This window comes from Pan paniscus, chromosome 6 (assembly GCF_029289425.2).
Source record: "Pan paniscus chromosome 6, NHGRI_mPanPan1-v2.0_pri, whole genome shotgun sequence".
NCBI lineage: Eukaryota > Metazoa > Chordata > Mammalia > Primates > Hominidae > Pan > Pan paniscus.
In genome coordinates, this window is record NC_073255.2 from 35,109,677 (window position 1) to 35,398,034 (window position 288,358).

Consider the following 288,358-nt stretch of genomic DNA (forward strand, 5'->3'; position numbering starts at 1 on the left):
CACAAAACATTTATTGTACCATCGCAAGACCAGACACTGTGTTAAACACTGGAGGTACAGACATGAAGTTTATCATGGAGCCAATTGTGTAGTGACAAGCAAGATATCTAATAATAATAATAACATGATCAGAGCTATGAAGGAGGTATTGTACAGCACTGAGTGGGAACACTGAAGTCAGTCTGTGATGCTGGGATGGGGGAGGAGGTGGCAGGAAACATCTATAAGGAGAGGGCACTTAACCAAAATGATGACCATATCTTAACATGATACTGCATATAAAGCACTGAGTACCTTTGTTTTTCCATGTATATATGTGTGTTTGTGTACATAGATACACAATACATGTCTTTATATGTATACATATATTCTCCATTTGTTTAAAAACTTGATTCCCATACCCTAAGAGTGATGAAAATCATTATATAAATGACTTACTGCAAATAGTGAAAAGATGACAAAGTATTTCTGCAGTTTTATAAAACACCACTTGCTATTATTTTCAAGTAGAGACTAGACATTTTCATAATGGGAGTCTCAGAGCAGGCTGTTCCCTGGGTATCCAGACCCTGCTCTGCCGTGAAGAGACCACACCAACACTGAGGAAGGCACTGAGGAGAATTTTATTACATTTTAGAGAAGTTATAGGATTTTAAAGAGGCAGGTGCCCTAGGATTTAACACAAACAGTTCAGGTAAGAAACCTAAAGTCGGCCTGGTGCGGTAGCTCACGCCTGTAATCCCAGCACTTTGGAAGGCCGAGGCAGGTGGATCACTTGAGGACAGGAGTTCAAGACTAGCCTGGCCAACATGGTGAAAGACCGTCTCTACTAAAAATACAAAAATTAGCCAGGCGTGGTGGCACGTGCCTGTAATCCCAGCTACTCTGGAGGATGAGGCAGGAGAATCGCTCGAACTCGGGAGGCGGAGGTTGCAGTGAGCCGAGATCACACCATTGCACTCCAGCCTGGGTGACTGAGCGAGACTCCGTCTCAAAAACAAAAACAAAAATAAACCTAAAGTCCAAAAAAGTAAAATAATTTGCTCACTACAGATAATTTAGTTTGGTGTTGGGCCTAGATTCTAGTTTTTGTGAGTCAGGTGCAGCGTTCCTGGCACCACAGTATTTGCCCTACCACAGAGGGTCAACCTGGATTATCCCGAGTTCTTCCAACTCTGCGCTTCCTCCCAGGTTGGTGTTTCATGAGTAAGTCTGAGATCAAGCTGGCTTTTGAGCTTCTGTTTTTTTTAAATCAGTGTGTAACACCAACACCCACCGAAACCAAACGGCTCTGGGCAGAGGACACAGCCATTCACGCCCCCTGCCAGGAAAAGCTGCAGCTGACACAGGCTCCTACAGCGTCGGCGGGCCACGTGCGGGAGGAGGGGCCGCCTTCTGGTTGGCGCCCGGTGTCCGTTCCTCCTATCGGCGTAGGCCCCGCGAGGAAGACAAGGGCGCGCCCTGGATGGGAGGGCGTGGCCAGAGACCTGTCCATCACCGAGTCCACGAGTGGCAGCACCTACCACACCGCAGTACCTTGGCGAGGCGGAGCAGGGGCGGGCAGGTCGCGGAAGGGGGAGGCGGAGCAAGGCCGGCGGGAGCCAATCGGCCTGGCGGCACGAGGGGGCGGGGGCGGGGTCAACGCGCGCGACCCAAACACACGGGCCGGGCGCACCCTGCAGCCGCGCCGCTCCGCGGCCTTCCGGCGCGAGGGCCGGGGAACCTCCTCCCCTCCTGGGCACCCCCCGCCTTCGCGGCCCAGATCCTCCCGCCAGCCCGGCCCCTCCTTCGCAGGGGGAGCGAGGCGACGGTTGCGGGGAAGCGCGCGCCACCTCTCCCTCCCATTCTTCGTCCTCCCCTCGCGCGCCACCCGTTTTTCCTCTTTCTCCGTTAATAACAGCTGGGTGGCTGGGGGAGGAGGGAAGGTGGCCCCGGCGGAGTCTGGGCGGGCGCCTCCCACTCAGCCGCCAGCCGCCGTGGGAGCCGGAGGATGGCGGCGGTAGCAGCGGCCGCCCGAGAGGAGGCGGTGCCGAGATCGGGGGCGCCGAGCGCGGCAGCAGAGAGCGGTAGCGGCCCGTCGTGGCGCACCAGAACCGAAACCAGCGGCAGCCGCACGGCCACTTGAGCCGCCCCTTCCTGCTGGAGCCAGCGAGGGGTGCCTGCAGCCGGGACCCCTTCCTCTCCGCGTCTCCTCGTCTCCCGCGCCCGCGTCAGGCCGTCGGCCTCGCCCGCCGCCCCAAGAAGAGCGCGCCGGGCGCCGACTGCCCCTCTGGACGCCGGGCGGCGGCCCTGGACGTGCGGGGGCCTCTCTGGGCCGGCCGCGGCGCCTGGGCCCTGCCCTCTAGCTCCCGCGCTTGCTCCCGCCCTCCCGGCTCTCGGGGCGCAGCGCGCGGGCCCGGCCCGGGGCAGGGCGGACATGGGCGCCAAGCAGAGCGGCCCGGCCGCCGCTAACGGCCGCACGCGCGCGTACTCGGGCTCGGATCTACCTTCCAGTAGCAGCGGAGGCGCCAATGGGACCGCGGGCGGCGGCGGGGGCGCTCGGGCCGCCGCCGCGGGGAGGTTCCCGGCTCAGGTGCCCAGCGCGCACCAGCCCAGCGCCTCCGGCGGCGCCGCGGCGGCCGCGGCGGCCCCGGCAGCCCCGGAGGCCCCGCGCAGCCGCTCCCTCGGCGGGGCCGTGGGGAGCGTGGCGTCGGGGGCCCGCGCGGCACAGTCCCCCTTCAGCATCCCGAACAGCAGCAGCGGCCCGTACGGCTCGCAGGACTCGGTGCACAGCAGCCCTGAGGACGGCGGCGGCGGCCGGGACCGGCCGGTGGGCGGGAGCCCCGGCGGGCCGCGCCTGGTGATCGGCTCCTTACCAGCTCACCTCTCGCCGCACATGTTTGGAGGTACGGACCCCTCTCGCGCACCCGCGCTCGGTCCTCCCGCGGCTGCACGTGGGCCGTGGCCGCCGGCTATTTTTACCCTTCTCCTTTTCTCCTTCTGCCGGGGCGCCGGGGGCTGCCTCCCGGACCATCCCGCGTCGGTCTCCATCCTGGGAAGAAACCCGGCGCTTAACACCGTCGGTGCCGCTACCGCATAGACGCGTGGTTTTGTTTTTAAACGTCCTGAGCACCCTCACCTCAGCGGCTGCCCAGTAGAGAAAGTCTATTTTCCAGTGAGATGACTGGAGCAAATGTTGTTTTACAACAAACCGACGAAACAGCCCTTGTGGTTGTGGTTTTTAGTACCAGGAAGTCAGGAGGAGACCCGTTGCTAAATGTAGTTCTATCTGGGGACTCGAGTGGGGAACAGTTTTTAAAGGCCAAAAGTCAAAGCGTCTCAAATGAACTCTGAGTTACCATCTTTGGACCGACTTTTAGTATAAAGCTGTAATCCTGAAATCTGTGTCAGTAGTCCCAGTTACTATGTCATTTTAATTGGATGAATGCGTTAATGAAAAGTTTGTTTTTAAACCTCACTAAACTGCTACTTAAGATCACAGTTAATGTGAGTCCTGCTTAATTTGGAAAGCATTTAAAAAATGGAAAAGTTTCCTAAGGAAGTAAAAATTTTGCACATCTGTCTTCAAGGTACAATAATTGGCTAGGTTCTTTTGAAGAGCAGTGTTGACTAGAGTTAAGGAAAAGTCAGTTGTGAAAAATGGACATTTTTAATAGCAAAGTGATGTGCTTTACTACAGAAACAGGAGGAAGTGTGCGTTGTCCTGGGGAAAATGAATCCTACTTCTTCAGTTATGTTTTATGCTGATCTACTTTATTGCAAAACGCTAATAGTAAATGAATCAAGACCACCTCCCCTCTCCCCTTTATGAAAATAAATAGAAGTATAGAAGATAATGCATTCCCATTTCATCGCATTATGTATCTGGTATTAGAAAAATTAGCAACTGAGCACAGATGAGCAGCGAAAACACCATCCCCTACATTTTTGTGCCGCTTTTACTTATATATTTGTAAACGTAGGAACTTTGGAGACTTAGTAAAGTGGAATACGTAGTAATGTATCTGTTCTGATGTTCTGTACTATCAGCACACACGCCAGCATAAATTAAAAACAGGAATGTCGTTTCATTTTTCCCATTTTTTAGTAACGCTTTGCAAATTCAATATGGAACGACGCTTGACTTTTAATTAGCTACCTTGTTTTAAAGTAATTTTTGCTTCTTAAAAATATTCATCCCTCTTAAAATTGGGCTATTTTTTAAAGTCATTTGCTTTTGAGTAAAAGAACTCTACTGGTGTCCTTAAAGTGATTTGATCACAACTAACCTAACAGTTGAAGTTGCTGTAGTCCGCACTGAAGAATATAAAAGGCGGTTTCTGAGAATTGGTGATTAGTGCGAGAATGAAGGGCAAACTGGTTTTTAATGTTTATCGTTATCTTTTTAAAGTGAAAATTTGCATTTAGCAATTATTAGAAGATGAATATTTAAGTTTGCTAAAGAAGGGTGAATAGGAAAAGCCTTGTCAAGTTAATAGTTAATATTTATTTAATATGCTGATTTCTAAAAATTCATTTTCTAAGAGCTGATAATTCCCTTTGAGAAACATTGAATTTCTATGGGTTTGTTTTGTTAAGTAAATGCATTCCATTCAGAGCAAGGGACAGTTGAGCCCCATGCTATTCCCTAGTAAGTAAAAATACCTAGTTGCTTAAAGTTGGAGATAAAGCATTTATCTTTTTTCTTATCTAAGTTCTAGATTTGTGCACTCACTATAGTTCTTTTAGTGCTGTTGGGGTTGGGTGACTGGGGCCTAGTAGTACAGTGACACTTTCTGAGGAACTTATAGCAGCCTTACTCAACCGACTTTCTGGAGAGAATTGTGCCATAGTGTGCAATGAATTTTAACTTTTAGCTCCAGTGCATTTAGAACGGTTTTAGTTATGTATCATTCTTGGAACAATTGAGAAAAGTCACTGAAATAATTTCCTGTGTTTGGTGATTCAGATGAGGAACCTCAGTTGAGAATTGCTGGAAAGGGATCAGAGAAATTACCTGTTCTTATTATATGACAGGATCAGATGAAAGTGCCACATCCTGAAATCTCTGTTGAGGCAGGGAGATGGAATACATTTACGTAAAAACCCATCTTAGTGGCATTGCCTTACTGAGATTTTTACCTATATTTTAGTGGACGGGTTATTAGGAAAACAATAGAAGCATGTTTCTCATCATCTTGAGATTTAGGGAGCTAAATGAAGAATCTTATAATTAAAAAAGACTTGACTAGTTCACATTTACTTAACTTTTTAGTATCTATTATAACATTGTGTTTATTCAGTTACAAATTGTATAAATGGTTATATACAAATAACTGCATCTGAAAATTGATAAAAGGATTATTTCAGAATTAGTGGAAAGTTCGTATTGTTTTTTGTAAAACTGTTGTTTTAATTGTTGTTTATATTATTAACGTCTCCTAATAAGAAAATGTGGTACTAATAAGATTCAAAATTATTCTCTTGTGAGCTCTCATGTAATTTATAGAAAATGAAAAACAGTCCCCCCCTTTTATTTTTAACACTTAAGAGTCTAGCAAGTGGAATTGTTAGTAGTTCCCTCATAATGAATTGCCACATTGAACGAGGAAGTTTTCTGTGTTGGTTTTATGTTTTGCTGTCATTTGGACATCTGTTTTGGCTATATACACTCTTATTCTCTCTAGAGAACTGGAAGAAAAATGCCTAATCCAGATATTTCAGTGTGTAGAAATTTCCTAGAATTGAGTTGCCAGACATCAGAATGTGATTATATTTATATAGGAGTTTTTAGGTGAAGTAAATCTTGTCCTTATTATTCTTTTCAGACTGAGGAGTGTTAAAGTGAACAGACTTCTTGACTACTGCTAGTGTTGTCCATCACCTTTGTTTTAAAAAAGGTCTTAAGGGTATTTCCTAATATTTAAAAATGTTGATGGTATTTTAGGGTTTGTTTGGCTTTAATTTACGTCTACGTTTTTTTTTCCACTGTCAAGTAGCTGTTGTTCATAAGAGCATAATATGAGTGGTCAAATAGCCTTTAATGATGCAGCAAGGATGGGGTAGATGAATTGGGCTATAGAAATATACCAATACATGGAGATTATTTCCAGAGAAATCGTGTGGACTTGTATAATGTATCCTTGAGTCCAGAAGTGAAAATGTAAAATGACTTAATCTAAGACAACCAGTGGTGCTGGGTTGCTTTTGGCCTCCTGATTTTCTTGAGCTTTTTTGGGTGTGGCTTGCTCATGAGTATTTCAGTAGTCTGATTGTAACTCAGGTGCCTTGCTACTTGTGAAACATGTTTTCTTATGTTGAAGGAGTGTGGGTTATCTCTTAAAACTGAATATGTTGAATAAGACCTGTATTTCTAGGAAGATTTCTCTTAATTTTTAAGGCAGATGTGAAGTTTTATGGTGTTAGGTTATCTTCATCAATTAACCATTATGGAATCGGTCTCAGTTATCACTTCTTACCAATATCAAGTGCCAAAATGTTTGAATTTGGGATATTGGAATTAATCTATTTCCTATTCTCGAATGTTATTTTGTGCCATTGAAGGCTTTTATGGGGAGTGGCCGAAGAGGAATGTTTGCCTCTTTCTAAGAAAAATGAGCCTTCTAACCACAACCCCTGCCACTCCTGAAGTAATAAGAATTCTGGTGGTTATTGTTCCTCACTTGTAATTTCATACCTTCGTGTTACATGTTTTGCTGTGTGTAAGTGTGGCCTGTGTCATGGAAGTTTCTGCTTTGGGAATTTTTTGGAATTATTCTTGACTGCAAGGTGGGGAGGATTGGTGAGTTGCACAGGGCATCACCTGATCTGAGGGCAGCGTGACCTAAGAACCTGGTATTTTGATGCTTTGCTGGCTGGTGCAGTGCCTGAGGGAGTAAGAGCCCTGTTGTTGTAAGATAGTGTCTTACTCCCTCAGGCACATCTCCAACAAGTCTCTTGCTCTCCTCCAATTTGATCGCTTTGCCTGGTGACCATTAAGTAAGTTCTTCTGATTATCAAATATCATTAATGAGATATCAACTTTTAAACTATTTATTATTATTTGGGTTTTAAGGAGAATTGCCCTAATATTAAACTTATTACATGTAGTATTATGTATAATTGGGTATATTGGCAAATGTGTTAAAAGAGAGTGTAGGAACTGCTTTATGTAGCAAATTACTTCCTAAGTTTTACCTTATGTGAATATTCTTAAGAACTGTTATTTGAAATGTTAGTCTGTGTTTTAATTTTGCATGTACGTGACATTTATTTGTTAAGAAATTGGACAAAACATAGGCCTTTTTGTGAACAAAGGGTTCAGAAATACCTTAGGTTCTGATTTTATTCGTTTTCTAAGCTGCTTATTCACAAATGACTGCAAATTTAGTGGTTCTAAGCAACACGTTTATTGCCTTGCAATTTCTGTGGGTCAAGAGGCTGGGCACAACTTAGCTGTGTCCTCTTTAAGACTGCAGTCAAAGTGTAGGTCAGGGTGGGGTTGTTATCTAGAGACTCAACTGGGGAAAGGTCTGCCCACAGACTTCCTTGGGTTATTGGCTGAATTTATTTCCTTGTGTCTGTTTGGTTCAGAGCAGCTTGCTTCTTCAAAGTAAGCAAAGGAAAGGTGAACTGGTGCTATGTTCTTACATAATCGTGTACATGTAATCACATACAACCCATTGCCTTTGCTGTATTTCATTGATTAGAAGCAAGTCATAGGTCCAGTTCACGTGCAAGGGGAGGGAATTATACAAAGGTTTAAACACCAGGAAGTGTAGGAATCAAGAATAGTCACATCAGTTCTTTCCGCCACATGGATTATAGATAGATTGATAGCTGAACATGTAACTTTTTTTTAAAACTCATTTTAATTTACTTTTAAAAAGTTGTACTAATGCATATGGTTAAGTATAGCATTAATAAACATGAACTTAACCCCTTTTAGGGGCTGGACATTGTAGATACTGAGGGTACAAATATGGAGCTTCTTTATGCACTGCTCAACTCTCCATTGAATTTGAGAGATGGATATATGTGATCATTATACAGTGCAACAAATTCTGTAATAGAACTGTTAACAAAACACTTAGTGAAGTATCTTTGTCTAGGCTGGTCAAAAAATGCTTCACAGAGGAGGGTACGTTTGAACTGTAGTTTGAAGGATTTAGAAGTTTTACGGAGAGAGGGCAGTACAGACTAAAGAAAAATCCACAAAAGTGTGGGTTTTGATAGGGCATACTGAAAAGTTAAATATGTCTGGATTGTAGGGTGCATAGAGGAATGATGAGAACCTGAAGCTAGAAAGATAGAAAGTGGAGCCAGTTGAAGGATTTTATAGTGCTGTAGGTTTGTTTTATCTAATGAAGTTTGAAAGCAGGGGGAGTATCATGATTAGGCCATTGGGCACAATTAACACTCATAGTTTGCATGGATGGCAACCTTCTCTAGTGGTGCAGACTTCAGGCTGTATGCAGCAACCCTGATCAGGATTCAGTTCTTAAGGAGGAGAGTGTGATAGCAGGAGAATCAGTTAGGATTCTTTTAAAATATAACTGATAGAAGATGCCTATGTTGAAAACATGGCATTGGTGAGGGAGAAGAAAAGTTAGATTTGATTGAGATTTCTAAGGTAGAACTGATAGAATTGAGAACCTGGGTACATAGTGATGTCTTTAACCAGTATTAAAGATGAAAAGAACAAGTTTTAGGAGATGATAATGAGTTCCTTTCAGACCTGTTAAATTTGAGTGGCTACAGGATTTTCATCTGGATAGAAGTATACTTTAAGTGGTTGGAAACATGAGTCTCTAATTCAGGATATTACAAAAAACTGAGGAATCAATTTGCAAGTTATAAATGATTCCAGAAAGTGGATAAGATTACTAAGGGATGAATATAGATTGACGAAGGACAAGGATGGAATCCAGAGGAGCAAGTATTTTAAGAGACAGGCAGAGGAAGAGGCCAGCAGTTAGAATTCAACCAGAGGGAAAGGAAGTTTTTTAAAAACCTGGTTTTTTTTTAATTATAAAAATAATACCTGTTCACTAGAGAAAAACTAACATACGGAAAAGCAGGTATAAAAATCGCAAATTGCTTGTAATATTACCACCAGAAATAACTGTTAATGTCTTTTATATATGTATTTGTTTTAGACACAAAATTTGAAACATTCATTTTTATATTGTTTTGATTTTAACCTTTCTGATGTTCTAATACGAAGTTTTAAAGCTACACATTTTCCTCCAAGAATTGCTTTACCTGAATCCCACTGATTTTGAGGTGTTCTTGTTAACATTCAGTGAAAAATGTATTTTAATTTCCCATATGATTTCTTCTTGATCCATGGGTTACACATTCTTTGATAACATGCTGTTTCCATTTCCACCAGTTTCTAACATCACATTAAAATTTTTTATAACATGATTTTTAATTATTACCCAGTATTCCAAAAATCACTCAAATATTTAATGAGGACCCGCTCTTCCGAACACTATTCTGGGGATACAGCAGTGAAGAAATAAGATAAAAATCCCTGCTTTTAGGGGCCTTATTATTCTATTTGGGAGAGATAGTAAACAAACAAGTAAAATACATAGTGTGTTAGGGCATTGAGTGTAATGGAAAAAAATGGAGTGCAAAGGCTGATAGAGATTATGGGGTGGAGGCCTATCTATAGTTGCTATTTTAAATCGGGTTTTAAGGATGACCTCACTGACAAGGTGACAATTCAAGCAGAAAGTGAAGGAGCAAGTCATGAGGATCTCTGGGGGAAAAACATTCAGGCACAGGGAGCAGTAACTATAAAGGCCCTGAGGCATGAGTGTACCTGATATGTAGGTTTACTACAGCTGGAGTGCAGAGGGCTGTAGAAGATGAGAGCATAGTGGGGTGGCATGAGGTTGGGACAGAATCATAAACTGCCTCATAACCACTGACCTGTGGTTTGCGGCTTTTGTTTTAAAGAGGGATGGGGAGACACTGGAGTATTTTTGTGCAGAGGATAGACATAATCTGACTTGGGTTTTAAAGGATTACTCTGGCTATTGTGTGAGGTGGTAAGAGTCAGCAAGGAGGCAAAAATCCAGATGAAAGATAACAGTGGCTTGGACTAGGGTGGCAGTGCTGGAGGTGCTAAGCAGTGGCCAGATTCTGGATATCCCGTGTTTTGAAGATAGAGCCACCTGGATTAGATGTGGAGGTATGAGAGAAAATGAAGAGTCAAGGATTTATTTCGTTGTTCCTTATGGTTGAGCATTTAGTTTGTTTGGTACAGATGTAATAAAATACTGTTGCCATGAACACCCTGGTAAGCACATTTTTACAGTTTTTTTTTTTTTTTGGGGGATGGAGTCTTGCTCTGTCACCCAGGCTAGAGTGCAGTAGTGCGATCTTGGCTCACTGCAACCTCTGCCTCCCAGGTTCAAGTGATTCTTGTGCCCCAGCCTCCCAAGTAGCTGTGATTACAGGTGTGCACCACCATGCCTCACTAATTTTTGTATTTTTAGTAGAGACTGGGTTTTGCCATGTTGGCCAGGCTAGTCCTGAGCTCTTGGCCTCAAGTGATTCGCCCACCTCAGCCTCCCAAAGTGCTGGGATTATAGGCGTGAGCGCCCGGCCAGTTCTTAGAAATTTATCAACGACATGGGATTGCCAGAAACAAAGATACACTTTTGTTCAAGGCATTGGATCTTTATTGCCAAATTGCTCATTAGAGATGGAAACAGCTTCTAGCAAGGTATAATCTTTGGGACTATGTAAAATTTTTTAACCCATAAAAACTTGTGAGGTTTTTGATATTTATAAGTGCAGATTGGTAGATATATTTCGAGTAATGTCACCTATCAGAGTCATTATTTCATTCAGGGCTCTTTTTTTTAGTGACGAAAATATTAGTGTGTCAGAAAATTATAGATGTATTCAGTCATTTGAATTTCATAAGTTCCGACCATGTGGAATATCCTAATTTTTGCTTGAATTGTGATTAGTCTGTAATAGTTCTTTAATTTACCTATTTATATGTGGGCTGAGGAAAAAAAAGAAGAATGAAGCCATGTATACATAATGGGTTATTTATTTTTATTTTTATTGTCTTTTTTTTCTTTCCTTTTTGTGGAGAACAGGGTCTCGCTATATTGCCCAGGCAGGATTATGTGTAATATGTTTCAGAGAGCCAGTGCTCAGTTTGAACAACACATTTTGCTATTTTTGTTGGTTTTTAATTTTTTCTACTGTTACCTCTATTCTGTTCGTTCTCATTTTGTAAAGTTAATTTTATTCTTTCTCTTAGCTTCTTTTATTTTTTATTTATTATTTTTTAATGATAAAAGCGTTTAAGGCTGTGTTTACTTCTTGTTACATATAGTCACTTCCCAAAGCTTTGGATACTTACCATTTTCTTTATCATTGAGTACACATTTTTGTTTCTTTTAAAATCAGTTCTATCGGGGAATAATCATGTTAACTGCATTTCGATATTTTCTTTTACTTGGAAGTTATTTTAAAGTGTGGCTTTATTGTGGTGGTCCTTACTAGTACCCTTTCGTTACTTCTAGTGTTAATTTAGAAATATTGCACCGTGGCTGGGCACTGTGGCTCATGCCTGTAATCCTAGCACTTTGGGAGGCCCAGGTGGGTGGATCATCTGAGGTCAGGAGTTCGAGACCAGCCTGGACAACATGATGAAACCCCATCTCTACTAAAAATACAAAAATCAGCCGGGCATGGTGGCAGGTGCCCGTAATCCCAGCTTACTAGGGGGTACTGAGACGGGAGAATTGCTTGAACCTGGGAGGTGAAGGTTGCAGTGAGCCGAGATCACACCACTGTACTCCAGCCTGGGTGACAGAGCAAGACTCCATCTCAAAAAAAAAAAAAATATTGCACCATGGTCAGAGAATCTTAAGTCTTTCAGTTGTAAAGGATAGAAGCATAACTCAAAATAGCATTAAGTGGAAAAACTGTATATTGTTTCAAATTATTGAAAAGGATCCTAGGGTAACTTAGAGAATTGAAGGAACAAAGGCAGGACCCAATGCCCCTGGAGCTGAAATTTAGAGAGAGAGGGAGGGGGAGAGAGAGAGAGAGGGGGAGGGAAGGAGAGAGAGAGAGAAAGAGAGAGAGAGAGAGAGAGTGTGTGTGTGTGTGTGTGTGTGTGATTGCAGGTGTCAGCCACTGCCCCCAGGCAGTATGGGCCTTCTTTAAGCTGGGGCCTTGAGACTCTCTGTACTTCCAACTACATGCGATCTTTCAGGCCTGAAGGGAGTACCTTTCTCTACCTCCAGCAGAAAGGACTCAGATTAGCTCAGTTTGAGTTCCGCATCTGTCCATAAATTACAAAAGCAGAGATGGGATGCACTTTATGTCCAGGCTGTATTCTGTTATTATGGGGAAGAGTTTAAGTCTTCAAGTCATGTTTCTTGGGCTGACCTTAAGCAAGTTGCTTAGTTCCTCTGTACCTCCGTTTTCTCATCTCTAGAATCAGGCCAGGTACAGTGGCTTGCACCTGTAACCCCCAGAACTCTGGGAGACGGACGGGGGCGATCGCTTGAGCTCAGGAGTTCGAGGCCAGCCTGGGCAACATGGTGAAACCCAGGTTCTACCAAAAATACAAAAATTAGCCAGTCCCAGCTACTCCAGAGGCTGAAGCAGGAGGATCGCTTGAACCCAGGAGGCTGAAGTTGCAGTGAGCCAGGATTGCATCACTGCACTCCAGCCTGGGTGATGGAATGAGACTCTGTCTCAAAACAAAACAAAAACCTGCTTTTGTAGCATTGTGAGGGTTAAAGTAGTCCAAATACTTCATACCTCTGTACTTTTAACTATTGAACGAACCTCTTCAATGAATGAAAAAATTAAAACATCCAAGATTTATGCCCCACTTCCAGTCTCACCCTCCTCAGAAAGACCATGTGCTTTACTCTGATACCGTATTCCTTTCTCTTCCCAACTGCTCAGATTTTGCAAAAACAATCCAGTTTTCGTTATTTTTATAATATGTCTTCCTTATATTTACAAAATTCTCCCCTGAACATTTGAATTGAGTTTTTCAGCACATTTACTATGCCAAACACATGGTAAAAACTTTGTAAATATTGAATGTTTCCCAAAATGTATTTGATAACTACATTATTATGTTTTAAGGTAAGATTATTATCAAAATTATTGTCATGTTTAAATTATATATAGAAATGTATTGCTCTAGAAAGAAGTGGTAGGTTATGTTTTTATTTGTATAATGTAAATATAGGTAAATTAATTTTTGAACCAAATAGGTATAATATAGATTGTACAAATGGAGGCAGTTATAAAATTGCCTTAGAAGTAAAATTATACTGTGCTTATAGCTCTTTTATAATCATTTGAATGTGTTACAAAGTGTTATCAATGTGAGCGTGTTTTGTGGGCGGTTGGAGATGGTTGGAAGGATGGTTGATAAGGTAGGTCAGTGTTTTCATTAAGTGTGTGCTGCTGCTTCAGGGCAGAGGCTGAAAAACTTAGATTATTTTAGTTACATGATTTACTACATCTCAGGCAACCTGGATGACTTGGCATTTACTAAAGCAATTCACTGCTTTGCTGGTGCTTCAACACCCTTCAGTCTGAGAGCCCTGAAGTCTTGATTGGTAATTCTCCAGATTTCCTGTCTATCATAGCACTTCTTCAAAAACAGCATATCTGGTCACCTTGAAATCTCAGTTCCTTAATAACTCCTTTTGTCCACTCTTCCTACCACGTTACCGTACGCAGAGTTCTTTGGAGGATTGCCATTAGTTTCTTTAAAACAAAATAACTAAAATTAAGAATATTTAATATTATTGGCCACTTTAAGTGTCTTTATAAATGTTGAACTAATACAGTTACTTTCATATAGTAATGTATGTGTTAGGAAAGTTACTTCATAAGCACTGTCTCTTTTGAGCCTATGTCATAAGAAGTCGGTGGTAGAGTAGATAATTTCTTTAACTGTTATCTGGAGATGAGACTTAGAAGTTAGATCAACCACTTGTAGTATTTTAAGTGTGAGTTATTCTGTATTTTAGTTGTAAAGTGTACAGAATCTAATTAGCTTTTAATAATTCAGAGTCCTTTTCACACTTGGCTGCTTTTCTTTTCCTGTACAATTTTGTGTTTTCTCTTTTGTCTTTTAAAAATTTGTTAGTTTAAAAATTGTTTAGTTTTACAACCCTCCCTCATTTGTATAAATCTCCTCTCAGATTATTCATATGATGAGTATTGCCTGAATTTCATTTTCTTGTTAAAGTCTCTTTTGAGACCCTCTGACCTACCCTGTTCCGAATTGATTATCCTATGAGATCCGTCTTTTTTCATCATCATCTTGGAAATTGTATTTGCCTGCCTCTCTCTTATGTTCAGTTTCCTGGTTCCTTGAATTTATGTGTCTTCTTTCTTGATGTTCTCCATTGTTTTTAGCTGATACAATTTCATAGTTCCTACTGAGAAAGAATATGTATAAGGTAAAATTTTTTTGAGGCTTCCATTCCTGAAAATATTTTATTTCTGCCCTCATTTTTGATTAGTACTTTGACTTGATATAGAATTCTAGGTTGAAGTTATTTTCCCTGAGAATTTAAAATGTGTTGCCTTGTTGCCTTCTGGCTTCTAGTGTTGCTGTTGAGCGCATAGATGTCATTATGGTTTTTGATCCTTTGTATGAAAATTTCATTATTACATGTCTTGGGAGGGAACTGTTTTCATTCATTGTGCAGCATATTTGGTAGGCTCTTTGAGTCAGCTGCTTTCTGTGATTTTTTTTTGCCATTTTTTTCTTTGATGATTTAGATGTTTTACACCTAGAGTAATCCTTTGCTTTTTCTTTTTTCTCTTCAATTTTTTTATGTCTTTGGTTTTTGTTCTTTTTTTCTTTTGAGAGATTTATTTATTTATTTAAAGACAAGGTCTCGAGGCTCTCACCTAGGTTGGAGTGTAGTCGTGTGATCCTAGCTTACTGCAGCCTTGAACTCCTGGGCTCAAGTGATCCTCCTGCCTCAGCCTCTTGAGTAGTTGGGACCACAGGTGCATGCCACCATGCCCAGATAGGGACTTTTATTTTATTTTATTTTATTTTATTTTTTATTGATCATTCTTGGGTGTTTCTCGCAGAGGGGGATTTGGCAGGGTCACAGGACAATAGTGGAGGGAAGGTCAGCAGATAAACAAGTGAACAAAGTTCTCTGGTTTTCCTAGGCAGAGGACCCTGCGGCCTTCCGCAGTGTTTGTGTCCCTGGGTACTTGAGATTAAGGAGTGGTGATGACTCTTAACGAACATGCTGCCTTCAAGCATCTGTTTAACAAAGCACATCTTGCACTGCCCTTAATCCATTCAACCCTGAGTGGATACAGCACATGTTTCAGAGAGCACAGGGTTGGGGGTAAGGTCACAGATCAACAGGATCCCAAGGCAGAAGAATTTTTCTTAGTACAGAACAAAATGAAAAGTCTCCCATGTCTACCTCTTTCTACACAGACACAGCAACCATCCGATTTCTCAATCTTTTCCCCACCTTTCCCCCCTTTCTATTCCACAAAACCGCCATTGTCTTCATGGCCCGTTCTCAATGAGCTGTTGAGTACACCTCCCAGATGGGGCGGTGGCCGGGCAGAGGAGCTCCTCACTTCCCAGTAGGGGCGGCCGGGCAGAAGCGCCCCTCACCTCCCAGACGGGGCGGCTGGCCGGGCGGGGGGCTGACCCCCCCCACCTCCCTCCCGGACGGGGCGGCTGGCCGGGCGGGGGGCTGACCCCCCACCTCCCTCCCGGACAGGGCGGCTGGCCGGGCAGAGGGGCTCCTCACTTCCCAGTAGGGGCGGCCGGGCAGAGGCGCCCCTCACCTCCCGGACAGGGCGGCTGGCCGGGCGGGGGGCTGATCCCCCCACCTCCCTCCCGGACGGGGCGGCTGGCCGGGCGGGGGGCTGACCCCCCCACCTCCCTCCCGGACGGGGCGGCTGGCCGGGCGGGGGGCTGACCCCCCCACCTCCCTCCCGGATGGGGCGGCTGGCCGGGCGGGGGGCTGACCCCCCACCTCCCTCCCGGACGGGGCGGCTGGCCGGGCGGGGGGCTGACCCCCCCACCTCCCTCCCGGACGGGGCGGCTGGCCGGGCAGAGGGGCTCCTCACTTCCCAGAAGGGGGGACTTTTAAAAACGTGATCTTATAACTCTTTTTTCAATTTTTATTTGTTTCTGTAATTTTAATTTTTAACTTAATTTTTAATGTTTTTAAAATTTCTGAGGTCTTTAAAAATAGTTTTTTTTCATATATTCCATTTTTGTTTTGTGGGTACAATACCTTTTTCTAAGAATATTACTGATACGAATTTACATGTGCATCTGTTTGTGTATATATGTATGTGTATGTATATATATGTATGTGTACGCTTTGTTCCCTTTCCTGATGACTCGGTTTCTTCCCACTTGCTTTTTCTGTTTGTTTGGCTTCATTCTTTTGTTAGATATTTTCTTTAAATGTTTGGTGATCTTTGGCTAACTCCTGATACTTTTAAAGTGGGGGGAACTAAAAAGCAAATTGGAAGCTCTCTGTGCATGTAGTGTCCTCTGTCTGGGCCATTTTCTTAGGAATATTACTGTCTTTTCTCTTGGGCTGGTCATATTTTCCAGAAATGGCTTTTCTTGCCTGGAAGACACAATCGTTTATGCTAGTGATCTAGGAGCAGAGTGAGAAGAAGATTGAGAGTCTTAATACTCAAAATGATACTTTCATTTAATCTCAATATTTAGTATCAATACAGGACCTCTGCCTTCAGCTATTCCTGTTGTCTGCAAGTCTAGAAACTTTTCCCTTTCCTAATAACAAGCTTGTAGTAGAGTGCCAGGGTTGGGGTTGCTTAGCTGCTGCAAGTCAGGGAGGACAACTAGGAGATCTCACAGCTCCTTACACAGACTGGTGATGAATCTTTCTCTTTTAGGCCTGCCTTCACCCCTGCTTCCAGGGATATCTTGTGCTTGCCAGTTCTTGTGCCTGCTGTAAATCAGTTTGCTTCTCTGCTTTCCTAGTTCTGCAGTGAAAATTATTATTCTTTAATTTTCTTTCCAGAGTCTAAAGGTACTGCTTTTTATTTCATCTTCTTGATTTTTTATAGGTGTATTCCCTTTAAAAATTACATTTTTATCATTTTAGTAGGATGTTTGGACTGAGCAGAAACTAATGAATGTGTACAACTAGTTATCTTTACTTAGTTTTTTTTTTAATTGCAGAAGAAATAATAATTCACTCCTATAAAAATTTGGATGATGCCCCTGGGCGTGGTGGCTCACGCCTGTAATCCCAGCACTTTGGGAGTCTGAGGCGGGTGGATCACCTGAGGTCAGGAGTTCGAGACCAGCCGGACTAACATGGTAAAACCCTGTCTCTACAAAAATTAGCCGAGCGTAGTGACGCATGCCTGTAATCCCAGCGACTCGGGAGGCTGAGGCAGGAGAATTGCTTGAACCCGGGAGGCGGAGGTTGCAGTGAGTTGAAATCGCGCCATGGCACTCCAGCCTGGGCAACAAGAGCGAAACTATGTCTCAAAAAAAAAAAAAAAAAAAAATCAGATGATGCAAAAAAAGTGAAAGTCACTTTCAGTCCTCTGGTATGAACATGTTCAATTAGTCCTCTTTAACTGGAAGTTCTCTTTTTTTAATTGCAAAAGAAATAGGAATCAACCCCAAAAAATCAGGTTAGATAAAATGACAGTCACTTCCAGTCTTCCTTTGCTGATCCCATTGTCTTCCCAGATGTAACTGTTATTTTTTTATACATATACTTCTGTTTTAATTCATTTACATACTTTTAAGTACATAGAAAAAAGTAGTTTCATTTTGTATGTAATTTTGTGATGGAGGCTGTTATTGGCAAGAATGTGGTCATACTGTGTTCTTCTAAAACCTGCTTTTTTTTTTTTTTTTTGGGAGACAGAGTCTCGCCTTGTTGCCCAGGCTGGAGTGCAGTGGCATGGTCTCGGCTCACTGCGAGCTCTGCCTCCCAAGTTCATGCCATTCTCCTGCCTCAGCCTCCCAAGTAGCTGGGACTACAGGCGCCCGCCACCACACCCGGCTAATTTTTTGTGTGTATTTTTAATAGAGACGGGGTTTTCACTGTGTTAGCCAGGATGGTCTTGATCTCCTGACCTCGTGATGTGCCCGCCTTGGCCTCCCAAAGTGCAGGGATTACAGGCGTGAGCCATCCCGGCCGTAAAACCTGCTTTTTCTCCATAACATATATTTAGAGGATTTTTTCATGGGAAAACATGAATACAAGTCTTTTTTTTTTTTTTTTTTTTGAGACGGAGTCTTACTCTCTTGTCAGGCTGTAGTGCAGTGGCACAATCTTGGCTCACTGCAACCTCTGTCTTGTGGGTTCAAGCAATTCTTTTGCCTCAGCCTCCCAAGTAGCTGGGATAACAGGTGCACGCCACCACGCCTGGCTAATTTCTGTATTTTTAGTAGAGGCAGGGTTTCACCATGTTGGCCAGGATGGTCTTGGTCTCTTGACCTCGTGATCCACCCGCCTTGGCCTCCCAAAGTGCTGGGATTGCAGGCAATGAGCCACCACACCCAGCCAGAATACCCCAAATGTTTAATTAATGATAGATAAGTGAAGCCTGAGTGTGTGGTTATCTCTAATAAAAGATAGACTTAATTAGAATCTAACACTTCCTGTTTTATCTATTCTTTAATTTTACATTATCTGATTAGCAGTTTTTGGATGATATTAAGTGTTTTAAATAGGATTCACTACAGCAAAGTGGGATATAGTGGTTGATTCATTTGCAAATTCCAAATCCCCAGGAAAAGGAGAACGTTCAGAGAGCTTTATTTTTAGGATCATTGTTTCCAAATTTGGGAGAAATTTCACTGTCCAAGGAATACAGAGAAATGGTTGATTGAAGATTGTGAGTTGGGAATTTATTATGTTTTGTTATAGTCTGAATCTTTAAATATTAGGTAGACAATGGCTAGATATATGTAGTTTTCTTTCTGCTTATATGTTTCTTTTTTGTTTTCATATTTAAGCCCAGGATGTATAAATGAATCAAACAATTTAACTGTAATCCACAATTACAGCTGGGGCTAAAAAAATTTCAGCCTTGTGCAAGAGGAGCCTGGGGAGTTCTTATAGTTGTTACAACAATCAGACTGTACTGTCTTAAATAAGGACTCTGCATTTATCAAAGATGAGAGCAGAGTCTGCTGCTCTGCTCTTACAGCCTTTCTTATCAAGTGGCCTGGATTGAGAAAAACAACTGGAATGACAGAACCTCATCCTGGATTCCTTTAGTATCCATGGGAAGAGAGTGTTTTTAAAGCTAGGAAAGGGGCCAGGTGCCGTGGCTCAAGCCTGTAATCCTACCACTTTGGGAGGCAGAGGTGGGCGGATCACTTGAGGTCAGGAGCTCAGGACCAGCCTGGCCAACATGGTGAAACCCCTTCTCTACTAAAATTATAAAAATCAGCTGGGTGTGGTGGCACACACCTGTAATCCCAGCTACTTGGGAGGCTGAGGCAGGAGAATCGCTTAAACCCGGGTGGTGGAGGTTGCAGCGAGCCAAGATCATGCCACTGCACTCCATCCTGAGCAACAGAGTGAGACTGGGTCTCAAAATAAATAAATAAATAAAAGCTAGAAAAGGGACTTAAATTACTAAAAGCAATCTGGGGCATGGTTCGCTGCATTCACTTTTGATATATTAAATATTTTTGGAAGAGGCACTGGGCATGGTACTCTGAGGTCAATCAAACTAGCTTTAGAACCTTCATCTTTTGCTTTCTTGGGCTTTACTTTCCAAAATGGACTACAGGATAATGAGGCTTTTTTTAAAAAAAAAAAAAAACAAAAAACTTATCTTTGTCTTAGATTTGAATATACTAGAGCGGGCAAAAATCCCATTATAACAATCTCCGAAAAGGTAATTAAATGTATAATATAAGAACAGACAATTAGGTCAGTAGCCTGGAGCAGGGTCCTCTTGTAGGCTAGTGCACTGAAAAGAGCTGTGATGAGACGTGGACAGGAGCATGCTGCTGCTTGTTCAGGGAAGGAGGCTGCTTCACTGTTGCCACAGGGGTGGTGAACCAGTTCTGTCGGCTTCACTCCCTGGTGTTCGCAAGGCAGTTTTTGGAATCAGAAACTCTAGAGGAATTTGAGAACACTGATACGCTTACTTCACAGAAAACTGAAGTCTGTTGAGGACCGAATTGTCTGGCATGCCTTTGACATTCCTGCATTTGCTCTGTGTCCATGTACTTAATATTTTAAAGAGCTCTTACTTTTTAAAAATTACTGTATGTAGCAAGGACTAGAGAAAAGTGCTCCTCATTCTATATGTGAATATATGATAGTGGTCTGTAAACCCAAGCTGCACATGGCTTAAATGTTCTTTTGTATTTTCGCTGGCTTAAAATTGAGCATAGAGGAAACTGGAAATGTTCTCTAATATCATGCATAGTCTCTGTATCTTATTTTTCTTTGTTTACTTATTCATTTAGTCAAAAAATAATTCAGTGCATGTTGCAATAGGTTAGGGAGGCTTTCTGGTCATAGGAAGATGACCAGAAGGATGAAGAAAAACCTCCATCTTAAAAAATGTATAGTCTCTAGTGTCCATCCATCAGGGCCTTGGAAACAAATGATTATGATATAAATTAAAGTACGTTTTTTTTTTTGGTAATTTTGTTACCAAATTAGTGTATATATGTACATAAAAAAGACAAGGTAATATCCATACACTAAAAATTGGTTATCTCGGACTAGTAGAAATATTGCTGTTGTTTTATTCTTGTGTATTGCCATTTATTTTCTATGGTAACACATGTATTTTTTAAACAGAAAAGAACTGGTGGCGGTATCATCATCACTGCTACTCTTTAATTGCTCCTTCTCCCATGCTACCACTACTAATGCTTTCAGAGCTCAAATTCATACTCCACTCTATCTGACTGCAGGTGTGTGCCATTAACTGTCAGGGCCCACAGAGCAAAATGCACTCTGGACAGCATCAATGAAAGTTTATCCTGTAGAATACTGGTCTCATAAGATTCTCCTGGAAGGAAGACTTCAGTAACGGAGCAAGTTTGTAACCTATTAAAGTTCTGTAATAAAGAAGTCTAAGGCTGGGCGTGGTGGCTCATGCCTGTAATCCTAACACTTTGGGAAGCTGAGGCGAGTGGATGGCTTGACCCCAGGAGTTCGAAACCAGCCTGGGCAACATGGAAAAACCCCGTCTCTACCAAAAATAGAAAACAATTATCCAGGCGTGGTAGTGCGCACCTGTAGTCCCAGCTAATCAGGAGGCTGAGGTGGGAGGATCACTCAACTTGGCTTCAGCTCACACCACTGCACTCCAGCTTGGGCGATGGAAATGAGATCCTGTCTCAAAAAAAAAAAAAAAAAAAAGAAAGAAAGAAAAAGAAAACTAGTTAACTCATTTTAATTCAGTATCTCCCGAATTAATTTTATAGTAATTTGACCCCTTTTTAAAATCATTAATCTTTTAGATGTTTTATGGCTCAAACAAACTTTTGGTGGGCCTGAGAATCACCCAGAGGGCTGGGCTCCACTCCAAGTTTCTGATTGAGTAGTTTTGGGGTGAAGAATGAGAACTTGCATTTCTAACAAGTTTCCAGGTGTTGCTGATGTCTACTCACCCTTTGTTTTGTGTCTTCCAAGTCCCATTTTGCCTTGAGGTATAAGCTCATAGACTATGATAAACTGTGATGTTAGTGTTTTCCTACTGGAAAAAGGTATCTTTAAGAGTAGGATATGATTGTGTTGATCACAGAGTATGGGCTGGGTGCTTTATTAACTGAATTACCCACTGTAGCATTATAGTTGGTCCCAGACCAGCAGCATCAGCATCTCTTGGGAACTTGTTACACACATTTTTGGGCCTCCCCCAGACCTACTTAAAACTTGGAGGCAGAAAGGGTACCAGCAATCTGTGTTCTAATAAACCTTCCAGGTGATTCTGATGCCTGCCAAAGTGTGGGAATACAGCTTAGTGGTTTTAAACCACTTAGGAATTATAAATTCAGACTGTAAAAGCAGCAGGAACTCTATTTGTGGTTCCAGATTCTCATTGGTGATTTTTCTGTCCCTTCCCCACCCAGTGTCATTGTTGAATAGATTTTCCTTAAAGTTGCCTAGGTAGTGGTGGTAAGGAGAGTAATATTTACTCTCCTTACTAATAATATTAGTTTACCTTCGCAGTGAAGTCATAACCCTTTGAGGGTATCCTAGCTGAAGGCAAAAGCCAACTGCTGCTGTTCACTTTATCTCTCTGGGTTTCCAGTCTCCTCTCCTTTTCTGGCCTAAGCAGCTATAGCTTCTTGCCAGCTCATTCATGTTTTTTAAGATTAAAAAAAATGCTGGATTTTGAGTTGTTTTAATTAGGATGGCAGGTCCAAGTACTTATTCCACTATATTCCAGGACTAGCATTCCCTATTATTACATTTAATAGATTTTGCCAGATTGCTTTCTAGGGAAATGCAAACTGAAGTAGTAATGTGATAGCACTTTATGCCTGTCAGACTGGCAGAAAATAAAGTAGTAACATACTGTTGCAAGTGATATGGCTTGTAAATGATATTAGTGTAAATGCAAATTATTTTGGTCTTTTAGGAAACTTAAAAATGCTTGTGAGGCAAAAACCGTTGTGATGTTGAGGGAATAGGTGGAGGAAAGTATATTTGCAGCAGGTGCAACTAGCCATTGCTTCATTTTTCTGTGATAAAACTACTGAAAAGTATGAATGGGTGTTACCAGTCTATTATGTTTAGGGCCATGGGTTGGGTCTTGTTTGAACAGCAAGGATAGGTGGACTTAAGGGATATTCGTCATATAGACTTAGGGTAAATCATTGAGAGAGCTGATTGATGAAAATAGCATGACTTGCTTCCTCATTAACCCACCAAAAAGTTATAGGAAAATGAGGGAAATAAAGGACTAGGGTGAGTTAAAAAGGGAGCTCTGTGCCCCTGGTGTGCTGGAACTAGCTCTTCCTGGAGTTGATAAATTATTAGGACTTCGGCAAGCCAGATGTTAAATATAACCATCATTAAAATTAAATTATATAAATTGCATTTAAATTATATTTAAAACAAAGGAAATACTCAAAACTTATGTCCTAGTTTTATTATATTTTACTGTTATCTGTGTTCTTGAGGTTATTGACACCTGTTGTATCTGTGTGGTGGAAATTCTGTCAGTGTGCAGTTGCACATCTCTTTCCTATTCTGTGTTCAATGATACCACTTTGGTGACTTGAAATAGGACAGACTATTTATACCATGGAAATCAGCAACTAGTACAAATCAGGATTTTTTTCCCCTGGAGAACAGTTGTTAAATATCTACCCGAATACCACTGGGTATAAAGTTTTGCTGTTTGAGATACTGATTGTCTTCCATCATTGTAAATGTACTTATTTTCTGAAGCTTCGAGCATTCTAATCTTATGTAAAGTTTTATTGTTCTTAGGAAAATAGGTAACTATACTAGTTTTACTCATGTTTTAAAAGATATCTTAAGCTTCAAGGGAGATATGGCTTATTTTATTTAGCTTTTATTTTCATGTAGATAGTATTTTTGTAAGTTTGTTCTCCTTGTTTTTTAAAACATTGTCATTTAAAAAGTATACTTAAAAAACCTTTATAACAAATAACCACCCAGAATTTATCTTTCTTGTAAGCCATTAGTTTCATTTCTTGAACTCATTTTAGCAAGGAGTACACTTTTTCAATTTTTAATGTGGACATGTTTTTGTGTGTATGATTTAATTCTTATAGCAGTGTTGTAGATGAGGTTGACCAGTTACCAGCAATAAATATTGTTTCTCTAGTATTTTTAGTTAGGGCTAACATTTGATTTCTTGTAAGATTAAAGTGTCATATTTCCTACTTGTTTATTTAGTTTATGCTCTGGTACTTCAGTAAATCAGTGAATTGGGAAATTTTTCATAAGACTTGTGATTCTTGTTACATTCATCTGTCATACATGTTTCTAGCACTTATGACAATGAAATTAAGATTGAAACATTGAAAACATTATTCTGGGTATCTTATTTATTACTGTTTGTATAGTGTAGTGGTTTTGATTTTTGGATCTGTAGCTGGGCCTTTGGGGCTTTGGCCCAGTCATCTAAACTCTCTAAGCCGCTCTTTCCTCAATATTAAAGTAATAATAATAATAGTAGCTACTTCATATAGTGGTTTTAAAGATTAGATGAGATAATGTAGCATTTAGCAAAGTGTTTGGCTTAAAGTGCTCTGCAAATGTGAGCTAACACTCTTACTATCAAAATAATAAATTCTCCTATCTGCAAGTTGCCTTAAATGGCGGGTATAAAGCTAGTAGTAAGTAAAGCATTACATAAAATACTTAAAATAATGAAAGCTATTGAAACAAAGTCAGGAAGAATAAAATTCAGTCTTTTATGGCTTATTATCAAAATAATAAATTCTCCTATCTGCAAGTTGCCTTAAATGGTGGGTATGAAAGCTAGTAGTAAGTAAAGCATTACATAAAATACTTAAAATAATAAAAGCTGTTGAAACAAAGTCAGGAAGAATAAAATTCAATCTTTTATGGCATATGAGCAAGCTACAATAAGCAGTGTCACTGTTCATTTGTTTAGGATAATGGTTAGGTATCAACCATACCAGCAAATGATAAAACCACCTATTCTAGTCACTGAAATACTAAACCGCTGCTTTAGTTGTGTACATACATTATGGATAAACATAGATAATTTTCCTAAAACACTGGATAATCCAATTGCTGTGAAATAGAATTTAGGTAATAAAGGGATTCTTGATTCCTTTAGTAGTTTAAGTTGCACATTGACTTGCCTGTCGACCGTACTTAAAATTACAGACTTTCTTTGCCTTCCCAAGTCCACTTTTTGAAATAGCTGTTAAGTAGCTCAGTGTCCAAATAATAAGTAAAACAGGAATACGAGGCAGAAGGGAGCATTGATCACCCACCTCTCAATACTACTAGAAAATTGGCTGCCTAATCTCTCATTATTTTGTATTTATTTGCTATTTTATTCTGGGTGCATAGATTTAATATTATGTTGACCCTTTTTATCCTTAGTATTGATTGGGTTTTCCCTCTTTTTTCTACTCTGCTACCTCTATCCCTTCTGGAACCAGTAGTTTAATGGTAAGTATTTAAATAAGATTTACAAAGTTTTTGACCTAGTGAGGATTTTTTTACCCTCACCTATCTTGGTGAAAACTTTGTAGACTCCGGACGGTCTCTGTGGTTTCCCAGGTTTTCATTGTTGCCTTGTTTGTGTGTAGACTGATAAAACTTTAGTTCTGAGGTTCTCCTGTCCTTGCATGCTGTGTCAAATGGCATCCATTGTTTGTGTGTTTCATAGTGATGTTTTTCTTGGAGCTTGCATTCTCTTTTTTCTCTTCTTTCTGCTGTTTTTTTTTTTTTTTTTTTTTTTTGGCTGGGGGTGGAGGGGTATTGGAGTGGGAAGGAGAAAAGTCTTTCTCACATCTGTACTACTTTTATTTTCCATATGGCATTTGGAATCTTCCCAAATTTTGCCAGGTAGATCTCTGTAAGATGTTTGTTCTGTGTACATTAAAAGCATAATAACTAGTATCTTTGGGAAGAATTGTAGACTGAGTCCAAGTCCATTGAATGATACTGTTTTTATTGACCCTTAATTCTGCTAAATTTGCTATCAAATTCTGTGTTGTTATTTCTTGTTTCACATTTCAAGATATTTGAGCCTTTCAAGTGTTTTTTAAAGGTATAAATATATTAGGATTTTTCATAGCAATAACCGTTAACCTGTTGCCTCAAGACTTTGTATTTTGATTTAATGACATTTTTATTTACCACTGAGCATAATGTTTCACTCTTAAACTTAGATTGTGAAATATAATTTAACTGATTAAAAGAATGAGGCCATATTTAGTGTGTTAAAACTTATAGTAGACTTTGGAAAGCCACTTTCATAAAATTTTACCATCAAAGAAAATGTCTTTAAAATTTTTGTGTGTGAAATATAAATAAGAAAAATGCAGAAAATGGAAGAGTAGAGTTAGAAAATGAATACCAATGCACCTGTCATCCATGTGCAGTAGAAGAGTGCCAACACTCCAGAAATCCTCCCCTTTGTTTTCCTGATTATGAAGCCCTTTTTTCCTCTTAGAATAATCATAATCCGTACATTTGTAATCATTTCTTTGCCATTCTTTGTTTTATAATTTATATATACATTTGTAAAGAATATGTTTAATTTTGCCAGCTTGATATAAATGGAATCATACTCTTTTTTGGGTCTTGCTGCTTTTATGTTTGTAAGATTCATTTATACTGTGTGTAGTTCATCATTCTGTAGTTTAAAGTTTATCATTTTTCATTCTGTAAATACACCAGAATTTTTTCAACCATTCCATTGTTGGGTGTTTGTTTCCATTTTGCCATTATGAACATTGCTACTGTGAATTTTTTGTTAATATGTATTCTGGTGCATATGTGCACAGATTTCTTTAGGACAGTATTACTTAAAATATGGTCCTTGAACCAGCACCATTGGTGGTGTCATCTGTGTGAGCTTGGGAGAAATGCAAATCTGTGGGCTCCACCCTCAATCAGAATCTCTGGGGATGGGGTCTAGGAAACCGAAACAAGCTCTCCACATGAATGACTCTTAAGCACATTAAAATTTGAGACCCACTGCTCTGGGATATATACCTAGAAGTGGAATTGCTGAGTCATAGGTTATGTATACCTTCAGCTTAATAGTGTTTTCCACTGTGGTTATGTTGCTTTTTAGTTACGCTGTTGTTTGAGAGTTTGTATTTCTTTACATCCTCTGTAACAATTAGTATTGTCAATATTTTATTTTTTTAAATTAGAATTTGAGTATTTTCTGAGTTACTTTTAACTAGAATTGAATTTTGGCTTTTCAGATTTACTGAAAAAATTGACTTAGATTTACTACAGACTTTCTAAAAATATTATTAGAAATCATAGAAGTAGAGGCAAACAGTACAATGAACTAAAAACTTCATATCTTCAGCATCCACATTCAGTGTTCATTATATTTTGCAGTATTGGCTTCATTTATCTCTTTTCTCTGAATTATTTTAAAGACAGGTCCTAAATATGATGTCTTCACTCCTGTATAAATAAATGCATATATAGAATATGTACCATTTTCTTTACATGATGACATTGTCTTTATTACCGAGGGCCTTTTTACTTTAAAAAGTTAGAATAGGCTTCGTATTAAAACATGTAAAAATTCTAAAATAATGGCAAAGCAGAGTATATAAGCTTTTATTTGGATATCATGAGTGGGACTTTGAACATTCTCTGAACTCTTCTAATGTATTTAGTCAAATAGTTATACTGAATATTTTCTGTTTCAACAATCAGAGTCAAATTTAGATTTCTTAAAGGGATTATTTAACCATTATTTAGGATAAGAATGTGTTTAGAGTGCTCAGAAATTTATCACTTCTCTGATAAAACTCAGCATGTATAATGATGATGTCCTAGTTAAAGACTGGAGTAGACAGCTAAAAGACACCCTGACTCTTTACTCTTAGAAGCAACTCTTTGAAAACCCAGACATACAAACTTTCACATCTGTCAACCTTTTGCTGTGGTATTGTGCAGAGTTCACTATCCTGAATCAGCACATGTCTGTCTAAACTTCCAATAGAATTAAGAGCATTGGAAGTCAGTGTTTATAGTGAATTAAGCAGTGAGTATTTTTTGAATGTGTGTACTATGTTTGGTAATTGTTGGATAAGAAGGAAAGTACAGGAAACTAACCTGTTATTAAGCAGTACAGAAAGGTACCCGGTAATTTTTGTTTTGCATTGTTGTGATTCAGTTAAATGCTAAATTTTGCTGATCAGGAAAGTATAGATATGTAGCATGTAATATATTTTAAAATGTTATGTAATTTATTAAAAATTTGTAAAAAGTTCTAGGGTATGGAAGATAAATGAGGCTGGAGTTGGAAGGAAACAAGATACATGGCTTTGTATATGAATAAAAAGTTGGTATTTGTTTATGTGTATTTTAAACCAGGGAGTGATCAGGTCTGGTTGGTGTTTTGAAGATAGCCTGTGACAACAGTTTGGGGAAGGGCGAGGTCAAGAACAGATGCATAGAGAGGTTACTGCCATAGTCCAGGAAAAAATAACAGTAGCTACGTTGTGAGGGTGGTGTAGATGTCTAAAGAATTGGTTGAATCTGACAGATACTCAGGAGGTAAAATCTACCAGGTGGGTGATGGCTTGAGAATAAACAGGTGTGGCAGCAGGGAAACAGTGGTAACACTGGCCTGACTGGAACATCTTCATTATTCCTTAGCTCTTTGGTTAGACTAAACTTTTTAATCCAACTTACTGGCAGCTTACAGATGAGTTTTTGTCATAACCAAACTTTTTCAAAATGGTTTTCTTTCCTCTTTTGAAACAAATATTTGTATATTTTGAACAGTTCTTAAAGACTTAATCCAGGAGTTGGCAAATGTCTAGTAAAGGGCCAGATAGTAAATATTTCAGGCTTTGCAGATCTTTTGGTCTCTGTTCCCTCTTTTTGTAGTTTGGGTAAGCCATAGAGACAATACATAAATGAATGTGTATGGCCACGTTCAATAAAAATTGGTTAGTGGGCACTGAAATTTGAATTTCCTATAATTTTCACATGCCATAGCATTTTCTTCTTTAAAAAATTTTAATTCAGCCATTAAAAAATGTAAAAAGTTCTTGACTCAAGGGCTGTACAAAAATTGGCAGTAGGCCACAGTTGGCCTGCAGACCTATGTGGGGTAAACGCACCTGATAGCCATTTTCTTAAGCATACCTTGAGGATGACCCTGTGTGGCATACAGGACTGAATGTGAGTTCCAAGCTAGGGAATCTGAGAGTGGCTAATTAGGAGATTCGTTCCTTGTCTAAGGAGAAACATCTGAGCCCCTGTCCTGTCCTGTCCTGTCTTGTCCTGTCCTGTGGAACATGAGCTGTACAGGGGATCGAGGTCCCAAGTTTGGGGTTGAAAGAAGGTTGACAGGTGGAGGTTGTTAGTGGGAGGATGCTAACTGAAAATGCTTTATAAACTACATGCCTTTTCCAAGCTGTTGTGGTTCTTCTGTCCAGCCTGCCTCCCCTTGACTGTATGTAAGGTGATTCTTCTGTCCAGTCTACTGCTGCGGTACTCTCTGCGCTGTATGTAAGCCTCCAGTAAAACCCCATGTTTTGTTTGCTGGCTCTGGGTCTTGTCTTTGGCCTCTTGAACTTGGTGCCATTCCCCTTGGAGTCAATAGGGGTCCGGCACAAGAACCTGCACTTTACCAACCCCAGAATTTTACCCCGAGTGTAATTTCTTTACGAGTAACTTTTAAGATAGATAGTAAATAGGCTGTAGGATGTTAATTCCTTTCATTCCTAAAGAGTCATAAATGCTTAAGTCTGTAATGCTATATTTGATTCTTCCATATGTGAATTTGGGGGATGTAGAAATGAACTACCAGCAAACCCAATATAGCTAAGGAAGTATATAATGCAGAGTGAATTTCATGAAGAGCAGTATCTTTAAGAAGGTAACTAACACATACCAATGAAAAGTGGTTTCCATAGGTGAGCCCCAATGGGAAAGAAAGTTAATGACTTTTGTCAGACTAACTACAGATGTGTTAAGAAAGTTGCGCTGGGTTCTAGGGTAGTTGTAGGAAACTTGGCTTAAATACTTAGGAGTTGGCATGCTACCTGCTAAGCTTGAAAATCCTTGTAGAACCAGCCCTTCAGTTCTGAATTAATTTTTGACATAACTCTTAAGGATTATATTATGTATGCGTTGTTTTAGAAAATACTGGTAGCACTGAGTCCAATTATTTGAGTGCAAACAGTAGTCGGCAAAATTTTATCTACGTAAACGATACTGATTACAGTCAGGTGCCCAACTGCTATACTTTAAATTAGATTTTAGTTGTGATAGTAATCTGTTAATGTATATTTAGCCTTCCTTGTTACCTGTTGATTCGCCATGGTGGCTGTAAAAAAAATTAGATTATTGACAATAACAAAAAATACTTTTAGCCAAGTATATTTAAGATTTTAAGGCCCCAGTTGCTAAAAGGTCATTTAAAATAATTCTATCAAATTTTGTTAGGTACATTTTATATTTGCTCAAGCGATCCTCCCACCTTAGCCTCTCGAGTAGCTGGGACTACAGGCACACACCACCATGCCTGGCTAATTTAAAAACTTTTTTTCCGTAGAGACAGGGTCTCATTACATTGCTCAGGGTGGTCTGGAATTCCTGTACTCAAGCAGTCCTCCCTCCTTGGCCTCTCAGAGTGTTGGGATTACAGACGCGAGCTACTATGCCAGGCCTCTGAGGATTTTTAAATAGGTATTTTGTTGCATTTGATACTGGTTACATCCTGATAGTTGACAGCATAGTAAAGTGCTCCTGTTGTGTTTGTGCGTTCATGTGCATGTGTATGTGTGTGTGGAAAGTGAGACATAAATGTAGTGAACCATGCTTTAAAAATGTCTTTTAGCTGTCCAGAGCTGTCTTTGTTCAATTGAGTACTAAGGAGAAAATTGTGAAGACAAAAAAAAACCACTTCATCTTCAAATCTGGGCAAGAAGCAGCATATATTGGAGGGAGGATATATTTGTTCATTCACCCAATAAATATATATATCACTCTGCGTTGACATAGTTCTATGAAGTAAACAGATATTGTGATGTGAAACATGAGGAAGGTATGTTTTAAAATTATTCCTTATGTTTTTTAGTTCAGTATAATTATTTAAAACATTTTATATTTTTATTTGAAAGTCCTAAAGACATTTAAGTGATAGTTTCATTAAGACTGTAACTACACCTGTGGCTCTTGGATTAATTTTAAGTCTAATGAATTTGTTATCTGGTTGCTATACATTAAAAGCAGTAATTTCTCTTTTGTTTATATTTTAAAGAGGTAAGAGTTTTAGTAAAACTCAACTGAAATTTAGTAAATAGCTTTGGGAATAGCTAAAACATGGTAAGACAACAAATGTAGGAGAGGAATAATTTGTATATCTTATAATATTTTAGGGATTATATGTATACCTTACAGACAGAACCTAAAACGAAACAGTTGATAAGTATAAGCCATGTGAGCTGTACCCAAGTGGCTACTTTGGTTCTGGAGCTTACTATCATTCTTTGGTCTTAAGTTTTCTGCAACTGAAGGGAATTGGAAATGTGTTTGTTTAGAAACATTATTCTGGGACATTGAGCTTAATTGAGAATTTTAGCTGTGGCTGGTACAGGTTTTTCCTAGTGTTTTGCTTTAAGCCAATGCGTATAAACAGTAGCCATAGAGGTTAGAGTTCATTGTTGTAATTATTCTGAAACCCATAGTTGTTTAAACCTTTTTTCTCTTCATTTGACTTCTACAATATAATCTAAGACCCAGGTAAAACTAACGTATTGCTCATGTTACATGTGGCCTTATAGGCTAGTGGGCATTATACATGTGAGAAGTTAGTGTCGGGTGAGAAGCTGTGGCTCAGACATGCATTTCTCCCTCTAGTTTGTGAATTCCCAGAGCAAATGCCATTACTCCATCCTTCTTCCCTCCCTGCCTTTCTACTGAGAGAAAATTCCCAGAGCAGAGGCTGTTGTCATATTTATGAAAACAAACAAATAGACTGTAACTACTGTTAAAGCTCATGCTCAGTTCCAAAAGTGCCTTGCATACTTAGTCAGATTTCTAAAATTGCCCCCGAGAATATGGACTAAGTTACCGTTGGCACCGAGGCATCCTCCTATTCTGTAGTGAGCTTGTTTCACATCAGTGAAGAATAAAAAACTACTTAACCTCCCTGTGTCTGTCTTGTGATCATTCTGTACCCTCATTCACTACCTTCCTCCCCCAGTGGTGATGTGTGGCCATTTCGAGGTTCCCTGGTGGCAGAATATGTTCGGTATGTTCGATTTTACAAGGTCCATTTGTATTAGGTAAACCACTGATCCCTAGGTCCTTGTTGTGTTACTGGCATACTCTCTCATGTTATAAATTAAGGATGCCTTGTTTGTATTGCCACATGGATTTTATTTAGTTTTCCATGAGAGCTGACCTGTCCTGTGCTACCATAGTTTAAGTTGACTTTTCTACCGTTGTGAATAGTGGTTTAGTTCTTTCCCTTCATCAGCTGTTTGATAAGAGCAATCACGTTGTACTCTGTTTGACATTATTCTGTAAAATGGATTAATTTATTAATTCAAACAAATTTAAAAGAGAAATTTTTATTATATTATTTGGTTGTTTTCCCAGGGAAATACCCATGTTGCTCAAGATGACCTTTATTTTCTAATAAAGTTGTAATTTTCTGTGTCAGAATTATTTTCTATACATTTTATGGGGCACACGTAACATTACATTACATAACATAACATTGTACAGCATAGCATCACAGTGACAGGAAAATACCCTCTGTCAGTGGTGGCCCACTGTTAAGATATTTATAGTTATTTTAATCTGTCAGATTTGTAGGTTATATATATTTAAAATGATCTAGACAGTAAAGCATGAAGAATAAAGCTAATGGGATATTTTTGGGAGTGAGATGGAGGAGACAAGATGGACAGAAAGTTGATTGATAGGCTAGAAGGTAATAAAAGGGTATCAGTAATAAAAGCAAGAAAGGGAAAAAAGGGGGCATCTCTGCAGTGTTATTTTTAAGAGTGTGAATATGCCAAAGACATAAAAATGTGTGCCTGCTTTTCTTGCATTTTATGACTTCAACAATAGCTGTCCAATTTTTTCACTTGTTGTTGGGGAATTATTAAATCTCAAATACTTTATCGCTCTGGGTTTCTGCATAGTTTTCCAAATATGGGAAATATATATATATATATGTATGTATGTATGTATTTTTTTTTTTTGGAGACAGTCTCATTCTGTCACCCAGGCTGGAGTGCAATGACACAAACTTGGCTCACTGCAAGCTCTGCCTCCTGGGTTCACACCATTCTCCTGCCTCAGCCTCCTGAGTAGCTGGGACTACAGTCGCCTGCCACCATGTCTGGCTAATTTTTTGTATTTTTAGTAGAGATGGGGTTTCACCATGTTAGCCAGGATGGTCTCGATCTCCTGACATTGTGATCTGCCCACCTCAGCCTCCCAAAGTGCTGGGATTACAGGTGTGAGCCACCGCGCCTGGCCTATGGGAAGTGTATTTGTTAAGATATCCAAGACTTGGTCCCAGTATGGATTTTGATTTGCTCATGGTACCTAAGTGTCTGTTCTTATCTTAGCCATTCATTCCGTTGGTGTTTTGTTTTGGTATTTTGGTATCTGTTTGTTCTTTTGCTACTATTCACACGAAATAATCCCTTGGAAATCTCAAAATAGACCCCCTATGATTGTTGCATGGTTGTAACATTTTTATGTACAAGATATTGTAAATCGTTTAATTGGTTATAAATGCTGTGAGAGAGATCTGGTAGAGAGATGAGTGGACTGCAGAGTGTAGTGAAAAAGAGTCCTAGTTCTGGCCCTAGTCCTGACTAGTTTTATGAGTTTTGGCAAGAATTTTTACCTCACTGAGTTTTCTTATCTGTAAAAGGAGATTAGAGTGGATGTTCCCTTAGAGTGCATTTGCATTCTCACAAAGTTGAGTCTACCTGGTGTGGGTAGTAATTACAGTGAACATGGAGAAGTGTAACTCTTTTTGGACAACACGGAGGGCATTTGTTAGGTACACAGTGTAAAACTTAAAAATGTCTGATCCCATAATTAAGTTTGTTTTTTGTCCCTAACTAAAGAAAAAGGTGGGGCGGGGGGGTGGTGGGTAAAAAGACGCCTACAGGGCATACTTAAAGAATCTTTGTAAGACATTTAATGAGTCATTACAGCATACTGATACCTAACATAAAAAACTGCTTTGGATAGCTTTTCATTCATTCAAATATTTGAGTGATAGTGTGTGTCATGAGAGGCACACTAATGACTTTGGGGCTACAAAAAATAGATCATAATTTTCACTTAAAATTGCTTCATTCATGTTCTTTCCAAAGAGAATATATGAAAAAAATAAAGTAAAAGAATTGTCAGACTAGGCGCTGTGGCTCACACCTGTAATCCCAGCACTTTGGGAGGCCGAGGCGGGCAGATCACCTGAGGTTGGGAGTTGGAGACCAGCCTGACCAACATGGAGAAACTCCATCTCTACTAAAAATACAAAATTAGCTGGGCTTGGTGGCACATCCCTGTAACCCCAGCTACTTGGGATGCTGAGGCAGGAGAACTGCTTGAACCTGGGAAGCGGAGGTTGCGGTGAGTCAAGATCGCACCACTGTACTCCAGCCTGGGCAACAAGAGCGAAACTCCATCTCAAAAAAAAAAAAAAAAAAAGAATTGCATAAACTGGTAGATAGTAGGAAGTAATGATTTTCCCTAGTGGACTGAATATATGGTCCTGATGTGAACTAAGCTATTCAAGAATGTCTGTTATACAAATTGTTGTATACTGATGTTTTATAGGTTCATCAAGGATTGCTTTGGAGGATTTATCAGAGGATTAATTAGACATTTAGCTATTTAGCCTGGTAAAACGCTTGTTGAACAAGGTTAAAACGTTTCCTGCTACCTTGTTTCAGAATGTATTCTGCTATATTGTGTTATGGGAACATTTGCTGTCCTGCTATTTTAATTTTATTTCAGATATTTTTGTCCTTTATTAAGTTGCTGTCATTTTTAAGTGTATAGATTTTACTTAGGTGTTTCCTCTTTGGCCTCTTGAGCAACTTTTCCTTTATAGCAGAAAGTATACCTATTAGAAAACCGTGATAATTTAGAGAGAAGTTAGGTCATCTGCAACTGATCCTGCCTGTGGTTATAGAAGTTAGTTAGCTTGCATTTTCTGGGAAATTTTTCATAACAGATAATTCTGTATTTGCCAGACTCAGAACAGATCCTACCAGTAAATGAGATAAGTTCATCTTTTCAGTTTAGACTCCAGGCCTTTTCCTGCGCTTATGTTTTATGTACTCTAAAGTTCTTTGCTTATAGAAGTGGATTTATTTGCCCCCCCTTTTTTTTTTACTGGCATGTTTAAAACAATTTTACCTTTGAACGGAATTTGAAAAAAAATGCAGTGCATTCCTGCAAGCAGTGCTTATAATTGTGGTTATAATCACCAGTAATTAGAATTTCCTAATCTGCCTTTAATTGTGCCATTCTTGCCTCTAGAACTGAGGCCAACTGTATAGTTCATTTCTGTATTTATTTGGATATTTATTAAGTGTTGACTGTAGGTCTAGCTGGGTGCTTGGACAGAGTGATCAGATGTAATACGCAGAATAATATGCAATTTCTGCCCCACAGGTATCAAATTTGGGAGATAAGATCTACACAGAAGTAGTATTATACATGATATGTCAAATGAGTGTTATCAGTAAAAGGAATTCAGTAGGACAGAGAAGGACATTTTGCTTTTGAGTTCTCTAAAAGATTTCATTGAGATGGTGAGACTTGATCTGGGCTTGAAGGGATGGGAGTAAATTTTTAGTAAAGTAGGATGAAAATATTGACTTAATCAAGAGCAAAGGCATGGAGATGTAATGGGTATGTTCTATTGGAGGAAAATAATTAAATGGCAACACCAAATTTGTATTAGGCTCATAGTGGGAAATAGTGGGAAAGCCTTGTACAGGGAATGGTGGCATGGGGTTGCTTGCATGCATTCAGTAATGCAAAAGAGGGCCAACAGCCAGGATGCTGTGACAGAAAGCTCAAAGCTTAGGAATCAGAAGAGCTCAGTTCTGGCACTTTTGATGTCTTTCCACTTAGACCTATATTCTCTTTAAGTGAGCAGTTTAAACAGAGAGAGTGTAGGTTCCTTATGCTTAATATTCTTTAGTTCCATTATCAGAGATGGAATGACAGCTTCTGTTTTGTATTACCTGAAGAGCTTTGTATGGCCTGGTGTAGCGGATGGAGGTTGCTTGCTGTAAAAATCTCCTGAACCCATTCCTCTGTCACTGATTCATTCCATTGTTTGTCATATTCATTGCATTTCTATGTAGGGGAGTGTTAAGCCTATTGATTATTGCCTTCTGGAAATAACTTTAATTAGTCAAATTACCTAATTGAGATCAGATGGAGTGGAGCTTTGTTTTAGGGACAGTATAAAGGAATGGTTTTGATTTTGGGGAAACTTGGAGTGCCGGCTTTGGTTAGAGAACATTTATCGCCAGTGAGGTCGATGACATAGGAGGGAGGTTCATGACATCTGGGGGAGGGGCAGAATATTTGGATTATTATAAAGGTTAAAATAGAAGAGTCCAAACATCTGGCATCTCATCTGTCTCTAATGTAGTCCCTGGTTACCCTTATTTCTCTTTGGATATAGTGATTGAGAGGATCAGTTCTTCTGGGTGATTTTTGCTGGTGTCTTTATTTTGTTTGTGGTTATTGGGAACTCTCATAACTAAGAAAGTTGCATTTAGATGACTTGTTTGCAGTTGTAGAATAATGATTTGGTATGTAAATCTCATAATAGGACCTTCATCTTCTGTCATGCCTAACAGATCTGACTTGATGGTTGGAGTAATTTTTCTACCACCAAAAAACCCAAAAATCTCACCTGTATTTTTCCTGCCAATTGGTATATTCACCAGTCTCAGGTTTAGGATCAGTCCCTTTTTGTTTGTGGTTGGTTTCTAGGAGGAAACAATGTACAAATACTGAGTTAAAAGTAGGGTTGGGCCACTGGAGATACAACGAAAAATCTTTTTGCCTTAGTCATCAACAATGGAAAAGCATTTGGTAAAGTAACTTTGATGCAGCAGTATGTGTCATTGAGTAGTTACAGAAAGTTTTTCTTAATAGGAATCTGGATTTTATTATTAAAGAATGTCATTATAGAGGCTGGGTGTGTTGGCTCACGCCTGTAATCCCAGCACTTTGGGAGGCTGAGGCGGACGGATCACCTGAGGTCAGGAGTTCAAGACAAACCTGGCCAACATGGCAAAACCCCATCTCAAGTAAAAATACAAAAATTAGCTGGGTGTGGTGGTGCGTGCCTGTAATCCCAGCTACTCGGGAGGCTGAGGCAAGAGAATCACTTGAACCCAGGGGGTGGAGGTTGCAGTGAGCCAAGATTGTGCCACTTCACTCCAGCCTGGGTGAAAGAGCGAAACTCCGTCTCAAAAAAAAAAAAAAAAAAAAAAAAATGTCGTTTTAGAACTGTACTCTTTATTTTTAGAGACAGAGTCTTACCCTGTTGCCCGGGCTGTAGTGCAGTGGTAGGATCATAGTTCACTGCAGCCTCAAACTCCTGGGCAAGAACTGTACTGTTTTAAGAATTTACAAAGAATAAGAGTTGTCTGAAAAGTGTAGAGGGGAAAATTTCAATAAATGATAGCCACTGTTTACTGAATACTTACTATGTTGCAGGCATTATATATACATTATAATCTTTAATTCTCACCAAATTTCTAATGTGTAAGTAGTAGTATCAGTGTTTACAGGGAAGAAGTCAGGCCTGGAGGGCTGAAGTGCCTTCCCTGGGTCACCTAGTCTGTATGTAATAGAAACAGGATTTTACCAGGTCTATTGGGCCTCACATTTCTGTATTTTCACCTGACTATTAAGCATAATAAGGAGATTGACATGTAAATAAACACAGGGCCATGTGCTGCATTGAAGTATTGTCCAGGTATGGAAGAAATACAAAGGGAGGGAATGATCGAGTTGACCTTGGGGTAGAGCACTTAGAGAAAGATTCCTGGAGAAAGATGACACCTTAGTAGGATACTGGTGACCATCTAAAAGTTCTTTGGGTAGAAGAGAAGGATTAATGACACTAGTGATTCATTGTCTATATGTTTTCTTCTCTGTTTAACAAGAGCAGAATGATCTGGTTCATCTCTACTGTTGACTCTCTTCATCACAGTCTCTCTTGGCCTTTTATACACCAAGATGATCCTGCTGTTCCCATCCCAGTTTTTGTTAGTTTGATCATTTTCACACTGTTTACATTTGTAATATTTAGTACTGTTTTGTAGAGATAATTCCCATAGTTGTTTACACATATTTTTATTTTTAAATAGAATCGTGCATGTGTGTACTACCTGTGTGTCCGTGAGTTTATATATTTATTTAACCACGAATTCTTTGTTTTGATTCATCTGTTGGTTGAGTCCTGAGTCTGAGTATTTAAAGATAATACACTTCTTGAGTCCCATTTTTTTCCAAGAGCTCTGAAGACCCCTCTGCCATGTGTCCCAAATAATTATCTATATATGTTATATATGTAGATCTCTATACAGATCTTTCTATATATACATAGAGAAATTTCTCTATATAAATAATTTATCTATCGATACATACATTTATAAATAAATCTACTCAGGTATATAGAAAGATAACTATACAGAGAGAGATGAATCAAGGATGAATCAAAACAAAGAATTTAGAAATGGACAGGCTGTGGTTAAGTAAATATGTAAATACATACTAGTAGTACCCACATGCATATCATGTATATGTATACAGTTTTAAGAGTGCTTTACATAGATGTTTAACTTAGGATTTTTGACTTTATAATGGTGTGGAGGTGATGCATTCTGTAGAAATTATACTTTGAATTTCAATATTTTTCAGGGCTAGCAATATACATAATGAAACTCGGTGGTGCTGAGCCAAATATCTCATGTAATTTATTGAATACGGTATTGAAAGGGTTCTGAGCACATTTAAGGTAGGCTAGCCTAAGCTACGATGTTTGGTAGTTTAGGTGTATGCATTTTCAACTGAAGATATTTTCAGTTTACCATCCTAAGTCAAGGAGCATTTGTATATTAAGGATATTGTCCTTTTGTTTTTGATATACATTGCAAATATTTTAAATTCATTATTTGTCTTTGGTATTTGCTTCTGATGTGTTTAACCATGATACATTTTTTTTCTTTTGTTGCATAATGCCTTAGAGCTGCCTTAAAAAACTGATTGGAAGCTTTATGTGTAAAGATAAGGCTTATTAATAGGCAAGGATTTTGATGTATCATTCTGTGAGACGTTTTGATTTAAGAGAAGAATCTACCAATTTCTTAGTAGAGATGGAGGCTATGGAGTGGGACCTTTTTCAGTTCGGAGATCTTTATTCTTCTGTTTTCTTCCCTGCCCGTTGCCGTGCCTGGTATTCTCAATTCCGAATATTCTTTGTTGTTGTTGTTGTTGTTTTCCCCGCAGTAAATCTCCATTCTCATGCTCTAGTGGGGGTATGGTATTTGCTTGGCTGTATGTAATGGATTGGGGACCTCAGGATCTGTTTTTTATTCAGTCTTTCAGTCAGTCTAGATTTTAGCCTCATGTATCACCACTGTGTTGGGAAGTCATGGAGCTCCAGATGCCTGAGTCCTTTGGGAATTATTTAGTGAGAATTGGCTTACTTGTGCAGACACTCAGGATCTGTGTTTGCTCCGTGCTATTGATGCTTTCATCTATTTTTTTTTTCTCATTTGCTGCCGACTTCTCTCAAGTTCTTTAACTCATTTTTATTAAATATTATTTATTTTCATTTTAGTAGGTTTTGGAGGGGAGGAGAGAGAAACATGTGTTTAATTCACTGTATTTAACTAGAAATCCAGGTGGTTCTTTGTACGTACTGTTTTTCCCCTTAGGCTCTACTTTGTAGGCAGTTGGATGGCTCTCAAGTGAGGCTTTTTAGGTTCACAATATTGCACTTTTGTTTAAGTTTGTTTGCCAGTACCCAGATGATTCTGATGTTTCAAATCAGTTGCCTCTTGCCCTCGTTTATGCTAAGTTTAACTTCAGGGAAGCAAATTTTTTAAGTTTCAAGGCAAGAATTCTTTAGTTGATGCTTAAAATCTGGTTGCAGTTTTAGGATCTCTGCTTTCTCCCCATGGTTGATCAGTTTCACTGTATTCGATGTAGCCTGTGTTTGGCCATTATAGTTTTTTTGTAGTTTCATTTTTAGGGGTGTCTAATCTTTTGGCTTCCTTGGGCCACATTTTTTATAGTTTCATTTTTAGGGATGTCTAATCTTTTGGCTTCTGTGGGCCACACATAAAATACACTAACAATAGCTGATCAGCTAAAAAAAAAAAACTGCAAAAAATCTCATAATGTTTTAAGGAAGTTTATGAATTTGTGTTGGGCCACATTAGGCCATGCGTTGGACAAACTTGTTTTAATTGAATCCTCCTTCCTGTTTTTTTTCTTTCTCTTTTTGGTGGTTTTCAAGAAGTTGAAGTAAACATACCTTTATTCCTTTCTTTTAAAATGCATGTACTACAGTTTGAAAAACATTGTACAAAATCATATATTTCATTTAGGAAATTGAATACCTGGAGGATTAGCTGTGCCAAAATCTTTTTCCCAATCCTTATAAAGTTCGGGATGAGGTATAATTCTAGCCTCACTCATTTGGTTGCAGTGAGTTTCACGTCACAGTGAAGGGAGGACAGTTCCTGTGAGAACACATGTGTTGGAACTAGAGAGCTGCCAAAACGTCTCTTTCACCACCCATCTTATTAGTTGTCTCTCGCAGTGCTTCTGTTCCTGTCTACACTCTAGCTCCATGTGGCCTTCTTTCTTGTGCTTGCCTATAGTTTCTGTTCTCTCGTAAGTTCAGCTTACACCTGAGCCGTCATGGACACCACTGTCTCTCTTTTACTTACTTTTGACCTTTCTGCTTAAGCTCTTTACTGCTGGCCAATATAGTCTTGCACTGTTTCTTAATCATATTTCCAAAAAAAAAAAAATTGATTGGCCTATGCCATCTTTTTGTTCCACTTCTGATTTGTGCCTAGCCAAACTATAAGTTGGCTATCTGGGTTCAGGTTTCCAAACAGCTTAGTGGTGTCAGGGGAGGGAGCAGTAGGACAGCAGGGGAACATGGTATATCTGAGGACTGTCTTAGCAGCAAGAAGGCAGGGATGGGACACTTCACCTTGGTAAGTGAGGGGGCAGAACAGAGCTGAATACATCAAATAGTCCCTATTTTATTTTGCTAGTTTATTTTTAATGGAGTACTTCAGGCAAATACTTAGTAGTGCAGATTGAATAATGTAGGAAACTAGCTAATTTTTAAGTGTCAAAAATTGACTGCAAAAACCTGTACCCCGATCTGATGCTAGTTTCTGTTTTCATTATGACTTCAGTGCCATGGTGTGGCAGAAAGACCATTAAAGTAGAAGTCAGGAGTCTTAGATTCTAGACCTGTTTTTGCTGTTCTGAAAGGCTTCACATTCTGCATCAGATAAAATTTTAAGGTTATTGAGGTAGAATAGTGTCTAAGGTACTGTTTAGCTATAAAACTTGTGACTCACAGTGTACTATACCAAGTTGGTAAAGGTAATTTCCACAAGAGTAGTCAGATTACAAAGCTTGTAATAACATGAAATCATGAGTACAGGCTAATGTAAAAAATTAAAAACGAGAATACCTGGACCAGTACATCAGAGAGAGATACAGGAGTTTGTAGTGGACTGCATCCCTCTCATTTGAACTTGTTTTGTTTGATGAGGAGATCATCTTCATAAACTGATACAAAAGTCAGATATTATAATCACAAAATTTTCCTGACTTGAGTTGCACATAAACAGTGTAATGCAGTAAGTGTAATATTGAAGTTTCAAACGCTTTTTGATTTTCCATGCTTTTTAAAAGCCATAGCTGGATATTCAGAATAGTTAAGTAACTTGAGTTTCTTTTGTTTTTTAGGATTTAAGTGCCCTGTATGCTCAAAATTTATACCCTCAGATGAAATGGATTTGCATCTTGTAATGTGTTTAACAAAGCCACGAATAACCTATAATGGTAAGTCCAATGCTTTAAAATAATATTTTAAGTTAGAATTAACTTACATTTTATGAATTTCATGTTTCAAGTTTAATTTAAAAGGAGGGAAGGACATTGTTTTCTCTCTATTTTTACTAGTGCATTAATGCAGTGGTTCTCAAATTCTGTGATCTCAAGACTTCTTTACACTTCAAAAAATTACTGAGGACTTCAAAGAGTTTTTCTTGGGTTATATCTATCCATATTTGTCATATAAATTAAAACAATTTATAATTTTTAATTTATTTTGTTAAACATAAATATAATTATGTTGACAACTTTTAAATGAAAAGTAAATTTTCTAAGACAAAATATTTAGTGACAAGAGTGGCATTTTCAGGATTTTTACAAACTCTTTAATATCAGGCTTCATGACAAGGAATTCTCACATCTGCTTCTTCATTCAGTTTATTGTGATATGGCACGTCTTGTGTCCTCTGGAAAACTCTGCTGCTATACTGGAGAGAATGGGAATGAAAAAGGCAGATATGGCCAGGCACAGTGGCTCACACCTGTAATCCCAGCACTTTGGGAGGCCGAGGTAGGCAGATCACCTGAGATCCCGAGTTTGAGACCAGCCTGGCCAACATGGTGAAACCCCATCTCTACTAAAAAAAAAAAAAAAAATTAGCTGGGTGTGGTGGTGCACACCTGAAATCCTAGCTACTCGGGAGGCTGAGGTAGGAGAATCGCTTGAACCCAGGAAGCGAAAGTTGTAGTGAGCCGAGATTGTGCTACTGCACTCCAGCCTTGGAGACAGAGTGAGACTCTGTCTCAAAAACAAACAAACAAAACAAAACAAAACAAAACAAAACAAAAACAGATACTGTCTTAGTGTTACCATGAAAATAGTTTTTACTTTGTTAATCTAAAAGGATTTCAAAGGCTCTTCCACTTCTCCTACTGTACAAGATTCTTTGGACCACAGCTTGAGAACTGCTGCATTGAAATAAAATCTTTTGGGTTAAGCCTAAGTAAAATGTAATGTTCATAATGGCCATTTTCAAAAGTAAGTAAGCATGGTTGAAATTGCAACTTTTTTCTTTTTGTTTAAGAGTATAGAGTAAATGAAGGGAACATATATGAGGAGTAGGGAGAATAAAAGTTTATTCAATAGTAAATAGATGCCTAATGGGAGAAAAAGTCATTAAGAGAAACCCAAAACTCTACCTATGCAGTGCATATGTGTCTCTGTCTTTCCTCCCATACACAAATTTAGTCTGTGAGCTCTGGAGCGAACTGGTATTTTTGTTAGGTCTGGTGTTTTAGACTGTACCATTCTTTCCTGACCAAAATCTCTAGATATTCCAAAACCTAGGAAAGATTTTAAATGTAGCCTTGGCATACTTTGGAATAGACTTGGGGGGGGGAAATCAAGTAGTTCTGTCCTAACCAATGAATAGAATAAAATGAAGGAAAAATGAAAGTTGTTTTCAAAATTTTATAAAGAAACAGACTTCAAAAGCTTAAGAGAAATTTCATTTTTTTAAAATATGAATTTTGGCCTGAAATAAAATGTGTAGAAAGGGTACCAGTAAACACTATAGCCAATTGAAAGATTGGCTAAATTCAACATATATTTTGAGCATCAATTATGTGCAAGGTACTGTGTTAGGAATTAGAGATATAGCAGTGAATGAACAGAAATGGAGTTTACAGCCTACTAATAGTAATAGTCACTGATTTCTTTTTTTTTTTTTTTTTTTGAGACCGAGTCTCGCTCTGTCGCCCAGGCTGGAGTGCAGTGGCGCGATCTCCGCTCACTGCAGGCTCCGCCCCCCGGGGTTTTACGCCATTCTCCTGCCTCAGCCTCCCGAGTAGCTGGGACTACAGGCGCCCGCCACCTCGCCCGGCTAATTTTTTGTATTTTTTTTAGTAGAGACGGGGTTTCACCGTGTTAGCCAAGTTGGTCTCGATCTCCTGACCTCGTGATCCGCCCGCCTCGGCCTCCCAAAGTGCTGGGATTACAGGCGTGAGCCACCGCGCCCGGCCGTCACTGATGTCTTTGAGCTAAGAATTATTGGTTAAATAAAAAGTTTCTATGAGAAACTTAGTAGATATAGCAGCACTTATCTGAGCTTTCTCCTCAGGTAACAAAAATGTTGGGAGGGATAGAATTTAACATTGAAATGAGCATATTACTTTTGGTAGTGTTTTGCAAGTTGATCTAAGAATCAGTGTCTCAATTCTTCCCTTTCCTTCACTTTTTCTAGTATGGTGGTGCTTCAGCCACCCTATTACAGGGTTGACAATAGAGCACTTTTTGCCATTCATTTGCTGATGAAATGTGAAAGTGGTTTTAAGCAGTTACTTGGCATAATAAATGTATTTGTTGATTATATCCTAACCTTTTTGCATTATGAAATTGAATTGGCTACTTTGCATTATCTACTTCAAGTTTAGTTATTTAAGAAATAGAAAGTGTTCTCATTCAAAATTTGAGACTAAAGGTATATGGGTTTGTTTTTCATACCTGCTCCACTATCTTATATTCTGTAATTGTTTATGTTTAATATGAGTGCCTTTAAATATCCATAAATCTTAAAGCTTCTGGCTTTCAATTTGAAAATCACAAATATATTTGACCATATAATAATATATTTACACACAGTCTTAGTATTCTGTATGTTTACTTTTTGTGTAATATATCTATAATACAGTCTTCTTGTGTATTGTGATATTTAACAATTTTTTTAACTTTTAAGTTGAGGGGTACATGTGCAGGTTTGTTATATAGGTAAACTTGTGTCATGGGGGTTTGTTCTACAGATATTTTGTCACTCAGGTATTAAGCCTAGTACTCATTAGTTATTTTTTCTGATCCTCTCCTTCCTCCTACTCTCCACCCTCTGGTAGGCTCCAATGTGTATTGTTCCCCTCTTTGTGTCCATGTGCTCTCATCATTTAGCTCCCACTTACAAGTGAGAACATGCGGAATTTGCTTTTCTGTTCCTGTGTGAATTTGCTGAGGATAATGGCCTCCAGCTCCATCCATGTTTCCACAGAGGACATGATCTTCTTCTTTTTTATGGCTGTGTAGTATTCACACGGTATATATGGACCCACATTTTCTTTATCCAGTCTATCATTTGATGGGCATTTAGGTTGATTCCATGTCTTTGCTCTTGTGAACAGTGCTGCAGTGAACATATACATGCATGTGTCTTATAACACAAGGATTTATATTCCTTTGGGTGTATACCCAGTAGTGGGATTGATGGGTCAAATGGTATTTCTGTTTTAGGTCTTTGAGGAATTGCCATACTGTCTTCCACAATGGTTGAACTAATTTACACTCCCACCAACAGTGTGCTAAGTGTTCCTTTTTCTCTGCAGCCTCTCCAACATGTATTTTTTTTTTTGACTTTTTAATAATACGCATTCTGACGCTTGAAATGGTATCTCCTTGTGGTTTTGATTTGCATTTCTCTAATGATCAGTGATGTTGAGCTTTTTTTCATATGATTCTTGGCCACATTTATGTCTTCTTTTGAAAAGTGTTCATCTCCTTTGCACATTTTTTCATGGGGTTGTTTGCTTTTTTCTTGTAAATTTGTTTAAGTTCCTTATATATGCTGGATATTAAACCTTTGTCAGATGCTTCGTTTACAAAAATTTTCTCCCATTCTGTAGGTTGTCTGTTCACTTTGTTGATAGTTTCCTTTGCTGTGCAGAAGCTCTTTAGTTTAATTAGATCCCATTTGTCAATTTTTGGTTTTTTTGCAATTGCTTTTGGTGCCTTTGTCATGAAATCTTTGCCTGTTCTTATGTCTATAATGGTATTGCATAAGTTGTCTTCCAGGGTTTTTATAGTTTTGGATTTTACATTTAAGTCTTTAATTCATCTGGACTTAATTTTTGTATATGGTTTAAGGAAGTTGGCGCGGGGTGGGGGTCCAGTTTCAATCTTCTGCATATGGCTAGCTAGTTATCCCAGCACCATTTATTGAATAGGGAATCCTTTCCCCATTGCTTGTTTTTGGTCAGGTTTGGATATTTGACAGTTCTTAATTTCCTGATTTAACTATGCCTAAGTCATTAAACTTTTCTGCTAGATCACTTGTTTGGTGTCTTAAGAACTAATATATAACCTTCTGCTTGGGGATACTATAACAACCAAATATTTCGAATTTTAAATATTTAACAGTATTTCAATCTAGAAATTAATAAATTTCATGCAAGAAGTAAATAAACTTGTAGGCATTCTTAAAGTTGCTGACTGAAAGCTTTAAAAAATAAAAATATATATATTTTTGTTTTTAGAGTCAGGATCTTGCTGTGTTGCCCGGGCTGGAGCTCAGTGGCTATCTATAGGCACAGTCATGGCACACGACAGCCTCAAACTCCTGGGCACAAGTGATCCTCCTAAGTAGCTAGGACTACAGGTGCATGCCACCATGCCTGGCTTCTTTTATTTTTTATTTTGTAGAGATAAAAAATTCAAAGTATGTATTAATTGTATAAACATTCACAGCAAGAAGCAAATACAGCTTCTTAATAAAAACCGTGTATAGTTTTTGAGGTTTTAAAACTAGCTCTTGGACAGTGGCCAGTTATGAGTAAGTGAAGGAGAAAGGAGCTTTGCCTGGACTGATTTGGAGGGTTACAGAGAGGTGGCAGATTAATAATGTACTTTCCTATCATAGGCAAGGGGAATTCTAATGCCACCTTGTTTTAAAGTCACACCCCCCCCCAAAATGTCTGTCACAGGTGATGAGTCCAAATGGAAATTGGCTCCTTTAATACCTAATAAGCAAACCATCTAGGATTATTATAAAGTAGAACAAGGTAAAGCCAGAGAATCTCTAAAACTGAATCTTTTTAGTCAACTGGATTCCTCACAATTTTATATTTGAATTCCTACATGTTGATTCCATAGAGAGATAGATCAGATACATTGGGCCTCTAAATTGTGTTAGTGCTCAAACAAGAACATTTTTTTCAGCATACTGTTCATTTAACTTACACTTTTGCAGCCTTTTCCAAAGTAGCTAGATCTGAAATTTTGAAATTTATTTGTTAAGTGAATGTTAACTGTCTATAAACATTCATAGTTATAACACAAGAATAGTGGGGCTTGTTTTCTTCAGACTGGATATATTTATATAGATAAGCTCCTGAATTGGATGAGTTCCAGAAATTCAAATACAAGTTGATGATTTAGAGTTTCAGACTCTTTGTCACAGAGATGATATTTGAAATATTGGTTTTTCAGACTAGCTCACCAAAACCTTCTTATTTTTTTAAATGCACAATATATCTGAACACCCATGTCCTGGTACCTGAAGAAGAAATTGGCTGACTAGGTAGAAGCTCTCAGGGATTGGGCAGCTGGCTGGGCAGAGATCCCAATGGGATGCCCAAGGCTGTCAGGGCAGGGAAGGATTTTGAATGATGTGGGTGGTATTATCTATTGCAGATGGTATTTTGGCAGCTTGAAAAAATTAAGAATGCCACAGTGAGTATTCAACAACATAGATTACCTTCATGTGAAGGACTGCCTGTTTCATATACTTTTCCCTCTTTCATGTGCTTCATTGTTGAGTTTATGGACCTAATAATTCCTTGTATAGTCTATGAATCTAATACAAATTTTATGAGTATAGAGGCTCTCTTCATTTCCTTGCTCCTTATCTTCTAGGATATTTCAGACAAGCCAACAAATTAAATATTATTAGCAAATTCTTAGTTTTTTAAAAAAATTTTATTATGTGTACATAATACTACATTTATAGGGGTCCATGTGATATTCAGATACAAATGTACAATGTGTAATGATCAAATCAGGATAATTGGGACATCCATCACTTCAAGCATTTATAATTTCTTTGTATTAGGTACATACCAGTTCTGCTTTTCTAGTTATTTTGAAATACACAATAAATTATTGTTAACTATAGTTGTCCTGTTGTGCTTCCAAACACTAGGTCTTATTCCTTTTATCCGAAGGTATTTTTGTACCCATTAATCAAACCCTCTTTATATCCCCCTTCCCCAGTACCCTTCCCAGCCTCTGGTAACCATCATTCTTCTCTCTGTCTCCATGAGATCAGTTTTGTTTTGTTTTGTTTTTTAAGCTCCCACATAATGAGTGAAAATATGCTATAGTTGTCTTTCTGTGCCTGGCTTATTTCACTTAACATAATGTCCTCCAGTTCCATCCATGTTGTTGAAAATGACAGATTTCATTCATTTGCATGGCTGAATAATATTCCATTGTTTATAGATACCACGTTTTCTGTATCCATTCATCTGTTGATGGATACTTAGGTTGAATCCATATCTTGGTTATCGTGAATAGTGCTGCAGTAAACATGGGAGTGCAGATATTTCTTCGATATACTGATTTCATTTCTTTTGGATATATATCCAGTAACAGGATTGCTGGATCATATGGTAGTTCTCTTTTTCGTTTTTTGAGGAACCTCTGTACTGTTCTCCATAATGGCTGTACTAATTTACATTCCCACCAACAGTGTACAAGGGTTCCCCTTTCTCCACAGCCTTGCCAGCATCTGTTATTGCCTGTCTTTTTGATAAAAGCTGTTTTAACAATAAGATCATATCTTATTGTAGCTTTGATGTAGCAAATTCTTAGTCTTGATTGTATTGGTCTTTAAACTATACCTGATTATGGTATACTTTATATCATATAAAGTTCAGTTTTTACTTTAGACTTCTGTGATTCAAGGCAGTAAGATTTATTTATATTTAAGGAATCTTTGTTTTACTTGTGGTTGGTACTATGTTTGTGCATGTGTACTTAGAAGAGGTACAACTTGAAATAAAGTTGTCTTCTGGGAGTTAAATTATAAACTTGTGAATCAAAACAGAGCTATTCAGAATCATCAGAAAGAAGAACAACTCTATGGACAGAGCAAGATGTGACTATTACCCTGTTAAAGTAAACATGTTTGAAGAAAGATTGAGCCAGTTGGAAGGCAATTTGTTCTGTAATAAAAATGATGAAAAAAGCTGCCAATTTCTACACTGTCTGTGGGAGAATCTATTTTGTCAGGCTCACACAAATATTGCAGGTGATTGTATCAGGCTGTCAGCACCTTGATTCCAGTTTGCATATACAGCCTGCTAATCATCTGGGTTCCTGTCTAACATGTTTGCAGGAAAGAGCATATTTTTTCCCACTGTAGATATAATCTGGTCTTCCAGGGAGTTGAGGTACTATTATAAGTTATAAGCCTATCTTCTGCCTTATATACTACATTTTCTTGGTTTTGAGATTCTCCCCTCAAAACACATTTTAATCTTTCTGAATTCAGGATGCTTTCTGAAATTGGCATTTTTTTTTTAACTGAAGTTAAAAAAAAAAAAAAAGAAAACTTGCCAGCTACTAAGCAGAATTTTAAATAAGAAAGTCTAAGTTATCGCTGCTTGAGCATGTGTGAACTTTACCTTCTGTGGCAGGTTTCTGTTCTCTGATTTGACGTCTCTGTTCATTTATGTACATTGGTGGTTTCTGTGGTTGAGTTTTAACTTAAATGTGGATCCCTAATTGTAGTCTTAAGTAACTTGATACAGCTTACATTGTAAGGCAGAATTGAAGAGCTATTTTTTATGCTGCAAACTGACTGTTCTCCATGGATTGATGTTAAAGGCAATGGGAAATGTCAAATCTCTTTTACTGCCTTACAAAAATCTCAAAGTTGGTGATATCCCAGAAGAGCCTGGCAGAAACAAATCCAAAACTGTTCGTAAACCCATACGGGATTCCTGTACTAACATACAGTCTCTATTAACGGTGAACTTGTGATGAAAAATGACAAATAAGGAGTGAGAGTAAGCAGATATGAGAATTATTACCCCTAAGAACTTTTAAAATTAACAGCTTTATTTTCAAATAGTTAAAATTATAAACAGATGAATAGGAAATATGGGACAAAATAAGACACTGTAAATAAAGAACAGAAAGTTTTGAAAAATATTCAGATTTAACTAGACATTAATCACTGAAATTAGAGTCTGACTGAATAGATAGGTTAAGTGGCAGATTAGATAGAGCTGCAAGGAGAATTAGTCAAGTATAAGGTAGTTCTGAGGAAATTACACAGAGTGTAACAGAGAGAGAAGCATGGAAAATATGAGAGAGTACCTGGCATGGAGCCTGGAATGAGAGCATACACCATACGTATAAAAATCGCAGAAAAAGAGATGGAATTGTGGAGAGGCAGTATTTGAAGGGAAATGCTGGAGAACCTTATAGAATTGCTGAAAGCTAGAAATTCTCAGATTGAAAGAGCGCAGTGATCTTAACTGCCATAAATAAAAATAAATCCATATCTAGAGACACTATAAACCACAAATACCAAACAAAAAGAGAAAAATGTTATTGTAACCCAAAAAATAATATTTTACCGTGTTCCATTTGTGTTAACATTTCTAAAATGCTTCTTGTTTTATGGAGTAATTTGAAATTTAGCAGATGTTTACTTTATAAAGATAATGGATCAGAAATGGTCATATAAGAAATTTGACAGTAGTTAGTCTCATCCAGTTACCAAAATTGTAAGCCCATTTTATAAGGCACTAAATTCAGTTTTACTTCCCTTCTGTAAATACACATAGCTGCCCAAAAGTAGCACCAATTTGTGTTTAAATTGTTACAAAGTATAGCAGTACTTTGTACAAACTTTAAATTCAGCTTGTTGAGTCCAGATTCTAATTCTGTCACTTAATAGGAGTGTAATCTTAGTCTTGGTTTTCTCTCTTGTAAAAAAATGAGACTAGAAATAGTACCTGTCCTCACAGAGTTACTGTGAAAATCAAATGAGAAATCACGCATAGTTCTTCACAGAAGAACTTCACAGGTAATGAGTGCTGAAGTTAACAAGACCTGTTGCTATTACTAAGAAATATTACTCTTGACTTTGAGAGGTAAACATGCTGTAGATGCCCTGTTACCTTTTAAAAATAAATTTCGGGTGAGGAGGTGGGGTACATGTGCAGGTTTATTACATTGATCTATTGTGTAATGCTGGGATTTGGGCTTCTAGTAAACCCATTCTCCAAGTAGCAAACATAGTACCTAATAGGTAGTTTTTCAACCCTTGTCCCCCTCCCTCTCTTCCCAGTTTTGGAGTTCCCTGTGTCTGTTGTTTCTATCTTTATGTCTGTGTGTACCCATTGTTTAGCTCACATTTATAAGTGAGAACATGGCTGTATTTGATTTTCTGTTTCTGCGTTAATTTACTTAGTATAATGGCCTCTAGCTGCATCCATATTGCTGCAAATGATATTGTTTCATTCTTTTTTTATGGCTGTGTAGTATTCCATGGTGTATATGTACCACTTTTTCTTTATCCAGTCCACCATTGATGGGCACCTAGGTTGATTCCATGACTTTGCTGTTGTGAATAGTGCTGCAGTAAACATACAAGTGCAAGTGTCTTTTTGGTTGAATGATTTCTTTTCCTTTGGGTAGATACCCAATAGTAGGATTGATTGCTGGGTTGAATGGTAGTACTGGTTTTAGTTTTTTGAGAGATCTTCATACTGCTTTCCACAGGGGCTGAACTAATTTACATTCCCACCAACAGTGTGTAAGTGTTGGCTTTGCTCCATATCCTCACCAACCTCTGTTATATTTTGACTTTTTTTTTTTTTGAGATGGAGTCTCACTCTGTTGCCCAGGCTGGAGTGCAGTGGCTTGATCTTGGCTCATTGCAACCTCTGCCTCCCAGGTTCAAGCAATTCTCCTGCCTCAGCCTCCTGAGTAGATGGGATTACAGGCGCCTGCCACCACACTCGGCTAATTTTTGTAGTTTTAGTAGAGATGGAGTTTTGCCATGTTGGCCAGGCTGGTCTTGAACTCCTGACCTCAGGTGATCCGCCCACCATGGCCTCCCAAAAGGCTGGGATTACAGGCATGAGCCACTGCGCCTGGCCATATTTTGACTTTTTTTTTTTTTTTTTTTTCTCCCTGAGACAGAGTTTCATTCTTGTTGCCCAGGCTGGAGTGCAGTGGCGCCATCTCACTTCACTGCAACCTCCGCATCCCAGGTTCAAGCAATTATCCTGCCCCAGCCTTCCAAGTAGCTGGGATTACAGGTGCCCACCACTACGCCTGGCTAATTTTTGTATTTTTAGTAGAGGCAGGGTTTCACCGTGTTGGCCAGGCTGGTCTTGAACTCCTGACCTTGTGATCCTTCCGCCTCAGGCTCCCAAAGTGTTGGGATTACAGGCATTAGCCATCGCACCCAGCCCATATTTTGACTTTTTAATAGTAGTCATTCTGACTTGCGTGAGGTGGTATCTCATTGTGGTTTTGATTTGGATTTATCTGATGATTAGTGGTGATAAACATTTTTTCATATGTTTGTTGGCTGCTTGTATGTCATCTTTTGAGAAGTATCTGTTCATGCCTTTGCCCACTTCTTAAGGGGGTTTTGCTTGTTGATTCAAGTTCCTTATAGATTCAGGATATTAGTCCTTTGTCGATGCACAGCTTGCAAATATTTTCTCCCATTCTGTAGGTGGTCTTTTTACTCTGTTGGAATTCCTTTTGCTGTGAAGAAGCTCTTCAGTTTAATTAAGTCCCAAATGTCAATTTTATTTTTGTTGCGTTTGCCTTTGACGTCTTACTATAAGTTTTTTTTGTCTAGGCCAGTGTCCAGAAGAGTTTTTCCTAGTTTTTTTCCTAGGATTTTTATACTTTGAAGTCTGACATTGAAGTCTTTAGTTCATCTTGCATGAATTTTGATATATAATAAAAGGTAGGGGTTCAGTTTCATTCTTCTGCATATGGCTAGGCAGTTTTTCCAGCACCCTTTATTGAACAGGGTGTCCTTTCCCTGTTGTTTATTTTTGTTGACTTTGTGGAAGATCAGTTGGTTATAGGTATGTGGCTTTATTTCAGAGGTCTCTATTCTTTTCCATTGGTCTTTGTGTCTATTTTTGTACCAGCACCATGATGTTTTGGTTACTATAGCCTTGTAGTATAGTTTGAAGTCAGGTAATGTGATGCCTCTGGCATTGTTCTCTTTGCTTAGGTTTGCTTTGGCTATTTCTTTTGGTTCCATATGAATTTGAGAATGGATTTTTTGGATTCTGTGAAAAATGACATTAGTACTTTGATAGAATTGCATTGAATGTATAGATTGCTTTGGGAGAGGACTCTATTATCTAACATGCTAACAAATCTAAAATTTTTCTTTCGATATTTTATTTAAAAATCTGATAGTTATTTAATTCCAAGTTAAAAGTCTATAAGTCTTGCATGACAGTATGAATCCTATAATATGTAAGGGTGTAGGGAGTGGGAGGTTAATTAGAAAACTACTGCTATCATATGTGACAACTTAAAGCTACAGTTTAATGGAAAGATATATAATATTTCTACTTTTTATAAGCAATGTGGTGGCCTACACAGCTGACATATAAAGTTTAGATTTGATGACAGACAGATTGCTTACTAGGATTGTAGCAGAAATTAATCTTTGTAGAAGCATAGAACCTTTTATAGTCTGTATAGAAATAGAAATGCTATAAAAGTACATGGATAAATGTATTTATGTTGAGGTACTTTTTTTTTCTTTATGGGTTATTTTAAAAGAAATGCATAGAAGATAAATTAAAATAAAAATAATTAGTTTGATGAGAAGGAAGGAAGTCCTGATGAATCTAGAAAGCCTGAAGTAGGATTGAGGTTCTATTTCTGATTTCATTAATAACGTTTGAGGACTATGACATCTGTTTTCTTTGTTTACTGATTCTTAATTTACCTCATCATTTCATAAATCTTTATATTAGCCCTGCCTTTTGGGAGGGTTCTCGTTTTCCTTCTGTCACTTTCATAAGGTTGACTTTTGTATCATTCTAACATTCCAAGAACGCTTTCTTGAGTTTAAAAGGAAAGAAGAGAGAAAACAGTACAAGAGACCAAGTGAAACAGCATAGCTGTCCTCAAACTTTAAAAGCTTTTATTCTCCTGGTCATAGTTTTTATTTTCGTTAAGATGTGGTATTGGTGAAATCTGAGTTTAAAGGAATAAAATACTTTCTCAAATTTATCTCATTTTTGTGTTTCCTTTATTAAGGAGCATAGCTATGACTCAGCCCACATCTGTCCGCAGTTTTACCCTTTTACAAAATTATTATATACATATATATATACGTATTTATATGTATACATACAGTAAAAATAAATTAGTTCTTCATTCTTGAAAGGATGAAGAAGATTTGAGAGAAAGGGAGGCCACGTTTAGAGATAACTAGGCAGGGTGTGGTTGGGGGCAAGAGAGAATGAATGCTAAAGGAAAATTGAAGGCAGAAAGATAAATTATAGCTGTGTGATGAAATTCTTTTATAAACTATTTGGAACTTGGAATATTTATCTTATATTAGTATGCAAAAGTATTTGTAAGGAAAAGAATTTGTTTAAAGACTAGTTCAGAGATTGGTTCATTACTTTCCATGTTCAGGGTGTAGGTGATGTGTTGGAAGGGGGGAAAGAGGCAAATGTCAGAGGCATCATAAAGAGTGAGCTGTGTTTAGTGAGTGCTGGAAACGACTTGAAGGTTAGCAGTGGAGTGACTCAATTCAGGGGTAAAGAGATTTTGAGAGTACCTAGCTGCTGTAAACCATATGCCAGAGGTGTTGATCTTGGCAAATGTGAAAATTATAAAATATGATTATGATTTTTCTAAAGAAAGGAGTAAAGATATTACAAAGGATGCTTGAATATTTTGTTGAGTTCAGGAAACATTTTAGAGAAGATTGGTAAAGAAATGGCTTGTGAATATTTTTCCAATGACTACATATTACTTGTATAAAACTTTTAAAAGTGCTCCCCCTCCCACCTTAAGTAAACATTGCCCTGATTATCCATAGCACTGCCTTGGATTTGCCTCAGAAGTGGCCATAAGTATCTTCTCAGCCACTGAGTAGTTTGGTATCTTCTCAGCCACTGAGTAGTTTGGTTTCAGGGAGGGCAATATTAACACAGTGGCTCTGTCTTGGGGGGAACTATATTTAATTCTTAATATTTTAAGTGTTTTAAGGTAACATGAAAATAATAAAGGAAAATAATGAAAGTATTAATAATGAAAGTATTTTAGGCATAGAGATGTTTTTCTTATAGCTTTAGTTATCTGAGATTTTAATTTTTTTGTTAATTTCTAGGTAGTTTCTCATTTAATTTTTAACTTTTTCTTTGATTCAGAGATTATGTAGAAAAGATACATTATAATTGCAGAGAAAATTTAGGGGAGCAGGAAAATGTGTAGTGGGAAGTCATTTTGATCTCGATATTAGAGAAAGCTGTCCATACTTCTCTATATTTTTAAAATGTTTTGATGTTTTCTATGTGGCCAAGTACATCATTGAGTTCTGGAAATTGTGAATATAAGAGAAGCATATATATTTTCTTCTGTAGAGTGTAAAATCTGCATTTTTCTGACACATGCATGGACATGTATGTGTGTATATATATATGTATTAGAAAACATGCGTGTATGTGGGTGTAATTCCCATAAATTGAATTTGGTTGTATTATTGAAATATTTTGTATCCTTTATTCTGTTTGATCTACATAGTCTGACAAATTTAAAAAGTTTATTAAAGCATCCCTACTGTGGCTGTGGTTTTATCAATTTTTTCTCATTTTTAAAGTCTCTTACTTGTTGTGGTAATATTTGCCTTGCAGCAATGTTTTCTGGTTTTATGTATTTCATAACTATGTTGTTTGCACAGATATTTATGACTTATGTTCTTTTCGGATTGAATCTTTTTATGTTATAAAGTATTCATCTCTATCCCATGTAAGGCTTTTAGCCTTATATTCACTTTATCTAATTTTTTTTTCTTATGCTTGTTAGTAACTGTGAAGGGTCTGAGATTATAGCCTACTTGCCAGCCAGCAAGTTAGCCTGGCTACATTTTTTTGGATTCCTACAGAATATATGAGACTCCTTAATCAAAATCACGGAACTTTATTACTCATAGCAATAGCCAGAATATTAGCGTTTTTTTGTATCAGTTCCTTAAGCCCCAAGAGGGCCAGGTGACATCTCCATACTCAGTGAGTTGCATTGTGGAAGAGGGAACCCCTGAGATTTGGGAAGCTAGATCTTTTATCTTGGGAAGTAGGCATGTCTGTTCTTTTCTCTGGAGTTGACATTGTCTCTATTTTCCAGGGCTATTCGCTCGTACAAACATGTTTGAAAATATAGTCTAAAACCTGCAGAAACATGAGACACCCATGGAGAATTGTCTTCCCCAATTTTTTTATTTGCATTTGCTTACTATCTTTGCTTCTTTATTATAAATAAATTAATAAAATAATTAATTTTCTCTATTTTAAATTAATTTAAATTTTATTTTTGAACAGGTAATATGTTTGCCTGGTTCCTATGCAAAGAGATACAAAGTATGCCCAGTGAAAACTCTCCCTCTCACCTGAATCACCTTAACAGAGAGGTAGCCAGTACTACCAGTTTCTTGTGATCTTCCAGAGATATTTAATGTATATGCAAAGATACATATATTCTTCCCACAGTACACTTTACACTGTGATACCCTGCTGTACACAATTCTGAACATTTGTAATATGTGCTAGCGGTTATTGCAGACGACCTTCATCATTGTTTACAATTGCCTTATATTTCATAGGTGGATAAACTGCAATATATTAACCAGTCTTGTGTCCATAGATGGATATTTAAACTGTTCCTGGTATTTTGTGTGTGTATGAGTATGTCTGTGGGTTGTAATCCTTGAAGCCTTCCTTATTAATCAGGGATTATGTACATTTCTATTTTTGGTAATTATTTGCCAGATTCCTGTCCAAAGATGCTGTGCCCATTTTTTTTTTTAATTTACTTTAAGTTCTGGGATACATGTGCAGAACACACAGGTTTGTTACATAGGTATACATGTGCCATGATGGTTTGCTGCACCCATCAACCCTTCATCTATAGTAGGTGTATCTCCTAATGCTGTCCCTCCCCTAGCCCCCCCACCCCCCGACAGGCCCCGGTGTGTGATATTCCCCTCCCTGTGTCCATGTGTTCTCATTGTTCAGCTCCCACTTATGAGTGAGAACATGTGGTGTTTGGTTTTCTGTTCCTGTGTTAGTTTGCTGAGAATGATGGTTTCCAGCTTCATCCATGTCCCTGCAAAGGACATGAAGTCATCCTTTTTTATGGCTCCATAGTATTCCATGGGTGTATATGTGCCACATTTTCTTTATCCAGTCTTTCATTGATGGCATTTGGGTTGGTTCCAAGTCTTTGCTATTGTGAACAGTGCTGCAATAAACATACCTGTGAATGTGTCTTTATAGTAGAATGATTTATACTTCTTTGGGTATATACCAAGTAATGGGATTGCTGTGTCAAATGGTATTTCTGGTTCTAGATCCTTGAGGAATCGCCACACTGTCTTCCACAGTGGTTGAACTAATTTACACTCCCACCAACAGTGTAAAAGTGTTCCCGTTTCTCCACATCCTCTCCAGTATTGTTTCTTGACATTTTAATGATCGCCATTCTAACTGACGTGAGATGGTATTTCACTGTGGTTTTGATTTGCATTTCTCTTATGACCAGTGATGATGAGCTTTCTTTCATATGTTTCTTGGCCACATAAATGTCTTTTTTTGAGAAGTGTCTGTTCATATCCTTTGCCCTCTTTTTGATGGGGTTGCTTGTTTTTTTCTTGTAAATTTAAGTTGTTTATAGATCTGGATATTGGCCCTTTGTCAGATGGATAGACTGCAAAAATTTTCTCCCATTCTGTAGGTTGCCTGTTCACTCTGATGATAGTTTCTTTTGCTGTGCAGAAGCTCTTTAGTTTAATTAGGTCCCATTTGTCAATTTTGGCTTTTGTTGCCATTGCTTTTGGTGTTTTAGTCATGAAGTCTTTGCCCATGCCGATGTTCTGAATGGTATTGCCTAGATTTTCTTCTAGGGTTTTTATGGTTTTAGGTCTTACGTTTAAGTCTTTAATTCATCTTGAGTTAATTTTTATATAAGGTGTAAGGAAGGGGTCCAGTTTCACTTTTCTGCATGTGGCTAGCCAGTTTTCCCAGCATCATTAAATGGGGAATCCTTTCCCCATTTCTTGTTTTTGTCAGGTTTGTCAAAGATCAGATGGTTGTAGATGTGTGGTGTTATTTCTGAGGCCTTTGTTCTGTTCCATTGCTCTATATATCTGTTTTGGTACCAGTACTATGCTGCTTTGGTTACTGTAGCCTCATAGTACAGTTTGAAGTCAGGTAGTGTGATGCCTCCAGCTTTGTTGTTTTTGCTTACGATTGTCTTGGCTCTATGGGTTCTTTTTTGGTTCCCTGTGAAATTTAAAATAGTTTTGTCTAATTCTGTGAAGAAAGTCATTGGTAGCTTAATGGGGATAGCATTGACTCTATAAATTACTTTGGGTAGTATGACCATTTTCACAATATTGATTCTTCCTACCATTGAGCATGGAATGTTTTTCCATTTGTTTGTGTCCTCTCTTATGTCCTTGAGCAGTGTTTGTAGTTCTTGAAGAGGTCCTTCACATCTCTTGTAAGTTGTATTCCTAGGTATTTTATTCTCTTTGTAGCAATTCTGAATGGGAGTTAACTCATGATTTGGCTGTTATTGGTGTATAGGAAAGCTTGTGATTTTTGCACATTGATTTTGTATCCTGAGACTTTGCTGAAGTTGCTTATCAGCTTAAGGAGATTTTGGGCTGAGACGATGGGGTTTCTAAATATACAATCATGTCATCTGCAAGCAGAGACAATTTGACTTCCTCTCTCCCTGTTTGAATACCCTTTATTTCTTTCTCTTGCCTGATTGCCTTGGCCAGAACTTCCAATACTATGTTGAATAGGAGTGGTGAGAGAGAGCATCCTTGTCTTGTGCCGGTTTTCAAAGGGAATGCTTCCAGCTTTTGCCAATTCATTATGATATTGGCTGTGGGTTTGTCATAAATAGTTATTATTTTGAGATACATTTCATCAATACCTAGTTTATTGAGAGTTTTTAGCATGAAGGGGTGTTGAATTTTATCAAAGGCCTTTCTGCATCTGTTGAGATAATCATGTGGTTTTTGTCATTGGTTCTGTTGATGTGTACATTTATTGATTTGTGTATGTTGAACCAGCCTTGCATCCCAGGGATGAAGCCAACTTGATGGTAGTGGATAAGCTTTTTGATGTGCTGCTGGATTCAGTTTTCCAGTATTTTATTGAGGATTTTCGCATCGATGTTCATCAGGGATATTGGCCTGAAATTTTCTTTTTTTTGTTGTGTCTCTGCCAGATTTTGGTATCAGGATGATGCTGGCCTCATAAATTGAGTTAGGGAGGAGTCTCTCTTTTTCTATTGTTTGGAATAGTTTCAGAAGGAATGGTACCGGCTCCTCTTTGTACCTCTGGTAGAGTTTGGCTGTAAATCCGTCTGGTCCTGGGCTTTTTTTGGTTGATAGGCTATTAATTACTGCCTCAATTTCAGAACTTATTATGGTCTATTCAGGGATTCTGCTTCTTCCTGGTTTAGTTTTGGGAAGGTATCTGTGTCCAGGAATTTATCCATTTCTTCTAGATTTTCTAGTTTATTTGCATAGAAGTTTTTATAGTATTCTCTGATGGTAGTCTGTATTTCTGCAGGATCAGTGGTGATATCCTCTTTGTCATTTTTTATTGTGTCAATTTGATTATTCTCTCTTTTCTTCTTTGTCTGGCTAGGGGTCTACCTATTTTGTTAATCTTTTCAAAATAACAGCTCTTGGATTCATTGATTTTTTTTGGAAGCGTTTTTTGTGTCTCTTATCTCCTTCAGTTCTGCTCTGAGTTTATTTATTGTCTTCTGCTAGCTTTTGAATTTGTTTGCTCTTGTTTCTCTAGTTCTTTTAATTTTGATGTTAGGGTGTCGATTTTAGATCTTTCCCGCTTTCTCCTGTGGGCATTTTAGTGCTATAAATTTCCCTCTAAACACTGCTTTGGCTGGGTCCCAGAGATTCCGGTACGTTGTGTCTTTGTTCTCATTTGTTTCAAAGAACTTATTTATTTCTGCCTTAATTTTGTTATTTACCCAGTAGTCATTGAGGAGCAGGTTGTTCAGTTTCCATGTAGTTGTGCTTAATCCTGAGTTCTAATTTGATTGCACTGTGGTCTGAGAAACTGTTTGTTATGATTTCCATTCTTTTGCATTTGCTGAGGAGTGTTTTACTTCCAATTACGTGGTCAATTTTAGAATAGATGCGATGTGGTGCTAAGAAGAATGTATATTCTGTTGATTTGGGGTGGAGAATTCTGTGGATGTCTCTTACGTCAGCTTGGTCCAGAGCTGAGTTCAAGTCCTGAATATCCTTGTTAATTTTCTGTCTCGTTGATCTGTGTAATACTGACAGTGGGGTGTTAAAATCTCCCACTATTATTGTGTGGGAGTCTAAGTCTCTGTAGGTCTCTAAGAACTTACTTTATGAATCTGGGTGCTCCTGTATTGGGTGCATATATATTTAGGATAGTTAGCTCTTCTTGTTGCATCGATCCGCTTACCATTATGTAATGCGCTTCTTTGTCTTTTTTGATCTTTGTTGGTTTAAAGTCTGTTTTATCAGAGACAAGGATTTCAACCCCTGCTTTTTTTTTTTGCTTTCCATTTGCTTGGTAAATATTCCTCCATTTCTTTATTTTGAGCCTATATGTGTCTTTGCATGTGAGATAGATCTCCTGAATACAGTACACTGATGGGTCTTGACTCTTTATCCAATTTGCCAGTCTGTGTCTTTTAATTGGGGCATTTAGCCCATTTACATTTAAAATTAATATTGTTATGCGTGAGTTTGATCCTATCATTATGATGCTAGCTGGTTATTTTCCTTGTTAGTTGATGCAATTTCTTCATAGTGTTGATGGTGATTACAGTTTGTTATGTTTTTGTAGTGGCTGGTACTGGTTTTTCCTTTCCATATTTAGTGCTTCCTTCAGGAGCTCTTGTAAGACAGGCGTGGTGATGACAGAATCTCTCAGCATTTGCTTGTCTGTAAAGGATATTATTTCTCCTTCATTTGTGAAGCGTAGCTTGACTGGATATGAAATTCTGGGTTGAAATTCTTTAAGAATGTTGAATATTGGCCCCCACTGTCTTCTGGCTTGTAGGGTTTCTGCAGAGAGATCCATTGTTAGTCTATAATTTTTCTGTTTTCTAATTCATTAATTTAGACTTTTGTTTATATTATTTATTGTGCTTTCCTTAGGTATGCGTTTTCTGAGTTTATTGTGTTGGGGGTATTAATTTTTCTTTCTTGTTTTTCAGCGTAAGTATACAAGCCTATGAATTTTTCTCTGAAGATGTTTTAGCTCTGTTTCAAAGGTTCCGATAAGTAGTGTTTTTTTTTAGATGAGGTACTTTGTATTTTGGGGGTGTCTTTTTTAACTCAAAAGTTATTTGAGAGTATCTTTAAATATCCAAGTGTAGAGGACTTTTTTCCCCCTGGTTTTGCTATTTGTTTCCTAGTTTTGCTGCATTGTGATCAGAGGATGTTGTCTGTACTAGTTTTATATTTTCAAAATTTATTACTGTTTTCTTTGTGGTTTAATGTAAGGTCACTTGGCGAATGTTTCCTATTCATGTGTAATTTAAAAGCTCCTTTGGGAGGACAAAGCAGGAGGATCACTTGAGACCAGGAGTTCAAGACCCGACCAGCCTGGGCAACATAGTGAGACCGTATCTCTATTTAAAAAATAGGAAAGTCAACCAAGCGTGGTGGTGCATGCCAATAGTCCCAGCTACTGGGGAGGCTGAGGTGGGAGGATCACTTGAGCCCAGGAATTGGAGGCTGCAGTGAGCTATAATCGCACCACTACACCTCAGCCTGGATGACAGAGCAAGACTCTGTCTCTGAAAAAACAAAAAGACATAGATAAAATTTAATGCTACTGCACTTCATCCTAGATGACAGAGACCCTGTTTCAAAAAAAGGTCTTTAATATTCATCTTTTTTTAAATTCACTTGATCGTCGTGGACTAAGGTGAATTAAGGTGTGCTACTACTCATGTTTCTGTTTTTCTCTATATTGCATATTTTTTTTCCTTTACAAATGTTGCTGCTGTTATATGGGTATAAACATAACTATTATAACTTGGGTGCATTTTTTAATATTATAAAAGCTCCTCTGTCTCCTTTAATGTTTATGCCTTATGTTCAACCTTGTCAACAGTAAGATTGTAATTCATTCTTTCTTTTAGTTTGTATTTGCCTGATAAGTTTTTTTTTTCATTTTCATTTCCTGAATATTTTTTGTTTCTTATATGCTTTTTGTATACACAGTACAGGGTTAGATTTTATTTGCAATCCAATCTAATCTTTGTTTTTTGTTTGTTTGTTTTTGTTGGTTTAGCCCATTTATATTTCTTAATATGGTCAGTGCTAATTCTGTCATTATACTTTCTGGTTTCATGACTTTTTAAAAATGTTTCACTGGGTGGCCAGCTTTTTTTTTTTTTTTTTTTTTTTTTTTTTAATAGACCGAGTCTTGCTCTGTCACTCAGGCTGGAGTGCAGTGGCGCGATCTCGGCTCACTGCAACCTCTGCCTCCCAGGTTCAAGCGATTCTCCTGCCTCAGCCTCCCGAATAGCTGGGATTACAGGCGCCTGCCATCATACACCCAGCTAATTTTTGTATTTTTAGTAGAGACGGGGTTTCACCATGTTGGCCAGGCTGGTCTCGAACTCCTGACCTCAGGTGATCTGCCTGCCTTGGCCTCCCAGAGTGCTGGGATTACAGGCGTGAGCCACTGCGCCCGGCCCCAGCTCTTGTTTCTTTTTTTTTTTAATTAGAAATAACTGTGTTGTTTCTTTTGATTAGAAATAACTGTGTTGTTTCTTTTGATTAGAAATAACTGTGGTGTTTCTAATTGTATTTCTTATAACTGTATTTCTGTGTTTAGTGATTACTTTTATAATTTTATAGAATACCTCTTATTTTTAGATACTGTTTTTTCTATGAGCAATAATGAAATTAGTGTATTTCCAATTTTTCTCCTTCCTTCCCGTGTTCTAATTTTAGTTGTTACATTACCTAATGTTTGCTTTTATACTATTAAGTTTTTTTTGTACTTCTCTTTGCTTTGTTAGCTTTAAATAATACTTTTTGACACCTAGTTATTTATATCATCTTCCCCCCACCATCCTCACCTCTTTTAATTTTTGCTAGGTAGATACTTTATACATTATCTAATCAATGTTCCCACTTTTGTTTTAATCTTACCATTACGTAGATTCAGCTGCCACTGCTAATCCTTTTGCTTTAGTGTTTTTCAGACGTCTCTTGGCTAGCTGAAGTTCATCCTCATAGAAATCCTTTCACATGGGCTCATGGGAAATAATTACCTAGATTTCTTGCATGTTTAACACAGACTGCTTATCTATGTGTCTTTTTGTTTTTTGAATAACAGTTTAACTGGGTATGAAATCTTTGGGTTATACCTTCTCTACTTGAGGACATATTAAGCATTCTTCTGGTCTTACAAGTATAATAATGTGTTTCTGTGGAGAAGTCTGAAACCACCTGATTTGTCCTCCTTTTAAAATTGACTTAGTCTTTTTCCAGAATGCCCAAAGAACTCTTTTTTATGACCGGTATCAACTAGGGTTGAAATTGTGTTGATTTTTTCTGGGTCAGTTTTTAGGACTCGGTGTGCCCTTTCAATATGCAGATCTAGATCTACTTTTATTTCTGTAATGTTTTCTTGAATATTATTTTTGACTACAGATAGGCATTACTGCATTTCCTTTTCTCATTCTCTGTAGAGAACATTTTTTCCCTCTAATTCTTAACTCTTCATTTTCTATTTATTTTTCTCATTTCTACCCCTTGATGTTCCTGTGATTTCTTCTAGTGCTTCTTCTAGTTTTACCTTCATTTTTGTAATAGCTTTTTTTTCCCCTTCCCTTCAGGTTTCATCCTCATTTGTGATCTCATCCTTGTATGTGCTTTTGGACAGTTGCTTCCTTATTTTCTTTAGTATTCATGGTAAATATGTTGATTTATTGAGGCTAGATAGTGGATATATAGTGTTCTGTTACACCATTCAGAACCTACACATTTGTATTTTAACTAGTAAATTTGGTGGTGGTCCTTCTCTTTTTTTAAAAAAATTATTTATTATTTACTTTGTTCTTCCTAGCCTTTTCTGGATCAAGTTGCTTTCCTTTCCTCCAGATTAATTTAGAACTTCTATTATGCACCTTTTTGTTCTTTTAGTGGTTACCTTACTTTAGTGTATATCGTTAAACATGGTTATTTTATTCTGTCAGAATGAGGGATTGTCTCTGAGTTCTTCCCCTGATATACTTGTTCACTTCTCCCACCCTCCACTGCCTCTCTCTTCAAGTCCTAGTTATTAGGAGATAATTTAGACTTCACATTAAGTTTTTACTGGCAGAATATTGCTTTTGTTTCAAAAACCCATAGTTACGTTACAGTTCCAGATACAGCATTATCTGTTTAGATTTAATTTCGCTTATACATGTTTTCTTGCTCTCTGCTGTTGTTTACACTCTTTATTTTTCTGTTACTGAGATCTTCATTCTTACTATAATTTTTGTTTGTTAGGAGCTCTTGCATGAGTAATTTTCGTTGGACAGTCTTAATGGGTAGTATAGTTTCTGAGCTATTAGACGCCCAAAATATTTTTTCATTTGCCTTTACATATGAATGCTATCTTGGGTGTATATAGGATTTTTAATTTCAGTGTTTTTTTTTTTCTGTTAAGTCTAATTTTGTGTGTGTGTGTGTGTGTGTGTGTGTGTGTGCGTGCGTGTGGTGGCATTTTGCTCTTGTTGCCCAGGCTGGAATGCAGTGGCACGATCTTGGCTCACTGCAACGTCTGCCTCCTAGGTTCAAGCAATTCTCCTGCCTCAGCCTCCTGAGTAGCTAGGATTACAAGTGCCTGCCACCACGCCTGGCTAATTTTTGTATTTTTAGTAGAGACAGCATTTCACCATGTTGGCCAGGCTGTTTTCCAACTCCTCAGGTGATCCGCCTGCCTCGGTCTCCCGAAGTGCTAGGATTATAGGCATGAGCCACTGTGCCTGGCCAAAGTTATTCTACTTTTTAACTTGCAGTATTGTAGATAAGAAGTCTGGCTTTGTCTCACTATTTTTTTTTAAATTTTAATAACTTAGTCTTTCCATTTGGAAGCTTACAACATAATTTCTATTTTTGAAAGCCAGAATTTTTTTGTTTTTTCACCGTACTCCCATCTCTAATTAATCCTGCATCTATTTAAGTGTTTTTTCACTCTATTCCTATCTCTAATTCATCCTGCTTGAGACTTCATGAGCCCTTTCAGTCTAAAATCAAGTCTTATTTAGCCTAGGGATTACTTTCTTCTAGTATTTCTTTGATTGTTTTTTGTTTGTTCCTTTTATTCTTCCTGTGACTTCTATAATTTTAATATTAGAGTTTTTAGATTTGTCTTCTGTCTTACAGTTTTATTAATGGTTTTTGGTTTCTTTGGAGTTATTTACATGATATTTATTCTAGACCACTAATTTGTTATTTTCAGTGACTTTTTCCCTGCCTCTGAAATATTAAATTGAAAAATTACGGGTTTTTTCATTCTAGGAATTTTTACTGCTAAAGTTGTCATCATTGTTGCCTCCTTCCTTCCTGTCTTCCCTCATTTATTCTGTCCCTATAGTAGGTGCCTATTTAAATTTTTTGGTGTGATTCCCCCTCATCCATTCCTGCATATACTTACATAGTTAATGATCTTTCTCAGTTATGTAATGTTACGAGTTACAGAATCTCTCATTACCTATGTCGGTCATACTGTTATCTTTTTTCTCAAATAGAAAAAAATAGAATGAAAGTTATTTCTCTTTTGTGAGCCTGTTGGTCAGTAGCCTGTCACACGAAGAATTTTTGTTTGAATTTGGAAATTGTTCCTTGGAGCAGAGAGAGTTTTCATTTTCATCCCAACTCTGGCTTCTTTCTGGTGCTTTCAGTGTCAGTGAGAGCAGCCTTCCTCCCTGCTCTGTTAGATTCACTTAGGTACTGCTGACTGCTTGGGCAGTTTAAGGATTAGAGGACATTGACCAAGTCCAGTGAAAAGAAATAAACCTTTTTCCAAATCAATGTGTTTTTCACCCTTTCCTTAGAACAATTAAAAAGAAAAAAAATCCATGGTGGTACATGCTTGTAGTCTCATCTACTCTGGAGGCTGAGGCAGGAGAATCGCTTGAGCCCAGGAGGCAGAGGCTGCAGTGAGCTGAGATTGTACCACTGCACTCCAGCCCAAGTAACAGAGCAAGACTCTGTCTCAAAAAAAATAAAATAAAACAAAATAACTTCACACTTGCTGTTTCTTGATTCTCACATGGTTGGTTACATTACCTGAGGTTTCAGATGAATCTAGATTTATATTCTCCAGGATCCAGCAATTAGTCACAGTTATTTTAGTAGTTTAGGAGCAAGGTAAAGGGGATCAAGAAAGAATTCTCAGTTGTTCATGTTGCATAAGTTCTAATTTAGCCAGAGCTGCTGGTTCTTAGATACTTGATTTTTCTAAATATGTTAGAATTTTATGTTTTGCCTTAATATCTCAGGAATGGACATTTTAAATATTTTTCCTGTTCATACATACTTTTAATACTTCACCCACATATACTAATAAACATGCAAGCATTTATTGGTAAACTTGGCACATTTATATATTCAGTACTTTTTGGTTGAGTGGCGGACACGCACTTCCTGTATAAAGAAGTCAATACACTTAAAAATGTAAAAAAAAAAAAAAAAAAAAAAAAGATCTGACTTCAGCTGAGTCACCAAAACCACAAGCAGTCAAAGTGCTCAAGTCAGTGGCAACAACAACCCATTGCTTTGGGGCGTTTTCTCTGTTCATTGGCTCTTCACTTGTTGCTTGGTGTTTTCCTTAGTCTTCTGAGATCGGTTGCTTCATTAGTTGTTCAAAAAATATTTATTGAGCACTTAGAATGTGCAAAACACTATGCTGCATGCTGGGATAAGCTAAATCTACAAGGTCCCCTGCCCTCATAGAATTTACCCTGTTTCTTTAATACAGAGGTGGCAAAGGATTGGCCACATCTGACTCACAGCCATGTTTTATTTTGCTTACACAGCATCAGAAATGTTTTTTGAGCATTCACAAATGAGAATATTCATCTGAATACCTACATTTCCACCTGCTTTAATATACATCTGGCCACCCTGGGCCTTTATTTTCCCATGGCATTCTACTCGTAAAAGCAGCTGCCCCTTTTTGATAGGACTGCATGTACCAGTTTGCTTCCATTCTCTAAAAATCCCTGAAACCAAGACCAAATTCAACAGGCATTTATTGTTACAATTGTACTATTCTTTTTTCTTATAAAATAGTTAAGATGAGCCGCATCTTTAGGCATCTGAGTTTGTGACCCATGCATACTGATTATAGTCAGCCTGCTAATTATCTCATAGCCTCTAGAAGAAGCAGAAGAGAAAAAGCCTTACTTACATACTTCACTTTCAAGAAAAACAGTAGTAGATATGCACATTGTAATACTACTCCTCAAATTCATTCTAACAAAATGATATCGAATCCAGATTTATAAATCTAATGATAGTTCTGATGTAACATTTGATATTTATTGTTGTATGTTGTCATAGCTGTGTGAATTGGCATTTTCCAGCTTATTTCAATATTGCTGTAGTAAAATTTTGTTTACAATCAGCTAACATTTAGTGCCTTTTACACATTTTCACATTCATTAGATTTATTTTTAATCATCAGTATTAAAGACCATGTGAGATGTAGGTATTATCACTTGCATTGCAATTTATTTTATGAAAATGAGGCTCAAAGAGGTTTGTGACTTGTCCAAAGCTCAAGCCTGTTCTTTTTCCATGAGACTGCCTTCATTTGCGTTATCTCCTTAGATCTTCACAAGGATCCTAAGAGACAGGTCAAGCAGGTTTTATCATTATTACCACTTAAGATTGCAGAAAACAAACTCAGACTCCCTTCTTGCGAATAATCACGTAGCTAGTGTTCAGAACATACCTGCTCTGTTCCAGGTATCTCACTAGGCATTTGAGAGGTATTATTTATTTCTACCACTACCCTGTGAGGTAGGTACTATTATCCTGTTATATTCCATAATAAATTGGAAGAGTTGGAGTTTGAAACTAAACTGTAAATTAAAAAAAAAAAAATTGCTATGTATTACCCAGATTGCTGGACTCTTTTATTGCCACTATGAGCCTACATACATTAAAATTTAAACATTTGTCTAATTTTAAAAGTATACAGTAATAAGCTTGAAAATCAGATAAAGATATTAGCTTTGTTGTGTTTTCAGGACTGGTGCTTTTCTCTCCTAGTGATTGAAGAGAAATGAACCTGAAATTTTACTTCAAAGTATACTTTATTCTATTTTGGTCTGTATTCAATAGTTCCATTTTTTTTCTTGTTCATGTAGACAACTCATTTAGGAAAATATTTGTTTAGGTTTTAACAAATCAGTGTAATTGATTTTAAGTTTTAGTTTATTGTTGATTTGTGACAATGAGAGGGCATAGGAAAATTATCTTAGTTTGATTTCATGGTTGGGAAATAACTTGGTAATCTAATAATTTTCTAGACAACTTGTGTGACTACTTGTGGCTTGTTAGGTAAATACTTAATACTTATAAAATACTTAATCCTGAGTTAGCTTTTTAAGGTAAGTTAGCAGCAAAAAGGCCCAAGAAAGCTATGTCTAAGTGTGGAATTAGTGCTCCTTTTGTATATTGTAGCTTTTAGAGTTTGTGATTTGTGTTCCATTTTATTTTAGTTACATTTTCTTGGCGAATTCACCGAATTTCGATTTCCAGAATATTCCCAAGAGTATAAACTTTTTTTAAAAAGTCATCATCAAAAGAGTAACAAATTTTATTTCCTCCTAAAGAATAGTCTTAATTTTGCATTAAGTTTCTAACAGTGCAGATGAAGAGTAGCTACATGTTTAACGATCAATTCTTAGTTACATTTAAACTAGAGAGGCATTGAAAAAGTAATTTTCAGTGGCATCTAGGCAGAGAAGCCCAGATTAATAAACGTTATTCCCATATTTTTACTGATACATTTATCTTACAGTGAAAATGGCAACTTCCCTTTGTTAAATATAATTTCTAAGCCTATTTATATTTGAGTACAGTAATAGCTCATGGATCTGTAATTGAAAGAATTAGTTAATGTTACGTTCTTTTATACATATAAGAGATAACTTAATATCTGAAAGTATTTATTATTAAAACTTGTGAGCCCCAACTTTTTGTTCTTTGAGTAATTGCTTTTCACTAATGTTGTAAATTTTTTTAATTCTTGATTTTTCTAGGGATTATTTCACATTTCAGCTGCTTTTGTTTTCTACTGCTATCATTGAGGGTTCAAGAACAAAAAATAAGTCTTCAGGTAAAATGCCTGATCCATAATAGTGCTTGGCATTGTATTTTGCTGAAAAGATCATATACCTGTTTGGATGCTTGATCTGAAAATAAAGTTGTGATGATTATGAAATTTTCGCATGAAGTTTCCTTGGCTGCCTAACAAATTTAGTCTTATTTGTTGGTTTGGTTTTTTGTTTGTTTTTTTTTTTTTAAAGAATTTTGGCTGTTTGCTTTTTTTTTTTCCATGTCGTCTTGATCTGCAATAACTATATGGATATGTGCTTGGACCTGCTAAGTATTTTAATTTTGCATATTTGGCTGCTTGAATTTTAAGTAATTTCTTTGGACAATGCAAATTTTAAGAGCTTGAGAAGCTGTAAGTGAAATATCAAGTAACAGAAGTTTGTAACTAGTTTATAAATGTATATTCATTACCTATTATATATTTTAAGGTTTCATATTTTACCAAAATTAAATTAAAAATTCAGTTTCTCAGTTGCACAGGCCACATTTCAAGTGCTGTTTTCAGGCCATATGTGGCTAGTGGTTACCATTGTGGACAGCACAGATAAAAGATGTTTTTTCATCACCGTCCATAGTTCTATTGGACAGAGCTGTTTTAAATTGTGTAAGCAGTTAATTGTGAGGTCATTTCAGTTATTTTATCCAGAAGATAAAGCGTGTGACCAGTTTTGAGAGTACTTCCTCTAAATATGTAGCTTGAGTATTTAAAACTTAGTTGTTTAAAACAGTCCAGTTGCTTTGGTATTTACGTTGCTTTAAAGTGAAATTGTTTCTTGTAGCAGAATTCATGAAGTAGGAAAAATGCCAAGGACTTAGTCTAAATTTGAATCCTGACCTCAGGACTTAGTAGTTTAGTAACTTCTGGTAAGTTACTTTACTTCTTTGAGCCTCAGTTTCCTTATGTATAAAATGAAGGTAACAATAGTTACTTCATAGGATTAACATGTGACTTAAATATGTCAAAAGCACATTAAAAAGTACACATTTTTAATCCTTTTAAAATATAGAATGAAGCCAAAACATAAATTAATTAGACAGTGTCATATGCTTGGAGTTGTTCCCAGCCTGGCAGTTATAATAGGCGCCTAAGTTCCTGGTCTTCATGGAGTTATTTGATGACATTGTTCAGGTTTGAAACAAGTGGAATACCAAGGTGGAGAGAAAAAGAAATAGGAAGATGACTGACTTTGTTTTTGGAGAGGTGCATGAAGTACTATCTGATAATAACTAACATTTTGTATAGTGTTTTTTTATAACTTATAAAGTTTTTTCACACAATTCTTTAAAATTTCATCTCTAATATTTTGAGTACTTTTAACAGAAGAATAAAAGGAAACTTGAGGTTGACGAACATTCTTGTTCGTGAGAATGGAAATTCATATTAAGTTTTCAACTTTAAATCTTAGGCTCTTTCTACTTAAACAAGCTATTCTTTGATAGCAGTCGCATTTGTGAGGCAGGCATATATTTCAGAATCTCCAGGGGTGGGACTCAGGTACATATAATTTTTTGGTATATGTTGAAAATGCACCCATTGAAGTGATTCTAGTGCCCACTTCTGGTTAAAAATCGTAATCATTGCTCTTTTCCAGTCTTTTAACTTTTCTTTTCCTGTAATCAGTACATCTAAATTAATGCATAGATTACATGAATAAGACAAGGCATTAAACTGATAAGCAATGCGCTCATTTAACTTTTACTACTCTAGATGTTGAGGTATGAGCAATAACACTTTTTAAAAAGCAACACGTTTAGTTCCCTGTTAACAATCTCTTGTGTCTCCATTGATCATAGCTTGTGGAGGAGGAATCCAGACTAGCCAACTATGGTAGTTAAATCTGTGAGTGTTCCCTTCTCTGCTTCTTTAATGAGTTTTGGCTAGTTAGTAGTCTACCCCAAGATATTCCAGTTCTGAAGTGTTGACTCCTTAATCCCTGTGGGTGTTATCTTCATAAATGTTTTCAACTGATCTTTAGATTTTTAATCTTTTCCCAACTGTCTTGAAGATGCTTTAGTATCCTGGGTTTAGTGGTATTTCCAGGTCCTGTTTTTAAGTATGAATGTATCACATTACTAACAAGTCTTTCACAATTGTGAAATGTAGTTACCTATGTGAAGGCAAAAGCTCAAAACTTTCATCTGAATGAAAGTGTCATTATAGGGGTGAGAGAGGGGACTAGTCGAGCAAACCCCCAGGTAGGCAAAAATTAATCACATTCCACAGTGAATTTTCAAAACTGAAAATGTTTTTAAACATACAAAGACACATTCTAGTGGAAACAAGACTTTAAAATGTGAAAATTAAGCATTTGCTATTTGAAGCTGTAATCATGAGGTTTTGAAGTCAGAGTGAACTATCTTCTAACTCAGAGTTGCTTATCAAATGCAACTGATCAGTGGCTACAATATGTTAACATTAGCTTTTAATTTTCTGAGCAGAGATTATGTCACTAGAAGCTATTTTTAGTGGATATTAGGCTGTTTCTGCACTGAAATCAGTGTGTTCGGGATGTTTTTGTATACAGGTATACTTTTCTTGAACAGAAAATACAATTCTGAAGTACAGTTCTGATTATTTTTTATTGCTAGGGTTTAAGGGAGCTTATTTTTTAAATGACTTTAACCCAGCATTCTGAATTACACTAAAAAGATTGTTTAAACTTAGTACCTGCAAAGCATCTGAGGGATAAGTCTCGCCTCTGTCAATTTTAAAATAGCATTGTGTTCTTAAAATATGTATCATTCTGTTAATTATAGGCAGGTTGGATTTGTCTTTGTTGTACTATAAATTTTCTTATAAATAGGATAAAATGTAGACATTTTAAAATATTCTCATCTCAAAGACTTTGAAGAGCTCTGAAAATGAGATGCGTCTAAAATCGATGTTGCATCATAGTTTGGTGGAAGCATTTTTTTTTTACTTGGTGGTATATAAAGCTAATGGTGCATATTATGACCATTGATGTTTTAGGTTTGATAAAAAGTGGTGGTTAACTTTTTGAAGGTGGTTGTGAAACTTACACTCACATAATTCTTTGATAAGAATGGTATACCTTTGTGATGAAAAAATACGTAAGTGGTGAGAATATACCATATTACTTGGAATTATAGACCTTTACCAAGTTTTTTTAGTGTCTCCTTTAGATCCTTTTTCTTTTTGTTCTCACTGCTATCAGTTAGATGCTTCACATTAAACTTGTTCCCTATCTGAATCTCCTATTGAAAGATACTAGAACAATAAGAGAAAAATGGAGATCAAGAGAATGAGAAAAGGCATGGGGTGCAGGATGGGGTAGGAGTAGTGGGTAGGATCTCTAGGGCCAAGAGAAAAAAAAATGGGGAAAGGGAGGGCACTTCAGGGAAGTGGTAATAACATTTTCCGTTTATCCAGCTTTGCTTGTCCAGAAATCTTTACCTGCTTAAGTTTCTGACTGTAATATATTAGCTTGTGAGCTGCCCAGTAGTTAGCTCAAATCACTCCTAACGTATTCAGTCCATTCAGCTGATATAAACCCTTCTTGCTGAGGCCTTTGCTTATTCTGCAGAAGGTGCCCTGTTACCTCCTCCAGCATTCTGAGTAAATCATCTCCTGGTATCTTCTCTTATGTAGACCAAATAGAGTCTGTGTTCCTTCTTAATGTGCAGTCTCAAATGAATAATTAAAGGGAAGAACCACTTCTTATAGAATGAATTTTTCTGCAGGGTACTCTTACAGATAATGTACACAGTCGAATTTGTTGGTTGGTTTTTATAGGAGGAATGGGCATATCAAACAAATACTTAACTTTAGAAAACGTCCCTGCCTTTCTGTTTCTTTCAGAATTTAGGTAGAGATTGATGCAGTCTTTACCGTTTAGCATATTTGATTTTTTATTTTGAAAAGCAGTAATTTGTTTATTTATAATATAAATTCATATTGCATGTTCCTGCTTTAGCTTTCCATTCTGTAAACGAAGAACATATACTCTGGAGCAGTTTGTCCATGTTCTTCAGTAATGGCATGTTTTATTCTGCATTTAAAAAACAGTCACAAAGTAAATCTGGCTTACATACTCTATTTTAAACAAACTGCTTTTAAAAATTAAAATTTAGCATTAGAATATAATTTAAATTTTCAGTATAAAACATGGATTGAGAGAACCTTAACATTTTTTCAAAAGGAACATTTGCATTATAAAGAGATTTACCCTTGAAGATTTTAAGCACACCATAGAGTTTTTTGTTTGTTTGTTTTTAAATACCCTGCAGATCCTTTTGGAAGCCACTCTAATTAATGCCTGGAGTAGGCTTGCCATTGTCATGGAAAAAGATTATGAAGAATTGCTGCATCCAGTTCTGAAATCCTCAGATTGCCAAAAGTCTCTTTCAGAATCTATACAAAAGTTTTGATATTCCTTTGCATTTTCTTGAGTTAAGCAACTTTTTAAAAGTCCCACATTCGGGGTGATTTCTTGAACTTACCCAATTTTATTATTTTATAATTTTTAAAATTATAATAGTATTTTATTTTCATGTCTTTTTAGCCACATTACACTGTAAACTTCTTTGAACTATCTTGGTCACACTAAAGGAAAAGAAATTCATGGTACAAATAACTAGCTTATTGATAAAGTTATAGAGCAAAATCTGCCCAATTTGGGTGATTCTGTACTGTTTTTGCTTACCGTAATGCTTCAATAAAATAGAAATGAAAACATGAGACAATGGAAGTAAAGGTAAACATTATTCAGTCATTTATGAATAGTATTTCAAATACACATGCTGAGTTTTATGTATTTCTGGCGAAAAGATATGCCAAGTAAGGTGGAATCACAACTTTTTATCAGTTAGCATTCACGTAATTCTTTTTTCAATTTGATGGATAATTTTATTGTCCTGAATTCATTTTCTCTTTCTTCAGAGGATGTACTGAGTAAAGATGCTGGGGAATGTGCAATATGCCTTGAAGAATTGCAGCAGGGAGATACTATAGCGCGACTGCCTTGTCTATGCATATATCATAAAGGGTAAGTTCACCAAGTTGGTATTAGAGTAAAAGATTGTTCTCACAGTTTCAGACATTGTAATTAGGGCTGAAAAGGAATCTTCATTGAAACCACCCCCTCCCTGTCTCACACACACTTCTTAAAACTTAATGATCTTTTTTCTCTATTTGAACTAAGACTTGAACCCACATCTGTTTGTATCCAAAATGCTACTATTTTTAAAGCATTTGCTATGACCCAGCTGTTGTCCATAGCTTCCTGAATAAATTATCTCATGTAAGCCTTGTAACCATTGCATTTTACAATTGAGAAAATAAGCTAAGGGACAGTATGGAATTGCCCCAAGGTTACAAGGCTAGTAAATGGCAGAGTTGAGATTCCAGTAGATTTGGAATCTGCTTGACTCCAAAACCTGTCTGCTTTCTCATATGGTCTTCTTGCTTTTAGAGTGATACAGGAAAAATTTGGGGTTAAAAAAAAAAAGTTTAAGGTAACCACAAAAAGAAAACTATAACTTTCAACCTGATGAAAATACAGTACTTAAGTTAAGATGAGGTGGGGGAAAACTTAGAGAAAACAGAGGAAATAAAACAAAATATGGATACAAAAATATATCCAAATATATCAGTTATAATAAATACACATAGAACAAACCCACTGGTTGAAAAACAGATTGAAAGGTTGGGATAGGTAGTTGATAAACAACACATTTGAACATAAGTATACATAACATTTGAAAGTAAAAGGATAGAAAACTATATCCAGGCAAATATTAACTAAAAGAAACTACAAAGCTAAACTAGTATTAGACAAAGCAAACTTTACAGCAAAAAGCATTATTAGGGATAGAATTCCTATAGAATGACAAAAAGTATATAACATTCAATTTTTTTTTTTTTTTTTTGAGACGGAGTCTCGCTCTGTTGCCCAGGCTGGAGGGCAGTGGCGTGATCTCAGCTCACTGCAAGCTCCGCCTCCCGGGTTCACGCCATTCTCCTGCCTCAGCCTCCCGAGTAGCTGGGACTACAGGCGCCCGCCACCATGCCCGGCTAATTTTTTATATTTTTAGTAGAAACAGGGTTTCACCGTGTTAGCCAGGATGGTCTTGATCTCCTGACCTCGTGATCTGCCCGCCTTGGCCTCCCAAAGTGCTGGGAATAACATTCTATTTTTATGTATCTAATAACATCTCAAAATATTTATAAAACCCTCAGACGAAACTGACAAATTTATCATCATAATGGAACATTTCAGTACGCCTTTCATTGAGTCAAGCCACATACACAAAAAATGAATCAAGACCTAGAAAAATAGAGCAATGCAGTTAAGTTTGATCTAACTGATGTGTATATGTATTTGTATCTGTGCCCATCAATTGATTAGAGAATACATATTTTTCAACCACACATGAAGTATTATAGAAATTGATCATGTCCTAGACCATAAAGCAAATCGCAGCAAAGTACAAAGAATTGGTACCATATAGGATGCTGTACACTGACTACTATTAGATGTCACTAATAAAAAGATAAATAATCCTCATACATACTTTTGAGTAACTTGTGGATCAAAGAAAAAATCATCATGGAATGCAGGAAATACTCAGAACTGAATAACAGTGATGTTTTTGGCAAGTACCTAGAGTGATCCTCACAAGGTTCATGTTACAGTAGAAAGAAAGGCTGAAAACCACCCAATAAGCCAAGTTTCTTACTTAAGAAATCAGAAAAGTAACAGCAGAATAAACACAAAGAAAATAGAAAAAAATAGTGAAGATCAGAGAAGAAAATAAATTTTAAAATGACACACTAGAGACCCACAAACCACCAGTTGGTTCAGAACAGGATTGTTCTGAAAAAATGAGGAATGTGAATTCAGACACAGAAGAAATTAAAAATAATGAGAAAAAACAGGCCTATAGAGACAATGCAACAATGAGTTCTACCAGATATCCAAAGAACACCATGCTAACAACCTTAGATTCTTCCAAGAAGTAGAAAAAGATGGAAGGTTCTCCCATTTATTTTATGAGAAAAGTATAAACTTGATACAAACTCAGATAAGGACAGTACAGGAAAGAAAATTAGAAAACAGTCTCATGAACATAGATATAACAGTCCAAAAACATATCAACAAACCCAACTCAACAATAAGTATCTAACAATATATATCTAAAATAATGCCTCATGACCAAGTTGCATTTATGCTAGGGAATGCAAAGAAACTGTAAGACAGAAAATGTATAGATGTAATTTACTACATTAACAAAGGAAAGAAACATTAACTCAATAAATGTGAGAAAGCTTTCAGTAAAATTCTATCCTTGCATATTAATGATTTAAAAATAAAAGCTAACAATAAATATTGGATAAATTATTAAAATTTGTGAGAGTTCAGCAGGGTTGCCAGATATGAGATCAACCTATGGAAATAAGTTGCATTCATATTGCAACAAGAAAAAAGGAAATATCTCTTAAACTATAACATTAATGTCAACAGAGACTAAAAGGACTATAAGGCTTATAAGGATTAAATTTTATAAAAGATATGTAAGACTTTCCTTTAGATAAAATTTGAAAACTTTATTGAAAGATATAGGTAATCTGAAATTAATCTGGACATCTACCATATTGTGGATAGAAAGACTCAGTGTCATAATGATGTCATTTTACCTCAGATTGATCTATATAGTTAATACTACCTTAGTCAAATCTCAACTAGTTAGTTCATGTAACTTGACAAGTTGCTGCCAAAACTGCATGGGAACCAACGAGTGAAGGGCCAAGAACAGTTAAGACACTCATGAAGAAGAACACCATGTTGGTGGGACTTGTCCTGTACAGATTTATTATAAGACCATATTAATTAAGACAGTATGGAAATGGCACAGGTGAGCCAGTGGAACAGAATGGAGTCCATAAACACTTGTGCCTATCTGGAGAGACAGCATAGCATGAGAGTTAAGAGCATGGAGTTTGAAGTCAAGACACTCAGCATTTGAATCCCAGCTCCTCCACTGATTCTCTGTGTGATCTTGGTCAAGTTAGTTTTTTTCTCTCTTGATTCATAAGATGAAGACAATAGAAACAACTTCATAGAGTATAAGGGTATAAACAAGTGCTGGCACATACATAATAGATGCTATATAAATGTTGAATAAATGAAAAAAATTGATTTGCCAGAGACGAAATTACAGTATAGGAGAGAAAGAATGAACTATTCAATAAATGGTGCTGGGATCAATTGGTTATTGATATGGAAAAACAGTTGAGTCCTTATCTTGCATTTGAAATAAAAGTCAATTCCAGGTTGACTAAATACCTGCCTCTGGAACCAAAATCTAAAGTGGCGAGGAAAGAAAATCGTGGAAATGTTTTTGACTTCTTGGTAGGGAATTATTTTTTGTCTGGGATACACTTCTCCCCAAGAAATAATTTCAAGATTGATAAATTTGGCTGTATTAAAAATTAAAACTTATTTGTATCATGACCCAGCAAAAAAGTAAAAAACTAGACTTTATACTAGGATTGTTTTTCAACACACATAATAAAAGAGGTTTGGTATTGGAAATAGCGTTCTCCCTCTATGACTTTCTGTAATGCAGTGAACTCATTGCATTTGGTAAATGGGAGAGTGAAGACAGTATAATAACAGGATCTTACTGGTTCTACATAAGATTTTCCAGCACATTAATGTTCTGCTTCATCAGATAACAGCAGATGAAAGCATATATGCTAACAACGAGCTATGTAAGAATACAGTATACCCATCTCCCCATGTTCTTACTCTTAGTTTAATTAGACCATGGGCTTTGCTGTGAGTCCTAATATTTCACAGTTCTCACAATTTGTGCATTAGCTTTTTTCTTCATAACTCAGCAGTCTCAATCCTACCTTAATCCTCTTTCTGTAAGGCTAACTTCACCATTTAAAAAAAAACATATTTACAGTCATGTTCTATTTATTAGGAATGAGCATGTCTTTGTTCTGGTGATAAAACTGTGTTATTTGAGTAGTCTGCCTTTAACCTGACTTTTCCCACAAGCCCTGTTACTTTAGCTTAAAGTTTTGTGGAAAGCAGTGTTTATCAAAAGCCTGTATATTATAACTGAAATACCTGGATAATAGTTTCCTAGAAAACTATCAGTTAATTCAGAAAAAAGGACCCTCAATTGGCCAATAAATAATATAAATAGGCATATTTGGTAGATAACCCTGTAATAGCTGTGTGGAGTACATATTCTACAACTCAGTAATTCCACCTCTACATATATGCCCTAGAGAAACTCTTGATCTTTTGCTCTAAGACAGTGCTACTATTCAAAGTACAAGTCCAGAAGGCAATAAAGAGTTTCTGCCAGTTAAATCAACACTATGCTTCTTTCATTGAGAAAGCCTTGCTGTGATTTTTTAAAGTCATTTGAAACAGTGTGATTAGTGAGGAAATTAACTTGTATTTGGGCGCAAACTCCTTATCTCAAAGAATGTTCATAGCATCATTGAAAATGTCCATCAGTGAAAGAATGTATATGTAAATTGTTTATATTTATATAATGGAATGTTGTACACAATGAAAATGTAAAAACAGGCCAGGCGCAGTGGCTCACACCTATAATCCCAACACTTTGGGAGGCTGAGGTGGGTGGATCACCTGAGTTCAAGACCAGCCTGACCAACATGGTGAAACCTCGTCTCTACTGGAAGAAAAAAAAATTAGCTGGGTTTGTGGCAGGTGGCGCCTGTAATCCCAGCTACCCAGGAGGCTGAGGCAGGAGAATTGCTTGAACCCGGGAGGCGGCAGAGTTTGCAGTGAATTGAGATGTTGCCACTGCACTTCAGCCTGGGCGACAGAGCAAGACTCCGTCTCAAAAAACAAAAAGCGAAAATGTAAAAACAAGAGACTTACTAACAATTGCAAATCTCAAATTGAGCAAAAAAAGCAAGTTACAAAAAGCATAATGCTGTTTTATGGTAGCATTTATATAAAATTTTAAACATGGAAGCAGTACTATATGTTGTTTTAGAATATACACATATATAGTTATATAGAGTAAGAAGATGCCTAGAAATGAAAAATACCAAATTGAGAATAGTGCTTTCCTGCTGGGTCTGAGAGAAGGGAATATAATCATGTAAATAACAAATGAATATAGCCTAGAATGGAACATATGTAGATTGACAGACGTTTATGTGAAGAGGACCTGGAGTTTTAAATGATTACTTTCTCATGATGAGCCAGAGTTACCTGGTTGTAAAATAAGGAGTACTCATGTTAGCTCGCAAATAGATACTATTCAGATATATTATGAATTAACACATCTGGAGTATTTTATTTGATGCTCAGAATTTTGTTTTAAGAGGTTTTCTGGTAGACACAGTGGAACTTCCAGGGCCATGTGGTAGAGAGCAGGCTGAAAACAATGTCTTAAGCCAAACTGGCTATATATTTCGAGAACAAAAGTCTTAATGGCAGCTGAAATTCAGATATTTGAAAGAACCTGTTGATGTGGTACTCTACCTTTTTTTCTTTTTAGTTTCATCTATCACTTTTACCTACCAAACCAACCTATCTGGACATGAGGATGATAAATGTTAACTTTGCCCTTCAGTATATTAACCAAGTCTTGTAGTTTTGCGGCATATGTAAATTTGAAATATGTCACCAATGAAAATGTTGAACAGGTTGAATCCTGCTTGGATAACTTGCTAGCTGTTAGGCAAGTAATAGCTAGTTAGTAGACCTTGATTTTTTCACCTATCATGGTACTGTGAAATAGAACTTTCTACCATAATGGAAAATGTTCTATATCTATGCTGTTCCCTAGAGTAGTCGTGAGCCATGTTGCTGTTGAGTGCTTGAAATGTGGCTAGTGTGACTGAGGAACTGGATTTTTTAATTTTATTTCAATAAATCTTAAATAACCAGTGTGTGGCTCTTGTCTACTCTGTTGGACAGTGCAGATCCACAATGACGATGATCATATGCACCCTAATATTTAGCTTCTAATAAAATAAGATCATAAAATACTTCCTAAATACAAATGATTAATGTATATTTATTTGTGTATGTATATGTATTACATGGTGGGATAGGATTTAAATATTCAATAATCACATATAAATATAGCTTTAAAAATGAAATATTGGCAAGGATTAAAATTTAAAAGCCATTTTTTATTACATTTATAGGTGACATGAACAGGTTGATAATGTGCATAAATGAATAACTGTTTTGAAAAGAAAAATTATGCAAATTTGTCATTCAGTTTTGAATATTGGTAAAGTGGTAGTTCAGATTATCTTTTGGAAGTAGTTCTGTTTGAACTTTAAAGTACTTTATAGCATAATTTTGCAAAGGTTTTTTTCTTAATCGCTTAGAATCAAAATATAATAAACATTCTTATCTGTTGCTTATATATGCCAAATATAATTTAAAATGCTCATTTTTTTCTGTAAAAAATATATTAAAGTCAAGAAGTATTTTTACTGTGGCTGTCATTATATAAATAATTAGTATAAGAATCTCAGTTTTTCTGGTTTTGTTCCTTTCTAGCTGCATAGATGAATGGTTTGAAGTAAATAGATCTTGCCCTGAGCACCCTTCAGATTAAGCGTCAGCTTCCTGTTTTATAGGTAATTTTTTTTGTAATTACTTTTTAAAGCGTTAGCCCAAATTATACATTCTAAACTATAATTTTTATTTATTCATTTACTCATTGAGGTGCATGAGTGTGTATGTGTATGTTTCAGACACTTAGGCTACTGCATAGAAAACTTACATTAAAAATATTGTATAATTCTAATTGTTGGCTGGGTACGCTGGCTCGCGCCTGTAATCCCAGCACTTTGGGAGGCCTCAGGCAGGTGGATCACTTGAGGCCAAAAGTTCAAGACCAGCCTGGCCAACATAGTGAAACTCTGTCTCTACTAAAAATACAAAAATTAGCCAGGCTTGGTGGTGCACACCTGTAATCCAAGCTACTCGGGAGGCTGAGGTACAAGAATCACTTGAGGCTGGGCATGGTGGCTCACACCTGTAATCCCAGCACTTTGGGAAGCCGAGGCGGGCGGATCACGAGGTCAGGAGATTGAGACCATCTTGGCTAACACGGTGAAACCCCGTCTCTACTAAAAATACAAAAAAAATTAGCCAGGCCTGGTGGCGGGTGCCTGTAGTCCCAGCTGCTTGGGAGGCTGAGGCAGGAGAATGGTGTGAACCCAGGAGGTGGAGTTGGCGGTGAGCTGAGATCGTGCCACTGCACTCTAGCCTGGGTGACAGAGCGAGTCTCCGTCTCAAAAAAAACAAAAAAGAGAATCACTTGAACCCAGGAAGTGGAGGTTGCAGTGAGCCGAGATCATGCCACTGCACTCCAGCCTGGGTGACAGAGCGACACTGTCTCAAAAACAACCAAACCAAAAAATAATAATTCTAATCATTTAGTATTATTATGTGCCAGGTGTTGTTGTAAGCATTTTACATCTATTAGTAACTTGTCTAATTGTTACAATAACCGTTTTGAGCTCAGTACCATTACTATTCCTATTACGCAGATGAAGAAATTAAGTATAGAGAGGTTAAGAAACTTGACTTTTCAAGTTCAGATAACTAGTTTGTTGGTGGGGATGAAATTTGAACCCAGGCATTCTGGTTCCAAAGACTGTTCTCAGCAATTTTGCTCTTTTTAGGTAGGAACATTTTCTTCAAACAGTCGCATCATAAATTTATTCATTCAATTTAATCATTCACTTTTATATCTTTAGCATGTAATACAGTGCCTGTCTATACAGTAGGCAAAAAAGTTGCATTTTACAACTGAAAAAAAAAACTAGTTTTGTTCTACTGATTTAAGTTTTTCATGGTTCTGCATTATCTGAAAATGTTTAGTGAATTGAATGCTGACCTCAATTGGGTATTTTCATAGGGCTTTTTTTTTTCACATTTCACAAGTGCATTAAATTGACATCATTTAGCTTTGAAAAAATAAAGGTTAACTTAATTGCTATCTTCAAATATATGAAAAGCTTTTATGAAAAGACTTGCAGAGATGATATAAAGCATTGGATTGTTATATCAAGGCAGAGCATTTTAGCTAATCCTAGAATTGTTTCAGGAGTTAGAGTCTCTTTGTTCAGGGACTCAAGACAGTAACAGCAGGCTTTTCTGGGAGGCTGAGACTGATGGCAAGGAACTAGACCAGATGACATCCAGAGGTCTAGTCCTGTGTGGTACCATTTCCTTTTATTTCAATAACTTCTCTTAAATTTGAGAATAAAAGTGTTGAGGTAATAAACACCCTCAAGGAATTCTGTTGCTGTATTGGTGGAAGATGATTTAAGAGTAGCAGATTAGAATATTGACAGAGAAGATTTGAGATAATAGCAGCAATAGCACCTGAAATGAGAACTGCAGTTGAGTGTCATAAGACTACGCATGTGCATGTGAAATGTGGAAGCCTTGGTAGACTGCAGAGTACTAAAAGACTGCCAATTTTAACCTTTCCTGTGAACTTACTTAGATCATGCCTTGACACATTTAAAATACGAATTGAGGCTGAACACTAATTGCTTGAGATAAGGAGTTTGAGGCCGCAGTGAGCTATGAACACACCAGTGCACTCCTGCCTGGGTGACTTAGCAAGTCCCTGTCTAAATAAATAAACAAATAAAATGTGAATGGAAGTAAGAATGCTAGGTAAGAGAAGTATAGTGGTGGAGTGGTATTTTGAATATATGTGCACATATGTTTTTATTTCACCATAGAAAAGGTTTGGAATGCCTTCATTGTCACCTTATGTTTGAGACAAAACGAAACTGTGGCTAAAATTATAGAAGCATTTTAAGGGAAGTACTGAAACTGATGCTAACAAAATGAAATTTTTGTCTTAGTATTTTACATGCCAAAGTAATACATCTAAATCCTTCATCTATAGATAAAATTTGTCTTTTTAGTCTTTCTTAGTGCATTTTGGGCTGCTATAACAAAATACCTTAGATGAGTAATTTATACATGACAGAAATTTAGTGCTCACAGTTCTGGAAGCTGGGAAGTCTAAGATCAAGGTTCCAGCCAGTAGATCTGGTGTCTGATGAGGGCTCATTGCTCATTTATGGCACCTTCTGTGTGTCCTCACGTGGTGGTACAACAGACTCCCTCAAGCTTCTATAAGGATACTAACTGCATTCATGTGGTCAGAGCCCTCATCACCTAATCATGTCCCAAAGGCCCCACCTCTTAATACTATAGCACTGCAGATTAGGTTTTAACATAGCAATTTTGGGAGTACACAAACACTTAGACCATAGAGCTGATAAGCTTTTTTTTTTTTTTTTTTTTTTTTTTTTTGGTGAGGTGGAATTATATTGTATAATTTTTTTTTCTTTCATCAGCTAAATTTTTCCTTTAGTGTCACAGTGAGCTTATGGGATATGTGGAGCATACATCTCATCTCATAGCTGAAATGCATATGTCTGTTGGTCTTCAACAACATTTCCATTTTCTTACGTTACATATGAGTGTTATATTTGCTTATTTGTTTGTTTTCGAATATAGAACCTGAATTTGAAACTAGCCTACTACATGGGCAGGGTGAACTCTGTTAATCAGGTGTCTACAGAAATCTGAACCAATGGAGTCTGCTTCTGTGGGTCTTGAAGAGTCATTTTTAAGAGTTTATAGACATGGAATATCTTGACTCTTGTACATTTTTGCTTCTGTCCTGACTGTTCTTATTTATCAAGTGATAAATTCTTGTATACCTTTTAATAGTCCTAGATTAAAGGTATATGGGTTTGAGGAGGATTCAGTGTTGTTAAAACATTTTGTAAGGCACTGTGTAGCCATAAAGCTCAACGTTTCTGATATCCTTCAGCATAAGAATTTAATAATCAACCCAAAATAGAGAGACATGAATATTTGTGGTCTTAATTAGTTAGAAAATTGCTGTACTTATTTTGGGGTTTTTAGTTATTTGGGAGAAATATTTTAAATCTCTGTGTGTGTGCATTCTTTACTTAGGTGTAGTCCTTATTGTGAAAGGGGGATGACTTCGTTATGTATTTTTTGTGACTAAATTTTAATTGATCCTTCTGTTTCTTAATCTGTTCTTCTCCAGATCACTGATTTTATGAGTTTTCAGAATAGTAAGTAAGGGTATGAAGACTTACAGTAACTAAAGCAATGTTCATGGGGAAATCTATTTTTACACAGGTTTTCTTGTCTTGACAAGATGCTTGAAAAACCAAGAGGATATGAAAATCTGTCTCTGGAGAAACAAAGACGCAGGCATACTCAGCCAGAAATCTGAGTTTTGTGAGACTTGGTAATACAGAGATGGACAATCGTACTGGGGTAAAAAAAACCCTGCTGAAGAGAGGACAGTGACCACAGAACTCAGTGTACCAAACATGCATACAAAGGACACACAGGGATTTTGAAAATGCTGCACATCCCTTAATAGTCATCTACATAGGTAATACTGATAAACATTTTGTATTCAGACGCCAAAGTTAACTGATTTAAAAGTTGATTTACTTTTTATTAAGTTCTCCAGAGCTGCACAACTAGTTATGTTTTGATTTGTTTTATTTTTTAATTTGGGGTCTCTTTGTTTTCCCCAACATAATGTTTCTGCATTCATCTGTTCTTAAATTGAAAAACATATAATTTACTTCTTATAAATTGAAGTCTTAAATGTGAAACCAAGAAATGTAATCAAGCAGTAAAAACATTATCTGAATGTAGACCATGATCTCAAGTTCTTCCATTTTCTCCCCCACGAGTGGAAAATAGACTTCTACATAGGAAAGCTAAAATATGTTAATATTTTTAAATTAAAGGTTTAATATCAGAATGCAGTCCAAAGAGCAAATCACATAATTACATTTTAATTAAATATAGAATATTCTACTGAATTGCAATTTATTAAATATTCTTATCCTCTTAAATAAAACTGCTCAACAGTTAATCAGCAGTGAATCATCTTGCAGCTATGCAATTAAAAAAAAAATACAGATTACCAATTTCAAGTGCTGCCAGCTAAAATAACTGTTTTAACGGGTATCTTTTGTTTGTTCTTTTCACTTAATTATTTTATTGTGCTTTGCATCTCCAGGCAGTTCTCTCACATTTGGGTAAAATGTTTAGCAGGCTGTAAACTTAAGAAAAGGGTAAAATAAAATTTTCTGGAGTGGAACTTGGAATTTGAGGGAGATTTTATATACCTTTAAAAACTGTAATTTAATTGGGATGCCAGGTTTATAGCAATTTGCAACTTTAATTTTCCAGATAATCTGGAGGTTAGCATTTGATAAATGATTTTTTAAAGTAGATATGAAGATTTTGTTAATTTATAATTTATTCATGTGTTATTACTGTAATTGAAAATGTTATAGACACTTTTAAATTCAGTTTGTGTAGAAAGAAATGTGTTAAACAAAATTATGTTAATAAATATTCCCACATAATACATCTGAATGGTTAAAAATACTGGAAGAGTTGTCAGGGCTACAATAGTGAATGTCCTTTTTTTTAATATCAAAAATATCGATAAGTAGGTTTTGTGTTTTCAACATAGGGAAAATGTTATCAGTGAATAGGTGGTGTACTTTACTTGGTATAATTGAAAGTTGCACAGTAAGTACTGTTTCCTTATTTTAATCTTTCTTTACTCATAATGTATTTAAGAATTTGCTGTTTTATTTAATGCTGCTACTCTTAATCTTCTCTAAATTTTTCCCCCTACTTTCTTGCTTCTGTTTCACATTTTTTAAAAGGGCAAGTACAGGAGCAACTGCTGCTACCCAGAAAAATGTGTGTATTATAAATAATTAAAGAGTTTTTAATTGCTTTCTGTATGATTCCAGCTCAGATAACATTTTCCCTGAAGTTATGCTGTGAAATGCCTTTTGTTATGCTGCAATTGCTAAAGGAATCCAAAACCTCCATTGTGACAGCTGAAGGCACAGTTTAATAGGTGCTTTTTTACTAGTTATGGAAAATATTCGTCCCTTAAGGAAACGATTCTTTTTCTGTTTTTTTTTTCTGTTACCATGAAGTCTTAATTTGATTTCATTTTATTTCACATTTTCGATTTTGTAAGCTTTCATACCCTCCTGCCCAACCCCCTCAAGTAAAACCTCTTAGAATGTGAATAATTGGTTCATTTTCTATTGCTGGTATACTCTTGTGATGAGAATTATTTTGTTGTCTTCCATTCTTAAAGGAAGAGATTTATTACAGCTGTGGGGATTAACTGTATTCTCCTGGAAGCTGATTTTCTGATAGGTTAATGCAAAAGTCATTGCAAAAACTGCTATTACTTTTGCACCAATTTAATAGTTCACTTGTTTACTTTTTAACCTATATTGGCTTAAATTCACTTTTTAGCCCCTCTTTGTCATAAGGTTCTGTGCTGCATTTGCTACAATAGAAGCTCCTATGGTTTTAAAGAAAGTTCAGTGTTTTGTCAGTGTCAAGTGCTACGTGATGATTATATTTGTCTGGAACAGTATTCACTTAAGTCTGTTTATAGCAATCCCTTTTTTGACAAAATTTACAAAGTTGGCATTTTTACTTTAAATTCCATCTCTATCAGTGACTTCCTAAAAAGAGCAACTTAGAAATTGGGGGAAAAATGTTTTTAAAGCCCAAATGCTCCAGTTTTTATTCAAAGTCAAAGTCATTATTCTGGAAAATACAAGTAATGTTCTATATAATGTCACTTAAAATATTCATAAATGTATTATGCAAACACTGAATAGTATAAGTAAGATATAAAATCACAATAGATATTTAAATACTAAGCTGAAACTTCTGACAACTAATTATTATGGGGGACACAATAAAGATTGAAAGCCTAGGTTACCAAGTTGGTTTTAGCTTTATAGAATCTTTGTAAATACTCATGTTCAAATAAGATCACACGTGCATATATAGAAAGCAATATGTTCTGAAATTTCACTTTAGTGCCACTGTTTGTCCATAATGGATTTATTGCCAATTTTGAATCCTCATCTTACTTTGATCTGGCTTTTTTCCCCCCCTTGCCAGAATGTTTAGGAGAAAGTAAAATTATTCCCTTTTACTTTGGCTTTTTACCAGAGATACAGACTAGGAATAGTCTGAATATGTGTTTTTCAGATCTGGTTACAAGACAGATTATAGATTGTGTTTTAGAGCAATGTTGTGATTGAAATATAAATAATGGTATAACTTTTTTGTGTTAGCAAAAACAACATTAAAAAGGTTATGTTACATAATATGTAGGTTTTGGTTTCTTAGTGCAAGTCTTATATTTCTTTTAAATGTTATATAGTTATTTCAGTTTTCACTCACTAGCTACTTTACTAAAATGTAGCCCCAAAATGACGGGCCAGCCTCAGCATATCTGCCATATGTATTTCAAAGATTACAGTCAGAATGAGTTAATGAAAATGGCAGGTTCCTTTTCAAAGTTTATTTGACTCACAGCCATATTGCTAAGTTTGGGTATAGTGAAGTTAACAACAATCACTTAAATTAATATCTTACAGCAAGATATACTGATATTGTTTTAAATGAAAAAGACTGTAAATTCAATGTAAATATTACCTAACTTTATGTACCAAGTTAGGAGAGTGGAAGAGGGGAATTTTTCAAAAAATAAGCTGTATTTGAACAAAGCATGAAACTCTTGTTGTTTTAAAATTTAAGAATAATTGAATTTACCATCTAATTGGCATCCGTACTGTGCATTGATAGTAATATCCAAATCATCTTATTCTTCCATAGAGGAAGCGCTCATATAAATCACATTGCTGAGAACTATATGAAACTACATAGAGGTAAATGGTGCTTATTAAATATGAGTATAGTTTGTTACTTGCTGGAAGTCTTCTAGTTCACTTGGACCATTTTCTTACCCTGAGGTGAACTCAGTATCTATTGGCAATGGGTGGTTAAATGTGAAGTGCCCTTGTTCAGTGTCCCTTGTTCTTGTACAGGTATTTTCTTAGTTTAAAAAAAAAAAAATTCTAGCATGCCAACATTTGTCTTTAGCCTATTCCTTTTTTTCTGAAGTGTGTAACTTCTGATTTTTTCTTTGCTATGTTGTAAATAACAGTAGTTAAATTCTCTGTTTTACTATCTACTTTTCTTTTCTTCCCAGATCATTTCATTCTAAAACTAAATTGCTTAGTTTTCTTTAGAGGAAATTGCTACATGGTATACTTGTAGTAGTGATTCATATTAAAAAATAGCTGGTAAATCTTTCTAGGTAGTAACTTATCCAAACAATACTTTGAGTATCATATTTTGTGAATGCCTTGCTTAAACTGGGAAACTGAATATTCTTTTTAAATCATATAATTCCTGTATTAAATGTGAAACACACAGTCTCCAAAGTCACCTGATTCTCTGTGGAAAATGAAAGGCATTGAAGGAAACCAGATACATTAATACTTAGTTTTGTTTGAAAGTGCAACATTACTGTACTTAGAAGGGGCTTGGTTTATTTTTAGATATTTAAGCTATCATTAATTTTAGACCAATGGCTAATAATAAGAGAGATTTTTGGTTGCTAATTTATGGAGAGACAAAGAACAGCATGGCATAAACAAACATCCCAGAAATAAATGAAAAGTTTTAAGTGATAAAATTGTGTTTTCTATGAACCAGTGTTGTACATGAACCAACATTGTGTTTCTTAGCTCTGACCTGTACAGTGAGGTACCTGTCAGGACCCCTAGTCTTGGCACTGGAAATGACAAAGTTCTCCTATTACTAAATTCTCATGCCTTCCTTTTCTGACTTAGTAGATTGAAATTGGTAGGTACTAATGATTTATGTTTGATAAACTTAAAAGTTCTGCTTATATCCTGTTACTGGTAATTCTGGTACCAAAATTTCAAACGGTTTGATTATTAGTAGCATTTTGAGTACCTATGTGCATATAATACAGTTAGCAGACCCTTACAGAGTCAAAAGAGATTTTGGAATCTGGTGATATTGTTGTTTATTACACTAGCCTATTACATTTTCTTTCTTTATGATAACTGTTTATGTGAGTTTCATTGAAAATCGTGGCTCTATTGCTTTATTCATGGTTTCCACAACTCTTTTTGTAACACTTTAATTTTCTCTCTTAGGTATTTTCCTGTTAAATAAGATATCAAAAGCATCAATCACAAGACAGAGAAAAAGTATTAGGAAAAACTTATATTAGTATATTCTAAACTGAAATGGAAAAACTCATTATTCATATTTTAATAAATAAAACTCCCAAATGATCTTGCTAAATTATCCCATTATTTAGAAGTAGAAAATAAGAGAAGAGTGCTTTCAAGGAAATTTGTCATATTCTCCCTTCTATCTAGAAGTTGACAATGAATTGCAATAAAACTAAGAAATAACTGAATGCTGAAAAATACCATGAATTAATGTGATGGCTTCTTTATTTTTGTATATCCATTCCCACAAAATTGAATTTAAGATTATTAATGAAAATTCTATATTAAGTAATAATGCTTGTATTAGTAATGGGCAAAGAAGTCTTTCTTTGTTACATTAACCGTTAGTAAAAGATGTACTTTGACATTTCTGATGTAAAACCTATATGTAAATATTGTAATTTAAATATGATTGGACAGCTGTTAAGTTTTGGGGAGGGAAGCAGATGCCAGCGTTCTCTGCTGAAAAGACAAGATGGCGCTTGACGGACCACAGCAGATGGAGCTGGAGGAGGAAAAGGCAGGCAGTGGACTCTGCCAGTATTATCTGTCCAAGATTGAAGAACTCCAGGGTCAACTGCAATATAAATTGGATGGGGGAAAGCCACAAGGAACAGTTCTGAACTCCAGGTGCATTTGCAGCTGATTTTGAATGATAAGACCCAAAACCTCTGGAGGCGGCAGGTGCACAGGAATGAACTAAATGTTAAAGTGTGCCTATTACAGGAGGAGCTACAGCTGCTGCAGTAATAGGACTCCTGTGTCAGGGAAGTAGTCCAGGCCATGGGTAAGAAGAAAGTGTTGGTCAAGGTGCATCTCAAGGACAAGTTTGTCGTAGATGTGGACAAAAATATCAGCATCAGTGATGTGACACCCAGTTCCTTGGTGGTTCTAAGAAATGACAGCTACACTTTGCACAAGTTCCTACCCAACAAGGTGGACTCATTGGTGTCACTGATGATGGTGAAGAAAGTACCAGATTCAGCTTATGAAATGATTGGTAGACTGGATAGGCAGATCAAGGAGATCAAAGAAGTGATCGACCTGCCTGCAAAGCATCCCGAGCTCTTCAAAGCACTGGGCATTGCGCAGACCAAGGGAATGCTGCTTGGAAGAGACTGTTGGCCTGGGCTCTGGCTCATCATAGGGACTGTGTACCTTTATTCATGTCTCTGGTTCTGAATTGGTACAGAAATTCATTGGGGAATTTCTGTGATGGCAGAGAAAATGCTCATCTGTCATCTTCATGGATGAAATCGACTCTTTCGGCTCCTCAGAGCTGGAGGGGGATGCTGGAGGGAACAGTGAAGTGCAGCAGACGATGCTTCGAGGATGGCTTTGAGGCCACCAAGTATCACGGTTTATCACGGCTGCTAATACGATTGATATCCTGGACTCAGCACTGCTTTGCCCAGGGCACATTGATAGAAAAATTGAATTCCCATCCTGCAATGAGTAGGCCTGGCTGGTCACTTTGAAGATTGATTCTCAGAAATGAACCTGACCCAGGGGATCAACCTGAGAAAAATTGCTGAGCTTATGCCAGGAGCATCAGGCTGAAGTGAAGGGCATGTGTACAGAAACCGGCATGTATGCCCTGAGTAGCGAGTCCATGTCACTCAGAAGGACTTTGAGGTAGTCCAAAGTCCTATCTCATGCCAAAGGACAGTGAGGAAAAACATGTCCATCAAGAAACTATGGAATTGAGTGGACATCTTTTGTGTGTATCCCTACAATAAAACTCAGTGGGACAAGCAAAAAAAAAAAAAAAGTTTTGGGGAGGGATGATCTGCTAGTGTATAATCAATAACTTTTAAAATTTAGCTTGTATTTAGTAACATTTCATTATGTTTTGAAAAAAAGAGTAAAAAATCTTTTGAAGCACAATTTTCATGATGTAAAAGGTATTGAGTTTCCTAGTGTAAGAACATGAATTCTGGAAACAGTCTTAGGGACACTGGGCAAGATAGAGGCCTCCACCCCTCCCCCCCCACCAACTTTGTTTGTAAAAGGAGATAATACTGCCTACATCAGGGTTGGTGTGAGGATTAATTAGAAGAGTACATGTATGTAAGCACCAGACACATAGTAAGCACTTAATAATGTTAGTGGCTAGTATAAACAATAAACATTTGTGCCCATTTATGAATAATTTTAGTATTCGCTCCAGTCATGAGGTGTAGTAGTAATATCTAAGACCTTAACTGAAATGTTTAAAGAAACCTAGGTATAACAGAGAACGTTATGGGTGCTGATTTCCACTCTCACTAAAACCCAGTGACTTTACTATATCAGCAAGTATAAAGCACTACTTGACTCTGTAGATTGTATGGACCAAGAATGTAGATATAAGACAGCTGATCTCTAGGAACTGAATTTTTAGTGAGTAAAGCAAGCAAGCATGTAATAGAGAACAATAAAAGCTCTGATAGACATATGTACAAGGTGTTGTAGAGGTACAAAGGAAAGTTATTCAGACTAGGCAAGAGAGTGATTAAACTTAAGTGTTGAAGAACAAATAGATCATAGCTCTAGGGGATGTGGAACATGCAAAGTGGGAAGTTTGAGAAGAGTATTCCCAAGGCAAAAAGCTTAGCACATACAAACATAGGAGGAAAGCGAGACACTCTTAAAGAGTTGCTATGCTTTGGGAGATGGAGGCGGACGGATCACGAGATCAAGAGATTGAGACCATCCTGGCCAACACAGTGAAACCCTGTCTCTACTAAAAATACAAAAATTAGCTGGGCATGGTGCGCACCTGTAGTCCCAGCTACTCAGGAGGCTGAGGCAGGAGAATTGCTTGAACCCAGGAGGCAGAGGTTGCAGTGAACTGAGATTGTGCCACTGTACTCCAACCTGGCAACAGAGCGAGACTCTTGTCTCAAAAAAAAAAAAAAAAAAAGTTGGCCAGGCACGGTGGCTCACGCCTGTAATCCTAGCACTTTGGGAGACCGAGGCAGGGTGGATCACCACCTGAGGCCAGGAGTTTGAGACCAGCCTGGCCAACATGATGAAACCCCATCTCTACTAAAAATAGAAAAATTAGCTGGGCATGGTAGTGTGCGCCTGTAGTCCCAGCTACTTGGAAGGCTGAGGCATGAGCACAGGAGGCGGAGGTTGCAGTGAGGTGAGATTGTGCCACTGCACTCTAGCCTGGGCAATAGAATGAGACTCTGTCTCCAAAAAAAAAGTTGCTATGTCTGAAGAGGTAAACAGGTGATAAATCATGAAGAGATTTTTGTCTGAAACTGTAATTGAAGGATTTCAAACAGGAAAAAGATAATCACATTTATACTTAAGATTAGAGAGGTATGATACTGGAGGCAGAAAGACCTGTTAGAAAATTTATACTAATTCAGGCAAGATGATGAAGGGCAGAACTAAAGCAATGAAAATAGGGAAAGCAAGTACAGAAGAACAAAACTTAAAGATTTAGAGAGCAGAACTGACCCATCTGGGACAAGTTCTAGTTGTCCATTCTATTGCCAGTGCTGCAGAGTCCAGAGGCAACACAGTGCATCATTTGGTGAGGGAGTTCACAAGGGAGAACCAAACTAGCTTTTATAACAGACCCATTTGTGGTAACTAACCCAGTCCCTTGATAATAACCATTAATCCATGCATAGATTAATCCATTTATGGGGACATAGATAGCCTTCATGACCCAATCACCACTTAAAGGCCCTACCTCTTAGTACTGATACATTGGGGATCAAGTTTAGCACAAGTTTCAGTGGGGGCAAACATTCAAATCATAGCAGTGTCTATTAGGGTGCAGGAGGTGTCTCTACCCAAATGTCGGTAAGTATGTGATAAGTGGGATAGTTGAGCTAGTTTAACGATGTCTAGGTTGGTTGGGTTGGACTTTTCCTCGTGTCCCCTCCCTGCTTAGCTCTAGCTGCTTATTGGAATGCAGCCATGCTTTCCTGGGTTTACTTAGGAAATGCTGAGATGCACTCTGAAGCATTCTTGAGGTTTTCCCTTTGGTTCATTTGTCCCATACTCTCTCCGTTATACCAGTCTTCTCAGATCTTCACAACACAAGTAAATCTGTTGGAAGCAAGGTCTTGTAGATGTAGACATATGGGAAAGATAGAGCCTGCTCTCCTGATGGATGCTGTTGTTGAGATAGGTTGGTTTGGCCTAGGTAAGAGGAGGACCAGAAGAGATTTATGATTTCTTGGAAGGCTATGAGTTGCTGCTGGCCCCATCATAATCTTTTTTGTTTAGCAGAAGTCAAGAAACGAATACTGGTACACTTAAATTTCTTGGAAGAGCAGCAGAAACCTTGGGATATCCTTGTGGGTCAAGGAGGCAACTCTCCTCATGGATTCCCTGATTTGATAACAACATACTCATGGAAACACCAATCCAAGTTTTCACAAGTTTCTCTTAAAGTTAACTTAAGACTTCCTAGACCAAGAATTCCCACAATGCAAGGCCTGTGAAAATATTGTAAACTTAATATCCGACAGGGAGATAATTCAAAGATGCCAAAGTACCTGTTTTTATAAATATTACCACATGGTTTAAGATTTGACTTCTCACATAAAATGAGTAAAAATAACAATGATTTTTCTGCAGTACCTTAATGATGCTGTAATTATAAAGCAGGGTTTTAAAATTCTGCCATGTAGTGCCTTATTTTTATAGTAATGTTTTCTATGAACCTTCTAATTTAATGTGTATTAAGAGATTTAAAGAGTATGTAATTAAAAAATATCTTTCCAACAAAGTCACCTTGAGATTTAATGCTTTCTGATTGGCTTGATCATTTGGTGGCAAGATAACTAGTTGGGTAACTGAACATAGACTCTACAGTGTTAGCAAATATAAATTTATATTTCAGAAAAATATCAAATAACTAATATCAAAGCCTGTGTGCCTGCCTTTCAAGGTAGTACATTAACACTTGGAATATTAAATCTGTAAATACTAAGGATATTATCCAAATAGATGATATTCATCAAATGGTATATAAAGTTCATCCGTTGTTGGAATTCAAATGTTGCAAAGGCCAAAGGTATTTAATATCCAAACTATTGTTTTAGCATATATTTAGTCTTTGAAATCTGGTGTGTATTTTACACTTACAGCCCATCTCTATTCAGGACTATAGCCACATTTTAAGTTATCAAGAGTCATATGTGACCAGTGGCCACTGTGCTGGCAGCACAGGTCTAGATGACTCTGGGAGACACTTCTACTCCTATCTATCCTTACCTGAATATTTCTGAAGGCCTTCTAATTCCAACTTTGTGAAGACTCTTGGGTCTCTTTCAAAGTTTATTTAACTGCTGCACCTGAGCAGAACTTGTCCTAAATTATTACTAAAATTGAGGCAGTTTCCTCATATTTATTTATTTATTTATTTATTTATTTATTTATTTTTTTAGAGACAGAGTCTCGCTCTGTTGCCCAGGCTGGAGTGCAGTGGCGCGATGTTGGCTCACTGCAAGCTACGCCTCCCGGATTCACGCCATTCTCCTGCCTCAGCCTCCCGAGTAGCTGGGACTACAGGCGCCTGCCACCTCGCCTGGCTAATTTTTTTTGTGTGTTTGTGTTTTCGGTAGAGACGGGGTTTCACTGTGTTAGCCAGGATGGTCTCAATCTCCTGACCTCGTGATCCACCCACCTTGGCCTCCCAAAGTGCTGGGATTACAGGCGTGGGCCACCGTGCCTGTCCCAGTTTCCTCATTTTTAAATGAAAGAGCTGGAAATACCTTTAAAAGGTTGAGGGTCTAATGAATCGTCTTCATGTACATTCATAGATAGCATTGGCTTTCATTGTGATTATGGTTTTTGGTGAGGGCACATGGGCTTTTAACACCTGGTCAGTGATATAGTTTTATATAGATATATAGTGATATAGAATTGCAGTTTGTGACACTTTGGCCAAATAATCATCAGGAATTGTGAGTGATGCTGGTGAATAATAGCTCTAGTCAGATTTGTCCCTTGTGTTGAGTTCTATGGGGACATTTTCATGGGTTTCAGACCTTCCAGCTAATAGTTGGCTTCCTGCCCACGTCAGTGCTTAAACTGTCAAACTTGTCCACCAAACCCTCAATTCATAAAGCTGACTCTTCAAAATCCAGCATAAGAGGCACCAGTAGTCAAGTCTAAACTGTCTTCAGTAAGATGTTCCCTAGTTTGCCTAGAGATTCTGTGCTCAAATGCCATCTTGAATGGAGTCAGCAGGCAGGGGTTGGCAGGGAGGTTGTCTATAAGGTTGGCATACACAGTGGGAAGATAGACATTACATTTGTCTTCTTTGGGATCCCCGTAAGCCAGTGGTTCTCAATACTTGGCTTAACATTAGGTCAACTCAGGAGGTAGGAAGGACGTATAGAGGCATCTCTTTAAATATATTAAGGTCTTGACCTCACCCCAGATATTCTGAGTTAATCTAGTGTGATTCTGTTGTATAGCCACTGTACAACCTATCAAAGGTTTTCTCATACACCTCAAAAATAGGGGTGAACCTATGAAGAGGAAAGGGTGCCAAGAATGTCTCAGACCTCTGTAACTCAGCTGTAGCTATATTCATTTCAATTTTCTTTCCTGCTTGATCAAACTCTTGACTCTCTTTGGATGAGAAAACTGCTCTGGCATCATTATGCATTCTCCCCAAATCTGGTTTATAGGACAATGCCTAATTCAGCCAGGCTCCGATCCTTAATTTTCACAAAGAATTTGTAGATTCCCAAAAGCTCTTTTTACCTCCAGAATGGCTCTGACAAATCAAAAGCATTTGGCTTCCAGACACTTCTCTTCCTTTGGATTTAGAGAACTTGACTTTGACATTCAAAATAATATCTGATTTGTCCTCATTTTCTCTCCCTTCCGAAGCAGTGACCATCAATGAGTCATTGAATAAAATGCCATACGCAACTAGGAACACGAACTAGGAATGAAAAATGTTCAAAAATAGTCTTCTGCTACATTCACATCAATCACTAGAAAGCTATTGAAGCCTAAATATATAACTAGTCTGATTTTCATTCTTACAGTTACCTGGTAGTCTTCAGAAGTCTTATCTCCCTGAAGAAGAATGTGTATAGGAGTTACTTGAACTAGAATGCAGTCACTATCATTCATTCATTTAGCACATGTGGTTGGTTGTGTTGGTTCATTCATTTAGCACGTATTGAACATTTGATAGATGAAAGACACTGTGTGAGACACTACATATACATTGATGGGGAAAATGAATAGTGCCTGCCCTAATGGGGCTTAATCATTTATAGTATCAGAAATCTATAAATAACAGGCTGTTTGAAACCTAGTTCTTGAATAAGTATTTGTGTCAGTTCTTATAAGGTATGAGGTTATTAAGGTCATTGGAAAACCCTTTATTTGACTCTACATCCAGTAAGACTTTTATACCTTGTACCAGGCCTTCTTGTGTGTCAGTGCTACTAAAACAAAGGAGAAAGTAGGTGAAAGTACTTCAAACACTAGGATTGAGGTAGAGCCAGCCAGACACAGATTTCCTAACTTGTTTACATTTTTAGAGGGCTATTTCTTCAGTAAGAACAGTATTATATTTCTAATCAGCTTTTTCTTCATTGCTTTGTAAAGGCAACTTTTTTAAAAAATTAATTAATTAATATTTTTTTGAGACAGAGTCTCGCTCTGTTGCCTGGGTTGGAGTGCAGTGGCGAGATCTTAGCTCACTGCAACCTCCGTAAAGGCAACTTTATTAAGTTACAATTTACATGCAACAAAAACATTATGCATGTACAGTCTGATTAATTTGGACAAGACATATGCACCTATGAGACCAAAATGAGAATATTTTCATCACCCCTCAAAAGTTATTCAAGTCTCTTAATACTGGGTTCCCACCCATCAACCCACAGCCCTAGGCAGTCATTGATCTGCTCTTCATTGATCTGCTCTGTGTCACTGTGGATTAGATAAAATCATTCAGTATGTACTTTATTTGTGTAAATTTGTTTTGCTCAGCATAGTGTCTGAGAAACATCACAGATGCAATGATGTTGCCTGAATCATCGCAAGACATCGCTTGAATCAGTAGTAGTGTTCCATTAAATGAATATGCTACGGTTTGTTATTCTATTGGTGGGTACCTGGGCTCTTTCTGGTTTTGGGCTACCCCTATGAATAAAGTGACTATGAACGTTTGAATATAAATCTTTGTGTGAACATGTGGTTTCATTTCAATAAATTCCTAGGGATGAAACTGCCGAGTCATGTGGTAAGTATTTGTTTAACTTTGTAAGATACTGCCAAACTGTTTTCCAAAGTAGCCATGCCATGTTACATTTCCACCAGCAATGTATGAGGGTTGCAATTTTACCACATTATTGCCAACACATGCTGGTGTCGGTCTTTTTAATTTTGGCCATTATAGTGGGTATGTAGTGGTATCTCGTGGTTTTAGTTGGAATCTACTTAACCACTAATGACATTAATCATCTTTTTATATACTCATTTGCCATTCCTGTAGCTTCTTTGGTGAAAGGTCTGTTCAGTTCTTTATACCATTATTTTTAACAGGTTTATTGAGGTTTAATTTACATACCATAAAAATCTACCTACTAAAAGTATACAATTAAATGGTTTTTCATATATTTTTGGAGTTGTACAGTCCTTAGCATAATCAGTTTTGGAATATTTATATCACCCTAAAGATATCTTATACTCATTAGCAATCACCCTCAATTTTCCCCTCCTCTAGACCTAGGCAACCACTAATCAGCTTTCTGTCTCCATAGATTTTCCTTGACTAGATATTGTATATAAATGGTATGATACAAAATAGAGTCATTTGCATTTGGCTTCACCTAACATAATTATTTCTGAAGATCACCCATGTTTAGCATGTCTAATTCTTCCCTTATTTTTTGCTGAATAGCAAAAATAATTTTTAAAAACTCATTCTATTGTATAGCTATACCACATTTGTTTATCCACTTGCCAGTTGATGGATTGTATCGTCTCCACTTTTGGGGCTTTTATGAATAATGCCTGTATGAACGTTTGCCTTCAGTTTTTTGTTTGGACATATGTTTTCATTTGTTTTGGGTAAGTATTTAGAAGTACAATTGCTGGGTCGTATGTGTGCAGCTTTACACACCATGCTCACTGTTATCTCATTCCCTAAGTCTGTTAAATTCCTGGCTGTTTTGCCCATCTGTGGCTTGCCCCAGCCAGTATCTCAATCTAGGTACAATGTTGGCCTTCCCTGTTTGCTGTCCAGTTAGGTATTGTTTTCGACAACACTCCTGCATGTGTATTTTTCCCAGATTCTGCTCCATATCAGTTTAGCCCCCTCCAGCAGGGAGGCTGCAGGCCTTGACAGCCTGCCCACCCTGGTAGAACTATAGTGCCACAGAACTTGAAGGACTGGGGGAGAGTGAGACAGGGGCAGCCTCAGACCATAATGCCAGAGACTCTCACTGTTCTAACCAAGGTTCAGCAGGTTTTCTTGAGTAAATGTTTCTCAGCTTGTTGCATGCATTAGTCAGTTCTCAGAATTCTGAAATGAGTATTTTCACAGTTTTGTCAAGTTTTATCATTGCTTTTTTGGGAGAAAATTTGCCAAACTCATTACTCAGACATTCCTGAAATCTCATTGGGATGCTTTTTTTTTTAAATTATGCTTTAAGTTCTGGGATACATGTGGAGAACATGCAGGTTTGTTACATAGGTATACACGTGCCATGATGGTTTGCTGCACCCATCAACCCGTCATCTACATTAGGTATTTTTCCTAATGCTGTGCCTCCCCTAGCCCCCCACCCCCCAACAGGCCCCAGTGTGTGATGTTCCCCTCCCTGTGTCCATGTGTTCTCATTGTTCAGCTCCCACTTATGAATGAGAACATGTGGTGTTTGGTTTTCTGTTTCTATGTTAGTTTGCTGAGAATGATGGTTTCCAGTTTCATCCATGTCCCTGCAAAGGACATGAACTTATCCTTTTTTATGGCTGCATAGTATTCCATGGTGTGTATGTGCCACATTTTCTTTATCCAGTGTATCACTGATGGGCGTTTGGGTTGGTTCCAAGTCTTTGCTATTGTGAATGGTGCTACACGTGTGCATGTGCCTTTATAGCAGAATGATTTAATAATCCTTTGGGTATATACCCAATAATGGGATTGCTGGGTCAAATGGTATTTCTAGTTCTAGATCCTTGAGGAATCGCCACACTGTCTTCCACAATAGTTGAACTAATTTACAGTCCCACCAACAGTGTAAAATTGTTCCTATTTCTCCACATCCTCCCCAGCATCCGTTGTTTCCTGACTTTTTAATGATGGCCATTCTAACTGGCATGAGAATGGTATAACATTGTGGTTTTGATTTGCATTTCTCTAATGACCAGTGATGATGAGTTGTTTTTCCATAAGTTTGCTGGCCACATAAATGTCTTCTTTTGAGAAGTGTCTGTTCATATTCTTTGCCTACTTTTTGATGGGCTGCTTGTTTTTTTCTTGTAAATTTGTTTAGGTTCCTTGTAGATTCTGGATATTAGCCCTTTTCAGATGGATAGATTGCAAAAATTTTCTCCCATTCTGTAGGTGCCTGTTCACTGTGATGATAGTTTCTTTTGCTATGTAGAAGCTCTTTAGTTTAATTAGATCCATTTGTCAATTTTGGCTTTTGTTGCCATTGCTTTTGGTGTTTTAGTCATGAAGTCTTTGCCCATGCCTATGTCCTGAATGGTATTGCCTAGGTTTTCTTCTATGGTTTTATGGTTTTAGGTCTTACGTTTAATTCTTTAATCTGTCTTGAGTTAATTTTTGTATAAGGTATAAGGAAGGGGACCAGTTTCAGTTTTCTGCATATGGCTAGCCAGTTTTCCCAACACCATTTATTAAATAGGGAATCCCTTCCCCATTGCTTGTTTTTGTCAGGTTTGTCAAAGATCAGTTGGTTGCAGATGTGTGGCATTATTTCCGAGGCCTCCATTCTGTTCCATTGGTCTGTATATCTGTTTGGTACCAGTACCATGCTGTTTTGGTTACCATAGCCTTGTAGTATAGTTTAAAGTCAGGTAGCGTGATGCTTCCAGCTTTGTTCTTTTTGCTTAGGATTGTCTTGGCTATATGGGCTCTTTTTTGGTTCTGTATGAAATTTAAAGTAGTTTTTTCCAATTCTGTGAAGAAAGTCAGTGGTAGCTTGTTGAGATTAGCATTGAATCTATAAATTACTTTGGGCTCTATGGCCATTTTCACAATATTGATTCCTCCTATCCATGAGCATGGAATGTTTTTCCATTTGTTTGTGCCCTCTCTTATTTTGAAGAGGTCCTTCATATCCCTTGTGAGTTGTATTCCTAGGCGTTTTATTCTCTTTGTAGCAATTGTGAAGGGGAGTTCACTCATGATGTGGCTCTCTATTATTGGTGTATAGGAATGCTTGTGAATTTTGCACATTGATTTTGTATCCTGAGACTTTGCTGAAGTTGCAGTTGTATATCTTATTAATGAGTTGTAAGAGTTCTTTGTTTTTTATACAAGTCTTAGATACGTAAGTTGCGAATGCATTCTCAATCTGTGCTTGCCTTTCCGTTTTCTTAATAGTGCCTTTGAAAGAGCAAAAGTTTTAAATTTTGATGTCAAATGTATTAGTTTATTCTTTCCTGTTTTCTTGCCTTTTTTGTCCTAAGAAATTGTTGCCTAATACAAAGTCACAAAAGATTTTCTCTATGGCTCTTAGATTCAGATCTGTGATAGAATTTGAGTTAGTTATTGTCTATTGTGAGGATAAGGGCTGAGTTTCATGCTTAACCATATCACTCTCCAGTTTGTTCCAGGTCATTTGGTAAAATGAATACCTTTTCCCTATTGAATAAACTTTCCATCTTTGTTGCAAATCAGATAACCTTCTATGTGTAGACCTGTTTCTGGGCTCTATTCTATTCCATTAATTTATATGTCTATGTTAATATAACACTACCTTGATTACTGTAGAATTACAGTAAATCCTGAAATAATCACCTTCAGTTTTGAAAGAAATTTTTGCTAGGCCTAGAATTCTAGATTGTCTTTTGTTTTTGTTGTGTTTTCTTTCAGCACTTTAAAGTTGTGCTACTCTTTTGCCTTAAGCATAGCTTCAGACAAGAAGTTTGCCATTATCCTTTTTTTGACATGTTTAATATATTTATATGCCATAAAATTCACTATTTTGAAGTGTACAATTCAGAGTTTTTTTTAGCATATTCACAAGATTGTACCGCCATCACCATGGATTCCAGAACATTTACATCACTTTAAAAAGAAATCCTATGCTCATTAGTGGTCGCTCTCCATTTCCCCCTTCCCTCTTTGCCCCAAAATAACTAACCTACTTTCTGTCTCTATGGATCTGTCTATTCTGGACATTTTATTAAAGGGAATCATACAACAGATGGCCTTTTGTGTCGATTTCTTTCATTCAGCATAATGTTTTCAAGGTTCCCTCATGTTGTAACCCATGTTTGTACTTTATTTTTTTTTCATGGTTGAATCATATTCCATTGTATATAGCACATTTTGTTTATGGAAATTGGGACTGTTTTCACTCTTTGGCTGTTATGAATAATGCCACCATGAGCATTAGTGTATAGGTCTTGGTGTGAATGTGTTTTCAGTTCCCTTGGGCGTATACCTAGGAGTAGATTTGCTGGGTCATGGTAACTCTGTGTTTAACTTCCTGACAACTGCCAAACTTTTGACTCCACCATTTTACATTCCCAACAGCAATGTCATTATCAGGGTTCCAGTTTCTCCACATCTTTGCCAACACTTGTTATTGTCCATCTTTTTTATTATAGCCATCCTATAATAAAACAGCTATCAGGTTGCATCTTGTGGCTTTAATTTACATATTCTAGTGACTATGTTGAGCATATTTTCATGCTTATTGGCCATTTATATATCTCTTTGGAGAAATGTCTATTCAAATCCTTTGCTCATCTAAAAATTCTACTGTAGCATTTTAAGAGTTCTTTATATGTTCTAGAGTCACCAGGGGTGTCCAAGGGAGAGAATACAGTCATGTGTTGTTAGTTTCTGTGTCTGGTTGGGCCAGTAAAGCCCCTTCCTCATCCCTCTTTTCTGCTTATCACTAGAGACAGAAACTAAAAACCATGGCTTCAGGCTGCTAAACTCTAAAAACAAAACAAAACAGAACAATAACAACAACAAAATAAGGTGAACTAGACAAACTTGTATCTAGACCCTTATCATATATGTGATTTGCAAATATTTTCATTGTGTGGGTTGTCTTTTTACTTTTTTAATAGCGACCTTTGCAGCACAAATTCTCATTTTGATGAAGTCAAATTTATCTAACTTTCATTTGGCTGCTTATGCTTTCAGTGTCATCTAGGAACCATAGCCTAATCGAAGGTCATTAGGATTTGCATCTTTGTTTTCTTCTAAGGATTTTATAACATTGGCTCTTATTTAGGTCTCTGATACATCTGCTGTGAATTTTTATGTATGGTACGAAGTGGGATGGGGGAGGGGTGTCCAACTTTAATCTTTTGCACATGGATGTCCAGTTGTTCCAGCATCATTTGTTGAAAAAACTATTCTTTCCTCATGAACTGTCATCTTGCCTCTGTTGTTGAAAATCAGTTGACTGTAAATGTATGGATTTATTTCAGAACTGTTAATTTTATTCCATTGAGCTATATCTATTATGCTAGTACCATACAGTCTTGATGACTGCATCTTTGTAATATGTTTTGAGATTGGAAAGTGTTCTTGGGCTGAGAAATGTAAGAATTTTCCATGGTGTTTGACCTTGAGATTAGATCATTCCAGTTCATAAGTATTTGTATATGTCTTAGTCAGTTTTGTATTGCAATAAAGGAATACCTGAGGCTGGGTAGTTTATTAAAAAAAAAAAAAAAAAAAAAAAAAAAAAAAAAAAAAAGCCAGGCCGCAGTGGCTCATGCCTGTAATCCCAGCACTTTGGGAGGCCGAGGTGGGCGGATCACGAGGTCAGGAGATCGAGACCATCCTGGCTAACACGGTGAAACCCTGTCTCTACTAAAAATACATAAACTTAGCCGGGTGTGCTGGCACGTGCCTGTAGTTCCAGCTACTCGGGAGGCAGAGGCAGGAGAATCGCTTGAACCCAGGAGGTGGAGGTTGCAGTGAGCCGAGATCGTGCCACTGCACTCCAGCCTGGGTGACAGAGTGAGACTCCATCTCAAAAAAAAAAAAAAAAAAAAAAAGAGGGAGAAAGAGAGCAAGGTTAATTTGGCTCATGTTTCTACAGGCTGTACAAGAAGCATGGCACCAGCCTCTGCAACTAGTGAGGTCTCAAGCGGCTTCCGCTCATGGTGGAAGGTGAAGGGTAGCCTATGTGTGCAGGTATCACAGGGTGAGAGAGGAAGCAAGGAGAGGGTGTGTGTCAGGCTCTTTTTAACAGCCAGCTCTTACAGCACCTAATAATACAGGAAGAACTCACCCCTGAAGGAAGGTATTGATCTATTTATGAGGGATCCACCATCATGACCCAAACCCACCTCCCATTAGGCCCCCACCTACAACACTGGGGGATCATATTTTAATATCAGGTTTGGGGAGACAAACCAAACCGTCGCAATGCAGCTTTATATTTTTACATATAGTAAATGATGGTGATAATATCAATGACAGGAAAGACCTCAGTTGGGCATTCTTTAATAGGAGTTGATCACCATCTTGGCTTTAAAGAATTTTCATTAACTATACTGTGCTTTCCCTTGACTGACCAACTGAGAACTCAAACCGTGTTGATTTTTGCTGGTAAGTATTTGAATTGTTAGTTGACAGTCAAGCCAGTAGCTGTTTGAAAAACCTTTCTTTGGGACAACTACAAAAGCAAAAATGTAAGTACCTACAAATGCAAAGAAAAATAATACTACCTGAAATCCTACTGTATATGGATAACCACTGTTAATATTTGATGAATGTACTTTCACTTAGTGGTCTGTGCAAATGCAATTTTACGTAAATGCTGTCATACCATACATGCTGTCTTTCAACCTGCGCCCTCAAGAGAACATCATAAATATATTTGTCATTAAATGTGGGTCTACTTCATTATTTTGATGACAGTATTAAACCACTATTGAACTATACTATTTCATATAATTTCATTAATAGTTTTTTACTATTGAAATTTTAAGTTGTTTCTAGTTTATACTCTCACCAACAGAACATGTGAATTAAAGTTTCCTCATACTTGAGGCAAAACAGAGTTTTGTCACCCTTTTACCATCTTTGCTATACTATAAGCAAAAAATAAGTTTCTGTTGCATTTCTTTTATGATGACTGTAGTTGAATGTCTTTCATTAGTGTCCTGGCCATGTGTATTTCCTTGTGAATTACTTGCTTATGACTATTGCCTGTTCTTTTTTTCCTTAGTGATTTATTTTTATATATTTTTTAGTGTTAGACTGTTAATCTTTAATATATGTTGCAAATGTGTTTCTCAGTTTGCCATTTATCTTGGAATCTTCATGGCAGTGTATTTTCTTGTGGTGTTTTTAGGTATTTTGTTGCTGTCCAATATTTTTGCCTTCTTATAAAAGTAATCACACTTTTCAGTCTTTGCTGTATGTTTTTGAACTTTGTGGTCATGCTTAGAAGGATTTTACCCATCTCAAGTTTACATAAACTTTCACTTGTATTTTCTCCTGGTACTTTTATATGTGGTTCATATTTAAAAACTTTTAATCCATCCATTATAACAGCAGCTTTTTAAAACTGCAGAACTTTTTATTCTGCCCAATATGTTTGAGAGATTTGTGTCTTAGCAAGTGGATTTTTGCTTTAAAGTCCCATTGAACCAGTGCTGGAATAAGAATTAATAGTGAGATACAGTTTTTTGTATTATAATATTTATGCTCTTCCTCCACATCTTCATTTGGCTGGCTCTTTCTTTGTTCAGACCTCTGCATAAATCTCACACCTTAGAAAGGCCGCCTGTGGCCACCCCATCTTTATAAAATAGCCTCTCTCTGATCATTCTGTCTAAAGAAGAAGACCACCCCCATTGTTCTGCATCCTGTTCCCTGTTAAACTTCTTAAGCACTTAGCACTGCCTACCTCATCATGTTTGTTTCCTTGTTTATCTTATCTCCCTTCTCCCACTAGAATGAGGACTCGATGAAAGCGAGATTTTTTTCTGTCTTCTTCATTGCAGTATCCCAGAACCCAGAAAAGATTCTGACACAAAATAGTCATCTATAAATATTTAAGTCAATGACTGAGTATTTAGAAAATTATTGTGGTATTTTTTCAGAGTGTTAACTTCTTTTGAAGTGTTGTGTGAAAGACTTACATCCATTAGTATCTCTGAAATTATTAATTAAAAAGAAGGCAATAGGCTGGGCGCAGTGGCTCATGCCTGTAATCTCAGTACTTTGGGAGGTAGGAGGATCACTTGAGCCCAGGAGTGCAAAAGCAGCCTGAGCAACATAGTGAGACCCCATCCCTATAAAAAATTTAAAAATTAGCCAGGCATTGGTGGGGCATGCCTGTAGTCCCAGCTATTCAGGAGGCTGAGATGGGAGGATCACTTGAACCCAGGAGGTTGAGGCTGCAGTGAGTCATGATTGCACCACTGCGCTCCAGCCTGGGCAGCAGAGCAAGATCTTGTCTTGAAAGAAAGGCAGTAGGCGAATATAATTCAATATAAAATAAAACTTTGTGGAGTCATCTAATGCCAGGGACATAGGTGGACCGCACCTAATGATGATGAAAATAAGACTATTAATGAAGAAGTTCACATCAGCCTTTTGATACTATGCTTTTATCAAGTTTGTGTAAATGAGATTATGCAAATAATAGTGATGGCTCTCACTTTGGAGCACTCATCTGAGGTCAGGAGTTCGAGACCAGCCTGGCCAGCATGGCAAAACCCCGTCTCTACTAAAAATACAAAAATTAGCTGGGTGTGGTGGTGCACACCTGTAATCCCAGCTACTCAGGAGGCTGGGGCAGCAGAATTGCTTGAACCTGGGAGGCAGAGTTTGCAGTGAGCGGAGATGATGCCACTGCACTGCAGCCTGGGACAGAGTGAGACTCCATCTGAAAAAAAAAAAAAAAAAGAAGCAAAATCTGAATTTCACTCATCTTGAGTATGAGCTGGCCCTAGTAACTTGTTTCTAACTAATAGAATGCAACAGAAGTGATGCTGTATGACTTCCAGGGCTTAGTTAGAATAGGTAATACAGCTTCTAACTGGCTTTCTCTCAGGAAGGTTCTCCGTGGAACCAAGGTTCTATGCTGTGTGAGAAAGCCCTGGCCACGTCAACCACCAAACATGTGAGTGAGGAAGCCTTCTAGATGATTCCACCCTAACCACCATCTGGCTAGAGCTGGATGAGAGACCTGAGGGAGAGCTGCCTAGCTAAGTCCAGTCAATCCCCAGAATTGTGAGAGAAGATGATATATGATTGTTGTTTCATCTCACTAAGTTTGGGATGGTTTGTTACACAGCGGTTGTTAACTAGACCAGAGACCTTTCCTAGAAACGCTGGAGAACACGTGCCAGGATGGTCCTGGACATCTCCGTTGTTTGCTGCTTGCTTCTCTACTGTGCCCATTGCCTGTGCTTTCTCCAAACCCCCTATTAACCAGACATTCTCAGCTACCAGAAGTTTCCTGTCTTAGGATCTTGACACTTTTGAGACTCTTTGAAGTTACGAGACATGATGGACTTGCTATCAAAAACTTGGCAAGCACAGTTACATCAGCAAGTGTTACTTTGTTCAAGTAAGAGGGGAAATAGTGCAGCATGGCAGTTAACCCTGTGCTCTCTAAGCTTTTACTGAATTTCAGTGGGTCATTCTAGAGACTTGGTAGCCACATGCGTGTCAGTTTGTTGATATTCAGTATTGATTATTCTCATAGGAGCTGTATATAATTGTTTTGAGCTTAAAACAAAGAAAATGATTAGTTTATGGTTCTAATCTTTTGGATTTTTTTTTTTTTTTAGACGGTGTTTCACTTTTGTCGCCCAGGCTGGAATGCAGTGGCACGATCTCGGCTTACTGCAACCTCCACCTCCCGGGTTCAAGCGATTCTCCATCCTCAGCCTCCTGAGTAGCTGGGATTACAGGCGCCCACCACCACACCAGGCTAATTTTTGTATTTTTAGAAGAGACAGGGTTTCACCACATTGGCCAGGCTGGTTTTGAACTCCTGACCTCAGGTGATCCACCCCCCTCGGCCTCCCAAAGTGCTGGGATTACAGGCGTGAGCCACCACGCCTGGCCTTGGATGTTTTAAAGTAAAATTTTTCCCACTGCAAAATAATAGATATGTGTTGTAGGAACTTTTGGAAACACAAGGCACAAAGGAAAAAATACCTTCATATTTCTCCTTTTCCCATCTCCCCAGAGACTTTTTTCTCCTTATTTGTTGGCATATGTCTTTCCATACTCTTCAATGCATATATATTCACAGGATAACATTATATGTGGTATTTTAGAACCACGTTTCTAACATTCCATTTATCATGTTTTGTATTTGCATAGTATTCCATTTCATAGTTGTACCATAATATCTTTAGACAATGCTTGTGGTCAAATAATTTCCCCCAATATTTTACTGTTATAAAAATGTTTCGATGAATATTTTGGTCTAGAGTTGATAGATCAAGGAATATAGGGGTCGTTATAAGTTAACAAATACAGCGTCAGATCATGGTACTACTCTGCTGAAAATCCCCCTTGGCTCCCATCTTACTCAGAGCCAAAGCTAAGGTCTTTACCATGACCTAAAATACCCCCAGCCATCTGGAGTGTGCATGTATGCATACACACAGACATGTACATGCCACTCACTCCTGCCTCTCTAGCTCATCTTCTCCTGCTCACCCCTGACTTATTCCCCTGAAGCTATTCCTGGAATACACCAGGCAAGCAAGCCCCTGTGTCAGAGCCTTGGCACTTCTTCCTTCTGCCTATAACAATTCCTCCAAGTATCCACAGGCTTCCTCTTTCACTTCCTTTGTTGCTTTGGCTCAGATATCGCCTTATCTGAGTGCCCTTCCTTAACTATACAATACAAAATAAGTTCATGAATCTGCCCTCACCCCTACATTCCCTGTTTCCTTTACCTTGTTCTATTTTTCTGTAACACTTACCTGACAAATCTTATGTTTGTTTATTGTCACTCTTCTTCCAGAATGTAAGCACTGTGAAGTCAAGGACTTCGTTAGTTTTGATCACTATTGTGTCCGTGGGTTCTAAAGCACTGCCTGGCACATAGTTGGCACTCAGTAAGCTAAGAAATAATAAGGCTAACATATTGGGATTGTGGCAAGGAGGTAAGTATACTCCACTTTTTCAAGGGGATTATAAAGGGCATCATTTTTAGGTGGGAGATATTGGACATAGGAGTTTGTGAACCAAGAGACAGAGAAAGATGTTACTTGGAGATATGGAGGTTATAAGTATCAGAAGATTAGAAGTTCCGGGGATGTTTTAAAGTAAAATTTTTCCCATTGCAAAATAATAGATATCTGTGTAGGAACATTTAGAAATACAACTAAAGCACTTTTTGCTTTACTTGGAGTGGGTGGGACTGGAATTGGGAGGAGGGGCCATGGAGAGGCTGCTTTTTTTCATTGTGCGCCTTTCTATAAGATGTGAATTTATACCATGTACACCAATTACTTAAATAATAAGAGCATGTTTGGACTTCCAGTTTCTGGTGATGGCTGGTTATGAAAACTTGCAGAAACAAAATAATGGCTTTTTTAAAGTGAAGAATGAAAAAAACACTGAACTTTCAGGCCAGTTTTTGGATAAAAGTCTATAACCAGGGAGGGAAATGGAATACTGGAACAAAAAGCTGCCTGTGCTGAGACAGCAGTTGCTGATACCACAAACACTTGTCTGCTGTTTCTGTGGCCTGGCTGAGCCAAAAAAACATGTTAAAGCACAGAGCCCACGCAAGACAGTGTGTTTGCAGGAGACCCTACCAACAGGAATCAGATAACAAGGAGCTAAAGGTAAGGAGGTGTCAGAGCTGAACCCAGTGCCCTCTTCCCAGCAGTTGTAATGAACTGTGGCTACCTTGGTGCTCTTGGAGCAGGGAGGAAAAGAAATAGAAAATGCAATTTCCCTGGAAGGCCTGTGCATATCTGCTTCCCTGAAGATTAGCTTCTCAAATATACATAGCTGGTTGGGCCAAGGATTCTCAAAATCTGAATTTGGCAGAAGCACAGCAAGATCTCTCTGGAAGAGGGCTCATCTCAAGCGTCAGGAGACTCCCGTTAAATACTTATTCAAGAATAATGTGTGGCAAGCAATAAAGATTACAAGTTACCCAAGCAACTTGAATATGAATGAGAATAGAAAATCACAGAAGCCCAGCTTCTTCCACTTAGCATAATCATTTGAGTCATCCATGCTGTCATGTGTATTCAGCAGTTTGGTCCTTTTAATTGCTGAGTGGCAATCCATAGTTTACTCATCCATTTACTAGTGGAAGATTTGTGTTGGTTCCAGTTTTTAGTGACAGTGGTTAAGCTGCTGTTAACATTCACCTAGAAGTTTTTTTGTTTTGTTTTGTTTTGTTTTTGAGACAGAGTCTCGCTCTGTCGCCAGGCTGGAGTGCAGTGGTCCGATCTTGGCTCACTGCAACCTCCGCCTCCCAGGTTCAAGTGATTCTCCTGCCTCAGCCTCCCTAGTAGCTGGGATTACAGGCACATGCCACCACGCCCAGCTATTTTTTGCATTTTTAGTAGAGACTGGGTTTCACCATGTTGGCCAGGATGGTCTTGATCTCTTGACCTCATGATCCGCCTGCCTCTGTCCCGCAAAGTGCTGGGATTACAGGCGTCAACCACTGCGCCCGGCCTCACCTAGAAGTTTTTATGTGAATCAAAGATTTTATTTCTCTTGAGAACATTCCTAGGAGTGGGCTAGCTAGTTATATGATAAATATGTATATATACTTAGTAGGAAATTGCCAAACAGGTTTGCAAACTGGTGGTGCCACTTTGCATTCCCACCAACAATGTATGAAAATTCCAGGTGATTGACATCCTCACCAGAATTTGATATTGTCTGCAGTTTTGATGTTTTTGCTATTTTTTTGTTTTGACTTGGGTATATGGTGCATTTCATTGTGTTTTTCATTTTCATTCTCCCAATGCAAATGATGTTGTGTATTTTTTCATATTCTTCTTTGCTATAGGTATATTTTCTTTAGTGAAGTGTCTATTCAACCCTTTGGCACATTTTTGAAAAGCTGGATTGTATGTTTTCTTACTGAATCTTGAGAATTCTTTGTATATTCTTGATACAAATCCTTTATCAAAAATATGGTTTTGGCCAGGTGTGGTGGCTCACGCTTGTAATCCCAGCACTTTGGGAGGCCAAGGTGGGCAAATTGCTTGAGCCCAGGAGTTCGAGACAAGCCTGGGCAGCATGGTGAAACCCCATCTCTACAAAAAAAAAAAAAGTACAAAAAATACAAAAAATTAGCCAGGCGTGGTGGTGGCACACGCCTTTTGTCCCAGCTACCTGGGCGGTTGAGGCTGTAGTGAGCCATGATTGTGCTGCTGCACTTCAGCCTGGGAGACAGAGTGACACCCTGTCTTTAAAAAAAAATATATATATATGACATATATATGACATATATATATATGTATACATATGTGTCATATATATATGTCATATATATACGACTTGCAGGTATTTTCTATTTTCTCCCAGTCTGTGGCTTGTTGTTTTGTTTTCTTAGCAATGTCTTTTGAAGAGCAGACATTTAAAATTTTGATGGAAGTTCAATTTATTGGGTTTTTTTCTTTTTTGAATTGTGCTTTTGGTATCAAATCTAAGAAATCTTTGGTAAACCCAAAGTTACAAAGATCTGTCTTCTAGAAAAGAGGTGAGCAAACTTTTTCTGTAAAGGGCCAAATAGAAAATATTTTAGGCTTTACAGGTCATAGTCGCTGTTGTAGCATGTAAGCAGCCATAAAATACATAAATGAATAGGTGTTCAGTAAAACTGTTTTTACAAAAACAGATAAAGATTTGGCCCATGAGCCTTAGTTTGCTAACTCTTGTTCTAGAAGATTTAGGTATTGCAGTTAAGGTATGATCCATTTCTAGTTACTTTTTTTATGTGGTGCAAGCAATGGGTGGAGAGTTTTGTTTTTGTTTTTGTGTATGTATATACACTTATTCTAGCATTATTTGTTAAAAAGACTATTCTTTCTCCACTGTATTATCTTTACACCTTGTTTAAAATCAGTTATTCATGGGTGTGGATTTATTTCTGAATTTTCTTTTCTGCATCTGTGTCTGCCCGTTCTTTATGACTATACTGTCTTAATTACTGTGGCTTTGTAGTAAGTTTTGAAATTGGGTAGTGTGAGTCCTCCAGTTTTATTTTTTTTTTCCTCAAATGTTTTAGTTTTTATAGCTCCTTTGCCCCTCCATATAAATTTTGGAATCAGCCTATTAATTACTACCAGACTTCCTACTGGGATTTTGATTGGGATTGCATTGAACCTATAGATCAATTTTGACATCTTAACAATATTGAGTCCTGTTACCAGTGAATATAATATATCTCACCATTTATTTCAGTTTTTTGTTTGTTTGTTTTTGTTTTTTTTGAGACAGAGTCTCGCTCTGTCACCCAGGCTGGAGTGCAGTGGTGCAATCTTGGCTCACTGCAACCTCCACTTCCTGGGTTCAAGTGATTCTCCTGCCTCAGCCTCCTGAGTAGCTGGGATTACAGGCACGTGCTACCACGCCTGGATAATTTTTGTATTTTTAGTCGAGGTGGGGTTTCACCATGTTGGTTGGGCTGGTCTCAAACTCCTGACCTCGTGATCTGCCAGCCTCAGCTTCCCAAAGTGCTGGGATTACAGTCGTGAGCCACCACACCCAGCCTATTTCAGTATTTTAAAGTGTCTTTCATCAGTGTTTTACGGTTTTCAAGATACAGATCTTTTACATAATTTGATAGGTTTATACTTGAGTATTCATGATTTTTAGTGCTATTGTAAATAATACTGTTTTAAAGTTTTTAATATTCAGTTCATTGCTGTTATATGAAAATGACTGATTTTTCTATATTTCCTTTTGTATCCTGTGATCTTCCTAAACTCACTTACTTGTTCTAGTAGCTTTTTTTTTTTTTTGTAGATTCTCTGGAATTTTCTGCATAGACAATTATGTTGTCCACAGATAGAAACCATTTATTCCTTTCTAATCTGTACGCCTTTTATTTTCTTTTTTTCTCTTTTTATTGTTTGCTCCTCCTTCCCTTCATGTGTCACTTTCCACCTCTGTCCCTTCTCTCCCCTTCCCTCTCTCACTCCTCCCTTATTACATTGGCTAATATGAATAGATCTCACTACTAACAGCCGAGAGCCTTGCGTGTTCTTGAACTTAAAGGGAAAGCATTCAGTCTTTTGCTAAGAGGATTTATTATGACTGGATATTGAATTTTGGCAATTTTTTTTCCCATTAAATGAAATCATATGATTTTTCTAATCAGCTGATAGGATGACTTCCTTGATTAATTTTTGGATGTTGACCCAACTTTTTATGTATTTATGGATTCAATTTGCTAAAATGTGGTTGAAGACTTTTGATATGTACGTCTGTGAAGGACATGGTCTGTTGTTTTCTTGCAGTATCTTTGGTTTTGGTGTCAGGGTAATGGAGGGCTCATTAAGAAAGTTGAGAAGTGTTCTCTCCCCTTTCATTTTCTGAAAGAGTTTGTATAGAATGCTATAATTTCCTCTACAATCTGTTGTACTGCTTTAGCTGCATCTCTCAAATTTTGATTTGTTGGTTGAAAAGAAGCCATGTAGGAATGTGGGGTCATCTGTATTGGGAGTGTAAATGATATGGTTTGGGTCTGTGTTCCCACCAAAATCTCACCTTGAATTGTAATAATCCCCACGTGTCGTGAGAGGGACCCAGTAGGAGGTAATTCATTCATGGGGGCGAGTCTTTCCTGTGCTATTCTTGTGATAGTGAAGAAGTCTCATGAGATCTGATGGTTTTATAAAGTGGAGTTCTGTACACGCTGTCTTGCCTGCCACCATGTAAGAGGTGACTTTGCTCCTTCTTGCCTTCTGCCATTGATTGTGAGGCCTCCCCAGCCATTTGGAACTGTGAGTCCATTAAGCCTCTTTCATTTGTAAATTACCCATGCTTGGGTATGTCTTTATTAGCAGTATGAGAACATATTAATACAGTAACATACATCACAATAGGTATGAGCCAACTACTTGTGCCTTGAGGTGGGCAGATTTCCTGAGTGAATGTAAACAGTTCTCGCAAATCAGTCTGGAGAATCTGAAGAGAACCAACTGACCATGGCCACAAGGCTAGCCCCAGTATTTGTTTCCACTCCTAGTAAGCTGTGCTAAAATCATGTCAGCAGAAGTATTTTGTTGACTTAAGGTTAGATTCCAAGTTTTAAAAGTTTTGAAGGTTGGGGCTAACAAATGTGAGGAAGCTTCGAATATGGGAAGGGACCCGTAGAAGAAAATCAGCCATCTAAGTTATTTAAAGTAACAGCTGTTAATTTTTATCAGTGAGGTCAGTTTGGAGATAAAAACAATCCAACACCTGTAATCCCAGCACTTTGGGAGGCAGAGGCAGGCGAATCACCTTAGGTCAGAGTTTGAGACCAGCCTGGGCAACATGGCGAAACCCCATCTCTACTAAAAATACAAAAATTAGCTGGGCATGGTGGCGGGCACCTGTAATCCCAACTACTCGGGAGGCTGAGGCAGGAGAATCACTTGAACCCAGGAGGCAAAGGTTGCAGGGAGCCGAGATTGTGCTAATGCGCTCCAGCCTGGGTGACAGAGCAAGACTCTGTCTTAAAACAAACAAACAAACAAACAAAAAATCCAGCAACAGTTGATTTAGATTTGTAGAGCAGGAGCTATAGACTGAGAAGAGCAAACGAGAATTTGCCTTTTTTACATGGCGTAGAAGGATCATGGGAGAATGAAATTGTAACAGTGAGAACATGTAAACACAATCTGCGAGGCCTTTCGGTGCTTGCTAGGGGGCACCACAGTACAATAACATAAAGATCAGCAATAAGGTGGGAAAAATAAAGAAAAGCAGAGCTATCAGAAAAGTAATCTTGTTCTTCCCTGTTGGGTAGACACCAACTACTTTGTGTCACCATCTCTTCAATCTGAGGGTCTTGGGTTATAGCGGCCTTCATCTATCTGATCATCTCCTCCCAGAGATTTTTAAGACTCAAGAGTTTCAGATCTCCTGAAAAGGTCCATTTCATCAAGACTCAAAGGGGTTTTTATTTTCTGATATTAAATGACTGTTTAAAATTTCTCATGTGATTTCTCAGATTTTATTATTCTATGTTTAGACAACTAAAAAGAGTTTTTTCATAAGTTTTAAGGTAATTAAAATTTGGAAATGCCAAAAAAAACCTAATTATTTTGTAGCTTCCTCCCCACCCCATACCCCCCCGCCCTCTGTATAAAAAATGTCTTCTGGTATGTTCGTTTATTTTCACAGAAAAGTCTGAGAAGTGTGTTATGATTATTTAAAAAAAAAAAAGTCTTAGAAAAGTTGAGGTTAGCTAAATAGAGTAGTAATAATTGAAGAACTGTTTTCATATATGCCATCACACCCAAGGCTATCAAGAAGCAAATCTCAGGGTTGCCTTGTGGCCATTCTAGGATACCTGAAGAACATTTAGTTGTAAACCACACATTGGCAATTTTATTATTCTCAAGTTGGAAAAGGCAAAATAAGAGTTAACAAGCAGACAAAATATGAACATAAGTAAGAAGTACTAACTGCAGAAAATTTTTACAATATCATGAACACATAGCAACAGTAAGAATGATGGTGATAAGAAATTTAATTTTTTCAAAAAAACTTTATGTTAAAATGATTGAAGAGTGTGCTAGAGATTTCATACTTTTATTTTTGAAAAGAAACTCTTTGGGGATAGAATGAGATTGGTCATTTTACAGGAAGAGAATACTAATTTGAATTTGACTCTTTTGTTCTATCCAAATAATGATTTGCTCTGAAGGATTTTTCTTCCATTAATATACCTTCCTAAATATGTTTAATGTAATATGTAAATATGTAATAAATTTGAAGTTTTAATTCAGGTTTAAAATACAATTACCTTTATGAACATATTAAGTAAAACAATATATATTACTGAATTTACCATCTTAATCAAATTGTTTCTCTAATAAACAGGTAAGCCACATTTGTTATCTCATGAGATACATATCTCATGTATTATTTTATAACTATGTTATTATCTTAACTGTTCTGTCAGTTACTACCTCAATGAAAATAACTCATTTCCTCTAAATGCAGAGAACTGGAATACATACACCAAAAACTGTAATTTTTTTCTCCATTAGTATACATTTTATATCTTATAAATCTTAAGATAGTAAAAATAAATTAATATTATCCAAAGGCAATTGCACTTGGTTTCTCTTTACTCATCCTTTAAAATAAAGGGGACAAGTATAAAACCAGGTTTCCTGACCAGTTTTGTATATTTTTCTTACTTAGAAATTGTCAAAGTATCTAAATATTGTTTATTAACTCTATTTAATATTAGTCTAAACTTGTAAAGTTAACTGTGGATCTGGAAACTAAAGCTCATATTAAGTCTTTATGGTTTGCAGCATTAATAAGAATTTCACATGATTAAATCTATTTGACCCATAAACCAGTGCAAGAATTTCAGAGATTTTAAATCCTAAAAACATTAAATCCAATTCTCATACAAACTAGCACTTTGTACTAACATTTGTACATGATGATAAAGTCAATAAGACAATATAGAGCTGTTTTTAAACTAAAATCATTTCAATTTGTCCAAAGGGATATGATCATAAATGTTACATGAACTCTTTTAATATAATTCATTCTAATTTTGATACATGATGAAACTATGTATTCATAAACCAAAATTTTAAATCACATCAAAAGGTTTTAAGTTTCCTGCTTTTTGTATCTTACAACCTAGTAACCAAGACCATTATTCAAACTAACAGTTAACTTTTTTCTCCTATATTAGTTTTAGGAAGAAAAATTTAAAGAACCAGTGCCAGTAAAACTTGACAATTTTTAAAAACTCGTTTGAATTTTATCTGGACTGTATGAGTATGTAAATAACATCATAATACTTTTTTATTAATTCACATGTTTTTCTAAGAGCAGGAGACAGAGAAGTAGAAGGCAGAAAGTGAGAGCCAGCTATGGGCAGGTCAGACAGGGCAAAAGCTAACCTGCCACCTGAAAATGTTACAGTTCTGAAAAATTGAATCTTTTAAATACAATTGTGGGATTTATAGTATTACCCATGTCAATTTGAAGAGTTTGTTTCTGTCCTACTATTAAAGATACTTATCTTCTTGGGCTAAGTGGATCGTTGGAATTTGGATGCTACAGTACCCGTTTGGTGACCCCTTTTATAATCACTCAGAGGCTTCTGGTTCTTTCTCTTCTTGACTAGAATGGAACCATTTTCCAGTGACTTTTTAAATTCACAATATGAAGTTTTTGTATCCTGGACCCACAAAAAGATGAGCTGCTTGACAGAGGTCAAGAAGGTTGTGGAGTGGGTGGGCTGGGACAGGATTCGGGAATCCTTAGCAGTGGCACAAAGTTCTGAATACAGCCTGCGTTAGACATGGACATATTGGGAAGTATTTGGGTCTTCTTCATATGGAGACTGCCATTTTAAGGGACTTTGAGTTAGACTGTATATTTCAGAGGCTGGAGGAGGAGGAGGGAAGATGAGAGATACAAACAGAAAAGTGTGGAACAGTATTTGGGTGGATCAGCAAGTGAGGCAGATTTTAAGTATTTCTTATTTTATTGGCCTAAATACAGTCTTCTAGGGAAGGGTAAAAGTCTGGATTATATTTAGAAGCCTCTTCATACTAATTTTTTAAGCTGTATTTTAAAATAAATTTTATACTCATAAAGAATTGCAAAATCCAATACTACCAATTCCTGTGTGTCTTCACCCAGGATTCCCCAGATGCCCCAATGACAAGATCTTAGGTAACCTTGATACATTATCAGTACTAAGTAATGGGCATTGATTAATGCTGTTAACTACACTGCAGACTTTATTTGAATTTTGTTACGTGTCTTTTTCCAGTGTATATTTATATGAAATTTAGTTATGTTATAGATGCATGGTAACTACTGCCATAATCAGCATACAGAATATCCTATCACCACAAAGTCTATTATGCTACAGTTTTATAATCATACCTTCACAGATGTGACCCCCAGCAACCACTAATGTGTTCTCCGTCACTATCATTTGGCCATTTCAATAGTGTTAGGTAAATGGCATCATGCAATACGTAGCCTTTTAAAATTGGCTTTTTTTTTTTTGTACTCAGCAAGTATCCTTGAGAGTCCTTCAGCTTGTCACATGCATCAGTAGTTTCTTCTTTTTTATTGCTGAGTAGTATTCCATTGTATGGACGAACCACTGCTTATCCATTCACTTATTGTAGGACATTGTGGTTATTTCTAGCTTTCAGCTATTATAAATAAAGTTGCTATAACCATTTGTGTGGATTTTTGTATGGAAATGTGTTTTTATTTCTGTAGGATAAATACCCAGCAGACTTATGGCAAGTCTGTGTTTAACTTTATAAGAAACTGCCAAACTCTTTTTCAGAGTAGCATTTTATATTCCCACCATCAGGATATGAGAGTTCTAGTTGTTCTACATCCTCACTAACAGCATTGTGGAGTTTTGGGCATTATTTATACATATTATTCTAATAGGTGTATAGTGGTATATCACCATGACTTTAATTTGCATTTTTTTAGTAGCTACAATGTTAAACATCTGTGTTTAACATTGAATACCACATGCCATTTGAATATCCTCTTTAGTAAAGTGTCTGGTTTTGTACATTTTCTAATTGGATTTTTTGTTTTCTTACTGTTGTATTTATAGAGTTATTTATATATTCTGGATATAAGGTCCTTGTCCGAACTGCGAATTGGAAATATTTTCTCCCAGTCTATACCTTGTATTTTCATCCTCTTAACGTGGCCCTTCTCAGAGCAAAAGGATTTGGTTTTGATAAAGTCTACTTTATTGATGTTTTTCTTTTATGGTCATGATTTTAGCATCATGTCTAAGAACTCCACCTAATCCTAGCCTATTAAAAGATTTATGGTTTCACTCTTCACATTTGGATCTGTGATCCATCTTGAGTTAATGTTCGCATTAGATGTGAGGTTTAGGTTTAGGTTTGTTTTTATGACCAAGAATGTGCAGTTACTCTAACACCATTTGTTGAAAAAATCTTTTCTCCTTTGAATTGGATTTGCCCTTTTGTTAAAATCAGTTGGCCACAGTTGCATGGGTCTATTTCTGGACACACTATTCTCTTCCTTTGATCTGCATATCTGTCCCTCCACCAGGACTTCATTGCCTTAATTGCTATCACTGTATAGTATTAGAAGACTGAATATTGTGATTCCACCAGCTTTACTTTCTTTTGTGTTTTTTATGCTTTCATGTAAATTTGAAAATTTTCTCATATCTACAAAAAATCCTTCTGAAGTTTTGATAAAAATGGTATTAAGCCTCTGGATCAACTTGAGGGGAATTGACATCTTCAGTATGTTGAATCATCTTTCAATCCATAAACACAGTTTGTTTCTGTATTGACTTAGGTCTTTTTAAGATTTTCTTCATTAGAGTTGTGTAATTTTCTCCATACAAATCCTATGCATAGTTTGTTCGATTTAGATTGGTTATTTTTTTGGAGCAGCTGTATAAAGGGTTTTGTGTTTCTAATTTCAGTTTCAATACATTTGTTGCTAGTGTATAGAAATAAGATCCATTTGTGTGTATGTGTGTGTGTTAATTTTGTATCCTGCAACCCTGCTAACTCACTTATTAGTTGTTCCCTTCCCTGTTTCCCAGAAGAGATGGTATAAAGTTACTGTTACTTATTCTTTAATGTTTGTTACAGTTCAGCAGTGATACCATCTGGGCCTGGAGATTTCTTTATCAAAAGGTTTTAAACTGTTAATTCAATTTTTTTAGTAGTTATGAGACTATTCAAGTTATCTGTTATCTTGGGTGTTTTTATAGTTTGGAATTGGTCCATATCATCTAAATTGTCAAATTTATGTGCATAGAGTTGTTTGTTGTATTCCTTTATTATCCTGTAATGTCTGCTGGGTCTGTAATAGTATTCCTTCTTTCATTACCAATATTGATCATTTATGTCTTTCTTGCACTTTCCCCCTTCTTAACTTCCTGTCTCCCCTCCTCTCCTCTCCTCTTCCCTTCCCCCTTCTCTTCTTCTCCCCACCTTTTGTCAGCCTTGCTTGAGGTTGATCAATGTTATTGATCTTTTCAAAGAATAAACTTTTGCTTTCATTTTTCTCTATTGTTTTTCTGTTTTCAATTTCATTGACTTTTTACTTTTACGTTTATTCCTTCCTCCTACTTGCTTTGGGTTTATTTTGCTCTTCCGCTTGTAGTTTCTTGAGGTGGAAGCTTTGTTTTGGATCTGAGACCATCTTCCAATATAAGCATTTAGTGTTAAATTTATAAATTTCCCTAAAAGTGAAACTGCTTTAACTGCATCCCAAAGATTTTTATATGTTGTATTTTCATTCCCTTCAGTGTATTTTTACATTTCCTTTGAGACTTTCTCTTTGACCACTGGAGTATTTAAAAGTGGGTTGTTTAATTTCTAATTGTTTTGTGATTTTCCTGGTGTCTTTCTGTTATTATTGATTTCTAGTTAGATTCATTATGAACAGATAATATATTTTTTATGATTTCAGTCCTTTTAAATTTGTGAAGGTTTGTTTTACATGACCCAGGATAGGATGTGGTCCATCTTGGTATCTATTTATTAGTTGCCAAGACCATTTTTTCCTTGCTGAGGGGCTTGGCTTAGAGATAACTTACATCTCTTTTGCCCACATTCCAATAGTTAGAGCTAAATCATATGGCCACATCTAACTGCACAGAAGGCTGGGAAATAGATTTTAGCTGTGTGACTTAGAAGGAAATGGGAATCAAGTCTGGAAATTACATAACACTCTCTTGTTTTTGATTTTTTAAAAATTTTCTCCCTTTATTCCCATTCCCAATCCTATAGTTATTTAACTACATACCCTAGTGTATTTAATATATGTCCTTCTGATCTACCTTCTGTACATTGAATTAGATTTTTATGAATCTTTCAAAAATACCTAAGATTTCTTTGAGGTTTTTTTTACATGTTTATAAATGATTATTGTCTGATATAGTTTGGATGTTGTATCCTCTAAACCTCATGTTGAATTGTAATTCCCTTTGTTGGAGGTAGAGCCTAATGGGAGGTGATTGGATCATGGGAGCAGAGTTCTCTTGGATGGTTTAGCATTATCCCCTTGGTGCTGTCTTTGCGGTACTTCTAGCAAGATCTGGCTGTTTAAAGGTGCGAGGCATCTTTCCCCTCGCCCTCTGTTGCTCCTGTTTTCACCATGTGACATGCCTGCTCCTGCTTTGCCTGCTGCCATGAGTAAAAGTTCCCTGACGCCTCTCCAGAAGCCAAGCAGATGCCAGCACCATGCTTCCTGTACAACCTGCAGAACTGTGAGTCAATTAAACCTCTTCTCAGGTTTTTTTTTCTGTCTCAGGTATTTTTTTATAGCAGTGCAAAAACGGCCTAATATTTTGTCTGTATAGCATTCTGATGATTAGTTCTTCACTATGTATTAAAATTGACTTATGTTGTTGCATGTATGGCTAATTCATCCCTCTGACTGCTTCAGAAATATTCCACTTTATTCATATTTATTCAACATTTTACTTATCTATTCCCCCGTGTACTAAAAGTCAAAAGCATTACTAATTTAATAATGTCATATTTGTTCTTCTAATTATTTTTTGCTGCATAACAAAGCACTCCTAACTTAGTGGCTTACAGTGATAACAGTCATTTATTTTATTCAAAAATCTGCAATTTGGGCTACAATTGGCAGAACAGCTCATCTTTGCTCCTTATAGTATTGGCTGGAGTTGGCAATGACTCAGCAGATCAAGGCTGGAAGACTCATTCTCGTCAGGTGGTTGACGTTGGCTGTCAGTTGGAACCTCAGCTGGGGCTGTTTGCCAGAACACTTACACATGGCATGTCCATGGAGCTATTTGACTTCCTCACTGCAATGGCTGGGTTCCAAGAGCAGTTATCCCAAGAGAACAAGGCAGAAGTGCATGACTTTTAGAATCTTGTCTCACAAGTCACACAGAGTCACTTCCACCATCCCCTGTTGGTCAAGGAGGACATGAAGGTCTTCCTAGGAGCACGGGGAGAAGACAGACTCTACCACCTGTTGGAAGGAGTGTCAGTGTTACATAGAAGAGAAGCACATGGAATGGGATGTATTGTGATGCCCATCTTTGGAACAGACAATTTGGCATATCTGTGAAAATTAAAAGTCTGATTTGGATATAACAATTGAGACTGATTAGCAAAGATGTCTAATTATAAAAGTTAAAGTTAAATTCCAAATATACTTTTTTTTTTTTTTTGCCAAAGACCAAAGACTAGGTTATAGCCAAGGAATTATGGCTCCCTATATCCCTAGGCTTTTTTTATTTTTATTTTTATTTCTTTTTTGAGATGGAGTCTCGCTGTGTCACCCAGGTGCAGTGGCACTGTCTCGGCTCACTGCAACCTCCGCCTCCTAGGTTCATGCGATTCTCCTGTCTCAGCCTCCTGAGTAGCTGGGATTACAAGCACACACCACCACACCTGGCTAATTTTTTGTATTTTTAGTAGAGATGGGGTTTCACTATGTTGCCCAGACTGGTCTTGAACTTCTGAGCTCATGATCTGCCTGCATTGGCCTCCCAAAGTGCTGGGATTACAGGCGTGAGACACCGTACCCAGCCCCTAGGCTTTATTTCTAAGGTTATCAATACCTTCTTCCCCTTGATCCTTATTTTTTATGTGATCAACATAATACATGAGATCAACCAGTTCAAGCAACACGATTACAAAACCTATGCACACCTTGAGTGTAATAAAGAGAAACAGAGCTTTTTTCTCTTTAGAAAATATATCATATGAGAAAACAATAGTAACTAGTTCTCCACCTCTTTCTCCTTTTCTTTTGCGCCGCTGGCCAGAAGATCTCTGATGTATTGGACATTCTGACTAGATAACTTCAGTATACACATGACTATTCTGAAAGATTATTATCTACATCACTAGAAAATAGATCCATAACTTTTGCAGTCCTTGTGCCTTTTTCTCTGAACTTGTCTCTCCTGAGACTCTATTAAATACAATGGTGCTTGAGGAAAACACTGCCAGAATAGCTCTGCCTCTCATAAGGTGATGTAAGAAAAATGGGAAAAGTGTTCTAGCAAAGTGGTCATGAAAAGATTGTAGTGAGTTCAACCCTGTCAAGTCCTGATTTCTGTATATCATTTTACCCATTTCTCTTCAAGTCCAGAAAGGTCATACCCAAATGGATGAAAATGCTGATCACTCTAACCTTTTAACTACATAAAGCTTTCACCAAGGCAGAAAATCACAGCTAAAAAATTAACATAAGATGGACCAACCCGATTTGTTTCTTTTCTTGAATTGCTAAGCCAAGACAAGATGAGTGTTGGGCCTTTGTTTTTATTTTTTAATGGGTAATTTCAATTATATGTGAAAGTAGAGAGGATGGTTCAGTCATCCCTCAGTATCTGTGAGGGATTGGTCTGAGGACCCCCTGTGAATACCAAAGCCTGCCGACACTTAAGTCCCTGCTATAAAATGGCACAGTATTTGCATATAACCCATGCACATCCTCCCACATACTTTAAATCATCTCTAGATTACTTGTAGTACCTAATACAATGTAAATGCTATGCAAATAGTTGTCATACTGTGTTGTTTAAGGAATAATGACAAGAAAAAAAAATCTGTACATGCTCAGTACAGACACAACCATCATAGACCTAACTACACTTTTGATCTGATTTGAATCTGCAGATGCAGAACCCTACAGAGGGCTATGTAGTGAAATGCCCCACCCATCCCCTAACTTCAGCAATGACCAACCCATGGCCAATCTTGTCATCTGCACTCATCCCCAAATTTAATATATTTGGGGATGTCATCTGCATCCCCAAATATATTAAAATGTATTTAAAGCAAAACCTTGATATCATTTCATCCATAACTGCTTCAATGTGTATTTCAAGAAAGGGACTCTTTAAAAACATAACTACAATACCATTATCGCACATTTTAAAATTAGCAGTTGTGGAGGCAAAAGGTGTGTCTATAACTGGGGAGAATGAAGCAAAGAATATAAGTGGACATAGAACACAAAAAACAAAACAAAAGACTGAGTCTCTGAAGTCCTGAAAGGGGTTCCAGTCCACAGGTCTCCCTTTGATGTTGAGAGTCACCTCATCTCTTTGTATCATTCTAATCCCTTCTTTTTGTATTACATTGAGTTGGACTTCAGTAATTTTTTTTGAGACAGTCTTGCTCTGTCGCCCAGGCTGGAGTGCAGTGGCACGATCTCGGCTCACTGCAAGCTCTGCCTCCTGGGTTCATGCCATTCTCCTGCCTCAGCCTCCCAAGTAGCTGGGACTATAGGTGCCCGCCACCAAGCCTGGCTAATTGGACTTCAGTAATTTTAATTTGGAAGCATCATGACTCATACTACTGCTATCTGGACAGCTTAGTGTTACTCTTCCCTCTATATTTTTTTATTTGTTTATCATACCATTCAATTTAGTTAATGCCAGTAGCTACCGTTTATCGAACACCGATCATGTACCCAGCACTCTACCACGTGTAGAGATTAAACTACACCAATTTCACAACAACCCAATGAAAAAAGTATTTCCCTATCTTGTAGATAAAGAAATGAAGGTCTAACTGGATTAGGTAATATTCCCAGGTTAAACACTTAACAAGTGTGGAACCAAAATCTCACGCAGATCTTTCTGGCCCTCAGCCTGTTCCCACTATGCCATGCTGCATCTGACAAAACGTGATTTTTATTTTCTAAAAAAGCCAGTACAGTTCTGTGGTGCCTGCTGTTCATCATATTGTTTCCTCATCTTCCTAGGCGCGCAACTACTCCTTCATGGCACTTAGCCTTGGTCCCGTGGTTGGGTTCTAGCCTATGGAATATGAGTAAGAGACATGTCATGTTTCTTGGCTGGGCCCAATAAAACTTCCCATTTGCTGTCCTTTTTGCTCTCTCTGCTTTTGCTGTCTGGCTGATGATGCCCAAGGTGACCTTGGGAACCACACATTGGCGATGACAGACGGACATCCTGAGTCTCTGAGTGACTGTATGGGACAGAGCCGCCTGCCACCAATCTGAAACCTCTTTGGACTGTTCACATGAGCAAGACATAAACTTCTATTGTATTTAAGCCATTGTGTATTTAGCATTCTATTTATTATTACAGCAGTTAGCCTTCCTTAACTTTTATGTACTGTTTCAATTATCTTTTACTGGGTAACAAACTACCCCCAACATTTAGCGACTTAAAACCACAGTCTTAAATTAACTCGTGATTCTGTGAGTCAGAAATTTGGGCTCTTGCCCCTACTTGTTCATGTGGCCACAGTGAGCAGGTGGGCAGCTGGGGGCTAGTTGGTCTAGCATTGCCTCACTCACATGTCTGGAAATAGGTGCTGGCTGGACTGTGTGTCTCCAGCAGGCCTGCCTGAGATTTTTCACGTGTTGGTGGAAGTGTTCCCAGCAGCAAGAGAGGGCAAGCCCCAATCTGCAAGTATGTCTCAAGCTCCTGCTTGCATCGTGTTTGCCGACATGCCATTATTTAGTGAGTCACCTGCGTAGAGGGGAGTATGATTTACTGGGGACTATTTACTGCAAAAATCTGCCATATGTACAAGAGTTAGGCAAATCATTTACGTATATACAACATATTAGTCACATATTTAATACCAGAGTCCCACTCTGAGACTGTTTTCATAACCCCTGAATCAAGTTCTATTTAATAATATCTGATAATCGTTTATTTTTTACTTTTCAGGTCTATATATGAGAATAAAATAATTACCAATACATCATACATTTAGGTTAGTAGAACTGGGATTTAAAGAAATGAACCCAGTTTCATCTTTGCCATTAACATTGAGCTCCCTTTGTTTTAAGTCAGATGCAGTTGCAGTAACCCTCCCTAGACTCCATATGCCCTTTGAGATACTGTCATATCCTTCCATATCATATTTCTTTCTTTCCTTTTTTTTTTTTTTTTTTTTTGTGACGGAGTCTTGCTCTGTCACCCAGGCTGGAGTGCAATAGTGCGATCTTGGTCACTGCAACCTCTGCCTCCCAGGTTCAAGCGATTCTCCTGCCTCAGCCTCCTGAGTAGCTGGGATTACAGGCACCCACAACCACACCTGGCCAATTTTTATATTTTTAGTAGAGACGGGGTTTCACTGTGTTGGTCTTGCTGGTGTCAAACTCCTGACCTCAGGTGATCCACGGGCCTCGGCCCCCCAAAGTGCCAGGATTACAGACATAAGCCACTGTGCCCCAGCCCACATTGTATTTCTTGAAGGATATCCTCATCTTCCAGTTATTTCTCAATCCTTTTCTGTCTGGCTTCCTTGCATTAATTTATGAAAACAGCTCTTATGAGGGTGACCCATGAGCTTCCTGTCACTAAATCCATGGGCATGAAACTTTCTTACTGGTGGTTGACTTCTTCTCAACACCACGCCACCATCCGTCTGCTTTTCCTTCAACCTTTCTGGCCTTGTCTTAGTTTCCTTTGAAGACTCATCCTCCTTTACCTTGTCTTTAAGTGACAGAATTCCTCAAGACTTCGTGCTTGGTCTTTTCTCACTCTACTCTTGCCCTAGGTTGGCCTCATCTTTGACCATGTCTTCAATACCATCTATATCCTGTTGAGTCCCAAACTTGTTTCTCTACCTCAGGCCTCTGTTATGCCCCAGCCCTGTGTATCTCCAGTTGTTTATCTCACATGCACCTCAAACTCAATTTATGTCCACACCAGCCCTGTGCTTCCTCCTCATTCACCCTTCCCTCCAAACAAAATCCAGTTCTTTTCTAGTAGTTTCAAAATGACCCCACAATCCAAAAGCCCGTGAATCATTCTTGACTCCCTGTACCATCACTGCCCCCTGTGCCATCCTTCACCCATGCCTGTTGTGCCCCTTTCTATTCTGGGAAAATCTCCCATTATGAGTCATCTGGGTGGGTGACTGCCCCAGCTCCCACTATGAAAGACAAAGGGGCTAACATCCTCCCTCTCTCTGTCTCCTGTCAGCTAAGGCATTGCCTGTGACCTGACCTTGGTTGATTGGCTGTGTCTGCCAAGAACTTTGAATATTAAGAGTAAAACCAAGATGGTACTATTAGAAGTCATTCATGAATGTATCAGTGGAGTACTGGTGGTGTTGATCCTGCTTCCTGTATTTCTTAGCCTTCCAGAACTATCTTGGTTCCTGCCCCCCCACCACATTTTCCATGCTGGTGTGCTAGCCCCCAGTGGATTTATCCTATAAATGCCCCCATTTGCTTAAGATACCCAGAGAAGGATGTTGTTATTTGCCACCAGAGAAGCTGTGACCAATATAGGCACTGATGTTCCAGGTAGATTCAGATGCCATCACAAAATTTTCTCCACTAATCGGCGACCTAGCCACAGAATGCACAAAACAGCTCTCAAGATCTCTGCATGCAATATCAGTGCCTATGGGTCCCTGTGGCCATTTCTTAGTGCTGCCGATGAGCCACCATCATCTCTGCCTCAACTTCTGCGAGAGCCTCCCAGCTGGTTGTCTCATAAGGTCCTCAACTTCATACTGCAGCCAAAGCCATCTTTTCGGAATGTAAACCTGTTGGTGCCACACCTCTCTGATGAAATCTTTCAGGGGCTTCAGATTTCTGTGAAAGACCAAAATTCTTAAACTTTTTTGACCTTTACTCGCAATAAAGACAGTTTATATTGAAACTCAGTACACTTGATGTATATTTTATAAAAGTGTCACAAGACAATACTTACCCTTTATTTGATTAATAAATACTTGCATGGCAGTTACTGATTGCCAGACACTGTTCTTGCTGTGCTGTGAATAGTAACTCATCTAGTCCCTGTAAGAACCCATGCGATGCACATGTTCTTATGACCACTTTAAAGCTGAAGCCACTTGGGCACAGAGAGGTTCAGTTGCTTGTCTGAGGTTGTACAGTTAATGAGTGGCAGTCTGAGTCCAGACCCGTGCTTTTCACTGCTTCTTGGTGCTACTCTGTGGTGGACTCTGATATTCTATTCTGTTTCATTTTTTAAAAACAGAGGTTGGGCGTACACCCCATTGCTTTCACAACCTCCTAGCAGTCACAGTATACAGTTTAAGAAACACTGGCCTGTCTTGGGGTGGGCCCTTACCTTGTATTTCCCAGCTCCACCTGTGCTGTGCTCCTCCTTGAGTTCTATGATCCAGTTTTCATGGCCAGGCTCCTCGGAGCCATGGGGCCTTGGCCTGTGCTGTTCATTTACTGAACCTCACTGTCCTCCCTGCAGATTGTGTCCTTGATTTCAAGGGAGAACGGTACGCCTATGATAGGCCCTGAAAGCCCTTGCACCTCTCCTTGGGCACTCATCATGGTTGCAGTTTGGCAGTTACCCACTTGGTGGTTTGAATAAATATATCCATCTTCCCCACTAGGCTGTACGTGCTGCGAGTGTAGGCTCTCTGCGTGTTTTTAGTTCACTGTTGAGAGAGGTGATCTGCCCTGAGTCCTGAGCATCCAGCACATTCTTGCTGGGTATGCACACAAGGCGAGGCCCTGACCACTCTACTCAGACTGCTTCTCAGCAGACATTATGTTCGCAGCAGACAACCTTGAGGATAAAGTAGTAGCTCCCTCCAGTTCGGAGAGCAGACTTGCTATGCTTGCTATAAAATGGCAGGCTCCTCAAGCTCAGTGTTCTTCAGCTGCCATGCAAAGCCACTGTATGTGTAGCATCCACCTGTGCCCCAGCACACTGTCTTCATGGGCTACGGGGCACAGGGGCTGATGCAGACATGCTCGTGCTCATGTTGTCTACTGTTCTGTCGATCATAAAGTCCTGTGCTTCTGACCCAGGAGGCTTGCGTCCTGTGCCAGCATCCACAAAACAGTAACAGTCTAACTTACTAACTTGCAAGTAGGGTAAAAAGTCCAGACATGACACTAACCTTTTCCTATCAGCCAGCATAGTACCTGGCCTAAAGCAGATGTTCAGTATTTATTTGTGAAACAAATGGATGGTTGGATAGATAGAAAGTAGATGGACTTTGAGCTCTGCTTAAGGTGTTGCAGGGATCAAACCCTTTCAGAAATGCCAACCATACCCTGGAATGATTCTGGAACTGTGGGGAAGACAATTGAGGAGAAATGAAGATTATCTTGACCTGAAGTTTCTCATCCTTTGTGTTTTTAAGTAGAGTTTTTGGATCTGCCAGCTCCTCTTCTGATATTAAACTATCTGACATGGGTAGTCCTGTGAGACAGTTGCGTTTTATTCTGAATTGCCTGAATGAGTCTGATGTCCCCAACACCTAGCGAAGCTCAGCAATGATGCATGGGGTGGGCTGATGTGGGAAGTAGGCAGCCCGGAGTGGCAGAGGCCTGGGTTCTATTTTAAAAGGGAATTCTGGGTATCACTGGGTCTCTTAGAGGGTGAGTTAGGGAGGGGGAACTGGAAAGTGAGAAAGGGAAGTTTGCACAGCAGCAAAGCCAAAGTTAGCCTCAAGTTCTCCCCAAAGGCCAGGTGGCAGTAATTCGGGACATGTTGCAGAAATTCATCTCTGAAGCAACTGGGACCAGAAAGCTTCAGACAACAACTGTCCCTGCTAGGAGGGCCTGTTCCCCTTTCACAAACAGCACTGCTTTTCCTAATATAAGCACAGTTCTTGCACATAGATAAAACTGTCTTTAGGATAGAGTGAAAAGAGAATAAGAATGTTAAATTTATAACTATTAACATGTATTGAAAGTTGAATAATGTGCAGAAAGCAAATCGCTCTACACAGAAAGAGAGGGTGATAGAAGGGTTCTTGGAGACAACAAGCATGAGAAGACTTATCTAGGGTTTGATGAGATTTTCAGTAAGAGCTTTATCATCCCCACAGGGGCAAAATTAATTCTTGGGAGACAAAAAGGAACTTAGTTATTCGATGGTTTGTGGCCTTCAGAGGGTTGCAGTTGTACATAAACAGAAACACAGTATATCAGTGGTATTAAAATTTCAGGAAGGGAGAGAGATTGGGGAAAATATCTAAAATGTCTCCTTACAGGGGTGATAATGAGAAGCAATGGACTAGAGGATTCAAGTGGAAGAGTCTTCATCACCAGTGAGTTCTCCTGGGAAAGTGAATTGGAAACAAGCTAAGTGCATTTTCTCAGCAGAAGGAAGATCTTACACATCACCTAGTGAATATCCAGTTGGGAATCTGAAAGCAGCAGTGGGCAGGTGAGCTGTCCCCACAGCTGTTCAGCAGGTGATGAGCTTACTGGCTCCAGGAAATGTCAGTGTGCTTAGGATGCAGCTGATGGCCTTAGGCACCAGGCCAGTCCCTGGACACACCAATAGGATGGTGGCAATAGAGGGTGGAAGTTAAGATTCCAGGAATTAGCCCACCCACGTCCTTCCTTGCTGTTCTGTTCTGTTCTCATCTCCCTCCTTCTACTCTCCTCTCCGGCTCACTCATTCATTTTTGCTGCAGGCAGGGGAATCAGGAGCAATGTTCATCAGTGAATGAAAGGAGTGCTGGAAAGAGAACCACATGCTGACATCGAAGAACCTTCAATCATATGATTTTAGTGTGGAAAGCCAGATGATACACTCTAACATCTGTGAAATCAAATCAAAATACAAATTGGTTTTTGGCTTTCCTAATCTATGTTTCTGGATATGTGTTCACTGGGACACGTGGCTTCTTGACAGAATAAGACTGAAGACAATTTCAAGTATAAACAATAGTTAGTTCCAATCACACAGGTATTCAGCCTTGGAAATGGGTTCCAGTCTCTGGGCTTAAAAGACTGGACTTTGCTATCAGTTTGAAAATGGCATTGTCATAGAGGGGCTCTTAATGTTAGGAAGGATGGCCTGGCAGAGTCTCTTTTTTTCTCTTGCCCTATCCCTGAAGCTCATTAAGGCAGTGCTAGAGGAAAAAGTTCTCATTAGGTAACAGGAGTTGCTACTGGGTACCGTTTAAAGTGCTTTACACCTATTAATTCATTTACTCACAACCAGACAATTCTGCAAGGGGAGCACTGTTTTATAAACTCTTATGGATGGGGAGCTCAGGTACAGAAATGCTAAGTCATTTGTCCAAGCTCACACAGCTTCTGGTAGCACCGGGATTTGAACCCAGATCCTCAGTCTCCAGAGAACTTGCCACAATAGTGTTCTTTTAAGGTGTCCTCAGCCAACTCTTGCACTTATTGATATCTTTGAACTCATGGATGAATGGGCTTAAAACTGTTTTTAACACAATGTACTTTGGTTTGAGCCTTATTTAAATAGAACGATGTGCCAGTCACCAGACCCCATGCACAGTTGAATCCTTTGGCCACTTACATAATGGATTAATTACTGGACACATGCTGCCCTCTTGTGATGAAAGTCACTCAATTGCAACCTTCTCCACTTCTCTGGAATGTACCCAGTTACTTCCTTTGTTCCAGTCTCATGGGTGGGGGATGGAGGATCTGTAGCCAGTGACGAAGCTGTTGGCTCTGTAGAGCCAAGATACCACCTGCCATTGTGCGTGGTGCTCCCGGGCTGTTGGCTCTGTAGAGTCAAGATGTCACTTGCCATTCTGCAGGGTGCTCCCAGCCTGTGACTCCAGCCATGAGACATGACCCCAGAGTCCTGCAACTTGTAGCAACTGAATATAGGAGAAAAGATCAGGCTTACTGAAGAAATCCTAGGAACATTAAAGAGACCCCATCTGTGTCCTTGGGGAAAGAGCTCCATTTTGCATAACTTGCCCTAGCAGATTGGAACCAGTGATAGTGACAGAAGGCAGCCAAATGCCTAGGTAAATGGGACAGGTCCCAGGTGAAACCCCACCTTAAAGCCAAAAAACAGCCTGAGGGGTGAAAGGCCAGATTGCTGGTCCCTGATGAAACCCGCGACCTAGAGTGAGAACTTCTGTTCCTGTTTGCCTGCCCTTTCCTGATTGATTCTTTCTGAATAATGCCTTTTAACCAATCGAATGTTGCCTTTTCCAATACTACCTACGACCTGCCCCTTTCCCATTATCAGCCCATAAAAGCCCCAGACTCAGCCACAGTGTGGGGACTTTCCCACCTTCAGGTAGGGGGACCACCCCTGTATCCCCTCTCCGCTGAAAGCTGTTTCATCACTCAGACTCCTTGCCTTGCTCACTCTTCGATTGTCAACATATCCTCATTCTTCTTGGGTGTGGGACAAGCACGCAGGAACCAGTGCACAAGCCAGACTTGTCCCGGGCAGGCTGTCTCCTGCAGCAGGGTAGCATGGCTGAGCAAGGCCCAGGTGGGGCGTCGCCGGCCAGAGGTCCCTGGCTTGCAAAGTGGCCAAGAAAAAAATCCTGTGTCACCAGGTGATAGATTTGGCAGAAAGATGGTCAGTTGCAGAGTGAACTGAAGGTCACAAACCCTATCAGAACAGAGGGAAAATAAAACCAGACAGAAGCCCTGTTCTTGTTCTACCAGTAGTTAAAGTGACCTTGAGTGAGTATCTTTTCCTCTCTGACACCAGTTTCCTCACTGGGAGAATGAGGAGATTGAAATCTTAGATATTGCCAGGAAAAACATTCTGCATTTGCCTAGATCCCTTCCCTGAATAGTTTTGATAGTTTTGTTTTGCTTTATTTTATTTTATTTTATTTTTTATTATACTTTAAGTTTTAGGGTACATGTGCACATTGTGCAGGTTAGTTACATATGTATACATGTGGGATGCTGGTGTGCTGCACCCACTAACTCGTCATCTAGCATTAGGTATATCTCCCAATGCTATCCCTCCCCCCTCCCCCCACCCCACCACAGTCCCCAGAGTGTGATATTCCCCTTCCTGTGTCCATGTGATCTCATTGTTCAGTTCCCACCTATGAGTGAGAATATGCGGTGTTTGGCTTTTTGTTCTTGCAATAGTTTACTGAGAATGATGATTTCCAATTTCATCCATGTCCCTACAAAGGACATGAACTCATCATTTTTTATGGCTGCATAGTATTCCATGGTGTATATGTGCCACATTTTCTTAATCCAGTCTATCATTGTTGGACATTTGGGTTGGTTCCAAGTCTTCGCTATTGTGAATAATGCCGCAGTAAACATACGTGTGCATGTGTCTTTATAGCAGCATGATTTATAGTCCTTTGGGTATATACCCAGTAATGGGATGGCTGGGTCAAATGGTATTTCTAGTTCTAGATCCCTGAGGAATCGCCACACTGACTTCCACAATGGTTGAACTAGTTTACAGTCCCACCAACAGTGTAAAAGTGTTCCTATTTCTCCACATCCTCTCCAGCACCTGTTGTTTCCTGACTTTTTAGTGATTGCCATTCTAACTGGCATGAGATGGTATCTCATTGTGGTTTTGATTTGCATTTCTCTGATGGCCAGTGATGATGAGCATTTTTTCATGTGTTTTTTGGCTGCATAAATGTCTTCTTTTGAGAAGTGTCTGTTCATGTCCTTCGCCCACTTTTTGATGGGGTTGTTTGTTTTTTTCTTGTAAATTTGTTAGAGTTCATTGTAGATTCTGGATATTAGCCCTTTGTCAGATGAGTAGGTTGTGAAAATTTTCTCCCATTTTGTAGGTTGCCTGTTCACTCTGATGGTAGTTTCTTTTGCTGTGCAGAAGCTCTTTATTTTAATTAGATCCCATTTGTCAATTTTGTCTTTTGTTGCCATTGCTTTTGGTGTTTTGGACATGAAGTCCTTGCCCATGCCTATGTCCTGAATGGTAATGCCTAGGTTCTCTTCTAGGGTTTTTATGGTTTTAGGTGTAACGTTTAAATCTTTAATCCATCTTGAATTGATTTTTGTATAAGGTGTAAGGAAGGGATCCAGTTTCAGCTTTCTACATATGGCTAGCCAGTTTTCCCAGCACCATTTATTAAATAGGGAATCCTTTCCCCATTGCTTGTTTTTCTCAGGTTTGTCAAAGATCAGATAGTTGTAGGTATGTGGCATTATTTCTGAGGGCTCTGTTCTGTTCCATTGATCTATATCTCTGTTTTGGTACCAGTACCATGCTGTTTTGGTTACTGTAGCCTTGTAGTATAGTTTGAAGTCAGGTAGTGTGATGCCTCCAGCTTTGTTCTTTTGGCTTAGGATTGACTTGGCGATGCGGGCTCTTTTTTGGTTCCATATGACCTTTAAAGTAGGTTTTTCCAATTCTGTGAAGAAAGTCATTGGTAGCTTGATGGGGATGGCATTGAATCTGTAAATTACCTTGGGCAGTATGGCCATTTTCACGATATTGATTCTTCCTACCCATGAGCATGGAATGTTCTTCCATTTGTTTGTATCCTCTTTGATTTCTTTGAGCAGTGGTTTGTAGTTCTCCTTGAAGAGGTCCCTTCACATCCCTTGTAAGTTGGATTCCTAGGTATTTTATTCTCTTTGAAGCAATTGTGAATGGGAGTTCACTCATGATTTGGCTCTCTGTTTGTCTGTTGTTGGTGTATAAGAATGCTTGTGATTTTTGCACATTGATTTTGTATCCTGAGACTTTGCTGAAGTTGCTTATCAGCTTAAGGAGATTTTGGGCTGAGACAATGGGGTTTTCTAGATATACAATCATGTCGTCTGCAAACAGGGACAATTTGACTTCCTCTTTTCCTAATTGAATACCCTTTATTTCCTTCTCCTGCCTAATTGCCCTGGTCAAAACTTCCAACACTATGTTGAATAGGAGTGGTGAGAGAGGGCATCCCTGTCTAGTGCCAGTTTTCAAAGGGAATGCTTCCAGTTTTTGCCCATTCAGTATGATATTGGCTGTGGGTTTGTCATAGATAGCTCTTATCATTTTGAAATACGTCCCATCAATACCTAATTTATTGAGAGTTTTTAGCATGAAGGGTTGTTGAATTTTGTCAAAGGCTTTTTCTGCATCTATTGAGATAATCATGTGGTTTTTGTCTTTGGCTCTGTTTATATGCTGGATTACATTTATTGATTTGCATATATTGAACCAGCCTTGCATCCCAGGGATGAAGCCCACTTGATCATGGTGGATAAGCTTTTTGATGTGCTGCTGGATTCGTTTTGCCAGTATTTTATTGAGGATTTTTGCATCAATGTTCATCAAGGATATTGGTCTAAAATTCTCTTTTTTGGTTGTGTCTCTGCCTGGCTTTGGTATCAGAATGATGCTGGCCTCATAAAATGAGTTAGGGAGGATTCTCTCTTTTTCTGTTGATTGGAATAGTTTCAGAAGGAATGGTACTAGTTCCTCCTTGTACCTCTGGTAGACTTCGGCTGTGAATCCATCTGGTCCTGGACTCTTTTTGGTTGGTAAACTATTGATTATTGCCACAATTTCAGCTCCTGTTATTGGTCTATTCAGAGATTCAACTTCTTCCTGGTTTAGTCTTGGGAGAGTGTATGTGTTGAGGAATTTATCCATTTCTTCTAGATTTTCTAGTTTATTTGCGTAGAGGTGTTTGTACTATTCTCTGATGGTAGTTTGTATTTCTGTGGGATTGGTGGTGATATCCCCTTTATCATTTTTTATTGTGTCTATTTGATTCCTCTCTCTTTTTTTCTTTATTAGTCTTGCTAGCGGTCTATCAATTTTGTTGATCCTTTCAAAAAACCAGCTCCTGGATTCATTGATTTTTTGAATGGTTTTTTGTGTCTCTATTTCCTTCAGTTCTGCTCTGATTTTAGTTATTTCTTGCCTTCTGCTAGCTTTTGAATGTGTTTGCTCTTGCTTTTCTAGTTCTTTTAATTGTGATGTTAGGGTGTCAATTTTGGATCTTTCCTGCTTTCTCTTGTGGGCATTTAGTGCTATAAATTTCCCTCTACACACTGCTTTGAATGCATCCCAGAGATTCTGGTATGTCGTGTCTTTGTTCTCGTTGGTTTCAAAGAACATCTTTATTTCTGCCTTCATTTCGTTATGCACCCAGTAGTCATTCAGGAGCACGTTGTTCAGTTTCCATGTAGTTGAGCGGTTTTGAGTGAGATTCTTAATCCTGAGTTCTAGTTTGATTGCACTGTGGTCTGAGAGATAGTTTGTTATAATCTCTGTTCTTTTACATTTGCTGAGGAGAGCTTTACTTCCAAGTATGTGGTCAATTTTGGAATAGGTGTGGTGTGGTGCTGAAAAAAATGTATATTCTGTTGATTTGGGGTGGAGAGTTCTGTAGATGTCTATTAGGTCCGCTTGGTGCAGAGCTGAGTTCAATTCCTGGGTATCCTTGTTGACTTTCTGTCTCGTTGATCTGTCTAATGTTGACAGTGGGGTGTTAAAGTCTCCCATTATTAATGTGTGGGAGTCTTAAGTCTCTTTGTAGGTCACTCAGGACTTGCTTTATGAATCTGGGTGCTCCTGTATTGGGTGCATATATATTTAGGATAGTTAGCTCTTCTTGTTGAATGGATCCCTTTACCATTATGTAATGGCCTTCTTTGTCTCTTTTGATCTTTGTTGGTTTAAAGTCTGTTTTATCAGAGACTAGGATTGCAACCCCTGCCTTTTTTTGTTTTCCATTTGCTGGGTAGATCTTCCTCCATCCTTTTATTTTGAGCCTATGTGTGTCTCTGCACGTGAGATGGGTTTCCTGAATACAGCACACTGATGGGTCTTGACTCTTTATCCAATTTGCCAGTCTGTGTCTTTTAATTGGAGAATTTACTCCATTTACCTTTAAAGTTAATATTGTTATGTGTGAATTTGATCCTGTCATTATGATGTTAGCTGGTGATTTTACTCATTAGTTGACGCAGTTTCTTCCTAGTCTCGATGGTCTTTACATTTTGGCATGATTTTGCAGCGGCTGGTACCGGTTGTTCCTTTCCATGTTTAGCGCTTCCTTCAGGAGCTCTTTTAGGGCAGGCCTGGTGGTGACAAAATCTCTCAGCATTTGCTTGTCTGTAAAGTATTTAATTTCTCCTTCACTTATGAAGCTTTGTTTGGCTGGATATGAAATTCTGGGTTGAAAATTCTTTTCTTTAAGAATGTTGAATATTGGCCCCCACTCTCTTCTGGCTTGTAGGGTTTCTGCCGAGAGATCCGCTGTTAGTCTGATGGGCTTCCCTTTGAGGGTAACCCGACCTTTCTCTCTGGCTGCCCTTAACATTTTTTCCTTCATTTCAACTTTGGTGAATCCGACAATTATGTGTCTTGGAGTTGCTCTTCTTGAGGAGTATCTTTGTGTCGTTCTCTGTATTTCCTGAATCTGAACGTTGGCCTGCCTTGCTAGATTGGGGAAGTTCTCCTGGATAATATCCTGCAGAGTGTTTTCCAACTTGGTTCCATTCTCCCCATCACTTTCAGGTACACCAATCAGACGTAGATTTGGTCTTTTCACATAGTCCCATATTTCTTGGAGGCTTTGCTCATTTCTTTTTATTCTTTTTTCTCTAAACTTCCCTTCTCGCTTCATTTCATTCATTTCATCTTCCATTGCTGATACCCTTTCTTCCAGTTGATCGCATCAGCTCCTGAGGCTTCTGCATTCTTCACGTAGTTCTCGAGCCTTGGTTTTCAGCTCCATCGGCTCCTTTAAGCACTTCTCTGTATTGGTTATTCTAGTTATACATTCTTCTAAATTTTTTTCAAAGTTTTCAACTTCTTTGCCTTTGGTTTGAATGTCCTCCCGTAGCTCAGAGTAATTTGATCATCTGAAGCCTTCTTCTCTCAGCTCGTCAAAGTCATTCTCCATCCAGCTTTGTTCTGTTGCTGGTGAGGAACTGCGTTCCTTTGGAGGAGGAGAGGCGCTCTGCGTTTTAGAGTTTCCAGTTTTTCTGTTCTGTTTTTTCCCCATCTTTGTGGTTTTATCTACTTATGGTCTTTGATGATGATGATGTACAGATGGGTTTTTGGTGTGGATGTCCTTTCTGTTTGCTAGTTTTCCTTCTAACAGAAAGGACCCTCACCTGCAGGTCTGTTGGAATACCCTGCTGTGTGAGGTGTCAGTGTGCCCCTGCTGGGGGGTGCCTCCCAGTTAGGCTGCTCGGAGGTCGGGTCAGGGACCCACTTGAGGAGGCAGTCTGCCCGTTCTCAGATCTCCAGCTGTGTGCTGGGAGAACCACTGCTCTCTTCAAAGCTGTCAGACAGGGACATTTAAGTCTGCAGAGGTTACTGCTGTCTTTTTGTCTGTGCCCTGCCCCCAGAGGTGGAGCCTACAGAGGCAGGCAGGCCTCCTTGAGCTGTGGTGGGCTCCACCCAGTTGGAGCTTCTGGGCTGCTTTGTTTACCTAAGCAATCCTGGGCAATGGCGGGCACCCCTCCCCCAGCCTCGCTGCCGCCTTGCAGTTTGATCTCAGACTGCTGTGCTAGCAATCAGCGAGACTCCGTGGGCGTAGGACCCTCCGAGCCAGGTGCAGGATATAATCTCATGGTGCGCCATTTTTTAAGCTGGTCCAAAAAGCGCAATATTCGGGTGGGAGTGACCCGATTTTCCAGGTGCGTCCGTCACCCCTTTCTTTGACTCGGAAAGGGAACTCCCTGACCCCTTGTGCTTCTCAAGTGAGGCAATGCCTCGCCCTGCTTCGGCTGGCGCATGGTGCGCGCACCCACTGACCTGCGCCCACTGTCTGGCACTCCCTAGTGAGATGAACCCAGTACCTCAGATGGAAATGCAGAAATCACCCGTCTTCTGCGTCGCTGACGCTGGGAGCTGTAGACTGGAGCTGTTCCTATTCGGCCATCTTGGCTCCTCCGCTTTTTTTTTATTTTTATACAAATCCTGATTAGTAAGATACATATTCATATTATTAGTCCTCAGTTTCCTCATTCAGGAAATAATTCTACTTCACAGGGTCATTGGGAGGAAGTTTTTATTTGGCCTGATGTTCATGGGTTTAGCCAGGCTGGGTTTGTTTAGGCAAAGGAAGGACACATACACACATTTATAAATAAAAAGGTTTTACATGAAGGAAAACTGATTTTAAAGATTGTGACACTTGCCCACTAGTAAGTGGTTATCTTCAACAGTGCCACTTTAAAACAGATGCTGATGTGTTCATTTATTCTTCCCTGCAGGCAGTCATTGGCATAGCACACGTATGTGTATGGGCGGTGCCTGAACACTGGTCTGGTGTGAAGGTTAGGGCAGGGAGTTTTATTCTATTCAAAAGAGACACTGCTGGCTTCACATTACATTGGTCTCTAATTTTCACTTGCTTCCAAACTTACTACACCCTTGACATAGGTTAAAAAATATTTCATAGCAAGGGTCTGGGTTTTTTTGTTTGTTTTTGGTTTTGGTTTTGTTTTGAGATAGGGTCTCACTGTGTCACCCAGGCTCACTTACAGGCTTGACCTCCTGGGCTGAAGCGGTCCTCCCACCTCAGCCTCTGGAGTAGCTGGGACCACAGTTATACATCACCATACCCGGCTAATTAATAGCAAGAATCTTTGCCTTGATAATCTCATTCCAAAGAAATAACTATAAATAATTTTTTAATTCCATAGAAATATTGTCTATAGTGACCACCACCACAGTCAGTCTGGAAACTTGAAGGTCTAACCTGAACGTCTGGAATATTATTAAGCAAATTCTCAAACTGGTAGAATATATTAATAAATAATAAAGACTAACTGTGGGAAAATGACAAAAAGAACTGCTAATGTACTCTGTGGTTATAATTATGTAAAAAGATGTCTCAAAGTAGGCAGAGCATGGAAGATTACATACAAAAATTAAAATAGCTGTGTTAGTGTTGTGCTATTATAAACATTAAATTTTTCCCTTTATGACATTACTGACAAGGCTAATCCCCCCTAAAATGGAGTATTTTCCTATTTGATGCCACAAAGCCAATACACAAAATTGAAAGTGTGCATCTAGCAGTGCAGGCTTTATTTGATGCCCATAGAATTGAGATGTGGGAGCCTGGCTCACAAATCAACTTCTCAGCCCATGAGGGATAGGGCATCCCCCTATGACAGCCAAGAAATCACAAATATAGGACATTCCCCATGAGAGCCAGGAAGTCACAGATGTGGAGCATCTTTAATGAAGGGGTTGGGGAATTAAAAGCAAGGGGAAAAGTATTCATGTCTTTTCTGGGAATTAGGTAGATAACTTCTCAGAACCAGAGTTTTTGTCCCCCTTTTTTGTCCTTTTATGGTTTCTTCTGGTCATTGTCATGGTGATTGTCAGCTGTCTTGGCACTGGGGGGAGGGTCATTTAGCATGGAAATTAGATTATAATGAAGTTAGAGGTTCTTCAGAGGTCAAGTGAGCTGCCATCTTGGTTCCCACCACTCTTAGCTGGTTTGGTGTCATGATGGGGAGCTTTTGACCACAGACATCCCGTTTCCTAAAGATAACCAGAGTTAAGGTGGGGAAGAAATTTACTTAGGTCACACAGACATTACACTGGGTAACAACATTACTTTGACAACAAAAATAAATGCACTTTATAACAGAAAAAAGTCCAGGAAAAAATTGAGACACTTTAATATTTGTTATTGGTCTGAAAAAACACCCAAGTAGTCATGGGATAAATTAGAAACTTGTTTAACATCTTTGCACTTACTTTATAATTTAGTATTTAAATATTTTCATTATAGATCCAGAGGGGCCTATAACCTTTTCAGTACTTAATGTCTCTAAGAGTCTTAAGCTGGTCTTGGGTGCAGTTCATTCCATTTTAAGGTTGAGAGAGTAGTGTTGGGATGTCCTCTGGTAAAATGAGTCTCAGCCTCCTCACAATGCCATTCTACTTTCATTAAAATTCTTCTTCATGATCCTGGGTTAATGGTCATGGTTTTGCCTTTCAGCTCTAGAGCAAGGTTTTTTCTTGTAAGTAAGCAATTGGTTACTGGAAACAGACCTGTGGTCCACCTGGAAGTGAACCAAAATATGGATGAGCAGAAAGCGCTTTCCCGCTTGGCAAAGGCTCATGGGCCTAGCTCCGTAGGGTGGTGCCAGCTCCTGCCCTGTTCTTTTGTGCAGTGAAGACACAGGTGCCCCCTATGTTCAGTGACTTGACACTTAAATGGCAGTATGGTCTTTGGTAATAATAATGAAAACTAACAGCTATGCTTTTCACTGACAAAGGTAGGATATTGCAGGAAGCTTGATGTTGAATATTTTGGGGTTTTACTTTGAGAACTGCTAGTCCTGTATTGGACCTTGTTGGAAAGTTCCCTGAGCCTATGAGTGAGAAGGGGACAACTTGGGAGTCCCACGGTGAGCGGAAATGAGACCCGCTGGCTTGATAGTAACTGCCATACGTTGAGCAGGACCCTGTGCCAGGCTTTGTGCTAGCTACTTTCCATGACTCATTTAATCCTCTCAACAACCTTTTGAGTCAGATTCTCTGTTTTTCCAAGGAGGAAATCAAGATTCTGGCCGTCTTAGAGTGCTCCAAAGCCACACAGCTAGGGCGCTCCAGAGAGCTAATACCACATGGCCACACAGTGGCTCCACATGGCTTTTTAAAGAAGTTCCATGTCAGCATGGAAATGACACAAGTGTAGGTGTGAAATATGGGAGCTGTAGCTTCTTTCCCAAAATCAATCAAGATGTCCTGTGGAAAGAAAGAGATATAGCCCTCGTTTACAGAATTTTTTTTTTCAATTGTCTTTTTCTTGATTAGGAAAAGTCTCCATGTTTCTGCTCAGAAGCTCACCTGTTTCTAATAAGAGAACCTTTCCATCAAATTAGGAGCCTGGTCTCAGTTTGTTTTGTTTTTTTTTTTTATATACTTTAAGTTTTAGGGTACATGTGCACATTGTGCAGGTTAGCGACATATGTATACATGTGCCGTGCTGGTGCGCTGCACCCACTAACTCGTCATCTAGCATTAGGTATATCTCCCAATGCTATCCCTCCCCCCCTCCCCCCACCCCAGCACAGTCCCCAGAGTGTGATATTCCCCTTCCTGTGTCCATGTGACCTCATTGTTCAATTCCCACCTATAAGTGAGAATGTGCGGTGTTTGGTTTTTTGTTCTTGCGATAGTTTACTGAGAATGATGATTTCCAATTTCATCCATGTCCCTACAAAGGACGTGAACTCATCATTTTTTATGGCTGCATAGTATTCCATGGTGTATATGTGCCACATTTTCTTAATCCAGTCTATCATTGTTGGACATTTGGGTTGGTTCCAAGTCTTTGCTATTGTGAATAATGCCGCAATAAACATACGTGTGCATGTGTCTTTATAGCAGCATGATTTATAGTCCTTTGGGTATATAGCCAGTAATGGGATGGCTGGGTCAAATGGTATTTCTAATTCTAGATCCCTGAGGAATCGCCACACTGACTTCCACAATGGTTGAACTAGTTTACAGTCCCACCAACAGTGTAAAAGTGTTCCTGTTTCTCCACATCCTCTCCAGCACCTGTTGTTTCCTGACTTTTTAATGATTGCCATTCTAACTGGCGTGAGATGGTATCTCATTGTGGTTTTGATTTGCATTTCTCTGATGGCCAGTGATGATGAGCATTTTTTCATGTGTTTTTTGGCTGCATAAATGTCTTCTTTTGAGAAGTGTCTGTTCATGTCCTTCGCCCACTTTTTGATGGGGTTGTTTGTTTTTTTCTTGTAAATTTGTTAGAGTTCATTGTAGATTCTGGATATTAGCCCTTTGTCAGATGAGTAGGTTGTGAAAATTTTCTCCCATTTTGTAGGTTGCCTGTTCACTCTGATGGTAGTTTCTTTTGCTGTGCAGAAGCTCTTTATTTTAATTAGATCCCATTTGTCAATTTTGTCTTTTGTTGCCATTGCTTTTGGTGTTTTGGACATGAAGTCCTTGCCCATGCCTATGTCCTGAATGGTAATGCCTAGGTTCTCTTCTAGGGTTTTTATGGTTTTAGGTGTAACATTTAAATCTTTAATCCATCTTGAATTGATTTTTGTATAAGGTGTAAGGAAGGGATCCAGTTTCAGCTTTCTACATATGGCTAGCCAGTTTTCCCAGCACCATTTATTAAATAGGGAATCCTTTCCCCATTGCTTGTTTTTCTCAGGTTTGTCAAAGATCAGATAGTTGTAGGTATGTGGCATTATTTCTGAGGGCTCTGTTCTGTTCCATTGATCTATATCTCTGTTTTGGTACCAGTACCATGCTGTTTTGGTTACTGTAGCCTTGTAGTATAGTTTGAAGTCAGGTAGTGTGATGCCTCCAGCTTTGTTCTTTTGGCTTAGGATTGACTTGGCGATGCGGGCTCTTTTTTGGTTCCATATGACCTTTAAAGTAGGTTTTTCCAATTCTGTGAAGAAAGTCATTGGTAGCTTGATGGGGATGGCATTGAATCTGTAAATTACCTTGGGCAGTATGGCCATTTTCACGATATTGATTCTTCCTACCCATGAGCATGGAATGTTCTTCCATTTGTTTGTATCCTCTTTGATTTCTTTGAGCAGTGGTTTGTAGTTCTCCTTGAAGAGGTCCCTTCACATCCCTTGTAAGTTGGATTCCTAGGTATTTTATTCTCTTTGAAGCAATTGTGAATGGGAGTTCACTCATGATTTGGCTCTCTGTCTGTTGTTGGTGTATAAGAATGCTTGTGATTTTTGCACATTGATTTTGTATCCTGAGACTTTGCTGAAGTTGCTTATCAGCTTAAGGAGATTTTGGGCTGAGACAATGGGGTTTTCTAGATATACAATCATGTCGTCTGCAAACAGGGACAATTTGACTTCCTCTTTTCCTAATTGAATACCCTTTATTTCCTTCTCCTGCCTAATTGCCCTGGTCAAAACTTCCAACACTATGTTGAATAGGAGTGGTGAGAGAGGGCATCCCTGTCTAGTGCCAGTTTTCAAAGGGAATGCTTCCAGTTTTTGCCCATTCAGTATGATATTGGCTGTGGGTTTGTCATAGATAGCTCTTATCATTTTGAAATACGTCCCATCAATACCTAATTTATTGAGAGTTTTTAGCATGAAGGGTTGTTGAATTTTGTCAAAGGCTTTTTCTGCATCTATTGAGATAATCATGTGGTTTTTGTCTTTGGCTCTGTTTATATGCTGGATTACATTTATTGATTTGCATATATTGAACCAGCCTTGCATCCCAGGGATGAAGCCCACTTGATCATGGTGGATAAGCTTTTTGATGTGCTGCTGGATTCGTTTTGCCAGTATTTTATTGAGGATTTTTGCATCAATGTTCATCAAGGATATTGGTCTAAAATTCTCTTTTTTGGTTGTGTCTCTGCCTGGCTTTGGTATCAGAATGATGCTGGCCTCATAAAATGAGTTAGGGAGGATTCTCTCTTTTTCTGTTGATTGGAATAGTTTCAGAAGGAATGGTACTAGTTCCTCCTTGTACCTCTGGTAGACTTCGGCTGTGAATCCATCTGGTCCTGGACTCTTTTTGGTTGGTAAACTATTGATTATTGCCACAATTTCAGCTCCTGTTATTGGTCTATTCAGAGATTCAACTTCTTCCTGGTTTAGTCTTGGGAGAGTGTATGTGTTGAGGAATTTATCCATTTCTTCTAGATTTTCTAGTTTATTTGCGTAGAGGTGTTTGTACTATTCTCTGATGGTAGTTTGTATTTCTGTGGGATTGGTGGTGATATCCCCTTTATCATTTTTTATTGTGTCTATTTGATTCCTCTCTCTTTTTTTCTTTATTAGTCTTGCTAGCGGTCTATCAATTTTGTTGATCCTTTCAAAAAACCAGCTCCTGGATTCATTGATTTTTTGAATGGTTTTTTGTGTCTCTATTTCCTTCAGTTCTGCTCTGATTTTAGTTATTTCTTGCCTTCTGCTAGCTTTTGAATGTGTTTGCTCTTGCTTTTCTAGTTCTTTTAATTGTGATGTTAGGGTGTCAATTTTGGATCTTTCCTGCTTTCTCTTGTGGGCATTTAGTGCTATAAATTTCCCTCTACACACTGCTTTGAATGCATCCCAGAGATTCTGGTATGTCGTGTCTTTGTTCTCGTTGGTTTCAAAGAACATCTTTATTTCTGCCTTCATTTCGTTATGCACCCAGTAGTCATTCAGGAGCACGTTGTTCAGTTTCCATGTAGTTGAGCGGTTTTGAGTGAGATTCTTAATCCTGAGTTCTAGTTTGATTGCACTGTGGTCTGAGAGATAGTTTGTTATAATCTCTGTTCTTTTACATTTGCTGAGGAGAGCTTTACTTCCAAGTATGTGGTCAATTTTGGAATAGGTGTGGTGTGGTGCTGAAAAAAATGTATATTCTGTTGATTTGGGGTGGAGAGTTCTGTAGATGTCTATTAGGTCCGCTTGGTGCAGAGCTGAGTTCAATTCCTGGGTATCCTTGTTGACTTTCTGTCTCGTTGATCTGTCTAATGTTGACAGTGGGGTGTTAAAGTCTCCCATTATTAATGTGTGGGAGTCTTAAGTCTCTTTGTAGGTCACTCAGGACTTGCTTTATGCATCTGGGTGCTCCTGTATTGGGTGCATATATATTTAGGATAGTTAGCTCTTCTTGTTGAATGGATCCCTTTACCATTATGTAATGGCCTTCTTTGTCTCTTTTGATCTTTGTTGGTTTAAAGTCTGTTTTATCAGAGACTAGGATTGCAACCCCTGCCTTTTTTTGTTTTCCATTTGCTTGGTAGATCTTCCTCCATCCTTTTATTTTGAGCCTATGTGTGTCTCTGCACGTGAGATGGGTTTCCTGAATACAGCACACTGATGGGTCTTGACTCTTTATCCAATTTGCCAGTCTGTGTCTTTTAATTGGAGAATTTACTCCATTTACCTTTAAAGTTAATATTGTTATGTGTGAATTTGATCCTGTCATTATGATGTTAGCTGGTGATTTTACTCATTAGTTGACGCAGTTTCTTCCTAGTCTCGATGGTCTTTACATTTTGGCATGATTTTGCAGCGGCTGGTACCGGTTGTTCCTTTCCATGTTTAGCGCTTCCTTCAGGAGCTCTTTTAGGGCAGGCCTGGTGGTGACAAAATCTCTCAGCATTTGCTTGTCTGTAAAGTATTTAATTTCTCCTTCACTTATGAAGCTTTGTTTGGCTGGATATGAAATTCTGGGTTGAAAATTCTTTTCTTTAAGAATGTTGAATATTGGCCCCCACTCTCTTCTGGCTTGTAGGGTTTCTGCCGAGAGATCCGCTGTTAGTCTGATGGGCTTCCCTTTGAGGGTAACCCGACCTTTCTCTCTGGCTGCCCTTAACATTTTTTCCTTCATTTCAACTTTGGTGAATCCGACAATTATGTGTCTTGGAGTTGCTCTTCTTGAGGAGTATCTTTGTGTCGTTCTCTGTATTTCCTGAATCTGAACGTTGGCCTGCCTTGCTAGATTGGGGAAGTTCTCCTGGATAATATCCTGCAGAGTGTTTTCCAACTTGGTTCCATTCTCCCCATCACTTTCAGGTACACCAATCAGACGTAGATTTGGTCTTTTCACATAGTCCCATATTTCTTGGAGGCTTTGCTCATTTCTTTTTATTCTTTTTTCTCTAAACTTCCCTTCTCGCTTCATTTCATTCATTTCATCTTCCATTGCTGATACCCTTTCTTCCAGTTGATCGCATCAGCTCCTGAGGCTTCTGCATTCTTCACGTAGTTCTCGAGCCTTGGTTTTCAGCTCCATCAGCTCCTTTAAGCACTTCTCTGTATTGGTTATTCTAGTTATACATTCTTCTAAATTTTTTTCAAAGTTTTCAACTTCTTTGCCTTTGGTTTGAATGTCCTCCCGTAGCTCAGAGTAATTTGATCATCTGAAGCCTTCTTCTCTCAGCTCGTCAAAGTCATTCTCCATTCAGCTTTGTTCTGTTGCTGGTGAGGAACTGCGTTCCTTTGGAGGAGGAGAGGCGCTCTGCGTTTTAGATTTTCCAGTTTTTCTGTTCTGTTTTTTCCCCATCTTTGTGGTTTTATCTACTTTTGGTCTTTGATGATGGTGATGTACAGATGGGTTTTTGGTGTGGATGTCCTTTCTGTTAGTTTTCCTTCTAACAGACAGGACCCTCAGCTGCAGGTCTGTTGGAATACCCTGCCTTGTGAGGTGTCAGTGTGCCCCTGCTGGGGGGTGCCTCCCAGTTAGGCTGCTCGGGGGTCAGGGGTCAGGGACCCACTTGAGGAGGCAGTCTGCCCGTTCTCAGATCTCCAGCTGTGTGCTGGGAGAACCACTGCTCTCTTCAAAGCTGTCAGACAGGGACATTTAAGTCTGCAGAGGTTACTGCTGTCTTTTTGTTTGTCTGTGCCCTGCCCCCGGAGGTGGAGCCTACAGTGGCAGGCAGGCCTCCTTGAACAGTGGTGGGCTCCACCCAGTTGGAGCTTCTGGGCTGCTTTGTTTACCTAAGCAAGCCTGGGCAATGGCAGGCGACCCTCCCCCAGCCTCGCTGCCGCCTTGCAGTTTGGTCTCAGACTGCTGTGCTAGCAATCAGAGAGATTCCGTGGGCGTAGGACCCTCCGAGCCAGGTGTGGGATATAGTCTCGTGGTGCGCCGTTTTTTAAGCCGGTCTGAAAAGCGCAATATTCGAGTGGCAGTGACCCGATTTTCCAGGTGCGTCCGTCACCCCTTTGTTTGACTCAGAAAGGGAACTCCCTGACCCCTTGGGCTTCCCAGGTGAGGCAATGCCTCGCCCTGCTTCGGCTTGCGCACGGTGCGCGCACCCACTGGCCTGCGCCCACTGTCTGGCACTCCCTAGTGAGATGAACCCAGTACCTCAGATGGAAATGCAGAAATCACCCGTCTTCTGCGTCGCTCACGCTGGGAGCTGTAGACAGGAGCTGTTCCTATTCGGCCATCTTGGCTCCTCCCCCCTGGTCTCAGTTTTACAGGAGGAATAGAAAATCTACCACTTGCCATCTGGAAGATCAAAGTATTTCCAAATAGAATTTAAGTCAATACCACACAAATTCTAATTCCCTAGAGGCAGCAGTTTTAATTTTGATAGTCTCTAAAAGCAATAACATTTGGTAGTTTCTGAGTAAATTTTAGACTCTCAAGGGTTTAGTTTTAGCAGTTTAATAAAATGTGAATTTTGTCTGCTGAGAAGTGAACTTCGTGGTAAGACTTGGCGAGTCTGAGGTCTGTGGTACTCCCCCTTTGGCCTTCAGTGGGCCATGCTCATTCCCTTGTTCTTTCTGGGCATATTTGCTGCCCAGATTCTGCAGTAAGGAGAGAGTGGCTGCCTTGGGGTGATTATTAGGTGAATACTCAGGTCTGGGGTTGGGAGGGACCTCGTAGGAACCACCAAAATCGAGCCTTTAAGGAACTGCCGCCTTGTAGTTGCTTAACTGTACAGGATTTCCCCCGCAACGGTCCCCTTCCTAACAGGCTGTTCTACAAAGCCAGGCATGGACTCTAAGAACTCAGAGGTGGACCGTTGGAGGCCCTGCATGCTTTCCTCTGTCACGTGCTGCCCCTGGCAGCTCGGTGCTTCTTGCCATGGGCCTACCTGGATCCGCCACTCAGCAGTGAACAGCCGAGGAAGGTAGTGGACGTCGAACCTGGCCTGTGGGCTCTACCATGGCATAGTGATGAAGGCATGAACTTTGGCCCACTTGGCCTGTCCTGGCACCAGCCACCCCCTACTCACAAGTTATTTCCTCTGAGAAGCCACCTGAAGAGATTCAGAGGCCAGATGGAGAGACCTCAGAGGCTGCCACAGCCTCTTCCTGTCCCTTGGTAGGCAGAGAGGCCTGTGAAGGATCAAACTGGTGACACCCCTGGCCTTCATCAGGCTCTCCTCATAGCACGTCACCCCAGAGCCCCTTCCCCCCTGTGGAGTGAATCAGGATGGGGCTCAGGAGTCAATGAGTGCTTACCAGGCCAAGTCCCTTCAAAAACTCCAGACTCAACCCATAAGAGTGTTTTCAGTATTTTATTAACAAATGAGCTGGCAAGAGGACAAGTGATCTAGTAATATCACCCCCACCCTCATGGAGCAGCCACCACAAGCCCACCATGGTGGGGGGTGTCCAACATGCTCTGCTGGCCCAGTTCCCAGCCGATCCCCTGAGTCTTGGCGCCAGTTTAGTCACCCTTCAGCTGCTTGGGAGGCAGGAAGAGACTTCCCCTCTTCACGAGGTAAGGGAGACAAAAGCAGCCATTTGGATGCCAGGGCCACAAAGGCAAGCCATGCCCTATTTCTTTGGAGGGACAGAATCACTTCTTCCCGAGGCCAGACACTGTAGCCCATGGTACTCAGCCTTCTAGAGGAGGGTAGCCTAGCAGAGGAGAAGCCCTGAGTGGAAGCAGCATTTTGAAGGCATCGTCATTCTTAGACCAGCTAAGAGCTGAGGGCATTCTCTATCTTTGCCAGCCGACAGTGAGACTCCAGGATTAAAATTAAAAGCCCGTGGTGCATCCTTTCCTTGACATTAACTTTCCACAAAACCTTGGAGGAGTCAAATCCCACATTGCACATACTCCAGTGTCTCCAGCTGTGAAGTGGGACCAGTATCAATACATGGGAAAGTGCTGAGAAAGAAGAAAATATTTCAGGTATAATACTAATCCATCAAACACGTTTTATTCAAGAAGCTTGGCACCAACTTTGTGCCACATCCTCAACTCTTCAATGAAAACAGTGGTGACCAACTCGCTCCCGTTGGTCCCTATGGCAGGTGTTGGAATGAGCTGAGGCTGGCCTCCTCTGTTTGCTCACAGCTTTATTCCTTTAGCTTCAGATAAAAATAATTATAATAGGCAATAAAGTCTCTTCACAGTGTATTTACTGTAACTACAACAGCTCACAAGACACATTCTTTTTCTGCAGAATTGTAGCGGGTACTTAGGGAGTTTGCCGACCAGACCTTCTGCACAGGAAGCTGGCTTGCATCATGGAGGCAGTGGACTCCTGATAGTCCCGCCTGCGCAGGCCCCTTTAAGACACTGACACAAAAGACTGCCCAGAGTGGCATTTGCTGCTGAGGCTCCAGGGCAAAAACCCCATGCACAGGAAAGCATCCTCTCAGAAACAGATAATCCGCTTCTCATCTTCATAGACTTTGGCCTCCTCTGGTTTTATCAGGTTTCCATTTAGGCTATTGAAAAGGAGGAAGACAAAAGTACGCAGGTAAAATGTTAAGGACCCTCGCACACTCCTTCCCAAGGTGTGTTCATAGCACACACTCGTGTATCACACAATACACATGTATCCCTGAAATTAAGGAACATACCTTTTGCAGATAGTTCCTTCATATTAGCATGGATCCTCTCCAGCTGCCATCCCTCTGTTCACTGGGTCTCACTAAGGTCACCTGTAGCCTCCGTAAGCCTGAATTTAATGACATTTTCCAGGTCTTGTCTTTCTTGGCCCTCACAGGATTTTGGCTGTCCTGACCTCTCCTCTCCCTCCTTCTTGAGGCACTCCCTCCCCTTGGCTTGGTTATATGCCCTGATTTTTCTCCTGCATCTGAGCACTCTACTTCAATTTCCTTTCCTATATTCTCCTCCATGTGACCTCTACATCTGAGATTTCCTCCAGGTTTGGGGCTAAGCCTTTTTCCCCACCCGATCTCATCAATGCCACGGCCTTGTTTGTATGTCCGTGGAGGCAGTTACCTGCTTGGCATCCTCACTTGGACCTCTCCCCCACACCTCAAAGTAGCCACACCTCCTAGGGTCCCCTGGCTTAGTGAATGGACCACTCTCATCCTGCTGAGCAGGTTAGTAACCTGGGGGTCAACCTGGACACCTTCCTTCTCATCCCCATGTTCCTTGTATCACAAAGTTCTCCCCTAATTCCTAAGAATCTAGAATGCCTCCCTGGAACCTCTATGTCTTTGGCTGGCCATCTTGGTCTGAGCACCCATCATCTCTTCCCTGCATCAGTACAATGTCTTACTGACAGGTCATTTCCACATACTCTGGCCTTCTCCAATTCAGTTTCCTAGAAGAGCCAAGAATTGGTCTTTTTGCAATGCAGATCTGATCACATTCCTCTCCTGCTTCAAACTGTTCACTGACTTTCCATCACTTTTAGGATAAAGACCAAAATGCACATCATGACCCACAGATCTTTTATGGTCCAGTCCCTGCCTATCTCCTCAGCCTCCTGTAGTCCCCTCTTCCACACTGTCTGAACCCTGGGGCACAGCAGCTTCTGGCAGTTCTTCCAGGACACCACACTCCCTCCTGCCCCAGACCCTTTGCACATGCTGTTCCCTACACGGAATACTCACCTCAGCTGACTAGCTCCTATTCATCCTTCATGGCTTAGTGTAAGTGCTGCTTCCTCAGAGAGGCCTTCCCTGCAACCTCATCTAAATCAGGTTCCCTCTTGGCCTTCCCCTTTGTGATAGTACCCATCACAGTTGTAATTAAATAATTACGCAAATGATTTTTTCTTTAATGTGCATCTCCCTTTCTAGACAGTGAACCCATGAAGCCATGTTGTTCACCACTGGATTTTTGGTGCTAGCACAGTCCCTGATGCTGAAGCGTTTCGTTATTCAAGGAATAAATGAAGACACAGCACTAGTCCCTAGGACCTTGACTCAGGCCCCACCCTCCCAGAGCCACAGTCTGGAGGAGATAGCCTCACAGAAAGCTGTTATACTGGAGTGGGATACATTTCTGTAATTTACAGTGTTCATTGTTCACCTCTAATTTCTGTTCTTAAAGACAGACAGAACTCATCAAGGGACTTCAGACTTCCAAGTTATTTTCAGAAAGGAATGAGGTAGAAATAAGTGTCAGTACAGTTAACAAGTCCAAGGAGAAGGCTCACTCTGTAAGTGTTGGCTCCAAGCAGAGCTGCTCCCTGAACGTGGCTCCCCGGCCAGCTCAACCACAACCCTGTGGCCTGGTATGGCAGTCCCTGGCAGGGCCAACAAAGCCACAGCCTTCTCAGAGCCCAGTCCCATGAAGTCACACACAGAGGAGCATGCTCTGGAGGCTCCCAGAACAAGCCAGGGACCTAAGTGAAGACACTCCCAAGACCAGCACCCATGCCGCCTGTCCTGCCCTCTCTGAATTGGTGGCCAGTTCCCCTCTCCACCCTGACACAAGTGCAGGCCTTGAAGCTGAAGTCTCCTGGCCCTACTCAAATGGTTCCTTGTGTAGGAATGGTGACCCTCAAGAGGGAAGCAATGCAGATTTTGAAACTTGACAGAATTAAAGCAACTGTAGGTCTTTACTACCCGCCTGACCAGCTACAGAGAAAAGTGGAAGCCAACTGTGCTCTGCAAACTGTTCTGTAGTCTGGCAGTCTCCTTCCTCTCCCCCTCTGCCTGCTGTCCTCAAAACGTAAGAATCAGCAGAAACGGAGTGGCCTGAGGGCAAAGACCCATGCAAACCGTTCCAGTGCCCTCCAGTGCTTCCCAGGCTGCTGGGCAGGCTGGGCTTCGCAGGCACACAGGCCACAGGTGTCTGTTTAGATCTGGGCTCTATTCTCTATGATGGTGTTTTTCTTTCTTTTTTGTTGTTTTTTGAGACAGGGTCTCTGGCACCCAGGCTGGATTGCAGTGGCATGATCCTGGCTCACTGCAGCCTTGATCTCCCATGCATCCATCCTCCCACATCAGCTTCCTGAGTAGCTGGGACTACAGGCACATAGCACCATGTCGGGCTAATTTTTGTAGTGACGGGGTTTCGCATGTTGCCCAGGCTGGTCTCAAACTCCTGTGCTCAAGAGATCTGCCCATCTTGGCCTCCCAAAGCGCTGGTATTACAGGCATGAGCCACCATGCCTAGCCAACAGTGTTTTTTTAAAAAAAAACCTTTTGTCTACAACCCTAAATAAGAATTACATTTTATGTTGTGAACCAACACTTATGCAAACACACACCCACTCACATGCAAGCATGAACTAAGATGAATGAAATGATACTTCCATACCATGCACATTGCATCCTGATATTTTGTTCTGTTCTGTTTTCTTTTTAAATATTGTTGGTTGCAACTCACCAAACTGATCTGATTTTATGACAAGTTCCAAACAAGTTCTAAAGCAAAGTTTAAAAAACACTGTATGAGGAGCCTGTGTTGGCCAAGGAGCTGTTTTTTGTTTTTTTTTAATTGGCTATGAAATTCTCCCCAGTCATGAAAGGAGGACATAGTTAATGAGGCCCCTCTCCCAGCATCCACCCAGTCCCACGTCACCCAGGCAATTAAGTTGTTAAGGGAGCTGCTGAGTGGGGAGTGTCTGTGCCTTATGGGAGGCAAGAAAGAAGTGGCATGGCGCTCAATGTCACAGTAAAGCAAACTTTTTTCTTCTATTAGCATAAGGAAGTTCTCAAAGCAGAAAAAAGAAGTAGACAAAGAGCACAGGTCAGTTCAAGTCAGCCTGGAAATGTCTCACGGAACCCAGAAAAGGGGAAGAATGAGCTCCAAACTCCTGGCCAACACAATTGCTGAGTCCCAGGGGGATTTACTTCCACTAGGAAATCATTTCACTGGCCACTTCCCCCATCCCACCCAATGAAGGTAGATGAGGGCGGGGGCCCAGGGCAGGAGAGCACAGAATATGGAATCAGGCATTCTGGGCTGAATTCTAGCTTCTCTCGTAGTGACCTTGGGCAACCTTATTTCACTGGTCTGGGCCTCTGTCTACCTCTGTAAAACAGAGGTAATACCATTACTGTGCAGGGTTGCTGGAGGAATAAACAGAAACCACCCTGCGTTGTGCCTTGCACAGTCAGTGGTGGTGAGTAAACAGTCACTGGTGTTATTACTGTGACAAACGCTGGGATCTTACCAAATCTCTGTTATGCCACTGTTGCTCTGTAACGCATCTGCCAGCTGGGCAGTCCCCTTAGCTGTGATCTGATTCTGGATAAGCCTGAAAGAAGAACATAACTTGTATAAAATCCATAATACTGGATCAAATTTGACCCCTTCGTAAGGGAGTTGCAAGGGTGTTTTGGGATAAGAGACAAGGTCAGGGGAAGAACTGAGTCCATGTGACTTTGTATCTGGCTAAAAGTGTCTAGATAAGATCCACTAGAGTAAAGGATAGCTTGATATTTTTTAAATTTTCTGTTTGTTTGTTTTTATAGTGAACATAATGTAATACATGAACAGATGTGTGTGTTTGCATTTTTCACTGCAGAGGTGCATAATCAAAATATTTGGGGCTGGGTGCAGTGGCTCACACCTGTAATCCCAGCACTTTGGGAGGCCGAGGTGGGTGGATCACGAGCTCAGGAGATCAATACCATCCTGGCCAACCTGTCTCTATTAAAAATACAAAAAAATTAGCTGGGCATGGTGGTGTGCGCCTGTACTCCCAGCTACTCGGGAGACTGAGGTAGGAGAATTGCGTGAACCGGGAGGTGGAGGTTGCAGTGAGCCAAGATCGTGCCACTGCACTCCAGCCTGGGTGACAGAGTGAGACTCCATTTATATATATATATACACATATATATATATACACACATATATATATTTGGGAGACCACCAATTTGAACAACAAATTGTAAGAAACACATCATGGGACAGGAAGTCTCACGTCTCCTTCCAGGTAGCTAGGGAAAGGCAAGGCAGGTTTTAAAGTTAAGAGGCTACCAACATGCAAGAGGGAGGGAGGAGAAACAGTTATGCTGCCATGAAATAGTTCTCATGAATAGTTCTCATGGGGTCAGTGGAAAAGCTTTAATAATGGGGCCTCTGAGAATGCACCCCATTGTTCTGGGTAGCAGTGATTCAAATGAAACAAAGTTTTCAGCTATCGCTAGGAAGCCAGGCCTCTCCTGAAATGCTCCCTTGGGCAGCTACGCTTCTAACCCAACCAGGAAATAAATGCATCAAGAGGCTGTGGTGTCTCCGCTTCATCACAGAGTCATTCCCTGCTCCTGGCTGTTTGTAGAATAGGCTCCTGCTAAACCTGACCCTTAGAAATCCTGGCACTGACCCAAGAAGGAAGCCCTTACCAGGAAGACGAGGGCCCTATGCTGTCATGAGTGAAGAGGACTCCCTCGTGAGAGGCAGTATTGCAGAGCGGTTGCAGCTCCTCTTAAACCCTCCCTCCCCACTTTTCAGCTACAGAACCTTGAAGAAATAAACGTATCTGTCTGTGCCTCAGTTGTGTCATCTGTAAACTGAGAATAACTATAAGAGTGCCCCCCATCCACTGGGTGTGTGAGATTTCAAGAGGAGGGTATTAGGCACAGTGTCCAGGGGAAGGGAGCTCTTGTCACTGTTACTGCCCAAGCACACAGGACCACTGGTGGCTGGGCTGCAGCCAGGATCTGGTGCTCCCAGCCATACCCCACAAGGGCTAGGGCCCCTGGGTTCAATGGCAGAGGTAATGACCTTCCCTTTCAAAAGGGACAAAAATAGAACCAGGAAGTGGGCACCAAGTTCTGTATTCAGTTACACTCTGCTGTTTTCTAGTCACCACTTAGGCTTTTTTGAAGGCAGGGAAGGCAGCCTCCAACCAAGATGTGGCAGGAGGCCAGGAAGGAGAGCACCTAATGCCCCTAAAAAGCCTGCAGTGTCCAGGCACATCCACCCACTCGGGCTGCCTTCACTAGGGCCAGTGCAGGTTGGGAATGCAGAAAGCAGCCAAGACTCTCTTTCTGACCCTGTCCTAGCTCTGCTCTCCCTGGAGAGGCTGGCCTGCACTTAGGGAATGGGATCAAATAATTCTGCAGGCTAAAAAGCAAAGAAAAAACAATATGTAGCAGAGTCTAGTCTTTGTGCAGAAATTGACAAGGTGAGTCTGAATTCATAAGAAATGCAAAGAACCCAGAATGGTCTAAACAATCTTGAGAAAGAAGAACAAAGTAGAACTCACACCTCCTGATTTCAAAATGTACTACACAAAGCTACAGCAATGGTCCTGGCATCGGAGAGACATATAAATCAATGGACCAGAACACAGAATTCAGAAATAAACCCATACGTTTATGGTCAATTGATTTTTGACAAGGGTGTCAAGGCCATTCAATAGGAAAAGATAATCTGTTCAACACGTGGTGCTGCCGGGACAGCTGGATATCCACGTGCAAGAGAATGAGGTTAACCCTCACTTTACACTATACAAAAATTAACTCAAAATGGATTGCAGACCTATATGTGAGGGGAAACAACTATAACGCTTAACAGAAAACTTAGGTGGAGTTCTTTGTGATCTTGGATTAGGCAATCATTTCTTAGATAAGACACTGAAAGCACAAGCAACCAAAGAAAAAAATAGATAAATTGGACTTCATCAAAATTAAAAACTATTGGCCAGGTGCAGTGGCTTTTCGCCTGTAATCCCAGCACTTTGGGAGGCTGAGGCAGGTGGATCACCTGAGGTCAGGAGTTCAAGACCAGCCTGGGCCTAAATGGTGAAACCCCATCTCTACTAAAAATACAAAATGAGACAGGCATGGTGGCTCATGCCTGTAATCCCAACTACTCAGGAGGCTGAGGCAGAAGAATCGCTTGAACCCAGGAGGTGGAGGTTGCAGAGAGCTGAGATCATGCCACTGCACTCCTGCCTGGGTGACAAGAGCAAGACTCCATCTCAAAAAAAACAAAAATTAAAAACTGTTGTCCTTTAAAGGTCACTATCAAGAAAGAGGAAAAACTCCACAGAAAGAAAGAAGATACTTGCAAAACCTGTATCTAGTAAAGGTCTAGCACCCAGAATATATAGAGAACCCCTATAACTCAGCATTAGAAGACAAACCCAATTTCAAAATGGGCAGAGGATATGGAGACATTTCTCCAAAGAAGCTATACAGACTCCCAGTAGGCACATAAAAAGACATTCAACATTGTTGTCATCAGGGAAATGCAAATCAAAACCACAATATTACTTCACATCCACTAGTATAACTAGATTTTAAAAGATGGACAATAATAAGTGTTGGTGAGGATGTGGAGAAATTGGAACCCACATACATTGCTGGTGAGAATGTAAAATAGTACATCCACTTTAGAAAACAGTTTGGTGGCTCCTCAAAAAGTTACAGAATTGCCATATGACCCAGAAATTCTATTCCCAGGTATATTCCCAAAAGAGATGAAAACATATGTTCACCCAAAAGCATGAACAGGAGTGTTCACAGTAGCATTACGCATAATAGTCAAAAAGTAGAAACAACCCAAATGTCCCATCAACTGATTAATAAACTGCAAAATTTCCTTGCTAGAACATGCTAGAACACAGAGACAAAAGGTCACATATTGCTTGAGTCCATTTATATGAAATGCCCAGAGTAGGCAAATCCATAGAGACAGAAAGCGGATTAGTGGTTGCCAGGGTCTGGGGAGGAGAAGGATAGGGAGTGACTGCTTAATGGATACCAGGGCTTTTTGGAGTGGGGAGGAGGAGTGAAAATGTTCTAGAATTAGGTGGTGATGGTTGCACTAAAAACCTCTGAATTGTATACTTTAAGAGAGTGAATTTTACAGTATGTAAATTTTATCTCAAAAAATACTTTTGAAAAGTAGCACAGTCTGAAATTGTAAGGCTCTCTGAGTTACCATAAATGCTTTAACGTCTGGTTGACTTTCAACATTTCTGCCAAACTCTCTGCCACTTCATCGTTGAGTTCGTTTTGGGTCAGCCTGAGGGAAAAAAAGGAAGTATTTACTCAAGAGAGCCTACTTGGCAGACATTGTTTTAGAGTTCACAGGAGCGGGAGCTCAGCCCAAGGCTCTCCAGCTATGCAGATGATCACTTGCTGAGAACCCAGAAAACAGCCAGGCTCCAAGCCCAGCCTGTCAGCCCCACAGAAGGTCAATGGGACTCATTTTTAATGCAAATCCTGTACCTGGGCTCCTATTTCTTAGCCCAGCTACCTGTAGAGGAGCCCACCCTCCCTCCCCACCTTTGCTGAGCCCTCAGATTTCATGGAAGATGGGGGCCCACGGAAAACAAAGGGCCAATGCCTGCTTCTCAGTTCTCCTCTAGTCCCAGGGTCCCTTGAGCACCACTGACAGTGTGTTATCCAAGTTAGTTTGAAGACCTGAAACAGCCACTGACTGCACATTAAAATGCGTTCAGTACTTTGCTCTCAGTTAACTTGCGAGGGACCCAAGTTAAGTGACTGAAAGTTCAGGAAGTCTCTCAATGGTCCTTAGAACCAGAAGTGGTCTGGATAAAGCACCAAAGCTCCTCGGTGTAAACAGGGTAGGACCCACTTGTGCCAGTGGACGAAAGAATCATTAGGAAGAAGAATAGAACAGAAAGAACATTTAAAAAAAAATAATTCCTTGAAGAGCAGTTTGGATGTGCCTGCCCAAATTTTTAATGTGTTTCATTTTAAGACAATCAGACTTCTAGAAATTTACCCTTAAAATGTGTTTCATTTTAAGACAATCAGACTTCTAGAAATTTACCCTACAGTGTGCAAGGATATACACACAAAGCTTTATACATTGCAGCATGCATTGTGGTATTATCCTAATGTAAAATCTGAACAAATTTAGATCAGAAACGACTCATGAAATATATTGTGATATCTATTCAACGAGATGTTGTGCAGCTTGTAGGGAGAATGAGGCAGAATGAGGAGGGAGAAGAACACAGCATTGACATGTGCTCCGGACTCAGCCTGGGCAGGTCTGTATCACCCACCAGCAGGGTGACCTTGGGCAACAGGCTTAAGTTCTTTGGGTCTGAGTTTTCTCACTGGTGAACGTTAACAGTAGAGATCGTATGGAGTGGTTGTGAGGCTGAGTGAGTTAACACAGGGAAAAAGTGTAGAATAACACATGGCATGCAGTCAGCACTTGAGGGCTTCTAGGTGTTGACATTACTACTATCCATGTGATTTCACTCTCCATGGGGCACCTGGCCATGTCCGGAGGCATTTTTGATCCTCACCACTGGGAGGTACAGGGCAGAGATGGGGCTAAACCTCCTATGAAGCACAGGACAGCCCTACCATAATAAAGAATCACTTGGACCAAAATGTCAACAGCATCAAGATTGAGAAACCCTAAAGGAGACATGTAAAATATGTGTAATCCGTGATTACAATATTTTTAGAGCCACTGGTTGAATGCCATTCTGTTTTGCATATCTTTGAACATACATAGAACAAAAGGCTAGAAAGGAAAGGTTATTTTGGAAAACATGAAGGGAGGTACTTTCACTTCCTCCTTTTAGCAGGAACTTTAGGAGGTACTTTCATGTCCTCCTTTAGTGTCTTACATTTTTTCCAAAAAACATAAACTACTTTTCAAAATGTTAAATGATTTGTTGAGGGGAAAGAATTTAAAATGCACTTACTGGACAGCAGGCCTAATGTCAAAACTCTCTCATGAAGATGATATTGTCATTATTCTCAGTAACTAATTTAGCAAGATCAAATGAGCACTGGGCTCTGAGTAGATGATAGGGAGGGGTGTAATACAACTCCCTCACTTAACCTGTAAGGAATTTTTTTTTTTTTTTTTTGTAGATAGAGGGTCTCGCTATATTGCCCAGGCTAGTCTCGAACTCTTGGCCTCAAGCGATCCTCCCACCTCAGCCTTCCAAAGTACTGGGGTTACAGATGTGAGTCACTGCTCCCAGCCACCTGTATGGAATTTATGATACAGAGATGTAAATACAAATAAAGCAAAATAAAACATTAAGTGGCCATAAAAAAGGGAACACCAACAAAAAACACTCTCAGGAGGCCACATCCACTTAGTAAGTGCCCTGGAGTGCAGAGAGGGAGCGAGGACTGTGGGCTTCAGGTGACAAGTGACAGATGAGCTGGATGGAGCATAAAGGCCAAACCCTGATGTGAAGACCTGGGGAAGGAGGAGGCTGCCTGGGGGAAGGCAGGTGAAGAGGAGGAAGGGAGAAAATGTTGAGCCAAGTGTGTGGAAGTTGGCCTCTGCTAAGCACATCTGAAGGCATCCAAGGATATCTGGATAGCTTGCATGGCCAGCGTTCTGGTTCTCCTGGGGCCTAGAAGGCCAAGGCCTCAGATCCAGGCTCCCGGAGCCCACTTCCTCCTCCTGTACCTGTTTATGCTTGTAGAAGTGGCTATTCTCTTCTCTAGGAGGAAATTATCAACTTAACTGAAAGGCTTAGAGCCTTTCCAATTGGGAGACACCTTTTCTGTTAAGATTCCAGGCCATGTGCAGCCCCTGGGATAATTCCTGGGACCTAAACCCTCCAAAATGACTCTGTGCCAGGTACAGTGGCTCACACCTGCAATCCCAGGGCTTTGAGAAGCCAGGGCAGGAGAATTGCTTGAGCCCAGGAGTTCAAGACCAGCCTGGGTAACATAGCAAAACCCCATCTCTACAAAAAATTTTAAAATTAACTGGGTGTGGTGGTGCATGCCTATAGTCTCAGGACTCGGAAGGCCAAGGCGGGAGGTTCGAATGAGCCTGGGAGGTGGAGGCTGCAGTGAGCCAAGATCACACCAATGCACTCAAGCCTGGACGACAAAGCAAGACCCTATCACAGAAAAACAAACAAACAAATGAAATGACTCGAGCTATTACCACAGTATTTCTAGAGACGTGTTCTGCTGCAGGGCCCTCGCAAGGCTCTTTCCTCCTTCTGTGGAGATGCCGTTGGACGCAAGACTAGGAAGGAACACACTTGGGGTGAATTATTAAAGACACATCTACATTCAATCTTAGCTTCAACATCAGAACAGCTGGGAAGCCTCTGCCTGGCTGTGGCCCCAGCCCAGGCTCACTCGGGGCAGGATGCAGAAGTGTTCAGCTGCAGCAGTAGTGCCCAGGCGCTGCTGCCCCAGAGCCCACACAGAGAGCACAAGGGCAGGCTGGACGGGAAATGGGTCATCAGCACAGCCTGTTCACACAACAGTGGGCTGGGGTCGGCACCTCAGGTTTCTGCACATGGGCAGGAGGCTGGCGAGGCCTGGCAAGCTGTCCTTCTAAAGGCTGGCCCCATCAAGGTACCCCATCTGCAAGACCTGGCAAAGTCTCTTCTGCTACTGTCCCCACCTTCTTGGACTCTTTTTCAGTGGTAGGAAGAACAGCAACAGAGCCGTGGACATACCAAGGTCCCAAGATTTGGCCAGCAGCCTAAGCGGGGGCTGGGTAGGAGCATCCCCATTTATAGAGAGGAAGAGTCCCTCTTTTCCAGCATCATCCTGAGGACAAGGAAGGGGCAGGAATCTGCTGGCCAGCATCTTATTAAGTTTCATCTGCACTTAGGAAACCCTCCCTCTACCAGCAAGGGACATGCAGGGATGGCTGAGGGGCTGGAAATGTCCTCTGTCTTGATGGGGGTGCTGGTTGGCTGGTGTGGGACACATGCAGAATTCACTGAGCTGAATAAACACTTAAGGTGATTCCTCAGGGATCTAGAACCAGAAATACCATTTGACCCAGCAATCCCATTACTGGGTATTTACCCAAAGGATTATAAACCATTCTGCTATAAAGACACAAGCACATGTATGTTTATTGCAGCACTATTTACAATAGCAAAGACTTGGAACCAACCCAAAGGCCCATCAATGATAGACTGGATAAAGAAAATGTGGCACATACACACTATGGAATACTATGCAACCATAAAAAAAAGTGAGATCATGTCCTTTGCTGGCACATGGATGAAGCTGGAAACCATCATTCTCAGCAAACTAACACAGGAACAAAAAACCAAACACTACATGTTCTCACTCGTAAGTGGGAGTTGAACAATGAGAACACATGGACACATGGAGGGGAACAACACACACCAGGGCCTGTTGAGGGTGGGGGGCAAGGGGAGGGCAAGCATTAGGACAAATACCTAATGCACGCAGGGCTTAAAACCTAGATGACAGGTTGACAGGTGCAGCAAATCACCATGGCATGCGTTTGCCTATGTAACAAACCTGCACATCTTCTACATGTATCCCAGAACTTAAAGTTAAAAAAAAAAGAAGAATGTGCTTTACTAGATGGCCTCTTATGCATCAAAGAAAGGTTTGACAAGAGTAAGGAAAATCACACATGCAAATTCCTCTTCTATTAGGAGCACGAATCACCCTTCCCCAGCAAACCTAGAGCAGCTGGGAGGGACCAGGTTGGCCCCTGGAGACAGCAGGGCCACAGTTACCTCAGGGTGGTCAAGCTGGGGTGGTTCCGCAGAGCCTCTGCGAAGGCTTTTGCTCCTTCATCCCCAACTTGATTGCCCCACATCCTGAGGGAGGAGACAAGATAGTGAACGTTAGCTCCCCAAGAAACAGCCATGCTCACCCCTCCTTTTTTGCCAATGGCCACAGCTCAGTTCCTACTCAACAGGCAGATGTTTGTGCCCAGTCCCTGGATCTGTGGCCTGGACACTAATTCCTCACACTGGTCTCTGAGTGGGCTGCTCTGGATTTCAAATTCAAGGGGTGATGCAAGATCGAAGAGCAGGGGAAGCCTTGTGAACAGAGGCCATCGGCAAGTGGCACAGTTAAAGACCGAGCCTCACCACGAGCTTTGGAGAGCTGTCAGCCCGGGAGCCTGAGCTCATGAGAGAAAGCACCTGCATGTCTCCCGTGGAGCACAGAGGTGCGCAGAGTCCTGGAGGGAAGGCCATGTGCAGGTGCTGGGTTCCCAGCATCTGTTCAACTCTGGGCAGGGTCAGAGACATTCCTGAAGACACAGTCTTCCAGGAGACAAAGAGCAGGAAGTACCTTCAGAAACCCCATCAGCAATGTTCCTGTCACATAAAGAGGACGTTACCCAACCAAGCTCTGTGGCTGTGGCCATCTTGGTGGACAGGTGTGGCGATAAAGCTGTATTCTGTCCCCTACAGCAGATCCGGAGAGTCTCTGGCTAAAACAGTCTGCGTGGTAAGATGGTGGACTCCTGACCTGGCTCTGCCATCTGCTACCTGTGTGAACTTCGGGAAATTATGTAGTCTCTTGGACCTCAGTTGCCCCATCTATAAAATGGGGATAATTAGAGCATTCCGTCATGGAGTTGTGAGGATTCATTGAGTTAACAGAAGCAAAGCACTTAGAACCGTGTGTGGCTCACACAAAGCGTTGGCTGTTCCTAATAGGATCAGCACACACTGTCTACACACAACAAAACAAGTTCGTGTGGCCCACTCACAACACAATGGCAGCTGCCTCAACAACACGTTCACACCAAGCAAACTACCTGCTTACACCATTCCAGGTATGGCTTGCTGGAACCCAGAATAAGAGTTTTCAGTGTTTTGCTTACATATATGTATTTACTATACAATTGAATGGCATCACATTTTTAATAAAGTGGAAAGCTACTCAAGGCATGAGATTAAGTGAAAAAGAAAGGATACATATAGTCTCACCCCTACTATAGTATAGATACATATAGTCTCACCCCTACTATATTTTTTAAAAGTAGTACAAAGAGAGAGAAGGAAGAGAAAGTGAGAGAGCTTAACTGAGCTTAAATGTTAACAAGAATTATTTTTCATAGTTTCCAAATAAAATTACCTGTGTTCCTTTTGTAATCCAATAAAAATTATAATGAAACAAAAAGCTTTAAAAAGTCTCAAGAATCAAAACCACAATGAGACAGGACCTCACACTCATTAGGATGGGTACTGTCAAAAAGAGAAAATAGCAAGTGTTGGCAAGGATGTGGAGAAACTAGAATGAACTGTTGGTGGGAACATAAAATGGTGCTGCTGCCGTGGAAAACAGTATGATGATTCTTCAAAAAATTAAAAATTACCATGTGATCCAGCAATCCCACTGCTGGATACATACCCAAAAGAATTGAAGGCAGTCCTTGAAGAGACATTTGTATGCCCATGTGCACAGCAGCATTATTCACAATAGCCAAAGCATAGAAGCAAGCCAGTGTCTGTTCTTGGATGAATGAGTAAACAAAATGTGGCATAGCCATGCAATGGAGTATTACTCAGCCTTAAAAAAGAAGGAAATCCTGGCGGGGCATGGTGGCTCACGCCTATAATCCCGACACTTTGGGAGACTGAGGTGGGTGGATCATTTGAGGTCAGGAGTTTGAGACCAGCCTGGCCAACATGGTGAAACCCCGCCTCTACTAAAAATACAAAAATTAGCTGGGATTGGTGGCGGGTGCCTATAATCCCAGCTACTCGTGTGGCTGAGGCGAGAGAATCGCTTGAACCCAGAAGGCAGAGGTTGCAGTGAGCCGAGATCATGCCACTGCACTCCAGCCTGGGCAACAGAGCGAGACTCTGTCAAAAAAAAAAAAAAAAAAAAAAAATGGAAATCCTGTCCCATGCTTCCATGTGGACGAACCTTGAGGACATGATGCTAGTGAAATCAGCCATCCCCAAAAGGCAAATACTGTATGATTCCACTTACATGAGGTAGAGTAGTCAAAACCATAGAGAGAGTAAGTAGCAGGGTGGCTGCAAGGGTCAGGGGAGAGGGGGACTGGGGAGTTATTGCTTAATGGGCACGGTTTCAGTTTTGCAGCATGGTGAAAGCTCTCCACTATCTCTCCCCGACAGCGAGCCCCAGTGGTCCTTCTGGTGTACTGATGTATGAAAAGAACAGCAGGGGCTCCCCCAACACACAGCAGGTTGTACCACATACATCCGTCCCCTTCTACTCACCCAACCTCAGAGATTGATTTGCTGTTCTTCACAGCCAGGGCGAGATACTTCCCTCCTTCACTCGTTATTTTGTTTTTTCCCAGTCTGCAGAGAGAGTCACACACAGTCAGCCTCCAGCTATGCAGGGGCTCCAATGTGGGTCACCCTCCTCCCCAGCACAGAGCCCCTTCCAGCCCCATCTTGGGAACCGTACACTTCCTTCTGGGATCCACAAGAGCCACGGCCTGGGCCTCCTGTCAGGGAGGGAACTGAAGCCCTGAGGACAGTCAGTCAGGGTTCCTCTCCAGGAGATGGTCCACAGTCTCTGCAGAAGCTCAGGGACCTGAGCCCTCCCTGGGGTCCTCTAAGTGACCTCAGCAGCATCACTGACTTCCCTCGGGAGACCTGGGAGGTCCCACTTTGACTGCCAAGGGTCAAGGTATGTGGCCACTGTCAGGGAAGGACCAGAGGCTCCAAGCCTGGCGCACTGTCACCCCCTGCGCAGGGCACAACTACAGCAGGGCAAGGGCCCAAGCTCTTCCTTGCAACCCGACAGGAAACTCCCTTGGGGCAAAAAGACCACCAGAAAGGGTGAGAGTTAGTCCTTTCTTTGGGCTAGTGGTTAATGAAATCAAAATGCCAACCTTTCCCCCTACCAATAACGGGAGGCCCTTCCAGAATCCAAGCCTCACAGATCACACAGAGGTATCTTTACTTGACCAACATGGCCCTGGGACAAGTGGAAGGCTTTAGGATGAAAGCTCTTTACTGTGACATTTAATCTTTGAACAACAGAAGGGGGTGATCAAGAGAATATACTAAGGAACCTGGTGCCTACCCCACTTACTTAAGATGCGTGAGGCCTTTGCATTCATCCAGGATTTTGGTGACGTACCTGGCTCCGACATCGGTGATCTGGTTGTTGTATAAACTTCAAGAGAAAGCACAGCCATGAGACTTTCTGGCTCCTGATGTCATTTTAATAGCCCCTGTTTTTTGAAGCATATGGTGTCTACTGATTTCCAAAGTCTGGGTTGAAAGGGGAACACACAGGCACCAGAGTTTAGGGCTCTGAGGTCTCACAGCTCAGGTTCAAAACCAGCTCCACTACTTTCCCCAGCTTTATGGCCTGAGACAAGTCACGTTACCTCTCTGTGCCTCAGTTTCTCCATCTGTAATACAGAGGTAATGATGATAGCCCCCTTGCAGGGTGGTTATGAGGATCTTAGGACATAACGCAAAGCCCTGGTGCATGAGTGCTCGGTGACTGGCAGGTGATGGGTATTTACAACTAAGATTACATTCAGCATCTTGAGAAGAAAAGATTCTGAATATTGAAACTTCTCGATGTCTACCTTTCAGCCATCTCACCGCTCAATGCCAATTCAATAGTACAGCAGATGGAAGTTGAAAGGCAGCTAAGCTCAGGCTTCCAGGGTTCCACAGCCACACAGAGCCCTGGAGCCGAGTGTGGCCCGGGGTCATTTGCGTCCATGTCCTCATTAACATCGAAGGCCACTGAGGCCCCAAGAAACTGAACAACTGCTCCAGCTTGCAGAGCCACCAGTGGTGTGGGGCTGGCCCGCAATCCCTTCTCTCAGACTCCAAAACCTCAAAGGCTCTGAATGCCCAAAGTTTCTCACAATTCTTTTGGCAACTGATGTGGAGCTACTTACAGTCTTTCTTACCACACTTGGTTTGACTGTTTCATACATTCTGCGGGAGAAATATGAAAGTGTTTGAAAATGGGGCACTGCCTTAGACGCCTGCGGGCACGTCATGCCATAGCATGCACTCAGAATCCCCAATCGGGTCTTGCCCCAAAGGCTCTGGATGAGGGATTATCGACCCAAAATAGTCCAGACTAATATGTAAACAGGATTCTAGCATTTATTAAATATATCCCCTTATATTCTCGTTGCATCCCCCAATAACCAGTTGTAAGCCTACTTGCCTATACTGGGATCCCAGTTTTACAGGTGAGGAGGCTGAGGCTCAGCAAGACTTCATGACTGGCCGAGCCACAGAGAGAACCCAGGACTCTCAACTCCTGGACCAGCGCTCTTCCCAGCCCTGGGCCATCCGTGCCGATCATCCAGGGACCTACAGGAATGTGAATTCCCTGCAGCTCTGTATTATGACTAGGTAGTTGGCCCAGTGTTCTGGAGAAAGACATACCCCAAATAGGTCACAATTTTGTATTTGGTCAGCTCTTCGCTTAGCACCTTTACCCCACCGTCAGTGATCTGGTTTACGCTGAGTCTGAAATAAAACAGCAAAAAAATTACGAGTCAGGGCAGGCGCTCATTATGAAGGACCATTAATCTTACAAAGATCCAGAAGCCTTCAGGCCCTGGAGTTTTCTCAGGTATAGACGCCCCTGGAGAATGGCCACAGCAATCAGCCAAATAGCCCCTTACAAAGCCTGGCCAATGTGGGGCCGCCAGACCCATCCTGCACCAGCCCATGAGCGAGGCTGCAGCACAGCCCCTGGCTCCTCAGACGACCATGAAGGACACAGGGAGGACGTGTGAGGCCAGCCACCTCTGACATCCACCCTTTGCGTGTGACCTATGTGTCAGCCAGACCCTGTACCTGGTTCTCGTATGGTGGAGGGCATGGGTTTGGAAATGTCAGGGGCTGCTTTTAGTGGTTGTGACTGGAGGAGGGAGTGTCCCGTCATCTTGCAGGCAGGGCCAATGATGTTAGGTGTCCTGCAAAATGCTGGACAGGTCTCACAAGAACTGTTATACCCAAAATGCCAACAGCTTCCCCCCATCCAGAAACACATGGGCTAACCCTGATTTGTCACTGGAAAAGGCTGTGAGTCCCACTGTCAAAGGAGACTGCTCATGCCATTCTGTAAAGTGTCAGACAGCAAATATTTTAGGCTCTGTGGGCCATGTGGTCTCTGTCACAGCTACTCAACTGTGTAGTGTGAAGCAGCCAGTAAGTAAATAAATGGGTATGGCTGCGTTCCAATAAAACTTTACTTAGAAACACAAGCCTTGGGCCCAGTTAGACCCACAAGCTGACCTTGATAACAAGTAAAAGGCTGAACAATTAAAAGCTTGATTTTTAGGCCACATCAAAATGATCAAGTCAGACACTCTGGACCCTTCCCCTCAGAGTCCCCAGCTTGGTGCTGGGAAATAGTGTGTATGTACATGGCATGGCCAGCCCAAGACAGCACAGGCTACTAGACATTCCCAATATCTATACTTTCTTAGCAATAGATTCCCCCATCTTTTAGCTGGGCCCATCTCATTAAGTTCTGCCCATACCATTAAGTTCTGAAATCTAAGCAGCAATATAATTAGTAATAGCCAAGAAGTGTTCTTAAAAGATTGAGGCATGCCCTCAATCTTTGCCCTTCTTTCTTACTGAGAGCTAGAGTGTTGACTAGATGGCTGGGGTTTGAGCAGCCCTCTTGGGCCAAGATGGGAAAGCCGGGTAGTGAGGATGGCAGAACAGGAAGGCAGAAGAGAGCCTGGGCTCCGGAGGGTCATGGAGACTCCATACCAGTCCTGAACTACCTACCTCTAGACTTTTACATGAGAGAAATAAGCTTGTAACTCACCAACATTTGGGGTTTTCTCTCTCAGCTAAAACTAATCCTAACTGATGCAGCCAGAGAACTGAGTGTGCTTCCCGTGGTTACCCATATCCTCTGCTTTCCTACAAGCTGTTTTTTCTTGCACTGGTGTGAAGGAAAGCTTCACCTGGGGACAGCAGGAAGGGCAGGGCCACCACACTGGTGTGGAGTTTCCCATTGAAAAGATGGACAGAGGGGTCGGGTGCGGCGGCTCACGCCTGTAACCCCAACATTTTGGAAGGCCGAGGCGGGCGGATCACCTGAGGTCAGGATTTCAAGACCAGCCTGGCCAACATGGGGAAACCCCGTCCTACTAAAAATACAAAAAACTTAGCCGGACATGGTGGCGTGTGCCTGTAATCCCAGCTACTCAGGAGGCTGAGGCAAGAGAATCGCTTGAACCCAGGAGGCGGAGGTTGCAGTGAGCTGAGATCACGCCACTGCACCCCAGCCTGGGCAACAGAGCGGGACTCCATTTGGGGGAGAAAAAAAAAAGATGGACAGAGGGTGGCACTGAGTGTGAGACTGCCTGGGGCTACAGAGGGAGAGTCACTGGCTGAGAGTACAGAGAACAGACTCCAGGTTTTCCAATTCCCAGGCTAGGGCAGCCTTCGGCCCCCTGCACCCCATGTCCCCGTGCAATTATTTACACTCTGACACTGGTGTGACAGGCACTGGGAGTCAGTTCCAAATCCCTACTGCTTTTTAGAAATGCATGAGTCAAGTAATGGCAAATTTAACCCCCTGTAGAGATTTACAAGGTTTATTTTACATAGGAAATGCTAATAGAAGAAAACAGACTGGCCTCTGTTTCCTGTAAACTATGGAACAGGAAAACAACCACGAGTCAGCATTTTAACTGAGGTCTCTAGCAGTGTGAAGGGCTGCTAGCTTTGATCACAGAAAGTCACCAGTGCCAACTGGCACAAGGTCTGCTTTCTCTGCAGTAATAAAAGCTCCCATATTCCAGAAACTTTTTGAGGGCTATCTCGGAGCCTTACATTAATCTTAAAAGGAAGGTTCTTTATGCATTCTGGCACTGCTATGTCTGAGCTGTGTGACCTAAAGCAAGCTATTAACTTCTCTGTGCCTCCACTTCCTTATCTGCCAAAATAGAGACAATAACAGTACCTAAGTTATAGGGTTGTAAAGAGCATTCCATTAGGTAATATTTGTAATGCACTTCACCCATTCTCAATTAACATTGGTCCTTGTGGCCATAATTGATAGGATTATGAGCATCTTCTTTTTCCAGATGAGGGCGTGGAGGCTCTGAGAGTTAAGCACTTTGTTCAAGGGCACCCAGCTGTGGCTGATCCAGGTCCACCTGCCTCGAAGCTTTGCACCTTGCCCTCTGCCCTGCTAAGAAAGAAAAGGTCTGGACATTCCAAGGGCCATGGTCATGAGTCCTGGGGGATCCTGGTCCATGATGCCAATCCTGATGCCCTCCGAGCCTGGCCCGCCCGGCCCACCTGCTGCTCCCCTTGCCTGGCAGCCTCACCTGAGAACAGTGAGGCGGCTGAAGCAGGGCTGCAGCTCCCGCACGCCGTAGTCGTTGAGATTGTTGTTGTCTAGGTCTAGGGCCAGCCGCTTGGGGAAGTGATGCAGGACGAAGGAGAGGGCGCTGCAGTCGGCCGAGCAGGCGTTGCAGTAGGTCAGCTTGAGGTAGTTGGCACAGATGCCCCTGGCCGCCAGCTGCCCCACCTTCTGGCTCTGTGTCTCGTAGATGCAACGCAGCATCCAGATGAACGTGGGCATGGCCTGCACCTGGTTGAAGCTTTCGACCTGAACGCGGGGCAGGCTCTTCAGGTAGCCCCGCAGGCTGGAAAACAGGTGTGCCCACAGGGCCTTGCGCTTCCTCCTCAGGGCCGCCGCGGGCACCAGGTGCCGCAGGAGTTTCTGTTTGGCTTTGGACAACAGCCCGCACAGGAAGAGGTTGGTGAACTGGAAGTGATCCTTGTTCTTGAAGAGGTCTTCCCGCGCCGGACCACTGCCCTGCAGGCACTGGAACGGGAGGAAGGGAGGATAGCAGGACGTGGTCGCTGCCCCCGCAGGGGGCATCCACTCCTGGAAGAACCTGAGCAGCTCCTGAGTACCCACCCTGTCGTCCAGCACGAGGAAGAAGGCTGTAAAGAAGGCCTGGAGGGTGAGGTGGAAAAACTCATAGGACTGCTGGTCACCCCTGGGGCCCAGCTCCGGCAAAGCCCGCAGGAAGCCCAGCTGCATGTCTCTCTCCTGCAGCCCGGAGGCCTGCACCTCCTCCTGGGTGAAGACAAAGAGGCTCTTCTCCATGCCCCGGTGGGCCACCTGCCCCAGCGAGCACAGAGTGTCCCGGCCGGCGTGGAGGGTCTCCACTGGGCTGCGTGTGTTCCGCTGCACCAGGCTGCTGGGCTGCATCCTGTTCAGATGGACCTCGGTGACCAGGAGGAAGACATCTGTCAGGGTCATCGTGCAGTCGGGCAGCTGTGGTGAGCCTTCAAAGGCAGCACGGAAGTGCTGGAAGCACCGGAAGATGATCCAGCAGAAGAGGGGCACAGAGCACAGGCTGCAGAGGTTGGGGTTGGCCTCCAGCTGGCTCAGCAGGCGGTCCTGCAGGGCCCGCTCGGGGAACATCCTCCTGGCATAGGCGCGCAGGTGGCTGGGGGAGAAGCCCCGGAGAAGCACCTTCTTCCGCAGGAACTGGCGCGGGACCTCGATGCCTGTGCGGGCCGTGAGCAGCTTGCTAGCCCCCTTGAGCAGCTTCCCACTGAGCAGGTTGGCCAGCAAGACCAGGGGGTGGGCAGGCTCCCAGGGGCAGGAGCTGTCAGGCACACGGCTCAGGTCCAAGTCCGAGTGCAGCTCGTCCAGGCCATCGAAGGTGAAGAGGGCCACGTGGGGGAAGCGCAGCAGGAAGGCAAACACCTCCTCGGGGTCCCGCTCTGGGTAGCAGTAGTGCTTGAAGAGCAGGTCCTGCAGACACAGCCTGTCACTTTCCTTGAAGCAGCTGAACATGCGGCAGCGAAAGTGGAAGAAGAATTTGACCCCTGTGTCTAGCCGGCCCGTGGCCCAGAGGCTCTGCAGCCGCTGCAGCAGCATGGACTTGCCCACCCCAGCATCACCCAGGATGAAGATGGTCTCACCCTGCTCATTGAGGATGCCGGTGGTGTGGTCCAGGAGGCAGGCCAGGCTGTTCAGGCTGCCCAGGCTCTCATTGCTGAAGCCAACCAGCTCCATGATGGTGTCCATGTAGATCTCCTCCAGCGGCAGCTCCTCCTTCTGGGCATAGCACAGCACGAACTTGGAGTCACGGCCCAGATGGTGTCGCAGCTGCTGGGTATACCTGCTCACTGGAGGGAGGGGTGGCAGGGCACAGCAGCAGGGTGAGGAGAGAGGCAGAAACAGCATCAAACAGGGAGGTCTCAAAGAGGAGAGGCAAGTGCATAAACAAAATTCACAACCTGGGCCCTGAGGCCAGTGCAGCCACTCCTCAGATGCAGGACCTGGGGAGCGTCACAGAGCCAGCATTCCTGACCCTGAGGGCCCCAGGCTTTGATCTCTCTGCTTGACCTCAGATTTGCCAGAGAGAAGGTGACAAACTTCAGCTGGGATCAGTGTCTGAGACAGGCCACCCTTATTCCTCCGCACAGTGTCATCACTGAACTGCAGCTAAACACTGAAGCCCCTCGCACTCGAGGGCCAGGCCAGATGGCCACGCTGGCCCTCCTCCACCAACACTGCTTTTTTGTTGTTAGAGATAGGGTCCTGCTCTGTCACTCAGGCTAGGGTGCAGTGACCCAATCATGCAGTCTCAAACTCCCAGGCTCAAGCAATCCTCCCACCTCAGCCTCCCAAGTAGCTGGGATACAGGCATATGCCACCAAGCCCAACTAATTTTTGTGTTTTTTTGTAGAGATGGGGTCTCGCCATGTTGCCCAGGCTGGTCTCAAACTCCTGGGTTCAAGCGATCAGCCCACCTCGGCCTCCCAAAGTGTTAGGGAGTGTTATATATTCGTCAATAATTTTTAGTAAGTTTACAAAGTTGTGCAAACCTCACCACAGTCCAGGTCTAGAACATCTCTACCATCTTCTCAGAGTTTTCTGGAGCCTATTTGTAGCCAATCCCTGGGCCGTAGGCAACTACTGATTTGCTTTGTCTATAGATTTACCTTTTCTGGACATTTCATATAAACAGAATCATACAATATGTAGTCTTTTGTGTGAGACTGCTTGTAGAGTGAATTACACTGTAAAAGCTAGTAAAGTAGCTGGCTAACGGAACCAACAGAGAAGTCTTTCGAAAGAATGATTCCTCATGGGAATACTTTCTTTTTTTTTTCATGGGGTAAGGAAACAAGGGGAGACAGGAAGGAGCAGACAGAGTCAGAAGCTAGCAGTGGCTGGCAGGCACCTGCAGGGGCTGTGGAAGCTGGAGCCTAGCACTGACACTCTGCCAGCTGGCCTTGTTTCCCCTAAGCACACACCTGTCTTGTGCTTCTGTTTCCAACAACATATTGGATTCTTTAAAAGGCAGGATTTAGGTCCTTGGTGCTGGTATGTTACCAACAGCTGTCTCAAAGTGGAGAGTTCAAAAGCAGGGAAAGAAGACTTCTGCCCCAGAGCAGATCCTGGCCCTAATGATATGTTCTCACATGCCTTGGACTGCCGCTGTCCTGACACATTTTTGAGATTGCTGACTGGTGGTCTCTTCCAGCAGACTTGAAGCTCCCTGAGGGCAGGAACGCTATCTGTGTCTGCTCACCACTGTCTCCCTGACATCCAGCACAGTGTAGGGTCTTGGCATGTGGTGGATACAGCAAAAAATACTTATTGAACTGATCAGTTAACTGATGGGGTCTTCCATTAGTTTGGAAATAAGGACTGGCACTCAACGGTGACAGAATACTTTGCCTAGAATCAAACCTGGCAAGGCTTTTTAATTTTCTTCTTTCCTTTTTTAGAGACAGGGTCTCACTCTGTCACCCAGGCTGGAGTGTAGGGGCACAATCATAGCTCGCTGCAGCCTTAGACTCTGGGGCTCAAGCAGTCCTCTTGCCTCAGCCTCCCGAGTAGCTGGAACTACAGGTGTGTGCTACCATGTCCAGCTAAAGATTTTTTTAAAAGAAAAAAAAATACAACCTTGAATTTGTGCAACCATTAAAATGTCTACATATGTCAGAATAGGAAGAAAGCAAGGGGTCAGAACAGAGGCCATTCCCACACTTCCAAAGGCCCCTCTATAAACCAGACCATCGAGGTGTGGGCAGTTCAATCGCAGCCACCTGGGCTGCACTTGGGAGACAGGATTCAGCTGTTCCTTTCTAAAATCAAAATAGCACCTGGGCCTGCTTCCTGAGGTGGCACTCAGGGCTGGCCCAGCCATTACCAAACCCCCCAGGGCCCTGCTTGCACTGGTGCCTGCGGTCTTGCTGGGGCTGACTCCTACCTGGGTCAGTGTTGACCACAACTTTGCTCTGAGTGAGCAGGGAAGGGGAGAAGCCGATCTCCAGCAGCCAAGGCCTGAGGTCCACATAGGCATCTGCGAGTTGCTGGAGCAAGTAGAGGAAGAACTCGGACACCTCCTCGCCCTTGCTCTGTACCAGGTCCAGAATTTTGCGGACCTGGAGGTGACACAAGCATGAGGGCACGGGCTGGCATGAGGGGCATCCTCCTACCATAAGGACCCTCAGGCAGGCTCAGGGCAGGGGTCTGAGTTCTTAGTACAGCCCGTAGCTATGCCATCCCCCCAGCTGCTGTGACAGTCAACATATTGGAGCCTGAAAATCTGTGAAATGACCTCCTGAGCAAGAAATAAAACCACCCAGCTCTAAGAAACCAGGAGGCTTCCATGAGCCTAAAAATAAAAAGGACAGACAAATAGCCATGGAATTCTCTACTTCTTTTTTTTTTTTTTCTTTTTCTTTTTTGAGACAGTCTTGCTCTGTCACCCAGGCTGGAGGGCTGGAGTGCAATGGCACAATCTTGGCTCACTGCAACCTCCACCTCCCAGGTTCAAGGAATTCTCTTTCCTCAGCCTCCCAAGTGGCTGGGATTACAGGCACCCACCACCATGCCCGACTAATTTTTGTATTTTTATTAGAGACAGGGTTTCCCCATGTTGGCCAGGCTGGTTTCAAACTCCTGACCTAGGTGATCCGCCTGCCTCGGCCTCCCAAAGTGCTGGGATTACAGGCGTGAGCCACGGTGCCCAGCCTTCTCCTTGTCCCTCTTAACCTAACACAAGTGCTGTGCAGGAATGAGAGTGGAGAGGTGAGAACCACCCCTTGGGCATAATGAGGTGGGCACCCGGGCCACACAGTAGGAGGGCGACAGGCCATATATTAAAAACGGCTTTTTTTCTTGTTAAAAATGCAGGAAAACAAATCAAGAGAAGAGAACAAAGCACACGAGTGTGCTACTGCTTCCCCCAGAAACCGTCCTGGTCTCTTCTGAGTCCCAGCGGGGTCATGTCATAAATGAGTTGTGTCATTCCTCTAACCAAGAAGGAATTTGTGGTCTCCATTTTATTTTTCAGGAGATAACGCAAAGCTTAAGTGGAAGTAAGGGCTGTTAAGGCGTCCCACAGTGGAGCGGGGAAGATTCTTCACTGTGGACCCACCGTGGGATGTCATCATTCCTGACCCTGAGTCGGTTCCCCTCCGAGTCTCACCCAGCAACAAGCAGCCCTCCAGCCTTCAGAGGCACTGAATGAACATCGCTGCTGGGGATGCTTTTATGCTTATGTTCTTTTTCCCTCCTAATTTAAAGAGGATCTAAAAATGAAGTGTCTGGGAACCAATACACACAGCAATGAGAACTGAGATGTCAGGGTTTGCTCCAGACACAAACACAGAAGTAAAATACCTGATTGTGCAACCTGCTAACCCAGGCATTTGTGTGCTATTAGTACCCCAAAATGCAGCCCTGCCCGCTGGACTAAACTCCCACGCTCTTCACTCAGATCAGCAGGGAGAGGCCTCTTCTAGCCCCCAGGGTCCACACAATGCCCATACCCGTCCCTGTCCCCGGGGCACCTTGTCGGGCTGGGTGGGGCAGGCACACACAATCTCCGCATCTTCGGCCGAGAAGTAGTCATTCTTCAGCAAGTTGTCCACCAGACACTGAGTGTTGCGGATGTGAGTGACCAGAAGTTCCCGATTGCTTTTCAGTAATTGAATGTGGGGGTGAGACTCTGATGGGATTATTTCCATCTCACTGTGGCCCTGCTCTTCCATAGTTAAAGTAGCAAGTGGCTACTTTTCCCAAATTCATCTTCAGCTGCGTGTGTCCTCTCAGCAGAAGGGCAATCAGGATTCAGGCCCCGCCCTCCAGGGCCCCTGCTACTCTGCGCAGCCCCTGAAGAGATCAATGACATCATCAGCAAAGCAAAAGCTACAGAAAGAGCCCACCCCACCTCCCACTGGTCGTGGGGTTTCTCTACCTAGAGCAGGAAGGAGCCATGCTTAAGACCTTTATCTGGCCAGGCAAGTTGTAATCCCAGTGCTTTGGGAGGCTGAGATGGGTAGATAGCTTGAAGTAAGGCCAGTAGTTTGAGACCAGCCTGTGCAACATAGTGAGACCTCCATCTCTACAAAAATAAAAAAAATTAGCCAGGCATGGTGGCGCACCTGTAGTCCTAGCTATTGGGGAGGCTAAGGCAGGAGAATCACATGAGCACAAGAGTTCAAGGCTGCAGTGAGCGATCATCACACCACTGCACTCCAGCCTGGGTGACAGAGCAAGGCCCTGTCTCTAAAAAAACTTTTATCTTAGATGCATTAAAGAAAAAAAATCATAATTTAATTATTTGCACTTGAGGGTTACATCTCTAGGGGAGGTGACCAGAGATAGCCAACTCTTTTTTATTTTTAAATCAAAACTTCTTTATTATTACTATAAAGCAAAAGTGTGCTTTGATCCTAGGCTGGGATAGAGATGGAAAGGTGTTTATTTTACATAATAAGGTTAACAGGGCTTGGAGGTTTCTGCATTCCCCAAGCAGGGAACAGGCCCAGAACTGAGAAAGAAAGACCTGTGGGGTTTGGTGGGAGGCGGTCTCAGCACAAAATAGCCTGAGAAGAGAGACAGCAGCATGAAGTCTCCTGTGGTAGCCAGAGCCAAGGAACCTGGGGACAGTGATGTCTCAGTCACTGTTGCCCATTTTGGGTTGTGCTATAACCTCTTCCCCCGTGTCCTTGACCTTCAGCCAAGTCTGTTATACACAAGCACCCTGGGAAAGGAGGGAAAAGCAATGGCCCATGTGGCATGAAGTGGGACAGAGGGAGGGCAGAGGTGCAGGAGGAAGAGGGAGAGCTGGCACAGAGTTCCCGGGATTAGATTCCCAAGAGAGGTATCTCTCTGGAAACCCTTGAAAACCTGGTGCAAGTGCTGAGTTTCTTGTCTGGGTAGGAACAGGGACCCAAGCTATTTTATTTGGGCATTAAAAAACATTTGGGTTCTTCTGAGTTATCCCAAAATTGCACTCACTACCTTCCTTGTAACAATAACAGCAAAAAATAATAATTTAAAAAAAAAATCCCACAGAAGATCCTTCAGCCTCTTCTTGTCCAGGAATACTTGCGTGTGTAAAATGATCTTGGAAGTGGAAAGGCCTGGAATTGGCCACTTTGTCATTTGTCTAGGCAGGAAAACCCATGCATTTCAGAGAGAGAGTGAAAAAAAAAAGGGTTTTTTGTAGTTCAAAAAAAAGCTCATAGATCTTTTAACACTATCCACATCATTAATATGTTTCACAAGCCACATCTGTTAACATTCAGGTCCAGTGGTTCTCAATTTTTTTCCCACCAAGTGGCACATGAGTCTCCTGCTCTTTGACATGCTTCTATGTTTTCTTTTTTTAACCTATCAAATGCCAGACCCCACACAATAGCTTTCTTTTTAGAACCCAAATGATAGAGCAGGAAAGAGTACAATTTAAAATTATCAGCAACAGAAGGGCAAGAGATCCTCACCAAAAAAATTTAAAGGGATGAAAATATTAGTTATTGTTCCAATAAAAGTTATTAAATGCTAATCCAGCCTTTTCTTTTTTTTTTTTTTTTTTTTTTTTGACAGAGTCCCACTGTGTGGCTCAGGCTGGAGTGCAGTGGCACAATCTCGGCTCACTGCAACATCTGCCTCCTGAGCTCAAGCAATTCTCCTGCATCAGCCACCCGAGTAGCTAGAACTACAGGCGGGCGCTACCATGCCCAGCTAATTTTTGTATTTTTAGTAAAGACAGGGTTTCACCATGTTGGCCAAGCTGGTCTTGAACTTCTGACCTCAAGTGATCTGCCCACCTCGGCCTCCCAAAGTGCTTGGATTACAGGTGTGAGCCACCACGCCCGGCTATTTTCCATGGCAGTCAATTCTATGACCCACTTTAGGATCCTCAGCTTTAGAAAATCAGTTCATTTAAAGCATACCAGCTGACAATATTAAATTTAAATTAGCAGTTAATAATACCTTTTTAAGTTTCTGGCATCATTCTTTGAAGTTAGAATATTTTAAAACAACATTGTTTAAATCTTCAATTTCCAATTTCTTTCTGGAATCTGCAAAACCAAAGAAAGACTTAAAAAAATTATTGTGGCACATGGTGAATGAATGAATAAAATTGGCAAGAGAATAATTTTAAATCTAGTACTCCCAGGTATCAGACTACTCTCTGTACCTTCTTTTAGGACAGGGTTTTCTAAATGTTCAACATCCCCACCATAGTCACTTTTTTGTTGTTCTTGCCATAATTGAGTCACAACTGTACTTTATTTGCTTAACTTTTTGCTTTCAATTGAGTTTTGAAAACTCTAATAATTTTAAAGGAATGTTATGTCACCATTAGAAAAAAAATATCCTTTGCAATACATAGAAAGTAACACAAAAATTAATTCACCCAGAAATACCACAATGTTACTGTATTCCAGCTAGTCCTGCTGCCTGGAAAGGCTCCAGGGTTGGGGCCTGTTTTCTCTCGGAAGCATTTGAGAGATGTTAAAGACACAGTAGCACAGAATTGAGACTTTCTCTTTAAGATCATCACAAGGCTGAGAGAAAACTGGAAAGAAGTCACTTCTCACTTTGTGATTCAGCATTTTGCAATGCCATGCTCCATTCTTTAGAAAGCTGGGAAGGGGTGTTGCACAACTTCCTTCATCCCTCCTTTCCCGACCTTTGCCTGCCTACCACGAGGGGCCCATTTTACTCACTGCTTCTGTCTCTTCCAAGCCTGCGATTCCCATAAAAACAGCGACTTGTCTTCCCAGACGTTTTCTGTAATCACCGCCACAGACATCTCCATCTCTTGCCATCAAAGGCAGAAACCGAAGGAAAGTCTCCTGACTTACAATCACCTAAATAAAGCAATATATTATATGACAGCCATCTGGCAAGGAGGCTGCTTTATAATGTCCAGAGCCCTGGCTGAAGATTTAATCAGGTGTGCAGAGTTAGCTCAATTCAGCAAGAACTTAACAAGGTATGGATGTTGGAGGGGAAAGCAGAGAAACTGAACTCTGCCTTGGTAAACAGAATCTAAGGGTAGACCAAAACCATACCATGGGAGACTGGAGATCAATTCAAAGTACATGGGCACTTATTACCAGAAACGCCAGACAGCCAGAGATCTGCTGGCCCTGGGGGCGATCCTTTCCTTTCTTTACTTGGTAAAGGGTGGGTCCAGTTGATGAAGAGGGTCTGGTCCTCTCTTCCAGGCAAAGAGAGGATGGAGATTGGGCTGGGGCCAGGTATCTGGGAGCTGGGTCTGCTCTCCTGGGTGGGGCTTTCCAGGGCCAGTGGTGCAGACCAATGGGGACTGAAGCTGGAGATCCTGGTAAGGCAGCTCCAGGGATACCCAAAGGAAAAAACCAAGCTAATGGAGGCAGCCAGAAAACAGGACACACCGCAGAACAAAAGATGGATCACCAAGTGGAAAAATGAAGCAGAGGAGATCGGAGGAGGGTGAGTCCACCACCAAAAGCCATCTCCTGAGGCAAAGGCAGGTGGGGGTAGAGCCTGTGGGCAGTGAGGGAGCCCCGAAGGGAGCTGGGGGTTGCACAGGCATTTCCTCCCAACCCCTCTTCTTTCTAGCTTTCTGCCCTCAGAGAGGGTTAGTTTCCAGGGTAAGGGAATCCCAGGGGCAATTCACCACTCCGGGCTCCTCACAGAAACCAGTGCCCAAGTCCCCTCCTGCAACGTGATCTTCCAAACTAAAGAAAAGGTCTGCAGAGCCTCCAGGAGAAGATTCAGGGAAGCTGCTCTGGTGAAAAGGAAGCAGGGATTGCAGGATGGCGGCTCTTCAAAGGGAAAAAGGAGACCACAGAGCAGCTCTGTTGAATTGAAATATGACACAGCTTTCCTAGTAATTTAAAATTTTCTAGTAGCCACACTAATAAAAGTAAAAATGGACAGGTGAAATTAATTTCAATGATATATTTTAATTCTAATACACTCAAAATATTTCAGTATGTCATCCATATAAAATTTATTATTATTATTATTTTTTGAGATGAAGTCTCACTCACTCTGTCGCCCAGGCTGGAGTGCAGTGGCGCAATCTCGGCTCACTGCAGCCTCCGCCTCCCAGGTTCAAGCAATTCTCCTGCCTCAGCCTCCCAGGTTCAAGCAATTCTCCTGCCTCAGCCTCCTAAGTAGCTGGGATTACAGGTGCACATCCCCATGCCTGGCTAATTTTTGTATTTTTAGTAGAGACAGGGTTTCATCATATTGCCCAGGCTGGTCTTGAACTCCTGGCCTCAAGTGATCCTCCCACCTCAGCCTCCCAAAGTGCTGGGATTACAGGTGTGAGCCACTGCACCCAGCCCATCAACAAAAAATTTATTAATGAGATAGTTTACATTCTTTTTCTTCATACTAAGGCTTGGAAACCTGGCATGTGTTTTAATCACACATCTCAGTTTGGATCAACCACATTTCCAGTGCTCAAGAGCCACATGCGGCCAGGGGCTACTCAAGTGGACAGTGCCACTCCAGGGCAATCACTAAAAGCTAGGGTGGTGAGACATCAGAGTTCCTGCCTGCTGCCCTTCCATTTGAAATACTGATGCCAGGAATGATCTTTTTTGTTGTTGTTGTTGTTGAGACGGAGTCTCGCTCTGTCACCCAGGCGGGAGTGCAGTGGCACGATCTTGGCCCACTGCAAGCTCCACCTCCCGGGTTCACGCCATTCTCCTGCCTCAGCCTCCCAAGTAGCTGGGACTACAGGCACCCGCCACCATGCCCAGCTAATTTTTTGTATTTTTAGTAGGGACGCGGTTTCACCATGTTAGCCAGGATGGTCTTGATCTCCTGACCTCGTGATTCTTAATTGGCTTTTCAGATCAGTTTCATCGGCAACTCAGTGAGACAGAGGTTAAAGACGTGAGGTCACTGAAAATTCTGCAAACTCAGGAAGAAAATACATACTGGACCTACTGGTTTATACTCAATGTAAAATTCCCTTCACTGCTGCATACAATTTTGCAGCTTTGCATCCTTGCAAAGATAGAGAGTAAGATACAAAAATGCTGTTGATGTTTGGTGAGTCAGGACTCTCCTATACCACTGGTGGAAATGTAAATCTGTGGAAGTCTCTGGAAAGTCCTTTGACACAGTATGTGTCAACAGACTCTGAAAACTTTCTATTTAGTTAACTTCCCCTTCTAGAAACCCGCCTTTTGAAAAGAATCAGGGGTTCTGATGGGTGTTTTTTTTTGCTGTTTTTTCTTTTTAAACAAGGGACTTCCAGTCCTGGCTATAACAGAATAACTTGTAGCTCACACAGAGGACAACTGCTGGTGAATGGATTGACAAAGTATAGCATATTCATACAGTAGAACACAATTCAACAATAAATGCCAATGAAACAAGAATACATCATGAATGTGTGTCACAGATACTACACTGAGTGAGAGAAGCCAGACTCAAAAGAGTACTTAGGGCTGGGTGCAGTGGCTCACGCTTGTAATCCTAGCACTTTGGGAGGCCAAGGCAGGTGGATCACTTGAGGCCAGGAGTTCGAGACCAGCCTGGCCAACATTGTGAAACCCTGTCTCCACGAAAAATACAAAAATTAGCAGGGCATCGTGGCGCACACCTGTAATCCCAGCTACTAGGGAGGCTGAGGCAGGAGAATTGGTTGAATCCGGGAGGCGGAGGTTGCAGCGAGCCAAGATCGTGCCATTGCACTCCAGCCTGGGTGACACAGTGAGACTCCATCTCAAAAAAAAAAAAAGATTTCATGCATATGATTCTGAAAATCTGATCTAGAAATCAGATCAATGGTTTCCTGAGGCAGGGGGCAGATGGGAGTGGGGGAGAAATTGACTGCAAAGAGGAATAAGGAAAATTTCTGGGGAGATAGAAATGTTCTGTGTCTTGATTGCATGCTTGCTCTCTCCCTTGTATACAGTCACATATGTGTGTGTATGTATCTATATGAATATACATATAGATATATACGACTTTTCAAAAGTCAGCAACCCATATGCTTGAAATCTGTGAATGTTATTGTATGAAATTACACTTCCATGAAATTGATTTTCTTTTAAGGAAAGGCAAAATAAAGTTTTTCCAGACAAAAACTGAGACTTTGTTGCTACCGTATCTGCACTAAAATGAACACTAAATAGACTTTTTCAGGTAGAAAAAAAATGATCCCAAGACAAAAACAAAAATGATGAGCAACAGGAAGTGTTCATAAGCTCGGAAACAGAAATGGGTACTAACCGAACTATATTATATTAATATCTCGTGAGGTCACCAGGACCCCCCAGGAAATGATTGACCTAGAAAGGAGTCTCACCTCCTGGAGAGCAACCAGGACTCTGTCCCTGAATCATGGGGCGGCCCCAGAGAAACCACAGATACACACACACTCAGTGTCACTTTCACCGCAGGCTTCTTTCTTTCCTTGCACTGTCCCAGGGGACCCTGAGCGGAGATGTGCATTTCTTATAACTGAGATGCTAAGATTTAAAAAAAAAACATTTTATAAAGATGTTCTCCACATGTTCCTTTCTATGTTTTAATAACTTTTTCTGTAAGTATAAAACAATACCTGCTCACTGTAGAAAACTTGGGAAATGCAAAAAAAAAATTTAGAGGAATAAATTAAGTTCCCTATTATCCACATGCAATAACCACTATTCTCATTTTGGAGCACTTCCTTTCAGCTTTTCTCTGCATGCATTTGCGCCCACACTGACTTTTTGCATGTTTGGCATCACACCATGTTTTTGTTGTACTCTTACCATTATCTTGTGTTTCTTTGTAACTGCTAAGGCCCTCTCTGGAGCTGCAGAAGCTGGCTTCTGGGTGACTTGGCTTCTAGAAAGCAGAATGCTTTGCTTTCCCTGGTTTTTCTCTTATAAAGAAGGGTAAGAACTCACCTGCCACTCTGCTGCTTTAAAGCTCTGCATCTGAGAAATTCCACGTGCCAAAGGGAGGCTCAAAGATAATGGCAAATGGTCTCCCTTTCCTCGGCCCGGCCATGCCTGCCTGAACTGCTACAGCAAACCTGGACACCTTGCCCAGCAGCCTCTGCCAGCTGCGAGGCACATGACAGTGCTCTACCATCAGCGTGACCCATGGGATAGCTGCGAGGGGGTGGGCAGGGGCGGAGAGTGGTGGGACAACTCCATGAGGTTGCAGCTGTTCATTCCTTCTATAGAGATCCACTGAGCACTTCCTCATGTCCGGCCCTGCAACGTGCAAGGGCCCCAGCAGGGCCTAGTCTGATAATAGCTAACACCAAGTGTTTTACTAGGGCATCAGCATGGATGTTAAGGCTTTACACACATGGTGAGAGGCAGGACAACATAAGGGTGAAATCTGTGGTGTCTGGGATCTCTAGAGACAGCAGTGTTCAAATTCTGACTCATGAGCAAATTAGAGGGAAGTTCCTGCTAAATGGACCATGTTTGCTGGTGATTTTAGGCTGTGGGGAACAGGGGCACTCTCAGTTTATGTCTGTTCATGGGACTTTATTATAAGTCACTCATTATAAGGACCATCACTTGTTAGCAAGTTAGCCAGCCTTTCTGTGCCGTGATTGCCTCAAGGTAAGAGTTCCACCTCAAAATGTTGCTGTAAGGATTAAGTGAGTTAATATGCACAAAATGCCTAGGCCAGGGCTGGCACTCAGTAATGAGTGAATCATTTACTAATTTCTATTATCTCAATCCTTGCAACAACCCTAGGTGCCAGGGGTCATTGTTACCACCAATTTCCACATGAGGAAACTGAGGCACACAGAGGTCAAGTAGCTCCCCGCCCTCACAGAGTTTACAACTGGGCAGGACAGACAGACACAGAACAAGGAATCACAAGTATGGTGAATGTGTGGAAGAAGAAATGAGCAGAGAGAGACGGGGGGGGGGGGGCCGTGGCTCTCAAGGGCTTCCTTGGGCTCCAGCCAGCATGATCACAGACGTGTCTGCTCCACTGCAGCCCTCTGTAATGGCAGGTGACAGGGAGACCCAGTTAGAGCTCCTCTCTCAGAGAGTTTGAATTTGAGACATTTAGAGAGATGCTGAGTCCCAAAAACCCACAGGAGGTGTGGGTTTGGCTGCCCACAGCTGAGGCCACCAGCCACAGCTTCCCTTATTTTGTGTATCTTTATAATAAACCCCCATGAACATAGAGAGCCTCAGTGTGCCCCTGTTCTCTGCAGCCTAAAAAACACTAGCAAACATGATCCATTTAGCAGGAGCTTCCTGCTGTGCAGAATCACCCAGCAGAGGTTTCCCTGCTCCATTGTGACTATGAGCGCCTTCCTCCCAGCATGAGCAGACAAGACTGGACTCCATCCCAACTGATGGGGCCAGATCGAGAACAGAAACCTCAAGAAAGTCATTTCCCATCATCCACACTGGCCTCATGATTTCACTTTCTTCAGGCACCCAATTGTTTGGAATCATTATTTGCTCTTTTTTTTTTTCATGTTTATATTTCAAAATAACACAGCTTTCCACAAATTGGTGTTGCAACAGTAGCAGCTAAGATTCCTAACAGATCTAAGCCCTGTTATAAAACATTCTTTAGCAATGTAGCAGATGCTATCTTAGAGTTACAACCCAGCGTTTTTCAACAGTGAGCTCTGTGTAGTCAGGCCATTCTGTAAGTTTTTCTACTGTGATACTTGCTATATAGTTTGGAAACAAATACAAGCATAAGCAAAACCAAGGCCAGCTTTGCTGGCACCCAGGTCATATGGAACCTGGCCCAGTGCCATGCCATCTGCCTCTGCTCCTGTCCTGACCCTCCCTCCTCAAGCTCTGATCACTTCTTGAAGTGAGTTCCCAAACAGCTCTGCTCTCTGCAACCTTGGCGGCCACAGGAAAAGGCCAGTGATTTTGTGAACACAGAAAGGATTGGCTTCTAGGATATAACTTTATGGGTCACAGGAGAGTTTTCAAAGACTTTCCCACCCCTTCCTTGAAAACCAACACAGTGGTAGAAGTATTCAGTTCATCAAACAGTTCAGGTTCTTCTCCTAGACACCTGGTAGGATTACACTTCCCTACCCCTTTGAAGTTACAGGCTTTAACTCATGAAACATGAGCAGAAGCGGAATGTGTTGCTTTGGGTAGGAGGCTTTTAGCCATCACTGCATAATTTATCAATGTGCAATTTTTTTTTTTTTGCTTCTGGCACTATGATTAGCACAAGATGGGGGCAGCTGCATCAGCTCAGGCCCACAAATAACCACAATGAGTAGCTCTTGCCAACTCACAAAGGACATAAGATATGAGGAAGAAACCAACCTTGATTGTTTGATAGCCAGGCATGGTGGTGCACGCCTACTGTCCTAATGACTCAGGAGGCCGAGGCAGGAGGATCACTTGAGCCCAGGAGTTCAGAGTTCGAGGCTACAGTGAGCTATGATCACACCACTGTACTCCAGCCTGGGTGACAAGTGAGACTCCTGTTTCTTAAAAAATAAACAAAACAAAAAACCTTCGTCGTCTGAGCCCACTACATTAAAGGACCCCTCTTAGCACAGAAAAGTCACTACAACCTTTTTCAGATACTATAACTATTTATGAAATTAAGATTTAAGATAAAATATAACACCATTCCCTGTCTACCTCAGACTCAGCAGTAATCTATATAGGGAGATACTACTTTACTAGGAAGAAAAATAGGCAGGACATGCACCTGCTTTATTTGTCCTTAGGTTACATCATTCACCTTCTCCCAACTTGTATTGGGTCCTGCCACCTCACTCCACCCCTCACTTGGCTCCACAGAACCACATCCATCATTTCTGTTAGAAATACTGGGTTGGTATCCTTAAAAGCCAAGCCGACCATTGATGAAAAAGAACACGGTGGAGCTACATGTACTGACATAGAAAGAGCCTTAAGACATCCTGTCACTTGAAAAATGTAAGTTGCAGAAAGAAATATAGAGTATAATAACATTTATATGGCTTGCCCACATCCCCTGCCCTCCAAATACACAAAGCACTCCACGTTTTCTATAGGCATACGTCCGTGAATGTAAATGCAAAGAAAACCACCTGTGAGAAGACACACGGTGTGAGAATAAAAATTACTTCTGGAAAGGGAGAGGACACCAGGAGTAGGGTAGTACTTTTATTCGTAATGTTTTATTTTTTTATAAGAAGGCTATACACTTGCATGATTAAAATATTTTAGGGCCTTTTCCTCATTAGGGCATCTCAGGACATCTTGAGGCAGGCCAGCACAACATTCTCAGCGACGGCCTTGTTTTGAGGAACTATGACTTTCAACTCAAAGGGCCCACCTGCCCTAGAGAGAAAATGCTTGGTCTTCATTAAACTAAACAATGGTTCATTAAGACCAAACAAACTCAGATGAGATGTTAAGACTTTCTGTGCACCTGTAAATCAATAAAAAGCTCTTCCTGTTTTGTGAAAGTATCACAATAAATCTGATGGGATTGTGGGTGGGAACAGTTTTTTTTGTTGTTGTTGTTGTTTTTGTTTGTTTGTTTGTTTTGAGACAGAGTTTCACTCTTGTCACCCAGGCTGGAGTGCAATGGCACGATCTCGGCTCACTGCAACCTCCACCTCATGGGTTCAAGTGATTCTCCTGCCTCAGCCTCCTGAGTAGCTGGGATTACAGGCACCTGCCACCACACCCGGCTAATTTTTGTATTTTTAGTAGAGACGGGGTTTCACTACGTTGGCCAGGCTGGTCTTGAACTCCTGACCTCAGGTGATCCACCTGCCTCGACCTCCCAAAGTGCTAGTATTACAGGAGTGAGCCACCGCGCCCGGCCTATATTTTGTTTTAAATTTAGTAGAAGGCCATCAACTTAGGGTATTACCATTAAGCCTAGTTAGAAATAAGGAATATAAAGTGAAAAATAATCAGTCCCCACAAAAATAGTACAGAGCAAAAGTCAACAATACTGGCTTTCAAGTGGATTTTTAAAATCCCAGAGCCACAAGAAATACCATATTGAAGAAATGCTCAATGGTTGCCAAACGTTTCATTTCCTTTGTCTTGTATTTCCTCTTTTTTTCATATAACACATAACTCTGAACACTTTAAAACCTTAGCAGCTCAACTGCCTTCTGGAACATTCTGACACCGAGTGATGTTTTAATTTTGATTTATCAGCAGCAAATGGATGATGTCAAAGGGGCCTCACATTTTCCTAACCAGTATCAGCTCCCCAACCCAAATGGTTATTATTACCAAGGAAACTAGTTCAGATTCTTTTTCCCTTTCTGTTAAAAACACATCCTATCACCCAAGTTTAACCAGAAAATGCCATCTCTGGTAAAGTCACAACCTGCCATACACAACATGGGCTTCTAAGACATTCTGCCCACCACCATCCTGGACAATAGGAATAGATAACTGATATTCATTTATTGAATGAACTAAGTTAAAGCCATCATTCCCTGCCTACCTCATGTAGGTACCTGCCTACCTCAGAGGTGATATAACCCAGATTGCAAATGTCAATTAGAGTGGGCTCCACCAACCCCCAACATAACTGGCACACATATACCCACGAATGGGGACCACATCTGAATTCTCCTTTAGGAAATGACTTCTCTTGAATATGATTCATTTTGGTGAATTTAATCCACAGGCTCCACAGTTTTATAAGTAAAGAAGATAATTATACTCTAGTTGTTGACATGAACTGCTTGGATGTTCAGGGTTGTGGTGATGACGTGAACAACAGACTTCTTCATTCTGCAAGTTACCCAACAGCAAGCTGGGTGGATGAAGCCATGCCAACAGCATCTGGCAGGAGCCAGCACCAAGCACATTTTACACAGCTTCGACAGAGCTGCACGGAGAACACATATGCTTGGTCAGCTCAAATGGGGTCCTGCTTTTCCTGCTGCATGATCCACAACAATCTGTGTTCTGTTGTTGTCTGTTTGTTTTTCTTGCTTGGTTTACAATTTCTTAAGGAACTTAACCCGGAAAACAAGCCCGGTCATGTGGGCCTCTGCCATGCCAGAACACTATAGACAGCCGACTCTGGAGACAATTTAGCAGATGGATGAAGCTACAATTATTATTGGAAGCTTTTTAACTCCATTGACACTCACTGACTTTAAGTATCTGAAAGCACCTAATCCCTCAGAATTTGAAAGCAGATGGAAGTCAGTCCCTCTCGGAATCACCTTTCTCTCTCCCGGCTTCCTTCCCCTCCCTGCTCCCTCTTCCCTCCCTCTAGCTCCCTCTGTCTGTCATACAAAGTACCTTATAGTGTGAGCTCCAGACACACAGACACTGCCATCCTGCCTACAAAGAAAGGAATGCAGACACAGCCAACGTCAGCATTCGGGGTGGGACCACAGTGGAATGCATACATCCTTTCACAGCTGCCACGGCCTTCTGGGAAGTCCAATGCCTGCCCCCACATCTCTCAGAGCCAAACATCTTCTTCTGGTCAGGAAACCCTGTTCAGAGTGCACAGAGAGCCAGCTCCGCCCCTCTCTGCTGAAATCCTGGGCTCCTGAGGTCAAACAGAATGTTGTCCAAGCCACCTATTTTAGAGATGGGAAAACAGAGGCCCTGGGCAGGGCCCTGGACTTGTCTGGATCAATCAAAACTAGCATCCAAGTCTCCTGGCTGCGAGACAGTTGCTTCTTTTGTCTACTTCTGGCCAGAGTAGCCTCCTCAGTAGCCAAACATTTCCTCCATCCCCCCAGCGGGGATGTCACCTGTCAGAATGGGAAAAGGGTAGGGTTCCCACCTTACTCTGTTTCTCCCCTAAGCCCATCTCTCCCTGCTGGGAAGGCCCATGGTATTCTATCCCCGCCTCTCTCAGAGGGCGTGCAACTTTGTGTCCTAAGTTGATTATTTTCCTTTCACATTGGTTGGTAGTGGCAGTGAAGGACACAGACTCTAAAGCCAGGCTATCTGGTTCCAATCACCAGCTATGTGACTTGGACAAATAATGCTCTCTTCTGTGCTTCTGTTTTCTTCTAAGTACAGATAATAACTGCACCTACTCCATGTAGGGATCTCTGTGAGCATGCAGTGAGTTAATACACGTACATACGGTATTTAGAACAGCACTGGTCACATAGTAAGCACCGGCCATGACCTACAAGAGGGCAGCCTAGGCCAGCATTTCCATCTGTCATCTTCAAGGCCAGCACTGATGACAAGGGAGGGCGACCATCTGGTGAGTCACCGTATCTCCAGCACATAGAGGGTGCTCGATAGGAACCGTCGAATGAATGAATCTGGCCCGGTGCACTGCGTATAGCAGGTGCTTCATCATGTCCACTGATACGTGGATTTCCATAATTCACAGGCTCACTTAGGGAATGTCACTTACCAAGTTTATTGGTGAATAAATTCAACTTTCCATCACTAATAGTTTCTGTTGCTCTAAGGCATTTATCTTCGCTGCTGTCTTTAAAAGGTTAACCAGAGCCCAGCTGTCAATGTCAAAAGCATTGCCTGTGCGACCACTTGGTACTTAATCACCTACTGCTTGACATTTTCTTGGTTTTATCCAGGCTTTGAAAAACAAAGTTCCCAAAACACTGCACTTGATATTCATCTCTGAGGGGCCAGTGAATAAAAATATCTTAATGAAGAAAGCCAGCAGAAAACAACAGAGCCTTGAAGTGGAAACCGGTTTCCTGGAACTCCACTCTGCGAGAGGGCTGAAGTGTTTATGCAGAGGAAAGTGCCACAGAAGTGGCCGATCTGGAAGCTGGAGGACATCTGGATATGGCATTTAGGACTGACACAGAAAGTGTCTGGGGCTTATCAAATGAAAAGCACTCCACAAGAACAAAATATATTAGTCACCACCAAAGTGGGAGTTGAAACCGGGCCCGCAGCAAATAAACACTCTGCTGATCGCTGGCCAAAATGCTTAGCTGAAGACTTTTATTAACCCCATTGAACATGTATACAGAGTCAGCAAGCATCTAGGACACAAACCTGTCACAGAGCTAAGTGGGAGAGTACCCAGGGATTTATGTGTGGTGACCCTGAGTGGCATTAAGAGGTTGAGAAGATGATAGAGCCATAACCCCTAAAGCATCTGCCCCAGACACTGCACCCCCTGGGCCAGGACTGCTCTCTTCCCTCACTAAGTGAGGTCCCATGTTAAGCAGAAAGCCTGCCCAACCAGCCGAGATACACCTGGCCTGCAACACATCTGGCACTGCAACCTCACGACCGCTTCACAGCAAGGAAGGAGAAACAGGGTCAGTGCAGATGCCTGGAAGCAGCCAGCATGCAGTGCTAAGGATGTGGGTCCCACACAGTGGAGGCTTTTCCTGTGACCTGAAAACTCCCAATAAAGAATTTTGTTTTTACCAAACCCTGGGCCTCCCAAGTGCACACAAATGATGAATTCAGATTTTCAAAGGTGAACAGAGCTGGGAAGGCACCCCCTTTGGGATTTCTGGGCAACAGCTAGGAGGAGCAGAACAGACTAGCATGAAAAACTGACAGCCCTTCCCATAGCCAGGGGGCCCTGACATTTGGTGCCTGCAGATTCTGACCCCCTGACCTGTACATGCCCAACCTCCCTCCACTCTTCGGGGTCTTTTGTTCCTGTTTCTAAAGAGCCAGGAAGGACTGGACTCCACCCTAGTCCATCCACTGAAGCTCCTGATGAAGGATGCCGGGTGCCTAGGAGGCCCACATGCATTTACAGTCATCTGTCCCAGAAAACTACAGAGCATGTGCCGTGGGCTGGGCAGGCCTGGTTCCAAATCCTGCCTCTGCCTTCTTTCACTTTGTTTTGAGCCTCAGTTCCCTCATCTGGAGATTGAAAACTAGACACTCCAGAATTGTTTCACACACTAAGACAAGGTTTATATAGCTTAAGAAGTAGAGATTGTTCATTATCTGAATAAATAGAAGTGACTAATGATCTTTTTCTTGTATATTATGAATGACAGGAAAAAGTCAGGAGGGGAAATTCCTCCAAAGCTTCCCTCTGCACTTTAGAATAAAATCCCAAATCCTTACCCAGCCCAGGAGGCCCTACTTGGCCTGAGTGTGTCTCATTATTTAGCTCTGTACCCTCCTGGGCTTGGGCCTTACCACACCAGCCACTCAACACACCCACATCCTTCCCATTCACCTCTGGGTCTTTGAACCCACTGTTCTCTGCATCCAGCATGATTTCACTCTTTTTTTCATCCCAAGTCCTAGTTGAAAAGGCTCATTCCTTGAGAGGCGTCCCCAGACTCTCCTAATTCTAGTTCTGCTCTGATCTCCTGTCTCATGACATGCTGTTGTTTTCACTTAAAGCACTTTCCACAAGTTACAATTATGTATTTACCTGTGTGCTTACTGCCCTAACCTCCTACTTATGGACTGATGTTTATGTCCCTCCAAAGTTCACATGGTGAGGGAGAACCCCCGATTTGATGGTGTTTACAGATAGGGCTGTTGGGAGGTGAATAGGTTTAAATGAGGTCGTGGGGGTGGAGCCCCAATGATGGGATTAGTGCCCTTACAGCAAGAGACATGAGAAACCTCTTTCACAAATCAGGAAGAGGGTCCTCACCAAACTCCCATGCTGGCAACCAGGTCTCACACTTCCAGCCTGCAGAAGTGTGAGAGATAAATGTTTGTTGCTTAAGCCCCCCAGTCTATGATAGTTTTAGCAACCCAAGCTGACTAAGACATCCTCTCCACCTGGCAGCCTACAAATTCCATATGGCCAGAGGCAGGGTCTGTTTCATTCATTGCTGTAATCCAAGTACTTAGTAGACTCCTGGCACCAGCAAGATTTTCTGATAATATTCGTTGAATTAACATGTTGCAGAATTGAAGCCCCAAAGTGCCAGAAGGAACCAAGAGCTATAAATAGCTTTCTAACAGCCTTCCACACCAGGGTGGGGGGCCAGCAGAGCACTTCACACACACAGAAAGCCAGAAAAACAATTACTACCTCATTATCAGGAACGCTAAAGCAGCCACACCTCACTCAACTGAGAATTTGCCTTTCTGGGCCCCCAAATTCCACTGACCCAGACCTCAGGGAAGATTGCCAGAACTCAAGAAGAGGCCAAAGCCACTGGGGTAAAGGAGAGGCAGGATGAGTAAGGAATGGCAAAAAAGGTGGTGTACTTAGAACAGACCACTGCACCTTTGATGTACTATTATTTTCAATACTGTTGCTGTCCACCTGAGTCTCAACCTGGGATCTCCTAGGCCTGGTTTCTGTCTTCCAAACACCCCCCACATCTGTCTGGGTGAAGGCATGTTTTATTACACACAGGCTAACAAATCTCAGTGCATCGAGATGACATTTATCTCAAAACTAACATTGCAACCCACTCTAATAATGTTAGTCAATATCAGTATCAGATTTTTTTTTCCAGTTGATATTAGATTAACCAGCCTAAGCAATGGATGAGGTTTAATGTTATCTGGAAGTGGCAGGAGGCGACAGGAGGAGTGAGCTGCCACTTTCACTTCCTAAGTAAGCTGCTCTTTGGAAGCAGGGGCTCTGTTTCCAGAAATATGGCCCTACACAGAGCATAAGCACATCTGACTGTTAATGGCAGCAGGTGGGCTTCAGGAGGTAGGTAGAATAAGCAGGGGTGGGGGTACTCACTGAGCAGCTGGGGCAGTGGTTAAGAACAGGGACTCAGCTTCAAGTCCTGGGATAGACTTTGGGCTAGTTATTTAATCTTGTTGAGCCTCAGTTGTCTCCTCTATAAAACAAGGGAAATGATAACCACTGCACAGGGGCGCTGGGAAGATAAAATGAGCTAAAAACAAACATCGAAAACCCTAAACTCTTAGACCGGTGTGGGACACAGGAAGTCTATGTAAATGCTATTCTTATTTAGGGTCTACGAGATCAGGCCTGTCATCATTTCATTTAATCAAATCAAGCCTCAAAGCAATCTTTCCAGATAGGTAGAGTTAGCCCATTTTACAGATTCAAAAGCCGAGGCTCAAGAAGATTAAAAACCTTATCTGAAGTCACACAACTAGGAGAAGGAAAGACCAGCCCTGGAACCAAAGTAATCATCATAATCTTTATCATCATAATCATGACTTACTAGAAGGTGGGTGATGTGCCAAGCACTTTACATAGATTAGCTCATCAAATACTGAAAACTACCCAGCAAGGAAAGCATTATTGTAACTATTTTACAAAGGAGGACACAGAGTTGGAGTGGTTAAGTATGTTGGTGAAGGTCACACAGTTAGTTAAGGCAGTGATCCCCAACCTTTTTGGCACGAGGAACTGGTTTCATGGAAGACAATTTTTCCACAGACAGCGGCGAGTAGGGGCACAGGGGAGATCGTTTTAGGATGAAACTGTCTACCTCAGATCATCAGGCATTAGATTCTCATAAGGAATGTGCAGCCTAGATCCCTCGCGTGTGCGGTTCACCATAGGGTTCCCCTCGCATGAGAATCTGATGCCACCGCTGATCTGACAGGAGGCAGAGTTCAGGCGGTAATGCTTGCTCACTGCTGCTCGCCTCCTGCTGTGCGGCCCACCTAAGAGGCCACCGACTGGTATTGGTCCATGGCCTAGGGATTTGGGACCCCTGAAGTAAGGAATAAAATAGGAATTGGATCCTGGTTCTGACTCCAAAACCCATTGTTTCTTCCATTTCAGCCCTGCATGTCTGGTATACTTTATAGACCCAACATCTCTATTTGAAATCATCAACATGCCTGTTTTCATATTAAGTATGAAACACTAGCTTTGTTAAATGGAGTCTAGGAATGACCCACTCACTGAAGGGGCCTGTGTTGTAAGGAGTTAGGATATCCCCTGCCAAAAAAGCCTAGCTTTCCCCCAGTTCCTTCCAAGAAGGTTTGGTTTTGAGGTCATAGGCAGCAATCTGGGCATGTGTTACAAGAAGCAGGGTAAGTTCTTACTCATTAGACTTTTAATCTTTTGGGAATTAGAAAACGAATACTCTCCCAAGTAAATCATCATCTGCTCTCAGCTCTGCTACCATGTAAGGCGTTTCCTTAGCAATATGTGACTGCCAGGCCCAGTTGCATGTGGCTCTGAAAATATCTACCAAGTGACTACATTCTCCCAATTCTGACCCTAACCTGTATGGTGGCAATGACAGAACAGAAGGCCAAGGGACATCAACTTTCTGAAACAAATGTAATCAAGGTGAATGTTCATGTTTTATTAAAATCTTAATCTGCCAAAACCTGGCACTAATCTGGTGCTCACTTTGAAATTATCTGGGCCCTTACTACAGTGCTCTATAATTTAGAGGAAAAGGACGCTTCAGTAAAACAAATTCTAAAGTGGCAGTTTACTGGAGAGTAACTTTTAATTTCCATGCAGTATAATACAAAATTGCCTTGTTGGCTCTAAGGACGTGCATCCCTCATCAGGGAACTCTGCCCCATTAGAGGACCAAGGTAAGATCCCTTCAGAGTGGCATCATCCCCGGTTGGCTCAATGGCTCCAGAGACAGGGAGGATGGCGAAGAGAAGGGCCGGTGGCATGCCTGCCTTAGCCAACTCTGCACAGGAATCTCTGCCCACAGTTTGGTCTGTGGCAGTTCCAGATAAAACACATGTTTAAATAAGAGTTCAAGCCAGGAAGTCTTGCTTGAATGAACTTTCTAGCGTGGGTAAAAAATGTCAGCTAACTGACATGCCAGTGACTACTCACCTCTCACCACAAGAGTCAGGTTTAGAAACAACACTTGCCCTCAACGAGTATTTGATGCGCTAAAGAGTTTTTCCAGAAACCAGGTCAGACCTTTTGGATAAATCAAAGGAGGCCCCTTGTGTGACATGCAACTGACTGTCCCTAGAAGATAAAAGAAAACGGGACTTCTGAAAACTTGCAAAATACCTAGAGCCTCTGCATGACAAAAATTCAGGATAAGTACACATTTTAGCTTTTCTAATTTCTTCTTGCCTAAAAAAAATCCCCCCAATAATAAGAATGATAGAAGAAACTAGTAACTTAAACCTTAAATCCTACGTTCATATCTTAGATTTTGAACAAATATTGAATCCTTTTCTTTGAATAAGAGATAAGACTTTGATAGTCTTGTGTAAGCAAATATCGGTGATCACACATACACTAGAAAAACACTTGATCTTTAGGCCTATATTACTTACTGTTTCTATTTCTGATGTCTAATCTAAACAGCACTGCTGTTAGGATCAAAGTGACCATCCATGATGCACAGAGCATGTACCAGGGTAAAGTTCCAGCTGGGACGCAGGCATCAGCAATTGTAGAATTTGGGTTCTCCCTTCCTCAGATCCCTGACTGTCCTTGGTCATTCAAGAAAGATTCACTGTCCCTAGGCCAAGAGTCAGGAGCAAAACAGGAACACCAAGGGTATGGTCTGAGGATGTTGTCAGCAGGGAGCAACATGTGTGTGTGTGCACATACACTAATTCTGAGACACTGTGCACAGCCCAGCTTTCTGGGAAAGCCATTTAAAAGATATATATGTGGCAACAGAGAGGAGGAAGTCTCAAGATTAAGAACAGCTTTTGAGTGTGTGTGTGTCAAAATATTCATTCCTATCACATGCAGTAAAACTGTATTCCAGAGCCATTAATACTCCCTGGGTGACTGAGGGGATTTGCAGCCTAAGATTTCAGACTTAAAGCCCGCTAAGTCCCTGAGCGGGGCAGCAGGGCAGGAGAAGGAATGGAGCGTTGAAGGAAACATTTTATAGACAAACATTCTCCCTCATAGTGGCTGTACTAAGTAAACAATTAACGGGCACAAACTGCCACTCCAGTGTCTAATAACTACCTCTGCCAGAGCACCTGCCAGCGCCACCACCTTCCAGGTGTGTGATGCACATTATCTCGCTGAACTATGCTAGCCTCAGGAGAGAGTTGCTCTTTATTTTACAGGTGGGAAAACAGGGGCTTGGAGAGGTCAAGGAACTTGCCCAAAGTCACAGCATAGAAGTGACAGAATCCGAGTTTTGACCCAGATTTGATGGGTTCCAAAGCGTGAACTTATTTCTCCACTCCACAAAAATAAAACCTACTCTTCTTACAATATTTGAAAGAGCCCTCTTCTACCACTCTGCTGTTTGTTTTAAACACAGCTTGCTTATCTGTCTGGCATATTCGGTAGAAGTCTGTACTTTGTCAATGCCTGGTTTGCCTGGATTTCAGCTACCTGGCCCCTGGCATCTACGCCTGGGTGAGAACAGGGAATCCACTCCTCTCTAAGATGCATCGTGGAGTTACTCTTTTACTCTTCCCTGAAAGTGATAGTTCAATCTTCAACAGGGGCTTTGAGGGAGAACAAACTCGACCCTTTGGCAAGCACGACTTCTGGCTTCACCGTTTTTTTGTTTTTTTGTTTTGTTTTGTTTTTGACGGAGTTTCGCTCTTGTTGCCCAGGCTGGAGCGCAACAGGGCGATCTCGGCTCACTGCAACCTCTGCCTCCCGGGTTCAAGCAATTCTCCTGCTTCAGCCTCCCGAGTAGCTGGGATTACAGGCATGCGCCCCCACGCCCGGTTAATTTTTTTTTTTTTTAGTAGAGACGGTTTCACCATGTTGGGCCAGGCTGGTCTCGAACTCTCGACCTCAGGTGATCCGCCTGCCTTGGCCTCCCAAAGTGCTGGGATTACAGGCGTGAGCCACCGCGCCCGGCCCTGGCTTCACCCTTAAAGCTGAAAGGCCAGAAGTCATCAAGGCCATGGGTTTACTAGCTTCCCCAGACTTAATTTCAAACACCAACAACCGAAATGTTTCCTAGAATGCAGAGCTAATGAGACATCAACTTCTGTCATTTCCTATGTGTTTCACAATGTGCCAAAACAACTGCGCACATTGGAGGCGTTTTTGAATGTGATATTCAGGCGACCTTGCCAGGCATTGTCTCATTTCCTTACTTTGTGGAGCATGAAACCCAAGGGAAGTTCTCACCCTCTCTCCAGGACCAAGCAGGACACTGGGAGCTGCTGTCCCGTCTGCAGGCGGGACTCCATGAAGGCCCCTGTCTGCCCTTCCAGCCTTTGCCACAAACCCTCGAACGCTGGCTGCACACTGGAATCACTTGGGGAGCTTTTAAAAGATACGGAGGCCTGGGTCTGACTCCGTGAGCCTCTGATGGAATCGATCTAGGGTGCAGCCTGGATATCTGGATTTTAAAAGCTCCCCAGGTGGTTCTAAGCTGCTGGCACGATTGAGAACCCCTGCGTTCGACCACAGTGGGATAAACGATTCCGCTGACTGTGAAGTTCATCCCTCTCAACTTTCGCTACATGCTTCAAACTCGCGGGTTTCTCCGCTTGGTTCCACCCAGAGCTCCTCCAGAGCCGCGCTGCGTTCCGCCCGCACGCAGATCCCGCCTCCCTGCGCCTCCTCACTCGCAGCGCCCAGGACCCCAGAAAGGGTCTGCCCCGCGCGAATCCCCAGTCGCTGGGACTTACTTGGCCACCAGGTTTACAGACTTCGCAGCCGCTGAGAGCTAGAGAAGAGCCCGGAGAGCGCCATGGTCCGGGGACGCCGGGGCCGGGAAGCGCCGTGGCCCGGGAGGACGCTGCTCCCGCAGTAGCGCGAGGGAGGGGCAGGACCGGGGCGGCCGCCTCGCGGGCCCGGAACGGGAACTGGCTGCGACTACAGGCGCAGCCGCGCCTCTCTGTTGGCGCGCCCAAGAGCCTGCCGGCTGCTGGGAGGGGCCGCCGTCGGGCGGGGGCGGTCAAGGCAGGGTCCCACGGTGCTGCCATTCGCCCGGGTCTGGCGCGGGGGGGGGCGAGAGAAGCTGCCCGCAGAGGGGCGCCCGGTGCGAGAGGGTGAGCCCCTGGCCACCGCGCAGGGCCGAGTGGACAGGCCCAAGTTCGCCCAGAGGTGACACACTTGGGAATTTGTGGTGCCATCGTGCCAGGCCCCTCCTCGTAAAAGTGCCTACCCAGCGCCTGCAACCAGAGCCAAAGCCTGGACATGATAGGGAAACTCTTGTTAAAACGCGACACGTGGTCCTGATGAAATGGAGGTTAACGTAATCAAATTTTAATTACACTGCATACATTTCAATTTATACTTTTTTAAAAATGTAAGCTTTTCTTCCTATCCTTAAATTTGTTCTTGGCAGTGTACATTTATGTTCTATGCATATGCTCTAATAGGTTGTAAAAGAGTTTTAACATGCTAATAAATGTCCCCAATAAAATAGTTTTAAAACGTTTTGAATGGGGAACGTGTCCATAAGGGATATCATGCTACAGAAAGTTGTCACTTATTCACACTGAAGAAGTACATTCAATCATATAGCCGCTGATGCTTGTGAGTATTAAAATTCCCATCAGAGGCTGCCCTCTGAGAAACAGAAAGTATGTTCTTAAATCAAAAGTGAAAGTGCAAACTAAAGTTGATAGGATCAAATGTGCCAACTTGTGTCAGGCCTCTGAGCCCAAGCCTGCATGTACACATCCAGGTGGTCTGAAGCAACTGAGGAATCACAAAGGTAGTGAAAATGGCTGGTTCCTGCCTTAGCTGATGACATTACCTTGTGAAATTCCTTCTCCTGGCTCAGAAGCTCCCCCACTGAGCACTTTGTAGACCCTCCACCCCCCCCGGCCCCCCCTTGCCCACCATAGAACAACCCCCTTTGACTGTAATTTTCCACTACCCACACAAATCCTATAAAACTACCACACCCCTAACTCCCTTTGCTGACTCTTTTTTCGTACTCGGCCCACCTGCACCCAGGTGAAATAAACAGCTTTACTGCTCACGCAAAGCCTTTTGGTGGTCTCTTCACACGGACACGTGTGACATTTGGTGCCAAAGACCCGGGACAGGAGGACTCCTTCAGGACACCAGTCCCCTGTCCTCACCCTCACTCTGTGAGGAGATCCACCTACGACCTCAGGTCCTCAGACCAAACAGCCCAAGGAACATCTCACCAATTTCAAATCGGGTAAGCGGTCTTTTCACTGTCTTCTCCAGCCTCTCTCACTACCCTTCAATCTCCCTCTATTTCCAATTCCAGTTCTTTCTCCTCTCTAGTAGAGACAAAGGAGACATATTTTATCCATGGACCCAAAACTCCAGCTCCAGTCACGGACTCGGGAAAACAGTCGTCCCTTGGTGTTTAATCACTGCAGGGACACCTGCCTGATTATTCACCTACATTTCATTGGTGTCTGATCACCGCGGGGATGCCTGCCTTGGTCATTCACCCACATTGCCTTGGTGGCAAGTCAATTGTGGGTCACCTGCTTTGGCTGCTCAGCCACATTGCAGCCCAGGGCTGCTCACCACCCCCCTTCTCCAGGTCTCTACCCTCTTTTCTCTGGGCTTGCCTCCTTCACTATGGGCAACCTTCCACCCTCCATTCCCCCTTCTTCTCCCTTAGCCTGTGTTCTCAAGAACTTAAAACCTCTTCAACTCACACCTGACCTAAAACCTAAATGCCTTATTTTCTTCTGCAATACCGTTTGACCCCAATACAAACTCAACAATGGTTCCAAATAGCCAGAAAACAGCACTTTCAATTTCTCCATCCTACATGATCTAGATAATTATTGTCGTAAAATGGACAAATAGTTTGAGGTGCCTGATGTCCAGGCATTCTTTTACACATTGGTCCCTTCCTAATCTCTGCTCCCAATGTGACTCATCCCAAATCTTCTTTCTCTCCTGTCTGTCCCTTCAGTCTCCACCCCAAGCTCTGAGTCCTGTGAATCCTCCTTTTCTATGGACCCATCTAACCTCTCCCCTCCTCCCCAGGCTGCTCCTCGCCAGGCCGAGCCAGGTCCCAATTCTTCCTCAGCCTCCACTCCCCCACCCTATAATCCTTCTATCACCTCACCTCCTCACACCTGGTCCAGCTTACAGTTTCGTTCCGCAACTAGCCCTCCCCTACCTACCCAACAATTTCCTCAAGGTTAATGCTCCTTTTTCTTTATCCAACCTCTCCCAAATCAATTAGCATTTAGGCTTTTTTGCATCAAATATGAAAACATAGCCCAGTCCATGGCTTTTTTGGCAACAACCCTTAGACACTTTACAGCCCTAGACCCTGAAAGGTCAGAAGGCCGTCTTATTCTCAATAGGCATTTTAGTACCCAATCCACTCCCGACGTTACATAAAGCTCCAAAAATTAGAATTCGGCCCTCAAACCCCACAAAAGGAATTAATCAACCTCACCTTCAAGGTGTACAATAATAGAAAGGAGGCAGCCAGACAGCAATGCATTTCTGAGTTACGATTACTTGCCTCTGCTGTAAGACAAAACCCAGCCGCACCTCCAGCACACAAGAACATCAGAATGCCTAAGCCGCGGTGGTCAAGCATTCCTACAGGACCTCCTCCATCAGGATCTTGCTTCAAGTGCCAGAAATCTGGCCACTGGGCCAAGGAATGTGTGCAGCCCGGGATTCCTCCCAAGCCATGTCCCATCTGTGCAGGACCCCACTGGAAATCAGACTGTCCAACTCGCCCAGCAGCCACTGCCAGAGCCCCTGGAACTCTGTCTGGCCCAAGGCTCTCTGACTGACTCCTTTACAGATCTTCTCGGACTGACGCTGCCTGATCGCCTCAGAAGCCTCCTGGACCATCACAGATGCTTTGGGTAACTCTTACAGTGGGTAAGTCCGTCCCCTTCTTAATTAATACAGAGGCTACCCACTCCACATTACCTTCTTTACAAAGGCCTGTTTCCTTTGCCTCCATAAATGTTGTGGGTATTGATGGCCAGGCTTCTAAACCTCTTAAAACTTCCCAATTCTGGTGCCAACTTGGACAACATTCTTTTATGCACTCCTTTTTAGTTATCCCCACCTGCCCAGTTCCCTTATTAGGTCGAGAAATTTTAACTAAATTGTCTGCTTCCCTGACTATTCCTAGGCTACAGCCACACCTCATTGCTGCCCTTTTTCCCAGTTCAAAGCCTCCTTTGCATCCTCCTTTTGTATCCCCCCACCTTAATCCACAAGTGTAGAACACCTCTACTCCCTCCTTGGCAACCGATCACACACCCCGTACCATCCCATTAAAACCTAATCACCCTTACCCCGCTCAATGCCAATATCCCATCCCACAGCACGCTTTAAAAGGATTAAAGCCTGTTATCACTCACCTGTTAACAGCATGGCCTTTTAAATCCTATAAACTCTCCTTACAATTCCCCCATTTTACCTGTCCAAAAACCGGACAAGCCTTACAGGTTAGTTCAGGATCTGCACCTTATCAACCAAATTGTCTTGCCTATCCACCCCGTGGTGCCAAACCCATATACTCTCCTATCCTCAATACCTCCCTCCACAACCCCTCCATAACCCATTATTCTGTTCTGGATCTCAAACATGCTTTCTTTACTATTCCTTTGCACCCTTCATCCCAGCCTCTCTTTGCTTTCACTTAGACTGATCCTGACATCCATCAGCCTCAGCAACTTACCTGGGCTGTACTGCCACAAGGCTTCACGGACAGCCCCCATTGCTTCAGTCAAGCCCAAATTTCTTCCTCATCCATTACCTGTCTTGGCATAATTCTTCATGAAAAACACATGCTCTCTCTGCTGATCCTGACTGGCTAATCTCCGAAACCCCAGCCACTTCTACAAAACAACAACTCCTTTCCTTCCTAGGCATGGGTAGGTACTTCCGCCTTTGGATACCTAGTTTTACCATCCTGACTAAACCATTATATAAACTCACAAAAGCAAACCTAGCTGACCCCATTAATCCTAAATCCTTCCCCCACTCCTCTTTCCATTCCTTAAAAAACAGCCCTAAAAGCTGCTCCCACACTAGCTCTCCATAACTCATCCCAACCCTTTTTTCATTACACACAGCCAAAGTGCAGGGCTGTGCAGTCAGAATTCTTACACAAGAGCTGGGATTGTGCCCTGTAGCCTTTCTGTCCAAATAACTTAACCCTACTGTTTTAGGCTAGCCCCCATTATTCCTGATACCACACCTGACCCCCATGACTGTATCTCTCTAAATCCACCTGGCATTCACTCCATTTCCCCACATTTCCTTCTTTCCTGTTCCTCACCTTGATCACACTTGGTTTATTGCTGGCAGTTCCACCAGGCCGAATTGCCATTCACCAGCAAAGGCAGGCTATGCTATAGTAGTATCTTCCACATCTATCCTTGAGGCTACCACTCTGCCCCGCTCCCCTACCTCTCAGCAAGCCAAACTCTTTGCCTTAACTTGAGCCCTCACTCTTGCAAAAGGACTACACGTCAATATTTATACTGTCTCTAAATATGCCTTCCATATCCTGCACCACCATGCTGTTATATAGGCAGAAAAAGGTTCCCTCACTACGCAAAGGTCCTCCGTCATTAATGCCTCTTTAATAAAAACTCTTCTCAAGGCCGCTTTACTTCCAAAGGAAGCTGGAGTCATTCACTGCAAGGGCCATCGAAAGGCATCAGATCCCATCACTCGGGGCAATGCTTATGCTGATAAGGTAGCTAAAGAAGCAGCTAGAGTTCCAGCTTCTGTCCCTCATGGCCAGTTTTTATCCTTCTCATCGGTCACTCCCACCTACTGTCCCACTGAAACTTCCACTTATCAATCTCTTCCCACCCAAGGCAAATGGTTCTAGGACCAAGGAAAATATCTCTTTCCAGCCTCACAGGCCCATTCTATTCCGTCATCATTTCATAACCTCTTCCATGTAGGTTACAAGCCGCTAGCCTGTCTCTTAAAACCTCTCATTTCCTTTCCATTGTAAAAATCTATCCTCAGAAAATCACTTCTCAGTGTTCCATCTGCTATTCTATTTCTCCTCAGGGATTTCTCAGGCCCCCTCCCTTCCCTACACATCAAGCTCGAGAATTTACCCCTGCCCAGAACTGGTAAATTGACTTTACTCACATGCCCCGAGTCAGAAAACTAAAATACCTCTTGGTCTGGGTAAACACTTTCACTAGATAGGTAGAGGCCTTTCCCACAGGGTCTGAGAAGGCCACCGCGGTCATTTCTTCCCTTCTGTCAGACATAATTGCTCGGTTTGGCCTTCCCACCTCTATACAGTCCAATAACGGACCAGCCTTTATTAGTCAAATCATCCAAGCAGTTTCTCAGGCTCTTGATATTCAGTAAAACCTTCAATACCCCTTACCATTCTCAGTCTTCAGGAATGGTAAAATGGACTAATGGTCTTTCAAAAACACACCTCACCAAGCTCAGCCTCCAACTTAAAAAGAACTGGACAATACTTTTACCACTTGCCCTTCTCAGAATTCAGGCCTGTCCTTGGGATGCTACAGGGTACAGCCCATTTGAGCTCCTATATGGACACTCCTTTTTATTAGGCCCCAGTCTCATTCCAGATACCAGCCCAACTTGAACTGCACCCCAAAAACTTGGATAGAACCTAAAAACTTGCCAACCGAGCAAGTAATTATGCTGAACCCCTTTGGTTACTCTCTAATTAGATGTCCTGGGTCCTCCCAATTCTTAGTCCTTTAATACCTGTTTTTCTCCTTTTCTTATTCGGACCTGTGTCTTCCGTTTAGTTTTTCAATTCATACAAAACTGCATCCAGGCCATCACCAATCATTCTATATGACAAATGTTCCTTCTAACAGCCTTACCACAAAATCTTCCTTCAGCTTAATATCTCCCACTCTAGGTTCCCACACTGCCCCTAATCCCGCTCAAAGCAGCCCTGAGAAACATCGCCCATTATCTCTCCATACCACCCCCCAAAATATTCACTGCCCCAACACTTCAACACTATTTTGTTTTATTTTTCTTATTAATATAAAAAGACAGGAATGCAGGCCTCTGAGCCCAAGCCTGCACGTATACATCCAGATGGCCTGAAGCAACTGAAGAATCACAAAAGAAAGGAAAATGTCTGGTTCCTGCCTAACTGATGACATTACCTTGTGAAATTCCTTCTCCTGGCTCAGAAACTCCCCCACCAAGCACCTTGTGACCCCTGCACCTGCCCACCAGAGAAAACCCCCTTTGACTGTAATTTTCCACTACCCACCCAAATCCTATAAAACTGTCCCACCCCTAACTCCCTTTGCTGACTCTCTTTTTGGACTCAGCCCACCTCCACCAAGGTGATTAAAAGACTTAATTGTTCATGCAAAGCCTGTTTGGTGGTCTCTTCACACGGACATGCGTGACAGTAAGAACCAGAATTATGGCTAGGATATGTGAACCCCCAATATCTGAGGCAGTCTCCGTTAATTTAGAATGTTTATTTTGCCAAGGTTGAGGGTGCTCACCTGTGACGCAGCCTCGGGAGGTCTTGATGACATGTGCCCAAGGTGGTCAGAGCACAGTTTGGTTTTATATATTTTAGGGACACGTGAGACATCAATCAATATATGTAAGATGAACATTGGTTCGGTCTGGAAAGGCAGGACAACTCAAGCAGGAATGTCTTCCAGGTCACAGGTAGGTGAGAGACAAACGTTGCATCCTTTTGAGTTTCTGATTAGCCTTTCCAAAGGAGCCAATCAGATACGCATTTATCTCAGTGAGCAGAGGGATGACTTTGAATAGAATGGGAGGCAGGTTTGCCCTAAGCGGATCCCAACTTGACTTTTCCCTTTAGCTTAGTGATTTTGGGGCCCCAAGATTTATTTTCCTTCACAGATACTAATTCCTCCAGTCTATCCTTATATGAGCCTATGGTAGAAAAATTAGACACTTTCTTTTTTCTTTTCCTCTAGGATTCTGAACTTTATCTTCCATGTCGTAACCTCTCATTCTAGTTTCCTTATCCTGTTTCTCTGGCTGCATTCTGAGTCACTTTAGTTCTGTCTTTTGACTCAGCAATTATTTTGTAGATGTTTGAATCTGCTTTTTAACCTGTCTATGGCAGGCAGAGTAATCTCCCCCCAGTGATGTCCACATCCTACCCCTGGAACCTGTGAATATGGCAAAGGGGCACTAAAGTTGCAGGTGGAATTAAGATTGCTAATCAACTGATCTTGATGGAGGGATTATCCTGGGTTATTGAGGTGGGCCCAATGTAATCACAAGGGAACTAAAAAGTGGAAGAAGGAGGCAGAAGAGGGAGAACCAGAGAGATGGCAGCCTGAGAAGGACTTGCCTGAGAAGGACTCGGCCGACATTGCTGGCTTTGAAGATGGAGAAATGAGACTGAGCCAAGAAATGCAGGTGGCCTCTGGTGCTGCAAAAGACAAGGAAATGGATTCTCCCACAGACCCTCCAGAAGGAATGCAGACCTGCCAACACTATCATTTTAGTCCAGTGAGACCCATTTTGGAATGCTGGCCTCCAGAACCCTAAGACAATAAATTTGTATTGTTTAAGACACTAAATTTATGGTAACTTGTTATAGCAGCAGTAGGAAAGTAATACACCATCTATTTAAGTTCTTAATTTTAACAATAATATCTTTATTTTCTAGGATTTTTAGATATTTTTTGGTCTTTCTAGCTTTCTTGGTCATTTTTAATAGTCTCCTTTTCTTTGTTGATTTTATATTTTAAAAACTATTCTATAGTTGTTTTTGCTTTTAAAATAATTTATTATTGAGACATAATGTTTGTATTTTTATGGGGTACATGTGGTATTTTGTTACATGCATAGATTGTATGTAATAATAAAGTCAGGGTATTTGGAGTGTCCACCACTTTCTTTCTTTTTTTTCTGTTTTTTTGAGATGGAGTATTTATCCTTTCTTTCTTTCTTTCCTTCTTTCTTTCTTTCCTTTCTTTTCTTTCTCTCTTTCTCTTTCTTTCTTTCTTTCCTTCCTTCCTTTCTTTCTTTCTTTTTCTTTTCTTTTCTTTCTTTCTTTCTTTCTTTCTTTCTTTCTTTCCTTCTTTCTCTCTCTCTCTCTTTCTCTTTCTTTCTTTCTTTCCTTCCTTCTCTCTCTCTCTCTTTCTTTCTTTCTTTCTTTCTTTTCTTTTCTTTCTTCTTTCTTTCTTTTTTGAGACGGAGTTTCACTCTTGTCACCCAGGCTGGAGTGCAGTGAGTGGCATGATCTTGGCTCACTGCAACTTCCGCATCACAGGTTCAAGCGATTCTTCTGCCTCAGCCTCCTGAAGTAGCTGGGATTACAGGCACCCACCACCACGCTCAGCTAATTCTTTGTATTTTTAGTTGAGACGGGGTTTCACCATGTTGGCCAGGCTGGTCTTGAACTTCTGACCTCAGGTGATCCACCCACCTCGGCCTCCCAAAGTGCTGGGATTACAGCCTTGAGCTACCACACTCAGCCGAGTATTCATTATTTGTATGTATTGGGAACATTTCAAGTCCTCTCTTCTAGCTCTTATGAAATATAAAATACATTGTCAATAACTATAGTCACTCCACTCTGATATAGAACATTAGAACTTACTCCTTCTCTCTAACTCTATTTTTGTACACATTAACCTATGCCTCTTCATCACCCCACCACCTGCCCTTCCCCGATTCCCAGCCTGTGGTAACTATCATGCTATTCTACCCTCTACCTCCATGAGACTAACTTATTTTTAGCTCTCACATGTAAGTGAGAACATGCAGTATCTGTCTTTCTGTACCTGGCTTATTTCACTTAACATAATGACCTCCAGTTCCATCCATGTTGCTGCAAATGACAGGATCTCATTCTTTTTATGGACAAATAGTATTCTGTCATGTATATATTTGGTTTGTTTTTAAACTTTTTGAGATCACTCTAAATTCACATACAGTTGCAAGAAAGAGAGATCCATGTATCCTAACCCAATTTTCCTCAGTGGTAACATCTTGCAAAGCTATAATACAGTATTACGACCAGAAGGTAGACATTAATGCCATCAAGATACAGATCATTTCCATCACCACAAACCTCCTTCATGTTGCTCTTTATACTACCTCCTCCTCTACTTAACGCTTGGCAACCACTGTCTGTTATCCATTTCTACAGTTTTGTCATTTCAAGAATCAATCATACATAAATGGAATCATACATTATGTAACATTTTAGAATAGTTGTTTTCAGTCAGCATAATTCTTTGAAGATTCATTGAGGCTGTTGCATGTATCAATAGTTCTTTCCTTTTTATTGTAAGTAGTATTGCTAGGTGTGAATTACCATAGTTTGTTGAAAGGCATCTGGGTTATCTCCAGATTTGGACTATTATGAATAAAGCCACTATAGGCATTCATATACAAGTTTATGTGTGAAAATAAGTTTTCATTTCCCTGGGAAATGTCCAGAAGTGCAACTGCTGAGTTGAGAAACTTACAAACTTTTCCCCAGAATGACTGTACTATTTTACATTCCACCAGCAATGTATGAGTGATCCAACTTCATAGCATACTCACCTGCATTTGGTGCTGTCATAATTTTTTGTTTTAGCTATTCTGATATATGTATAGAGCAACTGATACATCATTGTGGTTTTAATCTGCTAATAATGATTTTGAACATCTTTTCATGCACTTATTTGCTGTGTCTTCTCTTGGGTGAAATGTATCTTCGTAGCTTTTCTTCATTTTTTTTTTATTTTTTTATTTTTTGAGACTGGGTCTCACTCTGTTGCCCAGGCTGGAGTGCAGTGGCATGATCATGGCTTACTGCAGCCTTCACCTCCTAGGCTGAAGTGATCCTCCTGCCTTGGCCTCCTAAAATGCTGGGACTACAGGCATGAACTACCATGCCCAGGCTTTTTGCTTCCTTTTCTGATTGGATTGTTTGCTTTTTTACTGTTGAGTTTTGAGAGTTCTATATTTGGTGTGTAAATGTTTTGTCCCTCTCCTAGCTTGTCTTTTCATTCTCTTAGGGTCTTTCAGAGAGCAAAGGTTTTGTTTGTTTGTTTGTTTTAATGAAGTCTAATTTATCCATTTTTTCCCTTTATGGATCATGTTTTTGGTGTCAAATCTACGAACCGTTTGCCAAGCCCTAGATTGCAAAGATTTTTGACTATGTTTATTTATTTATTTATTTATGTTTACTAGGAGTTTTATAGTTTTATGTCAGACATTTAAGCGCAAGATGGACTTTGAGGTAATTTTTGTATAAGGTGTGAGACTTAGGTCAAGGTTATTTTTGTCTTTTTCTTTTGACTATGGATGTCTAATTGCTGCTCTGACACCATTTGTTGAAAAGACTGTCCCTCCTCCATTAAATTCCCTTTGCACCTTTCCAAAAAACCAGGTGAGTATATTCGTGTTGATCTATTTCTAGATTCTCTGTTCTGTTCCATCGATCTATGTGTTTATCTCTATGCTAATAACATACAATCTTGAAATTGGGTAGAGTGATCCCTCTCAGTTTATTCTTCCTTTTAAAAATTGTTTGAGTTCCCTTTGCTTTCCATATAAATTTTAGAAAAATAATTATGCTGGTATTTTGAGAGGAATTTTGTTAAACCTGCATATAAATCTGGGGGAGAATTGACATCTCTACTATGTTGAGTCTTCCAATCCATGAACATGGCATGCCTTTCCATTTATTTAGATCTTCTGTGAGTTCTTTCATCAGTGTTTTATAGTTTTTAGCATACAAGTCCTGCACATGTTTTGTGAGAGTTACACTTATGTATTTCTTTTTTTAAAATAAAGCAATTGTATATATTGCTGGTAGGAATGTAAAACGGTTCCGCCAATGTGGGAAACATTTTGGGAGTTTCTCAAACAGTTAAACATAGAATTACCATATAGCCCAGCAATTCTACTCCTTGGTATGACTCTATAATTGAAAAAAGGTACTCACACAAACATATGTACATAAATGTTTAGAGCAGCACTATTCACAATGATCAAGGGTGAAAATAATCTAAATGTCCATCAATAGATATATGGATAAGCAATTTATGGTATACCCATAAAGCAGAATATTATTCAACCATAAAAAGGAATGAAATACTGATACATGATACAATGTGGATGGAGCTTGAAGATATTATGCTAAGTGAGAGACAGCATACACAAGGTCACATATTGTATGGTTCCATTTATATTAAATACCCAGGATACCTAAATCCATAGAGACAAAAAATAGATTAGAAGTTTCCAGGGTCTGGGGAAAGGAGAAATGGGCAGTAACTGCTTAATGGGTATGTGGTTTCCTTTAGGGGTGATGAAAATATTTTTGGAGTAGGTGGAGGTGGTGGTTGCACAACATTGTGAATTTATTAAATGCTACTGTATTGTTTACTTTAAAATGAATTTTGCTATGTGAATTTCATCTTATAAATAAATATGCAATTAAAATTCAATTGTAAATGTTATTGCATTTTAAAATTTGGTGTCCATGTATTCATTTCTAGTATATAGGAATGCAATTGATTTTTTATGTTTATATTGTATCCCATAATGCTGCTGAACTTACTTACTTGTTCTAGGGGATATGTTTTGTAGATTCTTTGGGATTTTCTGCATAGACAATAATGTCGTCTGAAAATAGGGATGGTTTCATTTATTCCTTTCTGATTTGTGTGCTTTTTATTTTTTCCCTTTCTTACCTTATTTCACTGGCTAGAACTTCCAGCACTATGTTGAATAAGATGGGTAAGAGCAGGCTGGGTGCAGTGCCTCAAACCTGTAATCCCACTCCTTTGGGAGGCTGAGGCAGGAGGACTGCCTGAGGCCAGAAGATTGAGACCAATGTAGGCAACATAGTGAGACCCATCTCTACAAACATTTTTTCAAAAATTAGCCAGGTGTGGTGGTGTGCACCTGTAGTCCCAGCTACTAAGGAGGCTGATGCAAGAGGATTGCTTAAGTCCAGGATTTTGAGGCTACAGTGACCTATGATTGTGCCACGGCACTCCAGACTGGGTGACAGAGTGTCTCGAAAAGAAAAAAAAAAAAGACTGGTGAGAGCAAACATCCTTGTCTTGTTCTCAATTTTAGGTAGAAATCATTCAGTCTTTTATTATTATGTATTAATATAATGTTAGATCTAGGTAATTTATAGATGCTCTTAATCAAATTGTTGAAATTCCCCTCTATTCCTATTTTTCTGAGAATTTTTATCATGCATCAGTGTTGAATTATGCCAGATGCTTTTTCTGCACCAATTGATATGATCATATAACCTTTCTTCTTTAGCCTGTTAAAAAAAAGTGGCATGTTTTGATTGATTTTCAAGTATTGAACCAGCATTGCATCTCTGGAATAAACCCCACTTGGTTATGATGTATAATTGTTTTTATGTACTCCTGAATTGTTTGCTTATATATTGATAATGATTTTTGCATCTATAGAGATATTGATCCGTTGGCTTATTTTTGTTTACTTGTGTTTATATTGTCTCTGATTTTGGTATCAGAACAATGCAAGTTTCATTAAATGAATTGGTGGGGGTTACCATATGCCCTTCCCTGTCTCTGGTAATTTTCTTTGCTCTACAATTTACTTTATCTGATATTAATATAGCCACTTGTTTTTTCCTTTGGTTAATGTTTGCATTGTATATCTTTTTCCATCATTTTTACTTCCAAATTGCCTATATTGTTATAGTTGAAGTAAGTTTCTCGTGGACAGCATAAATTTGGGTCATGATTTTTAGTCCACTCTGCCAATGTCTGTCTTTTACCTTGTGTATTTAAACCATTTATATTTAATGTAATCATTAATATATTAGGGTTTAAGTCTGCCATTTCATGTTTTATGTTCTGTTTGTTCTGTTTTTAATTTCTTTCTTTTCTTATCCCTGCCTTCCTGTGGGTTACTTGAACATTGTTTTGGAATTCGATTTTGATTTATTTGTTGTGTTTTTGAGTATATCTCTTTGTATACTTTTTTAGTGGTTCTAGGTACTATATATATATAATTTTTCAGTCTACTGGTATCATCGTTTTACCAGTTCAAATAAAATGCAGAAAACTTATTTCCCTTAGCTCTCCCCATTTATAATCATTTAAAATATTACCTCTACATATATTTAGAACCATTAGTGTTATAATTTCTGCTTCAACAAACATTTAAAGAAACTCAAGAGAAGTAAAGTGTATCGTATTTACCCATATTTTTGCTCACAGCGATCATTTTTTCCTTTCTGATGTTCCAGTGTTCCTATATTTATTATTTTCTCTCTGTTTAGAGAACTCCCTTCAGTCATTCTTTTTAGGGAAAGTTTCTGGCAACAAATTTTATTAGTTTTCCCTCATCTGAGAATGTCTTGATTTCTCCATTCTCAAAGGCTATTTTCACTGGATTCTGAGTTGATGGTTCTTTTCTTTCAGCACTTGAAAAATGTGCCATTTCCTTTGGACTACCATGGTTTGTGATGAGAAATCTGGTGTCATTCGAATAGCTTTTTCCCTATAGATAAGGTGTCATTTCTTGCTGTTCTTAAGAATTTTTCTGTCTTTAGTTTTCAGAAGTTTAACTATGATGTGACTTGGTGTGAATTTCTTTATGTTAGGGGTTCACTCCACTTCCTGCATCTGTAGGTTTATGTCTTTTGCCAAACTTGAGAGACATTTTAGTCATTATTTATTTGGGTACTTTCTCAGCCTGCTCTTTCTCGTCTGCTGAGGCTCCCATGGTACAAGCATTAGATCTTCTAGTATAGTCCCACAAGTCCCTGAGGCTCTCATAGTTTTATTTTCCCTCAAGTATATTTTATGTCTATTGTTCAAATTGGATAATTTCTGTTGTTGTATCTTTCCAGTTCCCTGATTCTTCCCTCTGCCCCCACCATTTTGTTGTTGAGCCCATCTGTTGAGTCTGTAGTTTCAGTTATTATATTTTTTCAGTTCTAAAATTTCCATTTGGTTCTTCTTTATGTCTTCTATTTCTTTGCCAAGACTTTCTATATTTTCATTTGTTTCAAGCATGTTCCTCATTGCTCACTAAAATATTTTTATGATGGCTGCTTTAAAATCTTTGTCAGATAATTCTAATGTTATCTTAGTTTTGGCGTCTATGGATTGTCTTTTTCCATTTAATTTGAGATCTTTCTGGTTCTTGGAATGAGTGATTTTTCAATTGAAACCTGGGCACTTTGGAGATTGTTATGAGATTCTACATCTTATTTAAATTTACTATTTTAGCTGGCTTACTCTGAAACCACTTCAGTAAGAGAAAGTGAGGGGCACTTCTTCAATACTGCCAGGTGGGGGTAGAAGTTCAGGTTTCCCACTCAGTTTCTCTTGTCACCAAAGTGGGTGGGGTGGGTGGAATGCACCTTGTTACTGAGGAGTAACAGTAGGGGTGGGAGGGCTGGGAGTTTCAATTGCCCATTAGTTCTCTAATGATACCTTCTTGGCTGGGAGTGGGAATGCTTTGTTACTGCTTCCCATGTGACCTCCACCAACACCACAAAAGAGTGGCTTAGTTACCACTGAGAGGTAGTGAAAGTCCTGACTCTTTACTTGGACTTTGATCCCAACCCAGCAGGAAGGGCCAGGGGCACTATTACTGCCAGATGGGGGTGTAAGTCCAGGCTCCCCACATGGTTTCCACCAACACCTTGAGGGAAGGAGTCTTGTTATTGCCAGAAGGCTCCCTACTTAGCTTTTTCTGACCCTACCTGGTGGTGGTGAGGTTAGGGTTCCTCATTACAGCCTGGCAAGTGTGGAAGTCTAGGCTCTCCTCTTGACCTTTGCTGGCATGAGTGGAGACTGGCATCCACAATTTTTTCTGTGGTATAACTGGAATAGACTGATTATTCTCTAAAATCTTTGTCATACTAGGCTGTCCTTTTCCTGGTTCTTTGACGAGAGCAGGCTTTTCTTTTGGGGTGTGCGTGTGTGTGTGTCTGTGCTCACTGGTGCTTTCAAGTTGCTGATTTCTTAAGCTGCAAGTACGAGATGTATGAAGCAAAAGAAAACTGAGAATTCAGCATCATGTTGTACCTTGGGTCTTGAGATCCCTGAATAGTCTGTCCTTTCTCCACCTTTCAGAGTCTTCTTCTCTTTGTTTTATGTTAATGTTCAAAGATTTTTAGTTGCTCTGAACTAGAGGAATAGGGAAAATCACACCTATTCCATCTTCGCAGAAGCCGGTCTCCACACATACTTATTTCATATCGTTTTAAATAGTTTCAATATCTTTTTTTTTTTGAGACGGAGTCTCGCTCTGTCGTCCAGGCTGGAGTGCAGTGGCGCGATCTCGGCTCACTGCAAGCTCCGCCTCCCAGGTTCACGCCATTCTCCTGCCTCAGCCTCCTGAGTAGCTGGGACTACAGCCACCCGCCATCACGCCCGGCTAATTTTTTTTTGTATTTTTTAGTAGAGACGGGGTTTCACTGTGTTAGCCAGCATGGTCTTGATCTCCTGACCTCATGATCCGCCCGCCTCAGCCTCCCAAAGTGCTGGGATTACAGGTGTGAGCCACTGCACCCAGCCGATAGTTTCGATATCTTAAAACCTTGGGGATCTAAATGTGTTTTTTCTTAACAAATCAGTTTTTTCTGCTCTCATTCATGATGTATCATTTTCCTTATTATCTTTTACATTTTTAAGGGAAATCCTGAGAACCTAAATTTAAGCTTTCTCCAGAGAGGATTTGCTTCTGCTTCTGCCGGGAGCCACTGGGGCTACTAACTGGGGACCATTTTAGTTCTTTTTAAGGGTCCTGCCTTCATACAGAGTTCTCAGGTTCAGTTTTCCTGTCCTGCAGCAAGGGTGCTCCAGTGTTAGTAGTCCAATTCTAGAGCTATTATTGGCGTTTGTGCCCAAGAACATCAGGATCATTTGTTTACCAGTACTCTTTGTCCTTTCAGCTCACAGTTCATTTTTCTTCTTTTTGTGGAGGAGGAATTGGCACACCTTGAAGATTTTCCTTATTTTCTTGCAAGTCCAGAGGTGGTTTTCAAAAACTATTTGTTATAGTTTATACAGGATCTGTCAGTATTGTGGTTAGAGGGCCAAAATCACTGGTAGAAAGGGAAACCTCTTACATATAACATTTGCATTTTAAATATTACCTTGAATACAATTAAAAAAAAAACACCAGTATTTCTCATGACTATCAGGCTTTTCTTTCTTCTATTTTTTTTTTAGACAGGGTCTCGCTCTGTTGCCCAGGCTGGAAACCAGTGGCACAATCATAGCTTGCTGCAGCCTCGAACTCCTAGGCTCAAGTGATCCTCCCACCTCAGCTTCCTGAGTAGCTGGGACTACAAGTACGTGCCACCATACCTAATTTTTTAACTTTTTTGTAGAGACAGGTTTTTACTGTGTTTCCCAGGCTGGTCCTGAGCTCCTATCCTCAAGTGATCCTCCCACCTCTGCCTCCCAGAGTGCTGGATTACAGGCGTAAGCCACCGTGCCCAGCCCCAGATTTTTCTTAAAAGGCAGACATGAAGGTTTTTATTGTTAGCATTTTGAATTCTTTAACTAAAGTTGTCATTTTATGTGAGAGATTATTAGAATAATATTCAATTCGTAGTATCGACAGCAAAACTGAGCCTTGCTCACTATACTACTATAAGCCTTATAAGTGGGTTCTTGCTCACTGACAAACTTGGTTTTCTTGGGAGGAATTAAGAACAAGGAGGAAACTAGAATATGGGAGCGGATATATGGGAAATAGTGAGGTGTGACAGCTATGAAATATGGTCTAACATGTAGCCTATGATAGCCTCACTACAGAATTGCACCTGTAGCCTGAAAAGTCCTTTTACATTTTTCACAAGAGAACACATTTTTATTTTATACTCCTGCAACTAGATCAGCCGCATTCCAGTTCAGAAGGCACAGCTCACTGCATTCCACAGAGACATTAAGAGAATTTTTGATAACTAATATGCATGACTCTTGTTTCCTTCATTTATTCAGTAAATAAATCTAAGGTCACCATTTCTCAAAAAGTCAAGTGCCTCTGCCTCCCCACATTTTTCACTTCATAGTACTGACTCTCTCACTTTAAAATCCAAGGATGGCCCTGGACAAATTTAATTCTTCAATAAAATAAGAATTGCTAATACTTACCATATGCCAATTTCTATCCTAAGCTTATTTTATATATATATATATACACACACACACACATACATATACTCATTTAATCCTCAAAATAATCCTAAGATGTAGATGTTTTGATTATCCTCACTTTATATGTGAGGAAACTGAGACACAGAGAATAAACGAACCCAAAGTCTCACAGTGAGAAATGGTGGCACAGACAATTGATCCTTGGCTATTTGGCTCCAGAGTCTGTACAATACCACTCCACTACAGATGCTGCATGGCCAAGACCAGACCCAGCATGTGTGATGATTTAACAACATAATGAAATGAAGTACTTTAGTAGAGACAACAGGTTAAACCACAGATACATTTATTCCTCTGAAAACAGTATACCATCTTTCCAATTTTCAAAATGTTATTATCAATTGTCTGCAGATTACTCTCATTAAGCTGATTTTTAAAAATCTCAGACAGAGCAGAGCAATTCACCAGCACCATCATCAAGTGAGCTACAAATCTATCTTTTACCAGAGCAAGGAGACACTTAAGATCAATTCAAGAGAATAGCTTTCAGTGTTCACAGAAGGGGTACTCACATTCATTTGTCACATATTTCAGGCCCTCATACACCCCTTTTAAATTGTCTAACTGCTATCTCAGTTTCTTTTTATAGTCTGAAAACAAGGAATCACCCAAGTAAGATACTCCTTCAGAGCACTGCTGAAAATGGATCAAACATGGAGATCCCCCAGATCCCTGTTCTCAAGTGTTAAAAATATTTTATATTAGCACATAGAATACCCTTAGATATATTCTGTTATGTTCTAAAGAGTTTGTGTTTCCCCCTTTTTGATGATGTCTTCAATTTCTTCTGAGACCTTTCCTGTATAGTCATTTGGTTCTATTGCTTTTAACTTCTCTTGATACTCCAGCGGCAAACCATTTTCTTTTGCACCCATGCAAATAATCTGGAAATGGTTAAAACAAACAAACAAAAAAACCCTTTCAGTTAGGAATATAATTTAATGTACCATACCACAGCTTTATTTGCCTTCTCAAAGTATGAAGTATTAGCTTTCAGATAACTCTAGAATAAACAATTATATAAAATAGAATACCATCATTCCTCTCACACTGAGCATGAATGTGTATGGAGTTTTCAAAGCCAAATGAAGCATCCTCATGCAATATCAACTTTCTCAATATATGATTTTAAATATTTTAATATTAAGACAAACATATCTATATAGAATTTATATGACCTTTTAAGAAAAAAAATACCATTCTTCAAAAAAAATTTAAAGTTTACAGAGAGCAGTTTCGGTTACAATGCCAGAGTTTACCCTTGCTCTGAATTGGACATGGGGGAATAAATGGCAACTGTGTTTAGCGGTACTTTCATAATCTATACCAGGCTAATTTCTCTAGGTTTCATACTAAAAAATTCCAGACGAGGCCTAGGAACCAGATTACCTATTACAGGTGCCATGACCTGATTGGGCCTGCCAACAGAGAGCTAAGCTTAGGTTCTGAACAGGAATTTTGGGGTCTCTATCCCACATTCTTGTCTTGTGCTTGCAAGGGTGATTTCCCTGATTCTGAAAGGCAGTGTGACGTTTCTTTCTCCACCTAGGGATGAAAAACATTTCAGCAGTAGAAAGTATGTTTCTTTCCCCTATAAAAATGAATCTTGGTATTCATAAAATACTGTGTTACGGGGAGAAAAACATTACAAAAGCATATATATATATATATATACACACACACACACACACATACATATATATACATATATGTATATATATATAGAAAGAGAGAGAGTGAGAGAGAGACTAAATCTATTAAAATACACTCATAAATATTCTTTTCTACTTTAATACATGTCTACATCATAAAAATGAAGCAAAAATTTATTGCCAGGCAAAAGAAAGAAAGAAAGAGAGAAAGAAAAAAAGAAAGGAAGAAAATACATGTCTAGAATTCTGACTCACATATATTTCTAAAAATTTTTTTAATAAATAGTTTTAAAAACATAATTCTATCATTACACATAATATTTTTGAATCTGTACATTAGGTAAATAACTATCATTTTTATATTTAAAAACATTTTTATTAAAATAAATGTTTATGTGGAATTTAAAACATACAAAACCTTTTATTTCTTTTTTAGAAATTTTTTTGAGAGTGTCTCACTATCACCCAGGCTGGAGTGCAGTGGCCTGATCTCAGCTCACTGCAACCTCCACCTCCTGGGTTCAAGCAATTCTTATGCCTCAGTCTTCCAAGTAGCTGGGATTACAGGTGCTCGCCACCATGGCCTCCTAGTTTTGTATTTTTAGTAGAGACGAGGTTTCACCACGTTGGCTAGGCTGGTCTCAAACTCCTAACTTCAGGTGATCTGCCCGCCCCAGCCTTCCAAAGTGGTGGCATTACAGGCATGAGCCACCACGTTGGGCCTAAAGTCTTTTAAAAACAATATATTCTTTAGTTTCTCTCAGTGAAATTTAAAAAGTAATCACCACCAGTCTGTAAATAGCTTACCTTTTTATACTGTGGGGATGGGGGAGCACTTTCGTAATTTGTCATCAGATAACTTCGACAGGTTATTTCTTTTCCTTCTTGAGTTGCAACTTTAACTTCTATTACAACATACATTCCACTTTTAACCCCTTCTTGCCTGAAACCAGAACAGCCAAATTTTAACCATATTTGACCTAGCCAATTTAGCTCACTGGGTAAGGTCTTTTTATAATAGTCAAGATGGTGTATGGGATTAAACATTTAACTACATCTGAACATACTTGCTCCCTATGTATTTGGGACACAGAATATATAAATTTACCACATCAAAAGTGAGCTTAGCATTTAGGCTGGGTACGGTGGCTCACATCTGTAATCCCAGCACTTTGGGAGGCCGAGGTGGATCACTTGAGGTCAGGAGTTCAAGACCAGTCTGGCCAACATGGTGAAATGCCATCTCCACTAAAATACAAAAATTAGCCGGGCGTGGTGGTGGGCGCCTATAGTCCCAGCTACTCAATAGGCTGAGGCTGGAGAATCACTTGAACCCGGGAGGTGGAGGTTGCAGTGAGCCGAGATTGCACTGTGGCAATCCAGGCTGGGAGACAGCAAGACTCCATCTCAAAAAGAAAAAAAAAAGGCCGGGTGCAGTGGCTCACACCTGTAATCCTAGCACTTTGGGAGGCCGAGGCGGGTGGATCACCTGAGGTCAGGAGTTCGAGGCCAGCCTGACCAACATGGAGAAACCTCGTCTCTACTAAAAAAAAAACACAAAAAAAATTAGTCCGACATGGTGGTGCATGCCTGTAATCCCAGCTACTCGGGAGGCTGAGGCAGGAGAATCACTGGAACCCGGGAGGCAGAGGTTGGGGTGAGCCGAGATCACGCCATTGCACTCCAGCCTGGGCAACAAGAGCGAAACTCCATTACAAAAAAAAAAAAGTAAGCTTAGCTTAGCATTTCAATTAGAAGGCCTGAGACATAATATTACTTGTTATACTCCTAACATAACTCTCCGTATTTATCTTGTCTTAAAAGATGCTTCAATGTAGTTTTTTTTTTTTTCAACTTTATACTATGGAAACATTGTTCTTTGGGCTACAAAAATGGATGTGTTCTGACAGCAAGAGAATATCCACCTAGAACAAAGGTAGAGAGGATGGCTCTTTCTCCTTCACAAGTGAGGTAAAGTATCAAGCATGTCAGATAACCCTCTCTTCTCAAGGCCTACTCTTTTCTGCAACTTTTCTTTGTATGAAATGCTCTGCTACACAACTCTGAGAGCTCTAGTCATAAAAAGTATCAAAGCATTTCTAACATGTCCTCGGATGCTTTTACAAAGTATTACTTATTTACTGATTCACCTGCCATCTTAAATAATTGTTCTTTAAAAACTGAATTCAAGTACTTTCAAAATCAACAAAAATATGTAACAATTACAGAAATCTTCATGCCTTTTCACAGTATGAAACTACAAAGAAAAATTATGAAAGACAATAGAATGAAAAATAAGGGCTTCCATCTTTTACATAAGAGATTACAAACATCCCCCCAAATCTTTATCAGAAAATATAGCCTTTCTAGACCTTTTAGCAAACTCACATTATCATGCCTTTTATGTTGACTCTAAAAGTATAATGAATATGTCTGTAGTATGTGGTTTTGAAAAACTAACACACAGATACACATCCTCACATACAATCTGCTTTCTGAATTAATTACTGTTTAACTTATAATTAGAAGCCACCTACTCATCCAGAGAATTTAAATTGCTTTTGTTCATTTTCCATACTACTCCCCACACTTCATCGCCAGGACTCTGAAAAATGGTGGCTATCCCTCCATGCCAAGTTTGACTTGTTTTGCCTTGGGAATTGCCAAAGTCAAGCTTAAAATCCTACAAAGGAAATCAAAGTGATATGATCAATATCCACTTGAATCCAAATTTCCCTCATCAAAATAAAAAGGATTTACCTTGAACTCCATGCAATTAAAACATTCAATAAACTGAGTTCCTTCTATACGTAAGAAGCTGTGGAAAATATAAAGTTAAACAGACAGGACCCAGATCCCAAGGATTATGTTTTTTAAATATTTTTCTTTAAAAATGAAACATACACTGAATATGTATAGACATCTTAACAAAAACAAAAAGTTTAAGGAAAAAAAAAAATCCCATAACCCCAATGCCTGAACACAACTGTTTTCATTTTTGCAAACTACTTCCCAGTCTTCTTACATACACATAAATTTTTACTTAGAGACAAGCTGGGTGATGGCTACATGTGGGTTATAACATTCTCTCTCTTTTTATGTCTGTAGAGTATCCTACCAACATATATCACCAAATTTTCCCTGAGGGACCTGGCATTTGAGGATGAATGATTTGTGTACTTATGAACACTAATACTCATGAATTATACTAATTTATCTACAATAATCATAAGAGCACCTAAAACTAACTGCAAATGGGAAGGCCATTTAAGCAGGGGACGAGCATGCCCAAAGGCATGGATAAAAGAGTGTGTTTTGGGGGCCAGGTGCAGGGGCTTACGTCTGTAATCCCAACATTCTGGGAGGCCGTGGCAGGTGGGTCATTTTGTACACAGTGCTATTGGCTAATACGCCTTATAATATAATTATGGACCATTCCCTTTTATTTTGCTAACAACTTTCTTATACCCATTTTACAGCAATAAACACTGTGGGTTAGAAAGATTAAGCAATCTTCCTAAGTTCTTGGAACTAATAAGTAATGAAATTAGGTTTCTAGTTTAACTTCTTTCCTCACAGAGGTGGGCAATCAGGGGATAGAGTCCTGGGGAAGATTAAAAATCCTTACATGAAAAAGCCAACTAAAAAATAAACAAAAACAAAACAAATAAAAAACAGAATCCTTATGTGGCTTATTTGGTCTAGGAAGATTTCTTTCCATCTTTCCAGAGCTTAGTTTCCTTATAGATAAATTTTAAAAGTTGAACTAAATGATAATTCTAGGATCCTTTTCAGGTTTATATTTTATCCCTGTCACTTATATTTTCTCGAAAAACTTGTCAGACATCTCAGGAATTGGGTTGGTTGGAGTGACCAGTACCTTTATTCAGCATAAGAGATGTTCTTCTAGGACCACATGTCCCTGGCAGGACACCAGGAGATGTGATAAAAGTTACAATTCACACTAACTGGTTGTGTATTGCTAAACCCAATAAACTATTTTCATTCCTCATCTTGTTCCACTTCTCAGCGGAACACAGGTAACCACCTTCTCCTGATCTGCCTCTTTCCTGATTTTCAGGCTGTTCCTTGATCTCAATCCCCTTTGCCAACTCCTCCTCCATTACCTGATTTTTAAATGTTGGAGTTGCTCAAGGCTCAGTCTAGGCCATGGGTGTCCAACCCTTTGGATGCAAGAACTTTTTTGCTTACCTGTGGTGGCGGACATCACGAAAGTTATGCATGGGCCTTTTTTTTGTTTTTGTTTTTGTTTTAGCTCATCAGCCATCATTAGTTTTAGTGTATTTTATGTGTGGCCCAAGACAATTTTTCTTCTTCCAGTGTGGCCCAAGGAAGCCAAAAGGTTGGACACCCATGGTCTAGGCCATTTTCTCTATTCATTCGGCAATTTGCTCAAGACATTCTCATCCCCTCCAATGGCTTCAAATATTCTGATCATCTTTAAACCCAGACCAGATCTCTCTTCTGAGCTTCAGAAGTGCTTAGAACAGGGCCTAGCACACAGTAAGTACTTAATAAATGTTTGCTAATATTATTCTGTTCACCTGACTGTTTAGCAAGCATTTCAAATTCAAAACGTTCAAACTGAACTTAAAATTTTCTCCTCCCAAACCGGATTTTCCTCTTTTCTCTGCAAACATCACCTGCATCTACCTGGTGCCAAAAACCTGAGTCATCTTTGATATTCTCTTCACACTCAATCACTATGCTTTAACAATGTTATCTCCAAATTAGTTCTCAAATCCATCCACCCTGCCCTGCCACCACCCTAGTTCAAGATGCCATTCATTATCTTTGGCATAAATTGCTGCAAAAACTTCTTGAACTCTCCACATCCACTCTTCCCTCCTTCAAATCTATTTTCCATGTGACCAGAATGGGCTTTTGGAGATAGAAATCTGATCTTTCATGTGCTTTAGTTCTGCAGTGTGTCTTATTTGGCTTCTGTGGTCCTGGAAGATGTGGCCCTTCCACATATCTCCAGTCTTCATGCCACATTCCCCTTACTAAACTCCAGCCACGCTGACTGAAAGATCCAGCTTCCTCTTTCTTCAGGTCCTTTGCAGAAGATGCTGTTCCCTGTTTTGTGTGCTCCCCACCTCTACAATCATTCAGGTCTCAACTTAAAAGTCACATTTTCAGGCAGGGCTTTCCTGAGCATCCTGGTTAGGTCAGGTACCCTGGTCATACGCCCCATTGCACTTTGCATGCCTCCTTTTTAAGATGGACCATATACCTGTAACTGAATAATCCCTTGTTTAATATCTCTTCCCCTTGCCCTGACTGTAAGCATTTGGACTCCCTTCCTACAGTTGGGAAATTCCCTACCTTACGAGTTTGGGAATAGGGAGTATCAGAGCCTGACTCCCATTTTTGAGGCTTCAAAGGCCAGAAGCTGGTTCTCTCAGTTTTGCTTAAAATCATGGCATGGGTACGTGGCCAAAACTTAGCCAATCAGGACATTCTGGGGCTTTCAATTAGAAGCTAGTGCCCAAGACAGCAGGGACACCAGAGAGGCTGACACATTTGGGTTTCAGGAACTGCAGGGATGTACAGAGGCAGGCAGTGTCCAGGGCAGGGGGTGGTGGTGGTGGACAATACAGCATCCACGTTTACCAAGTTCAGCAGTGGCGCGGAAGAGGCTCCGTGGGCTGGTTCTGTTGTGTGATGCCCACTGCATTACAGTTGCTGTGCCTCCCTTTATGCTTGTCCGTTTTGTCAGCTTTGTACTCCTGCCTTCCTGGTCATTCTGTGAGCTCTCCAATAGCCTTTCAACACATTCTTTTTTTTTTTTTTTTTTTTTTTCTGCTTAAATCAGCCAGTTTCTGTTGCTTGCAACTAAGAACTCTGACGATGTTAGCAGAGATCATGTTTGTCTCATTCGACGCTGTCAAAAAGGTTTTGAACATAATCTATTGTACCTCTGTCCTACAGACTGAGAGTTCCTCAAAACAGTCACTTTACTCAATCATGTTTATACCCTTAGTGTTACGTGCCGGAAGAATATGTACTAAATGAATGAATGGACTGGGCTGAAGAGCAATAATTTAGCAACACTGGTTATAGTTCATCCAGCCCCTTGACCTAACTGAACACAGCATTATTACAAATAAGACATGGTCCCAGCTTTCAGGACCTCTCAGATGAGGAGCGAAAGGCAGGTAAACGGATTTTCACAATGCCAGGTGAGAAGTGCTGTAACAAAGGTATGTACAGAACAGAAGGCAACCAATTCCCAGACTCGGGTCAGAGAAGACTCCCCCGAAGTACCAACTGTATGCAATCTGTTAAGTTAGTGGACGAGAGGCCAAATCGGTGCAGACCGAGCAGCCGGTGCAAAGGCCAGGAGGGGGAAAGCTCCAGGCAGCCCGAGAGGGCACCGTGGCCGGGGCAGGGCCGGGCAGTGGGCGCAGCGGAGGAGGTGGACCCACCCAGGAGGCGGAAGCCGCGTCCTAGTACCCTCATCAAGAAGAACTGCATTCCTGGCCCGATCGGCCACGTGTGCCCCCGAGGAAGCGCCTTCTGGGCATCCCGGCCCCGGCGTGGGTAGCGCGGGCGGGGGCACTCACCTGCAGGCGGGCCACACAGAAGAACGCCGCCGAGGGGTTTCGGAGGTGGATCCTCTCTGTCAGCAGGTTGCTGCCGTAGGCAAAGTACAGAAAACTCTCCTCATCTGGACCCGTGACGTCCTTGCAGCCCGAGTTGGCCATATCCCACTGCGCCCCTGCACTGGAGCCTGGAGCAGAGCTGTAACGAACGGCCAGAGAGCGCAACACTGGGGCCCACTACCCCGGCGCAGTGACCGCCGCGCCGCAGCCTCAGGGTTACCGGACTGGCGGGAAGCGTGGGCCGGTCGAGTCAGGAGCGAGCGCTCTCCTGATTGGCTGCCGGTCCCCACCGACCTGAGTCGCCCCCTTTGATTGGCCATCCCCACGGCCTTCTCTCCGCCTTCCGCCGAGACTCAGAAATAGTCTGTCCTGAAGCAATCCGGCGCTGGCTCCTCATTGGACACGACCTACTGATGTCCCGCCCCTCCTTGCTCAAGGCTTCCTCTGATTGAGGGGTGGACAGGCACTCCTCACAGGCGGGTCGGGTCCCATGGACACTGGCTGAAGGTCGTGGCGGGTGACTGGTTTCTCCGCTCTGGGGTGCGCGTGTGTGGTTCTTTGGTACTTTCTGCGCCTTAGGAAGTTCTGGTCAGATCTGAGGCGAAACAGCGGCCCTGGCCACTCCATCAACGGCTCCCTCATCCGGCAGCTTGCCCGGTCATGCCTTCCTGGCCTAGAGGAGTCGGGCAGGACGGGTCCGTTCACCCTTTCTGCTGGTTCCGGCACCCCCAGCCCTGGTCATCAACCTGTCCCCTTTCCACAGACCCGTCGCCTCCTGGAGCGGCCCCTCTGAATGCTTGGGACTCCCTTCCCTGTTACATGGAAGTTACATGCCTGGGCTTAAATCCCGACGCTGCCATTTACTAGCCAAGTAACTTTGGGCACCTCTGGTCTCCGTTTCCTCTTTTTAAAAATCGGGATCACAATATAAGTTAGGGTCACAGTAGAAACCCCTATATTGTGTTTTGGTTCCCCCCTCCCACACACACACACATCCTGAGTGTATTTTTTAAAACCTATATTGTTAACTTTTGAATGAAAATAAGGGCATAGGAGCATTGTCTATCCTTGACACCCAGCTATTAATCTCTAAATACCACCCCCCACTAAAAGGTACCAACTGATCCTTCGAGAAATGACTGATGCCAGGTCAGGAGCTAGGAGTGAATGAGGACAACTTGGAACATCTTGTGTCAGAAGCTCAGGACGCCTCTCAAGACGAACAAGGTCCTTCTAAAAGGACATGGGAACCAGCCTGAAGTTGCCCACTGGCCAAAATTAGAACAATTTGAGAATCAAAAATAACAATGACTGCAAACTGAAAAATGATTGGAAACTTTAAACATAAAAAAGCCATTCCCCCCAAAGAGTAATCCAAATAAAAAAAAAAACTAACTTCATTTGCCACACTATTGGTGGTGACTATTACACCAACTTTACTCTGCAAAGTGATAATTTAAGAAAACAAACAGGTATTCCGCCATTCTAGTAGCAGCTGTATTTCGGGGTAACTGGAATACAGCTGATGATGAGCACCAGTTGATGAGGAAACAGTTCTCTTTACAAAAGTATGCCAACTAAGTAATCCTAAATGAATAATGGAATTTTATAATTGATTCATGCCAGGATCATCAATGATATCATTTGGTGAAAAGGTGATAGGGAACAGGATATTCACTTGATGCCAAATTACTCCCTGGGGATTACTGCTGGTTACAATTTATTTATTTTATTTTTTTTGAGACAGAGTCTCACTCTGTCGCCCAGGCTGAAGTGCAGTGGTGTGATGTCGGCTCACTGCAAGCTCCGCCTGCCACGTTCACACCATTCTCCTGCCTCAGCTTCCTGAGTAGCTGGGACTACAGGCACCCGCCACCATGCCTGGCTAATTTTTTGTATTTTTAGTAGAGACGGGGTTTCACCATGTTGGCCAGGATGGTCTTGATCTCCTGACCTCGTGATCCGCCTGCCTCGGCCTCCCAAAGTGCTGGTGTGTCTGGAATTGTGGGTTCTTGGTTTCACTGACTTAAAGAATGAAGCCGCTGACCCTCGCGGTGAGTGTTACAGTTCTTAAAGATGGTGTGTCCAGAGTTCGTTCCTTCAGATGTTCAGATGTGTCTGGAGTTTCTTCCTTCTGCTGGGTTTGTGGTCTCACTGACTTCAGGAGTGAAGCTGCAGACCCTCGAGGTGAGTGTTACGGCTCTTAAAGACGGTGCATCTGGAGTTGTTCATTCCTTCTGGTGGGTTTGTGGTCTTGCTGACTTCAGGAGTGAAGCTGCAGACCTTCATGGTGAGTGTTACAGTTCATAAAGGTGGCTCGCCCAGAGTTGTTCATTCCTCCCATCCAGAGTTGTTCGTTCCTCCCGTCCAGAATTGTTCATTCCTCCCGTCTGGAGTTGTTCCTTCCTGTGGGTTCATGGTCTCGCTGGCTTCAGGAGTGAAGCTGCAGACCCTCGCGGTGAGTGTTACGGCTCTTAAAGGCAGTGCATCTGGAGTTGTTCATTCCTTCTGGTGGGTTTGTGGTCTTGCTGACTTCAGGAGTGAAGCTGCAGACCTTCATGGTGAGTGTTACAGTTCATAAAGGTGGCACGTCCAGAGTTGTTCATTCCTCCCATCTGGAGTTGTTCGTTCCTCCCGTCTGGAGTTGTTCCTTCCCATGGGTTCATGGTCTCGCTGGCTTCGGGAGTGAAGCTGCAGACCTTTGTGGTGAGTGTTACAGCTCATAAAGGCGGCGCAGACCCAAATAGTGAGCAGCAGCAAGATTTATTGCAAAGAACAAAGCTTCCACAGCCTGGAGGGGGACCCAAGTGGGTTGCCCCTGCTAGCTCTGGTGGCCTGCTTTTATTCCCTTATTTGGCCCCACCCACATCCTGCTGATTGGTCCATTTCACAGAGAGCTGATTGGTCTGTTTTGACAGAGCCCTGATTGGTGTGTTTACAAACCTTTAGCTAGACATAGAGCGCTGATTGGTGCATTTACAATCCTTTAACTAGACAGAAAAGTTCTCTAAGTCTCCTACCTGGTTAGCTAGACACAGAGCCCCGACTGGTGCATTTAAAAACCTTTAGCTAGACACAGAGCGCTGATTGGTGCGTTTACAAACCTTTAGCTAGGCACAGAGTGCTGATTGGTGCGTTTACAATCCTTTAGCTAGACAGAAAAGTTCTCCAAGTCCCCACCCGATCCAGAAGCCCAGCTGGCTTCACCTGTCACTGGGATTACAGGCATGAGCCACCGCGCCTGGCCTACTGCTGGTTACATTTTTACAACACAGGGAAATCTTGCCCCTCCTACCTTAACCCAGAACAATCTTATCACCGTAAAAGTGGCCCAGCCTGATATTAAATGTCTCCCAATTTGATGCAATATGAAGCTCCAGCATCATCTATGAAGTATTCTTTCCAAAAAATTTTAACCTCAACATCATCAAGCCTTTAAATCTATCTTCCTGTCTCAGGAACTGCAAGGATAGAAGAATAAAATTACAACAGGAGAAAACAACCAGAGAAACCCAGAATAAATGGTGGAACACCCTACTGAACACATGGCCCAGTGTCTTCAATAAGTCAGTGTCATTAAAAAGAAAAAAAGCAGCACTGAGGGATGGCTGCTCTAGATTAAAAGAAATTTTAAAAACGTGGCCGGGTGTGGTGGTTCACACCTGTAATCCCAGCAATTTGGGAGGCTGAGGCAGGCAGATCACAATGTCAAGAGATGGAGACCTTCCTGGCCAACATGGTGAAACCCCATCTCTACTAAAAATACAAAAATTAGCTGGGCATGGTGGCACGCCTCTAGTCCCAGCTACTCGGGAGGCTGAGGCAGAAGAATTGTTTGAACCTGGGAGGCAGAATTTGCAGTGAGCCAAGATCACGCCATTGCACTCCAGCTTGGCAACAGAGCAAGACTCCGTCTCAAAAACAAACAAACAAACAAACAAACAAACAAACAATAACCAAATGTATGGCTTGTCCTCTGTTGATTCTGGTTTAATAAGCCAGATATAAAAGATATTTCGGGGACAACTGAAGAAATTTGAGTTTTCACTGGGGCATTAGGTGATATTAGGCAATTGTTATTAGGTGTGATAATGGTATTGTGCTTCGGTAGAAAAATGTCTCTATTTTTAGACATGTATACTGGCACATATAGGGTTGAAATATTTGATACCTATATTTTAAGATAATTCAGAACAAAAAAATACAGAAAGTGTTAAATGTTAAATGTAGTGATGTACATGGATGTTCATTATATTTTTAATCTATATATGTTTGAATATTTTCATGTTAAAAAAAGAACAAGGAAAAAGGTGATATATGGAAAGCCCTTGCCATGTAGTGAGCACTCAATAAGCAATAGCATTATTATTATTATACAATCTGCAAATAGGAAGATTATTGTGGGATCTGCCCCGCAGCCCGCAATGCAATGGGGCTCTTTCCTTGTTCACGGGCAGATCGGCAGGTCGAGAAATAATAGACGCACCCAGGATAGTGAAAACTGGGTCCAGGGGGGGTCACCATCTTCTGGTCCCGTGGTGCCGCCAATGCACTGGATATACCAGCATTTATTAAGTTTAGTGAGGTCAGGGGTAGGTTAGTGAGGGATTTAGGGTCGTTTGATTATGAGGTGAGATAGTCACATGGGGATGAAGTAATTCTTTAACATAACATCTATATGCAGAAGTACAGTATACAGAGATAAGAATTTACATCAGTCATTTCTAACAGAGCCTTAAAACAGAAACACGGTCTTTCCATAACCTATGATTAGCAAGATATTAATCAGCAGTAACTGTTGCAGCAAAAGCTGGTTACAAACAATCCATGGAAACAGGACGTGAAGCTAGACAACCGGTTAGACCAGAAATTCTCAGAAGGGAGCATGCCTTAACCCTAAAGAGGCCTAGAAGAGCCATGGCAAGATGAGGGCGTTTGTAGCCCTATCTTATCCATATGAACAGGTGCCCCTCATGCATCTGCTTATAGGCTCTCCACAAGCGTTGCATTCCATTCCCAGAGCTCTGAACATCTGCTTTTCTGGGATAGGAATCTTGGTGATGTGAAACCTCCCTGACTGCACGTCTGTTCATAGGCTCTCTGCAGGGGGAAGCACATCACGCACTGTTGGCTCATTCTGGCAGCCCAACCTGGCATTGTCTTTACACAATCCTGCATGCAACTTTGTATTTACAATAACCAGGAGCATTTCATCTTTTATTCTGTAGCAGTAGTTTCAGGGGGGTCTCCCTACAGAAAATAATACCTCCTCCCACCCCTCAAACATCTAGGCAGAACTTGAAATACATACTTGGTCATTTCAGGGAGCAAGTTGCTTTTCCTGGCAAATCATATTCTATTACACCATAAATTCTCAAGGGTCCTATTTTAGAGCACTGCAATTTAAAATGTCTTGCTTTTCAACTGCTCTTTAGAATCTAAAATGTGCTTATTATTTAATTATTGTTACAGATATTTAATTTCTCTTCCTATACTTCTTGCTAATTACTTAATTTCATGACAATTGATTTTTCTCAAGACTATTTTGCAAAAATATTCATAAGTTTAGCATTGATATTACCCTCAACACTGAAAATCTTTCCTTACTCCAAGCACTTATTTATTTAGCTTCCCCACATAGATGGCAGTGTACTGACCCAGGTTGGCCAGCAAGGGGCAGTAGGTAACAAAGTTACCTACACAAAGTTGTGTTTTTGTGTTTGTTTTTTCAAATTTAGCCAAAGCCAGGTTAATATTAGTTAACATTCATTGAGCACTTCTTAAATGCCAGGCACTGGCCTAAATTCTTAAATGTATTAGCTCATTTAATCCTGAAAATAGTCATATATGGAAAGTACTGATATTATTCTCCTTTTACAGTGAGGAAACAGGCATAGTAGGTCAACTAACTTGCCCCAGGTTGTAGTTAGCAATGACTGAAGCAGAGATTCAGCCATGCAGTCTGACTCTAAGTCACTACTGGGTGCTGCTTCTCAAATTTCTAACAATTGTAAAACCTTGGTGCTCTAGATATATCTAGTTATTAATAGCCCACTTTCAAGTACAATCATTATCTACAAGATTATTAAATAATGATTATAGCCTTCAATCACTTGATAATAAAGACAATGAGATCAGATTTCTTCTTAATGTCATCTTTTATTTTTATTTTTTGAAGCAAGGCCTTGCTCTGTCTCCCAGGCTGGAGTGGTGCAATCATGGCTCACTGCAGCGTCGACCTTGCAGGCTCAAGTGATCTACCCACTTCAGTTTCTTGAACAGCTGGGACTACAGGTGCAACACATCTGGCTAATTTTTGTATTTTTTGTAGAGATGGGATTTCGCCATGTTGCCCATGGCTGGTCTTGATCTCCTGGGCTCAAGCGATCCCCTCACCTCATCTTCCCAAAGTGCTGAGACTACAGACTTGAGCCATTGTGCTGGGCCCGAAATACCGTCTTTTAATCCAGTGGTCTTTAAAGTTTTTTGATTGTGCCATTAAAAATTTTTGAACACACACAATTATATGTTAATATTAATATATGATTATAATAGTATATAATTATATGTATATTAATATATAAAATACATTCTATAATACCCACAAAATAGAAATTTTAAAATAAAAAAGCTATTTTATCTGTCATTAATTGTGGTAGTTTCAATCAATCATTGGCCAATCTCAAGGGAAATACACATATAGGTCAAAGTTAATTATAAGTTATAGTAGATGGAAATTTTTATTGCTAATAGCCCTCCTAGGTGGAGGGCTAAATTCTTATATGTATCATTTTGGCTGACCTTGTCAGATGTTACTAGATCACCATTATTTTTACAACACAGTGAATGTGATGAGGAGCTTGTACCAGAAGTATGAGAAATGTCGGCTCTGTCCCTTTCTTTTTTTCTTTTCTTCTGCTTACAATTTTGACAAGAGTTCCTGTCCAATTCTTTGCAGAAATCTTTTAAATTATGTTCCCATTTTGTGAGAGTTAATTCTCTATAAATCTGTTTAGCTAAGCCCAGATAAATGACAGTAAATACCAAGATAAGGAAAGTGACTGACTGAGAGCCAGAGCCACCATCAGCCTCTTCCCCAGGGTAGGCACTCCCATTCCTCCTCAGGACACCTTTTATGTGACAGATGATGACTGCCTGGCTAACTGAGGGTTCTACTGTTTTAGTAAAGCAAAATTCTTATATTAGTGTATATTTACTAAATATAGCAAAGTATAGGAAACAAAATTCTTTCTAATATTTTAGATTAAAAATTAAAATAGAATTTTTCACATCTCAGCAGATCAACTTGCTCATCCACTTTCAATAGCATTGTAATCAGTTTTAGCATTTATCATTTTCAGAAGAGCATTTCAAGGAAAGACATTGGTACATCATAGCAAGTCTGAAGAGTTATATGGTACAAAGGCTGTGTGTCTGCTGAGGAAGGCCAGCTGTCTGTGCAGGCAATGCCATTCAGGGGCAGTAGAACTCTAGTGGTATAGACAGAGACTGGGTCTCATGAGTCTGTGTCTTAGCTCTGTGGGCTGAGAACACAATCTTGTCAGTACTACCAGAGGGGGCAGATTCACACTAAGCAGACTCATAAGAGATGGATGTACACATCAGAATGTCAGTTTGTTGACATGCAATGAGAACTGTAACAGATAAACTATGTATTTGTGTTCACAGATCAATGCATTTTCTTCCACTAGGAAAATAAATCCAAATGAGGCATGAGTTTATTAGCATGACTGAGGTCAGGAGGTCAAGTGATTAGAGTGGAAGGAACAAAAGCAGGAGCAGTAGGAGATGAGGTAGAGAGATAGGCAGGGGCTGGGTCACGTGGGCCCTTGAGGCCATGTTAAGGAATCTAGATTCTAAGAGGTCACAAGCTATTGGGGGTGGTTTAGGTAGGAATATGATCTGATTTTCAAAGGGATAATTCTGCATGCTGAGTGGAGAATCAATTCTAAGGGGATAGAAATGATAGTTAAGAAATTAGAAAAGACAGGGCCAGGTGCGGTGGCTCACGCCTGTAATCCCAGCACTTTGGGAGACTGAGGTGGGTGGATTACAAGGTCAGAAGATGGAGACCATTCTGGCTAACACGATGAAACCCCATCTCTACTAAAAATACAAAAAAATTAGCTGGGCATGGTGGCGGGCGCCTGTACTCCCAGCTACTCGGGAGGCTGAGGCAGGAGAATGGCGTGAACCCGGGAGGCAGAGCTTGCAGTGAGCCGAGATCGCGCCACTGCACTCCAGCCTGGGTGACAGAGTGAGACTCCGTTTAAAAAAAAGAAAAAGAAAAAGAAAAGAAAAGAAATAAGCAAAGACAGTCCTGCAGAGGTTTAGACAAGGGTGGATGGTGGCTTTGGACTAGGGAGTGAAGCTGGGAAAAGGATGGATTTGGGTTGCTTTTTTTTTATGGTAGAGCAATTAAGACTTGCTGGGAGATTAGATAGGTGATTCCACGCTTACCAAACAACCTTCCAGCTGTAATTTGTCTTCTTAGTAGGTTTTTCTTCTTAGAGAAGGAAGCACTGGTCAGGGAACATAGGGATCTGATATTTCTGCTGGTTCTAGTTTTCTTCCCTGAGAATGTGTACCTGAGTCTAAGAGGGTTGGGTCTCTCTCTCTCTGAGCACCTACACATTTGAAACACTCTGAGCTGGTCCCAGCCATGTTAGACATGTGGGCTGAGAAGTGGAAGATGATGATCTGAGCTACAGAGAAGGAGAAAGCAGACCACAGCTCAAGCAGAGAAGGGAGCTAGAGAAAAGTCCTGGGCACATTTGAGTGCTCACTCCAGCTGTCAAGACCCAGTGGAATTTCTCACTGTAGGTTTCACAGACACTTTCCTAAGTCTTATACTCCAAACCACACTGAATGAAATAAAGATTCTTATTCAATGTATCTATTAATGGTTTACGTGGAAAGCAGTGTATCTAATTCCACAATAATATTTTAGAGTGTATCTTAAAGACATCTGGCTCCAAAAGTAAAGTATTTGATTATGCCTGCATTAAGGTAAATATATATATATATATATATATATATTTGTATTTATATATTTGTATATATTTATATAGATATATATATTCGTGATCTAGAATACAGAGTAATCATCATTAATTATATATGGTCCCAGGTTATACAGGCAGTATGAAATAAATATCAACCTCCAATAGCCACAAGGATGTGGGATGAGTAGTTATTGAGAAAGATTTGTATTTGTTGCCTAAAACCGAAAATGAGTTACCTTTGACTCGCCTCTCTCCTTCACACCCTATCTGCCATCAGTCATTAAGGTCTGTGGCTACTCCCTGTGTCCCACCCTCCTCCTCATCCCCACACGCTCACCCTCTCCCTCCCATCCTCATCTCACTCCTGGATTACTGCAACAATTCCTAGGGTGGTTTTTCTGACTGCTTTTCTATGGAAATAGGGTTGCAGGGGAGGACAAGAAGAGGGCGGGAATTACATAAGGACATCACAGAGGTGGCTTTGGAAAATGGCTTCAATTTCAACAGAGCAAGGGGTTAATATTAGGAAATGGGAGACAGTCTGGAAGGAGATTAATATTGTTTCTGGCAGGGCCTTGAGTTTCACACCAAAAAGTTCAGACTATTTGGTGGTCAAAGAAGAGTCATTTTTGGCTTTTGAGCAGAGACGTTCCCTTGTGTACGATTAGAAAATCAAACATGTGGCCTGTGTTCAGGATGGCTTGGGAGGAAGTAGTGGGAGAGATGGCAGAGTGCTGAATACAAGGTCACTGCAAATAGGCAAAGTCATGAAAGCCTAAGCCAGGGTAGCATTCATGGAATGGAAATGAAAGGCTGGAAGGGAGTTAAGATACATTGTTTAAATTTGATTTTATCATCTCATTTCTATCTATAAAAACCTGTAGAGGCTGTCTTTTGTTCATTACCTTATCAGATTCAGGCTCTTATGCAAGCCTTCATTATCTGAGTCTTTCCTGTCTGATTAGTCGGATTTCTCAGTAGATGGTAAGCCCTTTGGAGGCAGGTATCACACCTTCTATTTATGCATACTGCAGTGCTTACCACAGCACAGCTGAATGATACTTATTTGCTAATTAGGTGCACTGGAGTCAAAAACCTCCCCTGCTTCATACAGGCACCCATATCCTTTTTCTCTATGGTCTTTTCCCCTGGCTTTCCTTGATTTACTGAGAGAAACTTGTTCTTTAGCTCTGACTTAAGATGTAGACATTTATACTAATGCTTTAGCATATTCTGAGCAAATTTTGTTAGACATAGTGTTATTTATATTTATATCTCTTTCAGCTTATGGTTTGCCACATGGCAGGAAACATGCCAGAATATATGAAATCAGAAATGTTCTGGGGGAAAAAAAAGAATGTATTAAAATTCCAGTATGTTTAATCGACAATCTGTATTCTTGTTTTCAGAGTAACTTTGAAAAATAGACCCAACGTAGTTTATTGTTGAGTGCTTAGCCCATGCTCATCTTTGATATCTCTGTATCTACATTTCTATTCAGATCTATAACTATACACTTTGGAAAGACAAACACCAAAATGTTAGCCATGATCACCTATAGGAAAAGAAATGGAATTGAAGAAGTGGGAAGAAGAGCAGCAAGTTGAACAAAAAGCTTCTATTTTAAAAATTCTGTAGTCTTTTGTATTTTTGGCACTTTTGAGCATATATTCTTAGGTTACTTTTTTGTCTTTGTTTTTTCTTTTTGTCGTATTACTTTTATTTTAAAATATACTATTAATTAAAATACATATGTTATTAAAATTCAGAACAAAAATTCCTATCTTATGGAATTTGGGCCAATATCTAGAAATCAAATGTCAGGAGGATAAAAAGATTGATGACCAAATAAATTGCCCAGAGAGAAATCAGGCACAGTGAATACATTCCCAAGTAGTCCTGCCTCTCACCACGTCAATCAGAGAATTAGGCCAGATCAAATCAACCTTGCTGTATGGAAAAATACAGTCTCATCCTGAGAGGCCTGCAACTGCAGAATGTCATGGTGCCTCCCTCTTTGCCCTTTGAGATGTCAGTGAATAAAGAACCAGAATTTTCCCAGTGTGTTTTAGGAGAAGGCCACAAGTGTTCTAGGACAATAACCTGCTAGATCCCACAGCCAACCTTAATAGTCACTTTTGAAAAGTCCTGGAAATACAACAATTCAGCGATCTCTATGTAATTTACCATAGCTATACTGGAATGAGATGTACCGATCCCAAGATTCACTACTGTTAAAACCTGACAGACTGCATCAGAGTTAATACATTCATTCCCTTAGCTTATGTAGTCATGGTATTTATAACACTTTAAATGCAGTTGAAATTCAAATGTAAAAGGAAAATTTTGCTTCATGTGTCTGTTGCCAACAAGAGCACTAGTACCATTTTAAATGAGAATACAGCTTTACTTAAATGAAAATCCCAATGTTTCTTTTGGGTGTAGACCTCATTCTTTCCTTCATAGAAAGAACTGTAAACTCAGTAAATTCTTAATCTCTTGTATAATAATTAGATGAGAGCCAAGCGTTTTCTTAAAGATCCTCTAAAAAGAATGGCTTAGGAATGACTAGAAAACATTTGTGGAGTGTGGGAGCTATGCTTGCATTATTTGCTTAATTCATGTGCTTGGATGTTGTGCTTTCAGTCTATTCAACAATATTTAATCAATTATTAAATTTTCTTAGAGACATACACTTAAATGAAGCATTTTAATTGAGTATTTTTTAAAAACTCTGGGCTGTGTGTAGTGGCTCAGGCCTATAATCCTGGCACTTTAGGAGGCCGAGGCAGAAGGATTACTTGAGTTTGACACCAGCCTGGGCAAATGGCAAGACCCCACCTATACAAAATTAAAAATTAGCCAAGCATGGTGATGCATGCCTGTAGTCCCACCCAGCTACTCAGGGGCCTAAGGTATGAAAGGTGTGAGGATTGTTTGAGCCCAGGAGTTTGAGGCTGTAGTGAGCCATGATTGCACCACTCCACCTTAGCCTGGGCGACAGAGCAAGACCCTGCCTCTAAAAAAGAAAAGAAAAGAAAACAAACAAACAAACACAAAAAAACCTCTGAGTGTTTAAAAATCTTTCCAGAATAGCTGATCTGCTGATGTCAGCCTTTTAAAAAATATTATTACTGTCCAGGCACAGTGGCTCATGCCCGTAATCCCAGCACTTTGAGAGACCGAGGCAAGTGGCTCACTTGAGGATGGGAGTTCGAGACCAGCCTAACCAACATAGCAAAACCCCCTCTCTAAAACTTAAAAATAAAATAAAATAATTTCTTTCTTCACATGAATACAACCCTTCCCAATAACAGAGCTGCTGAAAGCCATCTTTATTATGGTCTTTGTTAAACTTTGTTGACTAAAAAGACAACAGGAACTCTGTATACCTGAATAACAGAAACTCAAATGACTCACTGAAAATGAACAGTTACTCATGGGAGAAATAGGTATATGTAGAGGAGAAACTTGCTTCAGTAAGTTACTGGAATCTTCCAGAGGGTAATGCATTTTATATGCATCTTTAAAAAACGTATTAAAAATGGGGCCAGATGTGGTGGCTCACACATGTAATCCCAGCACTTTGGGAGGCTGAGGCAGGTGGATCATGAGGTCAGGAGATCGAGACCATCCTGGCTAACACAGTGAAACCCTGTCTCTACTAAAAATATCAAAAATTAGCCGGGCATGGTGGGGGGCGCCTGTAGTCCCAGCTACTAGGGAGGCTGAGGCAGGAGAATGGCGTGAACCCGGGAGGCAGAGCTTGCAGTGAGCCGAGATTGCGCCACTGCACTCCAGCCTGGGTGACAGAACGAGACTCCATCTCTGAAAAAACAAAACAAAACAAAACAAAATAACAACAACAACAAAAGGTATTAAAAATGATGTCTCAAGCTAGCTAAGTCATACGAACTATTCAATTTGCCTTAGGAAGCCACAAAATTGTAGTGGCAAGATGAATTCTCTAACCCAGCAATTCCACACCTAGGTATATCCCCAAACAAATTGGAAACAAAATACTGGGACAAGAGTCTTCATAGCAGCACTATTCACAATGGTCCAAAGGTGAAAACAAATGATCATCAATGGGTGAATGGACAAACAAATGTGGTCTATCCATACAATGGAACGTTATGCAGCCATAAAGAGAATCGAAGCACAGGTGTATGCCACAATGTAGATGAAACTAAAAAGCATGCTGCTATTAGAAAGAAACCAGACTTGAAAGGTCACATACTGGTTGATTAAACTTATATGAAATATGCAGAATATTTAGACCCATAGGAATAGAAATATGTAGACCCATAGGAATAGAAAGCTGATAGGTAGTTGCTAGGGGCTAGGGGAAAGAGGGAATAGGAAATTAACTACTCATCAGGTACAGAGTTTTATTTTGGGGAGATGGAATGCTTTAATACTAGATAGAAGTGGTGGATGCACAACAATGTGAATGGACTACATGCCACTGAATTGTTCACATTAAAATCGTTAATTTTATGTTATGTGAATTTCACCTTTAAAAAAAAAAATGAAAAACCTAGCCAGGCGCAGTGGCTCACTCCGGTAATCCCAGCACTTTGGGAGGCTCAGGCAAATGGATTGCTTGAGCTCAGGACTTCAAGACCAGCCTGGGCAACATGGCAAAACCCAGTCTCTACAAAAAATACAAAAAAAATGAACCAGGCATGGTAATGCATGCCTGTAGTTCCAGCTACTTGGGAGGCTGAGACAGGAGGATCACCAGAGCCCAGGTGATCGAGGCTGTGGTGAGCAGTGATTGCACCACTGCACTCCAGCCTGGGTGATAGAATGATACCCTGTCTCAGAACAAAAACAAAAACAAAGCAAAACAAAAAATCCCACACCAAAACAATTTGGGGTGTTCAAGAATAACAATTATACTCAAATAGCAACATTTCCCAAAATATGATCTGTGGGCCACTGGGGCCACTAGGTGATTCTCAAACAAGGCTTCTGTGGTCCAGTGACCTGGAAAACACTGCATTCCATATTTCCACTTAGAGATTCACAATGCACATCGCCTTATGAAGGCAGCTGAGAATGCCTGTAGCAAGGGACCATGTGGAGCTCTGTTTAATCCTGAGTTTCCAAAACCTCCTGGGTCACAGAACCCCTTTGATGTAGACAGCGTTTTACTGAGAGTGTGGGAAATGCTGCTCTGTGATGATACAGTGACTTTGATTTGTTTAGGATGATCGTTCAGTTCTTGAAGAATCATATTCAATAAAATCCTAAATTATCCAGAAAATTGAAGATAAGCAATAGTGTGTTATCCAGAAAGGGAAGAATTCCAAATCTTTACCTTGTTCTGGTTTGACACTGACTGGGTTTGTGGGTGATAACCTTTCCTTACAGGATTGATTTATACAAATATTGCATGGCTTTGCTGGTTAAACACCTGATAATCAGTTTGAAACTGCAGCGCTATAAAAATATCCATCAACCTCTATTAAATGCAGTGAGGGTTGCAGCCTGGCAAAAAATAAGGATCAGATTGTAAGGCTGAGAGCAAATGTGATAGAGCCCCAAATTATTGATTAAACTAGAAGAAAATTGGGTGCCTTGGCTTTCTATTTCCCATCATTCTTACTTTGTTCCTTTTTGTCTCTTTTACGATTGTCAAAGCAGTTTACGGGCTTAATAGAACAGGTTAGACAACTTCACGGAAAAGTACATAATTGGCATCAATAATAGTGGCAGGCCTCGTTAGACCAGTAGTATCTTGACACAAAATGCTTGCTCTAACTCATTAAAACATTTCAGTAAGTGTCAGTATTAATACATGTTTCTTGCTGCAAATAAAATTTATTTCCAAATTGCAATTTAGAGAAATCTGGTGGCCTAGAAAATACTATTCCCTGATGTAATGTGATTTTCCATGCTGTCATTCAATTGGGAATTTTCTCAATATTTCAAATCACTAGTGAATTGATAATAACAAATTATATTGCTGCATTTGGCCATTACAAGTCCTTTTGCCATTTTCATTTAGTGGGTATGGTAGCTGATGGTCCTCTGAACTGCTCTAAAGAGGCAAATAACAGTAAACACTGGTCTGCTATGGAACAGGGGATGTTTTCTGGGTTCTCAGCCAGGTGTCAAAGAGGAAGGTTTAGAGGTAATCTGAAGACCATTTTTTAGGGAGAATATCTTCCACCTGGCCTAGAAAATACAAGAAATTAAAAGGTTCTTTCAGGAAGAAACATAAAACACTTTTTTTCTTGAATTAATGTCATCTACTTTGTAAAAAATAATCTCTTTTGTAGAGTTATTTTACATCTAACTTTGACCACCTATCACTGTCTTGGAAACAAACACAAAAACAATTAAAATCCAGGGAAGTATTGATAAATATTTATATTTGCAAGTTAGGATTACACAGGAGTGACAAAACCAATCCCGTGGACAATAAGACCTATGAGTATAATAATTTTGGTCTGCCTGCAAAGACCTTTCCTACTTTCCATTCCTGGAAAACTCATATTTGTTCTTCAACATCAAGCAAATGTTACCTCTTCTATCAAGTCATTCCTAACTTCCAGGTAGATATGGTATTCTACATGTATAGTACTTGATCGATTCCTTTACTATTGTACTAAAACAACTTTATTTGTTTACATGCCTCTTCCCCCTACTAGACTATGATGCCCAGAGAGAGCAGGAATTATTATTTATTCAATATATATTTATTGAGTGCTTACTATGTGCCAGGACATTTTGCTTCTCCTTAGGACCACAATATACATCTCTTTATTCCCAAAATTAGTACATGCCTGTCCCCTCATGGAGGAGGCACTCAATAATCAGTTGCTAAATAAACAGCTGAGTGAATAAAAGGGTGAATGAATGAATGAGCCCTATTGTGTAAGATACAAAAGGCACCAATTTTACAGTGATGTTTCAGTTCCCCAGTTTGCAAACAGAATTGGTGTAAAGTTAAGCTACTAAGGAGAGCATGATTTGTCATTCTGCAGGGAGATGCAGTGACTCAATTCCTGGTTGACCTGTGGGGTTTACAAAAACCAGGGCTTACTTTCTTTAAATTAACTTTAGGAGACGGCAGTCCTGGCCTGGTCCCTTTTATGTGCTGGAGCACCACCCTAAAAACTGTTGGCTGGCTACATCACAGAGAATTCCCAGGGCTCTCTTGCTAGCAGCCAGAGTGGAGAGAGGCAGGAAGGAAGGGAGAGAGAAAGAGAGAGAGAGAAGGAGAGAGAGAGAGAGAGTGAGAGAGAGAGAGAGAGACAGTCCAAAAAGGAAGGAATAATGCAAACGAGTCATTTGAAAGACAGTGGATTTTCCTGTTACGGCAGTATGTTTGCTGCAGATTACATAAGGCTTGTTGATTATTCTCTTAACAATACTTCCTGATAGTCTATCCCTCTTCATAAATAATGTGCTAGACTTGATGTAGCTGTTGCAAATCATTTTGACATCAGGGAGTACTTTTCAAGATAAGCCTGAGCCATCCTCATCCCTGAATTCACTCATTAGCAGTTTGCCCACAAAGGTGGTCTCTGGGATAGGCTCAGAGAGGCCCCCAGCCTCTGAATTTCACGATTGAGATAAAGATTCATTATGTGGAGTCTGATCTGGTTCCATTAGCAAAATGATTTCTGTAGTTGGGTTTAGCATAAAGGTAGGTAGGCTCAATCTTATTTGTGTTCCAAGTTAATTCCCTTTCCTGTTTTCTGCCTGGCTGTTCCAATCTCTTAGCAGTCTTGCCAAGCCACCTCATTGTCAGCAGACAACATACCTCATATTTTAATGTTACAGAAACATTTATCTTTTTTCCTTTCTATCTTTTCATCTTTCACCTGTCATTCTCTGATTTCCTTCTGCCTCAGAGAAAATCTGTATATGTTACCCTTTGTAACAAATTACCCCAAAACTTAGCAGCTTAAAAGAACAAATATGTGTTATCTCGTAGTTTCTGTGAGTCAGGAATTTGGAGGTTGCTTAGCTGAGTGGTTCTAGTACAGAGTCTTTCATGAGGTTGCAGACAAGATATCAGCTGGGGCTGCAGTCATCTGAAAGCTAGACTAGGAGTGGAGGCTTCACTTCCAAGATGGTGTACTCACATGGCTGTTGGCAGGAGGCCTCAGTCCCTCACTGCCCAGCACCTCCCCAGAGAGTGCTTGAGTGTTCAAGTGAAAAGTCAGCTGGCTTCCTCCAGATTATGTGATCCAAGAGAAGAAGCATGGAGTAAGTCACATGCCTTTTACAACTTACTCTCAAAAGCTGAACATTGTCATTTCAACCACATTCTATTATTTAGAGGTAATTCACTAAGCATCCCTTGCACTCAAGAAGAGAGGAATTAGATCCTATCTTTTGAAGGAAGGGATAGCAAAGAATCTGTGGACATCTTTTCAAACCACCACAGAGGGATTTCTCTTCCTTTTCAGGGTGAATTCTTCAACCTGTGAGCTTGATCCCATCCCTTCCCACCTGGACGTGGCTAATCAATTATGCTGTCTCTCGTAGTCTCATAATAGTAGATCCCATTTATTGAGTATCTACTTCATAATAGTAGACCCCATTTATTGAGTATCTACTATGTCCTGACCATAATGTTCCAAGAACTTTATGTAGATAAATTACTTAATACAAACAACAGCTCCATAAGGTAGGGAAATGATTAACTCACTTTTACAATTGAGAAGACCAAAGCTCAGGAGATTGTGAGCCTCCTGAGCTCACAGAGGTGAGATGTCCAATGTCAGCTAATAAGTTAAAAAGTTACACTTAAGGCCAGCCCTGACTAATTTCATATCTATGCCCCCTCCACTAATCTATTTCCACAGCGCCTCATATACTCCTTTAGTCTCTCCATCAGCTTCTTCTCCTTAGCCTTGACAAAGGCTCAAGTTGTCCTCATACAAAAATTACCTTCCTTTAAATCGTACCACATCTTGAGCTTTATCACATCTTCCCATCACCACAATTTTTTTGCAATACTGGTCTGCACACCATCCATGCATCTCTGCTGCATACAATGCCACACCTCCCATTTGTCCAACTCACAGCCATCTAGTGCTGCACTTACCAATCTACTGAAATGGATTTCTCCAAGTAAGATCACCAGTGACTTCCTAAATTTTAAGTCTGGTGCTTTCTTTTCAGCTCACATTCTGGTGTATTTGATCAATTCTAAGACATACGATTTCCAACATTTCTCAAATAGAGGTGTCTTTAAATCAGTGGCACTTTGGGTTGATAAAACAAAGGTGTTTATACCCCTCTCCAGGGGTGTCTGGAGAAGAGAGAGTCGGCAAAGAGGGCAGCAAAACAAGAGCCATACTGCCTGCTCTGGGGTCCCTCTAGGTGAGGCCTGGGCGCCCCAGTTCCCTATTTGTCCTTGGCACCAGGTGCCCCCAGCTCCTTTCCTCAGGGCCCCAAGGGGAAACTGGAGCCCAGGATTGGCAGCGTGGAATAAGGGGACCCCACTGGACTCTTACCAAAGATTTGATGGTGTTATTCAGTTGACTGATTTTTATGGACCTCGAGTCCAGGACTACTGCTAGTTCTTGGCACGGGCTCTGAGGTGCATGCAGAGATGAGGAGGTGGAGGAGGAGTGGGGGAGAGGTAGAGAGAACAATCATTAAGGCTGGGGTGTGTGTGGGCTGTCTCAGCTGGCAGAGGGGCATGCCGTCTCCACTGTGGGAGGAGGTTGGAGGGCTGGCCTGCAGGGTCACTGCACCTCTCCCCAGAGCCTCTTACCTCCAGATCCTTCAGGGTAGCAGATGATGTAGGGCCCTCCCCGTGGATACCTGTTGCTGACTACCAGAGATGAGAGTGCACATGGAGACGTTCTGTCCCCCTCAGTGTCTGAGCCCTCTGACTTCCTTTCTTCCCCATCAACTGGCACCATTTTCTTTTCTGCCTATCTTGGACCCTTTGTCCCATAACTCCTTTGTGCCAACTTCTCTCGTGGTTCTTATCCCCCCACCATCCCACCCTGGGGCCCTTCAGTGACTCCTGATGGCAAGTGGCTGTTCTCATTGTCCTGGCTTCCCCTTGAGACTGGGGATGAGGAAAATCAAAGAGCAATGACCATATCCTGGGTGTCCTGGGTGTTTACAGCAGGCCATGTACTAGGGATTAACATAAAAACAACAATAAAAAATCTCATTTAAACTTCACAAATGGAAGTCAAACAATAGCACCTCTATTATACAGATGTAATAAGAGAGGCCCAAAGAGCTCAAGCAACTTGCCCTAAATCATATCCCTAGCAGACGGAGAGGCAGGATTCAAACCCAGAATTCTTTTTCTTTTTTTTCTGAGACGGAGTCTCGCTTTGCCTCCCAGGCTGGAGTGTGGTGGCACAATGTCAACTCACTGCAAGCTCCGCCTCCCAGGTTCACGCCATTCTCCTGCCTCAGCCTCCCGAGTAGCTGGGACTACAGGCACCCGTCACCAAGCCTGGCTAATTTTTTTGTATTTTTAGGAGAGACAGGGGTTCACCGTGTTAGCCAGGATGGTCTCAATTTCCTGAGCTCGTGATCCACCTGCCTCAGTCTCCCAAAGTGCTGGGATTACAGGCATGAGCCACTGTGCCTGGCCAAACCCAGAATTCTTAACCAGTACCCAACAGTCCATCCATAATCTTAAAAATTACCCTCTACTGCGCCTTGGGCCCCCTGTCCCCAGGAGCCTGGCCTGCCAGGACTCACATCCTCAGGTGAGTGGCAACCACCAGAAGTGGCTGTTTCAGGGCTACTGCCACGCGTTTTCCTGTTCCTCTTCACTCCTGCTGGAACACCAAGGCTGTTTCTCTGCCAATATTCTTTTAACTGTGGGAAAGAAGAGCAGTAACACTCATGAGAACTATCAGCCCCTACAGCCACATCCTTCTTTACAGTTTTTACAAAATACTCTTATACACCATCTGATTTAATGACACCAACAACTGTACAAGGTGTTGTCACAATCATTTAGTGACTGAGAGGGATTGATATCATGGCTATGAAAAAAAAGAAAAAGGCGATACTGGAACTTTGAAACTCAGTCTTCTGACTCTGGGGTTTTGCCAAGAATCAGCAGCTACCAGGGACCAAAACCAGAGGCAGAGGTAGAAAAGTAAACATTAAATAGGCAGGAACTGTTTGCTGTGTGGTTTAGAGTCATGCATCCTCACACGTCTGTTAGTGTGAAGAAGTGCACCAGTACCTCAAACTTTTATATCAATGTGCCCTCACGGCAGAAGGCAGCCTTTCTGTTAAATCTGGGAATTTATCAGAAAGAGGACAACCCAAGCCTCATTTCAGAGAGAAATCTGGTATACTTTTAGAAACCTATGTGACTGTCATCCCTAAGTACATTAATGTTTTTTCTCTTGATCTCAAGAGAATCAAGGGAAACTGATGCTTCAGAAAGATGTCCCACATTTATCCTGTGGCACTCAAAGTACCCCAGGTTGAGATAATATGAGGAAGATTCAAGCTGTCAAGTTCAGTTTCCCAAGATCTATTCCACAGAAGATGAGCAAATCTCACTTCAGAGACCACTGACTGAAGGGCAATCTGGTCCCAGAACCATGGAAAATTAGAATATGAGGTGGAGAACTCAGAAAAAATGTTAAAATCTGTCTGGAAAGTAGAAGCCTGGAAGAAAACCAAACCAAACCCATTCTCTCATTGCCACCCAGAGATATTGTCAATGTTTTGAGCTCATGGGGGAAGTGTAGGCTTTTCCCACTGTCAATGTCTATGTTAAGGGAGTAAGGCAGCCTGAAACCTCTTGCTCCTAGGTCCCATAGTCTCCATTCTCCTTCCAGCTGGAAATCTGTGCTGTGACCAGAGGAACCAGAAATAGGGTGACAATGCTTAGGGGACTGGGTTGTAAGATCAAAGGCCAGTATTGCAGTAATGACAGTTCCTAGGCCGATTGTGATATCACTACATTCCACTCCTCCTGGTTGTGGGGAGGGACCACATCAGCACATTGTCTGAGTCGCCGCTCCATGATGGGGGAGGGAAACACAGGGTTGGGACCCAGGTCCTTGGAGACGCCAGCGCAAAGGAATGCAAAGGAATAACTGGTACCAGCCACTGCAAAACATGCAAAATTGTAAAGACCATCGATGCTAGGAAGAAACTGCATCAACTAACGAGCAAAATAACCAGCTAACATCATAATGACAGGATCAAATTCACACATAACAATATTAACCTTGAACATAAATGGACTAAATACTCCAATTAAAAGACACAAACTGGCAAATTGGATAAAGAGCCAAGACCCATCAGTGTGCTGTATTCAGGATCTCACGTGCAGAGACACACATAGGCTCAAAATAAAGGTTTGGAGAAAGATCTACCAAGTAAATGGAAAACAAAAAAAGCAGGGGTTGCAATCCTAGTCTCTGATAAAACAGACTTTAAACGAACAAAGATCAAAAGAGAAAAGAAGGCCATTACATAATGGAAAAGGGATCAATTCAACAAGAAGAGCTAACTATCCTAAATATATATGCACCCAATACAGGATCACCAGATTCATAAAGCAAGCCCATAGAGACCTACAAAGAGACTTAGACTCCCACACAATAATAATGGGAGACTTTAATACCCCACTGTCAACATTAGACAGATCGATGAGACCGAAAGTTAACAAGGATATCCAGGAATTGAACTCACCTCTGCACCAAGTGGACCTAATAGACATCTACAGAACTCTGTACCCCAAATCAGCAGAATATACATTCTTCTCATCACTGCATCACACTTATTCCAAAATTAACCACATGGTTGGAAGTAAAGCACTCCTCAACAAATGTAAAAGAAGAGAAATTATATAACAAACTGTCTGTCAGACAGTGCAATCAAACTGGAACTCAGGACTAAGAAATCACTCAAAACCGCTCAACTACATGGAAACTGAACAACCTGCTCCTGAATGATTACTGGATACATAACGAAATGAAGGCAGAAATAAAGATGTTCTTTGAAACCAATGAGAACAAAGACACAACATACCAGAATCTCTGGGATACATTTAAAGCAGTGTGTAGAGGGAAGTTTATAGCGCTAAATGTCCACAAGAGAAAGGAGGAAAGATCTAAAATTGACACCCTAACATTGCAATTAAAAGAACTAGAGAAGCAAGAGCAAACACATTCAAAAGCTAGCAGAAGGCAAGAAATAACTAAGATTAGAGCAGAACTGAAGGAGATAGAGACACAAAAAACCCTTCAAAAAAATCAATGAATTCAGGAGCTGGTTTTTTGAAAAGATCAACAGAATTGATAGACTGCTAGCAAGACTAATAAAGAAGAAAAGAGAGAAGAATCAAATAGGCACAATAAAAAATGATAAAGGGGATATCACCACCTATCCCACAGAAATACAAACTACCATCAGAGAATACTATAAACACCTCTATGCAAATAAACTGGAAAATCTAGAAAAAATGGATAAATTCCTCAACACATACACCCTGCCAAGACTAAACCAGGAAGAAGTTGAATCCCTGAATAGACCAATAACAGGCTCTGAAATTGAGGCAATAGTTTATAGCCTACCAACCAAAAAGAGTCCAGGACCAGATGGATTCACAGCCGAATTCTACCAGAGGTACAAAGAGGAGCTGGTACCATTCCTTCTGAAACTATTCCAATCAATAGAAAAAGTGGGAATCCTCCCTAACTCATTTTATGAGGTCAGCATCATCCTGATACCAAAGTCTGGCAGAGAGACAAACAAAAAAAGAGAATTTTAGACCAACATCCCTGATGAACATCAATGCAAAAATCCTCAATAAAATACTGGCAAACCGAATCCAGCAGCACATCAAAAAGCTTATCCACCACAATCAAGTTGGCTTCATCCCTGGGATTCAAGGCTGGTTCAACATACGCAAATCAATAAACGTAATCCAGCATATAAGCAGAACCAAAGACAAAAACCACATGATTATCTCAATAGATGCAGAAAAGGCCTTTGACAAAATTCAACAACCTTCATGCTAAAAACTCTCAATAAACTAGGTATTGATGGGACGTATTTCAAAATAATAAAAGCTATTTATGACAAACCCACACCCAATATCATACTGAATGGGCCAAAACTGGAAGCATTCCCTTTGAAAACTGGCACAAGACAGGGATGCCCTCTCTCACCATTCCTATTCAACATAGTGTTGGAAGTTCTGGCCAGGGCAATCAGGCAGGAGAAAGAAATAAAGGGTATTCAATTAGGAAAAGAGGAAGTCAAATTGTCCCTGTTTGCAGATGACAAGATTGTATATTTAGAAAACCCCATCGTCTCAGCCCAAAATCTCCTTAAGTTGATAAGCAACTTCAGCAAAGTCTCAGGATACAAAATCAATGTGCAAAAATCACAAGCATTCCTATACACCAGTAACAGACAGAGAGCCAAATCTTGAGTGAACTCCCATTCACAATTGCTTCAAAGCGAATAAAATACCTAGGAATCTAACTTACAAGGGATGTGAAGGACCTCTTCAAGGAGAACTACAAGCCACTGCTCAATGAAATAAAAGAGGATACAAACAAATGGAAGAACATTCCATGCTCATGGATAGGAAGAATCAATATCGTGAACATGGCCATACTGCCCAAGGTAATTTATAGATTCAATGCCATCCCCATCAAGCTACCAATGACTTTCTTCACAGAATTGGAAAAAACTACTTTAAACTTCATATGAAACCAAAAAAGAGCCCACATTGCCAAGACAATCCTAAGCCAAAAGAACAAAGCTGGAGGCATCATGCTACCTGACTTCAAACTATACTACAAGGCTACAGCAACCAAAACAGCATGGTACTGGTACCAAAACAGAGACATAGACCAATGGAACAGAACAGAGCCCTCAGAAATAATGCCAGACATCTACAACAATCTGATCTTTGACAAATCTGAGAAAAACAAGAAATGGGGAAAGGATTCCCTATTTAATAAATGGTGCTGGGAAAACTGGCTAGCCATATGTAGAATGCTGAAACTTGATCCCTTCCTTACACCTTACGCAAAAATTAATTCAGGATGGATTAAAGACTTAAATTTTAGATCTAAAACCATAAAAACGCTAGAAGAAAACCTAGACAATACCATTCAGGACATAGGCATGGGCAAGAACTTCATGACTAAAACACCAAAAGCAATGGCAACAAAAGCCAAAATTGACAAATGGGATCTAATTAAAGTAAAGAGCTTCAGCACAGCAAAAGAAACTGCCATCAGAGTGAGCAGGTAACCTACAGAGTGGGAGAAAATCTTTACAATCTACCCATCTGACAAAGGGCTAATATCCAGAATCTACAAAGAACTTAAACAAAATTTACAAGAAAAAAATCAAACAACCCCATCAAAAAGTGGGCAAAGGATATGAACGGACACCTCTCAAAAGAAGACATTTATGCAGCCAACAGACACATGAAAAAATGCTCATGATCACTGGCCATCAGACAAATGCAAATCAAAACCACAATGAGATACCATCTCACACCAGTTAGAATGGCGATCATTAAAAAGTCAGGAAACAACAGGTGCTGGAGAGGATGTGGAGAAATAGGAACACTTTTACACTGTTGGTGGGACTGTAAACTAGTTCAACCATTGTGGAAGACAGTGTGGCGATTCCTCAAGGATCTAGAGCTAGAAATACCATTTGACCCAGCCATCCCATTACTGGGTATATAACCAAGGGATTATAAATCATGCTACTGTAAAGACACATGCACACTTATGTTTATTGTGGCACTATTCACAATAGCAAATACTTGGAACCAACCCAAATGTCCATCAATGATAGACTGGATTAAGAAAATGTGGCACATATACACCATGGAATACTATGCAGCCATAAAAAGGGATAAGTTTATGTCCTTTGTAGGGACATGGATGAAGCTGGAAACCATCATTCTCAGCAAACTATCGCAAGGACAGGAAACCAAACACGCATGTTCTCACTCATAGGTGGGAATTGAACAATGAGAACACTTGGACACAGGAAGGGGAACATCACACACTGGGGCCTGTAGTGGGGTGGCGGGAGCGGGTAGAGATAGCATTAGGAGATATACCTAATGTAAATGACGTGTTAATGGGTGCAGCCCACCCACATGGCACATGTCTACATACGTAACAAACCTGCAGGTTGTGCACATGCACCCTAGAACTTAAAGTATAATAATAATAAAAAAGAAAGACCTAGAGATGTAACTGTGCATATGGGAATGATTGGTTCTGATTATACTGGAGAAATTCAATTAGTTATTAGTTCTTCAACTCCGTGGTCTGCTTCCCTAGAAGAAAGAATTGCTCAGTTGTTGACATAAAGCTGGGAAGCAGCACAGTGAAAAGAACTGGAGGCTTTGGTAGTACTAATCCAACAGGAAAGGCTATATATTGGGTTAATCAAGTGTCTGACAAATGACCTATTTGTACAGTAGACCTGCTGTTGGATGCTTACCGGTTGACACACAGGCCTGGTTGTCAGTAGTCCCCAGAAAAAATAAATCATGGGCTGCTTTGCATAGGGCAAGTAAAGTCATCTTGGAGCTTCAGTTTCATGGTTAACCTACCTCTGCTAGAGAAAAACGATTTAATGAGCACACAAGGAATGTGTTCATTGTGGTATTTGTGGCCTTTATGATGGGAATGTTCAACGTCTACTCCTACTACATTGGTGCAAAACAAAATGAAGCCTTCACAACAGAGTTTTAAGACACTGTTCTGAGCTATATTTGGACTTTCTGAAGTGAAATCAGTGGTCATCAACTATAACCACAAATTCATTGCTATAATGTTCCAGGAAATTGAGGATGACGCTGATGTGGAGTGGAAATTTGCAAGGGCCAAACTCTTGTTTTCCTGCTTTGGGGCGGGGAGAGCACTTCCTGTTCCCTTCAATCTGGTGCAGGGTCCAGGGTCCCTGTTTTTCTCTTGGTGAAGCTTAAAGGGTGGATTTCTGAGCTCTACTCAGGGTCATAAAAAAGGTTTCCAGGAAAGATGTAGAGATAAGTAAGTAGAGATAAGTAGAGACAAGTAAGTAAGTAGAGATAAGTAAGTAGAGATAAGTAGAGACAAGTAAGTAAGTAGAGATAAGTAAGTCTAAGTAGAGATAAGTAAGTACAGCTAAGGGAGATAAATATAGAGATAAATAGAGATAGAGATAGAGATAGATAGAGATAGAGATAGATAGAGATAAATAGAGATAGAGACAGAGACTTGCAGGAATTCACAGGTACCACAGGGACAGATAGGGATAGATGAAGACTAGCAATATAAAATCAGCACCCTAAAGAGGTACAAAAGCAAAGACTAGCAATATAAGGTCAGTGCCCTAAAGAGGTACAAAAGAAGAGACTAGCAAAGACTAGCAGAGATTTGCAGGGACAGACGAGAACATTCTGAATTATGGAAATTAGCTATGGCTCAAAGGGCAAATATAAAAGGAATAGAGGGGGGGAAGGTAAGGATAAAAATGCTTTTTCTTTTTTCTCCAGTAGGACTCTTTGGTCGTTTAAACTTAAAGGGCAGAAGCATTGGTGTCTGTGGTCTTTGCTGATGCACAAGAATTCCATTCTTTAATATGAGGAAGAGGATTTGTTTGTGTCTCTCCAGGTGATGATCAGGTGCCTGTATGGGTGCTCACCAAACATCTGAAGATCTATCATGAGCCACAGCATCTAGTGGACCCACCTGTACAGTGCAAATTGAAGGTTTAAGGATTGCTTTTAAGCCTTGATTTGCTTTCCTGGTGCCTTCTGTTGGAAGGGCCTGTTTCTCAATATCAGTGGCCTCCCAGCTACAGCCACAACAGTTTTTGCTTCTGTTTCAGTAGATTTACTAATGTGGGGGTGAGGGTATGCTTGTGTTTTTGCAGGAGATGAACGAACCATGTGGATGCCCTCAAGATGTGTACAACCATGGAATGGGTGACTGGAGGGACCCATGGATCCTAACCATGGACTGGGTTCCCCAGTACGAGCCATGAGCCAGCTGAATCTGAATGAGAAGATGGAACAAGGACTGACCGGAGTCTTGATGCTTAACAGACCAATGCTTTCTGGCTGAGCTCCTCTCTACCCTGAATACAGAGACCCTAATAGTTAGGCAGGAGTATCATCGCCCCTATTCAGCATGAAGAAGTTACAGAAGATGGACCTTCATCCTTCTGCAACCCCTAGGATTAAGGGTCCTCTTGTAAAAGGGAAAGTGGAGATATGTGGGAAGCATTCAAACCAGAGTGACTCCGGTTTGAATAAGGGCTAAGAAAAATGAAGCTGGATCACCAACCGGCAATTAAGGGCTGCACAGCCTGCAATCACCTTGCTAATGATAGCTAGTAATAATGATACTTTCTCTTTTACAAAAAAGAGAAGGGGGGCATGTTAGGAAAAAGCTGAGTGTTGGGAGAAACTGAGGCAGGGCTTGCATATCTGACATAATGTCCTCTGGAATGTGTCTAGCCTTGCTGGCTCCTTGCTTCTAGCCTTCCTAGGCTCCTACTCCCATTATCTCAAGTAGCAAAACATGTTCCATATAAACGCTAAACATCACAGCTGTAAATCATGTGCTTAATGCAACATGTCCTTTTGACCTCCACATTCTCACCACATGTTTCTTTGTTGGATTGCCAATAAATAGCATGGGCTCCCAGAGCTCAGGGCCTTCGCAGCCTCCACAATGGCGATGGCCCCCTGGTGTCCCACCTTTCTCTTTCAAACTATTTCTCAATCCTTTGACTCCACCAGACTTTGTCACCCCCATGACCTGGTGTTGGGTCTGATCACCCCAACAGACAATAGATTTGGAAAGAAAACAGAGCTTCTTGGCTCTGGCTGCACTGGAGAAATTTGAAAAAGTACCAGTGCCCAGGCCCTGTACCCCAGAGAGTGTCAATGAATTGGTCTGGGCGTGTTGGAATCAACTGAGAGCTTTTACACAGCACCACTGCCCGGGCCCCACCTGAGCCCCATTAAATTAGAAATGCTGGGGGCGGGGCCCAGGCACTGACGTATTTTGAAGCTTCCCCAGTTGAATTGATTCTAGCTGGAACTGAGAACCATTCCCATCTCCACCCCACAGAAAGACAAAGGAAGGCCATCTGGGCTGGAATGGAGTTGGGAGAAGGTAGAGGCATGGTCTCATAGAAAGGGGGACAGCTGAGTGGGGTCATTCCCTAAACCTGTCACATCTGTATAACTCCTATCATTAAACTCTCCTCAATATGTAAACTACACTTACTATAGCTAATTTAATAAATGGAGGTGTTCTCAACATCTTCCTCCAAAAGCAAAAAACAAAAGCAGCTTTCGTCAGTTACCTTGTGTGAATGTCACCTGCTTCCTGCCAGATCCTGACTGATGTAGTTGTGCTGTGTTAGGCACCTGGTTGCAAAAAAATCAGAGGTGGTCTGGTTGCCATGAGCGTGTGGTATAAGGCAACATCTGGACAAGAGCTGGACTTGAAAGCTGTTCACGAGCCTAAGTTTAGAAAACGCTTCTGCCACCAACCGTCGTTTCCCGTGCCTCTCTCAGACCAGAATGGCCACATCTTCCTGTGCTGCTTTTGGCTCTGTTCTCTCCATGCCCATTACCTGCCCCAAATCTGCAGCCCAAATGCCAGCAGAGCACCAGTGTCTGGCCAGCTTCCACCTCAGGTCCTGGTGGGTATGGCGCAGTGGACACCACACCCACCTCCACCCAGAACAGTGCCTTGTGGCTTCCCTGGGTAGAGGACTTCAGACAGGGTAATGTCAGCAAAAAGGGAACAACACGTGGGACTGTAAGTCCAATTAAATCTCTTTCTTTTGTAAATTGCCCAGTCTTGGGTATGTCTTTATCAGCAGCATGAAAACAGACTAATATAATGAATGTCCCGGGATGGTAGATTCCAAACTGTGCTCCTTGAAACCCCTAGGACTTTAGATTTAAATCAGATCCATGAAGTGGCCCAAGAGGATCTTCAGAAACTTAGGAGGGAGTTTAAAGCTGAAAAATTGTAAAAGCCATTCTCCTAAATCAGTGAGCTTTAATGATTCAAAGGAACTTAAAAATTATATCATCAAACATTTTTACTTTCAGGTAAAGAAACCATGGACAGGTCTTGTTTCCCAGGACCTTCTGACAGAGCCTCTACTGATTTTGAGTACAGTCCACGGGTCCAAAGGAGGAAGGATGGACTGGCTGCTGGCCTGCCAATGGCAGGGGTTCATGTGGCTTGGTCTACCTTACCAGTGTCCAGGTTGAACCCTTAATCACTAGTGTAATTCCTCAGTCAAGCCTATGTAAATCCAAGTGCTTATATAAAAATAAGTTATTTCAAATCAGCTTGTGACATGATGATGATGATGATGATGATGATTACTATTATCATTATTGAAACAGGGTCCTGCTCTGTTGCCCAGGCTGGAGTGCCAGAGGCATGATCTCAACTCACTGCAGCCTCCACCTCCTGGGCTCAGAAGATACTCCCACCTCAGCCTCCTGAGTAGCTGGGACTATAGATGTGTGCCTTCACACCCAGCTAATGTTGGCCAGGCTGGTCTGGAATTCCTGGACTCAACCAATCCACCTCCCTCAGCTTTCCAAAGTACTGGGATTATAGGCATGAGCCACCACACCTGACCCACTTACTTTTAATAATAATACTGCTTGTGGTGTTGATTAACATTAGGGAACACCATGATTAGAAGGACCCTCTGAAAGGCCCCAGGCAATGATTCTGAACCTTCTCTTTGGGCATGCACTATTTTCAGAAGCTGATGAAAACTCTGGACCTTCCTCCCAGAAAAATGAATACACTTCAGACACATTCCATCTGTCCCAAAATTTCAGGGGTGTATAGACTCCTTGAAGCCCATACTTGAACTCCAGATTAAGTATTTGTGTTCTTCAGCATACACCCTGGGCAGAATTTTTCATCTGTCTTTGACAGAAGATCCAGATGGCAAAAACTTCATGGTTCACCTTTCCATCTGCCTGGTACACATCTTTTTATTTTAAACTTATTTATCTCATTAACACAGATGTAAAACAACAATAACAATCCTTTGTTATGCTAGAAAAGGAAATAAGGAGACTTGAGTCAAGTAGCCAATACACATGGATAGGAGGGCACTTTTCCTGTCATTAGTACCAAGATGATTGAGGTCCTCTCATCCCAGGCAAAGGGTGAAATGCACAAACCTAACAGCACTTTTTGCTCAGTTACTCTGTGACATATTCCTGATTTTAGATGCAGGTAAACTAACTCCTGAAAATGGACATTTAGTATTCATATATATACTAAATATTTAAGGTATGTGACCATCAGAGGTAATTTCATTACAACAAAGCATAAAGGAAAACATTTTTCAAAAATACAGGAAAATATACATAGTGTGAGTTTCTCCAAGCCTTAAGAGGATGTGAGGAGCCTTAGGGGATCACAGTAGCAGTTATAATTCTTGTTCCTACCTGCTACTGCAAGACTTCCAACTTCTTGCAAATTTCTCTCCAAACATTTCTCTTCCCAGGGAGTGTCTCTCAGCGCTAGTGGTGCTGGACATGATGTCCTACACCATTATTTCCACCAGGTGGCAGCGCTATGTCAACAGGCACTGCCTTCAATTTCCGTAGGGAACCTTCCTCCCAGTGAGACAAAGAAAGCCTTTCTCCCTCTGCATTACTATCAGAGAGTCCCTAAAGAGACTAAAGTTTTGTTTTGCTTTGTTTCGTTTTGAGAGTACAGCTTGTTCAGCCCTCGTCTCTCCATAGGTATCAGACAGGCCCCTGAAAGCCAAATCGGAGACAAGGCCACTGGGCTGTCTTCAGAATTGCCTTGCCCTTCTAATGACAAAGGGCATTTTCTCCCTGATTTGAGGTTAGAAAAAAAAAGAAGACAAAGATGACAGGCTTTGCTGCTGGCTCTTCTCACCACCGGGTTGGTTGAGAGCTTGAGAATAAGACAAAGCTTGGGTGAGTCCAATCTCTGCCACTTGCTAGCTATGAGACTTTAGGCAGAGTAACCTCTCCAAGCCTCTGTTTCCTCATCTGTAAAATGAGGAGAATGATGGTCCCTACTTCATAGGGCTAATGTACAGATTAAATGAGAGTCTAGCATAATCTCTGGTACATGAGATGCATGTAATCAATACTAGAGCTTATTATGATAACCATGTAGACCTACAGAAGTGATACAATTGCTAACAGTGGTTATTTCTGGTGGCAGGATCAGAGATGATTTTTAATTTCTTCTTTGTTTTTCCAAATTCTCTTCAGCAGGCATGCATTGCTTTTATAATCATGAAAAGACGCAATTAAAATATAATAGATTGCTGATCCCCTGTTCTTGATGATTCCTCTGAAACATTCAAACTTTCTCTGTGACTCAATGAGCTCCCCAAGGCTGGGCCTATATCTTATCTACTTTGGAGTCTTTGACATGAAACACATAATTTGACACACAGTAGGCAGTCAATACTCATTTCCTGAAAAAAATCTCAAAGGCAATTACTTCAGGTTTTAATTTCTCAGTGTAACTAAACATCTTTTTTTCCTCCAAGAATTCTCTTTTCTCATTAGATTCAACTGCTAATCCTTTTGCCAAATTAATTAAATCCTCTCCAGATTCTCCCCAGTCAAATTCCTTAGACTATTGAGTTGGTTTTAGGCGGTGACATGGTTTCTCTGTGTCCCCACCCAAATCTCGTTGTGAATTGTAGCTCCTATAATTCCCATGTGTCATGGGAGGTAATTGAATCATGGGGGCGGGTCTTTCCCGTGCTGTTCTCGTGACAGTGAATGAGTGTCACAAGATCTGATGGTTTTTTAAAGGGGTGTTCCCCTACACAAACTCTCTCTTCCCTGCTGCCATGCAAGATGTGACTTTACTTCTCATTCGCCTTCCACCATGATTGTGAGGCCTCCCAAGCCATGTGGAACTATAAAGGAAACCTCTTTCCTTTATAAACTACCCAGTTTCGGGTATGTGTTTATTAGCAGCTTGACAACAGACTAATACAGGCAGGTTTCCAGAAAGCATTTTACCTGAGTTCCCAGAATTCATGCTGGGGGCTGTACGGGGAGAGAGGTGGGAGATGGTCATGGGTGGTTAGAACATTGATTTGAGATCAAATCTTTTCAGTAGCTAAATGAAGACCTAAGAGCCAGAATAACCTAGATTATATAAAGAGATTATAAAAGGAAATAGGCATTTCTAAAAATGTATTACATTTAAAATTGAAACCCATAATGAAGAGGATGATTGTTTTTTACCTGTGGATAGAACACAGGGTTACTGATGATTACACTTGGCTATTGCTGTCCTTTGGTTCTTTTGATCTTCACTTTGAGTCAATGGAACTGTTCAGGCATTCTGTAAGGAGGACAGACACCAGCGTGACACTGCCTCAGCATTTCTTCTACAAAAGAAAAGTCAAAATAAATGACATTAGCCCATAGAAGCTGATATATTTTAATTCTTTCCTCATATTATTAACAAACATGAGACTTTCTCTTTCCAGGGAAGTTGGATCTGTATGGGAATCCGAAGATAATTACAGCTGAGCCATCCTGAGGTAGAGCCCCTGAGAGGCATAGAAATCTCCAAAGTGGCCTCTTTTACACAGATTGTGGATATTCAGTTCTTCCTTTGATCCCATGTTACAAACTAGATTATTCTTTGCTTTAGATATCCAATCATTCAGACTCCTAGCTGAGTCTTACAAGTTTCTAGCTCAGGAGGGAGTTGCTGGGTGGCAGGGGGTGGCTCTGTGGTTGCTGGTTATGTGGGGAACATGTGGGAAGTGCAAGGAGAAAGGAAAGCTCCAGGCTTGCACACGTCAGTCAGGGCTGGTTCCTGTTCCTGTAACCTAAGATTTCTGTTGACATGGTGCCAATTCCCTGGCAGGCATGCAGAGAAGCCTCTGTTCTCTCTGCCGCGCTGTGGCGTCTCACCTGGACACCTGGCCCCTGAAGCAGAGATCTGTCTGCTGCCACCACAGCTCCTCTCTCCAGACTGTTCAGATCTGGTCCTTGTAGGATGGAAGTGCACACACTATCTCTGCCTGTCCCCAGGGAGCAAGATGTAAACTTCCTCCTTCATCATTCGGGCAAAAACTGAATAAATAGATGAACACCAAATTATGGAAATCTTCATCATGCAGGCCAGGTTGCCAAACATGCCCAGACCTGCTTAAGCTGAGAAGTAAAGGCTGATCAAGCTCACACGTAAAATCCTGGGTTATAAGAAAAATTCCAGCTGACTTGGAACACAGCCCCAACTCCTCCCACATGACCAGCAAAGAGCTGGTCCAGGAAAAATTCCACTTGTTTGGCCGGGCGTGGTGGCTCACGCCTGTAATCCCAGCACTTTGGGAGGCTGAGGCAGGTGGATCACGAGGTCAAGAGATCAAGACCATCCTGGCCAACATGGTGAAACCCCGTCTCTACTAAAAATACAAAAAATTAGCTGGGCATGGTGGCGGGCACCTGTAGTCCCAGCTACTTGGGAGGCTGAGGCAGGAGAATCACTGGAACCCGGGAGGCGGAGGTTGCAGTGCACCAAGATTGCGCCACTGCACTCCAGCCTGGCGACAGAGTGAGACTCTGTCTCAAAAAAAAAAAAAAAAAAAAAATTCCACTTGTTCAAAGATGAGTCATCAAAAAGGAAGACATGCAGGATCTCTGCAAATGTAGGAAAGGGATAGGAAAAACCAATGGCAGATGTGGAATACTCACCAGGAAGAGGCTGCCATGGAGCAGACACCGGTCATAACCAAGCAATTACCAGGCACTTAAAAACTTAATGAAATGGTCACCTTTAAGAAGGAAAAGGATAAAGTGAGCTCAGGGAAATGATGTTAAGATATCAGAAGGTGGAACATGAGCTCAGAAGAAAAGTGGAAAAAGAAAAGAAAGGCAACTAGGACTAGTCAGGGTTCTCCAAAAAAACAGAACTAATATGATCTCTATCTATCTGTTATTTTGTGTGTGCATATAAAATATATATAATATGTGTGTGTGTGTGTATATATATATATATATGTATATTCTAGAGGAAGAGAGAGAGTGAGATTTATTTTAAGGAATGGGCTGCCATGATTATGGAGGCTGGCAAGTCCAAAATCTGCAGGGTGGGGGCTGGCAGGCTGGAGACCCAGGAGAGCCACTGTTTCAGTTCAAGTGCAAAGTTCATGTGCTGGCAGAATTCCGTCTTGCCTGGAAGAGGTCAGTCTTTTGTTCTATTTAGGCCTCCAATTGATTGGCTGAGGGCCATCCACATTAGGTAGAGTCATCTGCTTTACTCAAAGTCCAATGATTTAAATGTTAATCTCATCCAAAAACACCCTCACAGAAACATCCAGAGTAATGTTTGACCAAATATCTTAGTCCCATGACCCAGCCAAGTTGACACATAAAATTTAACCATCTTACCTAACCAAACCAATGCAATGATGATTCAAATAAAATTTAACAACAAATTCCAAACTAGAGTGACCTGCTCCCCTTTGGATTGTCTCTTTGAAAGGGAGAGGCCATGAATGTCCTTCCATCAGGGATGAGGGTCTTTGCTCCCTACATTGCCTCCTGTAGTCACTGGCAATGATATCAGTGAATCTAAACTCCCATAAGTGGGTCATAATGAATACTAGACTGATATTAGATTTTATCCTAGCTATCTGAAATAAGAATGACTGGTCTCCCTCGCCCCCAGAACTTTTAGACAGTTGGCTGAGCCCGGGACCCTGGGGACATGGGTGAGATCAATATGGCAGACTTGCTGCACTGTATTGCTTGAAGTCCTGTCAATAGCAGCCTTAATTTTAAATGTGATAGGAATCCAATTAAACAGATTTGGTCCCTCTGTTGGTCAGACTAATCAGAGCAGCTGATGAGGTAGCATACTCATGGGAAAATGTGAATTTGGCCAAGGATCTGTCAGGCCTTGTGGTGGATTTTTGTGACAGGCAATTTGCCACAGGCTCTGATTGTCTCTGCATGCTCTTGCTGGGGATGACAAGAATGCAAGGTCCTGACTGTTCCTTGCTTGAGATATTTCTCAGGGTTGTGTTTGCAGTAGACAGCCTTGACAAAGCAATATCCCCCTGCCCCAGACAAAGGGCAGACTTGCTCACCACTTACTATTAAATTGTATGTTCCCAAGCTCAGTGTTCCTTAGCTGCAGTACAAACACACTGCGTGTACAGTAACCACCTGGGCCCCTCCACATCACCCCTGTGGGACTTGGGGACAAGGAAAACCAATGCTAACTAACACAAACCTCGTGCAACTTGTTCTGCCATGAGTAGTGTAGTCCTTTGTCTCTGATCCAGTCTCATGTCATCTGCCAGCATCCATGAAACCATAACAGGCTTACTAGCTTGTAAGATGGGCAAAATTCCCGACTTTCACAGATTCCAACACACATGACCCAAGTAGGGCCAATCAGGGATTCTTCCCAAAGATATTTCCTCAAGAGCACTTCCCCAGAGTTCTTTCCCACTGATAGATGGGTGATGGGAAAATGCCATCCATTTTATCTCTCTCTCCTTCTTCCCTTTATTAGTTTATATACCAGTTGTTGGAGGTTAGCTTTACAATTTGGTCTTTTGGTAACAGAATATTTAGAGGGACTGTGATCAAATTCGAGTAATGAATATAGCCAGAGATAGATAAAATTGTTGTTGGCACTGAGTATCTTCTCATTTGGGAGAAAGGGTAGGAATATTTTCCCTGGTAAGAAGAATAGCTGTGTTTTGTTCGTTGTCATATAGAAGTTCAGGTATGTGTAGGAGGGTGCATATGGAAACTGAGTAGCCTAAGGGGTGGGCTGTGACAGTTATCACTTTAGAGCCTCTGAATTCCAAATCCACTCTTCGTTATCCTCCTTTGTGATACTGGAGCTGAATCCTGTAAACACTTCTTTGCCTGCTAGCACAATATTAAGTGCTGTCAATGGAGAGGGCTCTGGAGAGACACTGCAGGAAGAAGAGGCTACCTTCCTTTCCTCTTGCTCCTGCTCTTGACTGGTGCATGGGGCACCCAGGGATGCTCATCCTGGTGATTTCCTAAGGAGTTCTGCTAGCACCTCAGTCAGCTCTCCAGCAAATTTAACAGCAACCCCACAGGCAGGTTTTCACCAAACGCTGCTGAAGCCCCAGATGGTGGCATAGTGTGTCTCATAAATTCTCCAGCAGTTGGCTCCCCTGAGTTTCAGTAACATACCACGGGTGAAGTCCTAGTGAGTGCCTGCACCTCAGAGGGCAGCTTTTCAGTGAGTGTTGTCAGCCCCCACCCCGCTGCCCCCACCGGTGCACGGGTTTCTTGCATGCCAGCCCGGCCTCAAGCACTACAACAAACTTCTCTGCCATCCTGCGGGCTCTAGCCACACCATCTCCAACGGCATCTGAGTCTCATTCCTGGGGAGACCTTTTTCCAAGTTGGTTCCTTCCTTGGGTTCTCTGCTTCAGCCCTAGAGCTAGTGCCTGCCCCTATATCCACGATTCCTGTTTTTTCTTTGTTTGTTTGTTGTTTTTGAGATGGAATCTCACTCTATTGCCCAGGCTGGGGTGCAGTGGCACGATCTCGGCTCACTCCAACCTCCACCTCTCAGGTTCAAGAGATTTTCCTGCCTCAGCCTCCAGAGTAGCTGGGATCACAGGCATGTGCCACCACACCCAGCTCATTTTTGTATTTTTAGTAGAGACAGGGTTAAACCCTGCTGGCCAGGCTGGCCTGTATTTTTTTGTGTGTGTGGTAAAACATACATAACATTTATCATTTTAACCATTTTTAAGTGTACAATTCAGTGACATTAGATACATTCACAATGCTTTGCAGCCATCACCACTATCTATTTCCAAAACTTTTCTATCAATCCAAGGTGAAACTCTATACCCATTGTAATAGTCTGTTCTCACACTGCTATAAAGATACTACCTGAGACTGGGTAATTTATGAAGAAAAGAGGTTTGATTGATTCACAGTTCTGTGTGCCTGGGGAGGCCTTGGGAAACACTCTCATGGTGGAAGGTGAAGGTAAGCAAGGCAGATCTCTTCACAAAGTGGCAGGAGAGAGAGAAAAAGAGAAACAGAAGGGAGCCACATACTTTTAAACCATCAAATCTCATGAGAACTCACTCACTATCACAAGAATAACCTCCATGATCCAATCATCTCCCACCAGGTCCCTCCCTTGACTTGGGATTACAATTTGAGATGAGATTTGGGTGGGGACCCAGAGCCAAACCGTATCACCCATTAAACAATAACTTCCCATTCTCCCCTTCCTCCAGCTCCTGAAAACCTCCATTCTACTTTCTGTCTTTATGGATTGACTATTCATGGTACATTGTATAAGTGGCACCATATAATATTTGCCCTTTTGAGTCTGGCTTATTTCATTTTGCATAATGTCTTCAAGGTTTATCCATGGGGTAGCATGTATCAGAATTTCATTCCATTTTATGGCAGAATAACATTTCATTTTGTTTATCCATTCACCTGTTTCTGTAACTTTTAGACTTCTTTTTATCCCTTAGTGGCTAACCCTCTATTATTAGTTCATGATTATTTATATTACACTTTCCCTGTTGACATTGTATAGCTCCTCTCTCCTGCCTGATACATCTGTCTTAGGAAACTGCCTTTCCATCCTTGTGACTGATGGGGCCAATCATGGAACCTCATTTCCCTCACCATATATTGTATTGGCCCATCACTCTGATAATAGTGCTGTGTCCCAGGGTAGGTACACAACCAACCAAAAGCAATCCCATGCCTTCCCCAGGATGGAGAGATGAGTACTGGGAAAAGGTTTTTCACTGGGATTGCCACACTGGGGTTCTTGAGGCCACATTCTTAGATACGTAGAGGGGCTCATCTTGTGGTAGGAGAAATTGAGGCCAACAGGCAAAGAGCAATGCAAATGAAAGTGAAAAATGGAGAGTTTTCTCATATACCTGGAGAAAGTGCAGCACGAGAAGAAGGTTAAAATTTAAGGAAGTGAGAGCACAAATAAGAGAGTGAGAAAGAGCAGCTGGATGTACAGAGGACACATCAGAGATAGCGGATCATGATACCATGAAAATCAGACTGTCAAGGGAGCATTTTCTAAAAGAAGGGATCAGTAAAAGTAGGCTGGAAAATGCCACTGGCTTGGGCACTAGGTTGTGGTTGACCTTGGTGACAGCAGAGGCAGCAGAGGCCCAGCATGGCCTGGCCTCGGTGCCTCTCCATGGCCATCTCCGGCACCCTGGAGATGCCATCCTCTGGCCATACTTGCCATTTCACGGAGCTGCCACAGCTCTCAAGCTTCTCCATTTTCCTTGACCCATCCCAGTTTGTCAGCTCAACCTTAGGTCTCCAGGTCAGTTTCTCCCAAAGAGGAGGAGATGCTCCCCAGCCCTTTGTGTGTCCCTTCCTTTGATGACGTGTGATTACACTGTTTACTGTGCACGTCTGCCTCCTCCTCCAGTCTATGAGCTCCTTAAAAACAAGGACTTAGCCTTTTGCATCTTTGTATTCCAAGCACTCAGCCCAGGGCCTGGCTCTGAAATGAGCTCAGTGCATATTAATGGATCAATGCCTGGAGGGACACACCCGCTGATCTGATCCTTTTTTAGAAAAACACGATCTGGTTGCCATGGCGCTGAAAGAGCGCTTTCTATACCTGCTGTTTTCAGGATGAGCAAATCACTTTCAGCTGACCACACTGTGGCATCTGGCCAGCAGGATCTGCAGAATCCAGCAGGATGGATGCCGAGCCAACCCTGAGATGGAAGAGACACCTTTCCTCCTTCCGAGCAGGTAAACTATTGAGTAACATCAAAGAATTTCATTTTTTCTACCCCTGGAAGATTTAAAGGGCTCCTCTTTCGTCAATATCCCCCTAGCTCTCCTGCCAGTTTTCTCTCACCTCCTGTACAGTTTTTCTGTCTCCTTATCTGCTGCTACTCTAAGATAGGGCTTTAGCCTATAGGCCAAATCTGGCCCACCACCTGTTTTTGCAAATAAAGTTTTATGGGAAGACAGCCATACCCATTTGTTTACATATTGTCTATGGCTGCTTATACTCTACAATGGTAGAGCTGTGGCAGAGATTGCATGCCTGCAAAACTGAACATATTTACTATCTGGCCCCTTGCAAAAAATAAAAAGTTTTCTGACGGTATACTAGAGAATGAGCTTCAGCTGATAAGAGATGATAAGGAAATAGTGCAACTCAAAAATGGGACAAGGGAAATAGAAAGAGAAAAACGGAATATGCCCCTAGATTGTTGTATGAGCGATGGATGGGAGATGAAGAATACTATAGTATTTATAAACCAGATAGTAAAAGCTTAAACACGAAAATAAGAGTAAGAGCCAAGGGAGGCTGAGGTGAGAGGATTGCTTGTGCGCTGGATCGCCTGACTGAGACCAGCCTGGGCAACACAGGGAGACACCATTTCTACAAAAAATACAAAAAAATTAGTTTGTTGTGGTGGCACATACCTGTAGTCCCAGCTACTCAGGTGGCTGAGGTGGGAGGACTTACTGAGCCCAGGAGGCCAAGGCTTTCATGAGCCAGGATCATGCCATTATACTCCAGCCTGGGCAAAGAGCAAGACCCTGTCTTAAAAAAAAAAAAATTAAAAGCATTTAAAAAAGTGTACATATAAAATAACCACTGGAATAAAATTACAAACCTTTATAAATACAATTTTTAAAGTAAAAAAATAACATTGCATGGGGAAACATAGCAGATACAGTACATGATCAATATAAAGTAATGTGGCAGAATGGAGACCCAATATATCAGTTGTATCAGTAAATATGAGAGGACTCATAAAAAGAAAACATTTTTAATTTGACTCATCCTCATCAGCCTTCTTGGCTAGAACTCCCCATTCTCTCTTGAACCCATCCAATCAGGCTCCAGTTCTCACCACCCCCACAGAAACAACTCTTGTCAAGATAACCAATGGCTTTCAAAGTTTCTATTGCTCTCTTCCCAGTCCTTATTTTTCCAAGTCTCGCAGCAGCAGTTGACAAAGGTGATCCTGCTCTCCCCATCAAAAACTGTTTCTTTACTAATTTCTAGGATAGCACCTCTCCTGGTACAGGGGAAGGAAGGAAGACTTCCTTCCCAGAGACTTCTCAGAGTTTTTTACTGGATCCTTCTCCTCTTCCTGATCTAATCGAAGGTTGGATTCTCCCAGGTCTCCTTCCATGGACCTCTTCTCTTTCCTCTCTTCACTTTTTCTCATAGTATCTTCCATCATTCCCTTGGCTTTCATGGACAGGGTGATGATCTCCAGATTTGTTTCCCAGACCCTGAGGTCTTCCCTGAGCTTTAGACTCACAGACCCAACTGTCTACTCAGCTTGGCATCAGCATCCATCCTGCTGGATTCTGCAGATCCTGCTGCCCAGATGCCACAGTGTGGTCTGTTTGGGTACAGACTAGACATCTCAAACCTAATGTATTCGAAGCTAAATTACTGATTTGTCGTTCCTGGTTTGTTTCCTCTACAGTCTTCCCCATCTCAGGAAGCAGCAGCACCATTCACCTCGTTGCTTGGTTGAACAGAGGGAGTCTTCCTTGACCCCTCTCTCTCAGATAATTTCTCAGTAAGTCCTGTTGGCTCTGGCCTGGCACAGTGGCTCAGGCCTGTAATTCCAATGCTTTGGAAGGCCAGGGCAGGCAGACGGCTTGAGCCCAGAAGTTCAAGACCAGCCTGGGTAACATGGTGAGACCCATATCTCCATAAATACAAAAATTAGCTGGGCTTGGTGGCGTGCACCTGTAGTCCCAGCTGCTTGGGAGGCTGAGAGGTGGGAGGATACCTTGATCCAGGAGGTCAAGGCTGCAGTGAGCCATGATTGCACCAGTGCACTACAGCCTGGGCAACAAGCGAGACCCAGTCTAAAAACAAAAAGTCCTGTTAGCTCTAACTTGATCACTCTTTAATCTGCCCCACCAAGATCTCTGAGGGCCGAACCACCCTCCTGTCTGGTCTGGGCTACTCCTGTAGCCTCCTAACTGGCTGCCCCTCACCTCTACTTCTGCCCCCTGCTTTTTTCCTCCACACTTCAGCCAACAGGATGATTCTAAAATGCGGGTCAGATCACACCACCCCTCCTCAAAACCCTCCAACTGCTTCCCATCCACACTTACAGGAAAATCTAAAGAACTCAATGTGACTTACACAGCCCTATATGTTCTGGCCCCTGCCTCTCTGTCCAGCCTCATTTCCTACTTTTCCCTCTCCTTCACCACATTCCAGAGGCCCTGGCTTCTTTCCTGTTTCCAGGACACGCCAAACACAGTCCTGCCTCAGGGCAGTTTGCTGTCTGCAAGAGCCTTGCCCAGGCCTCAGTAAGGTTCTATGCTCACTGCATTCAGCTCTCTGCTCTTCTGAGGGGTCCTCATGACAATCACATACAAAACAGCACCGCTTCACTCGCTGCACTCAAACATTGCTTCACGTTTCCATAGTGCTCATCACCACTTGCCAGTACATTGTATTAAACAGTTCTGAGTTTTTTTTTTTTTTTTGGGATGGAGTCTCACTCTGTTGCCCAGGCTGGAGTGCAGCGGTGCAATCTCGGCTCACTGCAACTTCCGCCTCCCGGGTTCAAGCAATTCTCCAGCCTCAGCCTCCCAAGTAGTTGGGACTATAGGCAACCGCCACCACGCCCAGCTAATTTTTTGTATTTTTAGTAGAGATGGGGTTTCACCATGTTAGCCGGGATGGTCTCAATCTCCTGACCTCATGATCTGCCTGCCTCAGCCTCCCAAAGTGCTGGGATTACAGGTGTGAGCCACCACACCCTGCCCAGGGTTGTTTTTGAGATGGGATCTGTCACTCAGATTGAAGTCCAGTGTCACAACCTCAGCTCACTGCAACCTCTGCCTCCCAGGCTCAAGAGATCCTCCCACCTCAGCCTCCCAAGTTGCTGAGACCACAGGCATGTGCCACCACACCCGGTTAATTTTTTATGTTTTTGTTAGAGATGGGATTGTTGCCCAGGCTGGTCTTGAACTCCTGAGCTCAGGTGATCCACCTGCCTTGACCTCCCAAAGTGCTGGGATTACAGGTGTGAGCCACCATGCCCAGCCTAAACACTTTTATTTGTCTTTCTCTCCTCTAAAATATAAACTCCCTAAAGTGATGACTTTGTCTTACTCACTACTCTATTTTCAATATGTGGCACAGTGCCTGAAAAACAGCATGCGCTCAATAAATAATTGTTGAATGAATGAATGAATGGAGACATAGTCCTATTTTGGCCTGTGATTCAGTGTTTCCAAATTCCTGACAGATTTTAATCTTTGGGAATTAGGAATGAGAAACCAAAATGTATAGGCAGTCCAGGGAATTTCTGAACTCCTAAATTAGGTACAGGTTGCCTCATATATGTTCATTTCTTTAAAAAATGAAACTATTTTGTCTGCTTTACAAAGAACTGTAGGCAGCCAGGAATCGTGGCTCACACCTGTAACCCCAGCACTGTGTGTGGGAGGCCGAGGCAGGCTGATCACCTGAGGTCAGGAGTTCAAGACCAGCCTGGCCAATATGATGAAACCACGTCTCTACCAAAAATACAAAAATTAGCTGGGCGTGGTAGCACGTGCCTGTAATCCCAGCTTCTAGGGAGGCCGAGGCAGGAGAACTGCTTGAACCTGGGAGGGGGAGGTTGCAGTGAGCCAAGATCACGCCACTGCACTCTAGCCTAGGCAACAGAGCAAGACTCCATCTCAAATAAACAAACAAACAACTGTAGGCTATAGTAAAGAGGCCAACAGTGGAAAATGCCAGTGAACATTATCAGATTGTATTAGAATAACAACATTGGGATCTTCTAGCAAGATTAACTACTACATGGAATTATGTGTCAAAGTTGCCAATTTAAGGACTTATTTTGCCTTCAAAACTTGTTATTTCTGGAACATCACTCATAGGATTTGTATAAAGTATAATGTGCATACAGACTTATTAGTATTTATTTGATTTGCCAGAAAACTCACTGTTAGAAGCAGTCATGCCAGGAACACACTCATAACGTGCAGCAGCTACAGGCCAGGCTGGCTGACGAGAGGCTGAAAGTGTCTCATCTGTGCCCTTCCGGGAGTGGTTCCCAGAAATGTCGGTCTTAGCCTCTGACCCAGTGTCAGCGTGCTGTTCTCTTGCTCCTCCCCGATGTCAGTGGATTCATTTTTACCAAAAATGTCTGATGTTTATTGTTAAGCTTGAATTCCCACACAATTTTAGCACTTCCCCCATTTTCTTGATGTCTCAAATGATTTTTCTTGGGACTCAGAGTTCAGAGAAACATGCATTTCCAGAAAAAAGCTGGGAAGGGACTCTTGCATAGGAACACTGTCTAAAAGCACTTTCACCTTGGTTTCTGGAAACAGGCACATTGCAAGCTACAGTGTAGGACCTGATGCCGCTTTGAAGGTGTGTCAGCTGGACACAGAAAACGAGGTTACGGAAACAACGGTCCCAGCACAGCTCACTCTCCACCACTCTGCGCTCTCTCTCCTTAGTCTTGTGGGGCTGGAGGCACAGTGGCTTAGAAGTGGGGTGACCGGGTTGTGATCAAAAGGCTCCTCCCTCTGTTCACCATCCATGGAAAATGTGCCTCATCTTGCACCACACACCAGTGGAAAAGGGAATTTTAGGAAAACTAGGACAAACAGAGTTGAATAGTTAGAGCAGAGCCTCTAGTATGGGAAGAACAGTGCTTAAAAATTACAGAAATTGCAAAGTATAAAATAAATAGAACACACTATATGAAATGTAAAACTCTAATGCATCGTTTTCTAAAGAACAGTATCAAAAAGTAAACAATATGACTTCCTTGTTAGAAAACAATTTGGAAAAATGGGTCTTTTTTGCATTTTTGATACAATTTGCTTCAGTAATGCCACTGATCGGAATTTATTCTAAGGACGTGATTCTAAATGCACAAAAGGAGATTTATACATATGGATGTCGATTCAACTCTCCCCTTTCTCCACCCAGAGCAACCAGGCATGAGCTCATCCTCAAAGCTGGGCACACAGGGCCACTGTCCCAGGATGCTGGGTGCTTGGCCCTGTAAAGGATGAGGAAAGGAACAGCTTTTCACTGCAAACAGTGGGGCCCGATAAGGCTGTTCTGGCCACTAGATGGTGGTTGTGTTTATCGAAGACTACTGGATGCCTGCCAAATATCTGTGTTAGTCCATTTTCACACTGCTATAAAGAAATATCCAAGACTGGGTCATTTATAAAAGAAAGAGGTTTCATTGACTCACAGTTCCGCATGGCTGGGGAGGCCTCCGGAAACTTACAATTATAAAGTCATGCTTTGGCAGAAGGAGAAAGAGAAGCAAGTACCTTCTTCACAAGGAAGCAGGAAAGAGAGAGGGTGCACAAAGGGGAAAGAGCCCCTTATAAAACCATCAGATCTCGTGAGAAACCCCTCACTATTATGAGAACAGCATGGGGCAAACTGCCCCCATGATCCAATCACCTCCCACCAAGCCCCTCCCTTGACACGTGGGGATTACAATTGAGATATTGAGTTTGGAACTCAGGAGGCGATGCTTCTGCCCTCTTGACTCTGGTTAGAATGTGCATCAGGTGAATCCTGTTTAGTCCTGGTTGCTGAACCACAGAGGGAGTTGAACATACTGGAGCTTATCCAGGCAATATGACAGTCAGGAAACTGCATCACTGAGGAAGTTCTGAGGGAGCTGGAACTAGACAGTTTAAAGCGACGGCCGGACAAGCAAGTGTCTCCTAGGAGCCAATGGCTAAGGGCAGAGGGAGCAGAGGGGTTCTGTATGGCCCTGGAGTGCAGAGCAAGTACAGGTGAACCGAAGTTACAGGGAGGCAGATGTTTGTCTAAGACAAAGAATCTTCTCGGGGTCAGAGCTGTCCGTGTGGACCGGAAGCCTGGGGAGGGAGTGAACAGCACAACCTGAGAGAAGTTTGAGAGGAGGCTGAGGAGTTCCTCTGCTCCCCCAGGAAGTGTGGAGCAGAAACCACATCTCAGATGCCCGCAGGAGCCAGGTGAGTCATCAGGAGGAGTGGTACAGCTACAGGCACACACATTAGAAATTAAAACCAACAGCAGCATCAATAAATACTGTGCAGTCCAAGCAAAACCTGCTGTGGAGGTGGGATTCAGTGACGCCCAACCTCTGCCGTGGAAAGTGGACGGGGGAGTGTATTGGTTTCTTGGGGCTACCGTAAGAAACAACCACAACTGGGGGGCCTAAACCACAGAAACTCACAGACTCACCGTTCTGGAGGCTGGAAGACCAAGATTAAAGTGTTGGCCGAGCCATGCTCCTGCTGAAGCCGCTGGGGGAGGCTCCGTGTAGTTTCTGGGAGCCCCAGGCATTTGTGGCATGTGGCAGCATCTCTCCGATCTCTGCCTCCATCTTCACACGGCGGTCTCTGCTCTGTGTGTGTCCAGATTTCCCTCTTCTTAACAAGGACGCTTGTCCTACTGGGTTCAGAGTCCACCCTACTCCAGCATGAGCTCATCTTCATTTAATTAAATGCATCTGCAATGACCTTTCCTGAATTAGGTCATACCCTGGGGTGACTTTATCTTTTTGGGGGACACAATTCAGTTCCTAACAGGGAGTCTGAAGTCCACCCTGCTGGACACTTGTCAGCCTGGAACAACACCTCGCTTTGGAGGGGCTTTTGGCTTATGCGTGGGTTTCTGCCTGTCTCATCTTCCTTGCTTGAGTAAGCTTCCTCCTTCCCACCAAACTGCAAGGTCCCAGCACCATTTAGTGGCTGACCCACCTTCTCTCTGCAGAAGAGGAATAGGGCATCTGGGATGCCGTAAGTAAGAGCTGAGAGGGGCTTGGAGGACCTCTTCTGCTTGGAACCCTCTGGCTCAGAGGCTGGCACTGAAGGCTTCTGGAGGCAGAACCTGTGCATAGCTCCCACACAGCCCTGGCTTTGCTCGGCTGTTGATTTGTGGGTAGCTGCTGCCCTCTGCTGGACAGAGTGAAACGTGCTCTCCTTCCATTTCCTAGGACTCTTGTCTCCCTATCCCAAGTTCTATTTCCTTCCTAGGACTCTTGTCTCCCTATCACAAGTTCACAAACTCACAGAGCAGAAAAGGGCCAGAAGGTCGGCAGGCCCAGCCCCATTATTCAGAGGCGGATACTGAGGCCAGAGAGGGGAAAGGCCTTGTTTAAGGTCACACGGATAGAGTAGGAGCTGGGACTAGAAATGGGTGGCCCTCCCTCAGCAGGGTCTGGAGGTGTGGGGTCCTGGAGGAGAAACAGAAGGCACCTTACTCCTAGTAGAGACACCAGAAGGCTGGTGGGCAGTGTAACCAGGACCACCAGGTCAGCCCACTCACGTAGGAAAATCCCCTATCAGGCTGTGTGAGTGATCCCAGCTTTGCCTAACTCCACAATCCTAAAAAGTCACCTATAAACAGAATCTTTGTCAGTCAGATTATTTTCCCCTCTACCACCTTCTCCTGTGTCCCAGATGCAGTTTTTGTGGCTGTTACCAATTTCATCATACAAGGCCCAGGGAGAGTATAGTAGGGTAAGCGCATTGCTCTAACAAATAGACCCAAAATGTATAATAACTCAAAGAAAAGGGAAGTTTACTTTTTGCTCGTTAATAGTTCAGTGAGCCTAGCAGAAAAGGGAGGGGAATGGCCGGGCGCCGTAGCTAAAGCCTGTAATCCCAGCACTTTGGGAGGCCGAGGCAGGTGGATCATGAAGTCAGGAAATCGAGACCATCCTGGCTAACACGGTGAAACCTCGTCTCTACTAAAAATACAAAAAATTAGCTGGACGTGGTGGCGGGCCCCTATAGTCCCAGCTACTCTGGAGGCTGAGGCAGGAGAATGGCGTGAACCCGGGAGGCGGGGCTTGCAGTGAGCGGAGATCGCGCCACTGCACTCCAGCCCCGGTGAAAAAAACAAGATTGTCTCCAGTGGCCCTTCCTCACTTGGGTACCACTGAGTCTCTGATAAATGACTTAGTTATCAGATTTGGTTTCTACATTTGGTGGATGTGGAGACAGAGCTGTGATCATCTTTGGTGCCCTATTAATTCCAGACTCTTTAAGTAGATAGCATATGAGAGCAGAGTTCACCTTTTCCACCCAGAGAATGTTACACCTCTCCAGGATGGTGCCGCAGGAACCTCCACTCTGTCTAAATACTGAGACATCCTCTGGCTGAGCCTGATCAGAATATGAAATTGAGGCAGGAAAAAAGTTTGGACCTGAAATTTTCTTTTTATCTTGAAATGGCAAGTGAATTTAGTCTTTGAGCTTTCATTTCCTACTGGGAATTTCATAATGGTACATTGTTTCTATTACACTGTAGGGCATCTTATTGTTGGCATTTTATTATTGGGGTATCTTAATTTGTCATTTAATCTCCCTTTGGAACATGGGATGAGCTCTATGAGACCATGTTGTTCCTGGTCCAAGCCAAGGGTCAGGCTGCTGATTCTCGCGGCCCAATAACAAGATGCAGTTGAACTGGGAAGGAAGGAAGTTTATTTTTGTAACCGGGTACAGGGAGAAGGCCTGGAATATATCACCAGACTAACTCAAAATTACAAAGTTTTCCAGGGCTTATATACCTTCTAAGCTATATGTCTACATGTAAGTGTGCATTCATCTAAAGACATAAGTGATTAACTTCTTCTAATCCATAACTAAGGTGTGAAGACCTTCTTCTGGAGCCTCAGTAAATGTATTGAATCTAGATGGGTCCAAGTGCTGGGGTGATTACCCTTATCACATCTCCTGCTAAATCACGGAGGTTTGAGGAGTTCATTTAGACCTCCAATAAAACTTGTGTCTTCAGACCCCCAGTAAAAACTTTTCTTTTTTTTTTTTTTTGAGATGGAGTCTCACTCTGTTGCCCAGGCTGAAGTGCAGTGGTGTGATCCCAGGTCACTGCAACCTCCGCTTTCCGGGTTCAAGCGATTCTCCTGCCCCAGCCTCCTGAGTAGTTGGGACTACAGGCTCCCGCCACCATGCTTGGCTCATTTTGGTACTTTTAGTAGAGACAGAGTTTCACCATGTTGGCCAGGAGGCTGGTCTCAAACTCCTGACCTCAGGTGATCTGCCTGCCTCAGCCTCCCAAAGTGCTGAGATTATAGGTGTGAGCCACCGTACCCAGCCAATAAAAACTTACTTAATCCTAAATGGGTCTGGTTAAGAATTCCTTCCTCCTCTTGTCATGGTTCAAGGCACAGGAAAGACTTAGGCAAAAACTTGCGGTGGGCTTTTGTTCTATTCCAGCCTTTGTATAAGGTTACTGGCTCTTTCAACTTTTAATATTTAACTTAACCACTCAGTCAGTGCTGAAACAGTTGTTACGGAGGCCTGCTTGTTCAGCTGCTACAGAGACCTAGGATGCCACAGTGTGGATGGGTAGAATTTGGGATGGGAAATAGACTAAGGAGGGAATTTTCAGCCAAGGGTACAGTGTCCTTGGAGAGAATTTGATGTATACATTTTAACTGTTCCAGCCTCAACTGATGCTTGGTTCATCTCCCAGGGCTCTGTTTTCCCCACAGTCCTCTCCAATGGGTGATCCTTCATCCCTGGGCTGCTCTAGACCACAACCTCTGTGTCTTGGGTAAAACCTTGCTCCACTGAAGTTCTTGGCACTTCCAGTCTAGTCAGTGCCCACCATCTGCCAACCTCCTACTGTCTGCCTTCATCAGTGAAGACTGTAACCATAGGCGCTCAGCTTCCTTCCCACTCAGAAGCCTCCCGTGACCCTGGATGACATCAACACATTCCCATGAAGGGCCGTACTAACACCCAAGCCTGCCCTACTGCTTCAATCTCTTGACCTACAATCATCCCCATCTCCACCCACATTAATGACAATTCTCATGGCAAATAATGACAATTTGTCATTATTCAGAAATGTACCATTTCTGAGATATAGGTTTATTATCCCTAATCTGAAAATTTGAAATTTGAAATGCTCTAAAATCCAAAACCTTTTGAGCACCATTGTGATGCTCAAAGGAAACAATCATTGGAGCATTTTGGATTTCAGGTTTTCAGATTAGGGGTGCTGAACCTGTATAATGCAAATATTCCAAAATCTGAAAACATCTGAAATCTGAAACACTTCTGGTCCCAAGCATTTTGGATAAGAAATATGCAACCAGTATTACCTTCAACATCCCACTCTCTCTAACTGTAAACTTCTATCCATCTAGCTCTCTAATTTACTTATTTCTTCACTTCTCCTTGTAAATGTTAAAGGAAAATAAATCATGGGACCTCAAAGTAAAAGTCACTAAGCCAAAGGGAAAAGTCAATCTGGAAACTGGAGGCAAACCTGCCTCTCATTATATTCCTAAACAAGATAGCTAGACAGAACTCAAAGTCATCCCTCTGCTCACGTGAGACAAATGCATAGCTGATTGCTTCCTTTGCCCTGTTGTTTCACTGAGCCAGGCTAAGGCTTAAGTGATTAGTCCTGTAAATTGTGTATTCAGTGAAAGGCTTATTAGAAACTCAAAAGAATGCAACTGTTTTTCTCTTATCTACCTATCACCTGGAAGCCCCCTCCCTGTTTCCAGTCGTCCCACCTTTTTGGACCACCTGATATATGTCTTAACATATATTGATTGATATCTCATGTCTCCCTAAAATGTGTAAAACCAAGCTGTGCCCCAACCACCTTGCACACATGTCAACAGAACCTCCTGAGGCTATGTCACGGATGTGTCCTTAACCTTGGCAAAATAAACTTTCTAAATTGACTGAGACCCATCTCAGATATTTTGTGTTCACAACTGGTAATCACAGAGGGATTCTGAGTGAAGATGCCCCGACCTTTGACAAATCTCCTATCAGTGTGTGGTAGCAGCCTGAGCTGTCTTTATGGCTGAAACCAATAGGACAATTGGCTGAGGCCTGGGAGCCACCCCACCCCCAGAGAATCCCTGATCTCCCCAAATTTGTTGAGATCTGAAGTTTATTTTGCTGTGCAACTCCTTTTTGGAGTTTTACTTGCTTCCAACAGGGAAGGCAAATTTTCCTGCTTCCATGATGATGGAAGGCAGGTAACTCCTTTCTGGAGTTTGAGCTCGTTTCCAACAGGGAAGATGAGTTTCAGTTTTTTCCTGCTTCTAGGATGAGAGAGAGCAGACTTCAGCCTGAGACTCATTACTAGGTAAGTAGCTGAATTGGAGTTTTGTCTTGGCTAGAGTTAAGACTAACAGCCAGCTGGTCTTAATTTCTCCTTACTATTAGAGCACTCAGTGACCACATAAATTGTGTGATTGTTTGTTTGTTTCACTTAACTGTTTTTGTTGTTGTTGCTGTTGTTGTTTGTTTCTGTTTCTTGTTGTTTTCATCTTTTTCCCATTGGGTTTGACCAACTCTATCCAACTTGATCAAATCCGAAGGAAAATTCCAAATTATGGAGAACAAGATCTCTGAATTGGCTAAATTCCTGCAACTGAAAAAGAAAAAAGAAAAAAGCAGGTAGCAAAAGGAAAAAAAAATTTTTTTTGATTTTGACTACCTTAGGGGCTTTATTTACATAACAAGGCCATCTTTTGCTAACCAGGCCAAACTGAAAGAGCAATGGTTGTCCCCCCAGCACTGCAGTTTGGAAACTAAGATTCTGTCCTTATTTTCATTATGACTGCCTAAGTTTGGTTCCTAAATCAAGCCCTTTCTGGTTTGGTATTTGCATTACTTTTGAAATATCAGCAGTTTGTACTAGCTAAAATACAGTAATGAGATTTGAAGGTATTTTTTTTAAGGAGCTTAGTGGCTAAAAGCTTAAATAAAAGCTAACATCCAAGGGGTGTGTGTGTGTCTGTCTGTGTAGTTAAGGCCTTCTTTATTTCTCTCCTTCAACTTTTTGAGCAAAAGTTTTTTTCTTCTCCGTCAACCAAATTCTGTTTTCTTCATTTTACTTCTGCTGCCTCTTCTTTCTCTTGCCACCCTGTGCTGCATGAGGAATCTAAAATAGTTTCTAACACCCTGGGATTCCTTAAAGAAAACAGAGAAGGCACTAGACTCCCTTTTGGGGAGCAACCTCTGTTTCTCCTTATGGAACTCAAAGAGTGTAAAACAGAAAATTTCGTCTCAGATCTTACACTGCTTCCTTTTGTATAGTGTTACCTGGTTTCTTTCTTTCTTCTTTTTTTTTTTTTTAACTAAAATAATTATTTTAGTCAGAGTAACAACAGAGGTTACTGTTGGGTGATTAAAGTTAGGAAGAGAGTAGTTCAGACACTTAGAGAAACGTTTTTGTTAAAAAAAAAAAAAAAAAAGGAGAGTGCACTCATAAAACCATCACATGGTCTTAGCCTCATAATAATTCTCTTTTTGGAGACCCGGGATTCAGTGTGGGCTCTGCCCAGAGCTCAGAGATCCAGTTAAAAGGCAGACTAAATTTAGAACTACTTATATAAATAAAGTCAGTCTTCTAATATAATCCTATGATAGACTTCTATAATTTTATGTTTGATTTGGCATTCGTTTTTAATCTCCTCCTACTAGTGAGAGGTGAAACCAGCTGGACTTCCTGGGTCGAGTGGGGACTTGGGGAATTTTCTGTCTAGCTAGAGGATTATAAAAACACCAATCAGTGCTCTGTGTCTAGCTAAAGGATTGTAAATATACCAATCAGCACTCTGTAAAAACGCACCAATCAGCGCTCTGTGTCTAGCTAAAGGATTGTAAATATACCAATCAGCACTCTGTAAAAACGCACCAATCAGCGCTCTGTGTCTAGCTAAAGGATTGTAAATGCACCAAGCAGCACTCTATAACAATGCACCAATCAGTGCTCTGTGTCTAGCTAAAGGATTATAAATGCACCAATCAGCACTCTGTGTCTAGCTAAAGGATTGTAAATGCACCAATCAGCACTCTGTAAAAACACACCAATCAGTGCTTTGTCTAGCTAAAGGATTGTAAATGCACCAATCAGCACTCTGTAAAATGGACCAATCAGCACTCTGTAAAACAGACCAATCAGTGCCCTGTAAAATGGACCAATCAGCAGGATGTGGGTGGGGACAAATAAGGGAATAAAAGCTGGCCACCCAGCCAGCAGCAGCAATCCGCTTGGATCCCCTTCCATGCTGTGGAAGCTTTGTTCTTTCGTTCTTCATAATAAATCTTGCTGCTTCTCACTCTTTGAGTCCACAGTACCTTTAAGAGCTGTAATAATCACCGTGAGGGTCTGCAGCTTCATTCCTGAAGTCAGCAAGACCACGAACCCACGAGGAGGAACAAACAACTCTGGATGTGCCATCTTTAAGAGCTGTAACAGTCACCGCGAGGTCCGCAGCTTCATTCGTGAAGTTGGTGAGACCAAGAACCCACCAGAAAGAATAAATTCTGGAAACATCTTGGTGACCATGAAGGGACTATCACCAAGCAATGAGTACCATCAGACCCCTTTCGCTTGCTATTCTGTCCTATTTTTTCCTTAGAATTCAGGGGCTAAATACAGGGCACCTGTCGGCCAGTTAAAAGTGACTAGCGTGGCCACCGGACTAAAGACATGGATGTCAGGCGTGCTGGGAAAGTGTTCTTTAACAACCCTTGACTCTTCAGAGTTGGGAGCATTGGTTTGCCTGGAACCAGCTTCCACTTTTCCTGTACTTCTGGGCCGAGCCGAGGGTTGGCAGAGAGGAAAGCCATTCAGCTCCAGGGTCCCGACAAAAAGTTGGTTGACCCTGTAGCCATGAGCGGAACTCTCAAAGTCACATAGCCCAAGCGAGACTCGCCCATCTGTCCTATCTATCCTGACCCTTGCCTCCTGGGTCCTAATGCCTGCCAGACAAACTTCCTCCTGCCTCTCTTCTCTGAGGCTAGTCTTGCTTCTAAAAACCACTCCCTGTCTCTGGTGCATTCCTAGTTTATCTTATAAGAATGATTTATAGTATAAACCTCAGGACTCTGTTCCCTTCTTTGGGCACCTGGGCTCACCAATGAGAAAGACATAATTTTTGCTCAAAGCCCCACTGTGGGGGACTATCTGGAATTTTAGGATCTCTCCTCAGACTAGCAGGCCTAATAAAAGCTACTCCTGAAGCTAGGATATGGGGAGCCTCAGAAATGATACCGTTCCTATTCATATGATGAGAAGTGAGGACAAAAGGCGTCACTCTTCCAACCCTGGAGATCCCTTCCTTCCCTCAGGGTATGGTCCTCCACTTCTTTTTTGGGGCATAACATCTTTATAGGACAGTGGTATGTCCCAATACTAACAGGAAAATGCTTAGGATTCTAACAGGTTTTCGAGAATGCGTCAGTAAGGGCCACTAAATCCAATTTCTCTCGGTCCTCTTTGTGGTCTAGGAGGACAGGCAAGGGTGCAGGTTTTCGAGAATGCGTCGGTAAGGGCCACTAAATCTGACCTTCCTTGGTCCTCCTTGTGGTCTAGGAGGAAAACTAGTGTTTCTGCTGCTGTGTCGGTGAGCGCAACTATTCCAATCAGCAGGGTCCAGGGACTGTTGTGGGTTCTTAGGCAAGGAGGGAAAACAAACAAACCAAAACCACAGGTGGTTTTTTCTTTCACATGGGAAACACTCAGGCATCAACAGGCTCACCCTTGAAATGCATCCTAAGCCATTGGGACCAATTTGGGCCACAAACCCTGAAAAAGAAGTGGCTCATTTTTTTCTGTATTATGGCCTGGCCCCAATATTTTCTCTCTCTGATGGGGAAAAATGGCCACCTGAGGGAAGTGTAAATTACAATACTATCCTGCAGCTTGACCTTTTCTATAAAAAGGAGGGCAAATGGAGTGAAATACCTATGTCCAAGCTTTCTTTTCATTGAAGGAGAATCCACAACTATGCAAAACTTGCAATTTACATCCCACAGGAGGACCTTTCAGCTTATTCCCATATCCTAGCATCCCTATGGCTCCCCTTCCTATTAATGATAAGCCTCCTCTAATCTTTCCCACCCAGAAGGAAACAAGCAAAGAAATCTCCAAAGGATCACAAAAACCCCCGGGCTATTGGTTATGTCCCCTTCAAGCTGTAGGGGGAGGGGAATTTGGCCCAACCTGGGTACATGTCCCCTTCTCCCCTCTGATTTAAAGCAGGTCAAGGCAGACCTGTGAAAGTTTTCAGATGATCCTGATAGGTACATAGATGTCCTACAGGGTCTAGGGCAAACCTTCGATCTCACTTGGAGAGATGTCATGCTATTGTTAGATCAAACCCTGGCCTTTAATGAAAAAAATGCAGCTTTAGCTGCAGCCTGAGAGTTTGGAGATACCTGGTATCTTAGTCAAGTAAATGATAGAATGACAGCCAAAGAAAGGGACAAATTTCCTACTGGTCAGCAAGCCATCCCGTGTGGATCCCCACTGGGATCTTGACTCAGATCATGGGGACTGGAGTCGCAAACATCTGTTGACTGGTGTTCTAGAAAGACTAAGGAGAATTAGGAAAAAGCCCATGAATTATTCAATGATGTCCACCATAACTCAGGAAAAGGAAGAAAATCCTCCTGTCTTCCTCAAGTGGTTATGGGAGGCCTTAAGAAAATATACTCCCCTGTCACCCAACTCACTTGAGGGTCAATTGATACTAAAAGATAAGTTTATTACCCAATCAGCCACAGATATCAGGAGAAAGCTCCAAAAGTGAGCCCTGGGCCCTGAACAAAATCTGGAGGCATTATTAAACCTGGCAACCTCAGTGTTCTATAATAGGGACCAACAGGAATAAGCCGAAAAGGAAAAGTGAGATCAGAGAAAGGCCACAGGCTTAGTCATGGCCCTCAGACAAACAAACCTTGGTGGTTCAGAGATGACAGAAAATGGAGCAGGCTAATCACCCAGTAGGGCTTGTTACTAGTTTGGTTTGCAAGGACACCTTAAAAAAGATTGTCCAACGAGAAACAAGCTGCCCCCTTGCCCATGTCCACTATGCCAAGGCAATCACTGGAAGGCACACTGTCCCAGAGGACAAAGGTTCTCTGGGTGAGAAGCCCCCAACCAGATGATCCAACAACAGGACTGAGGGTGCCCAGGGCAAGTGCCAGCTCATGTCATCACCCTCACTGAGCCCCGGGTATGTTTAACCATTGAGGGCCAGGAAATTGACTTCCTCCTGGACACTGATGTGGCTTTCTCAGTGTTAATCTCCTGTCCTGGACAGCTGTCCTCAAGGTCCGTTACCATCCGAAGAATCCTGGCACAGCCTGTAACCAAGTATTTCTCCCACCTCCTCAGCTGTAATTGGGAGACTTTACTCTTTTCACATGCCTTTCTTGTTATGCCTGAAAGTCCCACAACCTTATTAGGGAAGAACATATTAGCCAAAGCTGGAGCTATTATCTACAAGAATATGCGGAACAAGGTACCCATTTGTTGTCCCCTGCTTGAGGAGGGAATCAACCCTGAAGTCTGGGCATTGGAAAGACAATTCAGAAGGGCACAGTATGCCCACCCAGTCCAAATCAGGCTAAAAGACCCCACCACTTTTCCTTATCAAAGGAAATATCCCTTAAGGTCTGAAGCTCATAAAGGATTACAGGATATTGTTAGACATTTAAAACCTCAAGGCTTAGTAAGAAAATGCAGCAGTCCCTGCAACACTCCAGTTCTAGGAGTCTTCCTAATTCCCAACATTAACACTGCCCCAGGAAATCAGACCCTATCAGTGTCCCTCAAAGCTCAAGTGTGTCAGCACAGAGCCATACAACTAATACCCCTACTTATAGGGTTAGGAATGGCTACTGCTACAGGAACTGGAATAGCCAGTTTATCTACTTCATTATCCTACTACCACACACTCTCAAAGGATTTCTCAGTTTACAAGAAAAAACAGAATCTATCCTTACTCTGCAATCCCAAATAGACTCTTTGGCAGCAGTGACTCTCCCAAACCACCAAGGCCTAGACCTCCTCATTGCTGAGAAAGGAGGACTCTGCACCTTCTTAGGGGAAGAGCATTGTTTTTACACTAGCCCGTCAGGGATAGTATGAGATGCAGCCGGCATTTACAGGAAAAAGCTTCTGAAATCAGACAGCGCCTTTCAAACTCTTATACCAACCTCTGGAGTTGGGCAACATGGTTTCTCCCATTTGTAGGTCCTGTGACAGCCATCTTGGTGTTACTTCCCTTCAGGCCCTGTGTTTTTAACCTCTTTGTCAAATTTGTTTCCTCCAGGATTGATGCCATCAAGCTACAGATTGTCTTACAAATGGAACCCCAAATGAGCTCAACTAACAACTTCTACAGAGGACCCCTGGCTCGACCCACTGGCCCTTTGGCTGGCCTACAGAGTTCCTCTCTGGAGGACACTACAACTATAAGGCCCCTTCTTCGCCCCTATCCAGCAGGAAGTAGCTAGAGCGGTCATCGCCCAATTCCCAACAGCAGTTGGGGTGTCCTGTTTAGAGGGGGAATTGAGAGGTGAAGCCAGCTGGACTTCCCGGGTCGAGTGGGGACTTGGAGAACTTTTCTGTCTAGCTAGAGGATTGTAAACACACCAATCAGTGCTCTGTGTCTAGCTAAAGGATTGTAAGTACACCAATCAGCACCCTGTAAAAACACACCAATCAGCACTCTGTGTCTAGCTAAAGGATTGTAAATGCACCAATCAGCACCCTATAAAAACATACCAATCAGCGCGCTGTGTCTAGCTAAAGGATTGTAAATGCACCAATCAGCACTCTGTGGCTAAAGGATTGTAAATGCACCAATCAGCACTCTGTAAAAACGCACCAATCAGCACTCTGTGTCTAGCTAAAGGAATGTAAATGCACCAATCAGCACTCTGTAAAAACGCACCAATCAGCACTCTGTGTCTAGCTAAAGGATTGTAAATGTACCAATCAGCACTCTGTAAAATGCACCAATCAGCACTCTGTGAAATGGACCAATCAGTGCTCTGTAAAATGGACCAATCACCAGGACGTGGGTGGGGACGAATAAGGGAATAAAAGCTGGCCACCACAGCCAGCAGCATCAACCCACTCAGGTCCCCTTCCATGCTGTGGAAGCTTTGTTCTTTCGCTCTTCATAATAAATCTTGCTGCTGCTCACTCTTTCAGTCCACACTACCTTTAAGAGCTGTAACACTCACCATGAGGGTCTGCAGCTTCATTCCTAAAGTCAGTGAGACCACAAACCCACCAGAAGGAACAAACAACCCTGGACACACCACCTTTAAGAGCTGTAACACTCACTGCAAGGTCCGAGGCTTCTTTCTTGAAGTCAGAGAGACCAAGAACCCACCAGAAGGAATAAATTCTGGAAACACTAGCACCAGACTCTTTCTCTCTGTACCCTGAGATGTAAATTTCACTATCTGATTTTTTCATCTAAGAGTTCCTTTAATATGCAAATTTAGGGTTATCTTAGCTGACAACTGCCTAGGGTAATAAGATCAAGAAATTAGAAGTCTAGAACAGGAGGAAAAAAAGAGGTCTTGTGAAATGATAAGCTCTACTTCTATCTGCATGTATAATACGTCTATGTATTTATGTGTCATGTATATGATGTTTCACTATTAGAAACATGTAAAAGTGCTCTAATTAATTGGCTTAAAGAAAAAAAGGGCTTTAAATCAAATACTTTATCAGAGAAAATAGAGATTTTAAGCCAAATGTCTTTTCAAGTTCACATGAACTTATTTATGAGTGCTTTTTTATTTATAAGCTGATTTGGTTGACACAACATATAACAATAAGTGTACATACAAATAAACACATCTAGACATGTATACACACACACAAATGAAGATCAAATAGCTTTTACCTTGGAACTCTAGCCATGAGATATCAATACAAGCTCACAGGTTTTACATGGTTACACTTTGTTTGCTCCAGTAGGTAATCCAGTGAAGGCCGTGAACCAAAAATTTTTAAAGCAGTTTCGGTGGCAGTTTGATTTTTAAAGGCCAAACCTCCTCAGACTCTGAAGACACGAGCCAAATAGCACCAAAGGAGAGCACCATATGCTGACCAGGCCTGACCCTTCTTAGGACAGCAGCACCAAGGCCTGGATACATGCAACATCATCCCGCTTTCCCATTCAACAGCAAACTCCAGATTCCAAACAATACCGGGGCCAAGTATTGTTGCAAAAGAATATCAAATGTTTCCTCCTTAGATTATCAGGGTCAAATTCATTTCAATGGTTGAGGATGCAGCCAAGTGGGAAGTCAGGTTGAATAAATGGAGTGTTTCCTGTAGTGGTCTGCAAGAGAGAGAAAATTCTAAGGAGGCCTTAGACTAGACCTGAGAACCTCTGCCTAGGGCATCCCCTTTGGAGAGGTTGAGGTCTGCAGTTGGATCCCCTAGGCATCCCCCTTTGAGGTCCAGTCTAAAAGTGTCAGACATCTCTGACCTTAGATGGGCACCAGTGTTGCTTTGCATGTTTTCCCTCCAGAGGCAATGGCCTAATATGAGCTTTTCTCTTGTCCCTGGATGAAGGTCTCAGCTTCTAGCTTCCTACCAATTTAGATAGGCCATATCTTCCTGCATTCCTTGCAAGACTAAGGAGGTTCCCGAACACTGCAGAGTTAACGGTACCAAGGCTAGTGGGATATTCCCCATGAAGAAATGGTGCAGAGGTTATATAAAAGATTGGGTTTATACTGGGTATATAAAAGATATATAGAATTTCTATGGGGTTCAGGGCAAGCAAATTGATGCCAAAGCAATGACCACCAAGCTCCCTTAAGTGGAGGTCCAAGATATAGAATGTGTTCTAAAGCTTGTGGGTCCCAAAGGTCCTCAGCCAGTCAATAGATTGAGTAGGAGAAGGGAGGTCAAAACATCTAAGAGATATTATCTTTTGTCCTTACAGGCTAACTTTATGGGAGAATTTAGCTTAAGAAAGAGGGTTTAAGTCACCTGAAATGTGTGTGAGTTCACCCTGGACAAGCTTCTGCTGCCAATTGCATCACAGGTAGGGATCAGGGACTATAACTCAAAAAGATACAAAAGAGTCCTTCCACCTTCTGGGCAGGGGAGCTATCCCAGGTTCACTCCTTGGCCTTCAGGTAACAGTAGAGAGTGGTCCCGGCCAGTTTCCCTCAATTACCAAGAAGCTACTAGGAAACGGCCACTGAAAGACTGAAAAAAGGAAAAGGACTCAGGTCCCTCACCTGAACTGGGCAGTGGTGGTCAGGCACTTTCACACAGAAACCTTTCAGTTTCACCGGAGAGTGGCCCTGTTAGAAACCTGTGTTTGCCTCTGTGCTTAGGCACTGTCCACCGAGGGTTCCAAGCTGGAAAGGGAAAAAGAGAGAGAAAAGAGTTCCCCTGTAAGGAGCAGAGAGGAAAAGGGAAAGCAAGAGAAGAAAAATAAATCCCAAACTTTGGGCTTACCTCCTGGCTGGCTCGCCAATATATGTTACTGGTGGAGGGTCTTGACTATGAATCATCCAGGTTCTTGGCATTTTGAACAAGGAACTGAACAAAATGCACAAACCACGCAACGAAAGAATGAAGCAAAGAATGCACAGATTTATTTAAATAAAAGTACACTCCACAGACTGGGATTGGGCTCCAGCAAGGAGCTCAAGAGGCCGGTTACAGAATTTCCTGGAGTTTAAATACCCTCTAGAAGTTTTCCATTGGTTACTTGGTTATACCCTATGTAAGTGAAGGAGTGGCCCACGACAAGTCTGATTGGTTGTGGGAGGTGACAAATCAGAGGTTGAAGTGAAGTTACAAAGTTACACGTGAAGACTTGGCTTGCAACCAGTCTGATTGGTTGTGGGAGGGGACCAATCAGAGGTACTTTCCATTTTTCATCTGTGAGGCAGTGCAAAGACAGTAGCCTCTGATACTTTTGTTACTTGGGTGCGGAGAGGTGGGGTTTTCCTTTTGATTCAGTTCTAGGAAGTCAGGGCAAATTGGCCTTAGATTCCCTGCCTCCAGACCCTATTCTTCCACCTCACAAGCATGTCATGAATGGTCTGGAGTAAATCATAAGAGGATTTATGGAAAAAAAAGCTTTTAGATAATCAAGTTGTCTATAATTAAAGGGAAATTATTTCTAATGGTCTTTCTAGGAATTGGGTTTTGGTATTTTCTAAAAACCATTTATATACTAAAGAATCTTAGCACTTTGGGAGGCCAAGGCAGGTGGCTCACATGGTCACAACTTCAAGACCAGCCTGGCCAAGATGGTGAAACCCTGTCTCTACTAAAAATACAAAAATTAGCCAGGCGTGGTGGCAGACGCCTGTAATCCCAGCTACTCGGGAGGCTGAGGCAGAGAGTCGCTTGAACCCAGGAGGCGGAGTTTGCAGTGAGCCGAGATTGTGCCACTGCACTCCAGCTTGGGTGACAGAGTGAGACTCTATCACAAAAAAAAAAAAAAAAAAAAAATTGGTTAGAACAATGGAATTTTCTTGAAGTATTGCTTCATTCTTAATAAAATTAAAATTGATAAAAGACATTATAATTTTTTAAGCAAATTTCAACTTGTATTGCATCTCACTGTTTTCAGCTTTTTCTCCCCTTTTAAAGTGCCTGAAATAATCACTCTATTCTTCAACTCATTTTCAGCTTCTGTAAGCTTCTTTTTTTTGGGGTTCTGTTGTGGTCTGATGCTAAAAATGTTTTCTCTTAAAGGTCTAAAGGAAATGCTTCCTTCCAACATAATATTCTGTGCTTTTGGCTTTAAATTGTTCTATGAAATAAAAAATTTTCACTTACAACCCAGGAAACACTCTTCCTATGTCTAACTGTGTCCAGAATTGGTTCCTGCCTATGGGTTCTTGGTCTCACTGACTTCAAGAATGAAGCTGCGGACCCTCGTGGTGAGTGTTACAATTCTTAAAGATGGTATGTCTGGAGTTTGTTCCTTCAGATGTTCAGATGTGTCCACAGTTTCTTACTTCTAGTGGGTTCGTGGTCTTGCTGAATTCATGGTCTTGCTGAATTCAGGAGTGAAGCCGCAGACCTTTGCAACGAGTGTTACAGCTCATAAAGGTAGTGCAGACCCAAAGCGTGAGCAGCAGCAAGATTTATTGTGAAGAGCAAAAGAACAAAGCTTCCACAGTGTGGAAGAGGACCTGAGCCAGTTGCAGCTGCTGGTTTGGGTGGCCAGCTTTTATTCCCTTATTTGGCCCTGCCCATGCCCTGCTGATTAGTCCATTTTACAGAGCGCTGATTGGTCCACTTTACAGAGTGCTGATTGGTCCATTTTTAGAGTGCTGATTGGTGCATTTACAAACCTTTAGCTAGACACAGAGCGCTGATTGGTGCGTTTTTACAGAGTGCTGATTGGTGTGTTTACAAACCTTTAGCTAGACGCAGAGCACCGATTGGTGTGTTTTTACGAGTGCTGATTGGTGTGCTTACAAACTTTTAGCTAGACACAGAGCTCTGATTGGTGCGTTTTTACAGAGTGCTGATTGGTGCGTTTACAAACCTTTAGGTAGACACAGAGCGCTGATTGGTGTGTTTACAATCCTTTAGCTAGACAGAAAAGTTCTCCAAGTCCCCACCCGACCCAGAAGCCCAGCTGGCTTCACCTCTCATAACTAATTCAAGTATCTCTTTAATTAATTTTGACTTGCAGTTAATCTAAATGGATTCTCCACAGGGAACAGCAGTCGCAGTGCAGAAGCTCTTTTCTTTTGCTTTTGGGTAACTGGCCTAACAAACAGATTTTACACTTTAATTGAAATGATTCCTATGTCATTATTACTAAGTTTTGGTCTGCTTAGAAAAAACTGAGATTAAAAGAAAAACTATTTTTCATTAAGGTTATTACATCTGTGTAACTTTCTGTATGTGCTTTTAAAGTCCTTGTGCCATCAAGTTACAGGGTTTAGACTCCTGGGTCTAAAAAGGATGCCAAGTCCGACTAAATCTTAAACACTGACAGCAGTTAAAGCTTTATCTTCAGACCTTGTAGAAGATACCAATCAAAATAAACTGTGTTTATGAGACACAGGGCCAGAAATTAAAACTATTCAACTTCTCAAGACCCAGGAACTATCATGGAAGACATGGGTGTGTGACATTGTAAGGGTCAATTTTGAGAGCTAAAATAAGTTTAGTTTCTCTATAAATTAACCATTAATGTCAAAGGCACTGATGCAAGACTAGCATATGGGCCTCTGAGTCAGATTAACAAGGTTTTCTTGGAGCATTAACCCACTCCTTAATAAAAGGTTATAAAAAAGGCTTATGGAAATTACATCTTATGGTCAAGATGATTAAACTATTTAATATTATAGGCTTTATAAAATTTTGGAGAACAAGTTTAATTGGCCTCATCCTGTCTTTATTAAGGCTTATTGTTTGGGAAATGAAGTCTCCTCTCAAAGAATAAAGATTTTCGCCTTAAAAAAAATCTTTGAGTTATCACTTTGTCTAAATGAATGACTTTACAATGACCTGTGATCCTACTTTGTGATATTAAGTGTTTTAAACTTTTTATGTTTGACAAACCTTCCAAAATCAAATTCTAACTTTGGTCCTCATTAATTTTTTGATATTAGTCCCCTGAAATCCAAAAGAGACATATTTGGTTTATTTGATATAATAAAATCATACAGGAAGTATTGTCAAGTATAAAACAATGTTTAATCTTCTTTGGATTATATTTATGCACGTATGTTATTGGTATATGTTTGAGAATTGTATGAAATTCCTGGATTCTGATATGACTTGGCATATGTTATCAGTGGTAATTATTATTATTATGTAATTGTGGTAATTATAATTATGTAAAATTGTTGTATGCCACAGAAGTAACCAAATATCTTTGTCAATTGTGTCTTTATGACTGTTCTAAGACTTTTGTTATCCACAGTTGTTTTACTTTTATCCTATTCAAAAGGTGGTTTTATAATCAGCTGTGGGACTCTGACAGGTGCTCTTGAATGCAGGCTTCTAATAACTTTGGAGACTGTGACACTAGAATAGAGGAAAAACTTCCAAGACTCCAACGGAGAGCTGAAATGTTCATGAATATCAAGCAGAAAAGAAGTTAACTGCATGGACTGAACTAACAGGAAACTGAAATAGTCCTTTTATGACTTTTTGCCTAAAACATTGCTGACCCTTTGTTTTTCAGAGCCAAGAAAACTTTTCTTTTGAGCTATTTATAGCTTTTAACAATGGAGTAAAGTGTATTTCTGTAAACAAAATTTGGAGCATATTTCTCTCTACCTGATTTCTCCAAAATTTAGAAACTAGTTGTGAGTATTCTTAACTTATGGCGATATAGTTATTTGCATACATGCAATATAAGAATCTTTCCTCTGAGAAAGATTCTTTCTCAAGAATGTTCCTTTGTAACAGGGCACAATTGGAGACACTGGTTATTTTACCAAGGTTTTGACTGGAATGGGATGCTTTCAGATACAAACAGACTCCTTTAAAGAATGAAAGTTGACTTTAGAGCCAATAAAAACTCCTTGAGAAACCTGGTCTCATACCTTGTCTGCACAGTCCTGGAACAGGGTGACCTGTAGTGAGTAAAGAATGTCACTTTCTGACAGGCCCAGGAGCCCCAAGTTTTCTTGGGACCTTGAAGTGAGGAATTCACTCAACTAACGCAAGGATTTGCAGGCACAGGCCAGGCTTAATGCATTAAAGTTAAATCTGAGATTCTTAGTGGAATAAAGTTCTAGCAAAGCCAATAAAAAAAAAGAGGAGCCTATATAGCAAATAATTATTCTTCTGACTTTATGCAAATACTCCAGCCAAGTATAATAAGACTACAACTTATTTTGCAAATGAATTTGTCCTATGACTTGTCTTTAGTGAAAATGAGACTGGAGAGAGGAAAATTATATTTCAACATAAACTATAGTACACCTGTTATTAGATTCTAGTCTTGCCTAATGTTTTTCAATTTTTTTTATTTTCTACAATTTAGATTGAATTCAAAAATTTTTCCTGGCTACAAGTCTCCAAAATAATGTTTTCAATTTTTTTCTTCTTTCCTTTACTTCCCCCGATCCCATTTTTCCTGATTTGAAATCACTTAAAATTAAGCAGTCTTTCTTAAAGCCCTACAAACTGAAGCTAGACAACGTAAACTTCAGAAGAAAATAATAGCAACCTATTTACACACATAAACCACTTTCATACCTGCCTACTGACATGGACTTCAGAGTAATACGGCCTATATTGATTTTCCAGGATTCTTCTTCATTTTGTTTGTTGTTGTTTTTCTTCCTTCCTCCCCCTATTTTCTCTTCAAAGGACATGAGACTTCATAACCTACTAAAAATGAGCTTTCCAAATAGCGTGGTACTTTTCCATCTAGGAATAAACTATCCTAGCCATGAGAGATCAGACAAAGCCTGAGACCAGAGACTTGTTTTCTTCTAAAATGCTGTCTCTGAAAGATTTTAAAAAGAAAAACGGGGAGATGTGAGAGGAAAATAAATCTTAGGACTCCAAAATTACTAAGCCAAAGGGAAAAGTCAAGCTGGGAACTGTGGGGCAAACCTGCCTCCCATTGCACTCCTAAACAAGATAGCAACAAAGATAAAAAAGCTACATACCTCCCTCACAATTTGCCCACAAGAAAATTCCCTGTAGACAAAAGACAGACAGAACTCAAAGTCATCCTTTTGCTCATGTGAGATAAATGCATATCTAATTGCTTCCTTTTCCCTATTGTTTCACTAAGCCAGACTAAGGCATAAGTGACTATTCCTGTAAGTTATGTATTCAGTGAAAGGTTAATTAGAAACTCAAAAGAATGCAGTTGTACCTATGACCTGGAAACCCAGGTCATAGGTATGTATTCAGTGAAAGGCTAATTAGAAACTCAAAAGAATGCAAATGTACCTGTGACCTGGGAGCCCCCTCCCTGCTTCATGTTGTCCCATCTTTCCAGACGAAACTGATGTACATCTTACATATATTGATTGATGTCTCATAGCTCCCTAAAATGTATAAAACCAAGTTGTGCCCCAACCACCTTGGACACATGTTGTCACGTTGTCAAGACCTTCTGAAGCTGTCTTGGATGCATCCTTAATCTTAGCAAAATTAACTCTCTAAATTGACTGAGACCTATCCCAGGTATTTTGGGTTCACATAAAGTTTTAGATATGGACTCACTGTAAAAGCAAGGCTTGTTTGTTTCTAAGAACTATACTGCGGAGATGAAAAGGGGGACTTTCAGGCTGGAAACTATCACATCCACATTCCTTTGCACATCAGCAGCAGAGTCTTTCTTTATACATGGACACAATCCAGGCTCCTCCCTGAGAACTTCCTTGCAGTCAGCAGGAGATGAAGGGTGTTAGGACACTTAGAACTGAGAAGAGTTGGCCGGGCACGGTGGCTCATGGCTGTAATCACAGCACTTCGGGAAGCCAAGACGGGCAGATCACTGAAGTCAGGATTTCAAGACCAGCCTGGCCAACACCCTGTCTCTATTAAAAAATACAAAAAAATTACCTGTGCATTGGTGGTGTGTGCCAGTAATCCCAGCTACTCAGGAGGCAGAGGCAAGAAAATCGCTTGAACCCAGGAGGTGGAGGTTGCAGTGAGCTGAGATTGCGCCACTGTACGCCAGCCTGGCAGCCTGCGTGACAGAGCGGGACTCCGTCTCAAAAAAAAAAAAGAGAAGAGTTTATGATATAATGCAAGAAGGGAGGGGCAGACCTTAAAGACGTAAACTTACTACGTTTCAACACCATACATTTGAAAGGGGCCACAGGACTGGCCCAGAAAATACTCCATATGTATAAAAGGGCTGCAGTTTGTCCGGTGGTATAGAACATTAAGAATCTATTTGTTTGTTGAGACTTCAGCTTTCTCTTACTCCAAACATGCTGTGCTGTTTTGTCATAGAGAGCTGATGTCTTCAGTAGCAGATACCCCAAGTCTCTTGATGCCTCTTCTTTATCCCTATCAATTCTCTCTCTTTACTTCCTTCCCCTTCCAATCTAGAAGCCTATATTAGTCAGCTCAGGCTGCCATAATAAAATACCATAGACTGGGTGACTTACGCAATAGAAACGTACTTATTCACAGTTCTAGAGACTAGAAATCCAAAATCAGAGTGCCAGCATGGTCAGGTTCTGGCATGGGCCCTCTTCCTAGCTTGCAGATGGCTGCCTTCTCACTGTATCCTCACATGACAGAAAGAGATAGCAAACTTCCTGATATCTTATAGGAGCACTAAACCCAGCATGAGGGCTCTATTTTGTAACTTCATCTAAACCTAATTACCCCCCAAAAGGCCCCATCTCCAACTACTGATACATTGGGGGT

The 288,358-nt window shown here is 41.2% G+C and overlaps 3 protein-coding genes, 2 long non-coding RNA genes and 1 pseudogene across 19 annotated transcripts; 4 read left to right on the forward strand and 2 right to left on the reverse strand.

Annotated features, from left to right (window-relative positions):
• The first annotated feature begins 2,254 nt into the window (after positions 1-2,254).
• ZNRF2 (zinc and ring finger 2) lies at positions 2,255-84,487 on the forward strand. Of its 3 annotated transcripts, none has more exons than XR_004672403.3 (5): positions 2,255-2,885; positions 41,730-41,825; positions 69,178-69,254; positions 74,154-74,259; positions 84,445-84,487. XR_004672403.3 is itself a non-coding variant. In XM_055115819.2 (4 exons), the coding sequence occupies exons 1-4, from the start codon at positions 2,417-2,419 to the stop codon at positions 80,846-80,848; spliced, it is 729 nt and encodes a 242-aa protein (XP_054971794.1). In that variant the 5' UTR covers positions 2,255-2,416; the 3' UTR covers positions 80,849-80,872. The 3 variants fall into 3 exon arrangements, 1 of the variants encoding a protein (XP_054971794.1); XR_004672402.2 differs by lacking the exon at positions 84,445-84,487 and adding an exon at positions 80,791-80,870; XM_055115819.2 differs by lacking the exons at positions 69,178-69,254; positions 84,445-84,487 and adding an exon at positions 80,791-80,872.
• Positions 84,488-89,343: 4,856 nt separating this feature from the next.
• On the forward strand, positions 89,344-106,515 carry LOC100982540 (26S proteasome regulatory subunit 8-like; annotated as a pseudogene).
• Positions 106,516-115,878: 9,363 nt separating this feature from the next.
• On the forward strand, positions 115,879-121,916 carry LOC117980909 (uncharacterized). Its single transcript, XR_008955780.1, has 2 exons — positions 115,879-121,051; positions 121,466-121,916. It is a non-coding gene; the product is annotated as an uncharacterized LOC117980909 (long non-coding RNA).
• A 26,500-nt stretch (positions 121,917-148,416) lies between these two features.
• NOD1 (nucleotide binding oligomerization domain containing 1) lies at positions 148,417-196,589 on the reverse strand. 9 transcript variants are annotated; one of them, XM_063605666.1, is made up of 15 exons: positions 196,401-196,582; positions 177,744-177,887; positions 177,004-177,092; positions 174,573-174,894; positions 172,985-173,159; positions 169,663-170,888; positions 169,064-169,566; positions 166,146-166,229; positions 164,815-164,898; positions 163,989-164,072; positions 161,517-161,600; positions 159,941-160,024; positions 156,974-157,057; positions 153,252-153,335; positions 148,417-149,595 (listed from the first exon to the last, which is right to left on the reverse strand). In XM_063605666.1, exons 4-15 carry the CDS (start codon positions 174,771-174,773, stop codon positions 149,523-149,525), a joined length of 2,766 nt encoding a protein of 921 aa, XP_063461736.1. In that variant the 5' UTR covers positions 174,774-174,894; positions 177,004-177,092; positions 177,744-177,887; positions 196,401-196,582; the 3' UTR covers positions 148,417-149,522. The 9 variants fall into 9 exon arrangements, 6 of the variants coding, with proteins under 6 accessions (XP_063461736.1, XP_054971788.1, XP_003833425.1 ...); XM_055115813.2 differs by adding an exon at positions 193,651-193,791 and having other exon boundaries at positions 169,064-170,888; positions 196,401-196,550; XR_008626174.2 differs by adding an exon at positions 149,731-149,828 and having other exon boundaries at positions 149,570-149,595; positions 169,064-170,888; positions 196,401-196,589.
• A 17,528-nt stretch (positions 196,590-214,117) lies between these two features.
• GGCT (gamma-glutamylcyclotransferase) lies at positions 214,118-222,491 on the reverse strand. 5 transcript variants are annotated; one of them, XM_008958892.4, is made up of 4 exons: positions 222,091-222,491; positions 218,038-218,183; positions 215,238-215,393; positions 214,118-214,732 (listed from the first exon to the last, which is right to left on the reverse strand). In XM_008958892.4, the coding sequence occupies exons 1-4, from the start codon at positions 222,229-222,231 to the stop codon at positions 214,675-214,677; spliced, it is 501 nt and encodes a 166-aa protein (XP_008957140.1). In that variant the 5' UTR covers positions 222,232-222,491; the 3' UTR covers positions 214,118-214,674. The 5 variants fall into 5 exon arrangements, with proteins under 5 accessions (XP_008957140.1, XP_008957137.1, XP_003833427.1 ...); XM_008958889.4 differs by adding an exon at positions 216,308-216,443 and having other exon boundaries at positions 214,118-215,393; positions 222,091-222,460; XM_003833379.4 differs by lacking the exon at positions 215,238-215,393 and adding an exon at positions 216,308-216,443 and having other exon boundaries at positions 222,091-222,394.
• Positions 222,492-260,839: 38,348 nt separating this feature from the next.
• On the forward strand, positions 260,840-279,936 carry LOC117980910 (uncharacterized). The gene is made up of 3 exons (XR_004672408.3): positions 260,840-260,949; positions 272,284-272,323; positions 278,310-279,936. It is a non-coding gene; the product is annotated as an uncharacterized LOC117980910 (long non-coding RNA).
• Positions 279,937-288,358: the final 8,422 nt, after the last annotated feature.

Coding starts and splice junctions, on each gene's coding strand:
- NOD1 (XM_003833377.6), bottom strand. CDS start 174,773: ATGGAAGAGCAGGGCCACAGTGAGATGGAAATAATCCCATCAGAGTCT. Junction 164,073..164,814: donor AAAGGCCTCACGCATCTTAA/GTAAGTGGGGTA, acceptor CTCTCTCTGCAG/ACTGGGAAAAAACAAAATAA. Junction 157,058..159,940: donor ACGTCTCTAGAAATACTGTG/GTAATAGCTCGA, acceptor TTTTTCCCTCAG/GCTGACCCAAAACGAACTCA.
- GGCT (XM_003833379.4), bottom strand. CDS start 222,231: ATGGCCAACTCGGGCTGCAAGGACGTCACGGGTCCAGATGAGGAGAGT. Junction 218,184..222,090: donor TCTGTGTGGCCCGCCTGCAG/GTGAGTGCCCCC, acceptor TTTCCTTTGTAG/GATTTTAAGCTTGACTTTGG. Junction 214,733..216,307: donor CATCCCCACAGTATAAAAAG/GTAAGCTATTTA, acceptor AACCATTTCCAG/ATTATTTGCATGGGTGCAAA.
- ZNRF2 (XM_055115819.2), top strand. CDS start 2,417: ATGGGCGCCAAGCAGAGCGGCCCGGCCGCCGCTAACGGCCGCACGCGC. Junction 2,886..41,729: donor CTCGCCGCACATGTTTGGAG/GTACGGACCCCT, acceptor TTTGTTTTTTAG/GATTTAAGTGCCCTGTATGC. Junction 41,826..74,153: donor GCCACGAATAACCTATAATG/GTAAGTCCAATG, acceptor CTCTTTCTTCAG/AGGATGTACTGAGTAAAGAT.